At 40.9% G+C, this 288,358-nt stretch overlaps 2 protein-coding genes and 2 long non-coding RNA genes across 18 annotated transcripts; 3 read left to right on the top strand and 1 right to left on the bottom strand.

Annotated features, from left to right (window-relative positions):
• The first annotated feature begins 48,488 nt into the window (after positions 1-48,488).
• Positions 48,489-52,025, top strand: LOC146688905 (zinc finger MYM-type protein 1-like). 2 transcript variants are annotated; one of them, XM_085437236.1, is made up of 3 exons: positions 48,489-50,420; positions 50,845-50,959; positions 51,167-52,025. In XM_085437236.1, exons 1-3 carry the CDS (start codon positions 48,892-48,894, stop codon positions 51,692-51,694), a joined length of 2,172 nt encoding a protein of 723 aa, XP_085293362.1. In that variant the 5' UTR covers positions 48,489-48,891; the 3' UTR covers positions 51,695-52,025. The 2 variants fall into 2 exon arrangements, 1 of the variants encoding a protein (XP_085293362.1); XR_014916084.1 differs by having other exon boundaries at positions 48,489-50,959.
• An 18,715-nt stretch (positions 52,026-70,740) lies between these two features.
• lrp8 (low density lipoprotein receptor-related protein 8, apolipoprotein e receptor) lies at positions 70,741-251,546 on the top strand. Of its 7 annotated transcripts, XM_085437753.1 has the most exons (19): positions 70,741-70,865; positions 71,643-71,768; positions 160,343-160,465; positions 179,970-180,098; positions 202,554-202,928; positions 205,794-205,916; positions 207,076-207,195; positions 209,405-209,524; positions 211,688-211,813; positions 219,264-219,435; positions 222,681-222,905; positions 224,484-224,602; positions 225,954-226,093; positions 232,850-232,991; positions 235,039-235,191; positions 237,342-237,716; positions 241,306-241,374; positions 243,894-244,084; positions 245,782-251,546. In XM_085437753.1, exons 1-19 carry the CDS (start codon positions 70,799-70,801, stop codon positions 245,818-245,820), a joined length of 2,934 nt encoding a protein of 977 aa, XP_085293879.1. In that variant the 5' UTR covers positions 70,741-70,798; the 3' UTR covers positions 245,821-251,546. The 7 variants fall into 7 exon arrangements, with proteins under 7 accessions (XP_085293879.1, XP_085293875.1, XP_085293874.1 ...); XM_085437749.1 differs by having other exon boundaries at positions 243,912-251,546; XM_085437748.1 differs by having other exon boundaries at positions 243,894-251,546.
• LOC146688904 (uncharacterized) lies at positions 89,720-92,246 on the bottom strand. Of its 2 annotated transcripts, XR_014916189.1 has the most exons (4): positions 92,121-92,246; positions 91,170-91,317; positions 90,992-91,084; positions 89,720-90,200 (listed from the first exon to the last, which is right to left on the bottom strand). It is a non-coding gene; the product is annotated as an uncharacterized LOC146688904 (long non-coding RNA). The 2 variants fall into 2 exon arrangements; XR_014916188.1 differs by lacking the exon at positions 92,121-92,246 and having other exon boundaries at positions 91,170-91,514.
• A 21,736-nt stretch (positions 251,547-273,282) lies between the features above and the next one.
• Positions 273,283-283,246, top strand: LOC146688902 (uncharacterized). 7 transcript variants are annotated; one of them, XR_014915894.1, is made up of 4 exons: positions 273,283-273,649; positions 274,152-275,088; positions 276,145-280,997; positions 282,760-283,246. It is a non-coding gene; the product is annotated as an uncharacterized LOC146688902 (long non-coding RNA). The 7 variants fall into 7 exon arrangements; XR_014915896.1 differs by having other exon boundaries at positions 273,285-273,649; positions 274,647-275,088; XR_014915893.1 differs by having other exon boundaries at positions 273,285-274,285; positions 274,647-275,088.
• The last annotated feature ends 5,112 nt before the right edge of the window (positions 283,247-288,358 follow it).

Here is a 288,358-nt window from a genome sequence, read left to right as displayed (position 1 = left end):
GCTTCTTTTTCTTCCGTTATCAGATTGGATGTGTTTCTGCTGGTTTATTGGCTCTTTTGTCTTTTAGCTTGTCTCAGGTATCTCCCTGAAAGCATGGCTTAATGAATGGCCTGCAATATCCCTTCAGACACAAAGCCAAACGCTCTCCATTGTCCAGCTATGAAAGTGTAATAAGCTTCTAGTTGAATAAGCTTTCAGTTAAGCAGCACTTCCTGCACCAAAATTCAGCATAAGCAAAAATTTATCTGAATGCATTTCAAATAATTGAAAATAACAACCAGTCTTTCATTCTTTTGGCTTACGTTGCACTTTTCCTGCAAGAGAAGCACCTCGGTAGTGGAAGAGAAAAAGATTTCCTGGACTCTAATAAATATATTACTCAAATTTATTGATGACAGGGTCTGAAAAACATAAAGCTGTATTTGACGGTTTAAAATAGCATGTGGCAAATCTCAACTCCTCTGTGCTCGTTATAAGTCGAGCTATTTGTAAGTCAGAAACTCCAAATTGTGCTTACAGTAGAGGTGATGAGGTCTCTGGCAGATTCAGCAGAGGCCTCCGACAGATGCTTTGCAATGCAAATCGCATCATTATGACAAAATGTGAGATAATTCTCGGATGCCTTTTGGCACCAGGGCGGCGTTTTAAATGGCTTCTAATGTTATTTTATTCCAGCAGGATGCAAAACTACACAAATACACGGAAACTAATAAAGACAATCACAGCTGTGCAGGGTACAAAAAAAATGAAAACATCAAAGCTCTGTGGTATCTCATGTTCCTGGAAGTGTCGTCTGATACCAATCAGACAGCATTAATTGACACATGGTTTTAAATTGCTTTTGACACGAAATAAAAAGACAGCAGGCAGCAGAAAGAGCACTTCTAATGACGAGCTCGGTCTTCACATTCATGCGTTTGATCATCATAGTTGCGTCGGAGGTAGACACAGGTTGAACTTCCCTCTGCAGCCTATGTTACACTTGGTATCTCCCCTGTCTGCTCCTTTAGGCTTGAAAACTAGATCGTCTTCCCGTGTCTGCTCTCCATTCAGCGCCTGTGACAGCAGGGGGAGAGCGTATAGGGAACAGTCGCTGGGGGTACATTATAGATGCTCTCACGCTTCACTGTTTCTTCCATTTAATCTACTCATGAATCAAATTAGCTTTCTTTCCTCGTCTGTCACTTCTTTTTCAAAGCCCACCAATATGCACTAAGGGCCCCCGTATCATGGTCCTGATAAACACTACAATGAAATAAATAAATTGGGTTTTACATAAATGGAATAAGTAACAGTAATAGTAACGTCTGCAAAGTGGTGGGGCCTAATCAGAATCTACTGCGGCTGCTGGGAAACTCATTAGCATAGAGAATATGCTTTTCCACTTTATTGCTTCCTAATTGTCGATTTCTCTGACTGGATGGTTGCCTCCCTCTTGATAATGATGCCATACCACCCTCCATATGGGAAGAAAGGCGAGAGGAGACACAGGAAGAAGGCTCAGAGGAAACGGACACTGTAAGCTGTTCTCTTACAGCCCACCCCCCACCACCTTTCCTCAGACAGTTGAAAAGCAGCGTATCCTGCACGGCTCTGTACTGTGGAAAAGAGAGGGACGGGAAAAAAATTGAATAAATATGATGCAAGACGCAGAAGCCTGGACATCACAGGTCGATACTTTGAAGTCGACAACAGACGAGACTCAACCAGAGCAGCTTGAATTCTTCCACCTTCAAAAGAAATGAAGTAATTAATATTTGATAGGTGTCAACTGAACCAAAACAACTCTGCGCACAGCGAATACAAAGGCAGAGACTGCGACTTTAATGCATCTTTTATACGTTTGAGAATAAAGATTGTCTTTACATTGTGCTTTGAGCCCCCATCTCTGTCAAAATATTTAGACCCCCTGTTAACCCTCTGAAGTCTACGTTGTGATTGGTGATGATCACAACCCTGGGCAATCAGAATGTGTCATTTTTGTTTTTATGAAATTCTTCTCTGTGGTAAAAAAAAAAAAAAATCAAAAAAATTCTAGTATCTTTCTATGTTTCTCCAAAACACAAAGTTAGGGTTACCTAACCTACCATGGCTTCTTAGACTGCTGAGAGTTAAAGTCAGTTAATTTTTTCATATTATCACTGAGCCTGTAAGCATATCATAATTGTATATGGGCTTTTGGAACTTCCACATCAGGGTGATTTTTATGTCTTTTTATGTCTAAAACATGTTCCAAGTCCATATTGTCCCTTTATGATTACTGACAATGATGTCTTGCGATGAACATCTGTAATTGTCAGGAGCTGTGGCCCAGCATTTTCAGTTTGTCTGTTTTGTTCTTATGTTATATTTTGATATAATGGTAGGTTCTAGGATTATTATTAGTTTGCCTTAAGTTTTAGTTTAGGTTATGTTTCACCCACTTCCTCTGTGTTAGTTGAATGCATTTCTTGTCTGTGTTCCATATTGTCAAGCTTGTGTTGTCATGTCTACATCTCAGTGTTTCCTGTTTTATTTTGAAAGTCTTGTGTTTCTATGTTAAATGTGCTTAGTTTTACTTTTCCCCTGTGGAGTCATTATGTTCATTCCAGTCAGCTGTTTCCCCATGTGTTTCCACTTCCCCCGATCACATCCTGTGTGTATTTAGTCTGGGTGTTTCATTCAGTCTTTGTCAGGTCATCTGTGTTTAGTGTTAGTCATAGTTATCATGAATAACAGCCATACAGATACGTGGCTGGTTTTCCAGCCATAATAAACGGCTCGCTTTTTGTTTGAACCTTTTGTCTCCTTCCATGTCCACACTTGGGTCCTCCTTTTCACTCTCACACAGTCAGTGGGAGACAGTAATGCACCCCTTTGCTTTCTTATAAAATCTATCCTATAAATCAAATCAAATCAAATCACTTTTATTGTCACATCACATGTGCAGGTACATTGGTACAGCACATGCGAGTGAAATTCTTGTGTGCGAGCTTCACAAGCAACAGAGTTGTGCAAAATACAATAATGTAAACAGGCAAAATATACGAATGGCTAAATCTGAAACTAATAAATATATATGTACAATATATAATAGTATATGCAAAAATAAATAAATAAATAAATAAATTTCTGGATGTGTATACTAAATGTTTTTCTACGTGTGTGTGTGTGTGTGTGTGTGTGTGTGTGTGTGTGTATACACATATTTTACAAATTACAGTAAATAGAGTCAATAAATAAAATATGTAAAAATATACAGAGTTGAGACATGTGCAAAACAGTGGCATTACTGTACAGTATGTAGTGCATAATGTTAAAGTTCCAGTAGTGAAGCTGAGGTGTCTATGACGTGTTCAGCAGTCTGATGGCCTGGTGGAAGAAGCTGTCTCTCAGTCTGCTGGTACGGGACCGGATGCTGCAGAACCTCCTTCCTGATGGAAGTAGTCTGAACAGTTTATGGCTGGGGTGACTGGAGTCCTTGATGATCCTCCCCGCTTTGCTTTCTTATAAAATCTATCCTATATGTATGTCTGTAAACTGTGTTGCTTCTAAGGTGGATGTACGGTGGCCCTGAGAGGCCTGCAACTTAAGGAAGCTGCAGGAACCAAACTTGCAGGGTCAACTTACAGGAACCAAAGCATGCTAGATAAGTGTGTTTTAATCTCATGATTCATATAATACTGATGACGGATTTTTAGGCTAATAGTCAGGCTAACACACTCTCATCTTTTCTTTCTTCACAAAACCGATAAATTCTCCACTTCTTTTAAGTGTCTGCCAGTGCAATTCTTAGCATATTTTGGTTCCACCAACTGGTCCATCGAGTTATTGTCTCCCCAGAAACACTTCCCTTGTGCTTTTGGAAATCCGTTTTTTCCCATTTCCGTTGTGTTTTGTCTGCTTTTGCAGCGTTTTTCTTATTGCTAGTTTTTTCTTAAGTTGCAGTCCGTTTGGCCTCTCAGGGCCACCGTAGGGATGGCTTTGTAAAAGAAATTCTTAATGTCAAATAGTAGTAAAATAATAATAAGAATAGTAATAGCACTTAAAATAAATGATAATTCCCATGGCCCAAGGTCATAACCTAGTGCCTCCATTTAATCATTGTTTCTATTTATATTTTCATTAATATCTTTATTTTCATTTATTTTTCCTACTTTCTTCTGTTAGTAGTGTTGTTGTGCTGTTGTTATTTATTTATCATGTAGACACATGATGTGCATAATCTGAAATACACAACACATTCATACATGTGTAACTCACAGTTTTAATATGGAAAAATGTACAAATATTTCATTATTGTTTGTGTCAGTGCACAAGAAGAATACGAATGATAATAAAGCTGTGTAGAGAAAGCAGTTATACAAGCAGCAGCGATCAAATCTGGGCTGATAGTGAGGCCACATTCAAACAGGAAGCAGAGTGTTGGTTGCTTATCAGGAGAAAATACTACAGGAAGAACAGCAGTGGTGGAAAGTAAGTGCACAGATTTCTTTGCTCGATCTGACAACAAAGACCCCATGGGGAAGTGAACAAGTGTGTCTGCGATATTGTCGCCAAAACTGTCTTCACAAACCCAACTGTTTTAAAACCAAAACACGTCCCATCCTTCCAAAATGTGGTTGTTTTAACGATGCTAAGACACCGTAGAGTTGTGTGGATCCTGGACATCAGGCAGATTTATCAGTGGGCCGATATTATCAGCTGATAGTAACTTTATCCAAATCTATTTGTAAACACCCATAAATGAAAAGTTAAAAAGTAAAGAAGAGATGGAAGAAACAGCTTTCATCTTTGTTATGTGTTATTGTTGCCTAGATTATCCACTGCAGGGCACTTAACTTACCTGTTGGGAACGCACATTTTTAGAGCGTCACAAACAACAACATCAGGCAACATGTAGAAGAGTTAATAAATCACTACATGCAAATATGTTATTTTCGTGTGTCTGAGAGGGAAAAAAAATCAGTTGCTATATCTGATTTTTAAAATCACCAAATATCATGATTGCTCTAATACAGGACATAGCCTGAAGCACTTGCTAAACTGGCACTGAGCCATTGCTTTTACTCCCTCCACTTCTACCCTCCTGTGAGCCACGGTGCATGCCTGGCTGTAAAAACCTTACCTTCGGTACTTGGCAAGGTGATGCGGTCCTTTGATGAATACTGATTAAAAAACTTCAAATGCTCTCTCTGTGAGTGTGAGATAATGTGGGATGACTGAGAATCCGGCAAATAAAGAAAAATGTAATTTCATCATGATTTCATAATATTTCAAGGAATTAAGGTGAGTTTATTGATCTTTCATGACTGTTCTGCTGCCTTAAAAGTGAGTACTTCAGCTAGAACTCGAGATCAAATGCTTCTCATCCGTTTTTGAAGCTCTATCTATATTCCAAACTTGTTCAACAGATAATTCATCAGCATTTCAGCTGTGTCTCAATCCCGGCTCGTGACATACGGATAAAAGAAAAAATGAATACATGAAGTACTTCTATATGTAGTTGAAGCATTTGCTCTCGGCATCTAATTTTTGCCTCAGCTGGTGCATCACAGCACCAAAGGACATCCTATGCGTATCTCAGAGACACAAGCAGCTTTGACAGAACTGCGGTATTTGATGCCCTGCGAGGGGAAACGCATTGAACACATTACAAACTTGTGCACATACACATTTCCCCACAAACTATTTCAACCTGGACTGACAGATTTATCCCATACCTCTGTATTTAGATTGTAAAACAATTTGGTTTTGTTCTTCTATAAGATTTTACTGTTCATTTGATGTTGCCACCATTACTGCACATAGATATTATGGAAGATTTGATTAGAGACTGTCAACCAGTCATCAAACATCAAATTCCTGCAACTTGAACCTGCCCTCTGCTCTTCTCAGTGACGGGAAAGGTTGAGTAGAATTCCCGGGCAAACAGTAATATATCGTCACACAAGAAATTTTGAGCCATTTTCTTTTAAATGAAGTCATAGATGGCTGAGCAAATGCTTCAGAGTGAATCTGTACTGAGTGAAATAGCTCAGCTGTGAGCCTAGTCAAACAGTAGAAAATATATTGCTCCTGTGTATGCTAATCTGTCAAAAGACATTAGCATTTAAATAATGTTTTATACCTCTTTTCAGGCAGATATTACAGATGATAGATATGGATAATAATACCACAATGCAGGAAAGTGAAGTTAGCACGCATAGGTATGGGTTGCATGGTATACTGACTATTTTAATCTGGTCATCAGCGATACAAACGGTCTTCTGTTTACTCTTTGCTATTGGGCCCAGTATGTATATATAGTCCCCCCGCCTCTTGCCTTTTATTTTAGCCAATAAAGGCTCCTCCTTTGTGTATTTTCAACCTGCCTATGTGTACTGCATTTGGATCCTTCCCATCTCTCCACTGATGGCTATTAATTCCAGTAACAGGTTAAAAAAAAAACTAACATACATTGTAAATCTGTAATACCATGATGTGAAACTGCTAATGTTCTTTGAGCAGTGAAATAATATTAATAGATTTGAAACCATCACTGGGTGTCAGTGTTAATATAAAGAGGATAAAAATAACAAAATATAATAAAAATAATACAACTTAAAGCTGATCAGTGCCTGAGTTGGGCCACTTGCTTGGGTAGAATGAAAATGATAAGAATGGAAAGTAACTGCCCGTATTACGAAATAGGATTTGGGCCTATCCAGGTAACTTCAGAGGTGTCCCTGGGTTTTTCACTACTGCAAAGGTGTTTTGCTTCTTACAGAGGTACGTTCCCATCGTAATTTGTATTGCAGATCTAACCTGTTTCAGAGCAGATGTGAAATACAAGGGTTAGGGTATGTTTGAGATTAGTGTTTACCAGGTAAAAAATCATCACTCACTGAAGAATATATTCTTTGGAAAATAGTGTCACCATTTCTGGAAGATGCCTTCGACCTAAGTGACCTAGTATGAGGGTTTAAATTTTCTCAGTAGTATCTAATGTCTTTGTTTATCCCTGATGAGCATCAGTTGTAACCAGATCCTTAGACAGTTTTATTCATTACCATTCTCTTGTTGGCAACAAACAGGTTTACAATAATTATACTGTTCTATAAACATTAATATATAACCAAAACCCAGGAAACCTATATTTACTTGCTGGTAACTACGGTACAGTGCCTTTCTACACAGCCGCTGTGTTGCATTCAGTATGTATTATGTGTTTAACCTCCTCATATATTTCCCACAGCATAGTTTTATCTCCCTTTATAAAACCAACTACCTGCTAGCAGCAGACTTATACGTGACTGCCACTGGTCATTGTTTCCAGTGATACCCCTTTTATGTAGAACACACTTATGCTGGGTGAATTTAGCAAGATGCTGATGTTAGGCTAAGTGAATATAATAATGCCAAGACGTGTAATGTATGTGAAAAATCTGTCAATTAAGATTTTTTGAGTGGCAGACTAAAACAGTCTGCCATTTGCAGCAAGCCTTTAATTCAGGCTAAGAACAAAATCCAAAATGTAAATCTTAGCAGACATCCAAAAACATCAGGAAGCAAGGGAAACCAGGAGATCATGGAAAGTAATACAAAGGATGGCAGAACAGCGGTGAGAATGAATCAGGGGAGTCAGGGGAAGAAAGAAAACCAACCTTCAAAGTAAAACAGGGAACAGCCCAAAATTCACATTAAATATTAAGACAGGAAACGCTGGAGGACAAAGATATAAACACAGGAGACATCACAGAGGAAGAACCGACAAGGGAAGAACTGTGTACCCAAACACAAATACGACACAAATTCAATGTTGGAGCTATAGCTTAATACAAAACAAAAATTGGAAACTAAAATCTAAGTCAAAGGTTGTTCACTTGTTAGCTACTACATCTATTAAACTAAAGAACCTTCATATTAGATTTCCATCAGAAACATTAATCATGAAACATTAAACTAAGCTAATTAAATTAGTTTTCATGTTAGAAAATCCACCTTACAAATTACTATAAAAGACTACAAATTGTGATAAAAAAAAAAAAACAATATGTTTTCTATTAAAATTTGTCTCCTGTTATGTACTTTGAATATAAAAATTACCTTGTTAATAGAAGTAGCTTTTTAAGAAAATAAATCTTTTGGATAAAAAAAGTTTGTCCTATTTTGAAATACAATTTGAAATAAAATTGCATTTGCTTGTTTTCAATCTGTGAAACAATAAGGCAATCTTAATTGGTACCCACATTTCAATGCAAGAATTAATACCTCAAATTATTAAAATGAACACAGGTAGCAAGTCAAAATTATCAAAACACTCTAAATTCAAAACTTGACAACAACAAAAGATGTTGCCTGATTTGTTCCTTTTTTTCCTGCCATTAACACAGCAACACTTCTATCACTGGAAGAAAAGGTGAGGATGTGAGGCAAACTGAAGAAACTGTGCTTATATGAGCATGTCTGGGGGAAAAGGTAGCGGGATACACAATAAATCATTTAAGTTACAGGGACATCCCTGACCCGGTCTACTTAACTACATGTTTACAATGACTAATTTTCCACTTCAGTGGCACTTCTTGTTCATCTTGGCAGCCTAACACATTCATATTCACACACAACCATACAGATACATATACAAAGTGCACACAGCCACAAATATATGCAATAATAAAAGTTTCATACAAATGTCACACATATTTGTTGAAAAAATCTGAATTAGTGCAGGAAGAAAGGAAAATGAGTCGTTTTCAAGAAAGCTATTATTTCAGTGCTGAGCGTGAGATTGCATCTGACTGTGATCTATGAGACAAAGTCCTGAGTCTTTTCCTTTGAGATGCGATATCCCACGGGACATTTATTACCAGTGTGCTGTCAGTCCTATATTACTTCAGTTGTTGCCTTTTGATTGTTCTAAAGCTTTTATATTTTCACACATATTCCATATATTCTTTTAGGATGAGCAGATCCATCACTTTGATGCCACCTACCACAGATTTTAAAAACAGTACTTTTGTCTACCTTTTGCTGGTGAAAGAACACATGAAACCATTGGTGAGTTGGGTTATAAGAGTAGTGGTTATAAGCAACAGTACAATAAAGCAGCAGAAATGGAGAAGAGCCAAAAGAAACCCAATAATGCTGAATAAACTGTTATAGAGTAATACTGCAAGCAGAGAAAGTAACAAACATTATTAAATTAACCTTTGCAGCCAACTTTCATCATCCAGGACCTGCCTGTGTACTCTCATCACATGAGGTTGGGCATTGTTGAGCACAAGGAGTTACCCAGAACCCACTGCACCAGAGTAGGGTCTGACAATGGGTCCTAGGATTTCATTCTAATACCTGATGCCGATGCCTAGCCTGTAGAGTTCTGCGTGTCACTCCATGGATATGCCTCCCAGACCATCACTGACCCACCTCCAAACCAGTCAGGCTGAACAATTTTACAGGCAACATAACATTCTCCACAGCTCCTCAGGGTAAACCTGCTCTCATCTATGGAAAGCACAGAGCACCAGTGCCAGACCTGCCACTTCTGCTACTCTATGGCAAATGTCAATCAGACTCCACGGTGTCAGGCAGTGAGCAGAGGGTCAACTGGCCCTCAGGCCACCCTCATGAAGTTTGTTTCTGATTTTTTTTTTTTTTGGTCAGAGATATTCACACGAGTGGCCTACTGGAGGTCATTTTGTAGCTTTGACGGTGGGCATCTTGTTCCTCCTTGCACAAAGGTCCAGATATTGGTTATGATGGGTGAAGCATTTTCTACATCCCTGTCCAGCTCTCCTGGAGTAACTGCCGGTCTCCTGGAATCTCCTCCATGCTTCAAGACTGTACTGAGAGACACAGCAAACCTTCTAGTAATGGCACGTACTGATGTGGAGTTTATCTACCTATGCAACTTGTGCAACCTCTGTAGGGTATCGCCACAAGAAAGAAAAGACAAAGAGGGGAAAATGTCAGTGTTCTTAAGCAGTAAAAACCAATCCTGTTTTGGGGGTTGTCTCATTGTTGCCCCACTGGTAGACCTGCTGGTAATCTCATTAACACCAAAGCAATTGAAACTGATTGCCAACCCCTCTTCTAGTTAACTGGGCAAGTCAATATCCCAAAAGGTTAACTGATTTGATGCTGCACTGTAATAAAAAAAAAAAATATATATATATATATATATATATATATATATAGATGGCCGTAGTGATCGATGTAGCGGTTCCGAATGACAGCAATATCAGGAAGAAGGAACACGAGAAGCTGGAGAAATACCAAGGGCTCAGAGAAGAGCTCCAGAGGATGTGGAGGGTGAAGGTAATGGTGGTCCCCGTGGTAATCGGAGCACTAGGTGCGGTGACTCCCAAGCTAGGCGAGTGGCTCCAGCAGATCCCAGGAACAACATCGGAGATCTCTGTCCAGAAGAGCGCAGTCCTGGGAACAGCTAAGATACTGCGCAGGACCCTCAAGCTCCCAGGCCTCTGGTAGAGGACCCGAGCTTGAAGGATAAACCGCCCGCAGGGGCGTGCTGGGTGTTTTTATATATACACACACACACAACACAAACAACAGCAACAGCCTCACTCTTCTTTAACCGTTTGACTGTGTTTACAAGTCAAAAAAATCTAATTTAACTGGGGAGGTTGAAGAAAAAAATCTCTAATAATGGCTCTCCCTTACACCCCCATCTCCCCACGCTGCCACCCAAGTCCATTTAGACTTGGATTGGTGCAGTCCACCCATCCCATCACAGTAAGCCATTGGTGGATGTCTAAATAAACATTTGTTATGGTCTGAGTGACAGTGATGTTGCAGGTTGGAGGTCACGAGGGAAGAATGAGGTGCCATTATTTGATCGACACAGAAGGAGCTACGGGGACAGATGCTTTTGTTGCAGTTGTCAGATCAAAAAATTAGCATAGGGCACATTTGCATCTGCAGTCGTCTGCCACAAATTTCGACGACATCTGAATTATAATTCAAAAGCATGCACACAGTCACATCGAGACGTGTTTAAGCACACTCACACATAACATGCCCAGAGTCAATTTGTTCATCCAGTTTGTTCATTTCCTTAGTTTCCTCCTTTCATCACTCTCTCTTACTGCCTTCTGCTGTGATGACAACCCAGAATAGGATGTGTATGAGTGTCTGTGCTGAGTGTGTGCATGTTTTGCCCACTGTGTTTAGCCTGTGAAACAAGATATTAATAATGAAGTCTCCTCAGTCCAGCCTGACACCATTGTTATTAGCCCCCTCCTTGCAATTACCAGCCACAAATCACTGGGGTGTATACACTGCGATGCAAACTGACACACACACACACACGCATGATCATGCACGTACAAATGCAAAAAAAAGAAGAAAAAGGCATACAGACGCAAGAAGATTAGAATATTTCAAGCAAGGATTTTTGGATGGGAGCGTAATGGCTATTCACTGTAGTCAAATGTGACAACAAAAACTCAGCCACAGCTTTGGCCGTTGAGTGTCATCCCGTGCCGGCTGTGCCAGACTTTTAGGAAATTACGGTATGCAAATTTGATTCAGGAGGCATTTCCAGATGACTGACAGGCTGCCTAACTGGCAATTAGCATGTGTTGGTTTCTCATTGGCTGGAACGGTGTGACTGTCTGGTGACAAGTGGAATGGATATACCCTTCTGGCTGCAGGCATTTAATCACATCTCTGTATTTGTCTCTGTCTCTCTCTGTTTGTTTACTCCCTCCCCCTCTCTCTCCCCTTTTCACACTCTTAGTTATTAGAATTTTCAATTTTTTGTCACTTGTATGATTGAGATGCGGTGTTTCTAAATATGCGGCCAACAGCACTTGCCTATAATTTTCAATCTTATATGCATTCCCCAAATGGTGTCATCTGATTTCTGCTAAAAATCACCTACATCAAATCCTAAACAAAGGCTTTGATGTTGTTTAGGACATCATTAGATGTTTATTTTCTTAGACAGCAAAAAGCTCATCAAAACCCTCAAGACATTACAGTTTTTCTCAGTCGCTTTGGTGCGTTCCTCAGAACACCATTAACATTTGCACAGCAGTTAGTGCATTTCCCAAAACAATTAGTGCAAACTACAAAACCTAGTGGATAGCCTGCAAAAGCACGTCACATGCACAGAATTGATTATCCATACCTCAAAAGCAAGTATCCATGTCAATGAAACTGTCAGTGCCATCAAAATGAAAAGTCTTGACACCATCTTTATGAACAAGATAGTCAAATGGCATTGTCATGTTTCCACTATGACAGTTTATAATTTCAGTGTTTCCCATTGCAAAAACAATTGGTGACACCTGAAAATGCTGACGACAGCACTATGGCCTACCTGTACAGCCATCTGAAATGTGCAGTAAAGTCACTGTAGATGTTATGGGAGTCTTGGGAGTAACTGAGACACTGAATACGTACGTTTCACATTTCCATTGTGTAGAAGTGTTTGTAATCCTACAGAATTGTGCAAAAGAAAAATATGCTACAGTCACTTGTTCACTGTAGAATACATGTAAACATAAAATCACCCATTTGGTAGAGCTGTGCACTAATGTGAACAATAAACAGCACATGTAACAGTACAGTAAATCATTCTGGCACATCCAGACGTTCCTGTCTGTCTGGCCACATATTTTCATCTACATCACAACAGATGTTATCCCTCGCAATGCAGCGAGGAAAGTATCTCCTGGAGTGGCGAATCCATCCTCTGCAGGACCCTGCTGTGATGTCGTCACATGCTGCATCCATGGCTGCTAGCAGGGCCATTTGCTCATGTGGATGCCGGTCATAAACTTTCCACCTCCAGGCAGAGAAAAACTCCTCTATTGGATTAAGGAATGGGGAATATGGAGGGAGATATTCAACCAGAATTCTGTCATGTGCTGCAAACCACTCTCTGACCTGATGGGAGTGGTGAAAACGGACATTATCCCAGACAACAACATACTTGCTGAGTTGGCCTCCACCTCTCTCATTCTCAGGGACTAGGTCCCTGTAAAGAGTGTCTAAAAATGTCAGGAGATGTTGGGTATTGTATGGACCAAGAAGGGGGATATGGGTGAGGACGCCGTTGTCTGAGATGGCTGCACACGGTAATATTCCCTCCGCGCTGACCAGGGACTTCAGTGGTTGCCCTCTGTCCAATGCAATTTCTTCCACGTCTTCTGCCTTTGGCCAGATTGAAACCTGCCTCATCAACATATATGAATGTGTGCAGTGTTTCCCTGGCTTCCAGCTCCAGTACACGCTTTAGAGAGAGACAGAAATGCAATGTCACAATATGCCTGTGTACAGTAACAAACAGTAATGCATGCATTTGGTAAAACACATTGTAGAGTATGTGCTGTGGAATTGCAAGTGTACTGCATGAAACTACGAAGTACTGTAAAACAGTTTGCAGTGCAGAACATAGAAGACCAGCTTTACCTGCACATACTGGTGACGGATCTCCTTCACCCTGTCACTGTTTCGTTCAAATGGCACTTTATACAATTGCTTCTGTCAATTGTTGAAATTGAAACAGATTCAATATTGCCAAATACCATGTAATTCTCTATGACAGCGCTTTGTATTTCTCTCAGCTTTATTGCATTGTTTGCAATGACCATTGCAGAAATGGCTTCTTCTTGCAGTGAACAAGTTGTTTGTCATTGGTTACAACTAAACTTTCACACGCCTCCTCATGAGTGACAGCTGTAATTCACCTGAGATCAATTGTTCAATTTCGGAGACATTTCCAGGAAAAATGATACAGAAAGATATAGGATTTGCTTGACAGATGGCCAATATTTGGCATGTGATAACTAGTTCAACAATTTTGTGTGTGATGACTCAAGCAATGGATGTATGACTATTAGTTTTATTGGGAACGACTATTCAGCATCTATAGGTATGATTACTTTTGACTGACATGACATAAGCAAATGGAAATGTCAGAAAGCAGCAGGGAAATGTATGGAAGCAACTGATTCATGTCCAAAATCATTTGCAGTTTGTTCAGAGAGAGGAGAAATTGCTACTATGATGTGCACAAATGACTGAGTGTTGTGGAGGTTGAACTAATAGTTATGAGAATTTCAATTCTGATCTGAGAAACGCACCAAAGCGACTGAGAAAAACTGTAAATGGGTATAGCCATCATAACCAGTAGCCAATGTACTGCAGCAAGGATGAGAGTGGTGTGGTCTTGTTCCCAGTCCGGCACCCTGAGCTTTGAATAAGCTGGAGATAGGAAGTGGACATCTGATACTTAAAACAGGGTTTTCAGGGTTTGTTTTGTTTGTTTTGATCCAAAATTAAATTAAAGAAATTTTTATGACACACAGCATTTAACATCAGAGAGACAAGCCACACGATCTGAGACTGCACTTAGATTATTACCTGTCACTGGAACACATAGTGGCATGTCATCCACATAACTGTGGAAATTAACCCTGTATTTATGGATTATCCAACCCAACAGAAGCATATGGACATAGAATGAGAGAGAGGATGAGGACAATTTTCCCTTCACATCAGAACAGAATCTGTTAGATTGGCAGGAACAAAACTGGCAATCATAAGCTTTTGTAGCATACTGTATGCTTATATGGACAGATGATAAATTGCTATTACATGCAGATATCAGCATCCCAGTTCATTAGGTTAAACATAATGCTTGTGTATCATAGATAGATAGATAGATAGATAGATAGATAGATAGATAGATAGATAGATAGATAGATAGATAGATAGATAGATAGATAGATAGATAGATAGATAGATAGATAGATAGATAGATAGATAGATAGATAGATAGATAGATAGATAGATAGATTAGATTATTCACTGGAACATCAAATAAGTGCAGATGATTTAATTCCCTTTCGAAACAGTGAAGGGACAAATGAGAAAAGAGGAGGACACAACACGACCATAGGAAGATATGAAAAGGTGCTTAAAGACATCCAGATGTGTTTCTTTCTCAGCAGTGAAAGCAGATTGGAGGATTAGGCCTGCCTATGGAACACTGGATTTTATCAGTGCCATCTAACGAGTCACGATTTTAATGAGCAAACCAAATAATGTGCTTAGGGTTAGTAATCACTTATTCTTATGGCTGTACTTGCTGGTACAGTGTTGCTGTGAGCAAACATCTTAATGAAGGGAACAACAGTGTTCTCTGTTTCTGACAATGGAGCTATATCGCTATGGCCCCAGGTTAGATTGCAACGCACTGAATTTGATCGTTTCCAAGTGGAAAATACAAATTAACATAATTAGTAATAATCTGAGTTAAAGTCGCACTCATTATAAATGTAGCGCCTTTTATGTGTTTTAATGACATTAACCAGTGTATCTGACATGCACCCGCCGCCCCCATAACATAACCAAGGACACAGTAAACCTTTCATTATAGATACAGGCGTAATTGGAATGGGAAGTTTGCAGATGTGTTTAATGGATAATTTCATGGGCATATTAATGAAAAACTATAACTCTTAAAGAACCTTTTCTATTTGTGATGCTCTTTCATCTTGCGCCTGCATCATTTTTTTTCTTTCCCTTCTACCTCACGCTCTAACTCTCTAAACCAACACACTGTTACACAACCCTGCCGCGTATCGCTTTTGAAGAAGAAAATGTTTTAATTTTTGTTTTCCATCTGCCTCGTGGGGAATGGGGAGCATGAATTTCACACCAAAGTCTGTGTGCTTAAACTTCCACTTTTATTAAATACACTGGATCTCCTCAGGCGTTTCAGTCAAATCCCCCAATATTCAGAGCAAATGTTTGCGTTGATATGCAGTTCCAGCCGCAGTATACTCTAAATCTAAGCCTGCACCCTGTCATTTTATTTTATCATCATTGCGATGTAGAAGAAAAAACCCTAACACTATACCTCAGTGGAAATGGTTGTTATTGAGGGAAGTTAAATGTTTACTGGAGAGAAAGCAATGGCGGTACACATTACACTACATTCCACATATATATAACTATCATTGGCACTATTTTATTTGGCACAATTTTAAATTAAATACAGAAGTGCTTTCTGACCCAAACATTACATAATTGGTCACTTTTGATCAACAAGGCTTCAGATTCTCCCCCCTAAAGGAGTAAGTATGTAATCAGTTCTGTTTGCTTGTCTGTCTGTCTGTTTATTAGCAGTACAGCATCCACATTTTCAAATTTTGTGTGATGGTTGATACCAGTAATAGCTTGAGCTGAGTAAAGTCTGCTGAAAATCAATGAAAACTTTATATTACTCACAATTATTTATGGATTATGTTACAACTTCACAATAACATACTAGGTCTTGGGGGGCATGAGTAGCTAGTTTAGCTAAACATCTGACCTAGACCTTCACTGTTAGTGACAAGGTCAAAGTTGACTGTGGAAACAAAAGTTTTAAGAAACCATATCGAGTAACATAGCATATGAAAGGCTGTGACGATGTCACAATGATGTCATAAAGTTTAGCAAAATCACACACTGCATTAATGCATCTTAAAATCTCAAGTTTTTACGGCTTACAGAAGCCAAAGATTTCAGCTGATTCCTGTGGTGTAATTGCATTGTACAGTAGATGTTAATGCAGCCGGTCAGTGTAGTTAGGCTGATGGCAGCTAGAGGGCGAGACCGGTGTGTTTCTGTATAGAATGTTATGTTATGGGGGCAGAGCAAGAACAAGTAAATAAAGTGTGGTTATGAATCGTACAGTGAATAATTGAATAACACGACATGGTGTCAGAAGTCCTGTACTGATCCATATAACCTCGACTGAACGAACCTGTGTCTGGCGGAGCTCGCGGAATAACGAGGGGAGAATATGGCGGATGAGACTGCACAGAGAGCACCGGCGGGGCCGAGCGCGACATTCAGCATCCAGCCACCGGAATCCTTCGACTTTTCAAAACCGCAGGAGTGGTCCAAATGGATACGGAGGTTCGAGAGATTCCGTCTCGCCAGTAATTTGAACGTCAGCTCGGAGGAAAACCAAGTCAACACGTTGATTTACTGCATGGGAGATGAGGCGGACGATGTGCTTCGCGGTCTGAGTTTAACAGCGGAGCAAAGGACAACGTACGAGGGGGTACGTGATGGTTTCCAGTAGTAGTAGTATTTATTTATTGTCATTGTCAAGAACAATGAAATTGCGTTTGGGGCTTCCATACAACCCAAAAAAAGAAGAAAATAATAAATACCCCTTATCCCAAGTGTACATATTTAACCCAGTGTGACTCCAATGCAATAAGACAATCCTTAGCAATAATGTTCGTAGAAATTCAGACAAAGACCTGAGAAACATGACAGAAATACAACAATGCAACCCATTCAGTATTATTGTACTGTGAGATATGATATCAGATATGATAGTTATCTATTTAAGAAAGAGGGGGGGGGGGGGGCAGGAGGGGGAAGAGAATAAAGATATGATGCACCAATGCAGACCAGTTCATTGCTATTAAGAAGTTGGATATGGTTATTGTCCGTGAGAGGGGGGCAGAGAGTTCAGGAGCCTCACAGCCTGTGGATACAGGCTGTTGGCCAGTCTGGATGTTCTGGCCTGTATAGACCTGTACCTTCTCCCTGAGGGCAGCAGATGGAAAAGGTGGCGCGCAGGGTGATGTTGGTCCCGCAGGATACTGTGCACCCTCCTCAGACAGCGAGTGGGGAAGATATTACTGATCTCTGGCAGACTTGTTCCAATAATTCTGCCAGCTTCTTTCATCACCCGCTGGAGTGCTTGCTGATCGGCCTTGGTGCAGCTGGGGAACCACACTAGAAATCCATACGTCAGAACGCTGCTGATGGCACAGTTGTAGAAGTTCAACATCAGAGATCTGGGAATGTGTGCGCTCCGCAGTCTCCTCAGGTAGTAGAGGCGCTGTTGGGCCTTCCGTGCAACTGAGGTGATATGGTTGCCCCAGGACAGGTCCTCGGTCACAGTTACCCCCAAGAATTTAAAACTGCTCACCCTCTCCACCGCCTCACTGCCAATGAAGAGAGGCAGATGGTTGTTATGACCCCTCTTCCGGAAATCTACAATGATCTCCTTGGTCTTTTTGGTGTTTAAGACCAAGTTATTGTCGTGGCACCATGACTCTAGTTGTTGCACCTCTGTCCTATAGTTTGTCTCATCATTGTTGGATATAAGTCCGAGCACTGTAGTGTCATCTGCAAACTTAACAATGAGATTGGACGCGCAGGAGGAAATACAGTCATGGGTGAAGAGAGTGTATAGCAGAGGGCTCAGAACACACCCCTGAGGGGCACCGGTGTTGACCACAAGGGTGGAAGAGGTGTTCTTACCCACTCTGACACTCTGTCTACGGTTAGTGAGGAAGTCCACAATCCAGTTGCACAGAGAGGAGTTAAGTCCCAGTTGGTGGAGTTTGGGACGGAGTTTGTATGGCCGGATGGTATTAAAAGCCGAGCTGTAGTCTACAAAGAGGAGCCGTGCATAGGTGTTCCTGTGTTCCAAGTGCTTCAGTAATGTGTGCAGCACTGTGGCGATCGCATCCTCGGTTGACCGGTTCTCCCTGTATGCAAACTGGTGCGAGTCCAGGGATGGTGGAAAAGCAGCTCTGATGTGTTTAATGACCAGTCTCTCCAGGCATTTGGCGGGAATGGGGGTGAGTGCCACAGGTCTGAAATCGTTCAGACATGTGACATTTGACTGTTTTGGGATGGGAACGATGGTTGCTGCTTTGAAACAGGATGGTACCAGTGAACAGGACAACGAGGTGTTATATATAGAGGTGAAGACGTCCGCCAGGTCCGCAGCACAGTCTTTTAGCACCCGGCCCAGCACTCCATCTGGCCCGGTCGCCTTCCTGGTGTTAATGCTCCGGAACACACGCCTCAGCTCATGAGTGCTCAGGACTGGAGCAGGATCGGTTGAGGGGAGAGGGGACAGGACAGGGTCGGTGTTCTCCCTATCAAAACGGGCATAAAAGAGATTTAGATCCTCAGCCAGAGTAGAACTGTCGGCTGAGGGTGATGGTGTTCTTCTTTTGTAGTCCGTGATAGCCCTGATGCCCTCCCAGACCTGCCTTGGGTTTGTGTTGTTCTCAAACCTGGCCTCGATACGCCTCCTGTGCTGCTGCTTGGCAGTCTTGATGCCTCTTCTCAGGTTGGCCCTGGCAGCACTGTATGCCTCCTGGTCCCCGGATTTGAAAGCGTTGTTCCTTGTTCGAATAAGTTGTTGAACTCCGTGTGTCATCCAGGGTGGATTATTAGGGAACACACGGAATCGTTTCCAAGTTGTTACATTGTCCACACAGAAACAGATGTAGTCCAAGACAGTGGAGGTGTAACTGTCCAATGCGACACGATTGTCAGTGTCCTGCACCTTGAATACATCCCAGTCTGTGCAGTGGAAACAGTCTTGAAGCATCGGAATAGCATCCTGCGGCCATGTTCTCACGGTTTTGGTTGTAATCCCAGTGCTCTTGATCTTTTGTGTGTATATTGGGTGTAGCAGAAGGGAGAGATGGTCTGACAGACCCAGGTGGGGATAAGCCTGGGCTCTGTACGCATTCGCCATGTTGGTGTACACCTGGTCCAACGTTCTATCTCCTCTGGTAGCACACTTCACATTACGGTGGAAATTGTGAAGTACAGATTTCAGGTCCGCGTGGTTAAAATCCCCAGCCGCAATAAAGACACTGTCCGGGTGTGCTACCAGGCTGTTATTGATGCTGCTGCTCAATTGTGCTAACGCTAGCTTAGCATTAGCATCTGGTGGAATGTAAACAGCGCAGATGTAAACGGCAGAAAATTCCCGAGGGAGATAGAATGGACGGCACTTTAACACCAACAGTTCTACCTCTGTACTGCACAGTCTTTCCGTTACCGTGACGTTCGTGCACCAAAGGTTGTTAATATAGATGCACAGCCCCCCGCCAGTCTTCTTACCCGAGTCCGCAGACCTGTCGGCTCGATAGGCGGTGCGGCCTGCTAGATCAATAGCCACATCGGGAATGGCGCTGTCCAGCCAGGTTTCAGTGAAAATCATGCACGAACAGTTATTAAAAGTCCGTCGAGTGGCGATCTGCAGTCGTATTTCATCCAGTTTGTAACGGATTGAACGGGCGTTGGAGAGGAATATGATCGGGAGTGGTGGTTTAAACGGACTAGTCTTTAGCCGTGCCCACAGGCCTCCCCGCCTGCCTCTCTTCTGCCTCCGCTCGCAACGTCTCCTCCTGCGGCTTGCTGTTGCGGGTAGCCCCGGGGGTTGCTTAACGATCTCCGGGGGGATGAGATACTCGGATGTTAGTTGAAGATCTCCATGGCTTAGTTGTAGTAGATCATCTCTGTTGTATTGAAGTAACCCCAGACTGTGTGAAATAATACACAGTACCACCAAAAGTGCAAAAGTGTAGGAGCTCCGGGCCGCTGCGTCTGTGCGCGCCGCCATCTTACAACAAGCGCTGTTCCAGGCTTTTTTCATTGTGAAGAAAAATGTGATCTATGAGCGCGCCAAATTCAATATGCGCCGACAGGGAGACAATGAGACAGTGGATGCTTTTGTGACAGCACTGTATGCGCTAGCAGAACATTGCAACTATGGAGTGCTACATGATGAGCTGATACGTGATAGGCTCGTTGTCGGTCTCACGGACAAACGGCTGTCAGAATGCATGCAGCTTGACCCAGATTTGACTTTGCAGAGGGCTATCAACATGGCGAGGCAAAGTGAAGAGGTAAAGCGACAACAATCCTCCTTGCGAGGTGACTCTAGAGGTGAGGCTAGCGATGCTAAGTCAGTAGACAGAGTGCATAAAATCAGTCGTAAGCCTGTTAGAACCAAACTGCTCCAGACTGATAGTCGTCAAGCTAAAACACGTGGATTCCGAGAAGACGGCAGAAAAGGGCCAACCTGTCAGAAATGTGGTGGCGCTCCATCCCATTCAAAGCAGGATTGTCCAGCGAATGAAGTGAAATGCCATGCATGTGGAAAAAAAGGACATTACAGGCGTGTATGCAGGGCACCAAAAACAGTGCATGAGGTTGAAGAGGATGAACATGGTTTGTTCCTGGGCAGTGTTAAGTGTGAGGGTGAGCCGTGGACTGTCGACTTAAGCATAAACAACAAAAACGTGTCATTTAAAATTGATACAGGAGCCGATGTGACAGTCCTACCCCTTAAGGTGTTTAAGGAGCTCTACAGACACAACCACCCCCCCAGTCTCCATAGATCAACCAAGGCTCTGCTGGGTCCCGGGAGGAGTCGTTTGGATGTCGTTGGTGTCAGTGAGCTTGCACTGAGGAAGGGAGACAAAGAAATACTTGAGGATGTCTTTGTCATCAGACACCTGCACACTGCTTTGCTGGGGAGACCTGCTATTAGCAAGCTGGAGCTTGTGGCTCGTCTGGAGAGCATAACTATAGAGACGCTTAAAAAGTGCTACCCAAAGCTGTGCAGTGGTCTCGGTGAAGTACGTCAGCCGTACGACATCAAACTGAAACCTGGAGCTCAACCTTTTTCCTTGAAGACGCCACGGAGAATCCCGTTGCCTCTGATGGACAAAGTTAAGCAGGAGCTGGCCCGTATGGAAGAACTAGGGGTGATCAGCAGGATTGAGGAGCCAACTGATTGGTGCTCAGGCATGGTGGTGGTACCGAAGAAGACAGAAGATGTACGCATATGTGTCGACCTTACACACCTCAATGAGTCTGTGTGTCGAGAGAAGTACATACTGCCATCGGTGGAGGAAACATTGGGCAGATTGGCTGCTGCCAGCATATTCAGCAAGCTGGACGCTAACATGGGGTTTTGGCAGATACCTCTGACGGAAAACTCAGCCAAATACACCACTTTCATCACACCGTTTGGGCGTTATTACTTCAAGAGACTGCCCTTCGGGATTGCTTCAGCACCGGAACATTTCCAGAACAGGATGGTCACAGAGGTCACAGATGGTATGGAAGGGGTGGTTTGCCACATGGACGACGTGCTGGTCTGGGGCAGAACGCAGGAAGAGCATGACTCTCGCCTACACGCTGTGCTGGGCAGGATCCAAAAAGCTGGCATCACCCTAAACATTAACAAGTGCGTCATCGCGAAACAGCAGGTGACGTTTTTAGGGCATGTTCTCTCAGCCAGCAGTATCAGCCCTGACCCAAGCAAGACCCAGGCTGTGAGGGAGATGAAGGAGCCACAAAGTGTGAGTGAGTTAAGGAGCTTTCTGGGAATGGTTAACCAGCTTGGAAAGTTTATCCCACAGCTCGCAGAGAAGGACAAACCTCTAAGAGACTTACTGTCTAAGAAAAACTGCTGGAGATGGGACATTGACCAGGCTAGAGCATTTCAGAACCTGAAAGATGCGCTCACATCACCGCCAGTGTTGGCCATGTATGACCCAAGCCGTGACTGCAAGGTGTCAGCGGACGCATCATCGTATGGCTTAGGGGGTGTGCTGCTTCAAAGATGGGACGAGGAGTGGAGACCCGTTGCCTACGCGTCACGCTCCCTCACTGCAACAGAACAGAGATACGCTCAGGTTGAAAAGGAGGCTTTAGGTCTGACCTGGGCTTGTGAGCGGTTCCGCAACTTTCTTATTGGCAAACACTTTCAAATGGAGACAGACCATAAGCCGCTGCTAAGTCTGCTGGGGGCACAAACTCTGGATGCGCTCCCTCCCAGAATTCAACGCTTTAGGATGCGCCTCATGCGATATTCCTACTCGATTTCGCATGTACCAGGCAAACACCTGTGGACAGCTGACACGCTCTCACGATCTCCAGTGAAAGCAAAAGAAACACTTCAAGACAAGGAGTTGTTGGAGAGCACAAATATTTACGTGGGCATGTTGATGGACAATCTGCCAGCTAGCAACAATTTCTTGGAGCAGCTGAGAGAAGAGCTGAAGAGGGACAGCGTATGTGCTCGCGTGATGCAGCTGTGCGAGGAAGGATGGCCCACACATTTCAACAGCGAACCAGCGCTAAGACTGTACTGGGCAGAACGGGCGTTCCTCACCGTACATGATGGTCTGCTAATCAAAGGGGACAGGTTGGTTATACCTGCAACTATGAGAAATTATGTGCTCACCAGACTGCACGAAGGTCACCAGGGAGTGGTTAAGTGCAGACAGCGAGCACGACAGTCGGTTTGGTGGCCAGGGCTAAGCCAGCAGATAAATGAGCTTGTCCTTAACTGTCGGACATGTTGCCAAGTGAGAGAAAACCACACAGAACCGCTGATGCCATCACAGTATCCGGGGCGGCCGTGGCAAAAGCTAGGAGCCGATTTGTTTATGCTGAGAGGGAAAACCTACCTTCTTGTCGTGGATTATGCCTCAAGATTTGTTGAGATTGCCCCTCTCACACCTTCAAGGTCAGAGGACGCGATCCATCATCTCAAAGGGATTTTTGCACGACATGGGATCCCCGAGCAGCTGGTAACAGATAATGGGCCACAGTTTTCAGGGGCAGCTTTTGAGACATTTGCAAAAGTGTATGGCTTCTGTCACATTACAAGCAGCCCGAAATATCCCCAAAGCAATGGCGAAGCCGAACGAGCAGTTAAGACTGTCAAGAATCTATTGCGGAAAGCTGTTGATCCACACTTGGCTCTGCTCGCTTACAGAGCCACCCCACTGCAGAATGGCTATAGTCCAGCCCAACTCTTGATGGGGAGACGGCTTCGCACCACAGTGCCAATACTGCCATCTCTGCTAGACCCCGCACTTCCTGATAGTGTGGTTGTCACCCGGAGGGAAAAGGAGAGGAGGACTAAAGAGGCACAGTCATATAACCTTCGTCATCGCGCACGCAGCCTCGACAGGCTCACTCCAGGCCAAGAAGTGTGGATAACAGACCAGAGAGCCAGCGGCACCGTTATTGGCAGCCACTCCACACCACGATCATATCTCGTGGAGGGACCTCGTGGGACAATTAGGCGGAATCGTCGGCATCTTGTTCCCATGAAACACTCTCCAGACCAAACTGAGAGCAATAATGGGGAGCCAGAATCTGCAGAAGCCGGGGAGCAGTGCTCCACGGACATGCCAGAGACAGTTTCTCCAGAGCTTCCATCTACACCCAGAACCAGATCCGGAAGAGTGGTTGTGAGACCAACCAGATTGGACTTATAATGGATAAGATGGAAAGGACTGTTTTATACAAGAATACCCCTCTTTCGTAGTATTGTTTGCACAATATGGGTAAAAGTGTAAAAGCTAAAAGGTTGTCATTTTCAAATATGCATGTTCAGAAGTTGGGAAATGCAGGGGGTGTGACAAGTTAGCATGTAAGAATTTGTGTTACTTAACGGGTTAATTAGAGTTAAGATTTTCATTATATGGTATTCCTTACAGGTAAGCGCAGGACCAGACTTTCCAGCCACAGAGGCAGAATAACCCTCTAAGGTCTGGTGAGTCAATGGTAGTCTACCCATTGATTCTAGAAAGGGGAGATGTGGTGTAATTGCATTGTACAGTAGATGTTAATGCAGCCGGTCAGTGTAGTTAGGCTGATGGCAGCTAGAGGCCGAGACCGGTGTGTTTCTGTATAGAATGTTATGTTATGGGGGCAGAGCAAGAACAAGTAAATAAAATGTGGTTATGAATCGTACAGTGGACCTGCGTATAATTGAATAACACGACAATTCCAGTCATATGAGTAATCAGAATAAAATGCACAATTTTCAGATGCAATGCTTCAGAGTCATAGGTCAAAGGTCAGGGTCACACAAATTAGAAAATACTGACATCAGAGTGTAATAAAAGCAGGTTGATGTCAGTATGTGGTATTAAAAACATCATTAAACATCACTAGTATAGCCCTTGCCTATTTGGGAGGAGTGCTCATGTTTTATACAACTACACTGCAAAATCAGTCCTGTGTAGCAATAAATCAGATACAAGTCATCTGTCTGGTGCTGGATTAGCTCTGCTATGAACTATATTCGAATTTGCAAACACAAGACAAAGAATGAACATGAGTGAGCGAATGACACTGTGTCTGGCAAAGACAGAGAAACGCCGGATTGCGAGCTACATCAGCCAAAGATTCAGCACATTTAGGACTTCTTGAGGTTGGAGATGGACCGGAGGCACTGGTGCATACATATCAGAGAGGGCAGTGCCAGAACAGATGGAGAAATAAAATGAGAAAATCAATTCTATCAGACAGTGGTGGTGATGGCCATGTCATTTTAAATAACTATCATATAGGGTGCTCTGCTCTCCGCCCTGAGCCTATTTTATTTCTAGTTAGTTATGTGTCCTACTCTTCTCCACATTGCTCTCTTACACACTCAAGGGAGATGGGAAACAAAACTTTTTTTAAAACTGATTCCTAATCATTTTCAATATATCTCAGCAAAGATCACTTCATTATCCCATTACCTATATCTCACCAGTTTACAATTTTTAGTGCCTCTACATGTTACGTCAATCCGCACTTAACAGAAAAGTATTACTGCTCCTCTTAGAAGTTTTGGCAGTAAGGTTTTCTTAATGGTAAAAATATACCGCTGCTCTTTTAGTTAGTCTGTTTTCCACTTGTTCAGCCTGACTTGCTGATGCCAGAGGAGCAACCGGGACAAAGATCTGTTTAAGATGCAAAAACAAATGTCACCCACACTTCAGAAAGAAGCACTGAGTGGCTAATTAAGAAAACATCTACTAATCTCTCATAGTGTTTGACAGATTAACACAGTGCACTGTTTGCTGTTTGACTGTGCATGTGCGCAACAACATGTTGTTCTATGACGGGATTTGACTGCATAGAGATGACTCAGTATGTCTTTGTTGCCGCTGTTATTCCCTGAATGACAAATACATCCTTTGTTACTGACACTGAATTTAATTTTATCATGTAGATGACGGATTATCACCTTTTTTTTTAACACACATGCTACAGAAATGCTGCTGTAGCACATCTGTGCTGTACCAATTTCTTGGAAAAGAAAACATGAGAAAAAAATAACAGACAAAGAAATTGAAAAAAATATTTGTTCTCTCATGGTGTATAATACATATCTATCATAAATGTCTATTTTTATCCATTATGTATATAATGGATATTTTTAAAAAAATGCATCCAAACACCTCTGATTGTGATGAAGGCTGTCAGTATTTTTCAAATTTGTCCGAATGTCCCCTCACAGTAAATCTGATCTCTTCCTGCTCAAACGCTATTGCATTTCTTATCCAGTGAACGGAGGGGAGTGGCATTTCTTATCGTCTTTAGACGGATCGAACCCCTGGAAGGCAAGAGTATGAAAGGTAGCGGGATTTAATTATACTTTGAAGATTGGTTTCTGCTATTGCCAGTTCTATTGGATTTAGAGAAATCTCAAAAGATATGTTTTTTGGGATTCTCAGAGTCCAAATCATGGTGATGAGGGCTGCTGTAAAATACTGTACATATTAGCAAGAAGCATAGTTTGAAGAAGTATACGTGCAATAGAGTTTGATCTGTTTCTTCTTTCTTGTCAAATATAATGTCAAATATAAACATGCTGTTGTTATCACTTTATTACTCATTGCATCCTTTCATGATTTTTGATATGTTTCCTTCTTTTGATTGTTTTGTCAGAAAACTGTTGCCACTTTATAACATGCTTCCTTGCCTCTATCAACCCAAGTAATCACCTTTTGGCTTCTGGTTCAGTGCTTTAGAAATTAGAATTATGCCAGTTGTCTCTCTTGATTGGATGTTTGGTTTCCAAGTGCCTCATCATGCTTAGCACTTTAGCCAGCTCCTCCAAACAGATGACGCGATCGGACTGTTGCCTGAAGATCATAAGGCAGGTAGCTTTTACAGCACTACCCATTGAAAATGATGATAATACTAGGTTGTTGTTGTTTTTTATCAACTTATCTCATTTTCATAAGATAATAAATTGTGGCGAACAGGATAAAGAAAGTACAAATGAGATAAAATAAGGCATCCTTGAAAAAGAGTGGGAAACTAATTTAAGATGTATCGTCTCCATTTAATATCTAGCAGGGGTTTAAGGGAATATTACGCTGTAATGCACTCAGCCCAATATTATTTAATGAGCAGGTTTTATTAATGGAAAGAAAATCCTATGAAATTATGAAAACAGATAGACATAACACCAGCAAGTGTGGAAATCCCAGAATTTATAACAGCCATGTTTAAAGCTGGTAAGTGCATGAACTCTGGTGTAAAATGCTTGTGGTCCTTCATATTTATAGATGAAACAGGTTTCTCATCCTGCTCGCTCCACAATCGAGAACAATTCTAACAAATGTGAAGGTTACAAAGATATTGGAGAAGGTGGCATAGCAGTTTTGATTGACTGATTTTACTTCTCACACACATAGGACAACACTGTTAAGCCACAAACACATATGTGGTTAAAGCAACAAAAGCAGAGACTAGAGCTATCAAATGAGAAAAAGAAACTAGAATTTAGGGGCTGATGGAGGAAGAAAATGTAAAGTCTAGAGAAACACCAGAAGACACTGGATGCATCATAGTGCTGTATGATCCCAGTGGAGTACTTCGCCCTCAGGCTTCTGTTTTACTTGTGGTTCCTATAGTATTTAAAAGTAGGACGAGAGGTATAGCCTTCAGCTTTTAGGCCATCTTCTGTGGAGCCAGCTCCAAGTTTGGATTCAGGAGACAGACACCTTCTCTTCTTTCAAGATTATACTTAAAATGCTCCTTTTTGACAAGGCTTATAGTTAGGGCTGGATCAGGTGACCCCAAATCCTCCCTAAGTTATGTTGCAATAGGTGTAGGCTGCTGGGGGCTTCCCATGATGCACTGAGAGTTTCTTTTTCACTCACCTTTTTAAACTCTCCATGTGTTTATACACAACTCTGATTTTTAATCATTAGTTATTATAAATCTCTGGCTCTCTTCCACGCCGTATCTCTTGTCCCATCACCCCCAACTGATCACAGCACATGGCTGCCCCTCCTTGATGCTGGTTCTGCCACAGGTTTCTTCCTGTTATAGGGATTTTTTCCTTCCCACTGTTGCCAAGTCCTTGTTCAAAGTGGGTCATTTGATTGTTGGGTTTTGTCTGTTTCCGTTGCATTATTGTGCGGTTTTTAACTTACAACATAATGCGGCTTGAGGCAATTTGACACAAAATAAATAAAACAGAATGAAAAATAAATAGTTGAGGTTAGACGCATTTCACACCACCTGTCTTCTCTTCAAATATTTTATGTGCATGTTTACAGAGACAATTAAGACACAGAAAGGCTGGAATTATGGTTTAAATAAAGGTTGGTGTTAAATGAAAAAAACAAAAAATATGATACCAGGATGATGAATGTGTGAATATAATTAGTTTCAAAGCTGTGTATGTTAAATTGGGGGTCATCTCATTCCTACTCATTTAAAGGTCAATCATTGACAAGTCCAGGCACTATGTCCTCTGTGATTGTCGCTCAGTTGTGACATAGAAACATCACAATCTTTACTCATTGCACCATACCTGCCCAGCAACATGTACGTGTTTGACTGAATTTTGTGTGTTTAAATGTGACTCTTTCTTCCACAAGCACTTGTATTTTGTTGTGAAGCCAACAGAGAAAACAGTAAAAACAGAAACAAACATGTATTACTTTTATTATTCTGCCAGCTGAAAGTGCACGCTGGCAAAGTCCCTGAACATTTTTGTGCAGCTTGTTTGAAACAAAGTGAAGGGGAGTCATGTTCCCAGCTGTACACAGAGACACCGGGGCATTTCATACATGTGAATGCACACAAACAAGCACGCTGCCGGGGACAACAAAGATGTGAGGAAAGACAAGGTCGTACCGCTAACCTCGGGCTCTTACTACATATGTCAGTCACACGTTTAAGCTGTCAAGATGAACACCATCATTCTCTGGGGAAAAGGGGGTCACGCAGCCCCAAGATGCAGATCTGTCAGCTTGGGTATATGTGTGTGTGTGTGTGTGTGTGTGTGTGTGTGTGTGTGTGTGTGTGTGTGTGTGTGTGTGTGTGTGTGTGTGTGTTTCCTGCCCACTTTACATTATATAAAATGTCTGCAAAAGAGATTTTGTTGTCAAATGATTTGTCAATGTGACCTCCACAATGTTTTGTGCTGCATAGAAATGTAATTATTAGGTTTCATACATATATTGTTAACATCTATGCCCTCATAAGTGCATTTCTTTGTGTCAGGGGAAAAACACACATGCTGCAAAAAAAGGCACACAAGCTCTGAGGTTGTCAGGGTCTGTCCTAAGGGTCATCAATATACATTTATTTGTGTACATGTTTAGGTGTGCATGAGCTTGTGTGGAGGTTTTTAATGGCCCCATGTGTGCATTATGTCTACTCTGCCAGAGAACTCAATTGATTTCCCTCTAGAAGACAGGAATCCGAGCTCTGCCTACAATAGCCACTAATGCTGCCAAAGTGATACTGATGGCAGTGCTTGAACAGCAGTTCCAAAACATTTAAGCGCCAAGACACTAGCTGGCTGAACAACAGCATATGAAACACGAGGCTGTGAAATCTTAACTGAAGGCTCAGAAAGCACAAAGTGTGGTGTGGCTTTGCTTTAAATCTTTTTTTTTTAGTTTGTTGAGGTCTCAAATGTCAATAAATATCAGTTCAGTCTAATTTTTTATTTTTATTTCTTACTTACTTCCTGGCATTTTTGCCATTAGAATACAGAAAAGGTGCGTGAGTAGGGAAAGTGGTTGTAGAGGTCATGCAGCAACAGAACAGGCTCATGATTATTTTTATAGATCTACTGGGTGGACAAATAGACCAAATGGGTGGTTACAACAAATGCCTCTTTTCCTTAGTACCTCCTCAGCCCGACTTGACTGTGCTCTACTCGGTTTCGGTCTTTCTCTATTACAAATGAGTACCACCTCAGCATGGTTCGGCTTGTTTTGGCAAGCATCTGAAAGGCCTATGACGTCAATTGTATGCGACAAAATGCAGATTGGTGATATACCTGCTGCTGAACTGTGAGCATCTGCACCTCTTTGCTGGAACACGGTGTTGGTTTGTGTGGAGCCATTTCCCTTGTTGCTGGGTTTCTAAAATGGCAGCGACATGTAGACTCACATTATAACCTTAAAATAGGTGTCTTGGCATATGGATCAACAGCTGATTTTTTTTTTTTCATTTGTATGGATGCTTATATTGTAGATACTTAGCCACGAGCATTATAGGCCAGAAGACCAGGGTAACAAGTTATGAAATAGGATATTACATTACTTTTTCATTGCATATCAAAACAAATTAGTTTTTCAATAAGAAACTTGTTACCATTGAAAAAAAAAGATCTTGTTCCTTTTGTTGTACAAAAAGAAAAATATCCCAAATTTATTGACAGTGTTTTCTTCTATCTCTGACTCTTTTATGCTTTGTGGAATATATCAAATCCTATGATTTTGTCTGTGAGCATGTTAAAGTCAGCCAGTATGATGGCAGACAGGAAAGCTTTAACCCTGAACAAGTATTTGGAGTATTTTGCATGGTCCTGGGTCAGCAACAGTGAGCAACCACCTGGCCAGCGAGCCAGGTGACAAATAGCTGCCAGGTGGTCACTGACTAGTCTCTAGGCTAGTGCTTCTTGGGCATTAGCAGTTGATTTTACAGTGACAACCAACAACTTTGAGCAACCATTTCCAACCAATGAAGAATACTCATTTTTCGTAAGTCATGGTGGTTGCCAGGTTTGTCTCTAGGTGTCTTAAGCTGTGTCTACACTGGCAGCGATTTGCAGCAACATGGTGGCCAGAGACCATAGAACGTCAAGGAAGCAACTGCAAATGACTACACTCAAGACAACTACCGGTGGCGCAAAGATGGTGGGACCTGAGATAAACTTTTTCCAAATCCTGGGTGAGCGACTGAAGCAACTACCAATGAGAACATAAGATACCACTGACTGACATTGGATGGTTACCTAGACAACCAGAGCCTGGAAAATGGCAAACGACCAGCCGTTAGCTTAAAAGTAATGTGGGACAAATGAATCACTTTCAGAGCTTTAGGAAGACTTTGCCACAGCTCTTAAGCAGCAACTGGTGTGCTTCATTTGTATAAATGCAAATGTACTCAGCATTACTTGCTGTTCTCAGGAGGGAATGATGTGAGGGAAAAGATTGCTTTTTAATGGCACTAGTCTTGTAGTCTTATTTAAAAAATAACATTACACTGCTGGAGCACCTCTAACCTCTCACAGGTGCTTTCATTGATTCTAGCTAATTAGACTTCTAGGAGCCATGCTGCCAAATGAGGGAAGTGTGGTTAAATCAGAAAAAACAAGCCCAAACAAGCACACAGATGGATCAGATGCAGACAACCACAAAAACTAAACTACCAAGAAATAAAAATAATCTCAGACTGACAGTCAGTGCAGCACACCAAATTCCCAAAATTGATCCTCACCACATCTACTGTGAAAATTGCCATTGGGTCTGCAATTTTCTGAATGTGTGGAGTTTATGCGCTGGAGAGCCTTTGATCTCACACTGGCACCATCATATTCTCTACCAAGCCAGCCTGTCTGTGTTACAGATGAATCCTTTCCTGTTGTATCTTTCATGATGAACTCCTTGTTGACTGTTCATGAGGACCCTCATTTAAAATCAACGTGATACTTCAAGGAAGGGCTGCTCAGAGGCAGAGCTCACTGTCCCTCTTTGAAATGATAATAGGGCCATGTTGAATAACAGATGCAGGTGAAGTGGGAGGGACGGATGCAGGGACAGATGCCAAGAGACAGAAATATATGTGGATAGTGAGACAGATCAATGAAAAATAAGATGTATGGATTGACTTGAAAGGGGGTACACACATTTAAAGAGTGTTCATAAGAATGTTTGGAGGAAAGAAAGGAAAACTTGGTGAATGTGGTAAGGAAAGTAGTAACAAATATATAGCAGAGAACAAAGGCAAAGGATGAAAAGAGAAGTAATAATGGTTGGCTGGTTAGGTTGGGTGGTTTCTAGTACCCCCTCTCTCTTTTGTTTTTGGAGATAGTGGACGTGTGTGTACCCAAAAAATGGTAAATGGTAAATGGCCTGTATTTATATAGCGCTTTACTAGTCCCTAAGGACCCCAAAGCGCTTACATATCCAGTCATCCACCCATTCACACACACATTCACACACAAAACATAAAGGCTGGTTTCTTTTTTTGTTTTCATTTAATGCAGGAAAGTACATTCACTTTTTTTGAATAAAAAACAATTTTTAGACATGCAAATTCCAGCTTTTTTATCTAACAGCCTTGAGCTTCAGTCGTTGACTAAAAAATAAAAGCCTGACTGAGTGATTCATACAAACTTCTGTTTAGTTTTCATCAAATAAGTGATTGAAACTGAGGTTTGAAAAAATTTTTATCTCCATGAAATCATTATAGTTATTATATCCATCAGCCTTTGTAACTTTTCAGTCAAGACAGATATTGTAAAATTGCTTTTGCCGTGGCTTTAGTCGAGTAATTAAGCGCAATTGTAATCTGAATCACAGGGTAACATAAGACCACTTTTGTTGTTTAGGTATGAGGACTCCTAATGGTATTAGTGGCAGGTGTCATTGCGGGCGTATATGCAGGTCTATCCTCCCATTCCACAACATCCCAAAGGCAATCTATTGGCTTTAAATCTGGAGACTGTGGGTACAATGAACTCACTGTTATTTTCAAGCAACCAGTAGATTATTTGAGATTTCTTGTTGGAAGCAGTCATCAGAAGTTGGCTACACTTCAAATTGGAGCCTCAGTTTTCTGTTCTTAGCCGACAGGAGTGGCAGTCGATGTGGTCTTCTGCTGCTGTAGCTCATAAATGTGCAACATTTTGTGCATTTTAGTTGTAACAAGTGGTTATTTTAGTTACTGGCTCAAAGCACTCTAACCAGTCTGCTCTTACTAGTATCAGTAATCCCTTTTGACCCAGAGAATTGCCATTAACTGGAAATGTTTTTCTTTTTCAGACCATTCTCTGTAAATCCTACAGAGAGCCCTGCAGATCAGCAGTTTTTCAAGAGCAGCCTGCCTGGTACCAACCAAAATGAGAACTTCAAAATAACTTCACCTTTACACATCACCTTTATTCCCCACTCTGATGCTCACTTTGAACTTTAGCAGGTCATTTTAACAATGTCTTCATGACTAAATGCGCTGAGTTATGCATGTGACTGGCAATCCAATTAGATTTTTGTATTAAGAAGCAGTTGAACAGATTTACCTGCTAGATGGAGTGTGTGTGTTTTTAATGTGAGCATCTAGTTGGACAACTCATAATTCCCAATTCTTTTTATTCACTATGTCTTTTTAAGACTGAATTCCCCACACGGTTTAGACCTAATCTTAATAAAGATCATGTTATTTTCTCAAGTGTGCTGCCTTAAAACACAGGCTGAAACCAATAAAGTCTCTAAACAGTTTTCTTTAGCCACTAAAACTCCTTGGTTAGGTTTTGGAAAAGATTGTGGTTTAGATAAAACAAACCTCTTCACAATATTACCCCTGTGTGGCAGTGAAGACGGATCCGACCACATACTCGCACTTTTAAACACTTTTTATTCACGGTCGCTGTATCCAACAACTCACGGCAGCAGCTTTGCAGTTGTTTCCTACACACAACAACAACATTAACCTCAGGTCTGGCACTTTTAATATAGTGGAGGCGTTATGAGCTGATTGAGCTCTGGTGTGTCAGCCTCCCACGCAGCTGCGCCACGAACTGCTGCGCCCTGCCACACCCTGCTTATTAAAAGATTACAGATTAAATGTGCCCAGTGGATTTCAAAGTGAGACCAAGTGTCTATATGAGACGTTGGGAGAGAGAGATCCATCTCACATTTGCTATGACCCATGGCAACAGTGAGATGAGACAGGAGGCTGTCACAGTCGATCACGGCATCAAACCACGGGGACACATTTTGCATATCTAAAAATTCCTCTGCACCATATTTACATATCAGAGCCATTTTCTAGTTTTGTATTCCCTTGTGCAAATGCCAGGCAAAGTTTGCACTGGATTTCATTTCATGTCATACACAAAGACACAAAGTGGAGATGGAATAAATGTATTTACACTAGGTTTATGAGTTACGTTTTAAGAATATTGTGACGCACGCTCTATAAAAACATTGCTGTTGGACTGAGAAGAACTTTTCATGTTATTTTCCAGATGTTACATGTTCTGCAGTCTGATCTGGATTATGAACAAGGTCACAAGTGTCTTGATGGGATCCGCAGCAAGTTGCCAACTCAGATGAGAGGCTTTGGTTGGAGTCGACAGCGGCACTACACAGGTTTATATTTATCTCCATGTGGGCACTTGTACATGCGGATATAGCTCTCTGTGCAGCACTCCAGCCTATCCTTCATGGGTTTGAGAGTTGTGCCTCGAGTTAACTAATATTAGAGCCTCCAAATGGACCATTTTCAACACTGACAAATGTTTATATTAACTCAGCTTGCAGCAGGAACACAACAAAGAAGCCAAATGTACGATAATATAGACAAGTGAGAAGCAGAGCATCTTACATTTGCGAGCCTACAATTAGCTAATCTTCAAGGCTATAGTTCATTAAGTTTCCCCACAAATCAGTTAATCTACTAAGCATTTTGTCACCATTTGCTGTGACAAACCAGTGAGTCTCTAATTCCAGAGCAGCAAACAGTTGTTAGGCAAAAATGCAGTGGGCTGAACTGTGACATCGTTTAACGATGAGATTTTATTTTATCTCTGTGAAGCAGGCACTCAGGCTCCATACATTACTTTCCCCCTACACACTCATGCCTGAATACCACTGCTGATTTGCATCAGCGGCATATTCCTTGCTACTCCGCATCCATTTTTACCTCGGTCCCCTCAACCTCTCTCGGCACTCGGAATAAAAAGGACTTTTTGCCCTCTAGATGTGTGTCAGCCCTCAGAATGTGTCTGTGCAATGCAATCTTAATTATATCGCATTAGCCGCCATATCACGCGGAAAGGCGTCTGAGTAAAAAAGGAGTCACTAAACACATTTGGCCTGTGGCTTCAGTCCTCTGGGTTTTCGAAGTCTCGCCCCTTGCATGACTGTGTCAGTGAGTCAGTGTAGGACTGCATGGAGTTGCGTGTGAGCAAGTGAGAGTAGATTAGTGTCTAGGTATAGTGTGTGTATGGAAGGGGGTGGGGGGTACGTTTTATTTTTTTCTTCTTTCTGATGCTGTATTTATGGATAACCAAAACATATGCAGACAGTGATATAAATGTATATTTCTTTGCTGAAGGGGCCAAAATATGCATTTGCATGCGTATGTATTTATCATTGTCAGCGTGCTGTGTGTTGGCCCATGATGTGTGCCATTTAATTCAAATTTCAAACTCATGCAGGCAGTAACATACAGATGTGTATCACCCAGAGGGTTCTGTCTCTCCCAATACTGTGCAACGGTGCAGCTCTGTGGTCTGTACACAGATGTAAACCGAGCAGGTCATCTGAAATTAATTTTCTTTCTGTCCTTTGAGATTATAGCCAGAATAAATAATGCTAACTGAGATGGCTTCTTTCAACATGTAATCCGTCTCCTGTTAAAATTGTTTTTTAGGCTGCTGTGTAATCTTTGAAAGGATTAAATTCGGTTTGAAAAAGAAGGGAAAAAAACAGCATTGATATCCTGCTACCTTCTTAACCAGACAGCCAACGGTATCTCTATTACGTAAAGCGAGACAGTGCGATGAGAGACAAATCCCTTCAAAGGAGCAATTCAGAACTACATGTTCCAACTTTCTTTTGACATCACAGTTTTATGTAGCTTTCTGGTATCTTAAAAGACGTACAGTCACAGTAGGTGACCTAACTAACTATGCTCTTGTAGTGCGTGTTAATTTGGTTTCCCTGTATGATAATGACCAATGCTGCTTCATGGCATGGACTCCATTAGGAACCTGAAGGTGTGCTCTGGTATCTGGCACCAAGATGTTAGCAACAGATCCTTTAAGTTCTGTTGTGAGGTGGGAACTCAATGGATCGGACTCGTTTGTGCAGCACATATTAGAGATGCTTGATCTGGGGAATTTGGAGGAAAAGTCAACACCTCAGACTTGTTTTTGCGCCCCTCGAACCATTCCTGAAGAATTTTTACCTCCTGTGGCAGGGCGCACTATCTTACTGAAAGAGACCACAGCCAACAGGGAATCACCTGTTGCCTACTGGTGGTGGTCAGAGGGCCCGGTGGCGCCAGTGTCCGGCAGCCTCGCCTCTGTCAGTGCGCCCCAGGGTGGCTGTGGCTACAATGTAGCTTGCCATCACCAGTGTGTGAATGTGTGTGTGAATGGGTGGATGACTGGTTGTGTAAAGCGCTTTGGGGTCCTTAGGGACTAGAAAAGCGCTATATAAATACAGGCCATTTATGAGACCGGACGACCATCTTCATCCTTCTGTGGTCCAGTTCTGATGTTCATGTCTCTATTGTTGGCGCTTTCAGTGGTGTACGAGGGTCAGCATGGGCACCCTGACTGGTCTGTGGCTATGTCGCTCCTTACACAACAAACTACAATGCACTGAGTATTCTCACACCTTTCTGTTAGAACCAGCAACTTTTTTGTCTGTTGGTTCGGATCACAAGGACCAGCCTTCGCTCCCCAAGTGGAGCCTTGGCTGCCTATGGCCCTGTCGCTTGGATCTCTTTTCCATAGATACTGATCACTGCAGACAAGGAACACCCCACAAGAGCTTCAGTTTTGGATATGCACCCAGTCCTCTAGCCATCACAATTTGGTCCTTGCCAAACTCCCTCAAATCTACAACAACTGATTGTTGTAACTCTCAGACAGATTGGCAAACGTTTGCAAATAATGGCCATGTCCTTTATAGAACAGACAGACTGCCAACATGTCAATGTGAGTCAGTCTGATAAGTGCAACTTATCTGCAACGCATTCTTTGGCAGTAGGAGATTTGACTGAAAGGGTTGTCAACTGGTTGTGTTCTAGTTTTATTCCTGTTTAAAACTATTTAATTGCTGTCCCAGTTAATATGAGTTTCATACAGACAGCAACAGATTTGCAACATATTTTCACCAATTTATTACAGTTAATTGCTGTATTATCACAAACAGATTGCATATAACTGCCAGCTTGACAGCAGACTGACTCTGTCCTATTAACATTTTATTTCCCTGTGTATGCAGACAAGTCACTTTGAATCACAGCAACTGATTGAAAGTGGTGGCAGACCCAATCCTTCGAAGGTTCGAAGGAACTGCTTAAAAAGTGAAGAAATCATTCATTGTACACAGTCGGAACAGTCCACTCAAAGGCCCTGGCTGAATAAAAGGTTTATTTGTACCTTCTTCTTATAATGCAACAGAGGTAAGTACTGCACTGCTGTGCCAAACCTTCAGGTTGTTCTGCAGTCCATTTCTTTAACCTCCTAGGACACTGTGTCATCACATTTTGGGTTATTTAGACTAAAATACTCAATTTTGCTCTACATGGGCCTGATATCCACTTTCAAGGACATTATATTGCTTCTGTTCTATCAAACCTTTAAACAAATATCCTCATTTGTGGCTCTTATTTTTCTTAAAAACAAAAATAAGGTTAAAAAAAATCTGGTAATTCTTTGTTTTTTCATTCATCGGGCCCCAATATGCCCAGATGTCAAAGAGAAATTAAAAATGCATGTCGTGAAAGAGTTCGGGTCTTAGGAGGTTAAAATAAAACATTAACAGTCAAAATGGTTCTTGTGTGTGAAAATGATGCTCCTGCATGTATATTCAAATTACACAGTTGCTTGTATGTAACTGGTGCTACTTGCTCAGAGGAGACATAATTTCCAAAAGAAGCAAATCTCAACAAACATGAACTGTAATAATGTTTTAATGAGACAGCAACAGTGGTCACAGGGTCATCTCCCCTGCAGACACAGTATATGAGTCTAGTCAGAAAATCAACTATAACGGCTTTAGTCTAATTTTGGCTCTATTCTGTATGCAAATACTGAAAAAACTGACGCAGCAGAAGCAAAGGAACAATAAATATGCAGTACTTTCAGGGATCCCATGTAATAGTGCCTAATATTTGTGGTAAGAACAATGTCAATATCGATGATGTCACGACAGTGACATGAGAGAACAATGAACTATTAAATCCACTGTAAAGAAAGAATATCTGACAATCTTTCCTAAAGCATATACAAATTGCCTCAATAAAACACACAGACATGCACACCTGCGAGTAACAACATTAAGTAACCAACCAGAAAAACAATGACCTATTTTAAATGCTACAGTCTAGAAACAAGCTTTTAGTGTGTAGTAACTATAGTTTCAGCACAAAGTGACCCAGTCATGGCTTTTTCCACCAGCCAGCGCTCTTTTAGTGCCCAGGGAGAGATTTGTTGAAGATCAAAATGATGGCGTTTTCGGGCATTTTCAGCTGACAGTCACCTATTGTGACTTGCTGGACACATTCAAGCCAAAGGGAAGTATGAATCACTCATTCTGCACTCGGTTTTCCCTTCACTGCTTCATTCCCCCTGCAATGTGCTCAAAAATAAGTCTTAGTGCTTTGTGTTTGCACACAGAGCCAGTGAGCGATTTAAAGTTGAAACTGCATGCGTTTTCATTCACGAATGTTCCCTCATTAGTAGAAAGCCATGTACAGTTGTGAATGAACAGTCATAATATTCTGGCAGCTGTTTACTTGGGTTTCTGCAGTTTATGCTGATTAGCTTCTACTGAGAGACAGACAAAACACTCTGGAGGATGTCAATTAATGTTTTTTTCCCTACAACACAGACTCCTTAATTAAGCTCAGTCAGCCTCTTCAGCATTGATTTACTGAAATGAGAATTAAGATTTAATTCCATGAATAGAAGACGCCAGTAAGTACTCCTCAGAAATCACTTGAGTTTCAACCTGCTTTTCTTCCTGTCAAGATAGACCTTTGATTAAAACCTCATTTTGGGATTTTCAAGAACCCCGAGGAGAGAGGTGGGTTCAACTTCCACTAAGAAATTCAAAATATTGACTTTTGCATATGCTTAAAAGGATGTCTGGATTTGAAATTTTGGATGCAAGATATTGTTTTAATGCTTTGATGATTTTCATCTCAGCTAAAACTTGTAACCTTGCCAGAAGCAAGGTTATCATGCATTGTTAATGATTAGAACTAAGCATCTACACAACTAACAGCTAATTTGCAAATCTTGGTATGCTAATCAACTGAACTAAGATAGCTAACATGGAAAATATGTGCTAATCGGCTAATTAGCATCAGTTTTGGTGTTGGCGCTGTGAAAATGTTAGCATTTAACTCATGGTATCTATCTATCTATCTATCTATCTATCTATCTATCTATCTATCTATCTATCCATTCCCTCTCTCCATTCTACAAACATCTATCAATGAGAGGCATCAGTGTTCCCACATTACCTCAGGGTTGTCTCTGCACTAGCAGACTGATGGATGGAGAGAGCGTTTGTGCTGGCAGATGAGCGGAGGTCTAAGGTCTTCTTTATCTATCTATCTGCTGCTGTCATTCATTCATGTCAATCTTTTCAAACATTCTGTCATGGTCCTGGGCCAGCGACCTTGACACATTCTTTCTCTCTGTCTCCCTCCCTCTACTGCCTCCTCTCCCCTTCTGACTTGTACTGTTTCGTTATGATGTGGTAGGGGTTAGAAGGTGAGGGTGTACGTCCCCCTCCTTATAGCGTAGGCCTGCAGTCTTAGTATTCATTGATCTGGCTTTACAGTTGAAAAGCCAGTCCACCCATGGGTCTGTAATACTGACACCGAGGTGTGACATCAGGGATGAGAGACATGGTCAGCGTCTGCAACCTGATGGACTGTCTAAGTACTGACTTCCTAGATGTCTTCTGGGAGCTTAGTAAACACAGCACAGTTGTGGCAGTTAACAGTGGCAGTGTAGTTAACAGTGTAGGAATTTTTTACTAGTCTCTAATCTCATAAAATGACATGTTACTGTAGAACACTGGAACACAGAAAAGATCAGATGTTTAAACTGAAAAAACTCCCATTGATGGGAATATCCCAAATTCAAAATCTGATCATTTTGAATTTCAATTTGAGGCAACACATCTCAGAAATGTTGGGACATGGCCATGTTTACCACTCTAAACATTCCACGTCTGGAAACAGAGGCGATGAGTTGGTAGATTTTTTTGGGAGAGAAATGTTGTCCCATTCTTGCGTGATAGAGGATTCCAGTTGTTCAACAGTCCCGCATCTTTTTGTAGAAATGTTTTTGTTCCATGATGCTTAAAATGTTTTTAATTGGTGAAAGGTCTTTTACAAAAAAGCCCTGCTTTTGTGTTATATGCATGCAGTCGATCCATTGTCTTACTGCAATATACAAAGCCTCCCCTGAAAAAGATATTGCCTGATGGAAGCATACGTTGCTCTAAAACTTATTTTTCAACACTGATGATGCCTTTCCAGATGTGCAAGCTGCTGATTCCATAGACACTAATGAACCCCAAAAGAACCAGAGATGTTGGCTGAGTACTGATAACAAGCGGGATGTTCTCTCTACTCTTTAAAAAGAATTTCAAATTTGGATTCATCTAACCACAGAACACGTTTCCACTTTGTTTCAGTCTGTTTTAAAAGAGCACTGGCACAGAGAGGTTCACATATGGCTTCTTCTTTACATGACTGAGCATTAAGCTGGATGGCACGGCACACTGTGTTCACAGACAGTGATTTATGCAAGGGTATCTGAGCCCACTGAGTAATTTCCACAGCAGAATCATTATCGTGTTTTTAATTGATCATAGTCATTAAATATTGATTGTCCCTTGTGCACAGAGACTTTTTCAGATTCTCTCAATCTGTTATTTTGTAATATAGATGGTGAGATATTGAATGTCTTCACAAGTTTATGTTAAGAAACGCCATTCTCAAAGCAGTTTTTGCAGACTGGTGAACCTCTGCCTATCTTTACTCCTGAGAAACTGCCTCTCTAAGATGCTATTAGGGAAGCATCATCTAAAGAATATAATATCATCAAGTTCAGTCATGTTACTAACCTGTTTCCAGTTAATCAAATTAGCTGTGAAATGTTTTTGCAACTATTTCTTTTAGGATCACTTAGTTTTCCATTCCATTATTTGCATTTTGGACAGCATCACAACCTTTTTTTGTCTACAAATTCCCCTGTAATATAACTTCTACAGGAAAAAAGAAAGTGAGAAATCACACATGGGAAATTTCTTTTATGAAGATTACTTTGAAAGGCACTGTACAGGCAAATTTCCTTGACTTTGGACCTTTTGGAACAGATTATTTCCTTAAAATGATGCTGTTAAAATATTTCTCAAGGACAAGCACAAAACATTGTTACTGTTCATTGAATTGTAAGCTTCACTCTACAGTTGAAACGGATTCAGTGACTTGTTTCAATAATTATTTTAAATGACAGAGCGATCTGTAAACTCACACTTTCTGCATATTTCTGCACATTAGAAATGGAATTTAAATAATCTTTGTCCGCATGAAAAGTTGATTACTGTTGAAAAATCTGTGGTTTCTTTTATTATCTTCCTTTCACCCACATGGATGTGATTAGTGGTCCAAAAATATTCCCACAGGGACAGCAAGCCAAAAATGTTTAAACCATAGTAACTACTCATGCCTGAAGACAAATTTACTCATGTTACAACATGTTATGATAGCCTGCATACATTACTTTGCCTTGACCTTACGTCACTATTAGACTTTGGCATGAACACCTTCTTTAGTCTCAGCTAATTACTTTATTATTTTCACCTGGAAAGAGGACACTAAAATATTAAATGAATAATTGACCACAATTGACCAAAAACTGCACTGCATGTTTCCATGCAGTGCAGTTTTGTTTCCAGTGTTTCCAGTGCAAAATGAATGCTGTAACTGGTGCACAAACCACAGCATTTACTCCCATATGGGATTTTGGTGCTTTTTTTGTTTGCAGAGGCAGCTTTTTGTACAAAACCCTCACCGTGTCACAATCCTGCATCTCCCCGTGTCCTCTATAATAACTGTGTCAGTGCACTGGGGCATCTGTGTGTGTGAGCACACCTGTGCTTTCATGTGTCTGTCAGTGAGTCCCTGTGATTGTCACTGTGTCAGTACAGTTCTTTCTGTTCCTCTGTCTGACCAGCACCTTGTCCAATTACAGAGTCTTGCAGTGGCTTGTCTTCTTTAAGCTCCGTGTTCAGTTCCCCCAGGTGTGACATTTACTTCTGTCCCAGATCCACCTTTGTTGTCTCCTTTTCTTTAATCGTCACCAGGTCACACCTACTGTTCTTTTTTTTCTGTTTCCACTCACCTTCCCCTCTCTCCCAGGTATTATTCTAAATGTGTGCAGTACGTTTTTCAATATCATGTCCTCGATTTCCCTGCAAACACAATTCTGACATTGGTTTTGAAATATCTGCATTTCGACTTTTGCCCAGGATTACATAAGACTGATGTTGAACAACAGACTGTTGTAATGTGACTAACTGAACTCAAAGGAAATTCCTTCCTGTGTGACTGAATGCTATAAAAGTGTGTTTTCTGGACATGCTTATGATATTAGTGAACTGACTGAATTGTTTTCAGCTAAAGATCATAAAGTTGGCATTGCTTTTTCATGTGGAAGTTAACAGTTTTGTGCGACTGAACTGCACATGGAGTGGAGGAGGTTTTCATTCATTGGTCCCTAAATGCGATGAAGTCGTCCTGGACCCTTTGCAGAAAAACAGCCCCAAAGGATGATGTCGATGCCAAAGAGCAACTTCAAAGTTCTTTTTATGGTGTAGTGTGTTATCCATGGTGTTCTGGTGGACTGTGGTTCCAACTGCCTTCAGGTAATTAACAAGCTCCTCCCAGGGAGTTTGGGACTGATCCACCTTTCTCATGACCATCCTCATACCATGAGGCAAGATCTTGCTTTGAGCTTCAGGGCGACTGAGAATCACATCAACAGTCTTCTCACCAAGCCTCTTGCCGATACTCTTGTAGGCCATTTCACCCTTGTGCAGGTCTACAGTCTTGTAGCAGGGGGTCAAATAATTATTTCCCCCACAGTGTGTAGGTTTGTTTCTAATTACGATATCTTAATTTTACTCTTCACAGAGATTTAAGACATGGATTATTGTAGTGCCTCAACCTGTACTGCAAAATAAAGCAGGGTAGGATATGACATGGATGGATGGCCAGAGTGGGAAGGTAGGCATGTGTATATGCGTGTGCAAAATTTATTTAGTCTGTACATGTGTGATGAAATATTTTCTGCATTTTCATCTTCAAATCAAACTCAAACTTTCAAGCTCTAATCTCCTTACATCCTTACGTGACCTCATGCTGTTTTAATGACTGAAACAGTTTTTCATATCTATGTCAACAAACCAAATCCGTCAAAATGAGCACCAAGTGTCAAAGCATCAAGGCCATCATCAGTTCAGAAAACGGATCTTTTCAGAAGGAATGTAAATCTGACATTTAAATGATGCAATTTTTCGGTAAGGCCTGAATGATTCCATTTCCTCGCAGCTCCTATTTTCTCATGAAGATTTGATATCATCAAAATTCATCACCTTTTGAGAAATTCCCCCCTGGCAGTTTCTCAGTCCATTTCTTTTTATCTTGCCATCACAAAGGCTGTGCAGAAACAAAGTAAAAAAGGGGAAGAAACCGGCTAATTTACGCTCCTCTATCTAGATTGTAGCAGTCAGGAAGAAGAAAGAATTCAGTCATTATAAGAAGATAACCTTTAGACTGAGCTGTTTGCTTGTAGAGTAATTGTTTCATTGAAAACTCATTTCCTTTCTGAAGCTTCTCTTTGGGTTTCAAAGTTCGAATCATTTTTCTTTGTCTTAATTTCTGTCCTCCTGTCTGTCTGCTTCTACTGCTTCCATTTATTCATCTCACAGTTTTTCCTCTTTTCCTTTCCCTTTCCCATAAATTTTCTCTTTCTCTGTCACATAGTCACACATTCCCTCTATCTACTCTTCAGGCATAATTGAGCATTTTCCAGCATTTTGGTCACAGTAATAATTACACATGTCGACTCACCTTTGTCTCCTTTCTCTCTTCCCTGGTAGTTTTTACTGGCAATCTCTGTCCTTTCTCTGTCTATTCTTAGTCCATCTCTCTTTCTTAGGGTTACAGCCTTTCCACCCCTCTGCTATATCTTCTGGTAAGGGCACACAGTACTGTCTCATACCTTCTCTGTCTTGCTTAATGAAGGTTTTGATGGAAGAGGAGGAATAATTGTTGGTGTCCTCTTTCAAATTATTTTACCCATTATGATGAAAGAAACATAACAATGCTAGATGTGCTTTACCCTGTCAAGGATACCTGAGAGGGGAATTTGCCAGTCCATGTGATTTGTGGACCTGAAGCAGAAGGAGATGGGGGGGGGGGGGGGGGTTGTTTGTTTTCTTTTAGATCTATTGGGTCTATTTGGTTACAGTACAGCCATACAGTGGCTTGCAAAAGTATTCGGCCCCCTTGAAACTTTCCACATTTTGTCACATTACAGCCACAAACATGAATCAATTTCATTGGAATTCCACATGAAAGACCAACACGAAGTGGTGTACACGTGAGAAGTGGAACGAAAATCATACATGATTCCAAACATTTTTTACAAATAAATAACTGCAAAGTGGGGTGTGCGTAATTATTCAGCCCCCTTTGGTCTGAGTGCAGTCAGTTGCCCATAGACGTTGCCTGATGAGTGCTAATGACTAAATAGCGTGCACCTGTGTGTAATCTAATGTCAGTACAAATACAGCTGCTCTGTGACGGCCTCAGAGGTTGTCTAAGAGAATATTGGGAGCAACAACACCATGAAGTCCAAAGAACACACCAGACAGGTCAAGGATAAAGTTATTGAGAAATTTAAAGCAGGCTTAGGCTGCAAAAAGATTTCCCAAGCCTTGAACATCCCACGGAGCACTGTTCAAGCGATCATCCAGAAATGGAAGGAGTACGGCACAACTGTAAACCTACCAAGACAAGGCCGTCCACCTAAACTCACAGGCCGAACAAGGAGAGCACTGATCACAGATGCAGCCAAGAGGCCCATGGTGACTGTGGACGAGCTGCAGAGATCTACAGCTCAGGTGGGGGAGTCTGTCCACAGGACAACTATTAGTCGTGCGCTGCACAAAGTTGGCCTTTATGGAAGAGTGGCAAGAAGAAAGCCATTGTTAACAGAAAACCATAAGAAGTCCCGTTTGCAGTTTGCCACAAGCCATGTGGGGGACACAGCAAACATGTGGAAGAAGGTGCTCTGGTCAGATGAGACCAACATGGAACTTTTTGGCCAAAGTGCAAAACGCTGTGTGGCGGAAAACTAACACTGCACATCACTCTGAACACACCATCCCCACTGTCAAATATGGTGGTGGCAGCATCATGCTCTGGGGGTGCTTCTCTTCAGCAGGGACAGGGAAGCTGGTCAGAGTTGATGGGAAGATGGATGGAGCCAAATAGAGGGCAATCTTGGAAGAAAACCTCTTGGAGTCTGCAAAAGACTTGAGACTGGGGTGGAGGTTCACCTTCCAGCAGGACAACGACCCTAAACATAAAGCCAGGGCAACAATGGAATGGTTTAAAACAAAACATATCCATGTGTTAGAATGGCCCAGTCAAAGTCCAGATTTAATATCTCAGTCCAATCAAGCATCTGTTGGACTAGCTGGACAAACAAGTCCATCTATGGAGGCCACATCTCGCATTTTACAGGACTTAAAGGATCTGTTGCTAGTATCTTGTTGCCAGATACCACAGCACACCTTCAGAGATTGAGTGGGGTCCATGCTTCAATGGGTCAGGCTGATTTGGTAGCAAAGGGGGACCAACACAATATTAAGCAGGTGATCATAAGTATTGTGTAAATTCTTTGGCTTTCGCTGTCAATATAATCAGTACTGTGACCCACTTTGAAAGAGAGGAAATATCCACTCATAATCATAAACAAAGTGACATGAAACTCAGTTTCAAGCTCATTCTACCAGAACAACTTCTATCACAAAACCAAGGTATGAGGCCAAAATATTAGTAAAAATAGATTGAATCCAGTGTCACATTATTAAGCTCCGACTCCAGGGCTGTTGTTACAGTGGTGTTGGAGTGGGATTTGGGACTAGGAGAGGGCATGAGGCTAGATGCCTGGATCAGTGCCCTGGCTCAGTGCTAAATCCCATCACTCATCCTTATCAGCATGAAAGAGATGAGAACTGGTCTTTAGCCTCCAGCTCAGAAAACGACTGAGCAAAGTGAGAATTAAATGTTTAAACTGGAAATGAACTTTTAATGAACCAGTTCAATAAAAATGGTTTAACAGAGAGGCTGTGCTTGACAGAGGGGATATTGGTGGTATAGGAGTAATATTACAGTTTTATGCTAAAGGGGGGAATTTAAACACCAACTTGATCTCTGACTCCAATCCAAATTGCACACTTTTCCCTTTCCCACCGTCTGAGAGCTCTGAGCAGGCATCAACCTAAATGCTCAGTTTTTAAACAGATACCTACAGTTAAGGATATTTGCTGGTCATTTCTATATTCCTTTTCCCCCTTTGGCACCATTTGCTTCTGACTGGCTCTCATCTTTCTGTTTCTTTTTTCTGCATGTGTTCATATCTGTCTCATTAGCGGATGTGCCATGGTTGCCTATGGCAACTGAATGCCATCCCGTGACCTGTATCTCAGCAGTCCTCCATTCAACTAACAGCAGGAGGACCATCCCCTTCTTGCACCTGACACTCCTTTGCTAATTTGTTCCCTCTCCCCATGCCACTGCACCCTCCATCTCTTCCGTCCCACTTTTCCACTCCCCATCTATTTGCACCAATAAGAGCTGACCTTTCTTTTCCTAGAGCACTTTGAATCTTTACAGTTTTTAAAATTACAGGTACATCAGTTGTTGCCATATTCAGATAGTCAAAATAGTTTTTCTAGAACCCAAAACACAAGAATAGAAACAGGAAAACATCTGCAGCTTAAATTTAACAAAGTCCTCCAGTTGCAAACCCAGAACCTACATTTTGTGTTACACCTTCAGTAAATGAGAAGGGAGGGGGGAAAGACCTGAACTTGGGAGGCGTTCATGCAGCAGCAGCATGATGAAAATACCAAAGCAGGCCATGTAGTAGATCTGGAACTCTATCTGGGCCATATATCCGGTAAAGCAGCTTTATTTGGCTCTGTTCGGGCCAGCTGAGGCCAAAACAAAGTGTGACGGAGACAGATTAAATGCTGCAGATGATTGTAGAAATCCCATGGTGATATTCTCAGTGATTTCTCACCTGATATATCATTCAGATTTATTTTTTTTCTAGTCATCACTATAAGTTGGTGATCATTGTAAATACTGCTTATGAAAAGATTTTTTTCACCCAGCAGTCAAGTTTGTAAGCACATCCAGTGTATATATTGTATATTGTAGGGTTGTTTGTGTGGTGGATGCAGCTCAGGAGGTAGAGCAGGTCATCTACTAATCAGAAGATTGGTGGTTTGATCCCTGGCTGCTCTAGTCTGCATGCCAGATATCTTTGGGCAAGATACAACCCCGAATTTGAAACCACTTATGTAGGAGCACTGTGTAAGATTATTTATTTTTTACTTACTTGGTTAGTTGTCAGCTGTTGTGGCTGGACAAAATATTAGAGACACTCTTTAGTTAAAAAAAAAAGGTCAAAAGTTGTTTTTTTTTAACTTCAACACAATACACCCTTAAAATGCAACATAAAATGAATTTGACGCAAATATGTTTGAAGTTGGAGCTCATTATTAGAAAGGCAGCGTTGCAGTGGATTACATCATAATTCAATGCTAGAAACCATCATTTCAATTTTTTCTTGTCATTCAGTGGAAATGTTCAGAGGTACAGCATGCACGATCACGGCCCGCGATAAGAAACTTTAGAAACTTTCTCCATGAATATGTTGCATGGAGTCTATTTTACCTATTCAGACATTTGTATCATTCTGTGGGTGACATTGCAGGAAAGATGCATTATCAGTCTACCTCCCCAAACCCTTCCAATCATCCAGCACGCATGCACACACATTTGGAGTTAACGCGGCTGATAGAACATTGCACCGCTTCAATCATTTGCATCATGCTCGGCAGAGATACACATGCACATGTTTCTGACACCTGCGCTGTATAAAAAGCATCGATTTTTTTTTTAGGTGACAGGGCTATTTATAGCTTGTATTTCTTTTTTCCTTAACAAGGCTGCTGGCTGCACGAGCCGTATGCGACATTACGTGATGGCAGAGCTTCAGTTCATCCTTTGTCATTTTTTTTTTTTTTTTTTTTTTTTTTTTTTTTTAATAAATAGGACAGGGGGAATGAATGAGAGAGAGAGAGGGGGAGAGAAAGAAAGAAAACCAAAGGGGAGAAGAGACGGTGAGAAGGGGGGGGGGAAGAGAGAGAAAAAAAAAAACAAACTCCTGGGTCACCTGTATGGAGAAAAAAAAACAAACAAAACAAACAAACAAAAACAAACAGAGGAGACAGCAAACAACAAAGAGCAACATAATAATAGAGAAAACAAAGCACCATCACAATAAACTAGCTAGTCATAGATATCAGTATTTACCAGTGGCGGCTGGCCCATAGGGGGCGCTCGGGCTCCGCCCCCCCAAATGTGGAGGAGTAAAAATATATATTTTTAAAAAATTCATCAATGATAGTTTTACTATGTGTGTGCCCATATACAGCCAGGCGTATTTTAACATTTTCACCAGCTGACTCATTAAAGTTCAACCAACAAACGGTGTTTTTCTTCTTCTGGGGCGCTCGTCAAAGCGCCCTTGATATGCAGCGAAATAGCCTATCATTAAATGGTTGCCAGGGGAAAATAATAAATATTTGACCTATCAGCGTCGCTGAATTAAATGGTTTGGGGGCGCTTAAAATTGCGCCCCTGCAGAAAACGCGCGAAGATTTGCTGTTCTAGAATTTTACCTCAGTCAGTAGCCTAAGTGAGCTATAAGGTCAGAGAGAGACGATGGCAGCGGTATTGTTAACGGTTGAGGCACAGCCTCCCCCAAATTCGGTTAGATCGCTTCTAACCTACCCTTTTGCCAGAAGGACAATGGCAGAAAAACTGCAAGTTAAAGAGTTGGGACCTGACAAGCCCGAAATTCAACTAACCCAGGCAACGAAGGAGAAGTCAAAAGCATACAACAGGACTTTTTGTCGGAGTTGGTTCCAGCGCAAGTCGTGGCTGACAGGCTGTGGAACAGCTAATGCACTTTTTTGTTTCCCGTGCATACTGTTCAAAAGTGACAAGTGTGATTTGACGTGGACACAATCTGGACAAACCGACTTAAAGCACCTCTCCGAACGAATCAAGAAACATGAAAGCTCACGAGTTCATATGGACAACAGTGTAAAGCTAGCTGTGCTAGGGAAAACTAGCATAGCGGCGCAGCTAGATGATGGACATCGGATTGCTTTAAGAAGGCACAACGAAGAGGTAGATAAAAACCGTCATATTTTATCTAAAATCATCGATTGTATTAAGTTTTGTGGTGCTTTTGAGCTAGCAATGCGGGGACATGATGAAAGTGATTCCTCAGACAATCCAGGGATTTTTAGAGGTTTAGTCGACTTGATGGCATCAATTGATCACGACTTGAGGCAACACCTTGAAAATGCTACTGTATTTAAAGGCACCTCGAAAACAGTCCAGAACGAGATCCTGGATTGCATGTTGGCAGTTCTGAGAGAAAGGATCGTGGAAGAAGTAAAGGCAGCGAAGTTTTTAGCCATTCAAGCTGATGAAACCACTGACATTTCTACACACTGTCAGTTAGTCATGGTGCTAAGATACATTGACCAACGAAACCGTATTCAAGAGCGTTTTTTTGAATTCATCAAGCTACCCAATGCTTGTGCAGATGCAATAGCCAGTGCCTTATCGGAGAGGCTGCGCTTCATCCTCCCCCAGGGACAAGAGAGAAAGTTGATCGCCCAGGCCTACGATGGGGCCGCTGTAATGAGGGGTACCACTGGAGGAGTGCAGCGTAAGATACAGGACATTTATGCTAACGCTCACTACGTACATTGTTATGCCCATCAGTTAAACCTGGTAATGCAACAAGCAACCTCCCACATCCCTCAAATCAGTCACTTTTTTTCCGACATAGCAGGATTCGCTTCTTTTTTTACTAAATCGAGCAAGAGGACTGCAGTGCTTGACGAGGTGGTGGCGCACCGACTTCCAAGTGCATCGGCAACCCGTTGGAACTTCAACAGTCGTGCTGTGAATACAGTGTATGAACATAAAGACGATCTGGTGAGGTGTTTTCAGACCATCCGTAACAGTGAAGGATTTGATGCCCCTACAAAGAGAGATGCCGGTGGTTTCGTGAGAATGCTGGAAGACGAAGCTTTCTGTTTTTTCCTGGCCTTGTTTCACAAGATAATGCCACATGTAGACATGCTGTATAACCACCTACAGAAGAGAAACATCGATTCTGTCACCATCGCAGGGATCACCCAGACATTCATCAGCCGCATGCAGGCTATCAGGTAGGCATAAAAGCATAAATATGTAACCTAGAATAAATGTTAATTATCTATGCATAGATTCTATCAAATTCTCTGCATATATTCTGTGTTCTGTGACTTAAATGTTTAATGGAATTCAGATAATTTTGATTTATATCAGCCTTTGAAGTAATTTTATGAAAAATATTTGATTAAGTATATTTGATGAAGTATATTCCCAGTAATGATTTGATGTAGCCTATACCATAGGCTATTTCCTGAAATTATGGCCAGGGCCTTTATTTACTTGCACTGGTTTTCCCCCAGCCATTAAACCAGGTCCGGTTATTAATTAAATCCGGTAATTCCCGGTAATTAGAACACAACCTTTGTTTGGTTTGTGTTTGGTTAATATATCCCTATTCAGTTTTCAGAAGCCATTAATGAAACTTATGTATTGGATCAGGGAGGCACTTCCTAATCTGGTTGTGGATGAGGAGTACAGGGGACCTGTTCAAGACCCACCCACAAAGAGACGGAGAACATTGGGGGAAGACAGGCAACACCATTTGGCACTGGAGGTAAGCACTAGCTGCTTGGTCTGATTTAAATCGGATCATCAGATAAAATCTAATGACGATGCTGTCAGATGTCATTTGATATAGTGGTCATGACTGTTTTGTTTTGTTATGGACAGATTTTTTTTTTCAGAATAATGATTAACATGAGACATGTGCCAAAGTCTTACCACTGAATCTAACTCTTACCAATTATATATTATTGGATAGGTGTGCGACACCATTATGAGCCATGCCAAGGAGAGGTTTTCTTTCACCAAGCACCTTGTCAGCGCCACTCTGTTGCAAGGAGACTTGTTCCAACAACACAGCAAAAATTTTCCAGATGCAGCACTACAAACCACAGTGGAAGCCTATCCCTCATTGGACAAAGCCAGACTTAAAACAGAACTGTCCCTGATCTACGACAACGAGGAGTTTCAGAGTTGTAGTGGTGCGCTGGCGCTCTATCAGGTTCTGATGGAAAACAACCTTCAAGACACATTCACCGAAACTGTAAGTCTTCTTAACATCCTCATCACCACACCAATGACAACATCAGAATCGGAGAGGTGTTTCTCTACTTTAAAGAGGATAAAAACTTTCCTGAGAAACAATATGGCTCAGGATCGGCTCAACGCTCTGGCTATGCTGTCCATAGAGAAAAAACTCACACAAGAACTTCCTGATTTCAACACCAGGGTCATCGAGAAATTTGCCACTCAGAAAGACAGACGAGCAAAGTTCTTGTACAAATAAGAACCCTTAACCATATTTACTCTCTTTCTCCATCCCTCTCTCTTTCTCTCTTTAGCCCACCCCCCCAATCAGTTTACAGTTGTTGTTTTCAATAGTTATTTTTCATTCATTCAAAAAAAAAAAAAAAAATCTGTTCATGTTCATTTTTACAAATCTATACAAATGGCCAGAATATGGTTGTTCATTTTTACAAATCTATACAAATGGCCAGAATATGGTTGTTCATTTTAAATTTAAATTAAAATTGTGTTGTTTGATGTACTCATTAAATGGGTCATTTTAGTCGATATCATAAAAATTGCCCCCCCTGAGATTTTTTTCAGGAGCCGCCACTGGTATTTACTAAGTAATAAACGATATTGTGCAGCACGCAAGATACACAGCGCACAGTGTGCTTTGAGGCAGCAGCCAAGAAAGCTTTAGTCCGCGTCTGTGAATACCCATGTGTGCATACCTGTGTGGATCAGCATGCTTGCATTCCAAAGGTTTCTCCATGTAATGATCTGCTAGGGAGTGTGGGGGGGCCACAGCCCCGTCCTCCAGGGTGTGAAGCGGGTATGGAGGAGATCAAAACTCCAGACATCCAGAGGCCCCCAGAACACAAGAGACCATGGAAGACCAACAGAGGGGCAGCCGCGCCACTGTCCCAGTAAGAGCTGAGGAGAGTCCCAGATGAGGGCTCGCCCAGCAGCCGCGGAGCAGAAGTCAGGGGGAGTTGCAGTGACGCGCCCGTGAGCTCCGCCGGCCCCCAGCTGCGCCTGAGTGACCGAGCCCCAGGCCGAGAGGCCGGGGGCACCCCACCTCCAAAGGGGCCCGAGCGAGCCCCAGGCCCCAGGCCCCGACAAGCGGCCGCCAAGGAGTGAGCCGGTGTGTACCCGGACGCCCACCCCCAGACACAAAGAACCACCAACACACCGACACCTGAGGGAGTCCGCCACCGGCAGGGGAAGTGGTGGTGGGTGGAGATAGGCCTCCAAACCTTGGAGGGCCTGAGGTGTCCCCAGAGAGGTGGCGTCTGATACCCAACCTGACATATAGACACAGACATACAGGCACACACAGACACAAACATTCATTCCCACCCTCATGCTCTCATATGCACTCACTCCACACTCAACCAACGTGGAGACAGACATAAAGAGACGCTGTACACACAATCACACTCCCCAAGCGTACTCTACAAACCGGGTCTAGGTACCCTTGCCCCTGGAGGGGGGAACTGCACCCAGACCCAGGTGGTGTTACCCTTTTCCCTGCGGTGGGGAGAGGCAGACCACCCCGACTCCGCAGCAGCAGGGAGGCCCCACACCCCAGACCGCAGTCGGACGGCCAACTCCTCCCACTAGCCCTCCCGCTCCAGCAGGCCGCAGAGAATGGGGGTTCTGTTCTATTCTACTATTGATCGCTAGAACGTTGTCTTTTTCTGTTGTCCTCTGGGATGACTTGTTGATGTCATGGTCCAGGGCTGGTCAGGTTTTTTCTCCCTCTCCAGTCTACTTGTTTCTCTCTAATCTCGGGTGGAGTTTTGGTCGGACCCAGCTTGCTCTCTGCGAGTCTGTTTCCCAGTCTTTAGCCGACACACCTGTTTGTCAAATGTTAATTCTGTTCTATATCTAAGGACCAGTTCAAAGCTATACTTCTTGACAGATTGTCACAGAGTGATGGTGATCAGACACATCAGATTTCCTTGCTAACGTCGCTCTTAGGAAACCTGCTAGTTCTTGGCCAGCCGAAGCTTCTTTCCCAAAAGGATTACTTACCTGGAATCCTGAGCTAATCAGAAAAATGTCACTTACCTGTGCCTCATCTACCTGCACATCCTCCACCGCTTCCAGTTTAACTTCACACACTCATGCAATCGGGGTTCAGTATCTGGCCCAAGGACGCTTCAACACAATGATCAAACCTCTAACCTTCCAAGCAGTCAACAGCCCACTCTATCTCTTGAGCATCATTCATTCTGGATTCTGGAAAAGGGATCCAAGTAAGAACTCCCACCAGAATCCCAAAGCACTGTGCTCTGTGTCCTGCTGCAGAGTGAACTTTAAAAGTAAACGCGATTGGTTTTGACAGTTAAAACACCTTAGATCTATGGACCCAAGAAGTGTGCTACACATTTTCCCAACACTGGATACAGATTTAGAGGGAAAGAAAATGCTTTAAGAAAAATCCGGTTTCCATGTATTAAAGCACCTCCATCTTGTTCTCTCTTTTTTGCTCACTTCTTCACAAACTCGTGCCTGTTTACTCAGAGAGCTCCAACCTACAGACAAAGCCTCTGTCAAGTGGGATTTAACAGTGACATGGGCAGAATTGGCTGGGACTGTGAGTGACATCATTTTAAAGCAGCCCCATGAAGAGGAGGGTTATGAAAGGAGCCGAGGGAGGACAAGGAGGAGCGTGATGTGTTACACTGCGTGTGTGTGCGTGTGCAAGAGGTGGAAAGAGGGAGAAGAAAGTGTTTATGCATGTTTACATGCCCTGCCGCGTATGATTTTTGTCTCACTTTCAGCATGAGATAAGCCTGACTGATGTCTTCACAGCTGTCTAACACGTTTGTAATGACGGTTGTTATTGAGGAGGGAGAAGTACAGAGCGACCGAGAGAGCAGACAAAGACCCCCAGCGTATTTCAGGATGTGCATGATGCAAAAAAAACAAAACAGTTAGTGTAGCTGTAATGTATTCATAACCTCGCTAAATTGTATTTCACTCACTGAATGAGCTTTCAAAGAAGCTCATCTGAGAGCGAGATCAACAGGTACCGCTCAGCCAGTCGTACATCAAAGCTCCCTGCAATGAATCTGTCTCTGTTCGGCCTCCATCTGTCACTTGCACTGCATCGCCCTGTCATTCCAGCGTGCTCTAAAATTTTCACAGCCTTTCCATTCATCTACAACATTTGGGCACATTAGAGCGCTAATGTTTTTAGTAAAGTGATTTTCCTTTCTTTTTCAGAAGCAGTAGATGAAATCCAGCATACTGGCTGATTGATTTATTGACTGATTAAATTAATGGATGATGGCTGAATGGATGCCTGGACAGATGGGCAGCGGAAGCAATAAAGGTCATGCAGGAGACATGCAGTACCTGGTTAAAAGTAAAGAGGATAAAGCCTTTAACATTTAAGGGAACTGTTATAAACGGGCCGAATACCACTGTGAAACACTGAGGTTAAAATGCAGCACATTTATAATGTCAACATACACTTTTAAGCAGTCTTTAATGGCAAAAAAAAAAGTGAAATTGCTTTAGAGGTAAAATAGTTGCCATGTGCAGCTCTCCTGCTGTTACAGTTGTTGCAAATAAAGAAACCCGCTACAGCGAACAAGAATCATGTTGTCTTTGCAAATGCAATTATTAATAAAGGACTTGTTTGTGAAGAGAAGCGTGAGCAGATAGCAGCTCCCTCACCTTGACATGCTTTGTGTGTTTTTGGATTCTCTGTGCTGTGCAAACACCATATGGTCAGGATTTTTTTCAAACCAGTCAGTCATCCTGGGAACTAATCTAATGAAACAAATAGCTCTGCGCTCATGTGGGCGGCTCTAGAGGAATATGCCTCTGACCAATTTTTTATTTTTTTTACTCTAGTCCATTAGGTTAAGAAATCGGGGCATATGGTGTTGCTTGTATTTTGCCAACATTGTCTTTGAGCTGGGAAAAAGGGGGAAAGTGAGTTAAATAGTTTTTCTTTAGAGGCACATGTGTGTTGTCGTTTTGTAGCCCGGAGCGATAACTCCCTGTGTGAAACCAACCAACCAACCCCTTCCTCTCAAAATGAAATTGTTAAGGCAGACATAAGCCAGCACGTGTGATTTGACGCTGTTAGTACCCAAAACAGCTGCTTCTGTTGCTAAAACAACGTAAGATAAACAGATTTGCTATTCATATTGTGTGTATTTTTAATCTGTAAAGCAGTAGCATGCTCAGATATGAAGGTTACAATTCCCAAAAGGAAACAATTTTTTTAAAAAGGCCTTAAAACATTTTTGGCTTCAGCGAACAAGTGGATGTTTGCTGCGTTCTTTTCCCACCAATCTCTATTCTTTAAGGTACTCAGCCTGGGTTTACAGGTTGACAAAGGCCCCTCCACAAAGCTCCACTTGACCTATTTTAATCGCCTCTTGTTGGGCATTGCCAGCATGCGGTGGTCTAAGCTGACCCCCCCCCCCCCCAATCTTAGAGCGCAGGAGGGACTCAGCAGAAGAACAGACCAGATCACTGTTCTCAGAGTATAAATCCTTACACTTAATCCCCCAGGGAGGTTGTTTGTGAGCAATATCACTCTTAAGAGTATAGCAACCCCCTAAACCACTTCCCTCCTCCTGCTGCGGAGAAAACCAAACGCAAGTGTGTCGCCAGCTCTGGAGCTATCTTCCTTTTCTATTTTCTGACTTTCTCAGCTTTTCTCTTTTCTTTTGTTTTTTCTTTTCCCATCGAACATACCTCACTCACTTATTAAATCACAAATACATGTGCCTGAGCGAAAGCGCACACAGCTTGCTATCAATCTGCATCCACGTCTTTCCATGTAGCCTTTATGTCTGCCTCATTGCTCCCTCCTGGACCAAAACACACAGGCCCATAGGGAAACACAAGCACATGCAGCCACCTGCCAAATCCTGGTAAGTGGCATCACTCACTTTTATATGGCTCCTGAGTCAGCAGCTCGCTCTTTCACTCCGGCATGTGTTCAACCAGAGGCGGTCTGCGATTTCTTTTCTCCAGTCCAACTCGACATTAATCATTCTTATTCTCTCTCCCATTCTTCTCTCCTACGCCATCTAGAATTGATTCGATTTACTATTGCCAATTGTCATTTAGCCCAATTGTGAAATATAATATAAGATCTGAAAAGGTCACCTCTGTAGGTACAGTACAAATGCTGGAGGGTTCAGGTTATGTCTGTTTTTTGGCAGCCCTAAGCTTTGGTGATCAGTTTTTCTTTTAAGCTGGGGGAGGTTGCTTTGTACTGCTAAGAAAATATCAGATGTAGTCGTACAACTGATGGTTTCATACGGGTAACCTTATGAGAGGTAAAAATTAAATATTCAAACAGTAATTGCATGACATTGCATAAGACTGTGCTCCCGGACTTTCTTTGGTGTACTGACAGAACATGTACTATTACTTCTTTTGTTTATTGCTCTTCTACTATGTTGTTTACTGCTTGAACAGAAGGATTAGACCCGATCTCAATATTCTGTCTTCATCCCCTTGTTCTTAATTCCACTTAAATGCTCGTCTGAACACAAGCCAGGTCATCCCTATAGCCTACTTTCCATCTCACTTCATTAACAGTGCTGCAGCCCTTAAGTCAAATCCCCGCTGAATAGCAAATAATTGGGCATCCTCTGTGTTTTCATGGGTGAAGACGCATCGTGCTCTCATGCCGTCATGACTTCTGACCTCTGCTGCATTTTCCCCTCCTTTTGTCTTCTCACGCTGAAAAACAAAAACGCAATCATACCCAATGAAGGAGTCAACATTACAGTAACATAGTGCTGTGACAGTCCAGAGGATTTATTTACAGTAATGTGCTGTTCTTTGTGAATATTATTAACACCGCTGATGCTGATACCTTTTAGAGAAAAAGTAATGCCATAGAGGTTTTTTCTTTTTCAGTTTTGCTAGTTTTGAGCTCCACTGTGCTTCTCCAGTCTGCCCCTAGCACATCTACAAAAAATGCATTTTGCAACATGTCCCACTATATCTGATTTAGCAAATGGTCAATTACCAGAATGACAAAGTAGCCATAAAGTCATCATACAGTGATCCAGTTGCTCATGGACAGATCCCCTTCTGCCAGTACAAACACACATGGGGGAAGGTATACTTCATAAGTTTAAACTACATTTACAGCAGCTGTACAGCCAAGAACAGTGGTATAACAGTGTATAACATTCTGATATCTTCAGTCAGTATAGTGTTAAGTAGAAGTACAGAAGATTAATTTACATTATATTTTTCCCTAACCACACAAAAAAGGTAACAGCCCAGTTTCAGCACTGTTGCATTTAATGATTTTTCAGTTCAATTCAATTTTATTTATATAGCATCAAATCACAACAACAGTTGCCTCAAGGTGCTTATATTGTAAGGTAACGATAAACTTGTAGTCAAGACCACCTAAACCAAGACCAAGACAATACCAGAGGGTATCAAGACCAAGACACGACCAAGACCAAGACAGACCGAGTCAAGACAAGACAATGTCGAGACGAGACCAAGACAAAAAAGTCTTTAAACTGCAGCCAGATGCTGCTTTGTTTATGGGTGTCAGGCATCTTTATGTGTTTTGCGATGCACTTGCACAGCCCTCCTCACCACTGTCTACTGTCTCACTTACTTACTAAAAGGACAGACGCACACTCCACTTGACTGTTGCGTCTCTCACCCTCTCTGTTTTTCACATAATGATATTATCCTATATCCTCGCATGTGATTGGCCACAATATGGAGGGATTGGAGCCAGGGCTGGACTGGGACAAAAAACCGGCCCAGGCATTTTGACTAGGGACCGGCCCACCAGATATTATAGGAAAAGCCATGAAGCCTTTGAATGAAAACAAACACTGTTGTGACAGTGGTGTATGCTGTCTTGTTGGTATATGTGTGATTTCTATACATTTTACATCAGATAGAAACTTTGGTTGTAAGATACAGATAATTCTTTATTAAAAGCTAGACATTTTAAATGAGAATAAGAAAGAAAAGTATTTGTCTGTGCCCCCACTTTTCCTGTTAATGCCCTACCTGGCCCCCTGGCAAAACTTTGTTAGACCCGCCCCTGCACAGTTACCAGCTGTCAGCTACTTAGAAAAGGATCCTGGTGTTATTTGTCTCTCAGAAACCGTTCAGTTCAGTTCCATCACCTGTTCAGCTCTGATGATTCAGTAAGGACATTTCCTGGTTTTATATTCATGTTTTCCTCTCACCACATATCCAAACTGATATCAGAACCAGCAGCTTTACGTCTGTGGCTCCAGCAAACATCAGCTGATACTAGAAAGTAATATTAAATAAATTCTACCAACAGCCTATCAAGCTTAAACGTGCTGCTGTTGTTTAGCGCGACATCCGCTAGTTTCCTCTTTCTGGCGCAAAGTTATAAACAAACAAGAGAGACGGGACTTGTGTCAGAAAAGCCAATCAGCTGATCATTGATCAGTTTCATGATTGAAGTAGCAACAGGAGAGGGAGGGGAGAGAAGAAGAGAAGAAGAGGCAGCTGTGCAGCGTAAAGACGCAGAATAAATCCAGCTTGTGTTTTTTTTTTTTCATTCTAGCTGAAGTCCGGGACAAACTGTGTTTCTTTTCAGCTCAATACAAAATGCGTAATATTTTCTTTGAATACGGATTCGTCTCATATTTGTATACTCTACTAACTAACCTTATGAATAAAATAAAGTTCACTATCAGTAACATCATAGCACCCACCCAGCTGTATAGAAACTCCGTCATGCTAGCTAGAACGCAGTATGAGTTATTGTAACTGACTGTAAAAAGTCAGCACAATGAAAATAAACTCCACCTAAACTTGGTTTATATCTGAACCAGATAGACTGCAGGTCATAACTTCTTACCGGAAGTTCAGTTCACCTGACACTCGGATCAGCGGCTGTCTCGGGCCTCTCCTCTTCCTGCCTCCCCTTTCCCTCATCCACCTGCTGGCCTCTGTGGAAGCTCCGCCATAGCCACCACCAAACAACTGAGTTATTTTTAACACGCCGATGTGTAAAAACGGCCTATACCATTATAATTTTTTTTTTTTAAAAACCCATCGGCCAATAAAAACGAAAAATCACCATCGGCCCACCAGGCAAATGCCCGGTATGCCCAATGGCCAGTCCAGCTATGATTGGAGCATAGATGAGCCACTGTGTGAGAGCTGAGCAGCTAAAGGAAATTAAGTGAGGAGCCGACTCTTCTGATTCACTACAAAGTACTCTCTAAGTAGGGCTCTTAGAGCTGATGCTTTTGCGCATGACACATTATCGAACATTACGTTGTGTGTCATGGATACTGTTGACTCCAAATCTCCCGACCAATGTTGATCTAAGACAGCAAGACCGAGACAGCGAGACCAAGACAAGACCAAGACCACATAAAAGACTGGTCTCGAGACATCCAACTGTATGTCTCCCCCCCCCAAATGAAAATGCACTTTGGCTACAGTGGGAAGGAAAAACTCCCCTTTAACAGGAAAAAACCTACAGCAGAACCAAGCTCAGGGATGGGCGGCCATCTGCAACTGGCTGGGGGTGAGGGAAGAAGACAAAGACATGCTGTGGAAGAGGGATTAATAATAACTAATGATTAAATGCAGAGTGGTGTGTAAACACATAGTGTGTGAAAAACGTAAGTGAAGAACAAGTTCAAGTTCAAATTTATTCATATAGCACTTTTAAAAACAACAGGTGTTGATCAAAGTACTGTACAATAAAATGGACAAGGCAGTAAACATAAAAGAAAAACAGAATAGTGTTTTAGAAGAGAATAAAATCATAAAAAGAATATAGCATGATTAATCAAAAGCCAGAGAATAAAAATGGGTCTTTAGATGAATTTTAAAAGTATCCAGTGTTTGGGAGGACCTGACATGCAAAGGCAATGTTTTCCAAAGTTTGGGGGCAGTCACAGCAAATGCCTGGTCTCCTCTGTGTTTCAATCTGGACCTATGGGCAACCAAAAGCATTTAGTCTGCAGACCTCAAGGATCTTGGGGGAGAATACCAGGTTGACATTAAGGATTTTTCATAATGTTAAGATGCATTAAAAATCTCAGTGTAAACTTCTTTTCCAAATAAAAGACTGAGGCAGCAAAGATGTAGGGAGAAATTTCAGTATTAAAATTCCACAGCAGCATGTTTATTTGGATGGAAACACTTTCATCTGCGTACATGAAAATTAGACACAATGCATTAAGTAAATAACTGGAAATGACATTGGTGATTTGCATTTAGATGAGCAGATTTTCATCCTGTACTGATATTGTTATTATCAGCCATGTGGGGAAATAATAGCAGAGGTGAGAGAGAGCGCCGCCACTGCTGACGGAGCAAGGTTCACTGCGACATAAATAAGACCTCGTCCATTTATACACATCCCGCACAGTCACAGTCTCACACAGAGACTCCAAGAAAATAAATGGCTATTTATGAGGTGCTATTGTTAGTTAAATGGCAATGGTGAGGGAATGGGGGTTCATATGGGAATAGATGCTTGTAGCAAAAGAACAGAGTGCAGTAACTTATTATGAATTCTGATGTGTGCTGGCAATGTTGGAATTGATATATATATGCATGACTCTCTTTCAAGAAACATCTAAATCCTTAAATCCTTTTTCTAATATTTTTTTTATGTTTATTAAGTAAATGATTATTATAAAAATGAGTTGGTTGGAATATTGGAGCTATTATTGGAGCCTTTTCAAAGAAAGAAAGAAAGAAACTAAGTGATAAGCAAGTGTCAAAGTCACATTAAGCACTTCTGTTGAGTAACAAACAGTACAGACAATTCACTCGTAGTGTAAATGTTTATGGCTGTCAAGGGAAATGTCTGCAGATTCTTTGCTTCAGTAAATCTTAAGTCATCTGACTCCTATCCTGCATTTCCTCTTCAGAAATCCTAATCATCTTGTTGTATCTCTAAGATTAAGAGTTTAAGTCCTATTAGACACTACACGGATGTACAACATGGATGTACAAATCAATATTTGGTAAGCCATCTCAGGCTGTGGGAATTTTTGACGGATCTGGCTTTCTCCTCTCCTCTCCTCTCCTCTCCTCTCCTCTCCTCTCCAGAAAGAGACCTGACCTTTCACCTCTGTCTGCCTAATGATCTGACCTCTCTTTTTACCTCTCTCTGCACCATCTCTTCAGCCCTCTCTCTGCTCTCCCATGGGACCTAGTAAGTGAGGAATCAGAGGGAAGAGGGCAGACTGGGTCTGCTCTTTCCGGATGCTTTGTCCTCCTTCACCTTCACCTCTGTCCCCCTTTCCTCTCTCCCACTCTCTTTTCTATCTGCCTTCTCTCTATCATTGACAAATCTGCTTTTTGCTTCCCTACATCTACCAAAGAGGCCAATCCGAATAAGCTGTGCCTCTCACTCTTTACACTAATGTGTAAGCTGGGACCCGCTGGAGCAGGTTATGTTGAGGGAATAATGATGGCAGTTGAGGGAGAGAACTAAACTAGTAACATAGAGGCTTCATATTTACATCCAATATTACTCAAGCCATTTCAAGCCACAAATTAAAAGTTAAAGAATCGCCATGCTTTTCCCTTTAATAACCAACCTATGTTTGCACCACGACTTGATTGGTCCTGATTAAATTGTCTGCGTCAAAGTCACAGCTCAGCCTGGGGGGTGGAGTAAACAGGCCTATTAGCTGTTAACAAAGCTTCTCAGATATGAAACCATGCCTGCATTCGGTGCTAAAGCCAGTGGGAGATTATCCAGACTGCAAATACATGGGCGACTGAGATGCCCTTTGTACCATACAACAGAGGGCATTTCATGGGCAGAGCGCTGATCCCCTTACTGGTGTGCAGCTGAGGCAATGTAATCCCAAATTATTTAACCAGATTACTAGAGCATGAGAAAAATTCTGCCTTTGAATTATGTATGTGCGGGGGGTGGGGGGGGGTATGTAGCAGGATATGAGTTCCAGTGTCAGTGTGATTATGCCCCACTAAAGCCAGAAACATTCTGCAGTGGGAGATGGTCTGTGAATGATTTCAAAATGCAGGTGAAGGACGGGAGAGCACACAAATACAAATTTTCATTTCTGTCTACTTGTGTTGATGATAAATTAAAGTGCAGGTCTTCCAAACAGCTTGACATCTTGCATTAAACATATCTGAGATGCAATTATATATTAAACATGTCAACAGTGGCTGTAGTTGAAAGCCAAAACAAGCTTGGAGTAAGAATTTTATGTACTTGGCAAATACCAAGCTCTGAAACAAAGAACATCCTGGCAATTTTATTGAAAAACAGAGGTCATGCTGCCAGAAACATGAAGGCTTTTTGGCAGTGAGGTTCAATCAAACCCCACTTGTCTTTTAACCACTACAAGCTGTTTGGAAAGAAGTGCCACCAATAGGTTTGACCCAGATGAAGTTACCTGCCAAATGATTTTATTTTTCTACAAAATTTGCACTATCCGTTCATAAATCAACATCAGCTCTCAAGCAACAAAAGCAGGACAATTCTCCATCAAACAGCCGTGACACTGGTGTCTTCTCTCCTCTTTCCTGTGTCTACATATAGCTGTTAACTCTTCAGCATTAGATAGAAATGCTGGTTTTTGGCAGCTCCAGGTGTAGCCTAGCTCAGTGGATGCCCTTATCCCCGTGGCTCAGTACCAACTTTTGTGGAAGAAAGAATAAGGTCAGATGTCAGGGGATGAAAGGGTTGTGAATCCAAAACACAACTCAAGACCTGCAAATCAAGAGGCTTTCTAGATCAAGTGATGTGAACATGGTGTTTATTCCAGTCCACAGTCTGTATAATAAGATGTCCTGTCACTACATTAATGTCAAACTAAATACAGCATCATGCTCATTTCTGACAATTATCGCTCCCAGTAGAATGGGATAAAGCATTGTATGCATCTGATAAGTCACTTTAGCCTCATGATAGTGTGTTGCTTATTAGCGAGAGCCACGTGTCAGTTGAGCCTTCATAACAGGACTTGTGACGGTTATGTCCATTTTTAAAGACAATCTATTTTTTCCTCACCTATAAAAAAGGATTGATGGCAGGCTCCAGTTTTGAAAACAAAGTCAACGGGCCGATGTGAGCAGGCACTACCCTCGGTTTCTGATCAGTGGGCTGAAGGCCATCCCACCTGCTACAAACTGAAAGGCTGCATCTTTGACTGGTTGCCATTCTATCGCAGGGCCAGCACAGAGAGATACACAACCATTCGTGCTCACATTCACACCTACGGCCAATTTAGAATCACCAACGAGCACGTCTTTGGACTGTGGGAGGAAGTGGGAGTGTCCTGGAGAGAGCCCGCAGAGGCACAGGGAGAACATCCAAACTTCACATATAAAGGACCCAAATGGCCAAATAACACAAATTGCACAGTGGCAGTAATTTACAAAAATACTGAATGCCTTTTTAAAATGGTCTCTTTTTTTTTTTAACTGTCTCTGGTGATGCACATCACTTTTAAACAGTGCTTTTCATTCCATTTTCAAATAGCATGGTTTAGAAATATAGATATTTAAATAGTAATAGTAATATTGACGTTGAGAAATTTGTAGAGGATAAAGGGAAAAACAGTGCTTTAAGTTTGATATCACTGAAAGAAGCTAGTTCTTGATTTCATTTTTTTAAATCCAAGAAAATACATAGAAACAGCATCATAAATATGGATTCAAAAATCAATAATACATATCCTCTAACAGAGCACATTAAAGCAAGCTTCCTAACCTTTTCTGCTATATTGTCTGATGATGAAATGACGTCAAAATCTCATCTCTCGCCTCTCCGCCTGCAGCAGGCACCTGGCCAGCTATCGACCAGACCTCACTTGTGGTTTTTGGGTCACAAGCTGTGACAGGAAAGCAGATGACTCTCCTGTCCCATATCCAGTACTGTGCCACACACACACACACACACATGCAAGCACACACATTGATGCTCCGCGGGAAACACACAAGATTTGCTGACCACCGGATCTGTTGGCTTCCTCCGACAGCACTATCTGTCTCGTGCCAGAGAGTGGGCGCAGTGTAGAAAAGAGAAAAAGGGAAGAAAGAAAGGACAGAAAATGAAAGAAGAACGGTGGGAACGAAAAACAGAGGAAGAGAAAGCGAGCATGGTTAGAGTGAGCGCAGGCAAAGAGAGGCAGAGAGATGGGCAAAGAGACAGAGGAGGAAAGCAATCTTCTTAAAGGTCTGAAGGTCTGAGTCGGACTCACTCACCACCCTCTGGCAAAGATGAATGCACACGTTAGCTCCAGCTGTGTGTGCAGGGATGAAAGATGAACACGATTTCAGCATCGACCTCAAGGGGGGGTGAAGAAATCCGAAATTGTTAAATATAGTGTCGAAACATAACAGCATGATACTGCAGTGGAACTGCCCTGCTGCATGGTCTCACCTCAGACATTCAATGGCAGGCTGCTAGCATGCCCTCCATATCGCACTCTCTCTTCATTAAGGTAGACCTGCTGCTGCCCGATGAAATCAACGACCTTCTCCACTTCAGCGGGTGAATGTGACTCGACGCAAAGGAATCTCATCACAATGTCTGAGAACCTCTTTCATTAATCAGCGTTTATCCCAGTTGAGCAGTTCAAAGAATTTAATTCATTTTTCTGAAAATGATGTCCAAGTTCCCACTGCACAGACATACCTGGAATCTCTGGGATCATTTTAAAGGCCTGCAGACGAAATAGCCAATACTCACCTTTAACTTTGTGTGGACTCTACTAGAGATGGCACGATACCACTTTTTTATGTCCGATACCGATACCGATATCATAAATTTGGATATCTGCCGATACCGATATGAATCCGATATAGTGTTTTTTAATCAACAAAACTGTTTTTTTTTAATATCTTGCTGCATTTTGTATAAGTTCATACTCAAGTTTAAAACAACAACTACACTAAAGCTATTCTGTTATACCTGTATGCAAAAAAAAATATTTCATAGTTCAGCAATACTGATCAATCTAATAAACTTAGACCTACACCATCCTCCCTATTCTGGTATTTTAAAGAGTACTTAGCATAAATATTAAGCAACCTAACTAATAGGGTTCCAACTCCCAGCAACAACAAAAATAAATAAATAAAAAATAGGGAACCACCCCTCACGCTCCACCTCATGATGCTTAATCAACGTAATCAACCTTAATTTGATGCAGTGTGAAAAAAAATGCACAGAAATCAATTATTTTTCAAGAAATATTAAATAGATTCAACATCTTTCTTCAACAAAATTGCAGACTGCACAGATGGTACCTTCCCAAAGGAAAAAGTACTATAGCTTACTAGGGTATATATATTAGACTTAATAGTTACTATATACAGTAATGGACTTCTATTTATTTTGCATCAAATTAAAACTTTGGGTGTCAGATAATTATTTATTAAAAGCTAGACATTTTAAATGAGAATAAGAAAGAAAAGTATGTCTTTGTGCCCCCTTTTCCCTGTTAATGCCCTATCGGCCCCCCTGGCTAAACTTTGCTAGATCCGCCCCTGCACAGTTACCAGCGTCAGCTACGTAGAAAAAGATCCTGGAGTAGAAAGTAATAATAAATAAATTCTAACAACAGCTGATCAAGCTTAAACGTGCTGCTGTTGTTCAGCCGCTGGTTTCCTCTTTCTGGTGCAAAGTGGGCCAAAAGCAAACTAGAGACACGGACTCGCGACAGAAAAGCCGATCAGCTGATCGTTAAGCAGTTTCATGATTGAAGTAGCAGCAAGAAGAGGCAGTCGCTCCATATATCGTTTGTTAAGCTTAACGCAGGAATGCTTTACAAACATTCAGAGATGGACTTACACACTTGCTTTACTTCTCTCGGGATAACTTTGTCGGAGATGAAATGCCGGGTTGCTAGCAAAGCTCCAAATGCTATCCAGACCACCGACAGGTCCCGCATGCCACAGCCGCTCTATCACGTGATGCATACTGCTCCGACGTGCTAACGTTCTGAGGTGAGTTACGGCGTGTTGCAAGTTTTGTGAGGTGCTTTCGTGATATTTAATGGATCGGATTACATTTTTTATTTTTCTCCGATATCCGATCCAGTAATTTAGGTCAGTATCGGACCGATACCGATACGTAATATCGGATCGGTCCATCTCTAGACTCTACTAACTTGAGAGAAAATATTATCTGCCTCTTTGAATGCTAAATCCTCTGTTGTTGGTTTTGAACGTGGGATTTTGGGGGGATTTTGTGAAGAAGGCTTTTGGCAGCTACATCTGAAAAATGGCACTAATGAGAGTGGAGAGAATAACTCAAAACAGTAAAGCTATGAAACCAGCGAAAAGCTTTTGTAGAGTTGAATGAAACTACAGAGCTGAGTAATAATAATCTGCAGGTGTTACAGTGGTGAGAACTTTCACAGCACAGCGGAGCGAATGCACTCATTTGATCAATTGTTCATATAAAGGAAAAAAAATCAACTAGGCTGCAGACTGTATCGTCAAATGCCAAGAATTATTATTAGCTTGAGCTCACTGTTGGCAATGCACAAAAAATACGATTTTAACCGATTCCAATGAGATACTACTGGCAGAAAGTTTTTTATGTACTTTTAGCCAATCTCAAAGCCTCTCCATCTAATGCAGCTGATTTTTCTTCCTGCAGATTGCTGCTCACTTGCAATAATTCATGAAGTTGGTTATTTTATGCATGTGACCTTTTAATTCGCTGATATTCACGTTCACCAGTACTGTGGGGCTATGCCACAGGTGCAGCAGACACGGTGTTATCCTCTGAGTTTCAAAATGGCATCACATGTACATGAAAAGTCAAACATGTGCAAAAAACTCAGAGGATCTAAAACCAGACACGCACAGTTTAAAAAACCCCAATTTGTATACTATAAGAGTTTAAGTTTTCTTGAGTTTCTCTAGCTGTTCTGGTATGTCTCCTGTAGCAATAACATATGCATTTGCTTTTGTGGTGTACTCTTTCCCCCGAGGAACAACAAACACCGCTAGCAGTTAATGTGAAAGTGATGCCAAACATCCACCCCCCCTTTTAACCATTTTCTGCACCTGTGCTAGCTTTTTAATGTTTCATTCACACTCTTTTTTTTATTGAATAATGTATAAGAGGCACGAGTTGTATTTTTTTCCTCCCCTTCTATTTATACAGTAGTTTTATTCATTATTCATGTGTTGATTCATGTGTTAAAGTCATTTCATGCACATGAGCCATGCTGAACTGCAGAAAATCAAAACGGAACTCTTGCTGCATAGAACAGCAGTGCAGACCCAGCTGTTCCCTTTCAATGCACACACTTTTCATTCAGTTCAAGATTTAAGGTCACTTTTCTGGCTTTAAGTATCTCTACTGATATGACTCTACATACCCCAAACTTTGTTTTATTCTTAAACTATTCACTATGATTCTTCCAGACAGCTAAAAATCCACCAGCCTCATATTTCAACAAAACATATGACACATATCGCTTACAATTTTTTTAAATGAAAGCATGGCAGTTACTCAACTGTTTAACAAGCTTACTTTAGAAGATGAGGAACCAAAATAAACCTTGCTAAATGCACTGGAAAGCATTAAAAAACAGCTCCAGCTTGCGGCATTTGCCAGTGAATAAAACATTATTTGCCAGTGGTGTTCCCATTTATTAGCTAGCTTATATTGTTTCCCATAGCAACACAATGCATGAAAATTAGATGTATGTGGGAAAATTACACGAGGACTTCTAATGTTATCTTTTACATTTATCACTGGATTACAATGGCCATTTCGGATGCTGCTGACAAACTTTAAAAAGGACATTTACAGAGCAAAGACAACACGGCTTTATTTCACACCGTGTTGGAGAGAAGACTATATGAATACGTGGTGATTCCACTGAACATGCTTGCTTTCACATGAATTTTCATCTGGTGCTCACTCGAGTCCCGCCATGTGGTAGTACACTGAAAAGAAAAACTTGATGGAGAACAAAACAAATAATGAGTGCTGCTCAGTGAACATTTCATTGTGACCAGTTTCTGGCTTGTAGGAGCAGAATATGATTTGAGCACACGGGAGTCCTTATTCCTGAAAAAGGTCTCAGTTTCTCCAGTTATTTAGCCAAAGGTCAGTTTTTCAAGACAACCTCATGACTGTTTGGGACAACAGTGTGATTTACATTACCAATATGCCTTCTCATTTAGCTGTCAGGTACTTATTATGTTGTCAGCATGTTGCTCTGCACTGTGTATTCAGGTTGAGCCAAATTCTAGGAATAACAACTGATCCCCTCAATTATAAATGATATAAAGAGGTGAGGCTCTGCACAAAGTGAACATTTAAGGGGATTTGGAGAGCCAAAAATGGCCATGAGCAGCTATCAGCAACTGTGTGATTCAAGGTTGTCTTAAAAGAATATTATGGCATCTCTGGTAATAAACGTATTTGCCAAGCGTTACACTGGTTTCTGTATCTGTGAGTATACAACCCAATGCTATCATCTGTTTAAAGTCTTTGAACCACCGTCCATGTGCCCTCCATTTAGTTGTGACTATACAGACTTTTACACCGCTAAGCTACAAGGCCGCCAACTGCTTATGTGTCCTTCAAGTGAAGTAGAAAGTAATAAATATAGTACTGTGCAAATGTTTTGAGTCACTCCTTTGTATTTTTGAAGAGGTTGCAACAGTTCTCTAAGCTTTCTGAAGGTCTTTCAACGTTTTTCTTTGGACATTATCTGCTTTTTCACTCATTTCTGGTCCAGTCCTTGTACCTGACCATTTTGAGATGTATGTTTTTTAAGACACTTTTTGTTTAAGCACTTTGTTACTAAGCGCCTGTTGCTAAAACATATACTTTTTTCCCCCCATTTTTGTTGGTGGCACCTATGAAAAATGCCAAGGATAACACAGTTTGACTGGTATAAAATAGTATTTTTGCACTTACAGAGTAAGTCCTAAAGAGCTATGTGACATGGTGTTTAGCATGTCCTTAAAACATCTGACGAAATAGGACTAGTGAAGAACAAAAGACAACGAGTCCGGCCTAAAAAATAATGTGACCTCGGATCTGAAACTGATGTGAAACTTTCTTTGAGATGGATCTAACATTTTGGACTTGAACACTTAGAGAATAAACATTCATTCAAACTATTTCGACTGTGTGATGTATTTTTTTAGAACCTCAAACCCTGCGTAAATTGGCATAATGTTATAATCTCATAAACAGCAACTTCTGACAATAAGTGCTGAAAATAATTGACAGTAAGTGTGTGTTAGAGCCCTGACTTCAGTCAGGAGATGAGGTTTGAGGTGAGTAGGAAGAGGATATCAGTAAATGTGGACAAGTTACGAGTATTTTCTAGCCACATACATTAAACGTGATTAGGCAGAATTTCAACGTCCATCTCAGCCACTGTATTGAAGATGGTGTGACAACAGAGCGGCTTTCACAAACTGGCGCCCGCTTCTGTTTAATGGATTAAATTCTAAGTTCATGAGAACACATCAAGTGACTGGAAGACATAATTACACACTAAACAGTGAATATTTATGAGCACAACATCATTTTTTTCTGTTGAACAACATAAATAAAATGCCTTTTTGTACCTTTAAGGACATTATCATTTTACAGGGATTTGTATAGTCACTGAGGAACGTTCTTTGTTTCCAGTTTTTGCGCAGCAGCCCTTAAACTCTTATATTCAGCCACCTTTGTATTTTCACCTGCTGATACACCAATGAAAAAACCGCTAGGTTAAGACCACAAAACTACCGGGTTAGGACTAGTGAAAAAAGACGGTCTGCATTACAGTGCACACCCACTTCCAGAAAAAGTGAACCACGTTTTAGAGAACCTGTCTGGGGTTTCCGTTGTTTCACGGAGGTGGGCAACTTCCTCTTGCTTGTTACATTTCCTTAATTTTGGCTACATTTTTAAGCCTTTGACTAGCTTACCGGCAAATATATCATTCCAGCTAACTCAAGATGAGGAGTCAGAACTATTTATTTAGCAGTTTACTTTCGGTTTGCTACTAAAATGCTCAATAGGAAATAAAAGAAAAATGACTGTGACTCAGCTCTTTCTGCAGATGTGTCTCCTCTGGCTAGCAGCCAACCACGTAGTTTTTTTTCCTACCTACTACTTTAACCGCAGGCACCACCACACGCTGAAACTATCCCGCCCATAAGCGTCACTGATTCAAATTGCAGCCGAGGCAGAGGGAGAGAAAGCAGCAAGCCGGGCTGAGCACACTCACACACTCCGAGCAGACAGGCTGGCAGAGCAGCACGGAGCGAGTCACTCGCTGGAGATTCTTCACACTGTCTTTTTTTTTTTTTTTTTTTTTTTTTGGGGTGGGTGGGGAGGAAATTTTACTTACATGCGGACAACCGCGGAGCCCCCCAGGATCTAACGATGTGGACAGAGGTCGGAAAGCTCGTGCTATTACATCTGTTACTCCTGGACCTCCATTGCGCTAAAGGTAGGGGACTTGTTTCGAGGTATAGAGGGGTGAATTTGCATCGCAGCGCGGACACTGGCAACGCTTTCTCAGGGGATCTGGGTTGCCTGTTTGAAAAACAAAACAAAACAAACGAGTTGTCTGTCAGTGCGATCGGCGTCTTCTTAAGTGCCGAGATAATGTGCTGTGTGCATCGTGCGTACATACTTATGTCCGCATTTGGACTGCTATTAACGGCGGTAGGAGGTGACAATGCATGAAATAAAGGGCAGCACATGCTCTCTAGCTGATGCTGGACGATGGAAAAAGGCTGTCAGTGGTGATGTGGTCGCTGAGTGGAGATTGTAATGGTGTGCATTGGATGCATTCTTTGTAATTGGAGCTAACATTTTGAACAGATGAAATAGCCTGAAATTGGTCTGAATGTTTAAGTGCCAGCAGGAACTTTGGCAGCAACCTAAGTTAACCAAAGGTGGCATAGTGGTACATAAACAACAGCATGCCCATTACAGTCATGGTGGAAAAAGGGATAGTTGGCATTTAAAAAACACTTGAATTATTACTTGATTACAGCAGCAACATTATTAATTGGGGCAACTTTACCAATTTCCCACTTTCATTAGTAACAAATGAAAGTTTGTCAGTTAACCTCCCAAACTTGTTTGTAATTTGTTGCATTTTTGTTTCTCTGATTCACTCCTGTGAAATTCATAATGTGATCTCTAAATGAAATGAAAGTGACAGACAGTTTGTCTTTCTTTCTTTCTTTTTTTAAAAAATATTTCCCTCAAAACACAGGAACTCACACGCAGTCAGAGTGTGAGACCGGGCAGTTTCAATGCAAGAGCGGAGCGTGCGTCCCGATCGTGTGGAGATGTGATGGAGATGATGACTGCCCCGACAGCAGCGATGAGGAGAATTGTCGTAAGTAGCCCGTACAGAGTCTTTTGTGTTGGCTGACTAAACACAATAATTCCTTTGCTCGCTGCTTCCTGGAGTTTGAACCTGCCGTGACATATAGTTGCGTTCCTGCTTCCATAGGAGCAGGCGCCTTTGGATGAACTCTGGATTTTCAGCGGCAGGCTTCAGTGTCTAAATACTGCAGTCTGGAGTGCATGTCTTGTTTTTTTCCAGAACAAGACATGCACATGAATGGATAATGGTGGATGTTGTAGATAACCGATTAAATTCCAAATATAACTTTGGAATGAATGAAGTTATACTAAGAGTTGGCTCCTAATCATTTTGCTTGGGGCCCCTCTGGAATCTCCCATTCAGTTGTTCTACACAATAGAGCGCAGAAACTGTTGATCCTGGATCAAAGTCACATGGCCACAGGAATTTTTTTACTAAGCAAACCTCTGACATGAGCAGATTTTCTTTTTTTCAAAAGATGATTTCTTTTTTTAATTTTTCTCTGGCTGTGTGGAGATAATGTCAGTCTGGTTATCAGTTCTCAGCGTTTTACAGTCTCATAATTCATCTAGCATGGTTTCACAGATGGAGTCCTATGTGAAAGGGAACGATAGCATTTCAGGGTTATGTTACATGACATCTAAATGCTGAGTAATGCCGACTCTTCTGAAGTACTCGGGCTCTTTGATGGGGCTAACCACTAATTTTCTGCTTTTCTGGCCTTCGGTTATTGTATTAGTGTTATGTTAGGGAAGGGGAATGGGGGTTGGTAGCTTATGCTTCTGAACTGGATCCTATCAGGAAATTGCACTGACAACCAACTTTACTAATCATCGCTTATGAATTTGTCATGGTACTAATTGCTCGAATGGTTCCATTAGCGGCCAATTGATTCTTCACTGATGGCAGGGACCAGCACACCGAGCGCATGACTCCGTCCTCTGGCACGCCGGTTGCTGCTGATTGTCTCGAGAGTTTCATGCAGGAATGCCGTGACATTTACAGGCGCGTGTCGCTGACTGCGGAGACTGATTGGTATTATTGGACATTTAGTGGGCAATACTCGACGGTAGCTGAATTGGATTTTAATGAGCTCCGCTTCAGTCTAACAGGTTGGGTTTACTTTTTAATTGAGTATGGGTTGGGTTTTGTTTTTTTTAAAAGCATTAGAATGGTACTTAAGCCACAAGGTGACAGAATGACCTTTCAACTGAGCTGCTCTGTATGCACCAGAAATGTGCTCCTGTAAGCTTCAGATGTGGGTTTGATTTCCTCCTGGGCTCCCTGTCACTCTCTTGATCTGTTCTCCTGCTCAGACTCTACCTTTTATCTACTTTTTCAAGTCCCTCTCACTGTGCCTTATATACTCTTCATCCCTTGCTTGCGCTCTCCCTTCCTAACAGCTTTATGCTCTATTCTTTGAGAGCTTCAGCGCTCAGCTTGTGCTGGAAGTGATTTTTTTTTTTTTTTTTTTTTTAAATAAAAAGCCACTCACTTCTCTCACTTCTGCACCACCCCCCCCCCCCCCCCCCCCCAAGTCTCTTGTGGCCACTTTGGCAGTGTGAATGCCCCATCCCACCCAAAAAAAAAGAAAAGAAAAAAGGTTATGCCCGCCCAGCTTAACGCCCACAAAAAGCATCAGCTGACAGGTTGGAGATAAATCCAACAGTGTGACTCTGGCTGCCAGAGTGATGCTCGGTGGCTGGCAACGCACCAGCCCTTCGAACAGATGCCAGCACTGCCACTGCTGCCTCCCCACCCAGCATGAGCCCTATGGAGAGAGGGAGGTGGTGGTTGAAGGGGAGGAGGAGGGGCAGATATGATTGGGAGGAACAGGATGCTGTAGGGCAGCTATGATAAGGAAAATAGAAGCAAGTAATTTTGTAGAGTGGGGGGCAGCATGGAGAAGGTCTACAGCACAATTGTGGGAAGAATAAACCCAGCGAAGCCAAATAATAAACTTTTCTGTCACTTATGATGGTGGGATAGGCTAAACAGGGTACAGGCATCTTTTAACACACTTTTATTCACAAAGAACCCTTTTAGTGCTCTTTGGTAATTTAACATGATTTCTTTTATGGCAAATTAGCCAAAGAATACAAAAAAAATGATACTGTGTAAAATTGTGTGGACATGGGACTAGTTTTTCTCAGTTTCCCTGCATGAGATTTAAACAGTTTATTATGGAGAACTTATCCCAAACATCAATGTTTCCTCGAGCTTGGAGGGTTATTGGCTAAGTCGATTGTATAATTTGGTTTCTGAACAAATTGGAAGCAGGAATTACTTAAATTTCATGTGTGCAACACTGAAGGAGGACACTGCATGAAAACCTACATGCGAACATGCGTTTGTCACATAGAGTTTAGGCAGTAGTTTGTATGTAAATAAACCAGACATCATTCTTTTACACATGCCAAGGCCAGATATGACTGTCTGAGCATGTACTCCATTATCTGTATCCATCAGACGGTAGCCATATTATCCACACTCGCCCATAGACGGGTGTCCCACAGCAGGGATTACCCCTATAGTATCCTCCTCCTAGCAGTTTATTAGAATAAGTCTTGGTAGATTGGGTTGTCTTTTGTGTCCGTCTCCCTGTTCTTTCATTCTCTCTTTTCCTTCCTCCTCCTCCTCCTGCTCCTCCCCTCTCCTCTCCTTCATTCTCAACATGCCTCTTGGTAGATTCTGCTCTTGTTGCCCTGGGAGACGGGTAAAGTGGTGATGGAGGTGGTGGTGGTAGTTGGATTTTGTGCACGCGCTTTCTTTGTAGGGAACAGAACACTGCTGCACATGTGTGTGCATCAACTCTGTATCTCTGCTTGGCTCTGTGTGACCTATATTTCAGCTGTGGAACATACAGAAAAAAGCCCTTATCGTTTTAACAGCGGATTTAAGTGGATTTAATCACGTCTAATCCCAAGTGCTACTGTACAATCATTCCACATCAGGACTCTGTGTTAGATTTCAATTGTTCTTCCTCTTTTGCATTACTGTAGATTCCTCTCTTCCAAACTGTCTTAATCACGTGGCACTGTGATGGTCTGTCAGTTACTTTGAAGTTAAGCCTAATATTAAAAGTTCACAGGTTTAAGGATTGACGATATTAATATTAGTACGTTTCTAATCAGCCACAAAATCAAGATTAGAACTTTTGAGAGTTACTTGTATGTGGATGGTACTATGAGATGCAGCACTGCAACAGGTTCGTACTACAGAGGTCGCTCAACTGGGGTGGCTGCAGCTCAGGAAGTAGAGCAGGTCATTTACTAAGGTTTTAAGTTTGGTTATTTGATTTGATTAGCCTATGTGCCAAACTATCCTTGGGCAAGATACTGAACCCCAAGTTCCTCTCCAATACCATCAGAGCATAAATGTGTGTGAATGTTAGGTAGGAAGCTCTGGGGTAGAAAAAAGTGCTTTTGTTATTGGGGGAATGTTGTATAAATAGCTTTGAGTGCTCAACTAAAGTAGAAAAGATGTGCTTTGACAGACATTAGAACAGGTTTTGGGTTTTAGTCCCAGTAAACTGTGTAGGAGATCAACCTCACTAACTTCTGATGCACACAAAGTCATTTTGTTCAGGAAGCAGGCCCAAAATATGACAGAAGCCACTCACATCAGAAAAGAAACCCCTAGTAGGCGTCCAATAGGGAAACAGTCCAAGCATTTAAAAACCCTCCTTTGCCTGGTTTTTCTAGAGTGGAAGTCACCCCCTCAGTCATTATTTTGGTATATCCACAGATATTCATTGTGCCATTTATAAATGTTATCTCCCCAACACTTCTTGCACTAATGGATCCTTGTATCATCACACTCACGCTGCTTCTGTACTTCACTTTTGGGACTTTGCATTCATGCATTTGGATTCATAGTTTAAAGCTTGTGGCTAACCTGCTTAAACCCATGTGAACCCAAAAAATATTTATTTGACTAAAGGATGTGGTTTCATGTTCTTAGTAAGTTCAGAGTTTCAGTGACTGTTCATTGGAGGAAATGTCTGCTGATCAACTAAAAAACAGCAAGTTTTGAGAAGTGATACAGGTGTGACTTATTCAACATCAAGCGATATGCAGGGGCGTACTCACTGCTGATCTGAAAGCATTTTCTGCAGCCTTTACTAATGATTCACACGCTGCTGGAACATGTTCAGCCAGAGGATAGGCACTGATTCAAAATCGTAAACCACCAATGAACTCAGAGGACCTAATGTTTCAGAACATTTACAAGCAGCGGCTGGAAGACAGAAGACATAAGGATGGAGGTAAAAAAAAATTAGCAATCAGTGTGTGTGTGCGTGTGTGTGTGCGCGCGCGCGCGCTCGTGTGTCACAGCAAGACAATGAGTTTGAGCAGGTCAGAGAAGGGGAGCGTCTCCTCTGTGGTCTCAAAACAGCTTCCCATAGCGGAGACATCACAACACATTTCACGCTGCTTCTGTGGGTGTGTGTGGAATCAGCCTCTCTCTGTCTCACACACACAAACAGGCACACACACTCAGACACACATGACACTGTAATAAGAGACTGCAGAGAAACGCTTCAGGCATAAAAGGCATTGTACTGATAGGCTCACCAAAACACATTTGGTCACCTGCTGACCCAAACACACACATGAACGCACACACATGGCTTTCTCTCACAGCTGGGGTCAGACTTTTAATGGGAATATGAGTTTGCAGGCACCAGTAGCTTAATACATTACACACACACACAGAGACACACACACACAGACTCTGCACTTGTCTAGGTTAAAACAGCAGAAATCCACCGATCTGATATCAGGGTTAACTCCACCACTGAACGTGTTTCTAGTCCAGCTTCTTAGCAGGTCAACCACACACTACCACACATGGGGTGTGAGTGACACGTCACGTCATCTTTTAGTTTCCTGTGCTGGCACCGAGGACCTATAGCTGTGTGTGCATACGATTATGGAGTGTTGCACTAATCTTTAGAAAAGGAACCCCACTGCTGTGCGGTGTGACTATTGAGGCCCTGTGGAGCTCTCTAATTTTGTGTTTGTGAAACGGATAAGTATTGCATACTGAAGAAAAAGCTTGTCAGTAAAAAGATAAGGCTGTCCTTTAGAAACTGTTTATTTTTTGCTTTTACTGCAATTTGAGTCTCATGTATTTTTATTTTATTATAAAGTTGCACATTACTCCCTTTGTATTCTGCACTCAGACACCATGTATATGACTGTAATTTTTAACTGCCACTACAGACTGCAGATTAATGTCTTCAAATTCTATCAGTCTTGAAGCTAAACGGTGAGAATCTGTGAAGCTGCATTTCACAGTGATGGCAGTTCTGTGTAGCAGTTTTCAGAAGAAATGTATGAAATGTATTGATTGCCAGTATTTGTATCAATGAAAAAGGTAATTTATTCAGATCTAAAGTAAAGCAGTGTCCTTATCCACTATTGATATGAAAAACTGCCCCTATCTTGCTTTTTTTAAAAACACATTAAAGGTTAAGAATTCTGCCTGGCTAATCCTAATACAAAAAAAATTTCTGTTAAGATTATAAATATGAAACTTAATCAGATGGACAGTTTCTCCCATGCAGCTTTGCTCACCTGACAGATGACAACCCCCAGAATTTGCCAGGGCGCCACCTTTGTCAGAGCCTGTATCATGTTCTACACTATAACAGTACCTGGCGTGTTGAATAAGTGTTGGGTGCAGTGGTGCAAAACAGCAGCAGGGTAATTTTAGCTGGGGTCAGTGCTGGCCTGAGGCGCTAACTCTGCCTTCTCTTTCTTTCGCTCTGCCTGTGTGTCCATCTGTTGGTCCGCTCTTTCTTGCTCATTTGTGGACATTTTTTACACCTCGCTGCCTCCATCGTTTCCTGCACGTTAGGGCTCTGAGTGTATGAAATAATGACTTTGTATTGACATGAAGGAAATGTAGCCTACAAACACGCTTAAAAAAAAATAGTGTGTGTGTGTGTGTGTAATAAATTGAGACTTTACTGTCTGTCTGCAGTACTTACAATCCTATTAGTTAGTGTTATTATTAGTGTGAGACTACACCTTCATCGTTAGCTTTAGGACCTGATACCAGTCACACATGGCTGATCCCTGTGCTTAGTATAAGGTATTTACATATTTTGGAAATCCAAAATTGGTTCCTGCTCCTCTGCAAAGTGACTCTCTTGCAGTAGTTTGTGAGTTCTGGTGGTATCATTTAGGGCTGAACGATTATGGAAAATAATCTAATTGCGATTTTTTTTGCCCCAATATTGCGATTGCGATGCGATATGCGATTATTTTTTAAGGTCTTTGTCTTCTGTATTATTAAACAAAGACAAGCAATACATCATATAGTATGGCCAATACTATATTACATTAATTTTAAACTGTTCTTTCCTGGAAGACAGACCTCTGTTATGATGACATGAGGTGATGCATGAATTGATGACTGACATTTTTATTTAACTTCTTCAATCACAACAGTATATTTGAACATACACAATAGTTTATTTTTAGCTTACAAACATCTGAGCATAAAGTGCTGACAAGGAACCCTGGTGTAAACATTAAAATGAAAGTCAGTACAATGTGCAGATTGCAGAAATATACATAAAAAAAATCAGTGGCTTTACCACACTCAGTTTTTCGACATCTGTGAACTACTAGACAGTCATTCAATTAAAAAATAATATTAAATAAATAAAACTAATAAATAAAAAATACACACATCTTACTGATCTCTGCAGTCAGTAACATTACACATAAAGTGCAAACATAATAGCAATTGTATAAACACACACACAAACACGCCTTTAAAGTTTAAAGGCGTGAAATTGGACGGTCTAGCCAATCAGAAGGCTAGTTCTGATTAGCGTCACCGCTGTCTCGGTGGAGTTTAATAAACTCGGCCGTCTGCTTCTTGCTATCTAAAATATAACCAGACACAGGCGTAAATTCTCGACTGTCTCATACTTCTGTTTAATAAGTTTTCTGTTTGACGTTTAGTCAGCTGTGTGAAAACCAAGGAGGAACCCACCCGGGGGATTAATAAAGTTTTATTTTATCTAATCTAATAACTTTAATCTCAGCCAAACCGATTTACTCACGAACAAACAAAACACTGAAAAAAGCCCAACAATAACATTTTTAGGTTGTCTAAGTGACTTATATATTACGTTTAACCCGAGCAGCGAAACTCCGCGGTGATCTGAAAATGATGTGCCGGGAGTTGTGCCGTTCTCGGCCGCATCAGTAACCCTCGAGCTCCCGGCTAGCTGTCGAGCTGGTGGGTAGCAGACGCCTCTGAAAACGTCGAAGCACTTTTGCAAATATGGGATATCTTGATAAACCGAGCAGATATTTGATGTTTACACAACTACTTTCTCGCCTGAAAATATGTTAAAAGTTTATTTTGTGACCCAGAAAGATTAGTATGAGTAATTTTAAAACTCAGTAGCGGCCGCCATTGCTGGAAACTGGAGTTTGGCTGGGCCGCACTATGAATTCTGGGATATGGTAGTAATTTGGACAGCCTTCGGCGCGTCGCTGTGACGTAATCGGTCTACAAATGCGGCCTCAGGAGGATGCAGCCCATGAATTTGGACATGTCCAGAGTATAATCGCAGCCTTTGCGGTTAGAAAATTGCACTTGATCATGTCGCGATATTATCGCAAATGCGATATATCGTTCAGCCCTAGTATCATTACACTTATTTCATTGTGTTTACACTCTCCCTCTCCCTTGTGTCTGTTTTGTCAGAATTAGCTTGTGCCATTTCCGAAAGATTACCTGTTTTTGTTTGCCCGCTCGACTGCAAAGTCACATATTGTTCAAAGTCAAACCCCGATAACACTACAATCCTAATTCCCCACCGCTTGTGTGTGTGTGCGTGCTTATATTTAGCTATGCATTGACTGTGTTGTAGTTATTATGCGCTCCCCCCCCCCCAACCTAGCCATGTCTGACAGGGTATCATGACATTAATCCCCAACTCAGATTAAGCGAATATCTTCATGTGCTTCCAGTTTATTATTTACATTTGCTGTAATCCTGTTTTTCACCGTGTGCTCTCTTGCCTTGTACATGCAGTCAGGATAAGGCATATGCAATGACAACTAAGAATGCTGATGAATAAAACATGGCCGCTAATACCAGTCTGCTCAGCTGACACCAAGATAGGGCACTTAAGTGCAGCATGTCAAAAGTTTTCATCATAAGTTTTTACACAGAATTTAAGTAGTGGGGGGAAGAACTCTCTAACAATGCTCCTACTTTAATTTCTGACTTATGCTTCATGAGTACTTGTCAATGCTCTGTTGTTTAGCCCGTTCATGCTGTTGGCAAAAGGATGGTAAATGTTGTTTATATGCTAAAAATTAGCCTTTTTAGCTTATGCATATTTAATATTTCATGTGTAACTCCATCTATGTGGATATAAGCAAGATGTTATCATGAAATTCAAATGATAGAATGCTTTTACAAGATGTAATTGATTCATAAATGCTAAAATTTGGTTGCTAGGCAAAATAATGACATTGTAATATCTGATATAGATTAAAAACCCTTAGGGGCCTATGTTATACCTGTGCACAAAGTTTGGTCACCATACTCTTAATCGTCTAGGAAGAGTTGAGCGGACAAAGAGGTAAACACACAGACAGACGATATTTCATGTTTGGATTTTGCTCCATTGTGATGTTTTGTTTTTTTTTTCTTTCTTTTTGTTCCATCTTTTTCTGCGACTCAAGTGTCTGTTGTGTTTGATCGTTGAAACAGAAAGTTTAGTTTGATTAAAGTAGGAACTGTTGGTGACTCCAGTTTGATGAGTAAACCTGTGTATTTTTGCATAGTGTTGAAATGTAGGTTTTTGTTGTTTGTTTGTTGTTGTTTTTTTTTTTTTGTTGTGTGTTTTTTTTTTTTTTGTTGTGTGTTTTTTTTTTTTTTTTTTTTTTTTTTTTTTTTTTTTTTTTTGTCATCTGAGAAACTCGAGTTTCTGGCCCAGCACCTGCTAAAAGAAAGCAGATGGGTAAAGCCTTTGAAGATGTCGGGGGTAAAAAAAGGCAAAACTCTCAGAAAGCCTCTGGTAAACCAACTTTACATCTCAGCATCATTAGCAAGAGGAAAACACCAACTGATACAGATGCTAAAATTCTTGAATAGTTGCACAAAGAAGTGTGAAAATGTTAGCTACTGTTTCCATGACACAAATTAAATTTTTATCCATGAAGTAGCTTGTGTTGCATCTAAATACCAAATCTACTGTATATGTATGTTTCATCCAGGATGTAATTCCTCCTGTTTCAAGGTTCTAAGTCTTGTGGATGGCAAAATAATTGCCATGAACATTGTGGATAATTGATCAGTTGTTTGAATTATTCGCAATGAATGGAAAAAAACTATTAATCAGCTGGTTGGTGCTTGGTTTTCTACTTGTGCTTTTTGGGGGTTTCTCTTCTTTCTTTGTTTGTCATCTTCCCTCCATCTGTTTTGAATGAATCTGTTCATGTAGATTACACACAAACTCATACACACAACGCATCTTCTTCACACACACACACCTCGCCAGCTCTTAAGCCTGTGAAACGGGTCTTTTACCTTGAGGGGATTTTGCTTGTCATGTGTCGCAGAATGATGGGGGTGAGGTGGTGGAGGGATAAGGCACTCTTTGATGATATACCCACTGCACAGTAATGCTGGTTATCAGGAGAAATTCTGTTGCAAAGCATAATCTTACATGCACGCAGAGGCTATGTTTTGGGGATACACACATTACTAATGTTTTACCTGCAGGATACTTCATTATCGCCTAGCGCTCACACTGTGTCAACATAAAGAGAGCGAGGGGAGATTAAAGGGTGAGGAAATGGGGAGGGAATCGACAGCAAGCACTGTTTTTTCTCCATTGATTAAGGAGAAAAAATTATTTATTTATTTTTTTAATTAAAGCACTTTTCTGATCTTCCGCTCAAAATCAGATTAAAAAGTACTTCCTATCGGAGTTACAATGTGGGGATTATTAGAAGTGTGTTTGAAGTAAAACATAAAAAGCGAATGCGCTGTAGTTGCTAGAGCGACATCAGGATACTCATGGGATGTATTGACATGCGGACTGTCCTTGGCTTTTTGGATTGTTCGCTGCTTTGCAAAGATTGTGACTTGTTGTTAAAAGATGCTGTTTTCAATGGAGGAGCCAAATCTTAAAGCAGATTGTAGTTTGGATCAGGTTTCCCTTTTTATTTGATTTCTTTCCCGCCATCAATGAAGTGTTTTAAGCAGTGACAGTTCTTTCTCTTCTTTTGCCGTGTCCCCTCCACCCCCACGTCCTATTGTGCATCATTGAAAATAATTCCTGAATGTTTGGAAGCAGGGTGATGCCTTCTGAATGGGCCCTGAGAGGCCCTCTGTCTCTCACACACACATTTTCACCTAAACTGTCCAATGCATTTAGTCCCAGGAACGTTGTTCAGGGTACTCAAAGGTTCCTTTTAGATGTTTGTCTGTGTTTAAACTGCAGAATGTATGCTAATGTAAATTTGTACATTTATGTATGTAGGGGGAAAACATTTTTCTTTATTAGAACTTTTTGGATAGTTCAGTGGAACTTCATTTACATCCTGGTTCCTGTTAGAATGATATTACCTGAAGTGCTTTAATACTGTGCCTTTATAATAATCCTCATATTAATCAAAATGCCATATAATCATATAGTGTAGTATTAAGTGGACACAGCCCTGAATAATAAAGGCCTTATAATAGGTGTCCTTCAGTTGTAGACACTCCCCCACATTTGCCTGCAGAACAGTAGATAACAGGGAACCATCTTCTAGTGGAAACTTACTGAATTGCTGTTGTTTAGACTAGAATAGGGTGCCCATCACCATTTTGAGATCCGTGGCAACATTTCATGCAGGACACATCTCCCTTCCAGAAGTAATTGTGTAAGAGAATAAAGTGTGAAATGGTCTACTGAGCAGTCTTGTCTTTCATTGGATGTGAAGTGTTGATATGTAACATTCCTCCACATGTTCAGAGATTCTGGGAAAAGCAAGACTGTTACTCTGTCCACTTCCTATTGGACAGAGTAACAGTGGATGTGTTATTGTCGTCTGCCTGCCTAGCGGCATGGAGAACCAACCTTCTGAATATGTGGATTTTCAAATTGATACCATTGGTGCATCTACTAAAAATCTCAGATGAGTTTAAATCTCGTAATCTTGACCTCAAAGTCAAGGTCAGAAGTCAAGTTTTTTGAAAATGTTGAAAACATGCTAAATTGAAAGATGTCCCCTAAGATTTAGAAATTTAAGCCATAAGTGTATGGCTTAAAAAGAGATGGAGGAAAAACATAATAAAACAAGTTGTTCGACTAACTTGGCGTTACCGACGGGAAGGTTGCAGAGTGCCCTGCAGCGGACAAGCTATATAATGTTGAGAATGGTCAAGTTTACCATCACGTTATGTTATTATGTTAGCATAACCGTGTTGACATGGTTGAAGGGTGTTTCTCCTGTATCTTATTTACTTTATCAACTGTTATAAATGCTAAAACTGATAAGATTGCAAATAGCTAATATTGGTCAGGCTCTCTAGGCTCCATACTAACCATATAAATCACTAAAAACAGTGTGCATTGAGAACTGTGTGTGGTTTAGAGTGGACCGTATGGTGCCTGCAGCATCTGCAGTGTTATTTTATATATCTGCTTTTCCAAACAGCTCTTTTTGTTCCCTTTAGCTTTTCGAAATCAGTGTCTACATTTACATAAGCATGTGTTTATGTATATTTTCCAGGATGGGATACAAAGTGAGTCCAGAAGCCTTTTTGCGTGTCAGCTCCTGTTGTTGTTGTTGTTGTTGTTGTTGACAATTTTTGTTTGATTTGGACAGGTCTCTGAGGTTTAGCATAATTAAACGAAGCAGAAACATGATCAGCCAAAACATTTTTCAGGGATTTGTGGGAGGAAAACTGAAATTCCAGTTACTCACATACACCTACCCATCGAATTAACAGATGAAAATGGCCATAGTAGCATGACAGACCTGCATGTAGCGTATGCAAAAATCTGATCTGTACCTGTAGTCTCTCTGGTGTACACACTCATGTGCACACACAGTTTTGCATGAAGAGACTGAATACCATGAACTGCTGCTTTGCACAAGAGCGATTTTGCCTTTGTTTGGTTTCAAATTTTTAAATGTTGCTTGATGCCATCTATGTGGCCCCGGCTTGCTAATGTTGTGCTTTCGCTTGGAATATTGAATCTTACCTGACCCGTGGGTTTTAATTCTTTTGATGTGAGACATTTCTTTTTATGTTGTTGCATCACTTCAGAAAACCATTTACTTCGGGGAGTTTAAACGCCATTACCGATGAGCAGTTCACATTTATCTGCAAGCTTCTTCTCTGCTGTGTTCTGTCATTGCCTATGCCCTCCACTTCGTCACGTTATATGTGGCATCACAATTTCAACACTTCCATCTCGTCTTCCTATTGCTGCCTGTATTCAGAACTTTTTTCCCCTCCTCATTTTCTGTGAGGCTTATCCAACACCCCACAGCTTCTAGGCCCTTAATGCTGAATCCATACATCTGTTTTTACTGTATTTTCTCAAATAATAGAACTGTGGGAACACACAATACTTTTAGATGAGTTGGAACGTAAAGATTATGCGGTAGTATGATTAGCTGTTCTCGGAGAGGATTAATAGTGAAGCCCTGGCCGTCACACCATAAATGCCGAGTCTGTTTAGCAAGAAATGCTTGGGGAGGAGGAGGGGGGACTCCCCAACTGCCATGGCCCATCTGCAAGTTTTCATGCCTTGTTGCCCATGAATTTACACTTTGCAGTGCCTGCTGCGCTCAGGTGCAACCACCACTAAATCCCACAGCCATATTTAAGAAGCCAACATTTAATCCCCACAAGTAAACATCCAAAAGAAGTCTTCCAAGATAAATTCCCAGTTCCTTCTTAAAGTAAAAGGCCAGGGGAAGATTGGAGGCTGGAAGTACGAAGTGTTCGAAGTACTTTTCAGCAGACTTAGAAAGAAAAACCTGACACTCCGATTCCCAAAGCCAAAAAATAAAGCATTTTGAGCATGGAAACCTTACTTACTTTTTATTGTTATAGTTTTAATGTTTCGGGGGGGTTGTTTTTGTTTTTATATTTGCCTTCCCAGCTTTGGAAACTGTTCCAGACAATAAATTATTAAAACTCAGAGTAAAATTTAATTAAAAAACAAACAAAGCAAAAAATAAAGCCTTTATACAAGTCTGAGTTGCAAACCCAAATTTCCAGAACAAATGTGTATATTAGAAAGATATCTTCTGGAAATATTGTCATCACATAACAACACATGTGCAAAGCAGACCTTCTATAACACACACACATGCATCTATCTCACTCAGCATGGAGTGACCCAGTTGTGACAGACCACAGGCAGTAGTTAAACATAATTGGCCCGCAGTGTTGTTACAGTGATGTTTTTTTTTTTCCTCCATGTAATGGTTTTATTCCACCTCTTTAGGCCCAGACAAGACCACTTGGTCCCGTTTCTTGTGTGTTGATGTGTTCATAAGTGATCATAGAGGTTAATTAAACCCTGACACTCTTTGGATGAAACACCTTTTGGTGTGTACCTGTACTTTGTAGTTTGAATTTAACCTTCATTGCACTATTGAATGATGGACACTGCTGGTTAGCCAGCAGTTATATGTGTAGAGTATGTAGTATTATTAACATAATCCTAGACTGTTAACCAGATTTTTTTGGTAAAGGCTGTATAGTTGATGGGCATTCAAAGCTGGGCATTTGTTTGTTACTACTGAGGCTTCTTGGACATCTGTTTCTCTCACCTGGAAGATCCTGCGATAAATGGAAGTAACAAATTATTGCGTCAGCATCCATATTCTGCTGTGGTAAGTTAAATGAAATTAATGCCCCTTTTGAAGTTGTTCAAAAGCAATTTTTTATTTTTTTTTTTCCAGCATCTCCTTACTTTCTATTGAGCATCACTCCTGTCTTTGGACTTAACTGTGCGGGAGTTCAAATCTCATGGTAATCGCTGAATAATCAGCCATATATTGCTATTTCCCTTTCAGTTGTGCGAGTCATGGAGTGATATAAAGAGGCAGTCTCAAGTTGCCGTCTATAATTAAGACTGCTTCACAGCTTCCCTGATTAATTCTATTCATTCCTGTCGTCTGCTTAAAGTCTGCAATATTGAAATGTCTTAATGAAATATTAAAATTGGCCAGACATCATTTACTTCAACGTGCATTTATTAGACGCCACGGTTTTTTGGCTTTTTAGGAGACATTGGGCCTCATTCACTAATTAAGTGCATTCAAACTTTTCTTACTTCTTAATAATTTGTTGATGAGGCACATTTGTTGTGTTTGTTAGTCAAACAGGAACGAAGCGCTATTTGCTATTGGAATTGCACAGTGCCACCATTTCTCCACATAGCTAATATTGTTATTAGACAAACATCCATAAGTGGGATGTTCACAAGTAATGAGGCTGAAAGTGGTAAAAGATGTGCCTTTGCACTTTCTTAGACAGCTGGCTCTTTGTTCTTGCATTGACACGGTTCTATATTTGTTTACAAATTTCAGATCACAGATTCATTCAGAAAGCGTTGCGAGGAGGGGTTCAAGCAAGGATTTGTTTGCAAAGTACATTTCTTGCGCGAGTGTATTTGTGCATGTGAGCGTGTCTGTTTTATAAACTTCAAAGAGTAACGGCATGCTTTCAGCTCAACACGCTCGAGATGGTTCGATCAATTTCTAATCGAACCGTTCACACCTTGCACCTGATAGAGTCCAGAGGGAAGACGGACAGCTTGCACGCACATTATTTCCTATACACTGAAGAAGTGTTTAAAAGAAGTATAATAGTAGGACACATCAATATGTTTGTAGATCATTGATGGTCTTACTACACTCAAAAAAATAAGTCATTGGATGAACTCAATTGGACTGATGGCAGGTTTTCCACGTAATACATCTATTTTGGTCCAACCTAATCTACATACATCATGACAATTCAATTAAATTGAGTCAGTAGAACACAATTTCGTAAATACTGCTAAAATGAAAAAAAGTACATTAAAATGATGTGAAAGGTTTTGGTTGGTCCAACTCAATACAATGTCATTCACTTGAGCTAGATTTTCATTGCATTGAAATCATTATTTTGAGTTCAACTAAATCATAATTTTCATTACCAGAAAACTAATTTAATTATTAAAATAATGACAAAATGAATTTGTTTTTACAACTCAGGTTTATTCACTTGAATTAAAAGCAGAAACAGAATATTTTGTAAATAAACATACATGTCACATGGTCAAATCAACCTTAACAAAAATCAAAGTGCTCACAAAAAAGTGCTGACGTACATTTGTAATGAATGTCAAATCTGAATAGCACACACCTCTGTACTACTAGGCAATACTGAAAACAAACTGGAATCTGTAAAATCAGATTTCACTTCAGAATCATTGTATATATTTATAGTGACACTTGCAAATTCACAATGATAACCTAAACATAAACATTGCAATTCACACCATAGTATGGCAGTCACTGAAGATTTGAAACAACCCAACAATACATAAATACACACACATATATATATATATATATATATATATATATATATATATATATATATATATATATATATATATATATATATATATATATATATATATATATATATATATATATATATATATATATATATATATAAAAAACACCCAGCACGCCCCTGCGGGCGGTTTATCCTTCAAGCTCGGGTCCTCTACCAGAGGCCTGGGAGCTTGAGGGTCCTGCGCAGTATCTTAGCTGTTCCCAGGACTGCGCTCTTCTGGACAGAGATTTCCGATGTTGTTCCCGGGATCTGCTGGAGCCACTCGCCTAGCTTGGGAGTCACCGCACCTAGTGCTCCGATTACCACGGGGACCACCGTTACCTTCACCCTCCACATCCTCTCGAGCTCTTCTCTGAGCCCTTGGTATTTCTCCAGCTTCTCGTGTTCCTTCTTCCTGATATTGCTGTCATTCGGAACCGCTACATCGATCACTACGGCCGCCTTCTTCTGTTTGTCTACCACCACTATGTCCGGTTGGTTAGCCACCACCATTTTGTCCGTCTGTATCTGGAAGTCCCACAGGATCTTAGCTCGGTCATTCTCCACCACCCTTGGGGGCATCTCCCATTTTGACCTCGGGACTTCCAGGTTGTACTCAGCACAGATGTTCCTGTACACTATGCCGGCCACTTGGTTATGGCGTTCCATGTATGCCTTGCCTGCTAGCATCTTGCACCCTGCTGTTATGTGCTGGATTGTCTCTGGGGCATCTTTACACAGCCTGCACCTGGGGTCTTGCCTGGTGTGATAGACCCCAGCCTCTATGGATCTTGTGCTCAGAGCTTGTTCTTGTGCTGCCATGATTAGTGCCTCTGTGCTGTCTTTCAGTCCAGCTTTGTCCAGCCACTGGTAGGATTTCTGGATATCAGCCACCTCCTCTATCTGCCGGTGGTACATACCGTGCAGGGGCCTGTCCTTCCATGATGGTTCCTCGTCTCCCTCCTCTTTCTTGGGTTTCTGCTGCCTGAGGTATTCACTGAGCACTCGGTCAGTTGGGGCCATCTTCCCAATGTATTCTTGGATGTTCCTTGTCTCATCCTGGACTGTGGTGCTGACACTCACCAGTCCCCGGCCCCCTTCCTTCCGCTTATCGTACAGCCTCAGGGTGCTGGACTTGGGGTGAAACCCTCCATGCATGGTAAGGAGCTTTCTTGTCTTTATGTCAGTGGTTTCTATCTCCTCCTTTGGCCAGCTTATTACCCCAGCAGGGTATCTGATCACGGGCAGGGCGTATGTGTTGATGGCCCGGATCTTGTTCTTACCATTCAGCTGACTCCTCAGGACTTGCCTGACCCTCTGCAGGTACTTGGTGGTTGCAGCCTTTCTAGCGGCCTCTTCATGGTTCCCATTTGCCTGCGGGATCCCCAGGTACTTGTAACTGTCCTCTATGTCTGCAATGTTGCCTTCTGGTAGTTCAATCCCCTCAGTTCTGACTACCTTCCCTCTCTTTGTTACCATCCGACTACACTTCTCCAGTCCGAACGACATTCCAATGTCATTGCTGTATAGCCTGGTAGTGTGGATCAGTGAATCGATGTCTCGTTCACTCTTGGCATACAGCTTGATGTCATCCATGTACAGGAGGTGGCTGACAACTGCTCCGTTCCGTAGCCAGTCTTGTTAATGATCTCACTGAGGGGGTTCAGGCCTATGCAGAACAGCAGTGGGGACAGAGCATCTCCTTGGTAGATCCCGCACTTGATGGTAACTTGTGCTATGGGCTTGGAGTTGGCCTCTAGTGTTGTACGCCACATCCCCATTGAGTTCCTGATGAAGGCTCTTAGGGTCCCATTGATCTTGTACAATTCTAGGCATTCCAGTATCCAGCTGTGGGGCATTGAGTCATAGGCCTTCTTGTAATCAATCCAGGCAGTGCACAGGTTGGTCAGTCTGGTCTTGCAGTCTCGGCTGATTGTTCTGTCTACCAGTAGCTGGTGTTTTGCACCTCTGGTATTCTTGCCAATTCCTTTCTGTGTCCCGCTCATGTATTGACCCATGTGCCTGTTCATCTTAGCCGATATGATACCTGACAGGAGCTTCCATGTAGTACTGAGGCAGGTTATTGGTCGGTAGTTGGAGGGGACCGGTCCCTTCTTGGGGTCCTTGGGGATCAGGACCGTCCGGCCTTCAGTTAGCCGTATGTATGTATGTATGTATGTATGTGTGTGTGTGTGTGTGTGTGTGTGTGTGTGTGTGTGTGTGTGTGTGTGTGTGTGTGTATATATATGTGTGTGTGTCAACATTTTTCTATTACCTTTGCAAATCCCAAAAGCAATCAAAAAGAAAATGGTAGTTACAACCATGAAACCTTTTCTGAGCTAAATCCCCAGTCTTTTCATCCATCTATAGTAGTACAGATTAAAGGTCACATCACTCACAACATAACAGCAGACAAAAATAGACAACTTCCATTTGGCCAAAAAAAAAGGAAAAAAAGGTCACAGTTTGAACAAAAGATATAAAAAGGCCAAAATCAACTTTTGTGCTGGGTCTTGTTTGCCTAAGCAAACATCTTCATTTTCATTTGCTGCATCTTTGTACTGAGCCTTTGTCCATCCAGATTCATCAAAATCTTCTGACAGAACTCAAAAGTGTACTTGTGGTCATTTGGATAGCTCAGATCAAGTGCATAAATCAGTCCAAAGAGGACGATGAATGCCATGATGACACTACCGAGGTTGTTCATAACTGTAGTACCTTCAATGACAACTCCAACATCCTCTGGCTCCTGAATCCCTTCTCTTCTGATGGTGTAAATACAGTGACAGTTGCTGCAGTGGACCTCAACCGTTCATCCTCAGTGGAGGAGGTCTGAAAAACAGGTTGTTTCAGGTTTAAGGGCTCTGTCACTTGGAAGGGGACATATTATGCAAAACTCAGCTTTTGTATCCTTTTGTGCTGAAACATAGGTCTCTACCGCCTCTATAAACACTCCAAACATAAATAAAACCCGTCAATCTGTTTCCTATCAATAGTTTGGGTTCAGGTATTATGTACCTCCCTTTGGGAGGGGCTTGATATAGAGCAGGAGCTCCTCCAGTGTCTATCAGTGTGTGTGTGTGTGTGTGTGGGCTGGGTCAATTTCCCTTATTTCATCACAATTGGGAACCTTTTGAAACAGCTTGTTTTATGCACATTATTCCTGAAACCAGGAGATTGCTGTAATGGCAGTGACACTAGTTAGTGTCTTGATGCAATCTGCTGTGTTCCTTATAATGAAGACTTTTTACTAATTGGCATAATAAACTGAACTCCACTGGAGTGTTTACTTTCTGAAGTGCCTTGAGATGACTGTTGTTGTGATATACCGCTATATAAATAAACTGAATTGAAACACTGACAGAAAATGGATGAATGTTTTGTCCACATTTACTGTGTTCATAGAGGCAGTAGATACCTACATGGCAGCACCAAAAGAATGAACAATTGAATTTTTGCTGAAACTATCCCCTTAAAAAGTGCTCTCCAGTGCAAGTTTCAACAATGACTATTAAGAATAATACTATTTCACAATTATATTGTCTCTTTTGAATATATGAGGATTTTGTGTGCGATGAACCTAACTCAAATTGAATCTAGAAAAGAAGGTGTGATAAGCGTACCAGATACTCCTTGAACAGTAGGTCTGGATCTTCATTAAAGTAGATCACCAGGCTTTTAAGAGTATGCTCCCTCTTTATGTCGATGTCATCATACTAATGCAAGGGTGGAAAAAAAAATGGTGAAAAAAATGGAATTGATTGATTGCATTTAATTGATGGGTTTATCATTAGTACCGACCAAACTACTGATCGCCATGATATCCTTGATCTTTTGGCCCTTTGCTCCCCTGAAAATTTTGCATCAGCTTGTCTGTTAAATTGTCCAGCTGAGCCAAGAACTTCGCCTGCAGGGGTTTTGTAGTGATCTGCAGGAACTCTGCATTCACCTGGAAATAAAACATACACAAATATAATAAACTAGAAGTTTAAATACAGACTGCTGAATCAACACACTGAAAGTTGCTAAACATTTGAACCATCAGTGAAGTTTGTCAAGACCTAAACTGTTTTTAGCTGAGTTTAGGAATATATCGCCACCTGTTGCTTTGGCATGTTCCTAGCAGCGTTTTCCTTCATTTTTGCGTTTACCCGTGGACGGGATTATTTTTTAAAACGAAAACGGAAAATCTTCGTTTTCAAAAATACCTGTGTAAGTGTGGACGTAGCCGAAATCTTTTATAATAATAAATAGGTTTGAACGTCATGGGAGTGCGCATTGTGCTGCCTGCAGTTACTCTTCCGGCCACATGGTTCGCTTTTGGTAGCACCCTCAGTAAACTATGTAGTGCTTTTAAAGACACCTCAAAACGATACTTTCTACTAGAAAATGGCACATAATAATAAACACAGAATACCATATTTTTAGATTATAAAAAGAAAACAGTAAGAAAGAAGTTAGCTATAGGACATCATCTTTCATTGAGCACAATGGCTAGCTGCTAATAAGCTAGCACACGCTCCGACTTAAAAGTTGGCAGCTACACAATTTCTCCTCTAAAACAAGGCACTTTTGAAAAGACCTGGCTATATTGTCAAAAAAAAAAATAGTATTCAAGCAGAGAAGAGAATGGTAGCACCACCAAAAGTTCAAAAAACAACTGTTACAAGCTTCTATGATAAATAGCATTATAGATTTAGCTGATAAAGAAATACACAATTGGATATATGGAAAAATAATATGTTACCTTACCTGAAGGTGTAGTTTTATCCAAAAAGTACAGAGAGGCCAAGAGCAGCTGGATTCATTTAGGTGATCCTGAAAGAGCGCAAAATTTTCAAAGAAGGCGGACCGTTGTGTAACTCAGTAACTTTGTCTTCTTGTGACAAAGACTGCTTTGAGAGAAAATAATTTAGGTTCACCACATGAATAATAATTGCAGTAACGCTGGAGTGCTACATTTGCGTTGAATGAGATTAAAAATAATGTTTAAGCTTAAAGAGGGGCTTGAATTGATTTCTTTGAGTTTACAAATACTTAAGTGCAAAAATGTACTCCTCCTACCCCCAGTGCCCCAACAAACTCATTCATTTTGTGTTCAGAATCAGCCTCTGCTGGTTTTGAATAATTTTAGGTTTACACAAAGAAAATCAAATTAATTTGGTATTTTTTAATTGCATTTGTGAACAACTAACATAATTTGCATGTGTTCTTTGAAAGGAGGACCTGAATCTGTTTTTTGAGTGTAGTGTATATGTGCAATCAAACAAAGAGTATTTTTATGGTTTCATTTCAGCTCAAGTGCTACACTGCATTTATCATCAAATGCGTTATGATTTCAGATGCCTTCTTAGTGTTGCTTTTTTGAAAACAAAATACAATCTTTAAAATGAAAGATAAAATACTAACAGTAAGCAAAAAAGCCAGTGAGCTATAGTAGGGCTGCTCGATTATGGCAAAAATGATAATCACGATTATTTTCACTGAAATTGAGATCTCGATCATTTGACGATATTTATTTAACCCTTTAGGACCTACTATAGAACCAAGTCTGCCAGAGCTTATATTAATTTTTTTTACATGTTGTAGTGCCATTTGTGGGAACATTTCAAGTTGCTATTCATCAATACAACTGTTATAGCCCATATTTTAATAATATGTATGAATTAAGTCCATAGTAACTACATTAATTGCAAAAAAAGTGCAATAAACTACAAAAAAATTGAAAATCGTTTTTGTTTTTTTGTTTTTTACATATATTTCTACTTGGAGAAATGTAAGAGGTTTAGGTTAAAAGTTTAATTACAAAAAAGTTGCAAAAAATAGTTTACAACAACAGGAAATTTAGTTTGAGTGTCTTCATAGTTTTATTTTGGAGATACAGCAATTTTTATATACTGCAGGAAAAACAAAAAAACAATCCTATGATGCAAATTTGCAAAGAAAACAGCAGGTGCATCAAAATAAAATATTTCCAACAGTGCAATTCCAGTTCTAAGCATCCCAGAAACTATTCAGAAAAGTCAGACATGACTTATAAAAGCACCAGTATAGGCTTTTAACACCTACAAGTAAAAAACTACATTTTCCGCGAAAATGACGTCACTTCCGGTTTTGGGCAGGAAATGGCGGACATGCAAACTGTCTGTTTCAATGTGCGAAGTGTTACGAACAGCTGATCGGATCGTCAAAGCCTGTTTGTGGAATATTATGTTTTTGTTCCTGCAAGCGTTTTATGCAATTTTTGCAAAGCTATATGTGGAAGGAAACAGTGACCGAGGACAAGCTGATAGCATCAGATGTAAGTACAACTCCTCTGGTTTCATATGCAAAAAAAATTATTGCGCTAGCTTACGTGGTTCAGGTTCTACAGGGATTTAAAAATAGTTACACAAAACGGAGCTTGCTGCCCTGACCGGCTTAACAATAACAATGTATTGAATAATGACTTTAAAAAATAATATAAAATAGTGTGCAAATACTGATAACAGTGCAAATGTTTGCAATATAAGAAATAAATGAAAAATGTAAACATCCATGTTTAGTGAACTTTGCAGTGTTGCTCTGTGGTGCAGCTACGACACCATAGCAAAGTTTACAAACTATGTCTACTTGATCCACGTCTGACTCCACGAACCCATAATGTTTCCACACCACCGAAGGTTTTTTTTTTTTTTTTTTTTTTTGGTTTTTTTTTTTCTAACCTCTCTTTTCAACCAACGGCAGACAGTCACTCTCCTCTCCAAATAACTTCTGCTTAACTTTCCGAGCTTCCCTCGGGTCCTCTTAATTGTTGTGACGAGTGTTCGAAATGCAGAGAGGTGCGCTCGATTTGCCACACGGAGCAGCGCGAGAGTAAAGCATGAGGGAGGGGCTAATAATCGGCTCAGTCATTTTTAATGATCGTTGAAAGCCCAGATCGTAATCGTGATTAAAATTTCGATTAATTGAGCTGCCCTAAGCTATAGTGGTGCCCAGGGCGTTCATATTTTGGTTGAAAATATACTTAAATGATTGATTCATAATCAAAATCATTGTCAAAGTATTCTGTAAAGTTATGTTGTGTATGTGTGTTTTTATATGTGAGCAATTTATCATCATTTAGCAGAGGAAAAACTAAAAGTTGCCCAAAATATTTGGCATAATTGGATGTGTCATACAAAAAAATGATCTTAGGTCAGTAACCAAAGTTGCAACATGCATTTATCAGTAATTTGACTGAATCAGATGTGGGCTGTTGTAGTCACTATGGTACATCTACAGCTAGAAGTTTAAATAATGGGTGAGATCTAAAATATGTCAGTGCTGAAAGCAGTGGTCACAAATCACATGGTGTGTGTGTGTGTGTGTGTGTGTGTGTGTGTGTGTGCAAGGTGTGTGTTTTATAATGAAAGTTTAACTCTGTGTGGTTGACCTTAATTTATCATATTAGTACCATGTCTCTAGAGTCTATGTAGATGTGTTTAAAGTTAGCAACTCGCGGCTAATTGATTTCAGTGAATGGCATGTTTATACTTCAGTTAGTGAATTACACCAAAAGGCAAATGTATGCATGTTTTTGTCTGTGTGTGTGTGTGTGTGTGTGTGTGTGTGTGTGTCTGTGTGTGTCTGTGTCTGTGTGTGAGAGAGAGAGCAGCAATCTGTAAAGTCTGTTTTTTAATGAGATCAATGCTTTCCTTCCCACATCCCCAGATGGTCAGAGTGCTAGAAGGTGTGTGTACGTATGTGCGTGTCAGAGTGTGTGGGTGAAAAGGGAAGGGGCTGCAGGGACCTTGGGCAGATAAATCTTTAATCATGTGCTTGCTCTCATGTTTGATTTAATTGGTCCCTTAAATCCATAAAAGGATCGAGGCATAATAGTTTACTAGCAAGTTGTCTGTGTGTGTGCATGTTTGTTTGTGTGTCTTGGTGCTTAAAGTAGCACTAGAGATATGATTATATTTAAAAACAAACCAACCAAAATATCTCAGAGACACTGTTTTCAAAAACACAGTTATAACATGCCTTTATTCTCATGCCTTGGTCATGTTTAATCTAGTGACTGAAGACTGAACATACTTTATTTGCTGTAGATATATACTCACAATATTTTACTCACAATACAAAATTATTGTGATTTTTAACATTTTGCCATATGCTGAGCATTACTGTAACACATGTGATTTCTCACCCTTTTTATGGTAAATGACGTCTCCAGAGGTAAAATTTGTCAAAAAATGCCAACACTGGCACTAAAACCTGCCATAAATGGAGGTTTTAGCTTAGTTACATAAGTAAATCTATTTGCTTGCTCTGAATTATTGCATTATTTTTCATATGAGTCAATTTAATGTAAGTCTGCTCAACTAACATCATCTCAGGATGGGGATGAGACGAGTTTCTAGTATTTCCAGAGTATTTAAATTTGTTTAATAAAATATTGATATTTGGTGTTCGTGCATAGGCACAATATCACAAGCAAAATATTGCGATACTCTGCTGTATCAACTTTTTCCCTCCGACCCCTAGTAACATAAAGGAGAGCTAATTTAAACCTGTTAATGTTTGTATTGACTTTGCACAGACTATATGCACCTGTATGTAGCTTTTGGAAAAAGAGAGATACAAGACTTTCCTCAAGAAGTCTCTCCCTCACTCTCTTTCCTTTTCCTCAGTTTTAAACCCTTCACTGTTTTCTCCCTCTGTCCCTGATGCAAGCCTTTTAATCAACAGGAAGAGCTGTGCAGAGGGGGTAAAGCTGTTCATGTGTGCAAGTGCTGTGATTGCGTTGTTTCTTTTGGGGCAAGGAAAGAGACAAACAGATGTCTGTATAGGTTTGACTAAATGTGCGCGTGTGTGTGTGCGCGCGGTTGTCTGTATGCATCTTTGCATGTGTGGTTTATCTTGTTTTTTGCAACATATTCAACCACTTTCCTTAAAATCCTTTAAATGTTTGTGCAACGATATAAATAAATACACTGAGTGATTAAACTGATAAAAGGGGCTCCTTGCCTTTCTCAGTAATCACAATCTAGGTGTTTGTGTCTGTGTCTCACGATCCATCTTTCTATGCAGTGTGGGAGGAAAGAAAAAAGAAAAAATAGATGTATGAATTGCAGCCAAGCTTGCTTCTTAAGTTTTAATTTTCCAGCACAGATGTTCACGCTCACCACAAGGGAGTCAGCAGGAGGAGCTGCAAGGGAATTTTAAAGAAGCGTGAAATGGCATTTTGAGAGCTTCATGCTTCTGATATTTGACTATTTTGAACCAAATGAACGAAGGAGGCCGTTCTCCTTTGGACAACCATCGGTCGTCTGTGAAAACTTCTATCACTACAGTTTTTGCAGCAAGCAGTGTGTGACATTTGCATGCAGCAAGCACTCTGTCCCATTTTATGTAGCTCTGAATTTACATGTTTTACGAGTAAGATTTCAATATTCTTGTTTTGTTTGCTCATCAGCTCTGTGTTGGGCAGAGGTCTTGAGTCATCACTAGTTCAGTAGGTTCTCTAGGTTGTTTTTTTTTTGAAGGTCTTTAAACGGTTTTCTTTGGACATTTTTCACCCATTTTCATGGAAATGTTTTTTGGTAAGCCACTTAAGACTTATGAATCATTCAAGTGTAAAAAAAAGCCGCTTACTCAAGGGAAAAGGATGAATTATGCCAAATTACATAAGTGGGCCTAATATCAGTGGCAGCAGGTCTCGTGGAGTGATGAATCCAAATTTGACATTTTCACTTCCTTCCTACGTCAAGATGTATACAAAGGAGGAGAGAGGTACAGCACTAAGTGTCTGCAGCCATCTGTAAAGCACGGTGGAGGCTCTGTCATGGTTTGGAGCAGACTTCAAACCAGTGGTGTTGGGGATCTTGGGAAAATTGAAGGAATCTTTCACACAGGAGAGTGGCGTCATCTGGAAATCACCTGACTGGCACCAGCTTCATTTTTCAGCAAAAGTTAATCTCTTCTAGGTTGGAGACCCACCTCCAGTAAAGTTTTCATTATTTTCATAACCTTGGTGGCAGAGGGAGTAATAAAAATGCTGTGCACACAGTGACAGTGTGTATATCTCTATGAGCCTTTTCATACCGTAGGATCCTTTGTAACTTTGCATTTCTGTGTGTGCGCGCCTGCTTCCTACTGTTAGTGTCACCGTGATGAAGAGACTATGGATTGGTGTGTCGGATAATGAGTCTCTCTCTCTGTGTGTGCCTGCATATGCTTCCGAAATGTCCTGGTGATGAAGAGTTTTGCACCTCCTGTGTGTGCGTTTGTGTGTCTATAATGGAGAGCACATTACAGAGTGTGTTCCCAGAGATGGTCATTAACTTTGAAGGATTGTAAAGCCAGTGACCCCAGCTGGAAATGGAGGAGCCTGACCATTCCCCGTTTCCCCCTATAGACCCCAGACTTCTCTACTAATTGATTAAGCCAAGCATCGATGGGGGCAGCAGATACACACGAGTACACTGCACAGAAAGACCAACACAAACGCAAAAACCCACAGCACGCTGATTTAGGAAGCTTTCCACAATGAGGCTTCAAGGTCAGAAAATAAAGATCTAATATAGAAGCAGTACACACACACACACACACACACACACACACACACACACACACACACACACACACACATTCCTAGAAACAAAACTCTGCTGAAACACTTATATTGACAAACCGTCATCTTTCCCTCAGACTTGACAGTGAGATCAGTAACCAACTTCCTCCATGAGCAATGGTTGCATTTTGAAGTGAGCAAATTGTGTTTTGCAGTGGACAAAAACCATAAATTAACTGATTTTTTTTTTTTCTCAGCTCCATAAGCAGAGCACATGCATGCAGGGCAGGGAACACCAGGAATAATAGTATAAAGATGTCCGGGACTCGTGGGGGTGACTTCGAGTCGAAGAAGGTAATTTGTTTTCTCCAAATTAGCCCAACTAACCGAGGAAGCGTAGTAATGAGAAAATGATTGTATTTTCTTTTGCTCTATGGCTAGGGAAGATCTGTCTGTCCCCATCCCTCTTTTTCTTTTCTTTTTTTTTTTTTTCAGGAGGGTTGATCTCTTAACTTAAAGTTTCAGGAATTCAACTGCAAGGCTTATCAGATCTGGTGTGCAGCAGCATAAATTTTAAATGCAAATGGCTGATTTTAAGATTAACTACAGGCTTTGGGGGATGAGTGATGGGAGTGTGTACACGGTCTTCTGAAACGTTATTTACCAAATGATATTATGAAAACTATAAATGGGGGAAAATGATCGTCTTTGGCCCAAGTTTGAATTTTACTGATGGATACTTCTGTAAAGTGCAGGAAAGTTCTTCTGTTAATTGCTTTCATTTGAATTGTGAAATAGAATTACTGACACACATGAACTTGTGCGAACAGGGTGGCTTGGAGGGAAGAGATCATGTGTGTGTCATGTGTGTGTGTCCTGCTGTTCTCCCAGTGTGAGCGCACCTGCTGCTTTGGAAAAAGGATGGATCCACGAAGCGGATGAACGCTGTTTCCATGGACTGACTCAGCTGTGTGTGTCTGCCTTTGTGTGCGTGCGTGTGTGTGTGCGTGTCTCTAGGCTCAAGGCTAAGGGAGTGGGAGAGCGGGCGAGGAACAGATCAATTTCCTTTTTATTGTGGCAGAGCGGAGACTTGAGATGCATGGCCTCCTGTGACCCAGATTCATTCCTCTTTTCTCCTCTGCTCCTCCTCACTGGCAAAGTGGCGTAACATCAGATGGAGGGAGAGACAGAAAAGGACAGATGAAAGAGAATGGGTGGAAGAGGAAGGCAAAGGAGACGGTGTTGGATCTTTGCTGATAAGGGGGAAAAAAAAAGAGTGAGAAGCAGAGAAGAATGGAAATACGAGGCTTATTGTGAGGGCATTTTATGAATTACACCTGAGTGCTCATGAGAGCCCTTTGTGCATATAAAGAATATATCAGGATGGAGAGTCTGAGATACTTCCATTCCTTTGTTTGTGTACTGTAAGCTGGACTAATTCCAAAGTGAGTGACAAAAGAAATATAGCTGAAGTTTGTTGTAAAGTGATGGAGACAGAACTGCATCACCCAGGAGAAAGGGTATTTAACAAACATGCTGCCGTTATGTAATATGCTAATTATAATTACAAACATCCTCTAGCTGCTTTGCTTCCTCCCTTGTTGCTTCTGAGAGTAGGCTGCAGGCACACATGCTCCAGGTACCAGCGCTCCACTACCTGCTATGGTCACTGTTGCTTATTCAGATCTTCTTTGTGATGTCATAAAGGGTTCTGGGGACAGAGTGAGATTTTCCAAGGTGTTTGAGGTTTTTTTTGGGGGGGGGGGGGGTTGTTTCTTTGTTTTTTGGTTTTTTTTTTAACTCCAAGAAGGAGACTTTGATTTGGCCTGCTGGGTGATTCGCAGCAGGTGGAAAAAATAGTCATCAGCAATTTTATTTTATTTTTATTTTTTTACCGAAATTCCGACTTGCTTACTGGCCTTGAAATTGTCATTGTGAGCAGATTAATGTGGTAAATGTTTAATATTTTATTTCTGTGGAACTAAATCTGTGGTCTGTATCCCTTGTGTAAAAGAACGCCTCCAGAGCCTGATGGTATTGACAGTTTGACAGGAAGTAAACATTATTGGTGCATCCTTTAGCCAAGCTGCTATGCTAGCTAGCTGTATTCTCCTTTCAGCTGGTCGATGTAGTTTTTCAGATGTATTTGTGTTTTGTTTTTTCTTTGTGGGCTTTGAGTGCATAAGGTGATAGATTTACAGACAGTTTCTAAAACTTAACTCACAGCTGAACTCTTCCGATGGATTAAAAAAAAAAAAGTTGTTTTTGGGCTCAACTGTCACAGTAATTGTGATAACACTATATGGCTACCTCACAGTTGTAGGCAGCATTTTTTTATACATCAGACTTGGTTTGAGCAGCCACAGAGCAACATTTCTTCACTGACTTTCCGACAGTTGGACAAAGGCAAACTGCCTTCTAGCAGAAATGCAGAAACGTCACAGACGAGGGTGTCCGTTTGCCCTGCCCTTACCTTCTGGCTGCCATCTGTTTCCCTCCTTCGTGATTTACAATTCAATTTATAATTTACATGAATTGCTAATTCTGCAATTTATACGTCTGACAGTTGCATTGTTAGAAGCCTCATTTACCAAAGTATTTTACACAATATTAAAACCTAATTCTTGCACAGGCTTTTGGTCCAAAGCCTTGGCTCGCCTTGGCCTCATTTGGCTCACTTTGGTCCTCTAACACACTGACAGATCCCGCCAATGCACAGATCTTAAGTCTGTCCAGTTCAACAGGAGTTGTGCACACACACACACACACACACACACACACACAGCCCCCCACCCCAATCCAAAAATTCTTGGGAGGTGTGAAGGTTACTGCATCCAAAAGTGACTTACTGCTACTGTGAGTGGGGGGGCCCATCTGTCACATGGAGAAGAAGTGCCATTTAAACACACAGAGCAACATGGACGTACACACGGTGTTATGCTGAGGTAGGGGAAATGGCTGACTATCCCCTGTGCGAGTGGGAGTGTTTATGCAGTGAAGCAATGCAAGGTCATAGCGTGTGGCCGAGCCTCCAGCTTTGTCTGAATGTAGGAAAAAGTAGCATAATGGCTGTCATCATATACAATATATAGAGGTGTATTTCAGTCTGCATATCTAAGCAGCTTCTCTTTTTTTTTGTGCACAAACCAAAAGGCCAGTGCACACCTTTGTGCAAGCAGATTGTATCTGCTCCTCGTTGGCTTTGTGGTTTGGCTGGAATTGTCTTGCACAGTGGACAATTTTTCACTGCGCACTAGGATTTGTCTTAAATACATATAGATCTTTAGGTTTGCCAATTAGGCTCCTCACATGTAACAAACTGTGTAAGTGGTGAGTGAGTACACTGCAAAAGATGGTAATCTCTTAAGATATTAAAATTACAAGCAACCCCAGTGCTCATTTCGGCACCATCCTCATACCCACACGCACACATGCACGCGCGCACACTAAAACTAGCAGACCATGTAGCTTATTATTAAATACCCAGTGACCTCCACCTAAACAGACCTAAATCTGAATTATAGTGCTGATTAGAAAACACTCATCCTTCACTGTGTGTATGTCACCTCATTAAATGAGGAGAGATCCCAGTCAGCTTCTCTTATTATCTCTGAGGCGTCATGCACGTGCTCCTGTGGAATATTGGGTAATGAAATGTCATGATACTCTGAGGCTGTGGTCAACCAAATTGTACCTACTCTTTAACCAACTTAGTGTTTTAAGCCTAAATGCACATTAAGAACCTAGTATTTGCAGGACGTTGAAGCACAGCAATCTTGTTATTTCACACTGAATTGATAGTATGATGAAGCACAGTTAATGAGCATGCATGTGCACGTATTCAAATGGCATTGGTGGGATGATGATAAGGTCAATGGTCACTGGTCCTGAGCTATAATAAACAATTTCCATCATGATGTAATTTTTCGATTTTTCATTTTGCATGCACTTGGATGCCTTTTTGGAAACATTAGGCCCAAATATATTGATGTCGTGGGCTTTGTATGGCCAACCTTCCACATTGACCTACACCCTTGGACTTTCACTACAAAATTCACTGCACGACTTCACTGTTCATACGATATTATCAGTAAAAGGTTCAGAGGGTTTTAAATGAATTACTGGTGCTCTTGCTATTCTTGGTCTTTTTGATTTCCTCTAAATTGAGGGTAGAGTATCTTGTCCAATAAAAACCATATGAAACCACAAGAGATCTGTCTGTGTGCTTTTGCTAGTGGCTAATGAATGAAGGTAAAAACAGCACTCAAGTGCTGGCAGTCACAAATTTTTAATTCTGTCTTTGAGTTTTATAAGTGTTTCTGACATGAAGACACGCACACACCTTTCTGTGTCTGTTAACGGTGTGAGGCTCACCACTGAGTCACCCTCTTCACCGACACCTTCACATTTTTGCAATTCATGCTCACCCACCAGTTATCATCACCCATCTGCCTTCCTCTCCTACGCCTTGCATCTTGTTATGGCTCAAGTTGGCAGCGGGTAGACACTCATTCGAGCTGTGCTGGTGCTACATGTGGGCAGAGTTCAGGCCTGCAGGTCATTAAATGGTGACGGTGTCCGTCATGCTCTTCACAAGAGGGATATATTGACTCCAGTACTTCACACTTGATTTTTATAGCAGTCAAAGAGTAGTTGGCACTGTGAAAACACAATTTCAAAAAACGAATCGACTGCAACTTTAAAACCATGGATACAGGAAGTGAATTACTTTTATTTTCTTGTTACACTGCAATGTACTGTTGAAAAATTCACACCTGGGGCAGTGGCCTGGCCTCCAAATTCCCCCAACCACAATTAGTTTTCTGCAGGATGCACTAAAAGGAGCCAACTCCTCAAGACCCCGCCCCAAAACCCACAGGACACACAGGATCACAATCCTGGTGGGTGGTTGTGCTGTCAGCTGACTTTGGGAAGACTGGTGTTCAAGAAGGCTATATCTTTATAACATTTTGGTACTTTTGCATCTTATTTCTTTCACAATAATAAATACAGATAGATTCTTGAGGGTTGGCTGCACAATACAGAGTATTCCTGTTTGCCTAACTGTGTCCCACATTGAGGCAGGACTCCCTGTCTGCCTGCCCTGCTCGTCCTCCCCGCGTTATCTCCCCTCCGTTTCTCCCTTTCTTCCTCTTCCTCATCTGATTTGGTTTTCATTAAGTCTTAATCTATGTTGGGGCTCCAGTGCTCATTGTGTAGGATCGATGTGTCGCTCGTCTCCTTCCCGGTCGGACCCTTATCAGCCCAGACAAACCACAAGGCCCCTAATCAAGGCTGCCCTTCTTTCCATGCTAATTCAACAGCAGCTAGAGCCGATTGGAATTCGGCTCATTGTTTGCCATCCAACTCAATAAAGCACTTGCACCTCGGGGAGGAAAAGGTGTGTCGGGTAGCTTCACTCATATTGCTAACAAGACTTTACTTAAGATGACTCGGGGGGGGGAAGGGAGAACTGTTTCTCCCAGTGTGATGAAATCTGATGGGAACAAATTCAACAGTGAAAATGTCGAGGCGTACCCAGCAGGTGCCTAAGGTATCCTTGAGATGCTTTAACCAGTGTTTAAATATGATAACTGTTTGTGTTAGAAAGAGTTGTATGATTCATTCGTTTGTGGAAACTTTAAGCTCTTTGCTCTAATCTGTATCCAGGTTCACAGATTTGTGTGGTTGGTATGAAATGTTGCCTTCAGTTGCAATTAGGAGTGCATTTCAAAGCTGATCGCTATTGAATATATTCAAGTGTTAAAAAAGCCTGGCTTTCTTAACACTTTTCTTAAGAGTTTCCTGAGATTTGTAATTAAGGAGAGCAAAGATGCCTTTTGATAATGATGTTGGAAATGTAACTAGTTCTCAGAAGATTAAAGCCAACCATACTCAGTAGGGGCTTGAGGAGCATCTGAAAGAAAATCTAAAAATGGACAAATGAAGCCGATAACCAGCCCACACCCACACCCACCTACCTGCATCTAAGCAACTGCTTAGCTGACACTGAAAACCATCAGTGCTTTTAAACTGATTATTTTATTTAAGAAAAACAAGTTTGCCGCTCTCTTCTCTCAATAGGAACAAAAATCTATTTGACTTTTTGATAATGTTGCCAATTATTCATTAAAAAAATTAGTGTGACTAGATCATCGAATTATTTGTTATGAATAATTTACGTAATGACGAAGCACTTGAAGTGTCTCTTGTTTTTGCGTGAATCAGCAGGAAGTACTCATCATGTGTAGCTCTGGCTAACATAAATGCCTTGGTGTTACTTGAGGACGGATACAAAAGAAAATATCTATAGACTGGACAAGGTAATGGAGCATAGTCGATAGTAAGTGTATAGAGGTTATGGCAGCGTGAAGGGAGAACAAATCTGAACCTTTTGCAAATGAGGGTCATTTGAAAGGAATCTGAATTTCCAACCCCAGCTGTGGTTGTTCTTTGGTTGAATATTTGAATGTCATGTGCATGGTGTTTTTACTTGTCAAGCTTTTGCTGGTGAAGTTTGTTTTCAAATTCAAAAATCAATATATGACTTTTTTTTGGTCGGTTTTTTGTTTTTTTTCCCAGATGCTTAGAGTTGTTGATATGCTTCCTTAGCCCACCCTAGCTCAAAAAAGATTTAATTTTAAACCTACACTTTATCATTTTCTGTTTCTTGAACATGATGGAGTAGCTGACAAATAAAGGGGCATATCCTGACATCCGAAAATCTTGAACCAAGTAATATTTATCCAAATGGCTTATACAATTAATGAGCAAATGTATAAAACTAACCATATGTTTCAGTGATAGACTGGTGTTGGGTATTTTTTGTGTTCACACATATTGTATATTGTGACAGAGTTACAGATTGACTCAGCGGTGCTTTGTGCAAGGTCTCAGCACGCAGCTTATGGAACCACTTAAATAGTAGTGAATTGAATGAGGCACAAAAGGCTGCGTGAGTCATTTTGCCCTGGACTCGTATCAAACGCGCATCAATCTGTCCATTAAAATTTATATGCACAACGTGTTTCCTGCACTGTGCAATAGGAGTACAGCACTGTGCAGCTCAGTCACTGACAAACAGCTGAACTTTTCAGTGTAGTAATAATAGCAGGCTTTACGATGAAGATTAATGGACATGTGTTGTGTTAATGGTGATTGTTAATCTTCACCTCACCACCCCATCCGCGGCACATACACACGCGTTCTGGCTTTTCATTGATCCCCACTGTGTTTAATCACGGGGTATCATTCTGCAGAGATTAGGACACTCGCGCACACTAATCGTGGGGTGTCAGATGGTCTACGTGGGGTCTCCTTCTCCATCTCTGTCACTCGCTGATCCTCGGATGTCAGTCAGTGATGATCTGTGAATGATTTTAGAAGAGATTAGATGGGAACTAGCAAAACACTTTGAAGATAATGACGTTATAAGAAGCTGTGTGGGGCGGAGGATCGGCTCCTTTCTGACAAATCTTTCAAGTTTAGTGTAGTGCTTTCAACGTGAGTATTAAAAGTGAGGTTGAATCTCAGTGCTTTATGTTCCTTTTCACTTCCTCTGCTCCTGCTATCACATCCATTTCTTGCTCTGTAACTTTTGATTATGCCCCTCAACAAGTTAATCCACTCTCCCCTCCAATTATACCGTCTGACTTTACCGCTCAGCAAGTTTTTGTCCTGTAACCTGAAGGTCAGAAAAATCAGCACTGTTTTTCCTCTCGTTTTGCTGCTGTACACCCTTCTTTAACTGCTTAATTGCAGTAGTTGATAATTTATGATGCTTCCTTTTATAGGTGCCCCTACAGGGCTCAGCAGAAAGGTTAGACGTGCCTCAGAGAGTGAGCTCCTCAGCGTGCTATCCCAGGAAACTGTGGTGTGATGATGGATTTTAAAACTGAACTGTGCATATATTTCTTTGTGTGTATTATTTCAACAATAATGGAAAAGAGAAATAGAACATCAGCAGTCTTAAGTCCTTTACAGATTTAACGCTGTGACTATTTCGTGGTTTAAAACTATTTTTTGTACTTGCCTATTCCTAACACAGTCGATTAATTTGATCTAAATAAACAGATCTGACCAATCAGACCACAGCATTTGTTCACAGGGGCACAAATAGCGCGCCAGTACTGAATACACAAGTAGTAAAATGAAACTGTATATACCTCAGACACACAGCTAAATGCTGTTCTGGGTCAGTCGTGTCTCTGAAAGGATTTCCCTGCCTCCTCAGATGTGGTCCCAACTCTAACAGCAGGAGCTCAACTTGCCCTGCTGACAATCCTGACATATGTACGAAAGCGGCCGAGATACAGCTTCAACTCCTGGATCAGATCAAGAAAGTCTCCCTGCTGCTGCTGCCGTCTCGTGAAACTTTTTGATAAACCCAGAATCTTTTGTTTCTTCCTTTTCTTGTTTAGAAACATCAGCTCATGATTGCCTGATGTCGACTACATTTTTTTGTGGCAGTGCATTTTTTTTTAAAAGATAATCTCTTTGCAAAATGGCAACGCTTTCAGCGTGTCTGTATACGTTACACGATGCGTTTCCATCCAAAAACATCAGAATTTCATGTTTTATCGCAGCGCGCTCGGTGTATAATGGCCTCTACAACCTTCTGCTGTACAAATAGATGTCTTGTGATTTTTTTCCAAGTTCATCATTTGAGCGTACATATCTTTGATCTTGCATTATCTGCATGCCTTTGTATTATTATTTTTATAGAAATATTATTGGGGAAATCTTTCATCTAATAGCAATTATGCAATGAACTGCTGAACACAGGCTTGACTGTGGCCAACGCTTTTTTTCTCCTACTCTTTGCTATATAATTTATACACCAGGACTCCTTTTAATGCTGATTCCTGTGAAACTGCCGTCCTCCACAAAAGGATGGGGTCACTTGAACAGGCTGTACTGAATTGCTAAAATATATTATATAAACATGTTTTAATATATTTTTTTGTAAGTTTTGTCAATAACATTTTGCTTAGATTTGTGCGACTAAAATTGAATCCCATGAATCTTCTTTCAAATCTTACACCTGCATGGTCTCTAGTGCTGACTCCTGCAGAACCAGTTTGTTTTCCTCCTCTGCTGTTCAGTGGAGGTGCTCAGTCAAGGTCATAGTGTGAGCTCCTATACTTCTCCTGCATGGATAAACACCCAAGCCCTCTGTGTTTGGCTCATATTTGTCCCCAGCCTCTTGAAAATCCAATTATTCTTATCCTTGATGAATGGATGGAGGATTCAGGGCCTGGGGATCCACCCCACATTCAGATTTAGTAACTTAATAACTCCACATCCATGCATAACACTTCTCTCATTCCAAAGAACAGCACCACCGAAACATAAATATTGTTCAATTTCGCTGTGCCTTATTGCAACATTTTAATGAATAGATATATGCGCTAATCAGATATTTTTCATTATATAGGAAGCTGTCAAAAGTCGCTCTCTGGATGTTTTTCCTTTGCCCTTGCTCCCCTTTTCATATTAAAAAGCTGTTGTGTTCCAGTGAAACCAAATGGCCAGTTTTTATAAACCTCCCACGTTTGTTTTAGCTTTCCTGTGTTACTGGAAGATTATTGGGGAAAATGTGAATAATAATGAAGTGAGAATTTCTCCTTTGTGAATGGGGAAAACTGAGGCCAGCTGCTAAAATGTCAGCATAAGAAACGGGGAGAAAGACAGCAGACAGGCGTACAGTATTGCACACAGGTGGTGATATACACAGAGGCCCCTATAGGCAAACCACTTCTGTGTATGCTCAGAAGCTGCTGATAATACTGCTAGGACAGGTTGGAGGAGGAATTGCAAATAAAAGTGTGTGTTTGATGGAGACGGAGAGAGATGGAGCTCCGTGTCGAGTGAAAATGTCAGCCATCCTTGTGTAGCTTGTTGTTGAACCACAATTCAACATCGTGGCGAGAGAGAGAGAGAGAAAGGAGAAGTGTTCCTCTCTTAAGCTTTTCAGTTTCCCACTTTTCCTCTTCTTCTTGGGTCAAGGCTTTTATGACTCTTTAAGCTTTAATACTTCAGATGGCTGCAGAGAGAGAAGAAAAAGCAAACGTGACTTCATTTCATAATGCAGAATGGCTAAAGGTAAACAGAAGTTTGTTGCGATGACAAACCAAATTTTTTCCAAACCTGAGGAAATATGCAGTTGCATATTTGAATATTAATATCAGTATAAAAATGTAACTCTGTCAAAGCTGTACTCTGATCAACATCTTCTGCTGCCTCAAAACGAATTGTAATCCACTTTTAATGTATCATCTACTGTTAACTGCATGTGTTGGACAATTAGATGGACCAAGAGCTAAACAAGGGAACACCTGGCCCTGCCTTACCACGCAAGTTCAGTTACCCAGATGAGTCAAAATCCTGCTTCATAATACAGTGAATCCAGAAATCTTTCAGTTACCTGGAATCGCTTATCCAGACAAATGTTTATCAACGCGCTAAGTTAACATGGTTTCCCCTGCGTGTTCACATGGAAGGGATGGTGTTGGCAGCATTTGACCAATCAAAAAACAGCATTTCATGGGTCGTGACTTTTCTTCCCCAGAAAATGATCCCTATGAGTGCCACCTACTCCAGAAACCTTATCAAATGGTGATTAAAAATCTATAAAGAAAATAAAAAAATAAGTCAGAGCGGTAAAATAGAAATTTTAATTCCAGTTGATTATTTTATCACTGAATGCAATTTCGATGCTGCTGGTTATTTCTGTGGTGATGAGTGCACGTTGGAGCTCTGAAACTTACAAATGGATACATTTGACATTTAATGTTACTGACACACCTTCAGTCAGTGATTTTTAAGTAAGCAGCACAGAAAACCCTGGATTAGCCCAAAAGTTACCTGATTAAGCCAGTATCCTGCTTCGTAGTACAAGTCCCTTGTAAACAAATACTGGAAACTAAATGAATAACCAGGCACAAACACAAAGACAGGAAGTCATACCAACAGAAGTACACAAGGTGACTGAAAAACACAAAGGAGTTGCTCATACAAAATTACAACAGAAGGCAAAATTGAAGCAAAAACAGAACACGACAGAAAACCCCGTATGTAAAAGTCGTAGATGAGCAACGAGTGGAACAGATTGAGGCGTCGGGCTTCTACTAATGGCACATGACTCGGTGAAACATGTCCCTGTGATTTCTTACAGCTAGTTCATGAATAAACAATCTCTAACATGACACATAGTTGCTGGAACATTATAATCTCCATGCCACTGAGACAAACATAAGAAATATACTTAGGACTATTCAAACTGCACAATCTGGGTAAAGGCAAGCTGTGTTTTGTTTTTTGTTTTTTTTCTTTTCTTTCACACTTGTGTGAATTATAACAAAACATCTCTTCATGATTCTTTTGAATCTAAAACCATTTTTCACAATGATTCTGATTGATATTTACCAAAGCCGGGAAAAATAGGAAAAGCCATAAACAAGTTAGCCACTAAAAGCTTGCCAATTCAAATAATGTTCATTTTCTAAAATGATTATTGACCCTTGTATCAAGAGAAAATTTAATCTGTTTTAATTACCACTCGATTTTATGAGTTAAGTACTGGTTTTAAACCTAGCTTTTCGTAAGCACACACTGTTAACAGCTGCCTGTCAGTAAGAATAAAGTTAGTTACTGTTTATTTCTTTTTTCTTTTTAGTCTTCAGATTAATTACTAATAGTTTGGATTTTTGTTTCTTCATGGTGTAACTGTAGACCTGCGATGACTGATGTGTTCCATCTCTCTTTATATCACTATCAGTTTAATTAATGTGGCAGCCACAGACTGAATGAATGGAAAGGTCATAGCCAGGACTCAAACGCAAGATATTACATATCCATCTAATCTGTACTCTGCTCCCTGACTGGGAATTATGTTCATGTGATACACTTGTCCCAGTGTAACCCAGAGTCTGTATAGACAGAATAAGTTAGAGGACCACTGCCTTGTTATTTAGTGTCTATTTAGCTCCTCAGGCAGTGCTTTTAAAAAATAAATGTTATTTTGACGGTGCAATTATATTGCAAGTGTTTGCATCAGACTGCTGAATTAAACGGTTGTGCAAGTCCAAAATGTGGTCCAGGTGCAGACCAGCACATGTGAGCTTGCGTTTGTGAAAGCGGTGGGTTGCTAAATCTCAGTGCACTGATCCATAGAAACAAAACCACAGGACCCGCTTGTGCCACCTTCACACGGCTAAACTCAGTCTGTATCACTCTCCCTGATGGGTTCTGCTGTACGGTACATCTGAAGTTAGTGTTGTAGAACGTAATCTTCCAAACATAACTGGAAACAGGATTGTTTGCCACTCGAGACAGATTAAGACGCAAGGTTTGAGCCCAGGCGCCCCACCCCCACCTCCGGCAGGGTCGGTGAAACCAAATGCAACTTTTCCTTAGTAATGCTTTAAACATGGCTCTCACACACTTTGCTTATACTCAGTTTTATAACTCGCTGATAATGCCCTCTTTCCCTCCATCTCATTTCGATTGTACCGGCCAAATGACCTCTGTTAGGAATATTGATTTGAATGGGAATGCCTGTTCAAGCCTTTCTAAATCTGTGCGCTTGCCATCTGTGGAAGAAAAAAACATGCTGTTCTGTCGCTCGCTGGGAAAATGTCATTACACCAGCTGTCTCAGGCCCGATGCCCACCGCAGCCACTCGACTGGCTGCTGAAACTCACAGAAACACACAGAAAATGACATAACGCTGCATCGTCGGAGGATTCCTAATAAGATGTTATGCTGATATTCCCATCTATAGTAAGTGCAGCCATAATGACAAATAATATATAATAATGTAATAATATATTCTTATATTTCAGTTTCAGTTGGGGAACTCTGCATCTGCTGCTGGTAGATAGAGATGTCTGGCCTACCACAAGCTACCACATCTGCTTAATATGACTAATGGATTAGATTAAGCTGGGGTGATATGCATGTACTGCATGCATGTCTGCTGGGATGGGACGGGGTGGAGCCGAGTGAGAGATTGTGTTTGTAAGCATTTTATTTCCCCAGTGTGTGTGTGTGTGTGTGTGTGTGTGTGTGTGTGTGTGTGTGTGTGCGTGCGTGCGTGCGTGCAAAAGGGGGTCTGTATGCATGCATGTGCAATAAATCTGCATTAATTAGATGTGAGAGAGGGGGGGGAAAAATTCAGCAACCCAGAATTTTTGGCAGAATTTTGACGCGTGCAACGTCAATGTCGAAAATTGTTCAAGAGATTCAGGGCATCTTTTAACAATGATATTAATCTCTTTGTATGTACTACTTTATTACAAGGCCTAAAAAAACAGAATACATAAACTGTGTAAGCGTTCTCTGTAAGGGATTTTGTCTGACTAAGTATGAGTGTGAATAGGATGAGTAGGATGTTACGCTGGCTTTATATGAAATTGTGGTGCGGTATTTTGGCTGTGTGGTCTGCCACGTCAAGCTCTGTGTTTTTGGGGATGATGAATTTCACTGTAAAGAAACACTCCTGCAGTAATAATCAGTAGAACCAAATTTGATTCATTTCAGGAAGCAGCATAACAGCATTTTTGGGTAAAATGTACTTTGTTCGGCCTGAAGACCTGACCTGACGAGAAGATCGATCAACAGTCTCTAAGCTCTTGACAGAGTCGTCCATGTTTACCCTGTAGGCCCCACTTCAAACCCATTTCCTATGACAGCAAACAAGCTTATAAAAACTTAATAGTTTAATTAAAGTTAAATGTGAGCAGTGCAGTTTCCATCTACTAACCCTAGGGCTCGTTTCAATCTGATGATGCCTGATGTTCTCATGTGCTGTCTAGATTTCAAAATCAGTTTTCACTTAAGTTGAGTTTCATAAGAGGCCATTGTACAGCCGAGCGTAACAGATAACACGGGGAGAAATGGAGTAGACGGGAGCATAATGGACCGTGAACCAGACTTAAAATCACAACATTATGAGCAGAAGTATTATAAACCCATCTGGAGCGCAGTACCTCCCTTCATACCTTCTCTTTTTTTTTCTTTTTTTTTTTCCTCGAGGCAAAGACTCCTCAGGCAATTTAGACATGACGGCATCGACAGTCCTCAGAAACTGGAGGTCAGAACAGTGAGGAAGGCTTTATGCATGACAGTCTTTGTTAGCCACTGTTACAGTAGGTGTGTGTGTGTGTGTGTGTGTGTGTGTGTGTGTGTGTGTCAGAGAGTTGGAGAAAGTGAAAGAGAGGATGCCCTGGAGTTGTGACTTGCTGTGGGGCTCATCTCTTCTCTTCCTCCTTCCCTCCATCACTTCATCCTCCTCCTCGTCATTGCCTGTGGTGTTTCTCTGTCACTCTCTGTTAGTTAATCAATGTTGTGTGATATAAAAAAAATCACTATATTTGAAAGAATAATTGTGCTTTATTAAAGCGGGGGGAGGTGGGGAGGCAACGTGTATCTTTTGCAGCATTAGACAAAAAAAAATCTATACTAATCTTTTTGTAATTCAAGCAGCCTGAGAGGGAACAAGACTCCTGCACATCCTCTGGGCTCTCGCTTTGTCTAGATTTCTGCCAACTTCTGTGATCAGCTTTGGGGTTTTTAGCCATACTTTCTATCAGTAATACCAACATTACACTCAGCAAGTTAAGTGCGTCAAATCACACTGGCATGTCCTGATATGTCCTGATACCAACAATCCAATGTTGATGCCTACTCCAGCAAGTGGAAGGGTTGTGGTTTTAAAGCTTTCTCTATGTCATGTGAACAGTAGCATGGCTGTTTGGCGAACACAAGCAGTCATATAACAAGTACCCAAGTATACCTTAAAGCTAGCCGAAGATTTTACAGGAAAAGAATCTCAGTGGGATCGTCACTATAGTATTTCTATAACTTTATCTTCTCTGATACCGATCAGTCTGTCAGCAATGACCCGATACTAGTGATCTTGTTTTTAAAAATTGGAAATATGTTTAAAATTCATAGAAGGAATTTTTTTGGAACATGCTGTGATCTTTATTCAGCAGGATAAGAAACAGTTTCTTTCCACCGATAAAGAAAGTGTAGTTACTGTAATACAGGGGGTGGCTGTAGCTCAGGAGGTACAGTCATCTACTGATCAGAAGGTTGGTGGTTCGATCCCTGGCTCCTCCAGTCTGCATGCCAGGTATCCTTGGGCAAGATACTTACCCCAAGTTCATCCATGCATCCATCAGAGTATGAATGTTAGCAAGCACTAAAAAACTTAGAATAAAGTGCTTGTGTGATTGGGTGAATGTGGCAAAGTTCTTCGAGTACTCTGGGAGATTGGAAAAGTGCTATATAGGAATGAGCCATCCATTTTCAGCCACTCATTCAGGGCAAACTGGTAATATACTATAAAATAGATCTAGGGACAGGCTTTTGGGTCATAGACTCTATTTTTAGTTTCCTTTTCTACTTTGGGCATAGTCTCAGGTCTGTTGATGAATGAGGTTTGCGAAGATACTGGTTCCAGGCAAGGAAAGCGGTAAATGTGGCGAAGAAAAGTCAGATTGCATTTCCCGAAATGCAATCTCGAAACCACTGGCTATCATCTGGGGACAATTTGGTTTTCTAGCAATTGATCTGCAGATGTAAATAATGACATCTGCTAGCTGCACCACAAGCACTGAAATATTGATCACTGTCCCCAAAAGCTAAGGTAGCAAGCAACTGATGAGCTCGGATATGGCTGTGATGGTGTTAAAACCTTTTCAGGTCCAGCCATGATTGGTGACTTTCCACATTTTTTTGGAAGGCAATACAGCCTTTGGGAATTCTTAATAACTAAAGTCTTTAAAACATCCACTGCTGGCTATAGACTGTGACTGTCACTTTCTGCTTTACTCCAGGTAAGTGTTTTATATATAGACTATGTAAACAGTAATGTTTAATTTCAAGTTATTTCCCCCCAAAATGAGCCAACATACACCAAAATTACTTTTCTAGGCTAACATTTTGTGTTGGGCACAATGTGGATCAAAACAGTAGAAGGTGATGGATAATTATCAGATAATGATTTGTTATGGATAAAATTCTATATCTCTTGAGCAAGAGCAATCAAAATACCTGAAAGCAGTTCAGTAAATACTCTTCTGAAATGTCATGCAATAATGTTGCATACATTTGTGCGCTCTGAGTACTGAGAATTCAACTCTGAGGATGACATTCTGGCAGAATAGATAATAATTTAACTGTCTGCATTTCTAAACAAAAAGCTTGCTCTAATTGCAGCATGTGCAGCATTCAGTTAAAATCTTATGCTTGCTAATAGCTTTCAAGGCACATAAAGAAATGTTGGTCCAAGCGTCACCCTCCCCTCGTAGAGATTCCTCTACTCTTTGCTCCAATTACCCGAGTGCGGTCCGCCATAATGACTTGTCGCCATTTGTGTAGAGAGGAGGGGAGGGTGTATGAGAACAAGAAGTGTTGGAGAGAGAAAGCATGAAAGGGTGATGAGGTGTAAATGATCTCCATCCCACTGCTGTGCTGCTTGTTTCCCCATCCTATCTCGATTTTCATACCGCTTACGTGCCTGCAGTCTCGGTGGTGGTGGTGAGGGGGTTTTCATTCGCTGCTTGAGCCCACATTTGCTTCTTGAGATGCAACACATCCACAGACTTTGCATTAGTTGAATCTCAGGAGTTGACACCTCTCCTTCCTAGGATCTAATGTGAAAGCTCACCTCCTACCACTGTCGTTACCCTCGCGTGATCCTGTTTTTCCTTTCTGCCCTTCTAGGCTTTGGGGTGGACTTTGGACCTCGCTCTAGTCTTCACCCTTGCTTTTCTTTTCCTTACTTTGCCTCTGTTGTCTGCTTTGCCTTAGACAGGATCACACAGAGTTAGAAAACCACCTGTCTTTTTTCACCTGCTGCCATAGATTTATTTGGAGGGTTTGAACAGAAGCAGGAACCACTCCACTGCATTCCCACTGAAAGAAAAGCGATGATTTATGCTTTTAGATGTGTTTATATCTCATAAGAAATGTTTCATCATGTGGTTTATTTATGAAAGTGGTGCCTATCTCTTTTTATGTCAAATGTGTATGAAATCACCATACGAGATATGGATATGCCATGCTAGACTTGTACATAGGGGAAACTGGAAGTTTATTTTCCTCATATGGCTTAAGTCTTTGATATAACACCACACCACAATGTTAATGACCCACTCTGGACCCACTTATAGCCATAATTTAACTCCTTGTCTCCTGTGGATTACTACCATTTGTTGGCTAAAGTGCTCCTTTGTTCAGCAGCAGTTAATTATGAAAAGGGGATCAATTGAATTATTCGGCTCCCCTCAGCAGGGAAAGTAAAGGCATACCTCTTATTGTCAAGTCTGACCAAAAGCTTTACAAAGAAATTCTGTTCTTGCAGAGTATTGCAGTTTTCCTTTACCAACATTACCACTTATTTTTTTCCCTGTCCTGAAAATCATTATATGTTGTTGTGCATTGTGTTATATTGCCAGGGGAATGATTCACAGGAGGGAGATTACAAAATAGGGTAATCATAATCCTGACATTTATTTGCAGTTGAGTTTTACACAAACGATTGCATCTCGATAACATGTTTTCTTTATCAGCCACCAGCACTGTAAAACTCAATTTTCCTTCTGGGCAATACTTTCTTTGTCCAAAAAGGTCTATAGCCTCAAAGCACAGAGAACTCTCTAGAATATAGACTTTGAACAGCTCCCTCTGTAGCAGCAGAAGCCATTATACAACTGTTTTCACAGGGCAAACACTTCCCATGACTTGTACACTGATGGTAATGTGTCATTTAGATTTAAAGTGTCAGATGTTGAATATGAAATGCATACGTGCCCAGAGTTTCCAAAGGCATTGAAGGATAATTCCCTGGAGTACTCTGTCGCTGTACCGCTGTAAAGTAAATCTTTCTTTTTGTCAACTTATTTGTTTTGGCCCCCAACCAACCAAACATGGTTCTGCACGAGGTTACTTCCTGTTAAAAGGGTGTTTTTCTTTCCCACTGTTGCCAAGTGCTTGCACGATGCTATGTGTCAGGCAGGGGATGGTTTAAGACACTCACTGAAAGATGCACTTTATATATCAATCCAATGTTTCTTGTGTCACGTTTAATAAACACACCTTGTGCCTTTCCTATTAGGAGGAATATATTGCAGATACATAATTTCTGTAAAGAGAAATTGTTTTCCCAAGTTGGCATCTTCCTTTCCACTGGCAGTCTGTGAACATGAATGTGTTTATAGATGTAACAAGAGTGTTTCAGGCCCCTTAATAGCTCCTGTTATTGGGTGCCTGAACATTACCACCTTGGAGGAATAGCTCTTTGGAAACCCGTTAAAGAGAGCTGTCACTCCAAGATGGAGCCTGACGAGATGTCGCTATAATAATGATGAACGATGCACCTAAACTGGCCTTTTGGTCTCTATTAAAGCACACACCCGGCAGCGTCCATATACTTACACATCAGTTGTCACTTAGTCCCTGCTATCTAATGCGATGATATTCAGGGTGTCAGTCTGTGCTCATCCATGCATGGATTCATTTATTTGGAGGGGGACTGTGTTAAAATATTAGCATATATTTCTGACTTAAATAAAAACTTCTCTCCCAGAACAACTTACACTGAGGAACATTTATTTGTATTCTGTCCTCATAATCAATATCCAAGTAATAAGGATGGATTAATTGCTTATTCATCACCTAACACCCGGTCCCTAATCCCATCCCTGATTATCATAACAGGCATTATCATGGGTGGCTCAGTGTTGCCACACGAGATGCTGGATCCTCACAGTTGAACTGTTGAGCTGCTGTGGTGTTTGAGTTTTGCATGTACTTTCCCATTTTCCTCATGCATGAGTATCAGGTTTTTTTGGCCATTTACATGTTTGTTTCCTGGTCTTGTTTCCTCATTAAATCGAGCTTCCTTCCCTATATGTGCCATGAAATACTCCAGCTTAGAAGCACAAAGTATAAGGTTTAGTCAAAAATAGATCCTGATGTTCTGTCAAGCAATAGAAACGTTCGGGTTCTATGCAAAGGTAGTTCGTAGAAGAAGTCTTATTTCCCTGTAGCTTGACTGGGTGCAGTCAGGATACTTACTAGACGGGTGGAAAAAATAAAGTGATTTGAATGAATTGAACGTCAAAGGTTCTCAACTATGTTACCCAAATATGTCATTAGAGCAACTGAATACATACATGCATAAATAACAAAGCTGAATCTGTAGTTGTATAGCAGGCTGTGTATTACAGTGCTGTGATGCCTGGAGGTTTAATGTGCAGGCTTACCCATCGGGGTTTTTTCCCTTGCTTTCCTTTCCTGATGTAAGTGCAACTGACCCTTGACAGTAAAAACCCGAGGCTGTCTTTGCTCATCTAAATGTGGCACATCTGTAATTTACTGCTTACAGCTCGACAATGTAGACCTGTGACTGTCACAGCCTTTTCTGCTTGATTGGCAGTCGATGAAATTATCATTTCTCCTTCCATCCACCTACACCTCTACCTCATCCCCCTTTCTGGCAAGAATGCTGACTCATGATTTTCATACATCATTACCCCCCCCCCCCCCCAGCTTTCTGCATTTTCATCACCGTGGATGTGCTGGCGTCTTCCTCCTCCTCCGCTCAAAACGCTTCCATTCCAGTGTTTGTTTCTTCTGCACTGACTGTGCCGCATGATCCTGTCATGTGTTGTTTCTTAAGAAGACTTTTTAGGAACAGGCTTTCATCTGCTTCTACAAGAAATTCTTCCGAGTTGACGGCTTTTCCCAGGCCTTTAGGGATCTGTACACAGTGCAAGAGCAGCTGAAGTGGTGGGCAGTCCTGCTGTTCTATGGGCAGGCTACAATGACTTTGGCATGCAGGACAATCAAGGACTCCTTTCTTTTTTTTTTTTCTTGAATGTCTTTCTTGCTCTCTAGTTACATTCAGTCACTCTTTTTTTTTTTTTTTCTCCTTTCCTCTTCCTTTTGCCACCTCCTCCTATTTTCCCCCTCCCTTTTTATCTGGGAACAGAGGCTTATGAAGGCACTGACCCCAATACCAGTTTGCTGAGGATGAAGAGTTGAATGAAAGCAAATGAAACACAAAGACCTCCCTTACTCAGCTGAAGCCACACACGCACTAGAACACAGGATGAACTTTCAGACAGTTTTACATCTTCCACACACTGAAGTTCTCTTTTAAAGGCCAATGTCTGTCTGGGGCTTTTTACTTACAGATTTTTATATGAGAACACATGTCATTATCATTGATATACTGGCTTATGTGTGTGTGTGTGTGGGGGGGGGGGGGGTGGTTATGTATATGACTGATTGCTCCTTTTTTGCACAGCAGGTTTGCTTTAAAGGAGTTTTAAAAACCTGTAACAATCTGGTTGTATGGTGCAAATCATTTTAAGATAACTTCACCTTCATCTTTCCTTGAAAAATCTGCAATAATCAAGATCCTTTGTAGAAGAATTATGCTACGTGATCAGACTCACAGATTTACATGAACTCGTGATGGCATGACTGGTTGTGCCCAGAGTGGAAACAAAGTCTTTTCAACTTGACACAAAAGTGTAACTTCCAGATGTCTTCTTCCTGACTTTGTTTCAATTTTATTTTACTTTATTGCATCTTTAATTGACTTTACTCATTATCCTGACAAAGCTGAAGAAATCACCATAGAGGGTACAAAAGATACCAAGATATTCCCAGGCCAGCCGAGACATGCAACCTCTCCAGCATGTCCTCCTTCTAGTAGTACATACCTAGAACATCTTACCCAGAAGGTGACCACCTCACCTGACTCCTTTCGATGTGGAGGTGTAGCAGCACCTCCCAAACGGCCAAACTCCTTACCCCATCTGTAATTGAGAGGACCTCTACCCTTCTGAGAAAGCTCATTTCCGCTGCTTGTAACCACAATCTTATTCTTTCACCTTCAAAATATAATAATAGTAGCCCTAACAAAAAGGTCAGGCCTAGATGTCAGGCCTAGCGTTTTTCCATGACGATGTCTGGGCAGCAGCTCCATCTGGTGGCAGTTGGCTGCTACGAAACAAGGCTATTTAGGCTAGCACTGCTAACGAAGGCTACACTTACTAGGGCTTTGACCTTACAACATATCGTGCCTTGAGGTGACAGCTGTGATTTGACTTTATATATAATAAAATTTAACTTTAACAAATCTGAAGTTAGCAAACCAATCTGCCACTGTGTCATTCATGAAGAGGTTTAAAATAGAGTGCTTATTAAATAATGTGATTAAATGTTTCAAATAGCTCTTAGAAGACACGTGCAGTGTGTGGATAGATGGTATTTGTTGTCGTTCATTAGACTGTGCTCAATTCGGACTGTTTTCTTAGTGCTTTTTAACTTTCAAATTGGTCTGATTTTGATTCTCTTATTTAAACCAGTAAATTAGTTGCTCAGGGATATCTCTGTGGACTGTCCTGACACTTGGTAAAATTCCATTCTAAAAGTCTAGCGGGATAATTGGCATTGACCACAGCACAGCTCGTGCCTGAGAGCACAGAGTCACAAAATGTTGTTAAACTTCTTCACTCAAGGGAAAGAGGAACATTATTTGATCCCAGGTGGTTGTTGCCTCCACAGCTACTAATTAACCCCCTCCAACACTGAAACAATGATAGCCTTGCTAAGGCTTTTGCCAATCTTCGTCCAATATGTTGTTTTTCTGCAAAAAGAAAAATTTGAGCATCATTGTAATTGTTCCACAACCAGTCATGCATTTGCCTAGTTTATGTGTAAAAATGTGGTTAACTTATTTGTTTATCTGTATGACTCCTCAAAAAGCAGACTCGTCAGATGGTCCACCTGTACTTGTACGAACAGTCACCTAGACCTCACAGTCCCACATTGTGGCTTTAATCTCACTCCCACTTGCACAATTTGAGGATGAGTGTAGGTGGTGGTGGTGGTGTGATTCCTTAAAAAGATCAAAGTAGCTAAAGCAAAATCTGAGAACAAAGAAAGGAGTGTTATTCTCAATTTGCCTGAAAAGGAGAGGCTTTAGCTGCGTAGCCCTTGTACCCTTCAACTTTGTACTTGGCAGAGTGTTTAAACACCATCTTATTTTTAGTGATGGAGAAAAGGCAGGGGGGAAAAAAAGGAAAATTAGTTGCAAGATCTTAAAGGAAGTAATTGGATAAAATATTCCATATATGGAATTTAGCTTGTTTAAAATGACCCTTGTTCTTGTTCGTATTATTTGTAATGTGCAGAATGTGTGCTCTGTCTTTCACATATACATACATGCACACACAAACTGTGAGCCGTGGTAATGAAATGCTTGGCTGTCAGAAAGGCTTAAACCTGTTTCAGATGGTTTCCTTTTATTTGCCTTTTTAATAAAAACGGGATTACTGCATCCCAGCCACAGTGTGGAGTTATGATATAGAGGCATGGCACTGACAGTTACATATGGGGCTGAGCTCTGTGGGACAAGCCTCAAGAACAGGAGAAAATCTCCTCACTATTGATTTGTCTGGTTGGAATCGGTTTTGAAGGGCCTCCCTTCTGTTAGTGACTTTATTTTCTGTAAGCAAAAATGCTTTTAGCATTGAGATTAAGACAAATGGCTTAATATGAGTGTTTAATGGTTATATCCAACCAAAACCAGACCCGTTACAGTGTGTGTTACTGCTCGACAAGAAGGTCATTTTCTGTAAACGCTATGTACGGTAGGAAGAAGCATTTTCAGTTTGTGAATAAATGATCTGTCTGTTCTATTTTTAGATGCACATGAAGCATGATTGGAAAAGGATTTGTTGCCCTCTACTGCATTTCTTTTAAGCTAATTTTCTTTAGAAGATTTGTGAATACAGGTATAAGTATGCATATCTAAATTCAGTAGACGGGAAGGACATTTACCTTCCAACTGATTGCATTTTACGTATGGCTAGAGACCGGCCCCGTGTTTCGTATGGAACATTATACCTGTGTTTTTTGTTTTTGTTTTTTCTGGAGGAGGAGTCAGCTTCACCAAAGAAGTGAAAATGTGAAGAAAAAGGCATAACACCACAAGAATCTTGATAAAATCTCATCTTCTTTCTCCTCACCTCAATCCTAATATCTTGAACAGAAGTTAGGACTCTAACGAAACATGATTACTCATTCACAATATTATTGCAATTACTTATTATCAGCAGATTAGACATGCGACCTTCCCGTCTCTGGACAGCTCACGAGCTAGCTAGACAAAGCAACAGCTGGTTATAAGATAAGATTAGGCAACCTGATGTTAGGCTCAAGTGTCCTCAAAATCATACTTGGCCTTTAATAAACAGTTTGATTACATTCTCAGGTTTTATGAGAATTTATTCACTAAATGTCGAAGTCCAACAATATTAGATCCACTTCAAAGACGGTTTCATTAACACTGGGTAACAGCAGCTAACGGAGGCTAACAGCGGCAAAAATGGCGTCACTTATTGTTAGAAAGGTTCAGCATGTCCTCAACAGGGTGTCATCAGTCAGAAGAGCTTCACAAAGTTATTAACTCATAATGTACTCCATAAAGTTAGCCTGCTCCAGAGTAAATAGACAAGCTCGCATATCAACAGGTGTTGCATGTACGCAAGAATAATTTTTATTACGTGTCACTGGACTGACAGCCTACCCGGATAGTGAAAGACCTTGCGATGGAACTGGTCTGGAGTCACTTTTTTCTATCTGCAGATGAACAGTGAGTTATTGAGGTGACTCAGTAATAAAACTAGTTATCTAGTGGTGATATTTAACACCCTGTAACTTTAAAAAATGTGGCCACATTTTAAGAAAAACAAAACAACTTCTTAAGATTGTCAAAATCAGCTTTCTTGTGCTCAGTGTCATTTCATGCCTCTAAAAATAAAAGGCCACTGCAACTCATCATGTATATGCATTATTCATTTCTACTGTACACAGCAGTTATGAAAGTCATTGTAATACCAACTCCAGGTAAATGCATTATTGATGATATTTAATGATGTTGAATTAGCATATGGAAAAGACTCGTGCCGTGCCTTGAGCGCTCTCCCTTGCATTCCAGTGGACTGTTTTTGCCAGTGTTGTAATGAGGAATGTGTTTATGCAGTCTCATTTCCACTAGAGTGAAGTGCCCTTAGGCAGAGGCAGAGCACTAAGAACATTTTCACTTGCATATGGAGGGACTGTGTGTATTGTTTGAGTTCATCTTTATCTTTTTTTTGCTTTAAGATTATTTTTGGAAGAATACTGGACAAATTTGCATTAAAATTACTACTGTGGATGAGACAGTACATGCATTGCATTGCATGTATGCAAGAATAATATTTATTACGTGTTATGACATCATGATTATTGCGTATCGTAGCATCACTGACCGTGATATCGGACAATGTATTGCAGTAACACTCAGATTCTAACCCACTGACATGAGATGCTGCACTTGGCTTTTGTTTCATCCTACATTATGTTTCCTGTGAGCATTCAACCTTGCATTTATAAACCAGTTTTTTTTTCTTTTTTCTTGATGAATACTGATTTACATCATTTATTTGTGCTACAGTGAGATTTTTTTTCTCTTTTCCACACCCTGGTGAGGTTATTCTTGTCCTCCAATGCTGCCACGGCTCACTGTTATTAGCTGTAATCTTGCTGTAGGGATCAAAGAAGAGATCAGAAGCAATCCTTGTTTGCCCCCCCCCACCCCGCCCGGCCCCCTTCCCTCTATTGTGATGAAGGAACTGAAATGTTTAGGTTGTACAGTACAAATCTGGCAGAACGGAAATGAGGAGACGTTATCACCTACCTATCTTGATACAATAAAAATTGCTTTTGCAAGGATACCTGCAATATACCACGGCTCTCTTCCCTTTCACCCTCCTATGAGCCCCTCCCTTTTTGTAGTGCATCTCTCTTTCTCTTTTCTCTCCTCTCTCCCCCACATCCAGCCCCCACCCCCCACATCTCGTGTGAGACATCCATAAACACGGGGCACATATCGCTGTCACTTCTCATTTATCAGGCTCATTCGTTTCACTGCAACATAACATCGTCTTCATTCATGTGTTCATTTCTACCTGGAACAGATACTGCTCTTTTTTCTTTTCTTTTCTTTTTTTAGACTTGATTGTTGAAACGTTGCCACATTAACGCTGTAAATGAGGTGAGAGGGATAGCTAGCAGTTTGTATGGCTAAATAGCCTGAATCAAGCTAACAAAGGGGGTAGAATGAGAAATGCTTTGTGTAACATTTTGAATACAGGGTAGAACAGCCTGCACCAAAGTTGGGGAAAAAAGATGAGCTAAACTGTAGAGCAGAAAAAAAAAAATCCCAGGGTGCTTTCAGTCAGACATTTCTGTGATTAAACCATCACAATGAGGACATCTTGTTCAATAAATGTGGACGCCTCTTGTTTGACTTCTGTTTATAAATACTCACATCAACTCCTTAAATTAGCTTTTAGATAGATCTGTTTGAATGATGCTGACAATTTTTTTTTAAAAATTGCATTTTCAGTCTGTACTACAACTAAAGACTTACCGCTCTCCTCCTCCTCCCACTGGTATTCTTCTTTTTTTTCTTTTTTCTTTTTTACATCTACAAACTGCAGCTACTGTATGACCTTTTTGATGAAAAATTGCACCACTTCATAACTAAAAAAAAATCCCAACAACCCCCAAAAAAGCAAAACAGCAGCATATTACCCTTTCAAAGTGTTGAATTAAAATCTGTGTTCATTGATTTCTGGCCGTTGGGGAGGTGTAAAGAACCCTCTTACATTATCTCCTTGTGACGCTACTGTCATGCACGAGGCTTCTTTTATACACATTATTGTAAACACAGAACAATGTTGGAGATTTTGTGTGTGTGTGTCTGTGTCCATGAAGTCATTACACCTCCACCTGGCTCTTTAGCTGCTAATGCGTCACAGTGCTTACCATCTGGTCGTTAAGTTTTTTTCTGCTTGCCTTTTATTGCGGGGAAGGCAGAGCGCGCCGAAGAAATGAGCTGAGGTGACCTGCTTACCCTGGTGAAATTTTTCTGTCGGTTAGTCACTTCGGACGGATGCCTCTCATTCTGCACGACGACTTGATGTATTCTTTGTGTAAATGTGTTTTATTAAAACAGATGGGTGTGTAAGGGGCAGGTATCTTTCTGCACACACACAAACAAGGAAACGACTAGGTGAGAAGGGCTTTGTGATGACTGGAGGTAAAGACACACACACAAACGCACACAAACGTATACGTACACAGACACTGATAGCTGCAGACAGGCACCACAATGCCAAGGCAAGGTCGCAGCAGGTCACTGTCCCGCCGTTAGCCTCTCGAGCACGCTGAGTTCAAAGGCTTCTCTCACTGTCTCTTTCGTTGGCTGTCTTCCGACTGTACCACTTTATGCCGGAGACGTAAACAAAACAAAAAAAAGTTTTGAATATTACAAAATTGTGTTTCATAATAGTCTCAGATGAAGTGGTGACTAAGTGCTGACCAGCAGCTCTTGCTGGTGGTGACGAAGCTCTAAATGTCCCGATCCGCGCGGTCAAAAATAAGGCTAGTGTAAGCTCCTCTGTAGGAATTCATTCCAGGTTGGTCCAGGTGTGTATTTATTAAAAGAGGGATGATGGTGGCTATGACTCCAACTAGTCCCGAGGGACCTAGTGGCCTAGTAACAGCTGCCTACGCGCACACGCTTAAGCATCCGAACACTGTCATGGTGAAAAGGTGGGGGGAAAAAAATCACCTTTTCTTAAACTGGTGTATCACACGGCTGTTCTGACCTTGTTCTGGGTTGCTACGAGTTACAGGCATGTGTCAGAACACCGGCTTTGTCTGTGCAGCCTTGACAAGCGTCCTTGTATTCTTGTGTGGTTTTGGCACGTGTGATATGTTAGCTGTCCAGAATCTCAGAAATCAGTCATTTCCACCTCCCTCGAAAATCCCCTTCAAACCAAAACCTACAGCCCCATTCAGAGCGCTGTCGGGCTGGAGAACCATCTAAACACCACATTACGGGAAATAATGGAGGAATTATCCTATAATGTACTTTGTCACAGGAATGGAAGGGGGATTTGCATTACACATGTAATCTCCTCACCTCAGAAATAATTGGACTTCCACCTTGAGATCATCCCATCAGAGATGTTGGAAGATTACCATTCACTCTAGACAAAGATGGGAAGCAAATGAGGGATTGTAAGGAACACTGGGAATCTTTTTAGTTTTACAAGGCCTGCTGATGGACAGAGAAATAAGTCCTTGGCTACAAAGAAAAGCTGCAGAAATGTCGGGTTTAAGCTAGTATTATGTGTGAAATTCATGAAAATATTATCTGCTTTTTATAGTAAAGTTGAAAAAATAAGTGTTTGGGAAATGAAAAGAGGATGTTTGTGATGTTTGCTGTTTAAAAATAGGCCATGGAGTTAAAGAAGTTCAAAGTTTCTGCTGAACTTCTTATTGTTTTGCAAAGACAGCAAGTTTATTGTGGAATCATTTCTCAAGCACTCTAGACTTTCAAGTCCAGTGATTGTGCACAAGTGTAAAAGGAGTGCAACATCTTCCTTTTGACTGATCAGAAATTGCCAGTTGATTCCCTCGGCGCCCTGAGCAGAAGCAGAGAGAGGCACCTTTGGACATCTTTTAAAAGAATCCTTTAAAGCTTTATTTACTCCTTTTGCTGAGTGGTTCGGGCAGTTTGAAGAACAGTTTTTTGAAATCTTTGGTGGATTTTGTTTTTCTTGATCCAAGTGAAGTGTAATATTTAGATGTAATTCAACTAAAATCCAAGTACTTTAATATTTTAATTTTCAAAAAGTGTTACCATGTCCACTGACAGATCTGCATGTGCAGTTATGTCTGCCAAGTAGTCCATGTTCAGTAATTAATGAGACGTTGCAGACTCTAATGCACATTAGAAGGACATAAAATATCTTTGATCTGCATTTGATTGTGGTGCTTGTGTACAAGAGCGGTCAAAGCTGCCTTTGAGATCAGCAGCTATCTCTGTAGCCTTGATGTGGATCGTCATCAGAAAAGAGACTGCTGCATATTCAGCGGTATGAAATAGGAATGGGACAGCAGTGGCCCACGGGAAAGAAAAAGAAAAAGGTTGGAGGTTAATACATATCCCCAGACACATACATATATAGTACAGAGGGAGGAGAAGCTGTTATGGTGGGCTGCTATCCATCCCCTGCCCCAGTACTGGCAAGAACTGAAGTTAACGCACGCTCACATGAACACACACCCGAACAAAATGTGTGCTCTCTAATAACCTCCCTCTTTGTAAATCTGCTCACACACAGATTGGACTCCTGAGTCTGGTTCCTGGCTTTAGTCACTGTGAAAATTGAAGCCTTCAGGATTCCCATTGTAACAGGCCAAAATTACTTGGACACCAGCTGGGCGTGTGCATGCATATATACATGTTTATGTGATCCTTGTGTGTCTGTGTGTGCGCGTGCAATATGTCGCAGTAGAATTGTAGGCATAGGAGACTACCGGTATTCTGCTGGTTTCCATATATGGACGTTTTTGCCCCGCGTTCTTCGTACACAAATAATCTGTGTGCAAATGGTAAACGGCTCCAAGTGTGCTTCTGCTTTCTGTTTTAGAAAGCAGAAAAAGGACGCTACCTCATATCATTTCGATGTGAATTTTCCCTGCCCAACACATGGCAAAGATACGTGACATAAATAGGATGGGTTTCAGCCATTGATTTCATGAATACCTAGGCCATCTAGTTTATTGCCAAGTAGCAAGTTTATTTCTGAGCACCGGTTCCCCACTGGTCTGCTCACATTAATCTCAGTCCACAGGCGAACAAAATGCACAGAGGTACCAAGCAACAAGTAAGGGTAGCTATTAAATCACCCCAGAGGAAGGGCATTACCGCAGAGTACTGCTGGAGCGTTCTAGTGCCTGAACAGGTTAAGGCACATACTGTGTGCTCATTATAGCCTGGATTTAAATGATAATGAGTTCACTCGATCGACTCAAGGTTTCTATCAAAAGAGACCAGCGTTACTTTTTGGAAAAAAAAAAAAAGCTGAAATGGTGGACTAATTCTTGAATGTGGGTTGTATGTTTGCAGAGCACTACACCTTAATTCTAGGGTCTTAGGGATGTTGTGCCTTTAAATGAAAGACATAATAAAATATTTGAAAGTAAACTTTATTGGCTGATGTACATATTTTAATGTAGGCTAGCTATTAACCCATAAATTGCTTAAGGGCGTTTCACACCATTGGTTTGTTTACCCTGGTCTGAGTGTGTCGACATGTGGCTGTTTCCCATGGGTTTATTTTTTCACACACAGGAAAATCCAAGTAAACTCCAGGCAAACCAGAATGTGGTCTGTACCACGTGACAATATTCAGTCCACTTATTTGCCAGATCTGTCTGGGGCAGGGCAACAAAAATAAAGCCAGGAAGAAGGTGTTGTGTTCTAGACTGCTGGAGAACACGGAGAATTTACTTTCATTTCACGGCTAGCTGCTAGCCCGTACAGACTTTTGCACATCTATAGCACCTTGCTGCATACAGAATACAAAGCAAATATGAAAGTTCCACATGAAACTTTCATATTTAGGTTTTAGGGTGGTTTCACACAGCACTGTTTAGTCAGTTTAAAGTCATTTTCCACCTTTGACCTCTTGTTATTCAGTTTGGCACTATGTACATGTGTATAAGGGCAGTTTTTGAGACATGGGGGCTTCTTGATCTTGGGAGGGGGGGACGAAAATCCAGGTTTTCTTACTATAAAATGCCTTTTTTATCAGTTGATTTGAAGGACCCATTGGACATGATTGCTGGAGCGTAAATGCATGCGGTCTGCAAAGTATTTGATCTGGATGGCAACTGTAGATTCAGAGGAAATGCATTTTTAACACAGCTATTATTGGTACCTGCCCAGCAGCTCTGAGGTGAAGCAATGTCTGCTCAGCCGCTTTGATTCGATTGTGATGGTGACGGTTTTCATGGAAAAGAAGGCTGGTGTTTGCCTCTTGAATCAATAAGCCATTAGCAACCAAAGAAGCAGATGTTGTCAATGTTTGTCCTTGAGGCATCACACTCACCTCAGCTGTTAGGTTTTCATTTTGTTAACTCTCTCACCTCTTGTGTGGATGTGTCCTGGACCCAGACAGGTTGAACTTGGCGCTAGAGCCTCCTTAGAGCTTTGTTCAGGTTGTGCCTTCGCTGATGTGGCTTTGCAAACATGTCAGTGAGTCGTGAAATGAGATTTCTCTGCTAACATTGATGGACCGAGAAGGAATGCCACATCTGAGTCGGACTGAATGCCCCACTGCTTTTCCCCTTTGCCTGCTCACAGCACAGGCATGTCTAACCATCACTAAGACGGATCGATAGAGCTGAGCTCTGTAAGCTGCCTGCTGCCAATACAGGGAATACTGTATGCTGTAATGGGATGGGGATATTAAGCAGTTAAAGAGGATGGTTTTAGCTAAGCAGTAGCAAGATGTGATTAGCGTATTTGGGGAAAAAAAAGGATTGGTTTGCATAAGTTTTTTAACACGAGAGTCTTTGATCTCCTTAAGGGGCTGCCAGGCAGAATAAAACACAGGAGGCCGTATCTCTCCCTCCTGTATTGTTTTGGGAGCTAAGAGTTCACAAGATTTCTGCTGATCTGACATTGCAGCCCGGATATTGAGTTCCATTGTTTTCACACTGTGTGATTGATCTCTTTGTGCATTGTGAAATGCTCAATGGCTTAGGCACTCCTTAGTGGTTAGGTGGCTTTTCTTATGCTTCCCATAGTAGGGTGTGGGAACTAGCTAACTGTGGCTCTAAATATGACATAATACTAAATTTAATCTAGTAAAACAATATGGCACACAGACTTAACTATTCCCTCTACTTCAGAGTTGACATTCACTGTAGATCCTTTGCCTTCTCTACCTGCAGCTTGGCTGGATGCCTCGTTTTTGCAGGCCACATAGACATTCATCACAGTCGCTGCATAGCGCAAGCCTCTGGAAATTATGTTTCCGAGTGATGAAAAACCAACTGTGAAAAGCCTATAATAATCGTAGGGACAACCCTACCATTAATCTGATCCATCCAGAGCTTCTTCTGACAGGTCAGATGTTCACATGCTGAGCGTGAATGCATGGCACATGTAAATAGAATTATTTTCTCTGTTCAGTGAGTCTCAGGCAGTCATTTGCGGTATTTATTGCACACGCATACATGAAAAACATGATTTATGGGGCATCACCAAGTGTTTTTTTTTTCTTCTTCTTTCGCACAGTGTTATAAGCAGAAATGCGCAGCGATGAAGGGAGTCTTGTTTGACGTTCGGCATTGAATCAGCTATAAATGATTCTGTTGGATCCCTGTGTGAAACAGTAAAAACACTGTTTTGCCAAGGGTAGAAATTCTTTTGAAGCTACATCTCAATCAACGGAATATCACATCAGAGCATCACCAAAGATCTTTGAACAAATCAAGCTCACCTTACTTTTCTTTTTTAGAGGAGGATGAAAGTATATCTTTTTTCTTTTATTTCTGATAATTTAGCAGTGTTGCCCATATACTCATATATTTGCCAAAGGGCATGTTTTGACATCAAAGGGCCAGCTGTCAGCCTTGAAGGGTTTATAGTGATGGCAGATGACTGTGAATTGAATGACTTCCAAGACTTGATCAAAGATCGAGTGTAACATTTGGAGACTGTTTGCCACTTTCCTGACTATCCAAGGTCTATAAAGGCCACGCAGTCTGCTTGTTAGAGAGCAGTCTTCTTTAAACAGCAAAAGCATCGATTCTTTTCTTCAATCAAAATAAGAATCCAGTAGTTTGATATACACTTTTAATTTGTGCTGGGCTCGGTGTGTATCTGTTGAGCTTTTTGTTTCATTTAAATAGATAATGGTTCAAAAAAAAAAAAACAACAGAAGTGTGCTCCCATTCAAATACATCCAGCTCCTCAAGGTGTTTACATTTCAGCAGGGCTGATACCGTCTTGGCTGCTGTAGAGGTCGGTGTACTCGCTGTCAGGGTGGTGCCAGGCACTTCCTGTTGCTTCTGCATAATAGAGGGCTGTAGCATGCCAAGCTATGCAGCGCTGTTGCCTCTAACCTGGGCTCCCAGTATTTTGCCTGAGGATGATTGTCCATGGTGAATTGGTCTTTATGTAATTAACAGTAGCTCTGGAGCTTTTTGGAGAGGTTGACTCATTAAGGGCTCACATGGGCTTTATGAATTGGCCTTTCAGGAGGATGGCACTGGCCAGACAGGCCCTGATTAAACTTGCTTTCGTTTGTCAGAGATTGTGAAATTTGCACCCGCTTAGAGTGTTCTCAATTAAATGGCCATTATCAGTTTTAATTTACCTCAGAAATTAACTTTAGGTGCTCTACTGTATATACTATGAGTCCTGAAGAAACCCAGACTGTGTAGTACTGCCAGTAATGGTCTGAGTAAGTGTGTGTAGTAGAGTAATCTTTGGTGAAGTCTTCACTCTGGTAGTCCAGTAAAGAGCTTCCTAATATAATAGTTAATGTTGGGGTAAAAAGGTTTTTTTAATGCAACACATGCTCTTGTCTAGATCCTAACAAAGTAGTTTTTTCTGCCTAAACTGATTTTAAATAGAAAGTGAAGTTCCATTTTAAATTGTAAGTCCAAAACACTTGCTCAAGGCCCACAGCTGAGAGGTATCTGATTTATGCCACAGCCACATCTGCTACCTCTTTTTTTTTTTTTTTTTTTTTTTTTTTGGATTGTTAGATACTTTTTTGAACTGATAAAATCAGTTGATAATAGCAATCCATTATACAGAGGACTAATTAAAATTTGCCCCAAACAAGCCTTAGATCTAGAAACTAGTGTCTCAGAGGACTTTTAAAGATTTCCACCAGGTGTTTCAAAGTCACAACTGATCTATGCTTGCAGATTTGATTTTCCTCATTTTAAAATTGATGATGATGCCTCGCGTTACTTTGCATTCATCTGACAGACTGCTTTGCCTGAAGCAGCTTATGACAAATGCATTTAAACTTCATAGGATTAAATACGAAACATCAAAAATGCAAAGTGGAAAGAAACAAACAATGAAGTGCTTCAAAGTACAAGCGCTCAGAAGTGAGCACTTGTAGAAGAAAATTATTTGCATGGAAACACTGTTTCCTTATGGTAAAGTGGCACTGCTGTTTTTCTGAAATCACTCCAGACCTCTGATTAATACTCATAATAAAGCAATATTCTGTAATAAGATAACATGCATTCAAGAAGCAAAGCAGTACATTTTCTAAGAGACTGCTATACTGAACAGAGCTGTAACCTGAATTAACCCCAATTTACCTGTGGTTTTTTTTTTTTTCTTCTGTGCTGAACGGCTCAAATTCATTGATGTTGAAGGTGGTTAGAGCTCTTTGTAGTGAGGCTGAAGGAGTGGACCAATATTACACACAAAAGGTATAGTAATAATGAAATATTTATGGATACACATCAAACCCGTTCAGCAATTAGTAAGTCAGTGGGATCCACAGAATATGAGATTCTGGATGGACATAGAAGAATTTAGTTTCCCTTTTGAGCCAAAAAAAGAAACAAATCTTCTTTATAAAAACTTGTTACAGACAAATGCAATCAGCTGGATCTTTCCTTAACGTTGTTTCTACATATGAAATTTGAAAACTTTTAACTGATTTAAATTGGAGCCATCTAGAGTGGTCCAATGTGGGAAAAAATTGGTAGTGATATAAAATTCATTACATGCTGTCATAAAGATAATGTTCTATACCCCAGCTGACAGGGGTTTGACAGCAGTTTAAACTCAGTAATTTTTAGTGGCCTTGGACGGAAACAACCCCAACCAGCTTCAGTTGACTCGCAGTGTTAAAGCTATCATCTTTGATTTGAACCAATGTAGATGAAGACAGTTCCTCCTTTTGTTGCAATGTGTCAATGTCAGTTTAACGCAGCAAGTCTGGCCTTCTGCAATACTGGTGACAGATAAAGGGTTAGGGGTATCGACTAAAAGCAGGACTGCATGCATTGCATCCGAAGTTTGCAGGTGACATTTGATTGGTCTCCATTTAGATCTATACACTCTCTCGCCCCGATTCCTTTTTAATCTTAAAGTTTAAATCAATTTTCCACTTGAGTGTTTTATATCTGCGGCACGAAGTGTTTATCTCTCGAGTGTTTGACGAGACGTTGGTAATATTTGTCTTTGCCTCTCAGCTTTTGTGTACTGTGTATTTTGTTTGTGTACAGTATGGGCAGATACTTCTTCAGCTGCCTCGGGCATTCGCATTCCACCGTCTCTGTTTGCCCCTCGATCGATTTAATTGCACAAATATATTTACAAAGCAAAACAAGCTATTCGAGCAGCTATACCGAAACATCTGACCAGCTCAGCTGGCTACCCTGGATTCCTCCACGAGTTATATATACAGACTAGATTATGTATATTTGAACAGCAGCGTCGGCGAAAGCCTAATCCAAAATAAATTCTGAAAGGATTAAAACAAAAAGTGTATCAAAATGCTCTCTGGAATCTGGAAACAAATGAATTCATTGACTTACTGTAGCTCTTTTTTTTCCTCGTCTCTACTGCGATTCTTCTTGCCCATTTCTCGGGATAAACTACTCTCCCTATTCTCAATCAGGAGTAATGAGACCATCTGTCTCACAGTGCTGCATAGGAACAGAGCTTATCTCTGTGTTTGCCATTAGAGGTGCTTATTGCCCCAAGAACAGCCAGCTATCATTAGTACACTATCATTAATACTTGTCGCACAGCTATACAAAGTTTTGGTGACTGCCACTCTGCTCTTTTTCTTTACATTGTGAGGGAGGGTAAATCAAAAGGTGGCCCGGCCACTTTGCTTGCATGAAGGCTCTCAATAATTGATATCAAGCAGACGCTTTCACCGCAATGTCTAAATTGATGTTCATGTGTGATCTGCTTCTGACTTGTCCTCGTCTCTTCTTGCTTTTTCGATTTCGTCCTCTTAACTGTCGTTTCACAACAGTCTCCCGCCCTTTTAGTGGTTGAGGTCAGGACAAATGCATGGATGAAGAGTTTCATTGTCTTCTCCTCCTGCTGTGGAAATTGCCCTGTTGCTGTTCACATCTGATCTGCAGGTAATTGGATAATGCCTTAACCAAGGAGACTTCTCTTGAGGGGAAAAAATCGTTTTGTTCCACAAACTTGTTTTGTGCAGAGGTTTATACACCTTTAGATATTTAGAAATTTCTGAGTAGTCTGGAAAAGCAGCTTTTGTTCGGCGTCTGCAGTTAATGTTCCTTCATGGCCCGTCCAGCGATTGAAGCCACATTCCTCACGCCTTGTTTGTGCTAGCCTGCCAAAGAGTTGTTGGGGGTGGAGGTGGTGTATGTGTGGATGTCTAGTCTAAATGATGGGGAGGAGGCATTTATAGAAGTCTAGGGTCCATGTTGGAGACAGAAAGGGGGACAGCATTAATCTAAGAGTTCAAGCCTATAGTTGTCACCCTCGTGTGGGCTCGGAAGGCCCTGACACTGACTTTAGGGCCTTTAGTTTGAACTATAGATACCTTGTGTTTTGGCAGAGAGAAAGCGAAAAGTTTAAAGTTCAAACTGTCAACTTTTTTCTTTTTTTTAAATTCCCAATCTGCCTTTTATGCCTTTTCTTTTTTCCATTCCTCTAATGGCACATGCTGTTCTCTCACTCGGTTTTTCACATCTCTTCTCTTACAGAGGACTTTTTCACACATGCAGCCTTTTCTGTGTTTCATAGCAAGTATTCTGTTTAGATGCCATGTTTGAATAAGCTGCCTCGACGCGCAAGCAAATCAGCTTTGGCAGGCTGACAGCTTGATATGTAACGCTGATGGGGGGGACGACAAACAAAAAACAGATGAAATATGACATTGGCAGCTTCAACGCATGGGGCCAATTTCTGAGCAACACAACATTGTTTTACTGAAAGAGCCAGCTTTTTTTTAAAAGACTGAAAGTGACATTTTAAAAAGCCACAAAAATGTAAATAAAGTTGGAAGCTGTGTATAAAGTGTAGCCTCAAATTTACAATGTGAATAAAAGAGTCATGTTTCCCTACCAACACAGATTTGTTTTTGTGCATAGGAATGTCGTACAGTACAGGACTCCTATATAGAGTTTAACAGGAGTACTCAAAAATCTTATTTGTTATTGGAAGGCAAATAAAACAGATGGAGCGATATTGATATTTCGTGATTGAGAAATATATATTTTTCTGTACTATTCAGATACATGAAACAAGCAGATTTTCTTAACATTTGATATGTGTGCTTGGATCAGATAGTTGTTGTGTTTGCAGGACTTGTTCCCAACAAGAATGTTGCAGAGTGCCCTCTGGTGAGCAAACTGTGCAACATCAACATTTTTTTTTACATTGTCGAAGGGTGTTTCTCTCATCTTTTAAATAAATGCCAAAGCCTACAGATCGGCAAATGGGGAGAATCAGCTTCCTAATAAATCAGTTGGGCTCAACTCTCATCCAAACTTGGCATTGCACTTACTTATTTCTTACTGTCAAGTTAGGTAAAGAACAGACACACCCACTCTATAATACACATACAGAAATGATTGGATTTATTATTAAGTTTCAATTTCATTCCATTTGGGTCATTATTAATTAACTAAAATTCACTTCCACTCCCATTTTTCGTATAATTTCTTCATTGACTAAAAGATTTTCCACTTCAGGAGAGCATAAATGTGTCAGTTCGGGAGCAATTTAATCAGATTTGTTGTTTATATCTAACCATTATGATTTGGTGTAATTTGCACAGTGGTGCTGTTAGAGATGTGTAGCTTCTGATGGGGAGAAAAAAAAACAGTTGTGGTTGCATCAGAGTCATAAAGTGAAAGAAAAAGGCAAAGAACACCTCTAGAGTGTTGGCGACGGATTATTTATCTTTCACTTAAATCAGAATTCCATTTCTGGTTTCCTTCACCGGGTTTGGACGCTCCCTCTAGCCCTTTACGCCTCCCAGTAATGCAATTAGGATCTATAAGCTTTTCCCAGGAATAAAGGCACTGAAAGACGGATTGTTCCATGCTTCACTGAAGTTGGGCAAATCTGTGTGTTTGCAAAGATGGATTGATAGAGGGGTGGAGCTACAGAAGGTAATAACATTGTATCCCTGCTCCATGCCATTCAACTGTTTCCCACTAACAGACATGGAGAAAGGCTTGGAGTTGTATTCGCCCCAATCGAGCGCGCGCATGCACAAACACACGCGCACGGGATGGAAGCAGTCATTTCTCTCCCTTTGTTACCTCCATTCCCAATGAAATTCTATTGTGTCACCATAGTGTCGGCGTGACTTTTTGAACAAAACTTGAACCATTCAAGCTTTTCTCTCCCAGCCATTTCAAAGCGGCCATTGCTGCCAGTGCAGCAGATTACTTGTTACTTATCTAAGCAAAAAAAGAAAAGCAAAAACACATTAAGCATGTTAAGCATGTTTGTTGCAGATCGGCAGTGTGCTGTTTGCTCATGTTTTACCCTAAGCTGAGTATTCCACTGCATTTTGTGGTAATTGAACATGAATCAGTAGGGAGAGGGGTTTACAGATAGCGTCAGATGCCTCATCTCATGCATTCATATTTTACCTTTACACAATCTTCTCGCTGTAGCTTGCTCACGAAATTAAGAGAATCATTTGATGCCTTTTCACATTCAAGTGCTACAGGCAAATTACCGTTTCAGATCTTAATTGTGCATTTATTACCACCTGTAGTGCCTGCTCTATTTGTTTTTTTTACGTTTTAGGTTTTATGATTAAAACAGATTCCCTGTATTTCATTTAGTGTCATAGCATCTATACAGAGAGATGTAAACACTGGCACCTAAGCAATATAATTTCTGTATAACACTATATATTTTCCAACTGTATATCTCACCTAAAGCAAACTAGATTACAGCCACAATTTTCATCATCCTCTGCCTTGTTTCCATACATTATGAGGGAAAAAAATAAAGCAAGATGCAGCTTATGCCTTAAAGATCATAAATTAATGCGGTTAAGAGGTTTTTAGAAGATGCGTTAAAAAACCTCTGCACAATGAGTTTTTGATTAGGAATGCAATCGAGTTTTCCTCCTTTCTGTCACTGTTGCATGCCCTGCCCCAGTTTTGTCACTTTGCCAGCATTGTTGGCTGTTTTGTACGTTCAGCAGTGGCGTGGGCAGTGCCTAAGCTGTATTGTGGCGCGATTGAGACGATAATTGGCTTTTCACTGAAGCAGTTTTATGCTGATGCAATTGAACCGCTGTGTGGCGGAAAGGTTAGGGCGATATTAGGCCCCATACAAATGAGAACAGGACAATACACACTGAGGCAGATGTCAAAGCCAATCTCTTCTTTTGGCCTAACCAGAGGGAATGTGTGTCTGTGCGGCTCAGAGGTTTGTGTACTCTGCTGAGAGAGTTGGATCTTCTTTTACGTGGAACAAATGAAAAAGTCAGAGGGTGTTAAGTGTATTGCAGCTGCATACAGATAAAAATAAATAAATAAAAGCAGCTTGATTGCACACTTCTGACCACTTGCATTTGCTGGCAGGCACAGAAGCAAATGTTACATGCACATACCCAAAGGGGCTGAATAAACAGATACGTCTACATACAACAACTGTGATTGATGAAGCTAAAGTACTGATCTCTAAGTTGCTCCACCCTCCTTTGTGTTTTATTGCTTTTTCCTGATTTCTCACTGCTGAAAGGGTTTTTGTATTCTCTGGACAATCAGGTGGATTTGTTTTAAAGTTCATCTTTGAAATTAAAAAAAGCAATTTGAGGAAAAAAGTAACTACTTAGAGGAAAAAAACCGAACTGAATGTGAAACTTTTAATCTAATAACACATTTTACGTAATAAAATAATAAATGGTTATTGATTTACATATCATCTTCCACACAAGTCTTTATAGAAGACTCGTGATTGCCTACAAACTGATGCATGGGTTTCCAATTTGACTAAGGGTGACATTTTTGTGTGAACCCACCATTATATTGCCTGTATATCAAAAGTGGGAAGTACTGCACTTAAGAGGATTTCAAGTACTTTTCTTTTATTTCCTGCATTTTTTCCACAGATATCTCTAATTTATACTTTATACTGATTTGAACTTCAGTGGACGGAACAACAAAGCCTTATAGACAATCCTATTGGGGGGGGGGGGTTCATCATTGTTTCTTATCACACATGACACACATGAAAGAGACACAAACATGTAATTTATAGATCCTTTATTGCACTTTACTCAGGGGTTAAAGTGCGCCACAATGATCTGGAACGGTGTTCAAGGTGTAGATGTCAGTAAATTGTTGCCGTGGGATGTCCGGTCAGCTTAGTACAAAATCAGCAGGTAGAATTGTCCTTCAAAGAGCTAATTTTTTTGAAAGAGTACATTTCAGAGGCTGTACTTTTTCACTGTCACTTGAGTAAAGAAGCTGAATCAGTGCTTCAGTGTTTTTTTAACACAAGCATATCTATTTCTATTTAAGTCGCAAATGTGTACTCTTTGCCACCTCTCCTGTATTTCATTTCGCCGAGGTTGTATGGTTCAACTGAAGTATCTCCATGACAACAAAGTGGACTCGAAGCACGGTGCAAGACGATACTGAGAATCAACCTTGTGAATTTGTTCCTTTTTGTTTTCAGTCAATAACTTTGATTTCTCTTTGACACAGTCGATAAATCAAGGATTTAGGAAGGAAAGGACACTAAAAGGTGAACTAAAAAGTACTATACGGTTGTTCAGTACTGCAAACAAACAAAATGGGAATGTTGCACATTCGCACATGACCGATATCCCCACTTGTGTCATTAGTGATGTTATTTTTTCTTCTCTTTAATAATTCAAACCATTCTCTCCCGTCTTTGCTGCCTCCTAGCTCCTTTGTGTATGATTGTATGTTGCTATGCTCAGCTATCTGCAAGTGAGCTATGTCGCTATGGCCAGTCTCTGACTGCCTTTGGCCGTAGTGAGGGAAATCAACTGTGGCAGAGCTGTAAATTATTCCTCTGGAGGGCTAAAGGGGCCTGAACCCACTCTCGCTTCCGTTCGCTATACCTTTATCAGAGTTCAGTCGGTTCCTATGGGCTCCTTATCCGTCAGGGCTGAAAGGCCCCAGCCAAGCAATATCAATGACACGGACCACAAAAAGAGGTTGTTTAGTGTGCCGTGTGTGTGTGAGAGAGAGAGAGAAGATGGACAGAAGGATAGAAAAACAGTGAGAGAGGATGGGGGAGGAGAGATATCCTGGTGGGATCGTGGAGCTATTATGTGTTAAGTCTAATTAACGGTGTTGGAGTGGCAGCGATGAGAAGAATCCGAATCATTTAATTCCCACAATGAAATCAAACGTTTTGTTTTTGTGTCTTTTTCTTTGAAATATATCTGTCTTTTCAAAATGTTAACAACTCTATCATTATATATTTGATGGCATTTTATGCTCGCGGTGTTTCTTTGGATTGAAGGAATCAAAAATCAAGACGCGCTGCATTTAAACTCGAGGCTTCAGTGAGTGAATTCAACACTATAACTCAGACATTAATCTCAGAGGTTAGAGTCGGACGTTTGTTAAGACATTTATTAATAGTCAGAAAGAAAAAAAACAAAGTGTTTAAGAATTTGAAATGATTCATTAATTCATGACAAATAAAGGGGGGAAAGAAGGTGTCACCTTGATCAGTCTGTGATTATTCAGGAATCCTAATGTTTCAGCTTGCAAGGACTCCAGCGTCTGCATTTCTTTTCTTTTTTGGCAGCACTTTTTTTTTTTTTTTTTTCATGGCTGCACACGCTTTGTTCCTCTTGTCACAACACTGTCCTTTTATCCGACATGTTCAGATGCCGTGGTCTTTTGGGGAAAATGGGTACTCGAGGCACACGCTGACTCGATATTCTGTACCTTAAACTAATTTCTGCTCGCCAAAACCATTTGCAAAGATCTTTAAAGACACCTTAAAGACGACGAAGGCTTTTTCCTTTGCTTAAGACTGTGCTGCATTGTAAATGCGATCTTTAAAGCTTTGTTTACATGGTAGACAAGCCTCTGCTGTCTCGTCCCCCTCACCCTCACTCCTTCGCTGCCTGAAAGAGGACTTCCTTGCATTCTGATCGTGGGACTGTCTGTTCTTACAGACTCTAAAGAATACTAATCAGAAGGGCCTTCTCCGCCTCTAAAGCGCAAACTATTCATTCGGCGATGGTAGAAAATAACAGGGGATGTATAGTAAATGGCTGTTCTTATAGTTGCTTTTATTTATTTTTTTAAGTCCCGAGAGCCACACGCACAACACTACTAATACTTAATGCTACAGCACCTCTTTTGTTACGTACACGGTTTGGTGCCTTACCGGTGAACCTAGTGCTCTTTAAAACTGGATTGCATGGAATTTAATCATCACAGCCTTTCTTTTCCTGTGTTGCCTATTCAAAATCGGTGGAAACGCTGGGGAAGACGAGTATTAGCAGTATAATGATTGTGCAGATTGTTCTGTCAATGTCAAGAGTGTGGCTGAGTTTGGTTTACCTTTTGTGTAAGCCTAAAGAGAGAGGGAGACCAAATAACTGCACAAAAAGAGAGAAAACTGTGACTGGGAAACTTGAAATTTGACATTATGCGCTATTTATATCTATGTAATGATCCAAAGCATACAGCGGAGTGGCTCAATATCACTGGTATTGGTGTCATATCAATGCTGGCACTATGTGATCAATACTTTGTTTCTAGCCACTAAGTTCAGTATGTAGCTCAATAAATTGTGTTCAATTAAAAATGATTTACTTTGGAAAAAGAAAAAAATACCACAAAACGTGAAAAATGTCTGAACCGTTTTGTGTAGACTGTCACGTCTATTTTATTTATATCCTGTAACACAGGTAAACAACAGAAGGTGACACAAAATGCTTTAGAGAGAGGTACAGTTGCATTTCAGGTCTCCAAAAAAAGATTCTAAAAATGGAGGTTTAAGACGCATGAAAAGCTGAAATGTGTATTTTATTGTGTTAACTAATTATTGTGGAAAATAAAAAGCACAGTGAGACATTAAAGTATGTACAATATTTGCACGTTTATAATGATTCATCTTATAATTCATGACAAAACGCTCTCCCCCTCACATAAGCTGTCGTTATAAGTTAAAAGTATCTCAAATCAATACCAAAATACCAATACGGTATTGATTTCAGATCGATTTGGAGTATCGCACAGAACTAGGATACAAAGGAAGAAAACAACGTGAAGAACCTTCGTGTTAATTCTGTGCTGTTTTTCTTTTATAATGGTTAAAGCTTTTTCATGATCAGCCTCAGTATTTACCAAAGTACATCAGGAAACTCGCAGGTTGGCTTCTGCATTCTTTTGTTTAAAGTGTTGCTTAATTACAGGCAAAACTCAAGCTGTGCCCGTTTGATTGAAAAAGGTCCATTAGTTACACACGTGTGAGCTTCTAAGAACCTAAGAGCTCTATGCGCCTAGCTTCCGAGCCTCCATTTGTCCACTCTTTTGTCCATTTCTAAAATATCCCCTCAGTCAAACTCCCACTATAATATCTTAGAGTACCTGATTCATGTTAGTGACCTGGACTATACTGCATACCAATCTGTCATATATTCAACATAAGCATTTTTAAGATTTTGAAATAAAGAGCCTTTATTTAAAATCGACATAAATTTGTAGCGTAAGGATACTTTTATTCTGCGCACTTTCTCCTTCACCACTGACGGAAACCATGTGTAAAGCTTAGATCAGCTTACCGGCTAGCCGTGGATTTGGGTGGTCATACGGGTTCAACCCCCACCCCCCAAGTGCCTGACACAAGCTGTACAGAGCGCACACATACTGACACAAACACACACAAAGGAATTAGAAAACATCATTGCCATCCAGGGATTCTTTCCAAAAATGCTAATGTGGCGTATTTGACCTGTTTGCTCAGCCTACATTTTTTAAAGGCATTCAGACTTCAACAGAATATTGGAAGACAGTTCTGCATTAGGTTAAAGCGCTGCTGTTATCACATTAAGCCAGGAGTTGAGGTCATCTTCCCCTTAGCTGGCGGCAAAAAGAGAGGAGAAGATGAGGGGGAAAAAGAGAATAAGGAGTGACGGAGGAGACTATCCTGAAATATTAAAGGCACCTTCTTGGACATATATATATGCACATGTAGCGATGAAACTGCCTTTTCTCTTTGTCTGCTTTTCCCACACAGACACACGTTTCTCCCTTACCTGTAGGTGCCTCTGGGTGAGGCTGATCAGGGTCTAAATACCCCTCCGGCAGGGATGTCTTTGATGGCTGTTGCCCAGCCTAATTTGAAGCAGGGCTCATCGTAAGCCTCCCATTGGGATACTGGATCAAAACACAGCCAGTGGAAAGCAAGCTGGGCCTGGAGGGGTGTGTGTGTGTGTCTGTGTGTCTATGAGAGTTTTATTGTTGATGCCCAGTGCGTGTGTGTAAATGTGACTGTGTAGTGAGTGTGCGAGTGCATGTGTGTACTCACCTGGCTGTTCGTCTAAGAACTGCCAGTTACAAACACTGAAAGAGGACAGAGGACTGAGGGGGCGTTACTGACAGTTCTAGCCAAGGAGCCAGCATTTTCATTTTGTTCGCTGGAAACGGAGTGTGAAACTTTGATGAAGAGCAATTTACATCTCTGGATGGCTGTGAAGAGGTCTGCTTTGTTCGGGGCCACCGAAAAAGCCGGGGCCCGCGCACTGCTGGCTCCAAAAAATCTGCCCACCCTATCGCCCAACGGCACCCACCCTCTGCCCTTCACCATCAGCCCTCCTGGCACCGCTTTCCTGCCACTTCGGCCAGTGGCTATTCTAGTATTGTGTTGTGTGGCCAAGAGCACCTGCTGGGAGTCTGTTCTTCGTCCTTCCATGGGATTTTTTTTTTTTTTTTTCAAAGTGATCCAAGGGCACCCCCACAACCTCTGCACATGACTGAAATCAGACAGAGAGGTGGAGGTACAGATGCAAATTTGCATTCATGTGAGACTAAGGTAGTTGTGTTACGCTGACTGCACAATCAGTCTTCTAACCCATGTGCGTAAATAGGGAAAGTGGGTAAAAGGCTAAAAGTAAACCTCCCTTTCTTTAGTTCAAAGGTACATAATGCATCCCACTTTAAATTTTGCATAATCTCTGAAGAGCAAATGAAAGAGCGGTTCCCCACTGTCCCGTTTATTAAAACTGAACAAATAGTCCCCTGTGCCCGTCTCGAAACAGAAGAACGGTTAATGAAGGGGGATGGTGTGAGAGACAGTGGAACAGGAGTGAAGACGGGGTGGTTTGGGATTTGTGTGTGTGTGTGTGTGTGTGTGTGCGCGTGGTAATGGGGCTGAGAGGCGAGCGTTTGGGTTGTATTTGTATTCCAGTGGCCCAGGGTATCCGTGGATACACCTAGGTGACTGGGAAGCATGCAGAAGGAGGAAGTGGGAGAGCAGTTATTTCTCCAACGTGCCTCTGATACCCACGATGATTAAAAAGAGCCACACAGTGTGAGGTAACTTTAGGTCATTCCTTTGGAAAACATGCTCATCTGTGGCCACATCCTCACTTATTTATTTCATGTGACCGTGACTGATTGCAGATGATTTTGTGAGTAGGACAAAAAAGGAAGGTGTCGGGACACGGTTACTGTCTCCAAAGCACCAGCAAACCACTGTTTAAGTAGCAATTGAGTACAGAGGCACAGTTGGTACTATATTTGCTGAACCATGATATTGCCAATTTTAACAGAATATTGAGATGAATATGCAGGGGAAAAAAAAAACGTTACCCATTGCAAAATGATTTGAAAGAACTTTTGTTTGACACCTTTTTCATGCAGTGATTGAATACATGCAGTATATGAAATACTGAACGTGATACTCATTAAACAAGAAGTGTGGAACCAAGGTTTGAGGAATTTGTCTGGTTGCCTTGTATTAAACTCAAAATTACAGCAAAATTACTGGAGCTGCTCAGCCATAGAAACCCATGCAGTGACGAAGCTCCCAGAGCAGTTTTTGAGCTGTTATTAATGCCAGAAGACGTTTTGAACTTATTGAATCAGCGGAGCGTTGGTGTCTCCAAACCTCCCTCTGTAACTTTGTGTGGTCTACCACTTCATGTCTGAGTTGTAATAACACAGTAATAACACTTACAGTTGATTGTGGAATATCTAGAAAGGAAGAACTCTTGAAAACTGTTTTGTTGCAATGGTGGCACCAAATACAACACCACGCTGTGAATCAGTGAGCTCTTTAGGACCGCTCATTCTTTCATACTGTAAGGTGGTTGACTTCATACACCTGTGGCTGTGGGACTGAAACAGCACAAAGTCAAAGATTAAAAGGTGTGCCTCAATACTTTTGCCTGTATAGTAGATGTATGTAAAAAGAGACGTCAGTTTTTGCCATTTTGGGAAATTTAAGCAGTTGATTGTCATTCGCTGGCTGCAATTCACAGCAGTTGCAAAGCACTTCCAAGTCACTGTAACAATAAACAAGCCAAAAAACAACCGTTGAATAGCAGAAAGCAAGAAGACTGTATAAGATAACTGAAATAAAACTTGAATGACTATATTATGTAAAATCATTTAACATAATTGTAACAGTAATGCTGCTCTGCAGTTGAAACAAACTTTAATAGATATGTCAGTGGGCTACATAGACTGGAGGATTTGGGCTTAAGTTCAGTGTAAGCCTCATCTGATTGTGGGCCAGTTAAGCAGTACTTTGTCAGCAGAGTAGCTGAGGGAGGGTTTTCTGGCCAATTAAAACACGTCCCATGTTGTTTAAGATTATCAAAAAATCCCAGTGTCTTAGTGTGTTCCCAGCTTTAAAAGCGAACTCGGATGAGGTCACCTCTTAACCGACTTAAATGAAAATTTAGTCACAGTGATCAGTTGTCGTCATTACGAAATGTCAACACGGCTCCCGGCAGCTCCTCCATTTAAAGTTGAGATGTCACGAGATTACACCAGACAGACTAGCTCATTTGGTCGGCTTACGGAGCGGGATGATTCATAAGCTGCAACAAAGGCTGTGCCAAATGGTTCCCACCGCATGCTTTTCTTTTCTTCCCCTCCTAATGTTCCCAAATCAAGAAGCTTTGAGGGGGCCAACAAAAAGAGCTTAGTCATTGTGCAGTTTCATTCATGCAGCTGATGATGATGGGACATGTAGGCCTTAAAGGGATTAGCGTAGAATACATGCTTACTTTAAGTTTTTTAACTTGCTCGAGACAGTCTCGGCACTCTAAAGAGGAAGTTAGCGAGTCATGGCACTGACCGAGCTTCCTTTGGCCGCTGTGTGGACAAGTCTCCTCATTAGCTTGAAATTCCTTACTATAAGCAAGTTGTAGGTATGTGTATTAAAGGAGGAAAAACAAACCTAAAAGTGAATTTTAAAATTAAAATGGCAGTAGCTATGACAGGAAATAGAAATGGATGTGACGCTCGTGGAGTGTTGAACAAACTGCAATGATGGCTATAAACTGACCCTTAAAACTGGTAGGCAACAAACTTTGTGCAGTTTAGATCAGCCCCCACAGCAGCGGGCAGGTAGGGTGGGTGGTGATGGTGTAGTTTAACCTCCTAAGACCCAAACTCTTTCATGGTATGCATTTTTAATTTCTCTTTGCTATTTGGGCTGATTGTGACCTGATGAATGTAAAGCAAAGAATTATCTTTTTACTTGATTATGCTCTACAGGGGCCTGATATCCACATATGAGGACATTCGTTTTAAATTTCGATAGAACAGTGGCGGCATAATATAATAAGTGGATATCAGGCCCTTTTAGAGCAAAATTTAGTATTGCCAAGCCAAAATGTGATGTCCACACATGTGGATGCCAGGTCCTGGGAGGGTAAGCAGAGGGTTCTTACCCGGGAACATTTTAAATGTGCTAACTGTGCTCAGCTATAGTGGCGATTCTGGGTTCCTTCGGTTTAATGAGAGTAATTAAGGACATACAGTTGTAGACACACAGACATCGTTCATTGTGAAATATTTCACATGCAGGTGTTTCGTCGCATCTCGCAGGACATCCCTGCAGCTGATCTGCATTTTACAAAATCATTTATTTTTCTAATCAGCGATCACAAACAGAGCAGACAAAGGAGAAAAGACAACTGGCTGTTTGCCAAAGGGGGAAAAAAAAATAAATGTAGGGGGTGGGGGCGGAGGAAGGAGGGGAAGGGTGGAGAAGAAGGGCATAAGTAATGCAAAACGAATAAGTGTGGCGAGAAAGACAAAGGATGGGAGGCTGTGTACAGTGGTTTTGTTTTGCTGAGAGCGCAGCACAACATGGAGGCGGGTCAGCGTGTCACAGACGCACACGACAACAAAACAATCGCCGTCCTCCATCGCTCTGCAGGTTGACGCTCTGCTCTTCCAGCTTCTTTTTTGAACCATAAATAGATAGGAATGCAGATAATGTATGGTGCTGTACAAACAGATGCACACATGCTGCAATTCCTGTTGACCTTTTTATGAGTTTTTTTTCCCCTCCAAAAAGCGGCCATTTGTAATTGAAATGAATTCTTCTTGCTTGTCGTCGTCAGCAGCAGCAGCAGCAGCAGGAGGAGGAGGAATTCGTCCCTCTCCTTTGTCTGTGGACGCTCAGTAGGCTTTATTGGAATCCCCCCTCCGTCGTAACCCTCCTCCTCCCCGGCCACTCCCTCTGGCGAGTGCTGATTTTTGATAATAAGCCCAGCAGTAATTTGTCATGTGGCCCGACCAGCAGCGCGCGGCATGTGAGCGGTTTGGGACTTGAATGGCAATGGTTGGAAGTGCAGGGCCGCGAGAGGGAAATTACGAGGCTCACAGCGAGCGTCGATTCATAGAGCCAGCGGGGACATTGTTTGTTGGTACAAGGCTCTTCTTTTTTCGTTTTTGGGGATCGGGCTGCTGAAACCTCACCCGTTCCTGCTTGTCAGTCAGTCGCTCGCTCGAAGAGTAATTACAGGAGAGCTTTTATCAATTTTTATTTTGCCACTCGACTGTGGCTGTCACACACGTGGCAGTTTGGCTTTTAAATTTGGGGTTTCCACTATTTTGCAATTGAAAATTTAATTGCTATAAGTCATCAAGGTTATTCATTATTTAGCAATTATGCATCGATAAAGAGAGCTGATGAATATTTGACTATTCAGCACGTCAGCGGGCAGATATAGGCTTAAAACGCAGAGGTCGGAGTTTACTGCTCTTCCTGTTGGGTTGTGCAAATATAAGCAGTATAGGAGTGCGCATAAAGAGCAAACACTATTGTGTATTGTGTGTGACTATGTGTGTGTTTGCTTGACAAACTAGGGTTTCATATAGCACTGTACATCCCATCCTCCCCCCATGCATCACAACAATTTTATGGCCCCAGTGGGGGATTTACACTATACGTCTGAGTGAACAAGTGAGTAGGCTTGTGTGTGTGTGTGTGTGTGTGTGTGTGTGTGTGTGTGTGTGTGTGTGTGTGTGTGCGCATGTGTTCTGACCTCTGGAGTCCGGCTGGAAGCTGGCATGATTGAAACTGTTTCTTGACTAACACAGCAGGACAGATCTTCCCTTTGAAAATACAATATTTGAGTTTTTGAGGGGGGGGAAATAAAAAGTTGTATTTGCAATGGCATCTTCATAGTTTCACATTATGATACAGTGTGTTGAATATGGATCCTTCATGAATGCAAAGCCTTATGGGGTTTTATATTGACTCGATGGCACTGTCTCAACAATTGATCGCCTGATATTCTGATGAGATTGGCGTGTGGAGGTAGAGGGGAGGAAGTGTGTGCAAGCATGTGTGTCTGTGCGTGTGCATGAATGCTAGTATGTATGCGAGTAACGGGGTCGGTATCAGTGCCGGTGTTTAATAAATCAATGCAGGTCAAGTCTGAGAGCTCGATGTCACCGATATAGAGGTAGTTGAGAATACAGGAGCAGCGAGGTTGCTCTATGCATATGTCATTTCTAATGAGCGGTATTAGAACACAAAGATATGACCTCATAGTCTCCTGACTTCTTGGAAAAGAGTACCGTCTCTCTACACACACACACACACACACACACACACACACACACACACACACAATGTTTACTCACACCTGTTAAAGGCCTCTGCTCACACACACTTTTCGCGACCTCTTCTGCTTCCTCGTGCTCGACAGATCTGGTGATGATGCGCTGCTCACGCCTCTCATCCCGCATAATGGTTTGAAGGACTAGCGGGGCATCGTGGCGTAAACAAAACAAAAACAAGCGCGGCCTCGTTTGTTTCTCACCGTGCGCTCCCACAGTGGCCCCTTTTGTGATCCTACTTAATTAGCAGTCTCTGAACATAAAACAGTGCGGCGCACAAAGCCACCGCTCTCAGGTCGCTCATACAAGATGCTCCACTCACCGGCACAACGACAAAAACACTTGGATTTGTTCGTCTCAAAGAGGAAGCAAAAAAGTCTTTTGGACATATGACCCCCCCAAAAAAAGAAAAAAAGAAAAAAAAGGATGAGGTTTGGAGAGGAGGGGGAAAGGTTAGAAAAACACGACAGTATGTGCGTAGAGAAGCACAGAGTAAAGCAGGCCGATACTTTTCCTGTAATGTCATCCCATCAGATCTTGCGTCTTTAATTCTTTTCTTTTTTTTCCCATTTTCTTTTTGTTGTCTTGCTTCATGCCCTTCACTTCTAAGCTGCTTTGCAGAGCTGTAATGCCCCACTTATGTAAGGGAAGGGGGGGGGCTAGGATGTGACAGAATTTGGGAGGTCTCGGGTTTTGGCATAAGGCTGGTGTTCTGGGAGTTAAATCCCAGGATCTGAGAACAACACAGAGCCACAATGACAAAAACAACATAAAACACAGATATTTTTTATTTCCTTCTCTTTAGCCAGATGGAGAAAATACAGACCAGATGATTGGTAATTGTCAAAGCTGGGGCATTAAAGCTGTAATGCTGTAAAAGTGTGTGTGATGTCTACCATTTTAGGCACACAATACTGGATAATATCAGAGTAAGGACCCTCAGTTTCAGATCGAGTGTAGTGTATTCTTTTTGTGTCCTCAAATTTTTATCGAAACAAAAAATGTTACAAAGAGCTCAATGTTATGTTGCCCCAGTGACTAATATATTGCTTTAAAGTTAGGAGATGATCTAATGGAAAGTAAAGCTTTTTCCTAATTCAAGTGACCCTGACCTTTGACCTATGACCTTGAAGCCTTCCATATTAAAAGGATGTATTTTATTATCTTTACCCATATGATTGTAGCAGAATGGGCTGAAATCTTTGGCTTTTATAAGCCATAGTATGTCCTGTAGTGTGTGATTTTTGCCAAACTTTAAGGCATCGTTGTGCTGCTGTAGTGCATTGTATTGGAAAAAATGTAAACATTTGTTGTACAGTTTTGTGGTTAACGGTGTCTACAATCACACAAAATTTAAAAAGTGATATGTTGAAAACTATGGACACTAGACTGCTAACAAACAAAGGAACTGATTACATAGTCCCTCTATTTGGGGGAGAGTAAAAGTTGAGCTAGACATCTTGGGGCTGGAGTGGCCACTAGCATCATTTTAGCATGATTTAAGACTAAAGTGGACCACACACCTGTATGCATATTAACACACTTATTGGCTCAGGCACGCATTAGCGTTAGCCAAGGTCAAGTAGCAGGGAGACGGGAGAAAACGTGATAAAGTTGCTGCTTTTTTCTAGATGGGAGACACAGGCTTGTGTTGTGCATACAAAGAGGAAGGATTACTCTGTTAGATCAAATAAAGTGGACGCATAAAACCAGTCAGTAAGAGAATTCTTATAATTGGTTTCTTGAGTTTAAAGACCTGTTTATATGCAACATTTTCACTCAATGTCAAACGGGTGGAAAAACAGAAACCGGACTTTAGTAGTAATTTGATAGCATTAATATTTGCTGAAGATGTTAGGCAAACATGCTCAATGCCAAAAACACAACTTTAATTGTGCTTGTCAATGTAAGCAAAGAGACCGCTACTAGACAAAGAGGATCCTTGAAGTGTGTGCGTGTGTGAGAGTGTGTTTCCTGTGGCGATGCTTTGTGCATTTGTTCACACTAAGGTAATTCTGCTTTCACACTGCCTTAAAACTAAATAGTAAAAGTTGCGTCATTATTCCGCACCACAGCCTCTCTTCATGAGCTCCTCTTAATGCTAATCCTCGTCACAGCAAAGCGATTCTCATAAAAGACTCTTCATATTTCTCTGGAAGCTTTGAACAGAGAGAATGCGGTCCAAGCTTTTGTCTTAAGGCTGTACCTGTGTACTTATTTTAAGTAGAGGTATAAACAGATTCATGGGCACACACGCTCATGCAGACAAACACCGATGAGAGATTAACCTCCGGGAAGCAGTTGAATATGAGGGGAAACTGCACTGGCGTTTCTTCTATAATGCGCCTTAGCTTTCCTGACATTATTGCTTCCTATTTTGGAATTGGTCCTTGAACATATCCTATATGATGCTTGTGACACTAATATATATTTATAGTGTAATTTCTAGGCTACATTACAAGCAGCGGCAGAGGTATTCAACTAAAATATGATGTCCAGTTAAAAAAAAACAAAGAAAACCTCACACAATATGCACTACATCTTGAATTTGTATCAGTGTCTGTATATAGTCAACAGCTGGCTGTCAAATAAAACAAAGAAAGTACAATTCAGCAGTAATTCAACAATGTTTATTATACATTTAAATAATAAAATCTAAAAAGTAAAATAAAAAATAGAGCTTTTGAAAATGGTGTAGTTTGAGTTTCTCCTCTTCTTGTTTTTCCTCAGCTACATTTGACGTGTAAAGTTACAATGCAAACAACTGTGCGTCCTGTGTACATACTTGGACTACCGTAAAGACAAAGGAAAAGGCAGCCCAGGTTAAAATAACCTTACCGTAAATATCAGAAAAGTTGTGCAGGGTAAAATAGAAACTATCTGTTAAAATCTCATAAGAGGTCTGGGTAGTTAGGTGTGCCTCTTTCTTTTTTCATTTCATTTTAAAAATATGTTCACCTACATATATAAACCTGTTTTACAGAGAAGCAGCTAGGTGTTGCATATGATGAAGATAACGGCGCATGCATGCACCTCAGGTCACTGGGAAATGCTCTCCAACTGTCCGCTGCTGCAGCGGTCTCTTTCATCTTTACCACGCTCAACTTCAGAGGCTTTCTTAATACCACACAGTGCAAGTGTCACCCAGGTACCCTGCCCAACTCTTCTCACCTCTGGTGTTCTGCATTATTTATTCTCTTGTTTTTGTACCCCCCCCAAAAAAATAAATAAATCCAGAGCCAACGTCTTGCCCTATAGGCCCGACTCTCCTGTGTCCAGAGAGGGAGATCAAAAACAAGCTTCTTTCAACTGGTAGGTGGTATTTGATGTGGTGAGAGGAGCATAATATATGGCGTATTTGATCTGGCCAGCTGTCTGAGTTGCCTGTCCATGAGTTCTCTTCACATCTCTGGCCTTTGTAGTGCGTGCATCAGTCTCATGGCCATGTACACACACACATGCACACATGCAAGCGCACTTCCTTAGATTATTGGCCTTGCCTTTAGGCTTTAGAGTGTTACACTCGCAGCATTTTTGGTAACGGTGATGATTGCTGCAAATTGTGGCTGCTGTTTGAAACTAGAGTTAATGTGGTTTAGCATTGATATACTTTTTCAATACTTCAATTTTGCAGTTATACCTAAAGGTGTTGCTTCCAGTTGAGTTTCCTTTTTAGTTTTTAATAAGTAGGATAATTTAAAAATGGTTGCCATTTTATCCTGGTATTTTCGCCGCTACATCTCTGTCTGCAGCTTAGGGAAGCTTGATAGGCCTTTAATCTCCTCAAAAGACCAACATTTTTCTGCTTTACTCCATTGCCGTCTTTGTTTCTTGCTCACACACTCACATATATTTCTTTGAGTAATGTGCGCTCCCTTACGTTTGTGGTTTTCACCTCCGCTCACTGATTTAGAGCCTCTCTCGCTCTCCTGACATGCTCCGTTCTTTAGCTCTTTAGCCGATCACAACAATGTAGAGGACCATCCATTTCCTCTCCTCTTTCTCCCACACTTCATCTCGCTCCTCTTGCTCCTTTTGTCTCTAATTTTTTTTCCTCCCTTCTGTCCTTTTACAAGAGCGTTTGTACTCTACTGCGTAGTACATAGGTTGTGCTTTAAGATTATCTCTGGGACAGCCAGGGATTAAAAAAAAGAAAGGGGAAAAAAAACGGGGGCGGGCAGAAACTTTCCTATTGTAGAATTTTTTAAGTTAAGAAAAGGAATAATGTGGCAAGTAAATACAGTGAGCAAGAAATTAACTCCAACTAACAGGTTGCGGGGGAAGCGAGTTAATTTTCATAGGCTAATCATCAGTTTACACAGCCGTTCTTTGTTCGACGTTTCCCAGGATTTTTCTTTTACACTGCTGCGATGACTGCACAAGCTGCTTCAAACACTTAGTGGTGAAGTTCTGTGTCTACGTCTGTCACACATTTCTTGTCGGTTTAGTTATTCAAATGAGCTTTTGTGTAACATGCAAATTATCTGCACACAGTTTGAGCTGAGTCTCTGTAATAGAATGACTGATGATGCAACATGGTTACCCTGGTATTTAGTCTGGCCTTCCTCGCTAGAAGAACAGACTGAGTGGGTTTGGTAAATTCTTACTGGGATATTTTAAACCGAATTTGTCTCAACATCAAATGTAATTTATTTATTTATTTGTTCACATAATTAAGCACTAGCTTAAATATCAGGTCCAGCTAAATAAAAGCAGGATTTGGAGAAAGCTCAGGCACAAGGTGCAGGGCAAAGACTGTGTTGTGTGACTTTATGCATAAAAAAGAGATCAAAAGAGATTACCTGCAGGAACTTCTTTCTGGAAAATTTCCCCAACGACGGTTCTCTGAATGAGCTGCTTAATGTGTGATGAAATACTGTGCACTCCACACAAATAGCCTTGGAGGAAAGGAAAAGTGTAGCTAAGCCAGTAGAAACCCATGTTAGGCTGATGCTGAGCCCTAAAACCAAAGAAAGGTCCCTCCATGAGTGCACTGCTATACCGATATTGACCCTGGTACTGGAGATACCTAATGATTCACTAATATCAGTTAATTTACTGCAACTCGCAGGGCCAATCCAGATGGTTGCTACTTTCAAACACATTATTATCCCAACTTTATGAAATAACCATAGGCATCAGCGTAAAAAAAAAAGGGACATATCTGACTCTAAACAATGAAGCCAGTTCTTCGTATCATTCTTTAAAATAATCTGCAGGATTAATAGTCATGATATAGATGTCCATTGGAAATAGTGCAGTTGCTTGCTTGGTCCATTTGTAATGTGTAGGGAAGTCAACAGAACCGATGCTTGTAATACGCTGGAAGAACTGTACACGGCACAACAGAAATTAGATGTGGAAGATTGTGACAAGGGTTAGGGAGACCGGCATCCAGATCGTTTTAAAGAATTAAAGGTGAATGAGTTTCAATTAAATGTATCTAAAGTATCTTATTTTATCGTGAAATGCAAGTTGCAGGTTTTTTGAGACAGCTGGCACTGCCACTGCAAAACCAGCTATGTCCCATAGGTTAATTTATTTGTTTGTCTAAAGTTGTACAAATGCTTATGCTAGCATGTACTGTAATAAGGTTATAGCTTGTAGGTTACTTGGCAACCGTCCTTCATATTTTCGTTTGTGTCCTATCAACAAAATATCAAGTTAACAATTTAAATACACAATCATTTTAAATAAAAAAACAAAACAAATTCATGATAATAAAAAATTCTACTGATATTGTTGCCAACTACAAATTTCTGCTATCATGACATTGGTATCTTTCTAATCATGCGCACGTGTTCATGAGGGAGAATTTAAAAAAAAAAAAAAAAAAAAAAAAAGCTTCATTTATAGCAATAAAAAAATAGTAACGTGAAAATTGCTTCACATTTTTAAAGACTGAAGCTTTAACTTTAAGGACTACCGAATGGCAAAGCAGTGTAGAAGTCCAAAGCTAGTTTATTCAGGGTGCTTAAAACCCGATTCAAAACTGTCACTACCTCTAATTAAAGGATGGAAAGTTATCTCACCACAGCGCTGTTGTCTGTTTCATGCCATTGTTGCCATTGCAAATCAACATTTCAGGGATGGAGTCAGCAGGTCCTTATTAGAGGTGACACAGCTATGCCTCTGTTGTAGCTGCTGGATGTTTAATTTACATTCTGCTGTCCCTCTTTGTGTTTGTGTGTGTGTAATGGAGTCTGTTATTTGAATTACTTCAAGGCAGGAGCTGACCTTTACCTTTTCTCAGGGCAAACTATAGTGTCTCAAACCATGTTGTCAGGAGTATATGGAGAGGAATCCGTTGTATGTGCTTTGTATGGACAGAATGTAGACTGTATGAATGTCGATAGGGCAGCTTAGTCACTCATTGATCATGGAGGTCTCCAGAGTATGCCGTTAGTTGAATGCCATAGCTTGTGCAGTAGCTGCATCCTTGAGCAGTTTTTCTGGTACCATGTACATTGGGGCGTCCAAGTAATTTAAGTTATGGGACACATGTACCCAGGTTAAATGTGGATGAGGCCAGCCCAGTAAAATCAGAAACACCTTTTTTCTTTTTCTCCACAAAAAAAGGAAATGGTTAGCCTGAGAGGTCTTAAGAAACATACATGTGTTTTCTGAAATATGTCTCAATTAATTGGCATTCATTTACTAGTCTACTGTCATTATGAAGAAACTCTAGTTTCTTTATAAGATCACTGCCCTAACCGCCTTACTTCAGTGTGGAAATTGCACATTCATTCACCATTGCTCTCTTAAATGTGGGAACCAAAATAACAAGGGAAGGGGTTGTTGGAGTCTTTACTGCTCAACAATTTCAAAATCCTGTATTGGTTGGGCTCTAACAGTATTAATGTAAGGCCTCCTAATACTGATCATTCAAGTGTGACCGTTCAATGTTAATAGGTTTTTACTTCACACCATACATTTTTGGGGGATCTCAGAGGATTAAAAAGTTGTTCCCAAAAGCAGTATGTTGATACAACATAGAACATCCTTGATGTATTTATAGTTTTTTAATTAAATCCTATTATGTGTGAGTTATTGGTGTGTTTTTGTTTTTGACAGTAAACTAAAATCAGATTTTTGACATCTAGGATGAGGGTTTGTTGGTAGGTATGCATGGGTATATTTGCATAATATGTCTGTAGTAGTTTTCCACTGCACATTATTCACTCTCTCAAAATAACCTTATCATAAGGCAGGTTTAGGCTGTTCCATATGGATGGCATCTGTATATGACAGGTCTTGGCGCATCAGAATGTAAATGTAAGCAGCAGTTTGTGTGTGTATCAGCAACTCTTAGGAGGATGTGTAGATGTTTTCCTAGTTGGTTCTAAAATAATATATGCATGCTTTTACAGCTATTAAGCTCCTTCCATAGTCATTAACTAAAGGAGTTCTACTGTGTGTAATGGAAGAAGTGAAATTCAAAAGTCTTTTTGATGTGTAGTGGTATTTTTTTATTCTTAGTGTCAGTTTTTGAGCCTGTTGCTGAAAACTGAGTTTTTAATTTGAATTTTTATTTTGTTACAGTTTTCTGACTGTTCTGCCGTAGACCTGTGCGTGTGAAATTTTATTTAGAACCTTAAATGTCAAGATGAATGGTATTGTCTAGTTACGATATATTTTATTGAAGTTTCTATGTTTTCACAACCCCTTTCTGAAGATTAGTTGCTGACTTTCTTCCCCCAGAACAATTAAAATGTCCAGTATTCTCTACAAAACACATTTCTTTGTGGGGGGGGGGGGGGTTTAAAAAAAAAACCTGTATCCAGTGTAAACCGGGATGTGTAAGAGTGCTATCATTGAAAATGATTTCTGCCCAGCAAAACAAGAAGGAAGGCATCAGGGAAATTATATTTTCATTTTCATACTTAAGATAAGAAGAAAATTAGTTAACTGATACTTAAGTTTTACAAAAACTCTTGTATTATATGTTGTAAACAAGGGTTGTTTTGTCGATCTGAAATAGCGTAATGTTCATGTGAAAACCTACAAAGCTAAAATTAAAGTACATTAATACTAATTTTGTCTTATTCAAGCTTGCATGAAACAAACTGTCAGTTTGGTAGAGTTGGTGCTAGCTAAACTGTTTAGTTTAAACTTCTAATGATCAACTATGTTGGTTCAGAGCAGACACGGCGTTCATGGTCAGTTTGAAGTTGCATCACGGCATCAGTTTAAAGTGATGAAGCTCACTCGTTGAATTCTACCTTTTCTACTAGCTTCTTGTGTGGATCAGGACACGGGGATACAGCTTGTGAAACATCTACTCATATCTTGATGAATTCAGTCTGCTAAACCCAAAGATCAATGAATATCTGAGTAGTATCGCAGCCTAATGAAAACTAATTTACTTATAAGTTATTATTTTTTCTGTGCTGCGCTGCTACATCCAATCCTAGGGTTTCATCATCTGTCAAATCCCACTTTAACTCCTGCTTGTAAGTCTTTCACCTGAACCAATATTTATCTTTATCCGAATTAGGCAGTCTTATGCTGAAAATGACTGTGTTGTGCTATGAGCACAGATGTATTGTGAAGATGAAGGAATATTCTGGTGTATACACTGTGGCCGGTGTTTTATCAGGCTGTAGGTGGAGATGGAGGGAAAGACAAAAACAAGGAGGGTAAAGTGGAAGAGGTGGTATTTATGTTAACATGCTGGTTGGAAGGAAAAGGATTTATGTGGTCTGTTGTGAAGAGTGATGCCATTGCACAAGACCCCACCTCAACAGCCTGTATCCCTCTTGTCTTTTCTTTCTCTGCCCCTATAGTCTCTCCTCTCTTCTCTTTCTCTTTCTATTTACTTTTGTCTCTGGCTCTGACTAGTCTGGAATCCCAAGAGATATGCTCTTTTTCATTTATTCTATGCCTACACCTTCTTCAATCTATTGCACAACATGTCCCTAAACTCCCTTTTTTCTATACTTGGTATGAATGCTGTACAGGTGAGCGTGCGAGCAAATGGTTGTCTGACTTTTCTTCAATTTGCCATACATTATCATGTCATTTAAGTAATTGTACGTACACATTTAGAATGCATTAGTCCCCACCAGTGTTGGTCAAGTTACTTGAAAAAAGTAATCAGTAACTAATTACTGATTACTCCCCCCAAAAAGTAATCCCGTTACTTTACTGATTACTTATTTTCAAAAGTAATTAATTACTTAGTTACTTAGTTACTTTTTAAAAACACGATTTACAACCTGAAGAGGTGATAAAGTGATAGATCTTTCAGCCCAATTCTACTTTTTCTACATAATCCATCATACAAAATGTAATCAAATAGAAAAGTCTCTTTTTTTAACTTGTTTTATCAGTTTTAATCTTTTAACTTTATGCATCAAGCAAAACATTTAATTATATGCAACATTCTCTGAGTTGAATAAATTAGTTTAACATTTAAACCTATTTTCTACACATTCCAGCACATAAAATAAAATATTTTTTGTGTTTTCACTCACTCTTTCAAACAGATGCAAGTAAAACACAGCAGAAAATAAATAAAGTCAAAGACTCAGCGGTCCTTTTGCTCTATTTTCACCTGTAAAGCAGGAGCAGGGTAGGTGGAGGGTTACCCTGGTGCAGGTGTGCTGCGGTCAGTTGAAGAATCCGCGCGAGTGTCTCTGTGAGTTTCCCATCACGTCGTAGCTACTCGGTGCTTGCTCGGAAGTTTAGGGGTTTTTTTCGCTGTAAAAAGAAGTTTTCTTCCCACGCACGATGGACGCTAATGTTTTTGTCACTTTTTATGGAATCAAACTCAAAGTAAGGTCAGTACTTCCACACTTTAAACGCTGCACGCTCATACTCTCTCCCGCACTCGATATATTATCCATTGTTGATCTGCACACAGCTGCTGTCACCAACGTCGCACTTGCTTACGTCACTGTCATGAGACATTCTCGCAAAAAAAATCACGGTTTTAGTAACGCAGTAACGCAGCGTTCCTACGGGAAAGTAACGGTAATCTAATTACTGATTTTGCAATAGTAATCCCTTACTTTACTCGTTACTTGAAAAAAGTAATCAGATTACAGTAACGCGTTACAAGTAACGCGTTACTGCCCATCTCTGGTCCCCACTAATGCTCTTTTCCATAGTGTGTGCTTCTTTATTATAGCGTTCCTTTGGGCTTTCAGTTGTTACTCTGCTTTTGTTGATACCATAGACTACACACACACACACACACACACACACACACACACACACACACACACCAAACCCTTTCTCCTAATAATATGGTGTCCAAACAACTAAATTGTGGCCTCAGTTGTGTTCACAATTTTGACAAAATCCTGATTTGCTTTTTACAGTGGGGCAAAAAAGTATTTAGTCAGCCACCGATTGTGCAAGTTCCCCCACTTAAAATGATGACAGAGGTCAGTAATTTGCACCAGAGGTACACTTCAACTGTGAGAGACAGAATGTGAAAAAAAAAATCCATGAATTCACATGGTAGGATTTGTAAAGAATTTATTCGTAAATTAGGGTGGAAAATAAGTATTTGGTCACCTCAAACAAGGAAAATCTCTGGCTCTCACAGACCTGTAACGTCTTCTGTAAGAAGCTTTTCTGTCCCCCACTCGTTACCTGTATGAATGGCACCTGTTTGAACTCATCATCTGTATAAAAGACACCTGTCCACAGCCTCAAACAGTCAGACTCCAAACTCCGCCATGGCCAAGACCAAAGAGCTTTCGAAGGACACCAGGAAAAGTATTGTAGACCTGCACCAGACTGGGAAGAGTGAATCTACAATAGGCAAGCAGCTTGGTGTGAAAAAATCAACTGTGGGAGCAATCATCAGAAAATGGAAGACATACAAGACCACTGATAATCTCCCTCGATCTGGGGCTCCACGCAAGATCTCATCCCGTGGGGTCAAAATGATCATGAGAACGGTGAGCAAAGATCCCAGAACCACACGGGGGGACCTGGTGAATGACCTGCAGAGAGCTGGGACCAAAGTAACAAAGGTCACCATCAGTAACACACTACAACGGCAGGGAATCAAATCCCGCAGTGCCAGACGTGTTGCGCTGCTGAAGCCAGTGCATGTCCAGGCCTGTCTGAAGTTTGCCAGAGAGCACATGGATGATACAGCAGAGGATTGGGAGAATGTCATGTGGTCAGATGAAACCAAAGTAGAACTTTTTGGTATAAACTCAACTCGTCGTGTTTGGAGGAAGAAGAATACTGAGTTGCATCCCAAGAACACCATACCTACTGTGAAGCATGGGGGTGGAAACATCATGCTATGGGGCTGTTTTTCTGCCAAGGGGACAGGACGACTGATCCGTGTTAAGGACAGAATGAATGGGGCCATGTATCGTGAGATTTTGAGCCAAAACCTCCTTCCATCAGTGAGAACTTTGAAGATGAAACGAGGCTGGGTCTTCCAACATGACAATGATCCAAAACACACCGCCCGGGCAACAAAGGAGTGGCTCCGTAAGAAGCATTTGAAAGTCCTGGAGTGGCCTAGCCAGTCTCCAGACCTCAACCCCATAGAAAATCTGTGGCGGGAGTTGAAAGTCCGTGTTGCTCGGCGACAGCCCCAAAACATCACTGCTCTCGAGAAGATCTGCATGGAGGAATGGGCCAAAATACCAGCTACTGTGTGTGCAAACCTGGTAAAGACCTAAAGTAAACGTTTGACCTCTGTTATTGCCAACAAAGGTTATGTTACAAAGTATTGAGTTGTATTTTTGTTATTGACCAAATACTTATTTTCCACGCTGATTTACGAATAAATTCTTTACAAATCCTACCATGTGGATTCATGGATTTTTTTTTCACATTCTGTCTCTCACAGTTGAAGTGTAGCTCTGGTGCAAATTACTGACCTCTGTCATCATTTTAGGTGGGGGAACTTGCACAATCGGTGGCTGACTAAATACTTTTTTGCCCCACTGTATCTCGTTCCATTAAGGTTAAACTAAGCTATTGGTGTTTGTTTTTTGCTCTACCGCATTTAACCCCCCATTTTCTTTTTAAACTTTTGCTAGTTTTCTTTAGTCAGCTAGGATTCAGTTAGACTACTGTATGTCCACACAGTATTCATATCTAACCTGTGTTCCCAGCAGATCAGGTATGTGGTGCATATGAAAAAAATGCACTTGTCAGAATAAAATCACGCTGACCTACACACCACCAAACGCACAGTGCTGTTCACACTCGCACACTTTCTTGCCATTTGTCAACCCCCTCCACCTCCTTCCCCCAATATATTTCATCATGGTGAGCCAAGGCATCGCTAACATGCCAGGCGAGTGCTTTCTCTTGTTCACTGGCTCTCACTGTCAGGGCGAGATTTTTTTTTTTTTTTTTTTTTTACCTTTTCCCGTGACAGACCCAAGTGCTTCAATTTTCCATTTGCTTGGAGAAAGTGACTGCACAAAACCTTTGGACTCCGTAAGCTATCACTGCTACACAGAGCCAGCGTTAGCCTGGAAGGTGGATCATGCGGTGGTTAAAAATGGAGAAAAACCTCTGACCCCCACAGCACATGTAGTATATCCAACACATCCTTACAGAAAGAGGCCTGGTTAAGCTGCCGGTGCTTTTCTCATTCATTCAACCTGAAACACTGTTATTTATTTGAATTTGAAAGAAATAAAACCCATCTCACATTGGATCACCAGACTCATTTTCCTGACCCACTAAGTCTGCCTCAAAGAAGACGCACAAACAAAGGGTACCTAATCAAACGACCCTCATTCCCTCTCGTGTTCTGATACAAGTTGCACTTGAACACACCTTTGATGCTCTGACTGCCTAAGTAGAAACATTGCCTGCTGTAGGTTAAATTAAAATTGGACTGGAAAATTGGTTTCAAGTTGGTGCTCAGAATTGCTCTCAACTAAAGTTCAATTTTAATTACCTTGTTGACTTGTTAAGTGAAAACATTTGACATGTTTTCTTGGTGCGTACTTCTACATCACATCTTTCCTAAAGTATTGTTTTTTTTCCCCTTTTTTTAGCTTTAATCAGATATTGTTTGCTGTGCTTAAGAGACTATGTCCAAATAAATATCAATTATATTGTCTAATAGTGGTATCGGATCTGCCGGGTGACTGGGGCTTTCTGTGTAGAGTTTGTTCTCTGCAGATATTCGGTCTTCCTCCCACAGTCCAAAGACTTGATTGTTTGGTTAACTGCTTATTCAGACTTTGCTGTAGGTATGAATGGTTGTCTCCCTCTTAGCCCTGTGTTATACTGGTAACCTGTCCAGAGTGTACCCTGTCTCTTGCCTGCAACCCTGAATTGGATAAGCAGTTAAGAAAATGGATGGTTCAATCATTCACTGTGGTGATGACTATCAGAGTATCAGCAGACACAATGCTTTCTTGAGGCCATATGATAATGTTGAATGTTTCTCTTCTCTACACAGCGAAGAAGACGTGCGCAGCCACAGACTTCACCTGTAAGAATGGACAGTGTCTTCCTGCTAGGTGGCGCTGTGACGGAGAAGTAGAGTGCACAGACGGTTCAGATGAAGCCGATTCAATCTGCAGTAAGTAGCAGCACAGCCACACTGACTGGGCAAAACTGTGAGCAAAGTCAGTTTTGTCAGCACATATGCACACACACACACGCGCGCGCACACACACACACACTTCCCTGAGCATAAAATACTCCCAAGGTCACTCATTTTCAGTGTGTCATATTTTGCTGCACGCCGCCGTGCTAACCTTCTGTTTCTCGCACATTGCCTCAGAAAATAGCTTTTAGTGGCTTTTTTGTTGTCTGCTTCAGCAGCAGACTCAGAACCTTTGTACAAGGTTTGATCAAGGCCCTCGATGGCAGAAGAGTGGACAAGATGTCTGCTGAGCATCCTCAAAGGGAGAATTAGAAATAATTACTGAGCCCTAAATTCATCTCGTTCTCATTAAGTAGCTCATGACACGAGAGAAAATTTCTCTAAATTACATATTCAGTCACGCAGTGCATTTTAGAAACTTTTTTTTCCCATCTTGTCCAAGTTCACATATTATCACTTTAACCCTAATGGAAACTGTAAAGCTGTTTGATAGTTACGGTGCATTGCAGCTAATGTAGTTATATTTTACACAGACAAATGTAATGTAAGGTTTTATTAGTGTTCCTGTAATTATTAAAATGACTGCAGTTGAATTTGAGTCTGTTCTGGAAATGCAGCAGCTCATAAACAATGAAATACATTATTCTGTACTTCTCTCCTTAATACATGTTATATTATTTCAAAGGTTTTTTAACTGTTAACCATAAGCTGTCCATGTCAACATTTTTGTTTCTCACTTCAAATTAGTGATGCCATAATGTTTCAAAACATGCTTATAATACACATAATAATAAACATAATGAGAAATGTTCCTCTGCACAAATTAGTACATCTCAAAAGTTTGAATATTGTCAATTTTTAAAAAAGTAATACGTTTCTTTGAATTAAAAAATGTAAACTATCATCAGTTCTCCATTCATCATATTCATCATATATATCAATATAGCCAAAATAACAGATTCCTGAAAATCAGTAATCAAGTGTCTCAAATGATCTAATTTGGGTTTGCATAAACAGCTATTCATACAACGTAAATACAGAGTATCACTCAGTTTAGTTCAGTACATGTGACCTCAATCATGGACAAGACCGTTAACTTGAAACTTGTTCAAATGACGTGTGGGGTAAACCATAGAAGTTAATTCCAGAAAGGCTGGTTGTTCACAAAGTGCTGTATTGAAACATATCAATGGAAATTTGACTAGAAGGGAAAAGCATGGTAGGAAAAATCCTGAGAGTAAATGTCTGAAAACATTGATTCCCAAACTTAGGGAGCTTCATGAGTACTGGGGCTGGGCTCAGTATATCTAAAGCTAGATGTCGTCAAGATAGTAGTGGGAATGCTTGTGCCAAATCATATTGTCCGGAACAACAACACTAATCCGGGCATGTCTGAGAACAACACAGTGTGCTTCAATTTCACACCTAAAAAGAGAGTTACTTCAGCAACCTCCAACAAGCCACAGTACTTTACATAGTGTATGTGTTAGTGTGGTGGAAACAGAAGCTCACTGAAGCTCAAGTGTTTAAAGACTTTACTTTTTGTTTTTGGATGGGAGGCTAATGGCCTGTGGTAAAATTGGTAGACGTTAAAGTACTTCTTTGATATAAGAGGCTTTTACTATATATAGCTTTAAACTTTATGAATACTTTTCTTTTTCTTGTTTGTTAACTACATGTTCAAGCTGTTTAAGATAAGATAACCTTTATTAGTCCCACGTGTGGGAAATTTGTTGTTTATAACACAGACCAGGAGTCCTCAAAGATTGAGTCTTGGAGTTGTCAGTAACTTTCAATAAATCTGTGGGGGAAAAAATAAACTTGAGAAATATTTGTATCAAATTATTATAGTAAGCGTGCTCTAAGATAGTTTTGGAAGAAAAGAGCATAAGGGGTGTAGTCAACATGAAAGCATGATGGCTTTCAGTTTTGACGTAGATGAATTATCTGTTTATTAGTAGCGATCACTGGCATTTTACAGAAATTCATCTTAGCTAGTGGTGCCTTGACTTCCCACTTCCTTCTTTTTCAAAAAGGCTAACACCTATTTGCAGTTTTTTTTAAAAGATGATTTTCAAAGAGGTGATCAAAGGACTCTTTGAAGATCCTTAAAGTAATTGGAGGTGAGCTTCCCTCCCTCCAAGACATCTACAGGAAGCGGTGCCTGAGGAAAGCGGGGAGGATCATCAAGGACTCCAGTCACCCCAGCCATAAACTGTTCAGACTGCTTCCATCAGGAAGGAGGTTCTGCAGCATCCGGTCCCGTACCAGCAGACTGAGAGACAGCTTCTTCCATCAGGCCATCAGACTGCTGAACACGTCATAGACACCTCAGCTTCACTACTGGAACTTCAACATTATGCACTCCACACTGTATATAAATGCCACTTGTTTTGCACATATTCAACTCTGTATATTTTATATATTTTATTATTATTATTATTATTTTATTTTATTTTTTTACTATTTAATTTGTAAAAATGTGTATACACACACACACACACACACAGACACACACACACACACACACACACACACGTAGGAAAATATTTAGTATACACATCCAGAAATGCATACACTATTATATATTGTACATATATTTATTAGTTTCAGGTTGGCCATTCTTGTATTTTGCTCGTTTGTGTTGTTGTGTTTGCACATCTCTGTTGCTTGTGGGGCTCGCACACAAGAATTTCACTCGCATGTGCTGTGCCAGTGTGCCTGCACATGTGATGTGACAATAAAAAGTGATTTGATTTGATTTGATTTGATTAATAAGTATGATTGGGATAGGCCAAGGACATGTGTGTGGGTGCGTGCATTCATGCACGTGCCTATGAGTGATCCAAGTGCACGCACTGGCATAAGCATGTGAATAAAACTAGCGTCGATGCTCTTATTTAGTATTCATCACGAGGTGAATCGGTAGGTCATTTCATCAGATTAGTGGACTTGTGGTTAAGTCTCATTACATCCAATCAAGGTCAGACACTGTCAGAGCTTCTGTAACTTTCCCAGCCATTGATCCTCATGGCTGTGTGTGTCCAGATGAGTTTATGTGCAAGTAATAGAACGTCTAAGTTTGCTGTATACGCTTTCTTGCAAACATCAGAATAGTATTAACATTTTTCTGGAAACGTTAATGTGTGTTTCTGACTAATCTAGTTTTCTTTTAGTGCTTGACTACACAAGCAACCATATTTCATACTAGGGCTGGGCCATATCATACCGTTCACGGTAATACCGGTTTAATGTTGGGCAACGATAGAAAAAGGAAATATCGCGATAGAATATGGGTAAAACGCGCATGCGCAGTGCCTTTGTTTTCATACGCATGGCGGCGAAAGCAGATCATTAAATAAAACGGATGAACCAGAATTGGTTTGTAAAAATGCTGCAACTTCAGTGGTGTGGAACTGGTTTAGCTTTCTTCCGTTAGATACACAACAAAGCACTATTTTTGGTAGCACATGCTAGCAGGCCGTCGTTATTACTGTGTTTTTTGGAAAATACGGCACACTTAAAATCAATCCTTTGATTTTTCTGAAAATCGCCAGTGCCCCTTATAATCCCGTGTGCCTTATGTATGAATTCTGGTTGCGTTTACTGACCTGGAAACGATTTTATGTCGTACACGGCGCTGGAAAATCTGTCAAATGTTTTAGCACGACTTTGTTAAGCTACAAAGCCGCACCGCTTGATGGATTGTTGGAGCATCACGGCTGTTGTAGGCAAGAGCCTCGCGGAGTGATGCGTACTGTGCTTCAACATAATATTACCGTATTGTGTGTGTATAACCTCTTTTTAAGTTTTGTGGATATTATACATGGTTATGCTGAGGATATGTCGGCCAATTCCCACTGGAAATGCTTTTTGGTTAAACTGTCAGCAAGGAATTTGCATTTGCACTGTTAAATTTTTATATAACTTTAATGCACATAAAAAACATCAACGTATTTTCATTTAAACAAGCAGCTGTTTTGGGTTTTTTTTGCACCAATAAAGTTGTGGAGTTGTAAAGTATTTTGTCTAGTGTCAATTATATCGTCAGTTATATCGTTATCGCAAATTTTCAAATGTATATCGTGATAAATATTTTTGGTCCTATCGCCCTACTCTATTTCATACATGAATCTACTTCACGTACTGTTTTGAAGATAGTCTTGGAGAAAAGCATTTAATATGACAATTAAAAAAATCTCGAAAAGATCTACCATTAATTGAGTGATACAGTCTATAGAAACAAGATCTTCCTTCACTAAGATCTAACTTTTTTTTCTGTCTCTCACTCAGAACACTTGTCTTTGTCCTAAAGTATAGACTGAATATACCCCCCTTTCTTACAGCCTTCTACCGCCTTGTGTCACATTCTTTACTTTGTCCTTGTGATTTCTTCTGGGCAGTTTGTCTCCCACTTTCTGATCTGAGTTCAGTTTAAGTAATGCCTTTGATAGAATTGATTGCCCCAGGAGGGAATCGATGAGCTGATCCCCGAGACTTCAGGTCGCCTGCTGATTAACTATGGACGCCTCTGAAACCACACACGCACACTCTCACACTCTCTCTCCACACACGCACACTCTCGCGCGCACACACACACACACACACACACACACACACACACACACACACACACACACACACACCTCTCTGTAGCTGTCTGTAATTATACGTCTGAAAATGAACCTGGGCCTGGAGGGGATTCTGGAGAAAATGTTCAATCAGACGAGTGCTGGTTGATGCATGAAAGAGTGTGCACAGTGTTCTGCACTGAACGTTTTCTCCAGAGAAACCAGAGAAAACCTACACAGGCATACGGAGGACACGCCAGGTCCAAGCAAATTCAAACAGAGACCGTGCTAACCATTTATTACCGTGCACACATTTTTGTTTAATAGCTGCATCATAAATTGTGATTGAAGTATCATAAATTCACATTGCTCAACAGCAACATTTATTTAAAGTAACATCAAACATCAAACTACAACATATATATTTGAATCAGTTGCTTTCCACTTAAAGCGCTTGAAAAGTTTAATCAAAGTGGCACTTTAACAAAAACACCTTTTTAATAATTAGTTATGCAAATTGGTGTAACAAACTAAGCTAAATACTTCAGTGTTTAAGAACCATGTTTAAATACATTTCTAAATATAAATTAGTTTTACATGCATTTTTGCTGCAAACGTTGCTGCACTTTGTAGTCCACACAAGAAATGAAGGAGGTCACAATACCAGAAATCAAGTAGTACCAATACCAGTTGATTTACATGATTCTCGATGATCATCCTACATACTGAAACATAAAGTTTAGTAAAAAGTGTTTTTAATTTAATTTCTTAAATATGTTCATATTATATTTTGCTCACAAGGCACAAACTAAAAGAAGGAAAAACTCCCTTTTAACAGGATGGAACCTCCTGCAGAAACAGGCTCAGGGAAGGACAGTCACCTGCTGCAACCAGCTGGTGGTGAGGAAGAAATCAAGCAGAACAGATGTAGAATAACACATGAAGGCAATAAAATAAAAGTAATGATTTTCTGTTTTAATAGTTTTATTTTAAGTTGTTTTACTCAATTATTATTATTAATATTATTATTATGAGTCTGATGTAAGTATAACAGAAAAACTCTTGAGGTAATTAGCCTTGAAATACTAGATAAATACCTTAAGCATCTTTATTGCATTTTGGCACCATGTTAGGGTTCCTGCATCAACTGCAGTTACCAGTTTAGAAAAATAGACTCATTATGCACTACAGTCATGTGAAAATGACCAGACAGATGACCTCTCTTTTAAATTTTCATAATGTTCCATGCTACTGGGAACCCAGTCCATTTACTAGACATCAAAGCCCTGAATTTCTGGGGTCTAGACATTACAGCATCCATTTACTGAGTGGCATCAACAAGATCCTGCAGTTTGACAATCAGGGCTGATTAAAGGAGCTGTGTAGTGTCTCTCAAGTATTATTTAAAACCCCATCTGTATGTGCATTCTGTCTCTGCTGGTGCATATCTATAGTTCTGGGATGAAAGTGAGGACTCCTCACCGTTTAAGTGTCCCCATGTAGATAAGTTACCAAACACGAGACACTCTGCACCCCTTATTTAACTGCATATGGAGCAACGTCTAACCTTTCCAGTGGCCCCGTCAGTCCAAGTGATGCTTGAAAACTTTGTATAAAAAGCAAAAAACTGTTCAAGAGTGCTTAGGCTTTGTGTGTTTTGGAAGTTGTGGAGGATATTTTATATTCATAGTACAAAAGACTTATTATCAGTAGAAGTAGTCTAAGTCTACTCAGGCATTTTTCACACTCGGAGGCATGATGATAAAGAGTGTTCTGAAAAGCCTCTTATTGTGAAGCATAATGAGAGAAAATTAGACAAACAGAAACGAGAATTGTGATAACTTTATAAGTCGAGTCATCTCAAATCATCATTCATGATAGGATAGGATAAACACAGCGGGATAAAACCGAGAAAGCAACAGTCTTATTATTCCCTTTAGCTCTTTGATATGATAAGAAAGCAATTATTCCTTAATTTACTCAGAAGAAACTATAAAGGATTTGGCAGCATTTGTTTCTTTGCTTCAAATACAACTCCATTCCAGGGCCTTGAACTCGGGATATTTTCCCTAAAATTCTTCTTTTAATACTACAAGATTACAATATTGAGTTCCAATGTGTCATTAAAGGCCATGAATATAGGGTCACACTTTGAAAACTGTGTCTCTGTTTAGTCCTTTTTTTATATTTATAATCTCATTAGATCATTTTTTTATCAACTTACCCAACCCCACCGGGCTTTAAAAGTGCCATGATTTCATTCCATCTGATGAAACTCATACATCTAAAGACACAAACTGTCAAAGCAGAGTCTCTCATCACAGCAGGACGTCTTTCCCAATTTCTAGTAGCGATGATTTATAGCGCTTATATCCAGTCGCCACTCTTCAGATTCTTTTTTTTTTTTTTTTTTTTTTTTTTTTTGACCTGGTAATTATGGCACGTCTGAGGAAACAACTTTAGCAAAAAATATTGAAATTGTCGGGCAAGGCAGATGGAGGACGGGTGCTATTTTTCTTACTCTAATAGATATTTAGTTGGCTAAAGTTGCAATGCTTTTATATTAAAGAGGAAGTTTAGAGTCTTTATCGGTCACGATGAAGAGCTGATCATAATATCTCAGTGATATTAAGTCAAGATGAAAACATTGAGAATTTTGAATTCAAAACTGACACTCACAATGTCTCAGGTGAAAATACAATAAGTGTCATCTAATGTTTAACTATACAGCATTGCCCTAATTGCCAGCTTCTCCTATTCGGTCATCGTCTCTGTCCTCTCTGTCATCAGTTTCACCTCCTTCTGTGTCATGAGGTAGGCTTTGCCTTGTCTCTGTGTGCTGAGACAATAGGCAGGTTAGCGTATTATAGCGAGGAGGCAGGCGGTTGTGCGAGTTAATTATTTTGGAACGTGGAAGGGAAGGATCCAGTCAGTTGCACTGTCGGACAGCTTCACTTTCATGCTTGAGGCGGCGGCAGCACCTGCCATAATTTCCCAGGTGGCCTCTCCCTCTCTTTTATCCAACTCTCTCTACCTGTCTGCCTTCCTTGTTCTTTCAGTCTGGGAGAAAGCAAGTGACCTGTCATTAAAGGACACACTAACAACATGCAAATTTAAGAACTGTGCAAAAGAAAATCAAAAGCTGTTATATGGTTATGAACACTGGAAATATATGAGTGAATGTTAGGTCACCTAGCTACTTCAGAGACGATGAAGTCTAGTGTCTTGCTGCATGTTCTTTTAGTTGCTATGAGCTCAATGTCATTCACAGACTGCAACATGCAAAAAATTAAATGCCACCAAAGTTCACCACTTTCTTTTTGCCTATCGCTGTGTTTATTGTGATTGAATCTACAACCCACCATTATGTAACCACAGAAGACTAACATGAGTTTTGTGACTCTATTGTACCACACTTCAGGTCTGAATAACACATTTATCAGTAAAAATGAGATTCATCCTCCAAAGAACCAAGCAAAAAAGAATCTTTTTTTTGTAGAAAGGCTATCCAAACACATGAGATATCAGTGGAAAGCCCAGGATGTCCTTTATTTAGTTCGTCAGGACTTAGTGGGGTAGCTCAAATAAGTCACAAGATATAGACAAAAAACAAATATCACTTAAAGAGGATATCATTGAATCGGCTGCTTCTCAGGAGGATATATGCATAACCCAAGGATGAGCTTACAAAATTGAGCACTCCCCATGTCATGTCTATACAGTAATAGCGTTTTTCCACTGGTACCTACTCAGGTCGGCTCGGGACGGTATGACAACGCTTTTAGGGTTTTCCATTAGGTTGTAGTACCTGGTACTAGGTACCTACTTGGCCGTGGTTCCAAGCAATCGGAGGAGAGCTCCTTCACGAAAAATGAAAACCGCCATTTTTTTTTTTTTTTAACTTGGTCTGTGGCTTTTGGTCAGACTCGGGACACACGGTGCTGTTTTTATCCAGCCATGTTCTTCGTTGCCGAGCAGCTGGTATACCATCGCCTCGACGTCCTCCTTTGTTGTGATGTATATATGTTGCATACCAATGACGTCACAGGACGTTCAACCGTGTTGCTATAATGACCCCACACACATTAGGTGATCCGAGTCGAGTCACGTCAAGCCAATCTAGGTAGGTACTAGTGGAAAAGGGCTTTAAGCTGACTTATTCCATGGGGCGGGGTTTATGAAAGAGGGACTCTATGCAGTTCTGTGAGAAATCAAGCACACCCATTGATTCAGTAGCTTCTAGAACCACCTGATTTTACATTTAGAATCAGTCTTTACATTGTTCACGTTCTTTAAAGCGTTGCTTAATTCATTGAGGTTTGCGGGAATTCGTTTACGCAGAGCTCTGAGATCTTTCCACAGCATTCCAGCTGGGTTGAGGTTTGGACTTCGGACCATTGCAACACCTTGATTGTTTTCTTTTTTCAGCCATTCTGTTATAGATTGGCTGCTGTGTTTGAGATTATTGTGCTGTTGCATGACCCAATTTGTGGCCAGTCTTTAGGATTTCAGGGAGGTGGCCTCACATTTGACTCTTGAATACTTTGGTATACAGAGGAGTTCATGATAGGTTTGCATGTAGGAAGTGATAATAGTGATTTTTTTTTTTTTAAAGATGAGTTTCATATAGATATTTAAATGCATCTAATTTTGATTTGTCAAAAATGGAAAAAATTAGTGATGGGAGCTAGAAGAAGAACAGCAAATAAAGAGAAGCTGCCGTCTCCATGACCAAAGCATGCATAACACAAGTAATCTTAAAGCTGATACAGCATAACTTAACTGGTGTTTTGTGACTTAAATAGCTGCGTGGTAACAGTATAACGTGAGCGTGTGGACATAACAATTTGCCGACATGGCAGAAGCGCGACTGGATATAAAGCTTGCCTTTTTTTGCATTTGATAATTACAGTAATAAAGTGCGATTCATGCAGATGTTCTTTGGGGATGATACCCGCAGAGCTGTCGTTTTCAAACATTCTCCGTGGGGTTCCATTTTCTCGTTGTGACTCAAATTAATTATCCAGGAAATTATTTATTTATTTCTCTTGTTTTTAAGACCACAAAAATTGGTTAAATTTATAATTCGACCGAACCCGTTTTCCATTGCCTAGATTTAGAGTGTGTGCGTGTGTGTGTGTGGGCGCGTGCGAGAGGCAGTTTCACAGAGCCAGAAATATTTTTCTTTCAAAATTCCACAGAGAAGTCTTTAGAAGTAATTTTACCTGCCTTTGTTTCTCTTTATAGATCTGTTTTTGTGCATTGCCCTTGCATTTCAATAAAGTGCCTCGGAGGAAATGAGCTCAGTTTCCCCATCAAGTTCAGCGCGATGCTCTGCATCCCTCAATAGAGTCCTGACTGCCTTTTTTCCCTCGTTTGCCTTCCTTTTTGTGTACCTCCCTTTCCTGCATTCTGTCATCAGCTGAGAGATGTGGCACTAGCCACTGGCAATATTTTTAATTCCCAATGCGTCGTCTACTAAACAACAATTTAGAGGGCCCCGTTGGAAGAAAGTGGCAATTTCCTATGAAAGCGCTGGTGTTGCGCTGTATTTCTTCCCCCCATGGCACTGCCAGACACATAGGTCTAGACTGTGCTAATGGTTCCACATTTAACAACCGTGTTCTCCTGCTCCTTCACACCGGATAGAGTTAGGGGAAAAATAGAGAGAGGGAGCACGAGGGAGAGAGAGCAATTTTCAGTGGAAACTTTCAGCGTCACCTACGAGAAATACATGTGAGCTAAACCCGCAGGAGAAATCTACCCGCCCTTATTCACATTTTCATTTGCAGAAAAAAATTAAATAGTTCGGCTGGGAATTTAAGAGGTTTGCACAGAACTGAGTGCAAGACTTTTGAATTCTATTAGGCATGTTGTCACTCACTGTTACATGCTTTCAAACACACAGCTCAAAAATTCACATCTAGAGAAACTTTGTTGCCATGGTTGTATATAGCTGCAGTGACACTGGTTCGCATCCTGATGGCGGGGGCCGCTGTTGGTTATCTATCCCCATAGGCTTTTCAGATCTTACTTTGGACTTGTGGCTGTTTTATAGGTGTGCAACGATTGTTTTTGTCTGCTTCCACTTGTCTTTGCACTAGGATGATGTCGGCGTAAATGTGCAGTCATATTCGTTGTGTTCCCACTCTCGTTAAAATGACTTTAACACCATAATGCCGCAAATCTCCGTTAACGAGTTACCGCGGATCGCCCCGTGCGTGGGGCTGGACGGCGTCAACACGTTAACAAGCTAACTGCGTTAACGCACTAGTTCCCATCAATTGAGCGTTGCGTGGCACATCGGACATACTGTTTTACTTTTGTCCATGACGCGCTTACCATCAGGGTCATACGTCACATGAAAACCAAAATAGTTCCAAACGCCAGATCTGAATGAGGGTGGGGGAGGCTCAGTTTGGTAGCGTTGAGGCAGTTGCCATGTTGCAACGAGCTTAGCTTCTGTCTTGCTAGCTTGCGCTGCGCTCAGTGGATCTGCACTCGACAGTGCAGCCTAGGCGGAGTAGTCGAACGCAGATCCACTGAGCGCTCAACACAGACAGCATCGTCAGAAGAAAAGTTGATAAAATAAATTAAAAATTTTGTATTGTTTGATACATATGCGTACCAAACCGAAAGCACTGTATCGAACGTTAAATATCAATACGAGTATGGTTGCACCCCTACTGTTTTGTTATTGTCATAGGTTCACAGTTTTGTTTTGTTGTTCTCACTGCATGACCTCCCAGCCCCCCTTGTTTTCCTGTATTATTGGAATCCCGCTTCTTTCTCCTTTCTCTGCACCTGCTCTCTCTGATCAGTTTTTTTCCCCCCTCTTCTTTCCCTTGACTTTGATCTTTCTCTCTCCAACATTCTCCCTCCACTCCTTACATCAGGGCTGCAATAATTGGAGATCAACGTTCCAATGAAAGGCACTAATCAACACTAACCTTCATTTACAATGTAATCTGATATTAACTGCATACGCCCTTTCCCTAAATTGGATTTCACATCTGAAGGACAATGGCCGGTGGAGTTGGCGATACATACTTAGCTGGGCTGGCTTTTCCCACTGCTTCCAAACTCTATGTCATTTACATTCCGCACCAAAGGGTCAACCAACTCAACCAAACTTGAGTTGATAGGTAAACAAAATTTGTGAAAGGAGACATCTGTTATGTTGGATCCATCCAAACATTTAACGTTTAATTGTTACTAGCTACTAGCAGTACCCCGGAACACCGCTTGAAACTTGCATGAAATCATAGACTGTATAAAACATGGTTGTAGCTTACAGGTTAGAAAAATGAAGCCAATATTGAAGTGCCTTTAACTTGGTTTCTATCCAAAGACCACAAAATGGCAATAGCTGTCGTTACAAAGAGACGTCCGGAAAATAACTTTATTTCTTGAACTCTGTAAGCACTTTTCTGCTGTTTATGGCCTCGGTCTTTGATTTGGGGCCAAAAAAGAAAAAAATAAGTATTTTGTAAATCTTGACCATACTATGTCTGAAAATAGGGGATTATATAATTATGGAATGAAACATAGTCATACTCATTACTCCCCATCGCATCAATTTTTTGGTAACCCAGATGGCAATGGCGTATACGCTCATGTAAAGCTTCAAAATACGGGTCAATTCCTGTGTACTCCTATGCTAAAATCTCCAGTTTATGGTCTCACTTAGTTAAGGACGTTAAATTGTGAAATTAGATGACCTTAGTAAAAATTCTAACGTGACGCTCTTGTTTGATTTCTAAATCGAGCTCCGTTGTCTTTCCATTGTCATTTTTGCCAAATACAATTCCCCATTGCCATGAAATATTATGCTCCAGTTCTCAATGTGCAGTGTTCTTCATGCTCAAGCATTCACACATACATGGAAAGATATATAAAGGTAACCAAAGATGTACTCAGTCATGCATTAACAAATATATGTAACAGTCCATATATTTAGAGCACATGCAACCCCTTTTTAACTCGTACATGTAGTAATTCTGCCTGTTGTACATGCCTAGGCACACTTAATCTGTCTACAAAATAATCCATGTGAGCTATTCGTGCCCGATAAAGCATGATTTTCTTCTGTGAGTAATGCAGTGCTTTGTAGGCTAATTCAACACCACGAACAAAGCTAACTGTCACTGAACCTGAAGTAAGATTTACATGTCATTTGAATCCTTCAATTCTTTTGCTGATCTTGTCTGTCAAATTTGCACAAATGTGAGTAAATATGCAGGACAAATTCTGTATATTTACTAAATTTCTGTATGATGCGAAAGGGGGGAGAAAAAAAAACTGACCGCAAGGATATAATGCATGCACTGATTCATCCATCCACCCATACTTTTCCATTTCAGGGTTAGGGGGGGGAGCTGGAGCCTAGCCTACCATAGACACATGACACACCATGGACAGGTTGCCAGCCTTTTCATCATAGATTGATCTAAAGTCTATGAAATGCCAGACAAATAGTGAAAAAATGCTGTCACAACTTCCCAGAGCTCAAGCTGACTTATTCAAATATCTTGTCCAAAACAAAAGTCCAAAACCTAATAATATTTAGTTAAAAGTGACATATGAGACAGAAAACCACATTTGGGATGTGCAGCCAAAGAATATCTCACTTTTCCCCCACCTTTTTTTTTCAATAAGCTATCTTCCTGTCAATCATGCAGTTAATGAACTGAATAATTGTTTTGCCTCTAATAACCACATTAAATATCACTGCTCAGACCTGAGCAGGTACTAGCTGAAAGCTTTAGTCAATGGTTACGAAACAAAGATAAATGGTACCTGCAGTTCAAAGTGTCTGCCCCTTGGAGGCACCTTACGCGCCACTAATGAAAGCATTGGGCGCCTCAGGGAGGACAAAAAAGACTGCTGCTTGGAATGAGGTTAATGAGTGTCCACACGATGACACGACCCACTACAAACGATCAAACCATTAGATTTAAAAAGTCCTTACACGCCGAATAATTGGCTGATCCCTACATCCCAGGTCTTGAATGAATCATTGATCATCTGCGAGGTCTCGCCTTCCCGTCCTTTGTCGACTGCCGCTCTTCTCCTCTCACTAAGGTTACAGCTTTAAAACAAAAGTAATTATTCCATACTGCGTCATGGACTGCTTCTCCAATTCGATTCTACATTAAGATGTAATTCGGCTTGAAACGCAGCGTGGAGTGGAATTTTACATTTGTGATTGGGTCTTAATGTGCAGGTCGATCAATTTGTAGAGTGTTATCTTGTAAAAATGTTTCCAGCGTAAATGAGTGAGTGGCCAAAGATTTATTTATTTATTTCTTATCTGTGTAAATTTGGCCCTGCACTCACAAGAAGCCCCATTCCGATCCAATTCCAGCTCGATGCCTTTCTCTTTCTTTCTAGTAGCTTCCTCTAATTGCCTCGATTCCAGTTTGTCCTTGTATTGATGTTCTCCAATGTTGTGACCAATATCTGACCGCTTTCTCCCACCTTACATCCCACCTCCCTTCTTTTCGCCCTTATTTCTTGTCTTGTATACTTGAAGATAAATATAAAGACATTAGGCAGAGACATTTAAGTGTTTGTGGTGTGGCGTGTACTTAATGGTCTCAAAATACATGGATAAAATTTAATATGACCTTTAAATATACAGACCAAGCTTTCCAGTAAGGTGCAGTACCTCACTGTGTATTGATTCAAGACATGCTTCGGCCCAGATTTTATACCACACAGAGTAGCCAAGCAGTAAAGGTTTACTGTTCTCAAGCAGGCAGTCGCCAATTTATGATGCCACCTCACGGCTGAAACTTGAGTTTAATGATTCAGTTTCACAGACTATCAACTGTTATGGACTCCCTCCTGCTGGACTCAATTGATGATCTGTCAAACACATGCAAGAAATATGTTTATTTTCTCTTTTTTCACAGCTCTGATGAACATAGGTACCAGAAGGAACTACAAACTATGTTGTGTCCTCTAAAGTTAAAAAAGACCAGGAAAAATAAAGTGACACAATAAAAAGCAAGTGGCTACAAAGAACTTAATGCCTTTCATATGGCACACAGTTTTGTTTTGTTTTTTGCTTTGTACTGCTTGCTTGCTGACTCAATTGACATTCAAAGCATTGCAGAGTATCTGGGCATTCATAATATGCCACCAATGTAGTGAGACATGTCATGTTTCTTCTGTGTTTTTTGCATAAAAAGACATTAAAACGGGGTACCTCATCAATCAATGCTGTGCCGTCTGCGGTGTACCTTAAAGCATTTTAAATTCATGCAGGTACAATGCTTCGTGTCGATACAGGGTAAATCATCTACAAGCCTCCGTTCCTCCTCATTTATCATGTGCCATATTACCACATACTCTCCCAAGTGGCTTTTGTTTTGACGTTGTGTCTCATTGTGATGGACAGTGACTTAAGGACTGCTTCTATTACCTGGCCTCACACACGCAACTCGTAATAAATAATTATCTTAGCATTAGCCTACGGGGCTTGGGGACTTCTACATCAATCAACTACGAGGCTCGCCTCGATGCTAAGCATGGAGCTGTATAGTGGACGTGGTGCCGCGCCACAATGCTCCAATCCCTCCCTCCTTGTGAAGGGAAATTAAAAAGGTAGTTCATCAAAAGTTCATTAGCATACAGCTCCTTGCTCCGTCCACCCCTATACCCTCCTCATAATAGACACTTAGACGGGCCATGTGAGGAGAATAACAAGTGTGTACTACTTCTGGTTGTGGACGTGTTTGAATTAAAAGACTGCATCGTGTTCTGTGTGCCAAATGAGTTTTCTGACCCCAGGATGAGCAAAAACCTATTTCATATCCAGAATGTACAAAATACTAAACCAATACATTAAAAATGATTAAAGCCATTTTTCCCTTAAAATATACAGTGGATTTATGTAGTTAAAATAAAGTTGACACTGAATGCATTTCTTCCAATCATCAAAATCCCAGTCTATCCTAATAAGTCAAACATTCATTGAATATTTTCTCATGTGATAATATGCTTCCTACCAATAAATTCACAAAGCTAGAGCTGCTGTGTAAATATTTTTTTTCCTCCTGGAGCCAGCTATCTCGTCCTAGTTCACTTTCACACTGCAGCGCAAGCTTCTATTAATGCAATCTGCACAGGAGGCCACAGAGGTCACTCATAAATTTAGTTTGGCTTGCAGCATTTCGCTACTGCATCCCTTCACAGGCTGTATTGCTAACACTAAGCAGTGAATTTTTAACTTATTCTACGCACACAAGACTGTTAAGGAATTTAACTGGGTACATTGGTTTTCCCTCATCATAATTTCCTGTGTTTTCTCATAGTACCTGCTATTCTCTAATAGCACTGCCATATTAATGAAATCAGGCTCATGCTCTCAAAGTAAAATTACCCCTTACCCGGAGTCGGCCTGTGAATAAATGTATAAATGGGGTTACGGTGTGAATAGAGAGGCTCAAGGCTGAATCTGTTGAGCCTCGCGTGCTTTGTTTGTGTCACAGAAATGAAAGTTGAGGGAAAGGCTCTGACCTGGTCATCCAGCCAATTTGCACTTGTTTGTTTCCTTTACACTGATGTATCCTGTTATATTCACTAAGAGTACATGCTTGTTTCCCAACCCGTTTTTACACTTATTCGATAATGCCTACACCCACCAGGGAGCTGCTGTATTGAGCCCTCAGTGTCTTACTGCTCATCACCAAGCAGCTCCACTGGAGCATGGCTAGTATCAGTGCCTCGCCTATTATTTGCTCTAAGCCTTGGCAATAAGCAAAGGTAACTGGGAGCTAACGGCCAAGTGTTTATATCTGTGCCACAGCAGTTTCACAGCTCTTGAAATATTCATTCAGTACAAAGGTGAATTCACTTACATGCCTTTGACTGGCAGCTGAGGCGATGATTCACAGCTGTTTTGGTGTACATGCGGTCTCCACAAACACTGCATTTGTAGTTTAGAGTTACGTGCGTCTTTATTTGCATTAGGATGCTTTTATGGACTTGTGTACATCTTTTTCCTGAGAAGGTGGGAGCAGGAGTCAGATATTGCACTCTGCATGTAACACGATCAGAGTCTGCAGTATCTCTCCCTCAGGAAGTCCTGCAGTTCTCTTTAGTGCCTGCTTTACCACTTTTGTCCACCTTGTCAGCATTTAGTGAGAGAAGGAACAAGGAGAGATAGACAGAGGGCAAATTTGCTCTCAGCACCAATTTTTGAAAGACTGGGGAAAGCAACTTTAACTGTGACTTCATTATCAACACCATCTGGGCTGGCAAAGGAAAAAACAAAAATACACCCTAGATTAAAAAATACATGATACGATGTTTGTTTTCCTTTTGATTACATGCTGATCAGATTGTTCCTGAGATGCAGACTTGATAGAGCAGGCATGTTTTTGTTTTTCTTATTTTGGCCTGTACAGGCACGGCGACCGATGTTGATCATGCCAATTGCTCCATGTGCTACCCGCTTCAGCTTGGTCCACACAAACTCCTGTTGCTTCCGCATGCAGCGTAAAAACAGATTTCTTAGCTTGCACAACCCAATTTTGTCTGGGAATGGGCTGCACAGTAACTGAGGCAGCAAATAGAGAGACCTTATGTAGAAGCTATTGGTGGGGATGAAACTGTTATTATGGTCTATAAAATTCTAATAGAGAGCAGAAGAATTGACTTTTTAATAGTTATAGGTTACTGTTTGATTGTACATCAGCAGGAATCGTACTTCTTTGTATTTATGGAAAATGATTACCCTTGGGGTGAGAATCCTCTAATTCGTTTTGTCATAATCAGTGTTAGCTCTTTTTTTTTTTTTTTCCCCTTGCTCATCTGTATTCAGCCTCGTGATTGGCAGTTTATCCGTGAGTCGACCATTCTGGCTCTCAGGGGCCAGAAATGGTCAGTCAGACAAATTACATCCTTTTAACCCAACTGTCAGTCAGACACTTGGTGGACTGAAGCCCTTAGGTGATGTTTCCATGTTAGGCTTTGTATGAAACTGACGAAGTCTCCCACAGTAGTATTACACTGCCACACACACACACACTAATATACACACACACTCTCTTAGAAAAGCCAGATAATGTGGAGGCCAGGAACACTATTGTCTGTATAGTACCAGATCTCTGAGGCCCACATTTAGATTGCTGAGACAATTCACATATTAAGACACCTCCACATAACCCACATCACATTCACACCTTCACATCATCCAGAAGAGCTGCGTTCTTTGCATCAAAGGCACAAGAACATGGGCACGTGCACTCACCCGCACGCGCTCTTATTGTACACGCAGACCATTCAGTCCCTTTTGGCAGTAATGGCTACACTGCGCTGATATGGCGCTTACTCGTTGGGTCTTTTAAAGCGGATTTGCAGGAGGCTTTTTATTTCTTTAAAGGGAAGGAGAAACCTCATTTAGGGGATGACTGTTTGAAAAGATGCTCGCGCAAGAGCTCGATATTCAGTGAGAGGAAGAAAGATGGAGGTGAGAGGAAAGTGGTCACCCAAAAGATCCAGCCCGGCACCAGGGCCCAAGTCTAACCTTAAACCCAGTTTTAGAGAAGACTGAAAATTCAAGTGGATGACTTCAAAGGTGATCACATCAACCAAAAGTGCACAGCTGGAGAGGATTCTTGCAGTCGCTCTTGGCTAAACTAGTCCCAACGTCCCACCACCAGGGGCAGTGTTTGAATATCAGAGTGTTGTTTAAAAAAAATCAAAACAAGGAGGAGGAATGTGAGAAGAATAAAATGGAGAGTGAAGCCGGAATGGGCGAATCCCATAGGTACTATTGATCTGCGGCTGCAACAAACATAGGCTTGTTGCCAGCGAGCATGCTGGTGGTCAGATGTGTGTAATTGATGGAGTTGAGTTTGACACAGTGCTGTAATGTAATCTGGGGCTCGAGTCTCTGTGGCGTTAGAGTGGGAGTGAGAGACATTAAAGAGAGAGGTGAGGGGAAAATGAGGCAGGGTGAGGGTGTATAGTGGGTTGCCGGAAAAAGGCACGGGGATTTGCTGCAGGGACTGTGGGCTGTGTAAATTTGATGTATTAGAACGGAGTGTTTCCCTCCTCCTCCCTCTAGCAACCTCATGGGTTACACACGCAGGAACAATGGCCTTGACTACTGTAATAGGCTTTTATCTAGAGGGACTACTTTCTCAGTCACACACAGTGTGTAAAGGAGTGTGTTTCACTGTCTGCGATGTGCAGCTTTCCACTTCTTTTGCTTTCTCTGATTTACACTCAAAAAAACAACCAATATAGTATTCTATACACCAAGTGTCCTTTTTCACGGCAGTTTGTTGCGATATGTGTCCGAGTTTAAGCTAAGAGGTGAATTAGGCGCATTTTGGAAAGATGTTGAGTAGCTCCATTTATAAATAATTTGGAAATGAGATGTGGGGTCTTGACTTGGGCTTTTTAACATTTATATTGGCACATTGTTATCTAGCTCTTAAGGCTAAATATTCATGGAAAAATGAGCCCTGGTTGAAACAGTTGTTCACACACAGACTTGGGCACTTTTTTCTTGTTTGGCTTCCTTCTGTTTCTTTCTTTGTTTGTTTGTCTACATTGTTTTTCCCCCCAGCTCTGTGTCTTGTGTGACAGTGTTCCCACTCCTTTGTTCCACTGTAGCTGTGTCTCTAATTTAATTGCAGACCTTTTGAAGAGGGATCGATTTGAGAGAGAAGATAACTAAGTTATCAAACTGCTTCATTGACTGGCTCTCTTTTCTCTCTCCATCTTTTTGCCTCCTTCCCTTTCTTGTCCCATCTTACTCTCCCTGACTTCATTCTCTCCCCCCTTTTTACGCCAATTTTCTTCCACTCATTCCTCTTCTTCCCATCCCCCACCCACCCTCCGCCTTTTCTCCTTTGCTGTCTTTCACCCTTGCCCTGCAACCACAGGCCGACAGACCTGTCCTCCAGAGAAGTTTGATTGCGGAGGGGCTGCCAGCAAATGTGTTTCATTGTCATGGCGATGCGACGGAGAGAGGGACTGCGAGAACGGGGCAGATGAGGAGCAGTGCGCCGCGGGTAAGTTTGTGGTGGAAATGGTGAAGGAAGAATCACATAGTTAAACACGCGGCACACTTTTCATGTTACAGTGCAGTCAGTCTGTTGTATTCCAGTTGGGAATAATGTAACGTGTAACCCCAATTCCATAAAAGTGGGGACACTGTGTAAAACATAAATATAAACTGAATGCAGTTATTTTACTTATAATAGAACACATCAAATGCACCATTCTAAGAAAAATATTGTCTCTTTTTGACTTTGATGTCTCAAAAAAGTTGGGGCAGGGCCGTGGTTTCCACTGTGTAGCATCTGCTGTTCTTTTAACAACTGTCTGTAAACATCTGGGAACTGAGGAGAGCAGCTGCTGGACTGGTAGAAGAAAATGACTGTCTCTATCTTGTCTCATATAAGATTCTGGCTGCTCAACAGTCCTGAATCTTTCTTGTGATGTTTTTCTTTTTGCAATGCTCCCAATGTTTTCAGTCGGTGAAAGTCTGGACTACACTTAGGCCAGTGGAGCATCCAGATGTTGCAATAGACACAGGATGCAGTTTAGTATAGTGTCGTGAAAAAGACATCATCTTGATGGAAACATATGTTGCTCTAAAACCTGTATGTATACCTGTATTCATGGTTCCTTTCCAGATGTGTAATCTGCCAAAACTGTAGGGCTGATAACAAGCCCGACTGTCCCTCTCCTCTTTAGTCCAGAGTGTGCGGCGTCCATCTTTTAGCCATCTTTAGTCATTTTACCATAGTTCATTTTAATTCAGATGTTACTCAGCAAAGATGGCAGCATTTATGCATGCTTTCATCTCATGCTTGCATCTTGTTTGTCTGATAGAGCTTTAACCTGCATTTGTGAATGGCACTGAGTCCATGCACTTTCCATGACAGAATCATGCCTGTTGTTAACGCAGTGCTAGAGATCACAGGCATCCAATATTGACTTTCAGCCTTTATATTATAAAGCGTAAATGATAAGATACCCAAAGTCTTTGAAATTTTATGTTGAGGAACATTATTCTGAAATTGTTCCACAATTTGTAAATGCACTTTTTTTTGCAGATTGTTGAACCTCTGCCCATCGTCACTTCAAAGCATCCTAACGCTTTTGGAATTGACTGCTAAATTTCTTGTCATCTACTTTACAGTCATGATGGAAATCAAGCCCAAGTCTGTCTCTTCAGAAAGCACACACTTGTTTGATCAGCAATGCCCTCACATGTTTTTAGTAATTACGCATACATTGACTGCTGTCACACTTTGTAGCATACATCCTCCCAGCTGATATCAAAGCTGTAGGAAAAAGGGGTATTGATTTTCATCAGCATAAACATCTGGCCTGCAGCATTATTGATTTTAAACCTGAAACAAACACATGCACCCACAGCATATTTTTTTGAAGAATATAGATTGCATGTACAGTTTGCCCTTTATGTTCTGAATTTCTCTAATATCTCTAATATAATGTTGGTGCCTTTGTCCAAATGAAAAATGGCTTTTTTACTGTCACAGTCATTATGTTTTAATGGAGACAAAGTGGGGTCATTTTAGACCAGTTTTTGTATGCAGGGGCCTAAAGCAGAGAGAGTATGTACCAAGTGTCCTCACTAGGAAACTACAAGATTATGCATTTCAGATTATTCCCATAATGCTGGCATTGTCCTTCAGAAACTTTGACATTCATATATTCTCATGCTGAAGATGAGGCGCAAAGATGTGCAGACTCCCCAATTTGGCAGTCAACAAAACTCTACAAATGCCTCCTCATGTATTATTATTAATACAGTGTTGCTGTTAGCTGTAACATGCTGCCTTCAAACCATGGATATTGTCTCACCACATAAGTCACGGGGGCATCTGCACACTGCGAGTGCATCACATGCCTCTTCATCACAGTTAAAAGTATCGGTTTGCAGCTATTGTTTGCTTCCACAGAGGGATCCTGTGGTTTGCACCAGCATGAATCTCTTTCTCCTTAAAGTCTCTTCTGCGAACTCTCCTCTTTGATTTCTTTGTGTTCTGTGCGCATCTTCGTTTTTGTTCAGTGTAATTCACGTTAATTGCCATCCACAAAAAAATCGATATAGCATAGTATAGTGATACTTTGCATGCCGATATTTTATTGATATAGAGACCCAAATATTGATGCTTTATTACATAAATTCAAGTACTCTGTGAATTTTGTGAACAAGAGGGACTGCAGGGTCGCCTTATAGCAAGTGTGAATTTAAATGTGAATTCTTGTCTTTATCACACTTAACTGTTGTTTTATGAGAAACAGATTGCATCATAAGGTGATAAACTCAGATTTGTTATTGCACAGCATATTGCAAAATGTTAAAAATCGTAACAATATCGCATCATGAGTGAAGTATTGTGAAAATACCATATTGTGGGCCGTCTGCTGATTCCCACCTCTCTATTGTCTATATGGAGAAAAAAAAGCTTTCACACATCAGCTGCGTGCTAATCCAGAATTTTCTTAGTGTAAAACACATGAAATCTGGAATTTGTTACAATTTTTCCACATTTTAGAAGTTGTGATAACTGTTTGGGGTTTGTTTGTTTTTCTCATGGTTAGCAGGATGCCCTAACTCATCTTCTTTCCCACACCTTCCTTCTAGTCTTTTCTGTGTTTGTCCCAGTTCATCTGTTTTTATTTTGTGTGTGCGCTTTAGGTTGACGGTAGCACACGGAGATCTCTATAGGGCGTCTATGACCATGACCTAATGAAAACAGCAGGCACTGTTGATTTAGTCATGTAACCCAAGCTGCACTGTTCACATACCGTCTGTATCTCGTGTATAAGTTTTCTTCCCATGCTTACTTAGCACCTGTAATTTTCCATTGTATTTCTGTGTATTGATAGTCTTCCATTGCCTTTCATCTGCCTGGCCTGGCCAACTCTTCATCACCTTTTTCAGTAGAAAATAAAGTGGTTAATGCGCCTGTGGGGGAAAAAAAAAAAAAAAGAAATTCATAGGGCCCTTGATGGTAATTGATTTACTGTCTGAAGTGGTTTGATTATATAGGTGGGTGTTATAGGCGTTCTGCTGCAGAGATCAGCCTTTGATGAATATTAAAAAGTTGACCGGACATTTAGAGATCACACATTAAAGCTGACTTAAAGCCCAACAGCACAATGGATCCATTAACGCTAGTCTTTATTTTCATGAAAACTTAACTCTTTTTCCAAAACACAAAATTTCACAAAACCATTCAGAGTATCTGAAATTCAAATTTCATATCCATCAGTTAAACACAGAGTGCAGATATCGCCTTATTACAGATGCAGATAACAAATTCAATAAGTGGAGGAACACAAATTAAGAACATTACAGCGTTTAAAAGCACCACCTTGCAGTTTTACACCTCCACCAGCCTCTGAAGGTACAGTTTACTTGCAGGTCTGCCGAGATTTGACATTTTATTTTTATTTTTTTAATAGAAAATGTCAGCTCTTCATCATATTATGTGGGAAGTCACAAAAGAGGATTTATTGTTGGTTAAAGTATTAAAAGAGCTGTAGTCACAAAGACTCCTCAGCTTACTCTGTCACTTTAGTCACAGTGTGGTAGTAGCAGCAAAACAGGTACTGTTTCTACATTCTGAGTCTGTGTGCATCATCGTGGGAATGCATGTTCCTGAATACACCTCCTCTACAAACACTCCTTTCCATTAATCTGAGGACATGTGATCATATCGGTTTCATGTCTAAATAAGCACTCTCATTACTTTGTCATGAAATCTGTGATGGAAATATTTGCAGGTCATATCTAGCAATACTCATGTGTCACTTTCAGTGTGGCACAAGATTGAAGTTTGCATTTGCCCCTATAACACACACGCACACATACAAATACCCTTGTGTGTTTATGGGGCAAGTCATATAACATCTCTGAAGAGGGTTTCTGTCTGAGTAGACTTTACAGAACATATATATTATATAATATAATGTTACCGTAGCTTAATGCTGCTGTAGTCCATGCAGGGGTCGAAGTGGGATTTGGCAGGTGGGAGAACCCTAAGATGGAGCGTAGTAGTGTAATGTGGGGAAAAGTATCGCTTAGAAATGCTTCACACAGTAACTTGTTTTGTGAGCGACAGAAGGGATTTCTTTGTGTGCAGGCTGTGACCAGCACTGCTTCTCAGAAAATCACTGCTCTTGGGAGATTTAGTCAGTTAAATTCAGTAAGATATAAGCAAATGACTCGATAGCTGATTTTTCTAAACCTAATAAAGCTTGTATGAAATGTAGAATTGAGCAAGTGAATTTAATTTGATGTTAACTAACTTTAACCATGAACACCACAGCCGCTCTACAGCAGTGCAACATCACTGTAATGTTCACAACAAACTAACCAGTTTAGACTAGACTAAACTGCACAGTAGTTTCATGAAAACTGGGAATAAAACAAAATTGGTATACTCACAGTTTGTTGATTTAAAAACTCTAAAATGAATTAGGACATTACATATAAGATTTAAATTTCATCTGCAGAGCAGTTATATTAAAATGATCTCTCATCTGCCCTCTCTCTTTCTTACATCTTTTTCCATCATGCATTTAGGTTTTTTTCCCTCCCTGGGAAATGCACTAACTGTTCATTCATGTAGCAGACACATTTTGTGAAAGATTTCACAGAAACAGTTTGTGTGTTTGATGTTTGTGGAGCTACATTTAAAATTACCAACCACAAAAAAAAAAAAAAAGAAGTACTAGTCCATTTCTGTGCACTCTTCGTTTGTAGCGCTGGCTAGATGCTATTAAGTACAGTGAACTTTATTTACATCTGCACCTTGAATGCACACAGGTATGAGAGGGGGGAAAGCGATGCGTTGTTGGTGTCATTATTTACCTATTACTAAGCGAGTATCTCAATACTGTCACTGGTGCTTCAGCACAAGAAAAAATATAAAAGTATATGCATGTGTCAGCCCACCTCCTTCTCGTCCTTTAAACAGATAAAGATAAAACATTTGCAAAGACTAATGAGACCAGCACTCCCTTTGGGTATCTGGTAACCTAATTTTTTCCCGCTCTTCCATTTGTTGTTCTTGGAAAAATAATCTTTAATTGATGTACCAGACACAGCTGGAACATCAAATGAGTGTTTGCCACACAAACAATGAAGTTCAGTTACGTGATAAACATTTGGAAGCAGAATAACGGACCAATAGCCCTGCCTGACTTTCTTACAATGTTATGCTTGTGGGAGCGTACTCATCAAGATCTTTGGTAAAACTATAGAAATGGCTGCACAGAGAGAGAGAGCGCTATACCACCCACAAACACAAATTAGTTCATCGATGGTGTGTCTGAAAACATAGTTCCTTTTTGAAATCTGTTACTTTCATCCATCCCCTATTAGGGCTGTTCGATATAACGATATATATCGGATGACGATATAAAAACGTCTATCATTTCATTTTACGCAATCGTTTGTTTCGTGATGTCGTAAAATAAACCGTTTACGGTAATATTTTTTCATCGTTTTGATGGTCACTGTAGTGGCTATATTTATTTCTTAAAGTTCTCTCTTTCTCTTATATTCAATATAACCAGACTACAGACAAACAAACATTTGTTTTTATGCGTTGTCGTTAGCAACAACGACGGTAAAACCATCGTGTGTCCGCTTGTTTATGTTCCACATAAACCTTTCACAATAAAGCTCAAGATCCTGTTGAGACTTCAAAATAAACTAAATCACGTGTAAGATGCAGAGTGTTTACGGATGAGAAGCAAAAAAGAGCCGCCAGGTGCTAAAAAATAAACCTTAGACTCAAACGTTAGAACAGGCTTTTCCCCGCAGCACGCCGTGTGATAAATACTCACGCCATTACAACCTATGTCTAAAAATGTATCGTTTCATGCATCGGTTAAAACACTCGACTCCAGCTACATGACGCGCAGCTGGAAACACTTAACGCAACAGAATTTACAGAAAATGTTACATTTTTGTGATTTATATCGTTATCAGACGATAGATGTCTTATATCGGGATATGAGATTTTGGTCATATCACACAGCCCTATCCCCTATCCTTACTGCTGCCGTCACCACCTCCTGCACCTTTGATCTCCCATCTCTCTTTCCCGCCCTCCGTCAGCAGCTACAGTTGTACAGCTAATGTTCATTTGGGCCGCTAATTGAGCATATCCAAATGTTGAATAAAACATGGGTCCAGGAAGAGAGGATATCTGTTACATTAAGAGGAGGCCTCTGAAGAAAGTTTATAAGCCTTTAATTTATGTTAATGTGAAATTGCATGTGTTTAGGCACACATCTGCTGCAAGCTATGTGTTTGCATGCTTCATAGTGTGCAGATGCTAAAACGTTTTGGGGGTTTTTCAACACTGATAGAGTATTTTCAAGATGGATGAACTCCCTTTTTTCCAATTTCTGTTTTATTAGGTGAAGAATTCAACCAACAAATGCCAGAAAAGTGTCCTTTGCTACCTCAACTTATAATTTTAATACATTGAGCTGTTCTCTAGAGCTCTAGATACAAGGGGCTCATTCCGACCTAACAATAACATGATTCATATACCATGTGTAGTCAACAATACCCAAATGAAAACAGAATTATGAATAACATATGATATTTATGCTAATAGAGGCAGTTCAATCTTACACACTGGTCCTAATTTCCTCGTACAACAATAAACTGACATTTTGAATTCTTCAACATATCAGTTGAGTGACTGAATGTGCTTCTGTCGTTTCTACCTGGAGAAAGTAGAAAGTCGATTTTTGTAAAAGATCTTTTTTTAAATCCATCTTGCTTGACACATCCTCTTCCTCTCTGTTACTTTCTTCTAAGTGTACTAACCCTTCTGTAGAAGCAGCACAACTGTATCACAGTGAGCCAGGCTACTTTATCTTTACAGCAATAAAAATGCTGCATTCATGCTAATGTATGTATTCAAACAAACAAACAAACAAACAAAAAGATTACAGTTACATAGCTCCAACATAAGCCTTTTCATACAGACACCCTAACCCACACCTACTCTATTGGGAATGATAAGCTTGTCCAGTTGGGCCTGTCACACTCTTATTCTTGATTGTTCTGTATTTTTGTCATTTAAAATTGTCAAGGAGCAAGTCTATGTAGAAGTAGGCTATCCTGATTAGTCTTATTTCATGTACCTCAAAGACATTGTGTGCTTGCTTATAACAAGGATTTCTTGTTCAAGTTTCATCAAAACCTATCTCAAATCATCGAAATGTGCAGAGGAGGTCAGGATAGAGGTACAGTGAGTGCCTCTAGCCATCTGTAAAACACGGTGGATGCTCTGTCATGGTTTTGGGCTTCATTTTAGCCAGGGATGTTGGCGCTCTTGTCAAATTTGATGGAATTGTGACAGCAGGAAAGTACCATTAGGTTTTGATCCACCAGTGCTTTATGGAAATGTCCAATTGGCAACATCTTTATTTTTTAGTATAACAATGATCCCGAAGGCAATGCCAATGCAATAAAAATCATAACTGGATAAGAACACAATGAAACACTGTCAGTCATTGACTGGCCTCCCCAGAGACCTCAACATTGTTGAAGGAGTGTGGGATCATCTTGACAGAGAGGACCAAAAAAGGCAGCCATCATCCAAGAAAGAGCTTTATATGTCCTTCATGTAGGCTTAATTGTTCCTGAAGACTACTTAAAGAAAGCTTCGCAAAGAGATTTGTTGAAGAATAAAGGTGGTCATACCAATTGTTTTTAAAATTCAAGCTTAATAGAATTGTACAAACCCAGTCCTTTCCCTTGTGATGGAATTCCATGTATGTTTGCACACATTTCAGTAAATTAGTGCAGTTATTTCCCATTTTCCTTGGGAAAACATGGTCCTGAACATGTTTTTGTCTTTTGGCCATTTGAGGAAATCTGCATTTGCTTTATTTTTGAACCTTAAAGTTTTCCACTTAAACATAGCATTACCACATCTTTGGTGTTTTTAGTTCTCCTCTTCACACTCTAATGTGATGGTTTTATAGTCTCCAGTCAGTGAAGGCATCTCTATCTATGCCCAGTGCATATGCCTCTTTTTGTCTTTGCTTTAGTTTCATCTCTCTGCAGTGCTAATACTCGCTCCAGATATTTCCAGCAGACTGTTTCTCTGTGTGTTGTTCCCCTCTCTGTCCTCATCTGCAGAAAGGGAGAAAGACAGTAGTGTGAAAGCTCCCGCAGGCCCCGAGGACCTGTTGCTCTTTTCACATCAGCCAGTGCTGCTGCGTTACATTACAGCAAGTTGCTGCCGAATGGATGCCCAGGGATATGTTAGATGGTGTTTTATAGCAGGGCAGAGAGGAGCCGAGCAGAGGGAGAGATTATTGTGTACTGTAGATGTGTGTTTTTCTGATGGAAAATAAAAAGAAGCAAGTGGGGGGGAAAAGTTGCACATCTTAATAAACACGTTTATCAGAAAGCTCAGGTGCTTTCTGCACAGAGTAAGTATCCTAATGAAAAACACAGATAAAAACTACACAAATGAAAACATATTCCTGCACATCCCCTTTTCCTATGCATCTACACACATGCAATATGTAGCTTCTTTATTATAGGAAGCTATAGAAGAAAACATGGACTCCATTATTTGATAACAGATCAAAGAAGACGAAGAAGAGTGCACTGACATAAAAAAAAAGTCTAGTTGTCGTAATGCATTTTTCCCTCTTTAATCTTGCTTCATCCACATTTACACTACAAGAGGTGGTTGCATAGATACAGAGTGTTAGCAGTTGTCTCAGAGTTTCTTCCCATTATGTTCTCCTTCATTTATAATCCTTTGACTGCTCTCACTGTGCGCGTAGGTGTAATGTAATGGAGCGCCAGCACACAAACAGGCTCACTAGGCACCCAGAGGCGGTTGCACTTCAGTTTCGAGCAGACTGTTTTCTTCCATTGATGGTTTTAAGAACATTACTCAATTCCTCTTTCACCCCCCAACTCCGGCCAAGCACACACACACACACACACACACACACCCTCTCAGTATTACTTGGAGATGACAGTGAAGCCTGTTTGTCTGAAAATCGATCAAGGTGCAAACACCGCTTAGCTCGAGTCAGATCTAGGATCTTTTCACTTTACTGCTTTTCCTGCCCAGCGAGCTCTAGACAGCTGAAGGACCCACCACACTTTCCAGGCAAGCAAATGTTTTCAAAGCCCTATTGCTATTTTTATTTTTAACTTAATGATTTATTTGTCACCTAAATGGCTGCTGCTAACGCAGTGGTCAGTAATTTGCTAATACATAATCACATTATGTGATTGTCTTGCTCTACTAAAAGCCATTAGCAAAGAATTTAAAGCAACAATGAGCCACATTCAAATTATTAAAGCAGTTATGACTTAATAGTTTTTGTCAGACTAAAACCAGGCACTAAGTAAAGTCAATGGTTGTCATGTGAGCAGGTATGAGGTGAACAGAGTGGACTTGGCAAACTAAACTCTTAACTACAGACTTTTTTAATGGGGGGGGAAAAAGCAAAAAATCCCAAAAAAAACAACTCTGCAATAACAGGGCATACTATGAATTGACTAACTGACAACAAGCTAACTTGACATTTAGAAAACGTCACCGTCAATGACAGAGTATGTGTCAACAAATAGAGAGCGATGCAGACAACATATACACAAGAGGGTGATTAAGGGAAGTGGACACACCTGGGGAACACAGCTGAAGAGAATCATAACTAACGAGACAAGGGTAGCTGACAGGGGATGTCTTTAAATCACCCCGTAGTTCTTCAGCTTGAGACACCTGAGTTAGAAAACACAAACACTGCAGTTGTCTTTCACTCGCGAGGGCAGTCATGGTAAATGGTAAATTGCCTGTATTTATATAGCGCTTTACTAGTCCCTAAGGACCCCAAAGCGCTTTACATATCCAGTCATCCACCCATTCACACACACATTCACACACTGGTGATGGCAGCTACATTGTAGCCACAGCCACCCTGGGGCGCACTGACAGAGGCGAGGCTGCTGGACACTGGCGCCACCGGGCCCTCTGACCACCACCAGTAGGCAACGGGTGAAGTGTCTTGCCCAAGGACACAACGACCGAGACTGTCAAAGCCGGGGCTCGAACAGGCAACCTTCCGATTACAAGGCGAACGCCCAACTCTTGAGCCACGATCGCCCGTCATGGACGCACGACCTGCGTCTCATCACTGTCCGCGTGCTTTATTTATACTTTTCTGTGTGTGTGTGTGTGTGTGTGTGTGTGTGTGTGTGTGTGTGTGTACAGGTTCCCCTTTTTCTAAATCTGTATGTTCTTACAGAAAGAGGTAGCTGTTAGTTGTTTATCACTCAAAAGTACATGTCAAAAGTCACGTAGACATTTGCTTAGTGATCAATAAGAGAATACATTTCATGTAGCTGATCACACTATATATAATTTTCTTCTGACATTCCCTCCTGTTTATCACAAAATGAAATGTACATGTTATCAGTAAGTAACTACTTGTCTTTCACATTATTAGTTACTACATCATTAGTTGCACTTCATCTTCATCTTACAAATAGGAAAAGAAGTCTTCATGATCTTCATCGTTTTCGGTACATCTGTGAAATTACAGCTTTTAAACAAGGAATAACACAAGTAAAGAAAAATAAAATAAAACCAGGAAAACTCCAACGCCGATCAACAGTCTCTTTAGAATCTGAAGCCATGTTTAAAGAATGTACATTATCTGGCATGTAGGTGCAGCGTGTGGTGTTGAATAAGACACACAATCCTCCTTTCTCAGCCAGGATCATGTCCAGTGCTACACAATGTTGCATTACAGCAATTCTGAGAGCGTCTAAAACTGAACATCACACAGACGAGAGAGGAGACAATAAAACAAGAAGTAACACACACAGACACTCAGATTCAGAGACGTGACCTCAAAACTGGGACTCGGGGCAAGGCCACTATGACACGACATACTGGGGATATCCAAACATATTCACGGAGACAGAGCCCAGAGAGACCGGACACTAAGAAGGAATAATCAAAGGTACACAAACGTGGGGACATTGATGACAGGACTCAGAGACAGACTGGGCACGAAGGGAAACAAACATAAACAAACCAGAAATCAAGACTTATAAATAACAAACTAGGAGGCATTGGAAAATAACATTCATGAGCTAGAACATAAACTATCAACCAATAACAAGTCCAGAACCACAACTCTAAATACTGGGTCAAAGACCCAGCACCATGACAGTCATATAATTCAAGTCATCCAAAATTGTAATTTGGTCATTGTGCTGTCATGTCAAGCACCACAATTAATGACCAGCCTATAATAAATTCAATCTTCTGACAATAATAATACAATTATTTTCGGACAGGCAAGCAGACGAGCATGGCTATGTGGCTTACACACTATGTAGCTGAGAGAAGGAATAATTTACGACACCAACTCTCTGCCATCTATAATCCAGTTTTGAGATCCCTTCCCAGACGCCTTAACGCCCACTCACATCCTGGGCCATCTGATCTCAGGAATTCGCATGATAAGGTGGGGCCAGGTTTCACAATGAACTCACCCGAAACTCTGGCTGATTGGGACCCACACCCAGTTTCACACCTTGGCTCAGGCGATTAGAGGATCATCAGGGGTCCTTTTGTCCCTCTGTGGGGGGTTACTCCCACTAGGTTTATATCTGGGACTCTCCACCATTTGACCTTAAAACTGAAGAAGCTTCTCGGATGAGAGGTGAAACGTCTTCAAGTAACTTAAAGAAGTCCAGACGCTTTTCTTTGCAAGCTCCTTTGACGACAGTGATAAGAGTTAACACTGAGGAAGAGAAGGGAGTAACGGGCATGTCAGTTTTAACGTTCAGTGGCTGAAATCTTACATGCCCAGAGTGCTCTTTGTGCAAATGGACGTCTATGTGTACTGTATATCTAGACCACCGGGACATTCATCATACAGGAGCTGTATACAGACATACACACACATTTTCAGTCTGCAGTGATTGCTTGTGAGGCTGTTAATATTCAGTTCTAAGCTGCTGTCAGATGGCATAATGATTGAGCTGTTGAAATATCCTGTTCTATTCAGTATACCGGCCGTGTTGGGCTGCGTTTGTGTTCAGTGTGTGTGTGCACAGTCCCTATAGTCCCAGCTCATCATGAAGGTGGTTAAGAGAAGTCTTTCCCTAGAGTATGCTAATCAGGTTGCTTAGAGACTTTCAGAGTCTCAATAAGTTTTGTGCCATTTTTCTCTTCGTCTAAGCTGCCATTTCAGTCGGATTCCTCAGGCTCAGCTGCCACGTTGCATCAAGGCTTTATTCTCACTGGCTTTTCACACTTAGTTTGACATGTTTTTACTCTGAGCAACGACAGTCTAACCCCAGGTGATTGAAAGCTTTGAAAGGCAGAGCAAGGAAGCCAAAATTGGAATGCTTACATTTATTTTGTGATTTTAAAAAAATCGATTGCATTTGTTGCTTCACTGTATTAAATGGTATAGAACTGATTTTGATACGAATTGATCAGATTGTGTTTTAATTAGACTCATTTGTGTTTGTTGTCAACATGAAGGCCACTGTCAGCTTCCTTATTCCACAGTAGTGCAATTTTTAACCAGGTCTTCCCATTAAAACCTGACCTGCCCAGAGGGTCAGTCAATGAGCTCATCAATAGCTTCAATGCTAACATGTTAAATGTAATGGACACTATTGCTCCCATTAAGGTGAAGGTTATCTCTGGAAGGAAAAAGTCTCCATGGAGAAACTCCACACTGGTGAAAAATGAAAAAAGAGAGTGTAGGAAAGCTGAGCGCAGATGGAGAAAAACAAACCTCCAGGTTCATTATGACATTTATAAAGAGAAACTTCACAATTATAATTTACAACTGAGGAATGCAAGGAGGTCCTACTTCTCTGACATCATCACTAAAAACAGCCATAATGCTCGGGTCTTATTTTCTACAGTTGACAGGCTAACAAACCCTCCTGTGTCAGTGGCAGCTGAACTTCATTCAACCATGGCCTGCAATGACTTTGCCAAATTCTTCACTGAAAAAATCCAAAAAATTAGACAAGCAATTGGTACATCAACAGCAGATCCAGGATATGTACTGTGTCCACCAAAAAACTGTTTAAACACCATGAAACAGTTTCAACCTATTAACAGCAAAGACCTGGAGGACATCTTAGGTCAACTGAACTCCTCCTCCTGCTGTTTAGATGTCCTGCCAACAAGTTTTTTCAAAAAGGTCTCAAAGACTTTAGAGTCAGACCTGTTACAGATCGTCAACTTTTCTTTATTATCAGGTGTGTTTCCAGAATCACTAAAAACTGCTGTAATCAAACCTATACTGAAAAAGGACAATCTTGACAAGACACAAATGAACAACTACAGGCCGATCTCAAATCTCCCGTTTTTAAGTAAGATCATTGAAAAAGCAGTTTCTCAACAGCTCAGTTACTTCTTAAAACAGAATAATTGCTACGATGCCTTCCAGTCAGGTTTTAGACAGAACCACAGCACTGAAACCGCTCTGACCAAAGTGTTTAATGACATATGTCTGAATACAGACAGTGGAAAAATGTCAGTCCTAGTTTTACTGGATCTCAGTGCAGCATTTGATACAGTTGACCACAACATATTACTCAAACGACTGGAGAACTGGACAGGTCTTTCAGGAACTGTACTAAACTGGTTCAAAACATACGTAGAAAACAGGAAATACTTTGTATCAATAGGTAACTTCACATCTGAGCAGACAAGTATCACATGTGGAGTTCCCCAAGGTTCCATCTTGGGACCCCTTCTGTTTAACATCTACATGCTCCCACTGGCACAGATTATAAACAACAACAAAATAAACTATCACAGCTATGCAGATGACACACAAATATATATCACAATGTCACCAGGAGACCAAGGCCCTGTGCAGGCTCTTGGTAAATGCATTGAGGAAATCAATGACTGGTTGTGCCACAATTTTCTCCAGCTAAACAAAAACAAAACTGAGGTAATAGTCTTTGGCGCCAAAGAAAAACGATTACAGGTCACCAGAGAACTTCAATCTATACATCTAAAAACCACAAACCAGGCGAGAAATTTGGGTGTAGTGATGGATGCAGACCTAAACTTAGAAAAACACATTAAGACAATAACAAAGTCAGCTTACTATCACCTCAAGAATATATCAAGGATAAAAGATCTGATGTCTCAACAGGACCTGGAAAAACTAGTCCATGCATTCATCTTTAGTAGGCTTGATTACTGTAACAGCATCTTTACAGGTCTACCTAAAAAATCAGTCAGACAACTACAGCTCATTCAGAACTCTGCTGCTCGAGTCCTCACTAAGACCAAAAAAGTGGACCACATCAGTCCAGCTCTGAGGTCCTTACACTGGCTGCCTGTCCGTCCGTCAGAGGATAGACTTTAAAGTTCTGATGCTGGCCTATAAAGCTCTGAATGGTTTAGGACCAAAATACATCAATGACCTCCTGACCCAGTATGAACCATCCAGATCCCTCAGGTCATCTGGATCCAGTCTTTTATCAGTTCCCAGAGTCAGAACCAGACACGGAGAAGCTGCATTCAGCTTTTATGCGCCTTATATCTGGAACAAACTCCCAGAAAGCCTCAGATCAGCTGAAACACTCAGTTTATTTAAATCCAGGTTGAAGACTCACCTGTTCTCAGCTGCATTTGAATAAAGCACCAAATCCACACTTTAAGCTTAAATTTCAAAACTTACATTTAACTACTGATTTTATCTACTGTTCTGATTTTATCTGTTTTGATTTTATATACTGTTGTTTGTTTGTTTGTTTGTTTGTTTGTTTGTTTGTTTGTTTAATTAGTTAGTTAGTTTATTTGCTTGTTTTAATCAATTTTAAATCATGCTTTTTATTTGTTCTTGTTTCTAATGTCTCTGTAAAGCACTTTGAATCACCTTGTTGTTGAATTGTGCTATACAAATAAACTTGCCTTGCCTTGCCTTATTCACCACAGCAGGTAGCTCCGCATGTTTGATTTGGTGGATTATTACACCACCTGGTTTTGGGTCTCCTCGTGGAACTTAGTCTGACTACACTACAGAACCTCTGTGTTTGTTTTCAATATAGCTGTATTTAAACATGTAACATTTTTGTCCAATTACTGGAGAAATCTTAAGCTGAAAGGAAAACTTTTTAATTAAAGTGTACCATCAAGTCAATTCCTGGAATATTGATCTGGTCAGTCAAGTAGAATTGGGAGGTTGTTAATTCAGCTATTTTGGTGTTAATGAAATTAACAACAGATGCACCAGAGGGGCAACAATGAGACACACTAGGTGGAGGCTAATAGCAGCTTTCCCTCCTCATCTTTTCAGACTGTTTTTTCGCTAGTAGGGTCAATGCTACTACTGATACCCTACAGAGGTTGCACAGGTAGTTCAACTCCTCCAGCATGGGACATCAATACTTGTCAGTGCCAGGTTTGCTATGTCAAACTCAAACTTGGTAAGGTTTTCAATTTAGCAATTGGGATGCACTTCATACTGTCCAGGAGCTCAGTGATATCCTGGTCCAGATCGGGGAGGAGATGCCCCAGGACACCATCAGCATTTTATGATAGTTTTGAATACTTGGACATAACGAACTTCAGTTAGCTTAACAGCAATTATATAGTACCTAACGGCAGGAGCTAGTAAACATATCTGTATCTAGGAAACATACAAATAGTCAGCAGTTTATTATTATTTTGGTTTATTAATTAGCTCTTTCCCTCACATTGAGCGGTGCAGAATGTAAAATACTTATGTTCAATTTTGATTGCATTAAACTATTACATGAGAAGCAACTGAAAAGCACTCTTATGATTCTTTCCCCCATTTCCAGGGGTGTAACATTTACACTCTAGACATAAAGTGCTGAACATTTATGCAAACTTCTGCAACCACTGTGCGAAGAACTTTCTGAAGAATATTTGATTTCTGTTGGAGAAAGATGAGTCAAAAATTTAGAATACATTTTGGTCTATAATATATAATTCCATGATTTCTTTTTTTAACTCCAATTACTTAATTTGTACTATGCTTTCATTTCAAAGTGCAAGGAGACATTAAACTGCGTAATTTAAAATTATGATCAAAAGCTGCCTCTCCCTCTGTCTACTTCTCAGTGTTTAGATTCAGAGTGGCATCAGGTTAACGTTTCAAAACGCCGGTGACACGCAGCCATGTTGTTGCAGGGCGATGCTGGGAAGTCGACGCCTCTGGCTTGTTCTTTCTCTGACAGTTTGCTGTTTTAATGATTCCAAGGGTAATGTTCCCTGACACACAGCAAATGGTACATTAGGTACCTGTTCTCAGAAATGTTCTCACACAATGTTTGAAGATATTTCTTGAATGCTTTTAAGTTGTGGAGAGCAAGAAAACTGTGAAATTCGTGAATTTTCTTATTGGTGGGCCAAACACCCCCCCCCCCCCCCCCCCCCCAAAAAAAAAAAAAAAAAAACAGAGGTCATGTAATTCCACACTGATTTTAACTTTTAATACTGTACTTTCTCCTGAGCTCCAGTAAAAGTAGGTCAGATATGTCAGTGAGAGATGGAGGGAGAGCTCTTTTGCTCTCTCTTGGTGTCATTTGTACAAATATGGTAAGTATAGTGTGCGATGCATTACCATCACTCCTCTGCGGTCCCTTTATTATAAAGCACCGTTTCTTTGAAAAGGGCATTTGCTTTTTTTTTTTCCTGAGTATATGACATTTGCCTTTGTTTTGGTGAGGGGGATTCCTGCTTTTGCAGGTTAGGTTTTCAGCAGTGACTGTAGGCAAAGTGACAGTTCATGCAACATCGGTCCAAAGTCCAAAGCAGAGATCACATTTTGGACCTATCAAAATGCTTTTCTGATGTTGGATAAGAATGCCTTTGTTTTAGTTTCATCTGCACTTTCTAACTTTTTAATAAATATTGAATAATTAAGCCAAAAAAAAAAATCCTGCTGTTTGAGGTTTTTTGTTGTTTTTTTTGCTCCCCTAGCATCAATCCTCATGAATATAGATGGCAGTTTGTTTACAATTACCCTTGTGTATCTGATGGTACAAGGTATGCTTGAATTGACACGGATGTGTTTTTTTTATTGACGCTCTCGTGTGAAAGATAAGCCATACATATTGATATTCCATAGAGAAGATGATCATGTTGCTTGTCTTCTATACGGCCCATTAAGTCTGCTCAGTGTTAAAATGCTTTCGGGTGTTGCTGTTTTCTTCTTTTTTTGTTCCAGCAGAGCTGCAGTTTAGTTAAATGCAGCATTTTACACATCACTGCGAAGTAAATATTTTATCTCCATTTCTGGTTGTTAGGAGCTGGTCTGTGATCTTCAGCTTGCTTTACTGCTAGTGCACCTGGTGAACTGAAGTGATCAGACAAATGTACGTATGTGGACAAGATCGTGTGTATGTGTGCGTGCACGTATGTGCATACACACCGCGGCTCAGTGCCTGACATGTTAGACCACAGTCTGATTGGATTCCTCGCTCCAGAAACATTAAACTCACTGACTCGTGGACAAAAGCTGAGAGATGTGTGTGTGGGTGTGTGCCCAATATTTTTTTGGGCTCTTTTATTGTCCATTTGTATATTTGTGGCTGTTTGTGTTTTATTAAAGATTCTTTATCTTTTAATCTCTGCGTGTGCGTGTATGCATAGCTGTTTGCTATGTTCTGCTCCATGCTGAAAGAGAGTTCAGTTGTCCTTTAGATCAAGGTCAACGAGCTGTGCCCTATCTTATTGGTTCATCTATTAGCTGTTAACTGGTGGGTGTATGGATGGATGGAGTAAAAGCTTTGACCCCATGTTAAGCACAGTCACCTACAGGGGAAAGTAACCGTCAAGATGGAATTGAGTACAGCTTACTGATTACCTTTTTAAAATTGTAATTGGTCCACTAATCTGTTGGATGGGTGTGTTTAATTAACAGTCAGGAGTCTTAACTCTTTCAGACTACAACATCCAATATTTCTATTCTCAGATCTATCAGTGTATCCATTTCTAAGGGTTCGTTTAAGCCTGAATGAATGCAGAGGCCACCAACAGTAATCAACCAAAGACCAAAGTGATTTTGGGAATTTATCAAGTTTTAAAACTGACAGCAATCTATAGTTTTCATCTGATGTCCGAGCTACCGGGACACACCCACCTGGTGGGCAAAAACAGTACTGAGGTCTTCTGCTCTGCTATCGGGTACAATAATCACCGGGTACACTAATCTTTGAGATTATGGCACCAACATGTGAGCACGCCTCTCCTAACCCTGCCTCCCAGTCCCTGCTTCTCCGCAGAAACCCAGACTGTCTGTGTCGGCTCATTTCAGCTGTAGATCAGCTTTTTGTAATGACACAATTTATGTGACAAATTAATTAGAATACCAAAATTTTTCTGGTGTTACATTGTAAAACTCATTGCAAAATGTCTCTTCATATCTTCACTTTTCTCCCATTGATAGATTATCTAAGTAGTCTTGGCCCAACACAGGTAAACAAAACAACACTTTTGTCCTGCAGTAATACCAACGTCCAGCGTCGGACGTCAGGATGGAGTAACGTGTTTTGCCTGCTAGGTTAGTAAGTTAATCACTACCATTTTTTTTGTTTTTGAAAATTTCCTTCATGCAAAGAACACCAAAGCAAAACACTTCAAAAGGGTTGTTTAGAGCAACTCGTCAATGTTCCGTTGTGAATGTAGGATGCCTCGATATCTTATCATGTACTTCCAGCCTCGGTGGATGATGTTGAGATGAAAGCTCTGTGCAGGTCATACCGTCCTTCTTCCTTAATTATTATTATTCAAACTCGTCAGAGAAAGGCCGGCCAAAAGGTTCGAACTTTTAGTCTTGCTGTTATTGACAGCACTAATCACTGCATCACGCTGACACGGGCAAATATGGCTTTTCAGCATCAGCAAATTGTGTTAATTATAAGTGCAATAACTTTAAATTGTCATTCACAGAGTGGGCAGTCAGTGATGCAAAAAATAACAGTCTAAAGATCTCTGTAGGGTGTTCTTAGAGCTGGTTATGTGAAGCCAGAAGAAACAGAGATAGAACTGGGGTTATCTGAGACAAACCTGCTTACTTTCTACTTCAGTAGTTTTGGTCATATTAGGCGACATTTTCACTTACAATTCCTGTGACCTAAGAGGCAAAAGAAAATGGCTTTGCAAGAGTCTAATTTTATAAGCTAATTTGTTTGAAGTGCTTTTAAGAACGCCTGTGTTTGAATACTTTAATTCCCTCTTTGGAAAGAACTGTGCACCTATTTAAAGGTTTGAAAGATGAAATTCTTTTTCTGTGTTAACTGGTGTGGTTTAAAAAAAGGAAAAGGGACAAAAATGGTTTTAATGTTACGCAGTGTCAATTTGGATCATTTGTGCTCTACCAATGTGGAATCCAAATATGACGTTATTGAATTTATGCGACTGATCATATCTATATACTCATTACATATGACCAACCCTGCCTAATGTACTGTTGGTCCTTCACATATTGACAGGGCTCCAAACTCCCTGAGGACAGGACTCCTTTGAAAATAACAGATTCATGGTTTATCACTTTTTTGAGGTGTGAGACACAAGAATGTCAGAGTCACTTGGGTGGCTGACTGTGAGAATAGGCTGTTTATTTTCTATATTTAATTTCCAGTTTATATCCCAGGCCCTGATATGCAGCAGTGCTGCCAGATAGTTATTGCTGCTTGTGTCGTACGGTACTGTGCAGAAGTCTTGAGCCACCTCCTAATAGTTTCCCTCCAAAGGTGCCATCACTCAAATAGCTATTGGCTAAAAACCTGGCACATTAGGGCATGGTGTGCAGTGCATCCTTAAAGACTTTGAGCAGATGAACAGTATTTGAATGTAATGTCTGACAGAAATGGGAAGAAATCTAGCAAAGACCTGACACGTGACCTAAGAAATGCATCCCGCCAAACTACTGTTCAAGAAGTCGTTAATAAGGATCAAAACAAGAATAAAAGAAGTAGTAGTAGTATTTTTGGTTCAAATCATTAATTACAAGAAAAATCTTTCCCCAGTAACTTTACTGTATAAAGAGCTAACATCGCCAAAATGTCAGGAGTAGTTAGTTACTACAAGAAGTGTTTGTGAACTAAAAATCAAGAATGTGGGATACTGTTTGTCCGTGATTTGGAGAGCCCAGCGCTGCTCCCAACACAGGGAAAACCAATTCTGCGGGGGAGACCTACCTCGGCACTTGTGCAGATGAAGCCAAAGGGAAGATATGCTTCACCATATTTTCTAGTCTTTGGCTTAGAATGAAGTTGGTTTGGAAACATATTTGGCGATGCTTCATCTCCTGCTTTGCGTTTGTGTGGAAGCCCCGTCAAAAACCTGTCAATTATGCCAACAGCGTCCAAGCATCCTTTTTTTTCTCTTTCTTTTCATACCACGCCCCCCCTGCAATGGCTCTGCCCCACACTTTGGGAGCCTCTGATTTAAGCAATGTTTGATCATCTCGACAGAGAACAGAACAAACGGTAGCCAACTTCCACAGAGAAGCTTTGAATGTCCTTCAAGAAGCCTGGAGAACTGTTCCTGAAGGCTAATTAAAGAATTACAAGTAAAATTTACCCAAGAAAGTTCAGGTCGTGTTGAAGAATAAAGGTGGTCAAAAACCAAATGTTGATTTTCAAACTTTTTAGAATTGTAGAAACTAAATGTTTGCCTTACTGTATTTTCAGATATGTTTGCACTTACAGAAAAACAAGGGGTAGCTCATATACACAGTGTACTTTAGGTGCGGGTGTATATTGCGACTCATTAGTCCTTACAAAATAGCTTCTATTGTTTTGATGTCACTTTAGCATCTAGGGAAAAATGCTAGGGAAAACCTAAACTTCATTATAGTGTTAAGACAAAAAAAACTGCCTACTTATTTTTGTAGTAGAAGGAAGAACTATTATGAGCCAACTGTGTCTTTTGTCATTCAGTCTCCCAGTGGGAACCATACTAACAAGCTTCTTATCCCAGCCTTGCTGTTTATATCCCACACACCTGGCTGACCAAGCCTTCTGCTATAATGATGGACTCTTTAGAGCATAAAAGGTGTTTAATCTAACTAGAAACACATAATCGTCCTCGGGGATCTAGCAAAATCTGTTTGAAATGTTCATAAAGAAAGTGTGTCTCGCTGTTGATGCAGAAAGTTTGAAAACAGTCCGTTTGTAACTTTATGCATCTTGCGCAACCGTACTTTCTGCTGGGGTACTGCTTATGTTGTTTTTGTGCTCATGTTAATTACTTAGATCTGAGTGGGGATGATTAGCATGCTAGTAGTAATAGCTAACAGGGAATCCGATAGCCTATTATCATAATGAGTCCCTTTGGCGTACTGTGTGGGTTGGTAAAAAAAAAAGAGAGAGAGAAAATGAAGAAGTTATGCCGGTCGCCCAGAGAGGAGCGTTGCATCAGTGAAGTGGTTTGTTTTGATTTCCCCCCCCCCCTTTTTTTGAGGAGATTATATGATTCAAATTGATTTGTCCACCCTGTCTGGAATTTGATATAATTATAATGTAATATAAAACAACACCAACAGAACAACCACATCCACACTGAAATACAACACATTAAAAGCTGAAATGGCATCATACTTTTCGTCGCAGGTCTTTAGTTACCAGCCTGGAAAAAATCTAAATGCAGACATGGACATGAATATTCATTCCTGACAGGTGTTTCTGTCCAAACATTCACACACATGTATAAACACACACACACTCTAGGAGTGACATTTCTACAGCTGTGCTCATCATACAGCCATCCATATACGCTGGACTTCTGCTGCCCTCGACCTCGTCCCATACATGGTCAGCAGCATCTTTATATGTTGAAAGTATTTGGAGTCTCTTGAGGTGGTGTTTACGTTTTTTAAATATTTCATCATTTATACTTTTTCTACAGGGCAAGTTTATGTTTTCTTCCTGGTTCTTTATCCCTTCGCTTTGTTCTTGCACCTGCCGCATTTTGTCTTGTCAGACTTTCAAGGAAGCTGTGCTGGTATTCTTCAGCGCCACGCAACTGTCGACAGTTTGATCAATCTTTCCTTTTATTCTTGCCAATCACTAAAAGCTCCAGGGCTAAAAAGGAAACTGTGGAACGACTCTCTTCTTGTTAACTCTAAATTTTAACATTAACATTACTACCATCTGTTGAGAAGGCGTAAAAAGACATATTGGTGTGCATATTCCCACCTCTGATTGGGTTTGATTAAATGCAGAGATAAGTTGAACTATAGCCGTCCTTTAACTCGTATTTCCCCTGATCTACTCCCACTCTGAATGGATGTTTCTTAATGACTTGAAAAATGGCTATTTACTAAAGATATTCTGTAATTATTAGACTGATATTAATTTGCTAAATATTACAGGTTATAATAATCAATGAGAATTAAATAAAATACATATACAATTATAATTTAATGTACTTTTCCTCCTGCAGATGGCAAGGCCTGCCCCTCCAAAGACTTCCAGTGTCGTAACGGGAAATGTGTGGCACCGATCTTTGTGTGTGACGGAGACGACGACTGCGGGGACGCCAGCGATGAGGAGAAATGTTCGGCTCCCACCTGTGGGCAGCATGAATTCCGCTGCAACGACTCGGAGTGCATCCCCGCCCTGTGGAGCTGTGACGGCGACCCCGACTGCAAGGACAAGTCAGACGAGTCCATGGAGCGCTGCAGCCGGAGGACGGAGCCCCAGAAACCCCGCTGTCTGGTGAGCGAGTTCCAGTGCGGGAGCGGCGAGTGTGTCCATTTGAACTGGAAGTGTGACGGCGACCCCGACTGCAAGGATAAATCAGATGAAGCAAACTGTCGTAAGTCAGCTTTTTTCTTTTTGCCACCATGTGCTCCCCCTGTGCCGTTCGCTTTATTGTTGTTCAAAGCAATTAGAAAACATAGGAACGAGTCACACCACTGGCATGCTCCTTAATCAAAACATCTTTTTTAATTATCTTTGATTATTCCATAACAACGGGCACAATTCAACTCTGATCAGTCTGAGGAGAGTGGTAGTGAAGTAACTGATCAGCCTAAAGAATCCAGTTTTATTAATTTTAGAAATTAGGATGAATGGTTTGTATTAGTACTTTTGGATATTGTGTCATTTATCTTTACTTGAAGCTAATGCCAACTATCGCCTTTAATGAAAGTTACGGATGGATACCAAAAAGTAATCAGTTGTTTTGTAGAGCAGCAGCTTAAATGTACTGGAGGACTATGCTTTGAAGACCGGCTCTGCTCTGAACAAAGACTGTGTGACAAATGTGTCACCAAATGACTAAAGGAAGATCAATTCTAATTTTATCGTGACGATCCACAAATGTGTTGCCATGCAACCATGTGACCTGTGCAAGAAGAGACAAACCCATCTGAGCCTGTGTAAGGTGAAGGTCCTTCATCAAGCGTGACCCCCATGTGGTCTCCTCTTCACATGCCCACACACCACTTAGAGAGATGACAGCAACTTCACACATAAGACATGATACAAGCACAGTGCGCAGCCGCACGCGCAGCCAGGTGCAAGCTCTAACACACACATGCACCCACAATAATAAGGTGTTAGTACAAAAAATAAAGCAGAAATCACAGAGTACATGTTGTTTCAGTGTTTAGATCACGGCTTGCCCTTTATCACAGTACACACCCTCCTTATCCTTAAATTAATGGCTGCTGCACTCCAGACAGAATTACATGGGTCTGTGGAGTCGTCTTTTACGAGATTGGAATAATTATGTAGGTAAGCACTACACGATTGGTCACTTTTATGTGGTTATATTTTGACAACAATGTCTAAATCTGTGACATGGTCGAAACGTCACTCTAAAGCCTCGAATCTGCTTTCTGCAGGTATGCTAAAATCCACTCAGGTCTGAATGACACAAATTTCATTATCAGACTTTGAGCATCGATCTTTGAGGATGCCCGTGTGCCTGCCTGTGCGTGTTATTGTGCAGAGTTGTCTGTGGAGAATTGACACGAGTGTGCACCAACTATGCATGCACCACAAAAGACCTAAAGGAAATATATATAACAGGAAATGACCCTTCATGTCTCCACAGCGGAGTATAATCATGACTTGTCTCAGCCATAAATGTAAATAAAAGTCAAACATGGACGATGATATGTCATGTATTGGTTTGAGAACTATGACCTTGATATTGGTGTTTCAATCAGACCCACTTTAGTCTCTTTGACTGGACCTGAGCATGTTTTAATGAGAGCTTTGACTTGATTAGCTAATGCTAACACCGGCTTTGTTTGGAAGTTCAATGCATTATTCACTGAGTTATTAACTGCTAGCTTGGAGAATTGGAAGCTGAAAATAAAATTCACTAAACATGTAAACAGAACAGCCGACAGCTTAGAGTATATTTTATTAAAACAGACTATTTTCCTAAAATAATTAACGTAAATATCCTTGCTACCAACTGATATCTTTTCCAAAACATTTCAAACGGTTGCTAACTGCCTAAAAAACATTTAAAAATAGACCAAAAATCTCTCTATTAACCAAAAAAAAAAAAGGGAATCTGTCCTGGGTGTACCCTGCATCTCACCCCGTGATAGCTGGGATAGGCTGAAGCCCCCACAGCGACCGTGATAAGGTTAAGCAGAAGAGAATGGAGGGATGGCAATTTAAACGAGAACATAGAAGACAGCTTAGCACCGTTTCAGTGTAAATGAGGATTGTGACAATAACTGCATACTATACCTCCAGTTTGTTCTTTCCTCGTTCGCCTCGTTTCCATCAGGCTCTGCTCAAGCGACAAGCGACTGTGAGCAGAGTGACAGAAGGTTAATGGAAATGAGAAATGGTCACATCGTATCGCAACTTTCCTTCTTTCCGTCCTGTCAACGTTTCCGCAGATGGCAATCCATTATTATAACTATTCATCCCGGGGATTTATCATTATTAGCTGAGCTAACATCCCAATAATTTGGATGAAGGAATCGGCACATTTTTGCGATGGTCCAGGCTTTAGCATGAACATCTGTTTGTCTTTATTTTATTTATTTTTTGTCTGAGTGTTTCAAAGTATGTCTCAGCGTCCCCTTTTCCTGGCATTCACATGTCCTGCTGCAAGCTTGCATTTAATTTTGCTCATTTAATAATGCCTCTGTGAGCCCGAAAACCCAAATGTGCCCAAACCGTTGTGTGTGGCTGTGTGAATACCATATTTCCTGATGCGAAGATTGTCTGCCGTGTGTTTTTTATCGGCTCCACAGTCATTGATCATGTCTGCCTCTGCTCCGTTGGCGGAGCCAGTCCAAAACACAACACATGAATAATTAAATAGCCAGTTAAAAAGACAAATGAGTTAAATAAACCATCCCTCCACGTTAGAGCAAGCACAAATGTCTATATGCACATTTACATGCACACACCTTCTCAATAGGTCACTAGATGTGGGTTTGCTTCAGATGCTGGATGAATACATGAATGCTTTTCTTTTCGGCATAGCAGTTTATGAGGATTTATGCCCTATCAAGAGGTGCGTATGATAGATTAGAGCTGAATACTGGAATGCAATTTGAGAGGAAAAGGGCTGAATTTGACTTTGTGAACAATTTAAAATGCTCTGAATTTTCATTGTGGAACTTTATCATTGTCTTTTTGTGGATTAGACTAATGGGAATACTCAGCTAATTCTTAACTCTGTGTGTTTTGTGTTCCTCAGCACTGCTTACGTGCAGACCTGATGAGTTCCAGTGTGGCGATGGCTCCTGTATTCACGGCACCAAGCAGTGTAATAAAGTTCACGACTGTCCGGACTACAGTGATGAAGCAGGTTGTGTCAACGGTAAGCGTCTCGCGAGTACGGAAAAGGAGGACGGCCATGAAACAAGCAAACATCCCGATTATTATTAGAAGAACATATTGTTCTATTTTGTTTTCCTCCCAATAATGTTGGCTTTTCTTCTAAATGCAGAGTCAAAATTCCAGATTTTATTTAAAGTTTCAGTTTATGTTTTCAGGACTTCTGCTTCTCGCTTCTGCCTCCTTTCTTTAACTTCATTTACTCAAAAAAAAAAGTGGCCAATTACAACTTTAATACTTTGAACTAGCTTCACAGGAGCTATAACGAAGAGTAGCACAGTTGGCCTCTCTGGTGAGTTCGGCCCCATGAGAAACTTTAATCAGAAAAATGTCCACCAAAAGATAGGCTTAGAGGCATGGGAGGATAAGAGGCTGTGAATCTCCACTGCCTTAAATCTCCCCTGTGTTCCCTCCACTTAAATCTCCTGAGTGGTCGAAGACGGAGGTGATGATTCAAAGAATTGCAAAGAAGCTACAGCGATATTTTTATTTACTGTAACAACTCAGCTGCGTATAACTTGCACAGAACAGATATGTAGCAGCTGAGTTGCTTCGTGCATTTAATAGGCACTGGATGTCACATCTGCTACTCTTCTACATTTTATTTAGCTTCTACTTTCAAGAGAGTTAAAGGGCTTCTTTGATGGGAGCTCAGCTGCCTCTGGCTCATCTGTAGTTCAAACCGTATAATGCATATGTTATCCATGAAGCCTTTCTCTTTTTTTGAGCTTGTGTTTACTATTAGTTACCATACATATGATATGTCTTTCTCAGTAAGCTTCCCTAATTAGAATAGCGACAAACATTTGTTAACCTCCACTTAACTCCCTGTAGCCTGTCTTATTTATAGAACTAAGCAATTTAATGATCAAGCTTTGCCTAAAGCTTCTCACTGAGAGTCAAAAGAGTCAACCTTTGGGCTAATTATCTCCACAGACCACAAGAAACATCGACAGCATTGCTTTGCTGACATTTACTGTATCTGCATTAGAATCTTGTACTCTACAAAATCTGACGTGCCAGAGGCTTTCATCACAGTAGGGTTGAATTATTGTGTTGCCAAACACTAATTTGGTGCTCAATGTGATTAAAACACTTGCTAAGAGTCTAGGCTTTTAAGTCATCTGATGTCTTCACTACAGTTACAAAATGCGACGGGCCCAAAAAGTTCCGCTGTAAGAACGGGGAGTGTATCGACAGCAGCAAGGTGTGCGATAACGTGAAAGACTGCAAGGACTGGTCAGATGAACCTGTGGAGTGTGGTAAGATTCTTCGTGTTTCTTTACACACACACACATTAATGTGAGAACATTAGCTTGTTCAAATGTGGGTGGTCACTCTTCTCTATGTAAAGGAGATTCATTTGATCAAGGCTGAGTAAATCAGGATATTTCTCAACTACCTTGTTATGATGAAAGACCCAAACGACTCTGCCCTCCGGTGCGATCTTAGCCGAGAGAGCGTGACACGACTACGTTACCCATAACGTAGATTATCCACAGAGATTATCCAAACAGCACAGATAATTACTGCTTCCTCAGCTTTGGTCACACATTTGACACCACAAGCAGTGCAGTTCATCCGCAATCAGATGTAAGCGGCTGAGAAAAGTATACTTATTAATAGAATCGTATCAAATTAATGAAACAAAGGGAATTGAAGCCTGAGATTTTACTTTATGTACACGTTAAAGTGTCTGAGGTTATTAAGAGACGCTGCACTTGACCCATAGCCTCTCTGAATTGGAGTGGGCTGGCATCTGTTGTGTCAGTATAAAATTATATGTGTGCGCACTGCCTTTGCATCCTCCTCTAACCTCACAGCTGATGGATATATTCAATTCGATTTTATTTTTACGGCGCAAAATCACAGCAACAGTCAAGGCTTTATATTGTAAGGTAGACCCTACAAATAATACATACAGATAAAAACCCAACAGTCATATGACCCCTTACGAGCAAGCACTTTGGCGACAGTGGGAAGGAAAACTGGAAGAAACCTCCGGCAGAACCTGGCTCAGGGAGGGGCGGCCATCCGCCGCGACCGGTTGGGGTGAGAGAAGAATCTGCCATGATTCCCATGATAAGAATTAAATATGATGATCTGTGAACTGGAAGTTAGCACACATCACAGCCAAGAAGATGGCGCTGAGTTAAGCCGAGCCTACACAGTAATATCACTTATTAGCAGTAATATAGCTTTATCTTATTTGTGAATGACATTGCCGGATTATTTTTGGTATTTAGTAAAACTCTGAATCTTACTCACTCATTCTGTGTATATGTGTGTCTATGTACATCGATCCACAAATTGATCCATAAATCGATGTGTATAGACACAGAAATATAAGAATTTTACTCCAACATTGCTGCAGACATCATCTCATACAGTTCAGTGTCTGTCTGGCGCTAGAATTAAGATGTTAGAAAGAGTTTATTGGTATCTGAAAAGAACCTCCTGCCAGCCACCTGCATGTTTTACCCATGCTATAGTCATTATAGTTTATGTGATTTTCAAAGATTTTAACTAAACCTCAGTACAAACTATACAACATTACAAGAGAATAGAAATATGGATATGAGTGTCCACATACTTTGTTTTTTGTTTTCTAGTGCTTCTGCTACAACCTGCTTAAACTGCTTTAAGCAGGTTTTCATGTTTTTGCCTTATTTTAGTTTAAAATAAGGCTGATACTCAGTTGCTGTTCCGTTCTACTATAAATTACCAGTCTAATTTTGATTAAATGCAAATCTGTGAAAGTCCATACTACTCTTTTCCTCTTCCTGTGAGTCTCCCTTAATGTCTTGCTGCCTCTCTTTTTCTATCTCTAGTAGTGTCTTAGTCTCACAGCAGTACCTGTAGCCTTGAAGCTTAAATCTTTAATGTAAACCGGTAATGAAGTACCAGCTTTAGCTTTCTGCAGAGATCCCTCTTCACTCCCTGGAGGGTAGTTGAAAGAAAAAAAGGGATAAATGGAGGCACAGAAACTGATACAAAAGGGAAAGGAAGGATGACTCAGTCCAATATGTTCTGTTAAAAGGAAAAAAAACCAGAGGAAATGGAGAGAATTGGATTAGAGGATGAAGGAGAGCACGTGCTTGTGTTACAATAGGCAATATAGTGCAGTAGCACCTGGGATAAGCAAAGGTTCCTGTTGGAAAATGGATCCGTTCCAGGAACTACTAGCTAAGACTACCGGTAGTAGAGCACACAAGAATCACACACAAACTTGAATTGTTGATGTATACAGACAGGACAAAAATATCTTTACTGGCAGGATGATTTAAACTGTCCATACAGACCAACCTGTGGGATTGTCTTCCTGTCCATCTTGTTCTTGTGTTGCCAAAGTTATTCTGTCTAAAAACCTGCTGGAATTTATTGGAACAATACTCAACTCTTTGTTTTATTTTTCACTGTTTCCTCTCTGCCATCCCTGCCCTTTCCTCTGCTGCCACTCTGTCTCTGCAGGCCTGAATGAGTGTGCAGACAACAACGGTGGCTGCTCCCACATCTGCAAGGACCAGAGAATTGGTTATGAGTGTGACTGCCCCTCTGGCTACAAACTCCTGGATAAAAAGACGTGTGGAGGTAAAGAGAAAAAAAAGTGCAGCAGAGCTCCTCATACCTTGGTCCAGAGAAGCACGACCAAAGGGCAGTGACATTAATCAGCTGAACTTTATCTGTGCTATTCTGTGGTTGTTTTGTTCGAGGGTACTTTTAACTATGGCCATTTTCAGGTCCAAGGAAAACATTAACATGATTCATTAAACACTGCTGTTTAAGATTAGTTGCATTTGCTTTACCCGGTTGAGACAAAAATCTAGTATGATAACTAACTTAAATGCAAAAAATGGGGTTAGCACTCTGGAGTAAACTGCCTCATCTAAAGCTTGTCTTTTATGCATGTTGCAAGTTATTAATTGCATGCAGACATTCTGGATTTGGGAGCATGAATAAGTTATTTTAACAACCAGTCTCCTTAGCGAGGTTGCCAGGTCCAGAATGTAAGATGAGGCATTTGTAAAATGTTGGGATGCTGATGATCAGAAAGTGTTCCACCATAAAAAACAGATAAATGATGTACAGAAGAACAAAACAACAAAACATCAGTTCACAAAAACTGCTACTCCCTATTCAGTACTAATTACATTTTCACTGATTACCTAATGGGTCCGCACACCCATTGTTACAGCCCTAGCAGGACCTCCTCCTGAAATCGTTCTTGTTTGGATGTGTCCTGCCATATCTCCTGCCTTTGGTGCCACCGTTTTTGTACGGCTGACTCCCATCAGCAATTAAGAATGCTTAAATCCAGAGAAAATTGAGCTCTAGGGCCAGAGAGAGCTTTGTTGGGTTGTTGCTGGTGAGCTGTGAGTATGGTGGTCTATTGCTCCTACTCTGTGGAGAGGAGTGTGTTTTGGTACTAACCCCCTTTGACTTATTTTTAGTTTAGTGATGATCACCTGAGTTTTGTTGTTTTCTTTCTTCAAAAGGTAATAGTGGCTGGTCTGTCTCTTTTAGTTTAGTTATTAATAGAAACATTAATAAAATCTGTTAATGTAATCATTTTGCCTCTCTGCCTCCTTTTTTCAACCCGGACACCTTTGTTACTTTCCCTCAACCACTGGACCTTTTTAGGGGACCAAGAGGGGGCTTGTCCGGGATCGCTGAAAATGGGAGTTTTGGAATTGTTAGCATTTGGTTTCTGATTATTTTGCTTGTAAATGGCTTGTGAAATGATGCGGAAACAAAGTTCAGCTCTAGAAACCGAGAATCAGTTCAACTTACTGCTAGCTATGTGACTCAAGCTCTCATTACAGTTGTACAGGGACCAGATAGCCCTTAACAAAGGGGCTAATACCACATACTCCAGAAGCAGCCCCTGCGGACACAGCAAGCAATGCCATTGAATGCCCTCTCTAAGTTAATAAGACAATAGTTGAGCAAAATCCCACGTCCCCTTAAATATGCTTAATGGGATGCAGAGCTTGTCCCGTGTTCCACAACCAGGACAAAAGCTGCATTGTTTCTCCTTAAGTTAGGGGCCGACTACTGGATGGACTCTCCTCTCCAGTATCCCAGCACAGACCATCCTAGGTAGGCTGAGAAAATCGGATCCCCCTGAAGTTGTAACATACCCTCTGGTGCCCTTTCTTGAAGAGGGGAACCACCATCCTAGAGGGCAGTCTAGAGGCACTCTCCCCAAGTTCTATCCAATTTTGCAGAGGTATGTCAGTTGAAACAGTTCAGAACATCCAGAGGCTTACAAACTCGAGTCCAGTCTCATCCACCCTGGGGACCTTCCACCATGGAGTTGTTTAACTACTTCAGTGATCTTGCCTCCAGTATTGGGAGGTTCATCCCCTTTGTCCCCAGATTCTGGTTACGCTGACCTTGGAGGACCTTGACCTGTAGCTTTAAATATGACCCTGAATGCGTTCAGAAATGTCAGATTTTCCATTTTTCCTAATTTATTTGGTTTAAGCTGTTTCCATATACAAACGTGTTTAACATCATTTCTATTATCCAGTTAAAACAGTGTTAGTCTGTTTCTCAAAAATATTAGTGTTACAACATTCAAATTTCTCAACAAAAGATCTCTCTTTTTTTTTTGAAGTGAGGATCCTGCTGAGAAAGGTTGTTAACATGCTAGAAACAGAAAATATTAGCTCTTTTATGTCTCAGTCTCCAGACAAATAGGACTGTGTGTGTCTTGATCTTTATGTCTATGTGCCATGTTTCTCTCTGCAGACATAGACGAATGTGAGAACCCAGATGCCTGCAGTCAGATCTGCATCAACTACAAAGGGGATTACAAGTGTGAGTGCTATGAAGGTTATGAGATGGACCCTGCCTCTAAGACCTGCAAAGCCGTAGGTAGGGCATTTATCACACACACATTTTTGGAAGTGAATACACACACTGTCATTGATGGAAGCTCCCACCAAAATACAGTCGCACATACATATGAGGAATCACACATAGAAACCAACTCTCACATATTCAGCAACGGCGCTCCGACTCTAGCGCCGACTACCCAGTCACATCCTACGCAGTTCTCACACAGTGGCACTCCGTGAAAGGAGAGTATTGCTTTGTGTGCAGTTCTTGCACAGCAATCTGTGCAAAGATAAATATTTGCCATCTTTTTTCTGCAGCTCTCACTAATGAAAGTTTGCAGCCAGCTGCTTTTGCTCTCCCCAGAGTGTTAAGGGAAGGGTGTTATTTGGGGAAAAGGTCTGCCCACTCAATGCAGGACACAGGCAGGGTCTCTACCCATTGTTGGCTACAGCAAATACACTGAACAGCAGTTTGAATGAAAATAAAATCTTGTCCTCTAAGCTGCACTTGGCAAGTTTGCAACTGAAAAGAAGTCTTCCTTAATGCTATTCAAAACACAACTGTACATGAGCCCATTAGGTATACATGAGACTTGTTTGAAAGCACAATTTGGGTTCTTCTAATCAGTTCGCACAGTTTTCAGTCTGTTAGAGCTGACCTTAAAGATAACAATCCTGTGGTTACCAAGCCTTTAAGTACCTGCAGATAATGTTTCTATATATTTTACTTTAAGAAGTACAGGAAACAGACGGTCTAGAACAGGGGTAGGCAACTCCAGGCCTCAAGTGCTGTTGTCCTGCACTTTAGATATCACCCTGGGTCAGCACACCTGAATTAAATGGTTAGTTCATAACCAGGCCTCTGGAGAACTTCAAGACATGTTGAGGAGGTCATTTAGCAATTTGAATCAGCTGTAATTGACTAAGGACACATCTAGTCCTGCAGGACACCGTTACTCAAGGCCTGGAGTTGCCGACCCCTGGTCTAGAATGTGTTAACAGTGCATGCTTTCAAGTTTTTAACCTTATTAGCATGTCCCTACGATGTGTTGTTTCTGTGTTCGAAGACATATCGGTGAAATAAGCAGGCAACACAGTAGGTGACTAGCCTGACTGAACAAACCAGAACAACATGTTGCCTATGTTGCCACTGTAAAGTTCACTTTTCTTCTTCTTCCTATTTTCCAAAATCAGTTAACAGCTCAAACACGGATGGCTGAGGCATGGCCGAATTAGTCCAATATTGCAACTTATTTAGAGTAGAGACACAGAAGCAGACGTGGGTGGCTAGTATGCATCTCTTATATATGCATGAATATTCAAAGAAGTGAACATGCAAAGTTGCATCTGTACGGTGGCCCTGAGAGTCAAACGGACTACAACTTAAGAAAACACCAGCAGTAAGAAAAACGTTGCAAAAGCACACAAAACACAACGGAAATAGGAAAAAACACAAGGGAAGTGTTTCTGGGGAGACAATAACCCGACGGACCAGTTGCAGGAACCAAAATATGCTAAGAACTGCGCTGGGAGACAGAAGTGGAGGATCTATTGGTTTTGTGAGGAAAGAAAAGATGAGAGGTAAGTGTGTTAGTCTAACTATTAGCCTAATAATCCGTCATCAGTATTATATGAATCATGATAAAACACGCCTACCATGTTTTGGGTTCCTGCAACTGGTCCGTCGGGGTATTGTCTCCCCAGAAACACTTCCCAATACTGGAGGCAAGATCACAGAAACACTTCTCTTGTGCGTTTGGAAATCAGCTTTTTCCTATTTCTGTTTTCATGTTTCCTATTTCTGTTGTGTTTTGTGTGCCTTTGCAGCGTTTTTCTTATTGCTGGTGTTTTCTTAAGTTGCAGTCTGTTTTGCCTCTCAGGGCCACCGTACATCTGAGCCATATGAAGACATTAAGGGATTGCCTTTACAAAAAAACAAACAAACTTCTAAATATGCAATTTCAGTTTTCAATTTTAACTTTTACGGATAGGTACCTGCTATCTTGCTACATGTGCTAACGATTTAAAATATGTATACATTATATTTCTAGGCTAGAAATTACCTCATGTTCTGGTGATGTTAATTCCTTTCTACTCTCTATTTACATACATTGAGAATGGAACTTTTAACTGATTGACTTACACAGCAAATTACTTTTCGGCGAGAGAGAAAGGAGTGTTATTAGTAATTACGGTCTGAGGTTAAGTCATTACAGGGTAAACTGGTCTGATAATGAGTGCTTAAAGCAGAAAACAGACCTTCACTTCTAACCTAAGTGGCATAAAAAACAGCATTGATTGCTTTGTGTCTCTGTGTGGGAATCTTTATTACTGTTAGGTAGACCAAACATCCTTATTGGAGGCCAGGCCATTTATAAGATGGCAGCATGGAGAAGCAGAAGAGAAATGAGATAGATACTTACGCGGTATATGACTTATTTCTCTGCTCGTGTATACATACTGTTCATCATTACATAGCATAGCCAAAGGAGACAAAAAAAGAAGTCTGAAATGTGACTAGATGGATTCCTGTTTAAGTTGAGGATTGTTTATTCAGAGGAACAAATCGGGTTGGGACCATAAGTACAGGGATGCCTGTTTTGTGAGGCTGAGGTAATTTGGATTTAATGAAGCTGCATTTTGCTTATGAACTCATTTCTAGACTCGCACGTGCGCAGCAACAGAAATCACCGTACATGTACACAGCGCATAAGTAGTTATTTTGAGGAGTCACGTCATGATTTCTACACAAATGCAATTCCCCTGCGACTGACTGGTTAGGAGGAATGTCACGTTCTGCGATGAGATAGGAAACGAACCCGGTGCCAATATCATATGCACATATTGAAGTTCAGAAGCTGTCATACTCATATCATCTGAAGGTTATTAAAGTTGCATATAAGTCCATTTTTAGATATGCTGTTGCTGTGAGTTGAGTCTGTGTAGGTAATTGTGAAAACGCTACGATGTGTTTGGTGTACAGTAACTGCGTTTCATTTATAATCCTAGAATGCGCTTTCTGTCTCTGCAGATTCATTTCAGAGTAATACACAAGTGTTACACCAGCAGTGCTAATTCAAAGTAACATCTCAGGCTGGAGTCATGATGTGACTTCTTTTCTCAGCTCTGTGTGTGTGAGCATTATATGGCAGAATCCAGGAAATTGACCAGATAGTCACGTTTTTAGCTAATGGCAGCAAAGCAGGATGTACACACTGACGGGGTGAACCATACATGCGTGCATACTTGCAAATTAGGCCAGTCATGGCAGACGGCTGTCCCTCCCTGGTTCTGCTGGAGCTATAAATAAAACTGAATTGAATTTGATATTTTATCCTCCGGAGTTTGTCACTTGTTCACTACAATTAGCAAATCTAAGTTGTAACAATAAAATTAACTTCGTACTAATTAACACAGGCTTATTGGCTGTATTAAAAAAAACCCTATTTAAAATACTTCAATTAAAGTCTGTGAAATTAAAAGAAATATAAATGAATACAATGGCGAAGGGTGTAACAGCTGTGGGACTACATAACAGGTACACTCGATAAATGCACGACAGGCTGCGGCAGTGATGCAGAGGAAAGTTACAAACTGCCTTTGGTCCAAAGTGTTGTGTTATTTTTCTGTTCTCTTGTTTCGTTCACTTGTGTCTCGTCATCTCTCTCATCTGTAGTGTACTGCAGGCTTCACCTCAGAGCTGAGAACAATTTGTACCTTTCTTGACAGTTTGATTACACACTTCTCAGAAAGGTTTTAAAGGACTGGACAAATTCTTTTTCCCCCCATTGTCAGAAGATTTTGCCACAGGACCAAAAATGTTGCTGAATAATGTCAAAACTCATCAAAAGTTGTGTCTTGTCTTCAATTATGATGTTATTTAGCATTTAATTCTGTTTGTCTGGAAAGAAACTGGTCAAATTAAACCAGAATTAAGGTTCAAATTTACACATCTTTATTCTCCTACTTTAACTGATCTATTAAGCACATCAGTGTTCTCATCATGAAAGTCCAGGCACCGACAATTTTTTATATATAAAATATAAATAAAATATAAAATATAAGCACATGTGGCCTTTAACCACAAGATTAACGAAGTGTTATGTAAGCGGCTTTGTGTTAACGAATGACAGGAAAGTTGAATGACTTTTGACACAGCTGTCGATGGGAAGTTCATTTCTGTTCTCCGCTGTCGCATCTGTTCGTCATTATATAGCACGGTTTGTAAGTCTTAACAACAAGTCTTAACAAGCACTTCTGACCTTGACGTGCGTGCATTTTTCCAGACATACCATCATCCTATTTACCTCCTCTAGTGCTGGCCAGTTCACAAAAGCTGCAGCTAAACATCGCTGTCAGCCTGCAGAATTTCTCACCATTATTTCTGACCTTTCTGTCTTTTTTTATTTACCTCTTACTTTGTGAAGCTCACAACATAAACACCTGGAAATCGGTGCTCCTGCAGCATCTAACAGTGTTTCCCAGGCTGCACTTATCCTTTTGCAGCTTTATCTTAATTGGCTGATGGGGCAGAGCAGCCCTGAACGAGCACTGCAGATTAAAATATATTTACGGAACCATGTTGCTGTTCAGATAGCTGACTGTAGCTTTGCAATATCTTGTAGAAGAGATAATCTTGCACTTTTTGATGACATCTGTAGTGCTGGGGCCTTTTGGAAAACAGTGACTCAGCTTCTTTTTTTCTTTTTTTAAAAAATAAACTTCAGAAGGACATATTGCTGTGACAACACCGATGAGGGATAAGAGATATTGTCGTGAAAAAGTGAGTCTGTGGGGATTGATGAAAGACATGTCGGAGTTATCCATGTCCTCATTATACAGGCTTCAAAATGTTCTTACTTTTCTCTCTTTTTTTCCCACTTTCCCATGTTTTCACTTGTTTTGTTGATGGCTTTTTCCTTCGTCCTTCCTTAATTACATCCTCTTAATGATCTTTTCTCCCTGACTTTACCTGCATTTGTCAGATTTACTTGCGCTTGCCTGTTCCTTTGTCTCTCTCTCGCTTTCTCGCTCGCTCGCCCTCTCAGCAGGGGAAATTGATGATTACAAACCAGCAGTAAGAGAAAAATGATTGGATCCTAGCAGTAGTAGAACTGTAATATTTTCTCCTTGTGCAGTGGCCTGTAATAAACCAGGGCTGAGGAAACCTGTCAAAGCACGGTTGAGTCTGTGTGAAAGTAGGAGTTTGTGCTGTCTGTGCACGCTCGAACGTTGCTGCCGGCCGGCTTTGTCTTGTTTGAATGCTGTTTTGATTTTTGTGGACAGTGGAGAATAAAGATGACGTGACAGCTAGGACAGAGAACAAACGTGAAAAAACGTGCTGGAAAATGTAATGGGAGTGGCAATCCAGGACACACCAGTGCTGCTAAATTAAAAGAAACATTGATGTCTTATTAGCTGCACTGTAGTGAGAGTCCAGGACTACATTTCTTGTATTTTAGGTTGAAAGTGCTTGATGACAAAAATATAGATGTCACAGCAACTCCCATGCTCACAAACTAAGGTATCTCTGTGTGCTAGAGTTGACCTTGTCACCTACCTAGAATTATTCAAATGCTTGAGCCATCCTCACCTTCAGTCAGCTGAAGTGTGTCCGCTACCAGGTAACTAATGTGCCAGCGAACGCCACATCCTGAATGCCCCTGAAAAAAAACCCCAGCAATGCACTGTTGTACTTAAAATAGACTGTGGCATGGCTCTTGTTGGGTCACTTCACTAACAAGAGTAATGTAACTTTTTCCAACAGTAGGACACCACACTTGCATCTTTATTCCAAAACAATAGTCTTTAAAAAGGGGTGTGTGTTTTCCATGTGGACTGAATCATACCACATACATCATTTTCCCTGTTGTGCATAATTGTGTGAAAAACTCACTCAATAATATGATGTTGTTCTAAAATCTGTGTGTAGATGGGAAACATTATTATTTTAAAGGGGTTGTTTGGATACATAATTTATGTTCACATCATCAAAAATACATGCTTTAAGGACCTAAATAGTACAAATGCAAAACAAGAGTACAGTTGGCTTACATTATGTTCCCTTTTGGGAATAAGGCTAAACACTCAGCACTACCCACGGTATCTTTGTACACAACAGTATGTAGGTTATTAGACTGGTGAAGAATAGCAAAGGGAAACACTAGAACAGCCTATTTTGTGTGTATGTGTGTTAACAAAATGTCACAATGTTCCCAGGAATGGGCGTCCCAATAAATTCCTCTTAAGGTCAGGCCATGCAATGCCCAGAGAAATTGCTTAAAACCCCAAGAGCTACATCTCAGACTTTAAAAAACCCTATTAGGGTGTTAAATGTCAAAGTTCATGACAGTTCATGATGCCACAAAAAGATTGAACAAGTGTGGCGATAGCCTCTTCTCTTAAGAAAGACAGCGGCAAACACACCTTAGCTTTACAGAGTTCATCTGAGGAAACCACAAGACTTCTGGAACCATGTCCTGTGGACAGATGAGAACAAAGTGGAAATGTTTGGCCATAATGCACAGCCCCACGTTTGGCAAAAACCAAACACGACATAATCAACACAAACACTTCATACCAACTGTCAAGCACGATGCTGTATACCAAAGTATTTTAGAATCAAATATGAGGCCATCTGACTGACAGCTAAAGCTTTACCCAAATTCAGTCATGCTACAAGACAATGATGTCAAACACAGCAGCAAATCTATAACAGAATGAAAAAGAAAAGAATGAAGGTGTTGCAAAGGTCCAATTAAGGTCATCCAGACCTACACCCGAGTTATGCATCATCCTGCCAAAACTCAACCAACGTTGTGAACAGTCAACCAAAGTTCTTCAGTAGCTTCAAGTTATTGCGAAGGTGATTCTACAAGCTACTGAATCATGAAGAGTACTTAGTTTTTCAGAGGACTGCATAGAGTCCTATCAGAACTTCGGCTTTCGTGTGATTGTGTAGATTTGAAAACTGTGGAGCAACGACTGCAAAGGCTCTGTCACCTCTTTGCTTGAGGCATGACCTTGAGACATGTACAGTAAGAGGCCTTCACCAGTGGGTCTGTGAGCCTGGGAAATATTGGTGAATATAAATGAATAAGACTGGTAATACAAGCTAGGGGCCGCCCATTAAGAGCCTTGATCAAACAATCATAAACTGAATTCTAAAATGAGGCACGATGCCAATGCAGAGAGGCCAGGACTGGAGTGATGTGCTCATACTTTCGGTTCTAGTCAGCAGTCTAGCTGCAAATGCCTATAACAGTACAGATTCACAAGTTCAGCTTTCACGTACAGGTATTTTGCAAGGGTAACAAATATTTCCCTGTGACATACCAAGAGCAAAAGCAGTACAAACGGCCCATATTTGGTAGGTTCCTAATTTAGAGTCACAGCAGTGGGTTACAGGGCAGATGAGCTGTTCTGTATAACTTCTCTGTCCAGTGGTTTCATTGATGGTAACATAAACATCTTTCCTTTTCCAACAGGAAAGAGTCCGTACCTGCTGTTCACTAACCGTCATGAAATCCGTCGTATTCACCTGCTGAAGAGTGAGTACACACAAGTGGTCCCTACACTGAAGAATGCCGTGGCCCTGGATGTGGACGTGTCCACCAACAAGATGTTCTGGTGTGATCTGTATCATCAGAAAATATACAGGTACACACACATACAGCACGCACACACAATGACAAGTTATATTTATTTTTTAAATTATTTATTTAACCCTATCAGGTACTGCTACACAGAACTGAAAACGCACTAGATTTTGCTGGATCATTCTGCTTAATCGACAGAAAAATGATCTATAATTGTATATTTCAGTGTAATTATTGAAATGCTGTAAATGATGTGTATATATTCTGTCTATAAAGGCAGAGGAAGCCCATATAAAACGATGAAAGCCACTGTATAGACGCAGGACCTTAAAGTTAGATAACTCACTTTTGTCATTCTTCAGCCAACATGTTCATTATCTTTCTCCTCTGTCCATCCATCTTGTGTGCTTCAACCTGTCACACCTTCTGGTAGTGAGTCAGCCGCACCTGTTTGTCCTTCACACACACTGTGTGAGTCTGTGTGTGTGCACATATCATAGCTTTGCACATACATTTGTGTGTGTGTTTGTGTCACCCTGATGGCTGACAGGTTGTGGGAGGGGCTTTCTATCATCTCAGCTGAGCCATATGCTCTCACTAATTTCACTGCCTCAATAATCGCTGCCATTATTCATCTCCATACACACACATTCACACGCAGACATTTTCCCACACAAACTTGGTAACACAGTCAAGGGCTTGTGACAGGGAACGGACAAATGAACTCATTTTTCACAGCGAAGTCTATTTTTCGATGCCGTAAATAAACTCACATATCAAAAGTTGCTTTAAGTAGCAAACAGCAAGGGAAGTTATACAGCTTAATCTACTTGGCGTTGTCCTTGATGGTGTTTTCTTTTCTCTAATCTTTCAAAGCAAAATCTTCTGCACTTGCACCCAAGTGCATAGCATCAGAATCAAGTTTTCCTGCTGTTTAGAATATCTGCTCTTTTTGACATTACCATATGTTTTCTTTTCTCCTGTAACGCCACAGTAGAATATATGTAAGCAAATTGTCCAAGTTGCCTTGGTGACAGATCTTAACCCCAGGTAGAGATGAAATTAGAAATCGGAGCTTATTAGGTTGGACTACTATCAGTAAATTGTGGGGTTTTTTTAATTTATTTTGTTTTGTTCCCTGATAAGGTGATATACGAAATAGTTAGGCTTATTAAAGTCTGCACTACTCATTCACCCTCAATGTGATAATGTGGTTTTCCAGACTAATTCATAGTGATTAGCATGCCACGGGTCGATGACTTGTTACCTTCTCCCAATGATGGAGATGTCTGTTGCAAACAATGGTTCAACCAATTAAACATGCAATCTGCTCAGTGGACTTGGACTCATCTGTCTCTGTCTTATTCTTCACTGTGCCCGAAGCCTCTGTTCAGCCCACCAACCTGTTCAACCTAAGTCTATGTGAAGATTTTCTAACTCAAATTAAGGACATAGTGAAATTAGAGTGAGTAAAAGAATATAAAGTGGATATAAAACATCTTCATAGCACTGTCAAAATATCTGGATTTGTGATGTTGAGAAAATATGACCCCAAGAAAAATGACTTCAGAACTTTGTCCATTTTTAATGTGACATGCATAAATTAAAAGCCATGGTCCAGAAAGAGCTTATAAAGCGTTAACGAGATCTCATGATTTAAAGGTATCAGTCAGGAGAAGGGTACACAAGAATGTCCAAGCTGTAAAATATACCATAAAATACATTGTGTTTTACTCAAAATGGACGGAAATATGAGCAGTTCCAATACTGATACCAATTTGGCACAAAAACTTAAAGCAGCTGCTAGATGAAAATGATGAGGAATTTCACCCTTTAGCACAACAATGACCCAAATCATCCAATTCTACAAAAGAATGTCTTCACCTGATGATTAAAGTTTTGGAAAGACTTAGACCTGAATCCAAATCAAAACCTGTGGGGTGACCTGACGATGATTTGTGGTACTTTTCCAAAGAAGACTGTTAAGTATTGCCAAATCAAGAGACGCAGTGCTGTGGCAAACTCCTAGCCAAAAAGACTGAACGGTGTAGTAAAATCAAAAGAGGTATTTAACAGTATTTTAGTCTAAGGCTGCGCACATTTGTGCAGCCAGGTAATAGTAAGTTTTTCAGTGATTGTCCCCCACCCAAATAGAATTGAAGAGTGACTGTGAATTGTGCAGGTTAAACTTTAAAGGTGGAAATGATTTTCTTAAATCGTTTACCTTGATCTCATTTTTATACATCATGAAAACCTGACGTGTTGAATTTTTATATCCGCTGTGTTTGTAAAAATTAAATATTGGAGAAATTGAACAAGAGATTAAACAGAAAATATGTTTTAGTGGAACTCGCGATTACTCAGTATCAAAGAACAGAATGTAATGCAAAAGAAAATTGTTTCAAATTGAATTTGTGTCAAATGTAATTTTTGTTCTGGCGTTTTCAGTAGAGTTCAGTAGCTGCATGCTGCATCAATAACACGATGGGTTTCCTTCATGTCCACAATGCTTGAGCCGTTTTACCCTCGAGGGTGAAACAGTGTGGCGTTGGATCCATGTTGCAAACCCTGAGGCACTCTTGAGAACCCATAGATTATCTATCACACTCACACAATAACATCCCACACTCACCTGACTGTAAAGATGAAGACATTTGGGTTGGCAAAATGTAACAGTGAGCATCTCCAAGCTCTGACTACCAGTCAACCTTCTTCTTTAGTTAAGATGCACCTCCCGTCTCCTCTTACTCCTGTAGGCGTTGCTAAAATGTGAAGGCACTGTGCAACTTGGGACATTGCTTGTCCCAACCTTTTATCAAGCATTTTTTCTTCCATCTTGCTCTTGCATTCATATATTGTCGAGGCAGTAATCTATTAAGTTTTAACATTTTTCACCAGTAAAGGAAATGTCAGTGGGGAATGGGGATAGAAGAGTTGACAGAGTAAGTGGACGGAGGAGGAAAATCAAAGAAACTGAAGACAAGAAAGGGACACTCGGTTAAAGGGGAGATATAGGCATGTGGTGCTGATAGAAAAAGACAGACTCATTCTCCCTGGGAGGCTGTGTTTGGTGTGAAGGCTGAAGTTGTTATAAAGGTGTCAGGATTGGGTGCCCCTCACACCTGAATAGAGTGAAGAATCTATGTTCCCAACAAGATATCTAAGCCACTCACAATCAAGTCATTCCTCCCAAGGAAAGGAAGCCAGACGGTAGTAAATCCATCGTGCCAGCACCTCTGTGATGGATTAGGCTTTTATAATTTCCAGATTACTTACTGATACATTTCCTTTCCATCCGCCCACCAGCGCTTACATCAACAAGGCCAGTGACTCATCACAGCAGGTGACGCTCATCGATTCGCTCCACTCCCCGGAGGGCCTTGCTGTCGACTGGGTCCACAAGAACATCTACTGGACGGACTCAGGCAATAAGAGCATATCTGTCGCTACGGGAGATGGCAGGAAAAGGAAAATGCTCATAACCACCGAGCTGAACGAGCCACGAGCCATCGCTGTGGATCCGCACCAAGGGTGAGTTGGGTTAGTTTTAGGGTAAAGGGATTTTGAAAAGATGCACAAAGGAGCAAAAGATTGCAAAGGAGTTGAGCAAAAAGGCAGGAAGGAGGGAGGGCGAGTAAGAGGTCCTACTGTCATTGTGTGTGTGTCTGTAAAAGCCAGTGTTGTTATAGTAGAAAGAGATTGGGTGTAGAAGTTGGCCTAAAGTCAGTAAAGGCTATTTGTAGCACTGAGCCCATCTGTTAGATTAAGCAGTTTAACAGTTTTCTTGAGATGGGATGTAACACTTTGTCTTCCCTTTCTAACTCTTTCCATTTGTCTCGGGTGCCTTGAGCTCCCCAAAGACGTCTTTTCACAGCTCTACAAAGCTAGACTAGCATGAAATACATGCAAATGAAGCCACGATTTCAGTTTTATCATGGACACACATATTCAGATAAGGTCCAAGTTTCCAGTACCTGCTGTTTTGCACAGTGCTTTCCCTTTTATGTTTTCAATGCCTGTCTTACTAATAATACAGTCATTTTGCAAAGAAAATGAGAGAAGATGTCTGTGGAACATCGTGTGACGGAGTACAGTTGATTTTGTCAGTTAAGAGTTTTTCAGAACAATTGACATTGCATATTAACCTCTCTTCACTGGTCCTAGCAAAGTTACTCCTTTCATTTCTGACACTGAACTGGCCGTGCCTTAATGATACAACATGTATATAAAGATGAACAATGGCATCTCTCACTGGTTTTGGACTGTATTTGGGTGATAAGCTGTATGTTAAGTTATCAGCTAATGCTAGCTAGACACACAGATAAGCTGCTAGTTATTAAGTAACAGACAAATAAAATACTAGCTTTCACTCACCAAAAGTAGAGCACACAGGAAGCCATATTATTTGTTAGATGATTGTATTAAAAGTTCAAAAGGTCACAAACGCAGAAACAAAAAGGTCCAGTTCAATGACTTGAAGTAGCGGAAGTTGAAGCCTTGCCGCGAGTTGGTGCTACAACCGCCTGCATTCAAGCGTCACGCTCCACAGCACTAATAATTCACAACTTTAAGTATTAATACTTTAAGCCCCTATAAAGGGATGAAATGTAAAGATGTCACAAAGGTGGAAAATTACTTTTTATACCAAGCTAGAAACTTTTTTCACCCCTGCTCTAAAGCTAGGCACTCAGCCACAGATAGCCACACATTGGTTTCTGAAGTGCCATATTGTATTGAAGCTTTTGCCATCACCAGCTTGGTTGGCAAAAAACCCGAGTTGACAAGAAGTCAAGTGTGAAACCACACAATCATTGGCTAATGACTTCTGATGGACAGCTATTAGCCATCAAGTGTGCGGTTTTTATATCATTTTGTAACATGGTTACAAAATATTTCAGTTGATATTTTATTCAGTATGACCCAAAACAAATGAGTAAAATCAGAAAGCCATTTCTCGTAGCCTTCTGTAAGACTTCAGGTCTCTTTTACAACCACAGCTATCACCATCTGGTGGCCCTCAGAGAGAATGCAGGCAGGTCACGTTGGCTTGATTTCTCAGCCTCCGAGGTTGCTGCTTCAATTTAATCTAACTTGTGTATCTTCCCGCAGGTTTATGTACTGGTCAGACTGGGGAGGTCAGGCCAAAATTGAGAAGGCTGGGATGAATGGAGTGGATAGACAAATTTTGGTGTCTGAACACATTGAATGGCCCAATGGAATAACTCTAGGTAAGGAAAAAAAACATGTAGCTTTGAACATTCAAAGCCCACAGAAGAAGGATGAAAAGCTAGAAGATGATGCCCAGATAGAAAAAATCAATCAGTTCTGACAGCAGTTTTGTTAAAAAAAAAAAAAAAAAGGTTATTATGCTGACATTGCTTTTAGAGAGAGAGAGAAAAAAGTGTCTCGAGTGAATTCAACACAAAGAAAAAAAACAACACATGGAGGAAAGCCAGAGAGAGACAAACAGCACAAGTTGAGAGAAGAAAATAGTCTATGGGTGCTGAAACCCAAGTAGCTCTTATTGTTATATACCTCAGTTTGTGTCTGGCTCTCATCAATCAAGCCAGTGAGTATGAGGCTCCGAATTAATAAGCCAGACGCTCTGTGCTGTCGATACCTCCCCTCATCCCTTTCAACTCCCTCCGAAGCACCAGCCAATTCCTCTCAGCTGCCCTTGCCTGAGGAGAAATAGAAGCACACAGTCGCCACACTCTGTGGAATTGAGGTGTCGCCGCATCTGTATGAAAACAAATTATTTTTTGGAATAAGGCGAATGAGAGGTTTGGCGCCAGGCGGCTGTGGGAGAAAGGGTGAATTGTGTTCCCCTGGTCATTGATTTCATAGAGACCACCGAACAGTGCAGGTGATTGAGTCAGGAGAGGTGAATGGGGACCGAGAATCGTGTTAATTCTCTTCCCCCTTCAGTTTACTTTGGTGCTTTTATTGGATGCTTTTTTTTCATATACTTCCAGTGTTTTACCAATTTCGAATTGCTTATTGCACACAAAAGCTTAATTCTTTATTAATTACTAATTAAATTCTTGCTTTCTGTTTTTTAAATGTTCTTCTTAAAAGCATAATCTTAGAGTCTGGTGAAAAAAAGAGTAATACAGGGATTATTTCCTTTGCTGTTTAAATTCAATGTGGTGTTTCGATTTCAAAGTAAACACCACAACACTTTGCCGCTCATAGCAAGGACACAACAATGATTTGGGCCTAATATAAATAATATAGCAGTGGCTGAAATGTGGAGTTATTTGAGATTTGCGAAACAGCAAAGTTTGTCTTTAAAATAGGTCCAGCAAGACTAATGAATCTGTTCAAGGGCACATATATTTTCTCCAGCAAAGAAGTCAAGCGGCAATATTACAATCACATCTGTGTTTTCTTAGTACGGGGCTGAGGTCGTCATGTCAAAGAAGATTGATTGTGTAGCTACTGGGCCATTACATCCATATACCCCTCACCCTGGGCCGTTTCACTCTGAGTGACCTCTCTCTCTCTCCATTCACCTTCTCCCCTACCCCCTCTTGATTTTGTTCTCTCTCGCTCTCCCCCTTCCCTGCATGTTCTCAGACTTGTCCAACAGACGACTTTACTGGGTGGACTCCAAGCTGCACCTGCTGTCCAGCGTGGATTTCAATGGTGACAACCGCAAAGTGCTGCTCTCCTCGCATCACCACCTGGGCCATCCCTTTGCCCTCACTGTCTTTGAGGTATAGCAGTTGAGAATTGAGATTCAAATGCAAAGAATCAGACCAGGCGGTAATGCCAGAGCTCTGGTCTGGTGCATACAGCTGTGTCTGTAATATGCATTTTTGAAAGTGTGCAGTGTTTTGTTTCGTTTCCAACCTTTTGGGCAAATTTTAGTTTATGCTAATGTAATAATTCATCATTAGACTATATCATCATACAAGGATATAGTTTCTGCTCTAGCTGTATACCTATTGAAATATATGCTGAACAGTTTATTAGGTACACCTTGCCACTAAGGGTTGGAGCTGGAAACATTCCTACGATTTTGGTCCATATTGGCATGAAGGCATCAAACAGTTAGATGTGAATCTTTTGTGCTACCACATCCCAAAGGTCCTTTTTTGGTCTGGTGACCGTGGAAGCCATTTTTGTATGGCGAACTCCCTGTCATTTTCAAGAAACCAGTTTGAGATTATTTGAGTGGCATGGTATGGAGAATTATGCTGCTGGAAGCAGCCATCAGAAGATGAGTACACTGTGGTCGTAAAGGGATGGATATGGTCACCAACAATACTCATAAGTTAGTAGAGGGTAGGGACCAACGAATGCCAAGAACTTTCCCCTGCACTATTTCATCACCACCAGACTGAACTGTTGATATAAGGCGGGATGGATTCTTGCTTTCATTTTATTTATGCCAAATTCTGACTTTACAATCCGAATGTAGCAGCAGAAACTAAGACTCATCAGATCGGGGATCATTATCCTAATCTTGTGTTGTCCAGTTTTGGTGAGCCTGTGTACGCTGTAGCCTCAGTTTCCTGTTCTTAGCTGACAGTAAAATATGTTCATGCGTAGGGTTTCTGTCTTGGTTAATGTCCTTGGTTAGATTAAATTTCTCAGTGTATGTCTTATATAATTTTGGTTTAGGGTTGGGTTTAATTTGAAATCAGTTTGCTTAAAGTTTCTTAAATAAATGTGAAGAATGCAGAACTCTTTTTAAGTATATATGGACATACACAGCACGCTTTTTCTTTATTTCCTAATAGAGTTAGTGGGAGGCTTTACCTGGAAGGTAAACAAGATCCAGAAGTTCTTATTTCACTCCCAAAATAAATGTAAACACACACACACACACCAAAGGGGTCTCAGATCAGTTATCGCTGCCTTGTAAGTGACAATCATATCTTGTCTGTTGATTCCCAACATGGTTGCGTATTTCTAGACTTGCAGTGAGCAAAATTTTAGCAGTGGGTTTTTAAGTATACTGTTTTGATGCCATTTATTACTATGCTTGTTCATCGTCATAAATGGAGGACTGACACACATTTTCAAAGTGTACTAGCGGTAAAAGACGTGCGAGAACTAGAGGGGGAGAGATGAGTCAGTGCAGGGACATGGCTGACTGACTGAAAAGAAATGGAGATGTTATAGAAGTATAGAAGCAGGATAAATCCAGAGAAGGAATTGTTGTTTGTTTGCTGACGAGTGTAGAGTCACAATAGAGTGCATCAATCAATAAAACTAATTTGGGTGTATTTATTGAGGTGGGAGTGAATCGGTACGTTAGGGCCCATCAAGCATAGATGATGGTGTGGAAGGTGGAAAACAACTGGAAGAGGGAGGAGAGAGCAAGGATGAAGGTGGGGAAAGTGGTAGGTGAAAATGTGATCAGTAAGTAGTGTTTGCTCCATTCCCCTCTTTGCTGCACACACTGTGTGTGATGATGGAAAAGCAAAGGGAAGAAGGGACATCCATCATGCCCAGCTGAGAGCGCGTGAGTGTGTGCGCGTCTGTGTGTTTGCGTGCAAAAGAGAGAAAGAAAACCGATGTTTCGAGCAGCAGTGAAAGTTCACCCCAGGAGATTAATAGCTCTCGGCTCTTCTGGTCTTTCTTCTGCTCTGGTTATGATATAGACCAAATTAAAAACCTTTAGCAGCACAGGAGGATGTCACGGTGCCTACAGACCGATAATGGGAAGTTTGTTACTTTTAGAATTGCATCGTTCAAATTTTGAACTAAAACACTGAACGTTTTTGATCATTCTGGCTTTAAGGAAATGCTCTAACAAGTAAGGCACCAGCTGTGATACTTCATAAAGATAGGATAGGATAAAAGAGCTACTGTTCTAGGCTACTGAACAGAAACAGAAACACGCTTGCAGCATCAGTAAGGAGGGACAGGATGGGGCATACTCCCAATAACAGAAGGCACAGTGCCCGTCCTGCAGATGTGATACAAGGTAAGCCTGCAGCATAGACCTGACCAGGACAAGCACACTTACTGCACAGTGCAGAAAATATGGAGTGCAGTGTACTGATATGCACTGATATAATTCATTTTAATGGAGAGAGACAGAATAAAGTCCTATAGAAAAGTTCCCAAGAAGCCTAAAGACTTTAGAGAGTTTCTGGCCAAAATCCCTCCTGAGATGTGTGCAAACCAACTCCATGAAACAACAAGACAGGAACTAAGTCATGTTTTGCTTGGGGATCAAATACTCAATTACATACTAATCAGTTTAGAACTTTTATGTGATGTGTTTTTTCTGTATTTTTGGTTGATGTTACGTCGCTCTCTTTAAAATGAATCTACCATTTGTAGCCATTTGTAGATGGATAGCAAAGGCAAGTCTATACCCAAGTTTACACTGAATGAACAGACTCCTAGTGTGAAGATGCTTTGCAGGGACAACATTTTCTCCAGCCGAAACATAGCAATTTCAAACACAAGTTTTTATAGAATGAAAAAAGTGAAAGCTGTGGCCTGTGTGTCCTGCCTCAAATTCAGCAGAACAGTTGGAGTACTTTAAGGTGGACTGTGGAGCAAGAAAAACAACACCTCCAGCAAAGAGCACCTGCAAAGAATCATCTGTGTCGAGAATGGCAGAACACATTTCCACAGAGTCACTCATGCAAAATATTTAAAACTGGTGTCATCCATGCCCAGGAAGTTTGAGTTTTATTAAACGTAAAAGAAGAGAGAGTAAAAAATATTACAGCATGCACGAGTTGCACGGTGTTGCTGTGGTAGGACTGTCGCCTCGCTTTAGTTGGTCTTGGGTTTAAATCTAGGCTGAGGCCTTTCTGTGTGGAATTTGCACGATCTACCTGTGGCTGTGTCGATTCCCTCCACATACTCCAGCTTCCTCCCACAGTTCACAGTCATGTATGGGGTTGGGTGAAGCTTAGGTTGGTGATTTTAATTGGTTGTAGGTGTGAATGTGAGCACGAATGGTTCTCTGCCCATAGTGTCTGTCCCTGAGTGGAAGAAAGTGGACTGGTGAATCAAATATTGGAGCCATGCTAACAAAGAGTGCACTTACTTGTGTTGCAGCTGATTCTTAAATAGTATAAATTAAGCAAACGTTAGTTTAACTCTTCCTATTCTTTAGTTAAAAACAAAGTAACTGTAAAATGTTCACATTTAGCTCATACACTGTTCGGTAAGTTTCAGTTAAGACAAATCCACAATAATAAGACCTGGGGGATCACATGTAAAACTTTGTGAAAACTGTAGAAACTTATTGTGAGCGGGAATTGTTGTGGGGACTGTGTAACCCCAAATCAGTCATCCTCACATGTTTTCTCGCATGCAGAGAAAATGTTTCTGACATTTAGCCACATTTGATTATGCACAAGCATAACAAAAACCACAAGCCCACAGCTCTTAAGCATCCATTTCTTTCACATGCACATCCATATAGATGCTCTTCTGAGCATGTGAGATATGAGTTGTCAACTCATGTGCGGCGTACGGTTTATTCCAGCTCCTCATATTCCTGAGCGATACAGTGAACGCTACAAGTCATTACACTCGAGCGTGTCATCTGCAGACTTCGTTTTGATGCTGATGAGCGAACGGGTTTTCTCAGCACTGCAGAGAAAGATGCAGGGCCTCTGTATCAAACCCTGAACAGACACACGCATGTAAACTCTACCAGTTAGTGCCGACCGCCTGCCTACATGCCAAGCCCCGAGGAGATGTAGATCGCAGAAGCTTGCAGAGAGTAATGTTGTCTCTTTTTCAGCTCTTGACAGGAAGGAGATAGAAGAGAAGGTGGGATGGGATTGAGAAGAGAAGTAGTGGTTGAAAGAAATAAAAACTGGAGTAATATGTAAAGATTTAAATTTTAAAGGCTCTATGTGAAAACAGGGGCAGTCAAATGACATGTGATCAAAGCTTTATTTTCTAAAAACCTGACAAAGACGTCCGTCAGGCCCTCTCTGTCCACATCTACAGCCCAAATAAGAAAACTAGTCAGCTCACATAACTAGAGACACGTTGTAACGTGCACATGAGAAAAAATTCTCTTTTGCAGCTTATTGGAGATTAAATGATTTACCGAAAAAGCCCCCACATTATTTTTTCAGAACTTGGCTAATTATGCCAAAGAATGCAGATCAAACCCATAAAAAAAAAATCAAATCAAATCCTCAACAGGCGAGTGGGTTGGCTTTGTTTGAGCTTTCATTTGTAGTTTTCATGCATAACATCCAGGTATCCAGTAGGCACCTGAAGCTCATCAGACAGATGTGTCAGACAGCCCCGACGCATATTCTTCTGGGATAGAATCGCAGCAAAATCATAAAGGGCTGCTTTCCCTCGACTCAAAAATGGCTCCATATAAATTTAGACGTGCTCTCACTCCCCCCGAGTTGCAGCTCCATCTGATGTGACGTGGCGCCATGTGTTCATGGGAGCAAGTCTGCGTGCGCTTTGTGTATAACTTCTGGCCTATCCTTCAAAACATAAAAGATGTACCTTGATCCTACAATTGAAGAGCACTGCCCTTCTCAGGTTTTGTGCTGCTGTTTGAAGCTTCAAGGTCACAAGCGGCGCGCGGAAAGATTGACAGTGGAGAAAGTAAAAAGGGGAAAACAATGTCAGAGACTGACTGCTGAGGTGGAAATCAAGACAGAGAGCGACAGAAGCAAAAAGAAGAGATGGAATAATAGATTTGAGTAGTGTTTTATCAGCGTGGCTGATATTTGTCTTTCATTGTTTCAGAACTACTGTCATATGAGTAAAGGTTATCAGAACCTAAGTGAGGGAGAGATTGAGTGATAGAGAGCTCACTGAAAGATGGGGGGGGGAAGGTGAGAGAGAGGTCAAGTCCACTGATAATACGGCACAAAAAGCATGGATGGCTGCTGTGACTAAGCCCCACACACGGACACACACGGACACACACATACCCGCACACCATACAAGTCTTGCAGGTCTTTGCCTTTAAAAAGATGATAAAAATACATCCTCCCTGTAACGACGAAAAAACCTGCAGACACTCTTCCTGATTGGTCTCTCCGTCTCACACTCACCTCCTAAATCGTCTCTTCATTGTTTTATCGAGCTTTCCATGATATCAGCCTGTCTGTGTTTTCTCGTGCAGTCATTTGCTGCATTTTTCTGTTTTTTCTTAATTGATGTGTGCTTGCAAAGACAAAGCCGTCTGGGGTTGCTGTGGAAACCAAGTGCCGTGAGCACTTGTGCGGTTATATCGTGTAGTATCATTAAAGAGAATAATGAGCAGGTGTGAAAGAGCGGAAGGGAAATTGAGAAGGAAGCTGAGCTAGGACTACAAAGACACCGTACGCTCCGCCAAAGCAGTCACTACCTTCTGCTTTGGCACAAAGCTTAAACAGAGAGTCAAAGGTACAGACGTTTTTCCAATAAAACACCGGGGCTGTTTTTTTCTTATCAAGCATGCAACTTCCTTACAGACTTAAAACGGTGTTTTTACTGTTTTTTGTTGTTTTTTTTAAGTAAACACTGCTCCCCTTTTCACCCACCGAGCACAGAGTAGGTGGCTTATTTTAACTAAACCGTCTCCAAGAGATGCCACGCCTCCTCTGTGTCCTTGTATTTGTTAAGTAGCTGTTATAATTAGGGTGGTTAAAAATAGAAATTAGCAAAGAGTGCCACCTGGGCTTTCTTCTCTGGCAAATTGGAGTAATGTGACTCTGTTTTTAAGTTTATTTGGGGCTGATTATTCTTACCAGAGAAGAGAGAGACTGGCTATAATTTTAAATACCTGGAGTGCTGGAGGGTAAAGATGTTAGAGTGGGGGCTAAATGGCATGTTTTGGGGGGGGTTATTGCATTTTTGAAAAATTAACCAGTTACCTTGGATATAAAACACCTCTCTATTCAAGTAAACCACAACACATCCTCAAATGTGATCGTAAATTTAATCAAATAGCCATTGTTGGGATGAGGACATTTCTTTGCAGCAGACTGGCTTTTTTTCTTCCTTTTTTTTTTTTTTTTTAAATTAACGGTGACTACAGTGAATATCAGTGCACAGCTTCTAAGCAGAGACAAATGGTGTTTATGAAAAGCCATTTATTCTAAAGTTGTATGCAGATTATGCTCATTTGCAGCATGTTTGCTCCATACTTGAGGTCTCACGGTTCTGAATTACAGAATCACTGGACTCTGAAAATGATAAGCAACAACAGCTTTATAAAACCCTAGAATGACGCTCTCTTTAGAGAAAACATTTTTGTAAGTGTTCTGTTACTGAAATATGAAATATATCTCGTCATCACTGCCATTTGATTAGGAAAGTGTCCGATCTCAAGTGGTACAGCGCAAGCAGTTCTGGATCTGCAACATGCATGTGGCTTTATAACATTATCTGTGGCATTAGCTGAGATATCTTTCATTTATTCTTCTTTTTTTTTTAATAGGTTGATCGTTAATCATCAAGGCTGGTTTAGGGCTTTTTATTTATTTGTGTATTTCTCAAGCTGACTTTGCTTTATTTTAACCCAGGATCGCGTGTATTGGACAGACTTGGAAGATGAAGCGATATACAGCGCCAACCGACTGACGGGACACGATGTGGCCAAGGTCGCAGAGGACCTTAACAACCCCCTGGACCTGGTGGTGTTTCATGAACAGAGGCAGCCCAAGGGTAAGAAGAAGAAACGCATAGAAGCTTAGCACAGGTGATCTAAGTGGGGCTGTCCCAGATGACCTCAAATAAGTCAAAATGTCTGTTTCGTTTTCAGTCTGTCATAATGCCCAGTCTCTGTCTAGGTGCTGTTTGCCACTCGTAAGCGTGCAGGATCTTGTTCGGTATAATGAGCAGGATTTTGGGGCGTATGTGCACACAGGATACACAAAATCTAACCTCCTTCCTGAGTACAAAGCATTGCATTATCAGCACATAGACACGAGGATCCACTTAGTGAAACGGTCTGAAACAATAAACAGATAATCTGATGAGTGTGATTAGACCGGTGGATGTGACGGGCACGTCAAAACGATGTGTTTGTCTTTTTTTTTTTTTTTTGCACTCTCGATGTGTGTGACTGCACGCACGCGTGTGTGCCTGTCAACACCTCTGCTTGTGAATACCTGGGTGTGTTTGACACTGCGTGCCAGAAATGTGTTTGTGCGAGTGTTTTCATGCTTTGTTTTCTCTCCTCACTCACTGAGCGCTCAGAAGCAATCTTGTCTGTGCGCCAGCAGGCAGCTAATTGCATTCCCTCATTAATAAATCAAGAGTCCTGGTCAAAAAAAGAAGTCACAGAATTGGAAAATGTTTTCTCCCAAATGCCAACAAAAGCAAGACAAAACACTGCAAGGCTAAGTGAAGGTGCACCGAGTAGCCCCCCCAAGCACACGAGTAGCATTGATAAGCAAAGTATTTGATAAAATGTGACCTCGACTGCAACGCTTGGTGAGTTCAGACTCCTCTCTGCCCTGTCTTTTACCGATTTATCTTTGTTTCTCTTGCATTTTTGTATCATTTCTTATTTGTTAGTGTACTGCACCTAAGGAAAACCCCAGTGAGGAATATTATCTGTAAGTGTGGTTTGGTACAGTACTGTGCGTCTCCACATATTTCGAGACGCTCAGATGTCTTTCATGTTTATCGACACACTTCCTTAAAAGAGGCTTTCGTCCGATCCTTCCCAAGTTGTGTCTGTTTTATTATTAATTTTTTGTGCGCTCAGTGGGTCTTTGAAGCCTAGGTTTTACCACATTTGGAGCTTTGAGAACTTAGACAGCTGTTCTCATTACATAGTCATTATGCTGAGATACTGTACATCAAGTATAAATGTATTCCCAGCTTATTAAAATCTCACTCTGTGTAGCAAGTGATATTGCTGTTTTTCCTGACAGCTGATGGCGTGCTGCTCTCCAAAGCTACATAAGAAATCAGGAAAGATTGCGACCTGACCTAATTCTCGCGCTTCCCCACATGACACAAAACTGCAGTGTTTTTCCATGAGTCTGCAACTGTGCTTAAGAAACTACATGTAAATTTTTTATTTGGGTTACAGAGATTAAAAGCAGTTGAGACTCTCCTGCATTCACCTACGCATCTCTAAAGTCAGCAAGAGGAAGTGTGTGGAATAAAGATTAGATTCCTAAATCTAGCATCAAACTAGTTAATAGTTTGATGGCAGCAGAAACTTTTTACTGATGAGATACTGGCGCCTATGTGTCAAATTTGATGCTGGTTTTTCTTTTTCTTAGGTTCATCCAGTTTTTCATGTGTTTTTTTCTGCAGATTGATGAACCTCAGCATCTGCGAGATGATATAATATAACATGATTATCCCCAGTCGTGTTACTGACATGTTTCCAGTTAACATAATTAGTTGCAAAATGTTTCTCCAGCTGGTTCTTTTTCATTAGCACTTACTTTTGCAGCCTTTTCTTACCCGTGTCCCAACTTTTTTTAAGACTAGTTATTGCCATCAAATTCAAAGTGGCCTTATTTTTTTGTTACAATTGTACATTCTGTAATTTTAAACCTTTGATATATTTTCTTTGTTCTAATTTGAATAAAATTTGGGCTGTTGAGATTTGGGCTTTGTGCAAGTTTTTTTTTCCTTTTCCAGTACAGCTCGTTAATAAAACATTTGGGGTTTTATTGTTTTCCAAGAGATAAATGTGTTGCCAAAAGTCTTTTTTAATATTTTTACATTTCTGCCTGTGTTCCCAAAGGTCCTGATACCTGTAATATGGGCACACTGCCTAATGGTGGCTGCGAGTACCTCTGCCTGAAGGCGCCTCAGATCACAGACCACTCCCCCAAGTACACCTGCGCCTGTCCTGACGGCATGGAGCTAGGACCAGACATGAGACGCTGCGCGATCAGTAAGTCTACATTCCACAGGCACACCTGAATGAATGATTCGTGTGGATAAATGTCACATGAGATTCACGCTGCTAGGATCACAGTGAAATTCAGGAGCATTGTTGCCATTCTCAGGGGTCGTTGGCTAACAGTGATCAGTCCAATAGTAAGGCCTGAATTTTCTCCGGTTCCTAAATTCTTTTACAAGCACAAAGAATCCAGGCTAACTTCTCAGCTACTCCATCAGTACAACATAGAACAGCAGTGGTGCACAGCAAGGCTGCAAGAACGAAGCACACAAGTCATTCTATGTATAAGTAAAATTATTTGGAATGAGCTTGTTTCTAAGTCAAACTTAACCTGACAGAAATATTTTGGAAAGACCTGAAGTTCATTTGAATAAACCCACAAACATGCAAGCCGTGTAATACTGGATTAAATTACCAAGAATATTTTTGTCTCATTTATTTATTTGAGTTATGTTCGTCTGTGTGACTAGTGTTAAAGTCTGATCATCTTTTAGGTCATATTTAAGCACAAATATTTAAAATTCTAAATATAAAGCGTTTCTATTTATACTGTTTCTATTTGTCATAATACTTTGGATACTCCAAATACAGTATTTTTCAATGTCTGCAATTTAACAGTACAATGTTTACAAAGCTAAAAGTGCCCTGGATCCTTCAGAGAATCTGAACCTTAAGTGTTGTGTAAAACTATCTTGGGAACTAGGTCAGGGACTCTTCCCTGCACTTCTAACCTACCTCGCTGACCTTATTTCATCAGTCAGCTTGTCCCCCTGCCCTTATAGAGTCACTACATTTGTAACGTTGCTATTTTTACTAGGCCTACACCTAATGTCTATATAGGTGAGCTAGGAGGAGCTGACACAGAGAAACGGGGGGAAAGAGACGATGAAGATGTATTGAGGCAATATTTCAAAGAATCCCTGTGAGAGAGGCTGGGAGTAGGTGCAGGGGCAGTGAGTGCATTTGTACCAAAGCTTTTTGGATTCTTACTGTAACACAAACATTTCTGGTGGAAAAACTCACTGGTTTAATTGTGACTGTATTGGATCAAAATTTCAGTTTTACAACCACAAAGAAACGCATATCACTTATATTAAAAATAATGTTTAGAAAACACAAACCCGAATGTTATATCAGCAGCAGTGTGTGCACTGGGATTTGTGTAAATCTGATACACCAAAAAAAAAACAGTGATCAGAGGAAGAGCCTGGGGTGACATGTGGTGTAATTTAGCTTCAGCTAAAATCCCTGACTTGAATACTTCTTTTAGTACATGTAGTACACTATGAACCAAACGTACTGGTGTAGTACATCTGCTTTAACAACGTAGTGTTTTCTCAGATCATTTCTTGTGATGTGATATGATGTTTGCAACAACTGACTGCAACGCTTGCACTAAATTCTGCTTATTATGCGCTTGTGCAACTTATCCATCTGGCAACTTGTTACTTATGAATGTGTGAATGCACTTTAGCACAGTATGTACATAGAAATATCACAGTACCTGTCACGGTACCTATGTGGTGCTGTACAGGACTTTAAAGTGTCACACTTCTGATTAGCAGTAACACAGGTGTTATACCGGACTGCTGTGGTGCAGCTGAAAGCTGAAACGTGAAGCTTTTCATTTACTGATCCATTTATGTCTCAATCCAAACCTGTGGTGTGATGTAAGATCTACAGACTTCAGTTCAAAGCCTATAAATAAATAATTATGAAATTATGGTCATGAAATCTGAGTAAGATCATGAATACAAGCACCTAAAATGAATTTCCTCTATAAGGTGGTTGGGCTCAGCTTTAGAGATGAGACACTGAGGAGCTTGGACTTCTGGAGGGACCTTAGAGTAGAGCCGCTGCTCCTGCGTATCAAACACACCAGCTGAGCATCTATTTTGGATGCCTCATGGATGCCTCCTTTTGGAGGTTTTGCAGGCGCGCTCCTGGTAGGAGACCCCATGGTAGACCCAGAACCCTCAGAAGAGATTATAGATCTCATCTTATAAGACAATGGAGGCATTGCTGTTGACTGCAGTTGTATGCTGAATATTGATGCAGAGCTTACAAGTGGAAATGGCTGCAACAGCTGAGCAGTCTGGAGAGAAATCTCAAATCCTACTGGTTGTTTTTCTGTTGCGCAGTTCGACCCCGAGCAACCACGACATCTGCCTCCACCGCAACCACAACTTCCACGACGACCACCACAACAAGCACAACAACAACAACTCCCACAACCGTTGCCACGACCACAACGCCCTCTACCACCACCACCACCACCACCACCTCTGCTACTACCACATTACCACCCACAGCCAAGACTACAACACCAGCCCCTCCTCAGACCACCAGGAGCGGCAGAATCACAGAGCACCCTCGGACTCCCGCCGCTACCAGTACAGAGACGACCAGTTTGAGCAGCACTAGTCAGAAGTCCACGTCCACACACACCCCCTTATTGGCTGCCGTGGCTCCCAACAGCATTCAGAAAGAGAGCAATGCCAACCTCTCCCACAGAGGTAAGTGACATGATGACAGGAATGTGGATGTGTGTAAAGCGAGTGTTTTCTTCTGCTCTGCTACCATCACTGCTGTTACCACCATCATTAAATCAGCAGGAAGCTAAAAACCAATACTTTTATCCCTCCTTTCTCTAGCTTCTCCTCCCCTCCACTTTTCCCTCTGATCATTTGCTTTACTGGCCCTACGACCTCCTCCTCTATTCCTTTTCTCATCTGCTCACACACCCGTCCGAACGCTTCACAGGCCTGCACTATGTCTCGGTCTGCTTACTGTTGATCCCTCGCGACCAGTGTCTTAACAGAAGTGTCAGAGCTAAGAAATGACAGTCCCCTCCATTCTCGCATAAAACTACTCATCACTCATCCTCACTTTCTGACAGCCTCTCTCTTACTCTCTTTGTCTTTATCTCTGTCTTGGTCTCTCCCTCTGTACCTCTCTCCCCTTCTCTCTTTAGCTCTCGCTCGCTCTCTTTCTATAACTGGCAGTGTTCTTCATTCTCGCGCCAATCACGCTTCACTGGCTCGCAAGAAAAATACCACTTTGCAGCCCAGACAAACAGTGACAGCAGACTAACAGCCGTAACAATGGTTTACAAAGCCACGCTAAGAATTAAATTGTACTTGGAAGCAGACGAGAATCCTTGATAGCACCACGCAGCAAAATTGATGAAGCCACCAAATTGTGAGATCAGTATTTTTCAGCAGTTGTTTTGAAAGTCTTCTTAGCTTTTTTACTGCATGGCAATATTAAATTGAGACAGTCAACCTGCCGAGGCAGCTTTTTATTTTGTCTTTTGTTTCTAAGAAAATGAAAAAGGTTCCCTTTTTAATACTGACTCTTTAGATGAATATATATTTATGTCAGATAATGGGTCTGTGCACTATTTAAATGCCCTAAAAGAAAGATTAACACTAAAACACTTATCATAATACTTGTATATCTTTATGTCATTCTAACAAGTAATTTAGAGGAGAGAAAAAAAGAATTAAAAGAGCAGGTGTTGAGGATGAAAAAAAGCTGTACAGATGGAGAGAAACAGGGAAAGATGATGAAAGTTTTAAGTGGGAGTTGGAGGACAGGGAAATGAATGAGAAACGGAGCAAGAAGTAAAACGAAGGAATGTTAAATGAAAAAAACAAAAACGTGCAGTGTGAGACAGTAAAGCCACAGAGAACAAAGAGTGAACAGAGAGCGAAAAAGAACATGACAGTCCAGCACTTTAACGGGGAGGATGGGAGTTGTAGATGACACACTGTTGGGAGGAAAGGCGGCATTTACATGGATATGAAACGACGGGATGGAAAAAGAGGCGGGAGAGAAAGTGATTTTCTGGGAATTAAAGAGGTTGCCTGCTGTATTACTTTAGGGGTCGCGGTACTTCAGAGTTACTAAGAGGCGAGAGGCACGTTTCTTCCGGTCTCTGAAGTTGTCAGCCCTCCTCAGCACACCACAAGTGCTCCAGATGAGAGGTGGAGCAGACACAGATGAGAAAAATGGGGCATGAACAAGACGAGTCTCCAAACCCACGGGCCACGTGTTATAATTTTCAACTCGGTGCACACTGTCAAGTTTGCCGGCATCAGCTGTTACACGCTGCTGGGGGGAGGGAGGGAGGGCATGGTGGGGCGAGGGAGAACCAGGAGTCTGATTGGGGAGGGCAAAGATTAAACACAGCTGGTAACCAATGTTTTCTTTTGATATCGGTAGTAATTTTGCACATCTTTCAGCAACATTAAAGAAAATTAATTTCAAGATTTTTGGAAAAAAAACAAAAAAAAAACAGACGTGTGACAGATATGAAAGAGTCTGTAGAAGCCATGATGCTGCCCGTAACATCGTCAGCATGACAGGTTTGGTGGCGGGTTAGTAATGGTCTGGGGGGCACAGACCTCTACAGGCTAGGCAATGGCACCCTGACTGCTATTAGCTCCCAGGATGAAATCCTTGGAGCCAATGTCAGACCCTACACTGGTGCTCTTGTTCCTGGGTTCCTTCTGGTGTGCGACAATGCCTGACCTCATGTGATAAAAGTGTGCAGGCAGTTCCAAATCCACTAAAAGACCTCTGGGATGTTATGTTTTGGTTCATCCGATCCTGTATGGTCACACCTCAGACTGTCCAGGAGTTCAGTGAAGCCCTGGTTCAGATCTCCCAGGACGCCATCCGTCGTCCTGTTACGAGTGTGCCCCATCTTGGTCAGGGATGTGTACAAGCACATACCATTTTGAGATGCTGCAATGAAATTTCCACAAAACAGCAATAGCATGCTGCATCATTTTTCACTTTGATTTTCAGGGTCTCTTTGAATTCAGCCGTCTGTGGGTTGATCATTTTCATTTCGATGTGGCATCTTCTCATTCCTAACACATTACCCAGTCCATATCAGTACAGATATTGATCTGATGTGTTTTTAAAGTATATTTTTGAGCAGTATATTTACGATATACTGTTTTATTAATCATTGTTAATTGTACTGGATATAGCATTCTAACCCTGACAGTTATATTTAAATAATAAGTGGCAGTAAACGTTTTGATATTAAAATCCCTCCAGTAAGAATGACCCTCATGAAATTGAGACTTTTGTCCCCTTTTCTTCTTCTCCCTTTCTCAGTGCCCTCCCTTTCCAGAACAGCCTTCTTCCAGAGCAGTTTCTTTAATGAGATTCAGTTAATCTGCCTTTTTGAGTCTTACTGTTGGACCCACTGGACGTCACTCACACTTAAGAAAAGCCAAAATTCGCTTCTGCTGACTCAGAACTCGCTGTCTGAAGTCGCTTCACCTTTTGTGGCTCTCGTGTGTGCGCACGTGTGTGCATTTATTTGCATTTCATTCACTATATGATTTAATTTATGAAGAATAATGTGCGCCTGCATTGTCTGTCACATCCGTCACATGCCATCTGTCTCTTTTTGCCAGCCATAGAACTGGAACAGTCACTTTGTCGAATGAGCCAATCAGTATGCAGGGCCAGCACTGTGCTCTCTTGTGTTAATCTTCCTTACCAGACTTCATTATAGCCATCTGATCACACTTTTGGCTAACAGCTAGCCTGCTGCTAATACGAGGGTTGGGAGCGAGATTAATGTCAAAAGCTCCCCCGCCGACCTGTTGGGGTGAGAGCTGAAGGGGAGTAAGGATGCAAAGCATGTCCAGAATAAATGTCTTCTGCATTGCATTGTGACACAGTTTTGAAACGTCTCGTAGAAAAAGAATGGAGTAATGCGAGATCATGTGCTCGTTGCTTATATTCATACAAATTCTGATGCATTGGTTTCTTGAAACGCATTTGTTCCTTCGTGTATTAAAAGGCATCTCACTGCATTTTTATGCCATCCCTATGTGATTCATTGGCTTTTTCATTTACACATGCTGCTGGGGAAGACAAAGTCAGCAGTCCAAACTGAAATCAGATGGATTCTCTGCCCTTATATTATGCAAATATCCTTTTCCAGCCTTTCTTTTGATGTTCCCGTGTTGAAATCTCTCTTGCTCTCTAGGAGGGCACTTGGTGGGGTTTGAAGCAAAACTTTTTCTTGGTTTGATTCTCTTTTTTTCTTGTCTTCCATCTTTCTGTTCATCTCAGCTGCGAGTGATCACTACCTCATAGGTAACAACATCACAGTAGCTGTTCTGGGGATAGTCATTCCTATCGGTGAGTACTGTTGACTCCCTCACTGTGTTGTCTTTGCTTTCTGCTTGCCTGCCTCTCCCTCCTCGCTCCTTCAAGTCTGCTTAACTGCATGTTGCGTGCGTTTTGTTGTTAATGTGAGTATGAGGTTATGTGTTTGTGTGCGTGTGCCTGGGTTTTAGGATGTTTGCGTTTCCACCTGGCTGATTAAATCTAAAACATTCTCATTAAAATAATAACAATTCAACACATTATATCTGGTTCAATAGTGAGATTCAGGCATAAAATTGTATCGCATCTATTGAAAAAATGTACTGAGGTATGGTATTATCCAGCAACATCCTCGTGGCCTATGGCTAGAAAAAGCCATTACATGGAAGTGAGCCCCTTTGTCAGTAAACGGCCAGGCCGCTGTAATATGCACATTATGTCATTATTAATGACATTTGAGCAAATGTGAAATTCAATTCAGGTTTTGTCATCACACGACCAGCTGTTAGTACATTTTGCTCGTGTTCACCGCTCTGATCAGATCGTATCAATCAGGCCAATGTTCTGACCTATTTCTGTGACCGAGCGGACTAAGAGTGGGTTATACCGCTTTACGGGAGACGAGGGGAGAGAAAAGTGGATTAATGCCATGAAATTGTGTTTTTGGCCTGGAGCAGGAAGCTAATGACCTCAGACATAATGCTGTTGTCTGTTTAGGCAATAAAGAGAAAACCATCAAGCTGCCTCTACAAAGGCAGAAAAAGGCAATTGTAGTTCTTTCAATCAAACCGGCTTAGAAAAGTTAATCTACTCTATTAGCTCCGATTAAAATGAAAATCGAATTTTATGGAAATATTTCATACTTTCATGCCCAACGTGACTGGGAAATCAGCTGAATGTGCAAATGGCCTTATAGTGGCAGCATATGCCACTAATTGAGATCTCTTTCATCCCTAATATTAACAAGTTTGATAATTCAGGGGAGCGCTAAAAGATTGTAAAGCTATTTTTTTTCTCTTTCCAGTCTCTATAGTTGAAATATCAGCTCATTAAAATAACCCCGGAGACTATTAACCCTTTCCGCTTTATCCTTTTTTTGTCCTTCTCCCATTTATTGCCACCACAAATCTTTTTTTTTTTTAGCAGCTTTGAAACATTAATGTTGGAGGTCCACACGGGCTGGATTTCTGCACCCCAGCTCTCCGCTCATACCCAGCAATGCACCACACCCACCCACAGCTCCATAAGGGGAAGCAGCCCAGCAATGATTATCAGTTTTAGCCAAAGACAGGCTGTTTTGCCACTCGCTCATTGGAGATAAATTTTCTAAATGAGAGGAAAGCTGATGGGGTTTTTTTGTTTTTTTTCCCTTTAAACCATTGAGCATTTAGAGAAGAACAAAGGAGGAGCTGGGGTTTCCAACCCAGCCACGAAGGAATCTCAAGTGTCTATCTAATAAAGTCGCAATTAGACAGGCGTACTGTAGCGTAGGAAAACACATCTATGAATGCAGGCACACATATCCAAACCTCCTTGACTTACCTCTGATTTGGGTGTTTGCGCTTTCATTATACAAAAACTCTAAAGCATGCACTGTACACACACACACAGGTCCTTGCAGGGCAGTTATGCTGATATGGTAATGAAAGAGGAGAGACGGCGCTTATCTCAAATCCTCCAAATCCCAACCCTTTCCCCGTCTTCTCTCCTCCTCTTACCCTCTTCTTATTCTCCTCCCATAACCCCATCCGGACACTCCAGATATTAATTTTTCGGTGCAATAAAATACAAAATTATAAATCATTGCCCAAAATTCTGTTTTTTGAGCAATGCGCACCAGGATTATATGCTGATGACAATTAAGCAACCTTGTGGGGCTTTTATTCAAAAACAAGGTCATAATCAGTGTCTTCAGGGCTTGAATGGTTACAGATTTAATATAAAATGCCAGTTTGGTTCAGTGTGCCCACGTGTGTGTGTGTGTTGGAATGATGTTTATGTGCATGTGTACCATGCAGACATTTATGTTGCATATTGTGTGTGCATGTTTTTGATCGTTTCGTGACACTGAGGGGGGGATATAATGCAATGAATGATTAGTTCCTCTTTGAAGGCTCATTGTTTCTCTAATAAATGCTTAGATTTTTTAAAATGCAGATACAGAAGACATACGGGGGATGAAACATAAAAAGCTCAGCCCACTAAATTTATAGAAACAGATGCATAAAGTGCCACCAGTTTTTCTAACAGTTTCAGAAAAGTGGACTGCTTCCCCTTCAGGTTCATCTCCTTGTGCACCTCTGGACGTTTTCCAGAAGGCGAATATTTCCATGGGTTTTTTTTTGTTGTTTGTTTTGTTTTGTTTTTAAAATTTTTGAGAAGCTGTTATGCAAACAACATTTCAAAAACCAAAACTGAAAAATAATGAGCCTTCAGGTGAACAGTGCAACGTGTGTTTGTGCGTGAGTGCTTAAAGCGCCGCTCTGTGTCCCCCGGGCTGTGTTAACGCTCCCGCCGTGTGTTGTTGTTGTGTGTGTGTTAAACACATGCAGTCCCTATCCTTGCCACAGTGGTCATCGGATTGCTCTGCACCGGTGGATACCTGGTCTGGCGCAACTGGCGGCGCAAGAACACCAAGAGCATGAACTTCGACAACCCAGTGTACCGCAAAACCACAGAGGATGACGACGACGAAATCCACATCGGGCGTCAGAGCGAGTCCATCGGTCACGTCTACCCAGCAGTGAGTGGCAGCCACAGTCAGCCATTCATAGCGCTTCCTCTAGGGGGCGGCGTCACAGACAACAACTCTCACTGGTATTCGGGGGCGCCGATGCTCTCGAACGCTAAGTGAGAGGTACTGCGGAGGAAAGGAAGAGGTGTGAAATATTTGTAAAATGGGAGTTGGCACGAGGGTTTGGAAAAGCCCGTTTTCTTGTACATGTCAGCCTGGTGGAAAGAAAGAACAGGCTCGCACACGTTCACATATCATTTTATTTCTTTATGTTTTTGAAGTAATTACCGAACACACCTGTCACACGTACACGTAAACCCTCGACACACATTTCGTTCACCTTCAGCGACCATATTCATGCGATACATCCCTGCTGCCGACCCGCCATCCCATTTATTTGTGCATCGTGTTAGTGTTTTTGGTTGTTGAAGTGAGTGATCCCCATTTCCTGACAAAACCCTTGTGCACAGGCAAAGCATTATTCCTTTGCTTCAGAAAGGTTCAGCAGCCAAGAAATCATGATTAGTGCAGATGAGATGCAAAAAAAGAGAGGTGAAAGAGGAGTTGCTCTATAGCCACTGCTCACAAATAAATTGGACATGTAGAGTAGATAGTTGCGTCATAGCATTGAACTAATGCGATTTTGTTTTGAGGTCACACAAAATTTGAAAAAAGGAGCACAAATCAGGATGAAGGACTCTCTCGAAATACAATTTATCTTGCAGAAACCATAAATCTCAGCAACGCAATTTCAGGATTACCCTGATGACTTCCCATTGATGTATATGCAGTTTTAAAAGTCACTGGAAGCGGCATTTTCTACAAACCCTGGATACAGTGGCAGCTGCAACACGTAGCAGTAAAGTAAAATGCCCTTAAATCCAGACTGTGCGTCATTAGAAGTTTATGACATTTACCGAATATGCTTCTTGTTTTGGGTGTCAGAGAGCAAGCGGCGAAGGGCAGCCAAAAAGCATAAAGGAGGGAGGGCGAGACGGGAGTCTAGCGCTTTGATCTGTTGGCATGGTAACACAGATTTCTTTGTGTCACCCCGGAGAGAAAGAAGGCAAAGAATTCTGGGTATCACTGGCATGATGACAGGCGGGAAGCACGCTCAGACAGACCCTGAAACAGGTGCACGACTGAGTCATATTAAGATTCAAGGTCGAAGTAACAACCTACCCTCGCGGAACGAGAGAGGGGGCTTTACTCCTTCTCTCTCGTTTTCCCAGTTTTATTACAAACATTTGTACAAATCTTATGTATTGCCTTTTATCTCTTTAGTGGTTTTCTTCCTCTTCTTTTCTCGTCCTAACTTTTTCTTGCCCTTTGTCTCAGTGTGGCAGCTCGGGCAGCCAGAGAAATCAGGCTTGCATTATGTGGGCCAGACTTTCGCAACCGTAGGCAGGCAGCCTGCATTCCTCGCTACGAGCAGCCAGGGAAGGAGGGGACAAACAACACGTTGGGGGGGGGCTGAATTGGAAAGAAACGAAGACGAAGGTTGGGGAGAGGAGGCAGAATAGTGAGAGGGTATCACATAACAAAGCTGCCATTTTTCTTCTGGGTTCCACCTAGACTGGAATCTTGTCTCCCTTTCTCCTCTTTTTCCACTGAGCTTCTCTATTTTCATTCCCCGCTGTTCTATCTCACTTCCTTCTCCTTAACCAGCCTGTTGTGGTAACGGTCTTTTTATCTGCTGTTTGCAGCGCGTGGCACTCAGTCTGGAGGATGATGGCTATCCCTGAGGGAGGAGGGGGATGCAGCCTGCACCCCTGCGCTCCCATACTGGCCCCCTCCTCTCACCACAGCCTCTAGACCACTACAATGAGGCCAGTACAACGCAGAGGAGAAAAGAAAAGGAGACCTCATTTTGCCTCCCTGTTTTTAAAGAGCAGGGATGACATGTACACCTGTTAAAGCCCACCTCCATCTCCTACCGTCTCCACTGGAGTAACACTACTACCATTATTAGCTACTACTACTACTATTAGTTTAGTAGCCTCTGCTCTACTCCTCTCTTCTCTCTGCCTCTTGTTAGCACCAGTGCTACTCAAAATGCTGCTTGATGATGATATTGTCCATACTAACCTCATTCAGCTGTCTCAGTGCACTTTGTAAATAAAAGGATTTCTGGCTGCCGTGCAAGCAGGAGAAGGCGGCGTGCATCATTTTAAATTCCTCGTGCTTTCACTGTATTTATTTCTGTTGCGTTTGCTGTTGTAAATATGTGACCAGCACCTCTCAGTGCACAGCAAGTTTGGAAGGATGGTGCAGTACAGTGGCAAGCAAGGACGCTGTATTTCTTCATTGTCATGTAAAGAGACCTTTTTGAAGGGGTTTGTTGCAGGGGGGTGTCATCCTTTTTCACACCTAGTCCCTCAAATTTGCCCTTTCACTTACTGTAAAGCTAAATATAGCCAAGGAGAGGAAAACTGATGAGGTCGTCGTACATTTAGAGGTGATTTTGGGGATAAAGGAGACTTTTTTCTTTCTTTTTTTTTTCCCTTTGCAATTGAAGGGTTTGTGCTACCAGAGGGTAGTGCCTCAAGGCTGAAAGCAGCAGGGTAGAAAAGGCAAAGGATTATGGGTAATCCCCTGGCCTCTGCCATCAGAGGTGTACATACAGTCAATAATGAACTTGGGATTGTTTTCCTGTTTGCACTGAGTAGCAAGAATCCCACATGTGTTTCTGAGTCTTCATTTGCATCTGCCAGCGTCAATATTCTAGCAGCGAGAACATATTCTTTTGAATTGATGCAGGGAATTGGATGTTAAATAGTTGTTTAGTGATCGGATTTAAAAACATGTAAGTGCATGCTGCACTTGCTGTATGGGAATCCTGGAGGAAATGAAGAGTGAGATGACAAGCTCATCACAGCAAGAAAACACAGAGGTGTTTGACTTTGAGTGACCCCTTAAACATCAGTCCCAGCTGGAGTTTTTTGTTTGTTTGTTTTTTGGGATGAGGTGGGGTGGGGGGCTACCTTTACTCCCCCTTTTTAACAATGCAGCTGTGTGTTTTCTGGATGTGATGCTGTATTTCTTATGTCTTGTCACCGTCTCTGTGCGGTGCGCAGATGAGTAACACACCGAGGCCGACTGAGCTGAGCGCTGATTTGAAAAATGGGACCTGATCTTCCTTGGCTTGCTTCGAACCAGCTTCCAGCCTATTGAATCGGTTGCGATTCATGCCAATGAATATTGTAATAATTGCTCATCTTGTGCTGGAATAGGGAATCACTAGAATAGCAGAACTGTTACAAGTAGTCGAGGCAAATTGCCAGCGTTCTTATTCAGGACATCGTTTAGTGTCCTAATTGAAAATTTGACAGTTTTAAGCACAGTTAAAACACATTATATACTCTGTAAGGCAGTTTTGGATGGTCTAAACTATAAATACATGAAACACTCGTCTTCCATTCTTGCCTAATGAATCTGATCAATGCTGCATGTAAGATCCTACATATTGGACTAGTAAATCCAATATGACTAAATAACACACACACACACACAAGTTCCCAATGCAAATGTTAAAGTCTTCCATCCTAGACTCAGTACGGTCTCAGATTATGTATTCATGCAACAGTTGATTAATGACGGTTATTATTCATGGATTTCACTATTTCTTGGAAGGCTTAGCTTCAGCGTAGAAGCTCAGATAACCACGAGGGAGGAACAGAAAGGCAAGGAAAACAAAGATGAAAGGTGGTGTAGGGCTTGACTGCCAGAATTTATACGCCGCCATATGTGAGCAGGTTTGTACTTGGAAGATGAACGGTGGGTCGTTTGTTTTCCCGGATTTCTGCCAGTGTTGGCATCGCCGTATTCTGACAGTCGCTCCTCTCGCCTCCCTCGAAAGGATGGCACTCTCTCCTCTCAGTTTATGAAGCACAGTTGTGTGAACTGTGTGTGACAAATAGCAAGCTAGACAGGTAAATCGTAGTCCTCTCCAGCAGCGCGCTCCCCCTACATCCATCTAACGGAGGAGGATCGAGCGCAAGGGGGAGGCCATCTCCCTTCATCTTCACCTTGTACAGATGAAGAAAAATGTAATGCACTGCACAGTGGGGAAGATTGGGACTCCACTCAGCATGACGTTAGACTGGTTTGTTAGTTTCCACCAGTGACTGCTTTTTAGGCCTTTAAGAATTGACATATATTGAACAGATTTGACTAAACACTGAAAACAATGATGTAGATTAGCCACTGCAGTTTTCATGCGTATAGGATCCAGTTCCCAAAGGAGAGATTAGGTAGTGATGGAAAAATCTGGATGTAAGCTATCTTTGTGAATTTAAGATTAAATAAATCACAGCTCCCTGAGCTGAGTCAGCTCTGCGTGCCAACACTTTCCTTCATGTCCATGTTTGCTTCAGGTCTAATCGAGTTCCATGCTGGAGGTGGGGGGGTGCAGGTAGGAGAATAAATTGCTTATTTATTGAGGTGTAGGAAACTTATTATGGCTACAGTGTGAAGACAGATTGGCTGGTCCACTGTGTGGTCACCTCAAGAACATTCGTCTATTCTGAAGGACATTGAAAGAAGTCCGGAACAGTTCTTTGTCTGTAACTATTCAAGGTAGTAATTGTAGTGGCAATGGAGGGCTTACTGTGACCATAGGCTCTCTAGACATCTGCTTCACTGTTGTTCCATATTTACAAGACTATTAAGGGACTAACCACTGGTGTGATGTCGGCTATAACAGCTTTTTTCCTCTAGGTCAGATAAGCTTAGAGTGCACTGGGTCACTATTTGTTTTTTAGTTCAGTGTTGATCTAGTAATCGCTGCTTTAGAGAACAAAGTGCAACATTATAAACGATACTGTGAGTTCTTTAACAATTAATGGGGAAATATACTGCACTAAAATGAACTTTTTCCTTGTAGACTGTGTTTACTGAATTGAAAATGTTGATGTACGTCTAAAAATGTCTTGCTAGTAAACTTGAAATCTTTGAGAAAAATGAGTTAATTAAATGAGTTGGTCTTGGCATTGTTGTGTTGTATGGATTTCTGAGTTACTGGAACTCACTACCTTTTGTTGAAGGAAGAAAACAGGGTACATTTGTTCTGGTGAAGTGAACGCTTTGCTATTTTACTTTTAACACAGAATCAATGCTGTCACCTAGAAATGACATTTATATGGTACTTAATACTAAAATGTTATCTGAAAGGCCGATTTTATTGGTTGATGTTGCATAGTTTGTCCACTAGAGGGCGCGTCGCAACTTCCCTGTTGGCGGTACTGCCACACGCAACAAGCAGCAGATCCAAACAACATCAGGCAGTGTGTAAATGAGTAAACAACTACATATCAGCTGATATGAGTTTATCAAATTTAAATCAGCAATTTTGACTATTGGTTTTAAGAATTAAGAATTCTATATCGTTCAGACGCTTGTAGATGCTAGGTTGTTTTGTCTTTTTGTTTTGTTTGTCTTTGAAGGAGAATACATTATGGTTATATACTAGAATTGGCAATCAGATGTTCAAGGTGAACAGATGGCATACAAAACAACAGAAGAGCTATTTTCCTTTCTGTTTTAGAGCTTTTAGTTGACTGCTGCTCAAACAGCTCTCACCTACAGTCCAAATAGAAACCAGAGCTAATATTTACATATATCAGAACTATATAAAAGGACTAATATGGTCCCTTTATATGTATAGACACCTACAGCTACTACATATAAAATGTGTTGCTAGAGACTGTGTTTTGCTTCAGTGTAGTTTCTAGGTGACAGGATTGAAATGAATATAAGTTGTTATTTTATGTAGAATGCATACTGTTTACACCAGCAAAAGCATATGTATAGGCATATTTATAATATTTAACTCCTTGATATTTAACTCTATTTAACTCATTCACTGATTGAGAAAACAAATATTCAGAACAATCCTAATGGACATCTTAAGTGCATAAACTGTGCAAATTGTTACTAAATCGAGGGAGGAAGTTGTTGCTTGTTATCAGCGTAAATAGTAAATACTAACAGTCCTGATAACCCCGATACAGTCTTCCTGATCTGTGCTCTCCATTTTATCGTACTGTTGCTTGTCTTTTCCTTTTCTGAGCGGAGACCTTACGTTGCTTTAACCACAATGCTCTTCTCACATCGCTCCACCGCTTCATCTCCTCGAGCACTGTATCAAATGTAATTCCAACTGTGAGTTTTAAAGTGTTTCTTTGGCTGTCGCACTGTTGAATTTTAGCTTCGAGGGCAAAGTCCACGCTGTTGTTTCTGTGCACTCTCATTCGCTTGCAACCCTCTCATCTTCATCTCACCCATGAACATCTTTCCTTTGGCAAGGGCTCTCAGTCTTTGGGTAGACAGGCACACAGTGGAAGAATTAAAGAAAAAGAAAACACTGGAGGAAATAACCTGAAACAACAACAAAAATAATAAGGAAGTCCCCAGAGATAGAAAGAAAAATGTGAACCAGCAAACCGGTGAACAATCACACTCAGCTTGGAGAAGCGGCCTCCCCCTTGAGCTACAGTTTTGGACTGTGGAAGGAACCCTCAGTGACTCTACTTGGATGGCACTTAGCTTTTGTTGACCCAGTGACTTTCCTCGATACACTGACTCCTCTTTTTGTTATGTGGGGAGGTTTTTTTTGGACTGTGTAAGTGAGTTGTAGTTGTTGCTCTCCTCCTTTCTCTGTCTCTCCCTCTCTATCTCCTCACCAGACTATTTCTAGTTTCATGTGTAATCTACTTGATGTTTGATTACTTGAAGGGGCAGCGTTCAGTTGCCTAGATTTTTCGAGCACTCTGTGTAAAATGAAGGCTTTCGGGAAAGAAGGTGATCTTTGTGTAAATCTTTTCATGGCTCGGGATGATGATGATGATGATATGTACAGGGGGGATGTTTTGATACGTTTTTATGGTCCTTCCACAGTCAAACAAGATGAAGAAATTGAAATAAAATCTAAGGCTCCAGATTTTTTTTTTTTTTTTTTTTTTTTGCAAAACTGTCCACCTACATTTTCTCAGAAATCTTGCTGATATGTCTTTGTCTGCAAGGAAAGATTAAAAAGAAAAGAAAAGGAAAAAAAAACATTCGGGCCTCTAACCATTCCTCAGCCATAAGACAGGCATTTTTTCTTTATGCTGTTTGTTGCACAAAACTTTTCAAAAAGCCTTCTGCACTGTGTAAAGAAATAACGTTCTTTGTAAGGGAGGAAATAAAAGTGTGGTGGGGTTGGGGCTCAAGGGGGGTGTCCAGTGAGTGGTACAGTCCAGTGGTTTTGAATCCTGACTTGTAAATAATACGTTTTCATACTGCAGAAATCTTTTGATAATGTTTTAAATGTATCTGTAAAAACAACAACAGCGGCAAAAAAACGGAGAAAAAAGATGTACATAAACTTCTGGGGTAAAAGGAGTGTAGACGATATATGAATTTATTTGTACACACGAGCACTGGATTTCTTTACTACTTGATTGTAACTAAAATTTAATAATCTGCCAAAGTGTTCCTGTATTACTTTCACTTCCATTTGTTCGTTTCTGTTTTACTCTCCTGCTTTTTAACAGCAATGCGGATTTTTAGAGTTTCCACTGTATTTAATTCTGTTTAAATTTAATTCGTCTTTTGTTAGTTTGGTTTTTTTTGGGGGGGTGGGGGGGGTGGGGGGTATTTTGGGGGTTTTTAAAGTGGGGATGGGGGGGGGGGGGGGGGAGGAGGAGGAATCATTTTAATTTATTGGTGCCTTGTTTTGTGCTCCTGTACACTTCTACTCTGTTTTTCTGTCTTCTGTGTCTGTTTGAGGGAGGGAGGGGGTGGGGGGGGGGGCTGGGTGGTTAACTGGGGCGGGTTGTTGAGGGGGGGGGAGTGTTGACAACTTAGCAACTTCTGTACTTACATTGAATATCTGTACTGTATGCCAAAATGGTCTCACTCACGTTTCTATGAAATCAAGCTGTTGATAAATATCTCTATATATTGATATATTAAATTTATAAAAACTGTCCAACCCTTTAGTGTGAATACTGTTTTCATTTGTATTTGTTTCTTCGTTTCTTTGTCTTTCTGTATGGGCTGACAACTTGTGCAGGCTGTGAAAGCTACTGTAGGTTGCAGCATAATGTATTAATCAAATTTATTACTCTCACTCTTCTTTGCAACTTTTCCTAACACTAGTTTCATCCATCCATCCATTCGCTTCCGCTTATCCTTTTCAGGATCGCGGGGGGCGCTGGAGCTTATCCCAGCTGTCATAGGGCGAGAGGTGGAGTACTCCCTGGACAGGTCGCCGGTCTGTCGCAGGGCCAACACACAGAGACAGGCAACCATTCGCACTCACATTCACTCATTCAAAAGTAAATGTCTTAAAACATCTTGACTCTAGGATTAGAAAACTTTACTGAGGATTAATGTGCAGCTCCAAAAAGTAAATAAAGGAGCACTTAGAAACACATCAGATCATGCTGGATGTCTATACTGACGTGAACTGCGTAATGTGTTAGGAATCAAAGGATGCCACATGGTTTAATGGCATCCCAGGTGATTCTTTTTTGGTTTTTGTGGGTTTTTTGGCCCTCACATGCTTGTATGCATGCCTGACAATGCTGGTGTCCTGGAGGATCTCCTCCCAGATCGTGACCAGGGTATCGCCAACCTCTTGGATAGTCCGCAGTGCAACCTGGCAATGTTGGATGGATCGAAACATCCCAGTCAGTGGTATTAATACCCTTCCTGCAGTAACTGCATGCATGCTCTCGCCACACGGGGACAGGTATTGTTGTACAGGAGGAATCAACTGGAACAGAGTAGTGTTTGAATAGTACAGGGCGTCAGTGGTAGACCTGACAATTCTGCACAGGGCCTCCTAAAACTTTTTTTTTTCACACCAGTGACCTGCTGGAGGTCATTTTGTCACACTAGTAGTGCTCATTTTGTTCCTCCTTGAACAAAGGTCCAAATACCGCTCCTGCTAAGGGGTTAAGGATCTTCTGAAGCCTGTTCCAGCTCTCCTAGAGTAACTGTCTGTCTCCTGGAATCTCCTCCATGCTCTTGAGACTATGTTGGGAGTCGGACTACGTGTGCAACCTCAGCAGGGTTCAGATATTGCCTCATCCTCCCAACAGAGACAGTGACCATAGCCAAATGCAAAACTTGTGAAAAAACAGCCAGAAACAATGATTAGGGACAAAATCTCAGTGACCTCCACCTGTAAAACAATTCCTGTTTTGGGGGTTGTCTCATTGTTGCCCCTCTAGTGCACCTGTTTTTAATTTCAATAACAACAAAGCAACTGAAACAAATTTTAAAATGACCCTGTGGTTTTAGGACAATAAATCATCTTTCTGCAAAAACAGCACTTGCCAGAAAATTTAAGTGCTTATAATCAAAGATGTTTTTCTAACCACCAGGTATAGTAGGACTGCGAGAGTATATAGACAGACACTACAGTGAATTCACATACACAGGTCATTTGGATGTACTCTGTTGATTATACAGTACGGGTGTAGTAAAGAAGTTACAGCTTTGAGTCATGGCAGAACTCCCCAACCCGCCCACCCAAAATGTGTTTCTGGCTCCTGCCAGCTTGTTCAGGAAAACTGAGTAGTGAGGTTTTTTTTTAACTGTGCTAAGTAACATTTATTCTTCATTCACATAAAGAGTGTACAGTGTACACCAGGAGTTGTATAAGTCAAAGACAGAAATTTGGTCGACTGAATTGAATAAAATTGAATGCAATTCTGAGCTAAATAAGCAGATTCTTTAGAAAGGGTTTACATCAGTGTCCTCAGGGTGTGCTTTTATGACTTCTATTAAATTTTATTGTCCAGAACAGAAAATAATGCGCTGTGATCAACGATTATGTGCAGACCTTTATGGTCAAAACATGTTGTCTCAAACTGAGCCAAAAGCAATGAGACGTTTTGTGTTTTTGGCGTTTTCTTTTAGGGCATTGAGTTCACTCAGTGCAGATGCTTTGCATTTGATATATTTACTTTGAAAACTCATTTGAGAAATGAATTCCATGCTCTTTCACTTCACTTCTTTTGTTGTCTAACCAGCACTCCCATCAGGATGTGGACCTGCCATGCCTTTGATATCAAAGACCACTTCACTTCCAGCATAGGTATGAGTTAGTGATTAATTCAATATCATTTATACAGCACCAAATCACAACAACAGTCGCCTCAAGGCGCTTTATATTGTAAGGTAGACCCTACAATAATACATACAGAGAAAACCCCAACAATCATATGACCCCCTATGAGCAAGCACTTTGGCGACAGTGGGAAGGAAAAACTCCCTTTTAATAGGAAGAAACCTCCGGCAGAACCAGGCTCAGGGAGGGGCGGGGCCATCTGCTGTGACCTGATGGGGTGAGAGAAGGAAGACAGGATAAAGACATGCTGTGGAAGAGAGACAGAGATTCATAACAAGTATGATTCAATGCAGAGTGGTCTGTTAACACATAGTGAGTGAGAAAGAAGAAGTGAATGAAGAAGAAACACTCAATGCATCATGGGAATCCCCCCGGCAGTCTACACCTATTGCAGCATAACTAAGAGAGGATTCAGAGTCTCCTGATCCAGCACTATATGCTTTAGCAAAAAGGAATGTTTAGAGATAAATAGTATTGCCTATGGCCACCTAAAATAAAACGAAATGAAATAAGCTTGAAAGAAGGGGTTTTGTGTGTCCTAAAGGGTGTTAAAACCTCCAAACATCTTTTTTCTCCTTTCTTTTCTATGTGCTAAAATATATATGATACATGGACACTGGAGATACTTGCTCTTTGTCCATGTTGTCGGGCTCACAGAGAAAAGAAAAAGACAAGTTTTTCTAAAGGTTAGCAGGAATGATCGGGTAAAATGGACTTGACTGTGTAATGGGGGGAAGGAAAGGAGATAGGGGACTTTTCTAGTCTATGGAGACATTTGTGGAGTGACATTTCACTCGGAGTTTGATGGATGAGCCAGCAAAAAGAGTTGGCACTATTTGGCCTAAGAGTTGTTCCGGCGTTGCTGTTGCTCTTCATTGAGGATTCAACCTGTGTTTGAAATGTGTGTTTTAAATCAGCTCTTGGCCTCGAGAAGACTTTGATTTAAAAACAAGTGTCCTTGGCATAACATTAGTCAGGATTGTTGACCGCCACCTTGAAAACCACAACATGCTGAGACTTTCCATGGCTAGATATCAATTTGGCAGGAAACAGTAACATTATGACTTTCCTGCTTTCCCTTCTTTGGGTTTTGTGATTACTCCCCTTGCTGGAGTGGGCGCTGTCTTAGCTTCTCATTAGTTTATCTCAAAATTCTCACACTCTTAAATAAAGAGAGAAGAGGCCACGCAAAACTGATCCAGGAACACAAACAGGATTTTTCCATTGATCTTTTTGTTACTAATGCACCTGGTGTCTCTAAGGCCTTTATTTTATTATATAAAATTCCAGAGGCGCATTGCTAAGATAAAACAATCATTACACAGCTAAAGCTTTCTGTGGTCCCCTGGGGATTGGCGCTGATTCCAGTAAGGGCCAGAAAGTGGGAAGAAGCCTCAAACAATTAGCCAGTCTGTCACAAATTGACACATTAATGCATGTGGGAAATTTAAACCTTTTATATTCATCCACCTAAAAGCAGTCCGTCTACTTTCATGGTGGAAAGAGGTAGAAAATCCAGATTTTTCAACACTATCCACACTACTAAAGAACATATTAATTTTCTCTGTTTGACCTGCTAGAATCCCTCGAGCAGTCGACTTTCACAGCACTGTGGTGGCAATCCAGCCTCACTCCACACCTGTAAGCTACCGCTCTCATTTTCCCTCTCTCTCTCTTCAACTATTTCCCTCTCCTCTGCTAAATGGAGCTCATGTCGGACTCTATTAGCTACCATTCGGAGTTAGTAGGGCATCCAGGTGTCTGAGTGCAAAAATCTCCTCTCTCCACCTGTCACTTAAAATGAATAAAATATTTGGGGTGCCTGGAGTGACACCTGTACTTATGAAAATGAAGTAGCACAGCTGACCTCAATGTCTAACCTCCCTCGCTCTCTCTGGAAAACTGTTTTGTCTGAAATTTTGGCAAAATTTTAGGTACAGATTTCCTGAAGTATCTTTTCAAACTGAATTCTTTAACATCAAATCATTATGTAGTTGTGCTAGTACTCTGTGTGCCTGCACAGTACATTTAAAATGTTCCACCTTAATTTCATTGCTAACTGGTGAGGAATTACAGCCATGTTTCCACACTGAGGACAGTTCAGTCAAAAGATGCTTTTATGAACGGGAGTGCCCCACTTAGTGACTGTTTATGAATTATTGCAGACAAATACACTGAATCTGATTGTGGAGTCAATTCCAGATTTGAAACTGCAGCTGTTAAACCATATGAGGCAGTCAAAGGACCTGTTAATGTAAATGACAAAGATATACTGCAAAAACAAAACATCAGAGAGACAGTGGAAACATTTGGAGTGTCTGAATGAGCACATACGCGACAAAATGAAACGCACACCTTGTCATAAAGACCTAGACAGCCATGGAAGATGCAAAGAAATCCTTTTTCTCTCCAGCAGTTAGTCATAGCATTATCTATATCTGCAATGAAGAGAAGACTCAGTGAAGAAGTGCAAATAAAGAGGGTTCACAACAACAACAAGTCTTCAAAGGCTTCACGAATTAAAATCCCAGAAACATCTTTAAAACCCTGGACCTGCTTTCTTTGGACAGACAAAACAACCTGTATAAGTATGACAGCAAGAAAAAGCATGTTTATGAGCTTAAGTTAGCCATTATTTCTTTAGGCAGGCTGTATGCTTTGCTGCCCCTACTGGCACTCTGCTAATGTCTGACCCCAAAAGGTACCCTGTGCATACTTTGGCTAAGGTTTTGACTCAACAGCAGCATCTGGCACAGATGGCAGGAACACAACAAGACCCAGGCTGCTAATCTGATTGCCTCTTTCCAACCAAAGACCAACTAATCTGCTCTTTTATTTTCAGATCACACACTTGGAAACATAGTGACACACTGCTGGATCTGTGTGCTTACATTTCACTAGTAACTCTCTTTTGATTATTCTACGTTACTGCCTGCTCTTGCTCAGCTCCCTTATTTCTTCTCCTCTAATTATCATCCTGTCTTCCATTGTTTCTGCCACTGAGAAGCAGGTTTATGGTGCTCCTGCGTGAGAATAATTTCACAGGATTAACAATTGAAGTGTTTCACAGCCATCGCATTAAAACTTAATTGTAAAGAATCATGCTTTTCAGCCCTTTCAATTTGCTTCAGTTTATCCCCTCATATCCTTCCCCATGCTTTCCCTCTTGCACCGTCTTTCACCCTGGTCTCTCTTGGTCCATTTCATTTTACCTCCATCAGCGTTTTTGCTGCTTCCTACTTTCCCGCCGTGGCATCATTTGTTGCAGTGGTAAGGTGTTTCTGCTTTGGGAAGCTTGCTTTTAATATGCCACATCTGGCCTCATAAAGTTGTTGCGATGAAGTCTGTCTCTGTTTAAAAATGCAGTGAACACACAGCCGCCCCTCTGCCACTGTCTCCCTCCTCCCTCTGCCTCATGGATGACAGTTTCTATTATCTCCCGGACAATAAGTTGCACAGATTAGCCATGCGGGCAGACAGGGGAGCGGGGATATGGCATAGCACGTGTGTGCATTTGTGTGTGTGTTTTTTGTGATTGTATTTGTGGATTTCTGATTAACCGCTTGTGCAGCTCTCAGTATTTGTCTTTTCCATCTCTGTGTTCATGGATGTCCTCCCAGCTGGATGTGTACATGTGTCTCTCTGTCTAACTACATGCAAGTATGTGTGTTTCTGTCTGAGTGTGAATGTGAGTGTGTGTGTGTGTGTGTGTGTGTGTGTGTGTGTGTGTGTGTGTGTGTGTGTGTGTGTGTGTGTGTGTGAGAGAGAGAGAGAGAAGAGAGAGCTACCGTGCCTGCAGTGGGACACGCGAGAGGAGGAGTTGATGGGCTAAGTGCCATTACCAGATAATTACAGCTAAAAGTCTCTAACGAGGACGGCTCATCATTATGGTGCTGGCAGACAGGCCACAAAGAACATCTGCAATTCAGATTAGGAGCACTTGCATGTTCGCTTTATGTGTGTGCATTCACTATGTGCCTCCCTTGTTGTTCCTCTCTTCCTCTTGTCCTGTCCATGCGACAGATTCACATTTGAAATTTAAAAAAGAAAGGAAAAAAAACAGCCTCTTAGAGAGCATTTGCATGTGTGAGGGTGCACACACACACAAATATGAACATTGTACATCAGTTTAATTGGCTGGTAAGGGGCCTCTGTGTGAGTTGAGTTTGAGGGCATCCTTACTCTACACAGCGATGTCTGTAATGGGCTCACTCTTCACTCTCTGTGAGGGGCTTATCCTCCTCCTAAATGTGATCTGTGGTGCACACCCGCAGTCAGCAGCAGGAACAAGCGCATGTGTAAGATGGGGGTACATAAAAAGAACAAAGCTAATATTTTACCCTTTTGTCCTACAGATATTATATTTTGCATAATTGTGAAAAATTAATCTAATTATTATTTTTTGCCTGCTGGGAAAGGCGAGGAGGTTCAGATCCTGATAACAAAGGTTTTTCTCTTAAGCCTTATCTTTGCAATCCACAGACCTCTAAATAGTTGCTGATGATTGTTTTTATTCATTATCCTTTATTATCCTTTATTACTACTCCAGTGGTTCACAAACTGTGGTACGCGTACCACTGGTGGTACTTGGGCTCCTTCTAGTGGTACGCGGGAAGTCTCCAGATTAAATAATATACCATGTTCGGACTGAGGGAACTTTTTTTTTTATGAAAAATTAAAATGTACAGCTCTGCTATCACTTCCAACATAAATTAAGACGGAAAACTAAACAGCAGTGACGTTTGTAGGGTTACTGGAGTTGGGCTAGCTGGTATATAATGATGTGCAATGTGGTGGCTAGCTACACAGCTATGTTAGCATAACATAAACACAGTGAAGCTGGAGGATGAACACTAACTTTTCCACTCAGTAAACGTTAACGTGAGGGTTCCCAAGGCTTAGGGATAAATGCAATCGCAGGATGCTGTAAACGGACCAAACTTCAGTCAGGAGAACAACTGAGATCCATCCACAATATGAGGTTAGTCATTAACTTACTGCTGCATGGGCTGGGCTGTAGTTACATCGTAATGTTTGAAAAACTGAGTTTTAAAATGAAAAGTGGTAATAAAAACCGAGAGAGGGTGACAGTGATCAATGCCTTTTTTATTTTCTTGTTTAGATTAACTAGAACAAGATACAAAGCATTAAAAAAACACAACAGCCTTAATAAACACAGAGTAGTTTGTTCATACGTCACCACTTAAAGACCAGATTTCCCACCTGCTGTGAATGTTTTAGTGCAGTACAATTGTTATTATTATAACTTGTCACATCCTGTTTATGACAGTTAAAATAGATAACATTTATATAAGAAATAAAATTGCCTCATATAAACTATATGTTGTTAAACAGGCCTATACTACTGTACTTTAATGTCGGTCATAAGGGTGGTACATTAAGAGCCATATATTTTATGAGGTGGTACTCGTCGTGAAAAGTTTGAGAACCACTGATCTAATCTTTAGCAGGTGTTAAAATATGGACATATGGCACAATGCAGTATGTCCCCTAGAGATAGGGTGATGAGTTCAGTCATTCAATGGCGGCTTAGATTAGAGCCACTGCTCCTCCACATCAAAAGAAGCCACTTGAGGTAGTTTGGGCTTCTGAGTAGGATGCCTCCTAGGCACCTCCTGGGTGAGATGTTCTGGGCATGTCCCACCAGGAGGAGGCTCCAGGGCAGACCTAGGACATGCTGGAGAGATTACGTCGCTCCGTTAGCCTGGGGAAAGGAAGGTCTGGACTTCTCTGCTTAGGCTGCTAGTCTAAGACCAGGTCCCAGACAACCGGAAGAGGATGGATGGACGGATTGATGTATGGGGACGGGATTAAGGGTGATGTTATGGTTATGCTAGGGTTAGGGTTAGAATAAGTCAGCAGGAAATGAAACTAAATTAATATAATGTTCTTTAAAATCGTGGACTATTGTGCGTATATTTGTGCACACGGGCAAAAGATGTTTGTGTAAAATGATTGCAAGCGGAACAACTCAAACACAACAGTACATCATCCACTACAGCTAAAAGCTTCATCACTCCCCGCCTCTCTGTTTGTAAAACAGCCATTTGTCTCCTGTAAAAACCAATCTCCAGCCTGATGTAATCAAATCAACCCAACTAAGTATTTTTATTGATGTGATTTTTTTTTCATGTGTCAATTGTTGGTATGATAAGAAAACTAATAGCAATAGATTTGATGTAATTTTTACACTAGCATATAATAGTCGGTCCAGCTCAGCTTTATTCACTTGCTGTCTCATTGTTTGTTTGCTGCAGCTGTATTTGGGTGAATGTGAACGGTAAAGAAGATGAAATAAAGAGCTTTTAGGGTTTGAAAGTCAGTCTTTAATTTATTATGCTTTGTAGCTGCCTTGTTTTAATGTCAACATTAAGCCATCGAAGGGAAATGCACTTTAAATGAGTTTATCACTTGTTTGATTTTCATTTCTTTTAATATCCATGAAACCGACACTTTAAAAGAGCACACTGCTTCCTCCATTAGTACAAATTAGATCATTTTCTGTACTGTGCCCTCACTTGTAATATAGAGTGATTATAATAGCTGTATTTTTCATAAAAATGTTTTGCCTAGAGTGACTTGATAATCTAACGAATCAATAAGGGAGAACATTTACAGCATTAATGGAATCAAAGACGAGGGAAAACCGAGTCTACAGTAATCTCAGGCAACAGCGCGAACAAAGGAATTTTTATTTTTTTTTAAGAAAAGAAGAATACAATGCTGATTGATAGCAGGTGTTTTCACACAGGCGTTGCCCCTGAGGAAATCAAGTGGTTAACATGGCTTATCATCAAGGTTATCCGATGATTGGCACTCCTAATTGTTCATTATGTTTGCTTCCACAAGTGGAAGAAAAGAACTCTGCTCTTCAGAGGAGACTGATTGCTGTGGAATATCCTGAAGCATTTGACATTTTGTCCCATCAAAATCATCAGCTGATCTTACTCTGACGGATGCACAGGATTAATATCAGAAATTTGTGTTGCCTGTTATAAACAGCGCATCTACTGCACTGTTGCTGTGCTGTAATAATGCTGCAGCTGAAGTTCCGATGTGAATATTAGTTTTAACAGTCATGGCTATTCCTTTATTTATTTCTAGACTCTATTAAAGTAGCTTTGCATCATTCACTTTGTTACGTCCCCACATGAAAGCTAGGCGAAGAGGGTGGGGGACAGTAACAGTTGGATCCGGGTGAAACAAAAAGAACACCAGGCAGAGGTAGTTAACACAAAATATATCTTTATTATAATCAATTAACTCAACAATCATATAAATAGTAACAACAAAAGGAGACAGCACCGCTGCTTTAATGATAAATCAGACAGGTCAACCCAAAGAGATAGTGACCACTTCGACAAAAGAAAACAACAAGGCTTCAACGGAAAAAGACAGCAACGCTGCTAGTAACAATACCCAGGCAGGCCAAACAAACTAATGGAGGCCGCCGTCACTTAAGGGAAAACACCACTCAGCTAAGAACTACTCACAAAGAGCCACGCACGGTGGGGCTGGTCACACACAGCAGGCCCTGCGACTCTGGGTGATAAGCACTGGACACAGAATGAGAAATACCAAGAGAGATTAAAGTCTGTTTAAATGCTCGGGATAAGAAGTTAGTTCCCTGGTCTGTTTGCACTGTTTTTGGGAGACCAAAGGTGATAAAAAACTTGATTAGCGCCTTAGTAATGTTTGCAGTGGTGATCCTCTGAAGAGGAATTGCTTCGGGGAACCGCGTGGACAAGCACATTATGGTCAATAAAAACTGATTACCTGCCCGTGTTCTTGGCAACGGACCAACACAATCGACCAAAACGTGTTCAAATGGCTCACCAACAGCAGGTATTGGACATAGTGGGGCGGGGGGCACAGTTTGGTTTGCCCACCAGTTGACACGTATGACAAGTATTACAATACTTCGCAACATCTTCCTTCATTGCCGGCCAGAAGAAGTGCTGCAGAATACGGTGATATGTTTTAGTTATCCCCAAATGTCCTGACCATGAATGGTCATGGGCTAATTGTAGCACGTGCTGACGCAAACTAGCCGGGACCACTATTTGTTGGGCTACACTCCAGTCCTCCCCTGGACTTGAGGTCCACCTGCGCATTAACAATCCATCACAAACAACAAACGTCTGCTTCCTGTCTCCTGTCGGACAATCACTCTCATCTATGGCGGCAAAACATTTGGCTAACGACGGGTACTCTTTCTGAGCGATAATAAGGGCCTCCCGTGTGAGGAGAGGGGGGCTGCTGGTTCAGGAGCAGGCTCAGCTACTTCTTGAGCCAGTTCCTTGGCGTCAGGACCCACCTCCTCCTCGGAGGGCATCACATCCTTTTCCAAAATAGAGCCGACCACTGACTCTGACAAGTCAACCACTTCTCCCTGCCGATGGGCGTGTGACCGGGTAAGAACACCTACAGGAAATACATCCGGGTGCTGCCGGCTTAAAACATCTGACAAAGGACTTGGGTCAGGAGTCTTTGTGACCTCTGGGGTAGGATAAACCTTCCCGCCTGCAATGTCATTGCCCATTATGAAATCCACACCATCAATTGGGAAGCAAGGACACACAGCTACAGGAAAAATACCACTTACTAGGTCACTCTGCACCCAAATTCGATGGAGGGGGGCAGGCACATAAGTCATTCCAACGCCTCTAACAACAACATCAGTGCCGCTGGCAGTCTTTTCATCAAAGGCAAGTGCACTGGCCAGTATGAGGGACTGTGAGCCACCTGTGTCACGTAAAATGGTCACAGTACGCTCATCTTCAGGCTCACCAGAGAGTGACACCGCTCCTTTGAAAATGAAGGGTTTAAAACATTCATCAGGAGTTTCAGTGCTAAGGGGTCTGCTAACAGGAGAAGTGATTTTAATCAGCCCTATCCCTTTTGGCTTACGTGGTGTTAAAGCTGGCTGTCTTCGCCTGTAGGCCTCGCAGTCTGCTATTGAAGCGCCAGATTTAAAACAGTAGAAACATTTCCGGTCTGACCTGGGACGAGGCACAGGTACCTCTCCCCTTGTGTCTTGCTCACCACTAGCCTTCACTAGTGTGTCGCATCGCTCATGCTTAACATGGACGAGTGCGAACTCGTCAGCCAGTGTCGCGGCCTGCTGCAACGTGGAGACCTTCTGTTCGTTCAGATATACTGCCATCGCTCGGAGATGCAGTTTTTTAATTCCTCAATGAGAATTAACTCCCGTACCGAAACTAGGTCTGCAGCTTTACAGGCCATACACCATCGGTCAAAGAGGACACTCTTTTCCCTCGCGAAATCCAGGAAGGAGCGCACCTGTCCAGCCGGACCAGGTGCGCTCGGGGGTTCTCGCCTTACAACCACCTTCTCCAACAACCCAGACACCAGAGCGGCCTTCAGCTCCGCTTTGCGTAGACCAGTGGAGACACTGATCCCGTAATATGTTGCCACCTCATGTGGATCCCTCTTCCTACAAACATCCAGCAGGGCAAGCGACGGCTCTGCCGTAAACCCAGAAATATCAAAAGTGGCCATGAAAACTCAAAACAACCTGCAAAACACAAGCTAACCACTAAAGGGCCACACAACACCTTCACCACAGAACCAAAAACAGGCAAAATAAAATGTGTTGTGTCAAGTCAACCATTAACTAAAATTCTGCCCACACTCCCCCCAGTCCTGCCTACTCAGAATTTAGCCTGACCTAGCTTCTGGAGCGTACCAGGCTCGAGGCCACTTTAAAGGCAAATCATCAAGTGTCAAAGGCACCGAAAAGCCTACCCTCAGAGAATTAATCCCCACCCGGGTTTGCTCCGAAAATAACAAAGGCAAAACAAAAAAACGAATGTCCGAAGGAAGCGCTCTGCGGTAGAGTATCACTTCCTGTTCCTGCTCAAACACAGTGGTGTTTCTGAGTAGTTTATTTGCTTAGCAATTTAATTAACAACTTTTAAATACATTCTTCTTTCATAGTATAATTTTCACGTGCTTCATCCGAAGCACACTTTCTGTGTACTCACTACCTAATTTATAGCCAAAGTATTCACTCACAGTCTCTGTACTGTTTCGCTAGCTTAGCTTAGCTCGTAGCCGACTCGTTAGCACCATGGCTACTTCACCTGTCCCTCCTGCACTTTCTTGCTCATTGTGTCAGATGTTTAGTTACTCCTCAGCCTCCTTTAGCAGTAATGATATCTGTAACAAATGTAGCATATTTGCAGCTCTGGAGGCCAGGATTACTGAATTGGAGACTCGGCTTCGCACCCTTCATTCACCTGTAGCTAGCCAGGCCCCTGTAGCTGGTGCAGCCGAAGATAGCATAGGCCCCGCTAGCTGTTCCCCGGCAGACCCCAAGCAGCTGGGGAAAGAGGGCGGCTGGGTCACGGTGAGGAGGAAGCATAGTCCTAAACAGAAGCCCCAGGTACACCACCAACCCGTTCATGTGCCTAACCGTTTTTCCCCACTCGGTGACACACCCGCCGGGGGTCAAACTCTGGTAATTGGTGATTCTGTTCTCAGACATGTGAAGCTAGAGACACCGGCAACCATAGTCAATTGTCTTCCAGGGGCCAGAGCAGGCGACATTGAAGGAAATTTAAAACTGCTGGCTAAGGGTAAACGTAAATTCTGTAAAATCATAATTCACGTCGGCAGTAATGACACCCGGTTACGCCAATCGGAGGTCACTAAAATCAATATTGAATCGGTGTGCAACTTTGCTAAAACAATGTCGGACTCTGTAGTTTTCTCTGGTCCCCTCCCCAATCAGACCAGGAGTGACACGTTTAGCCGCATGTTCTCCTTAAATTGCTGGCTGTCTGAGTGGTGTCCCAGAAACGATGTGGGCTTCATAGATAATTGGCAAACCTTCTGGAGGAAACCTGGTCTTGTTAGGAGAGACGGCATCCATCCCACTTTGGATGGAGCAGCTCTCATTTCTAGAAATATGGACAAATTTATTAAACCCCCCAAAATATGACTATCCAGAGTTGGGACCAGGAAGCAGACTTGCAGTCTTACACGCCTCTCTGCAGCTTCTCTCCTTCTGCTACCCCCCCAAAAACCCATCTCCATAGAGACTGTGTCAGCTCCCAAACAGACAAAAAACAAACTAAAAACCAGCAACAAACAACTTAAACATAAACAATTACAAAGAAAGAACAATAAAGTATCCACATCTGAACCAAAGAGTAAAACAGTGAAATGTGGATTATTAAATATTAGGTCTCTGTTAGTACATGACTTAATAATTGATCAACAAATTGATTTACTCTGCCTTACAGAAACCTGGTTGCAGCAGGATGATTATGTTAGTTTAAATGAATCAACACCCCCGAGTCATTCTAACTACCAGAAACCTCGAAGCACAGGCCAATTTTTCACACCAGCCTGTTAATTAATGAAAGACCAAGACAGACTTTTAATTCATTTGAAAGCCTGATGCTTAACATTCTCCACCCCAGCTGTGAAACTCAGAAACCAGTCTTACTTGTTATCATCTATCGTCCACCTGGGCCTTACACAGAGTTTCTGTCTGATTTCTCAGACTTTATATCTAATTTAGTTCTGAGCTCAGATAAAATAATTATTGTGGGTGATTTTAACATCCATGTAGATGCTAAAAATGACAGCCTCAACATGGCATTTAATCTGTTATTAGACTCAATTGGCTTCTCTCAAAATGTAAAAGAACCCACCCACCACTTTAATCACACTCTAGATCTTGTTTTAACATATGGCATAGAAACTGAACATTTAACAGTGTTTCCTAAAAACCCTCTCCTGTCTGATCATTTCCTGATAACATTTACATTTACAATAATTGATTACACAGCGGTGGAGAGTAGATTTTATCAAAGTAGATGTCTTTCTGAAAGCGCTGTAACTAAGTTTAAGAATATAATCCACCCACTGTTATCATCTTCAATGCCCTGTACCAACACAGAGCAGAGCAGCTATCTGAACGCTACCCCAACAGAGGTCGATTATCTTGTTAATAATTTCACCTCCTCACTACGTACGACTCTGGATACTGTAGCTCCTGTGAAAACTAAGGTCTCTAATCAGAAGTACCTGACTCCGTGGTATAATTCTCAAACACGTAGCCTAAAGCAGATGACTCGTAATCTGGAGAGGAAATGGCGTGTCACAAATTTAGAGGATCATCATTTAGCCTGGAGAAAAAGTTTGCTGCTTTATAAGAAAGCCCTCCGCAAAGCCAGAACATCTTACTATTCATCACTGATTGAAGAAAATAAGAACAACCCCAGGTTTCTCTTCAGCAATGTAGCCAGGCTGACAAAAAGTCAGAGCTCTTTTGAGCCAACCATCCCTTTAACGTTAACTAGTAATGACTTCATGAACTTCTTCACAAATAAAATTTTTATCATTAGAGAAAAAATTACCAGTAATCATCCCACAGATGTAATATTATCTACAGCTACTCTTAGTACCATTGATGTTAAGTTAGACTCTTTTTCTCCAATTGATCTTTCTGAGTTAACTTCAATAATTACTTCCTCCAAACCTTCAACGTGTCTTTTAGACCCCATTCCTACAAAACTGCTCAAAGAAGTCCTGCCATTAATTAATTCTTCGATCTTAAATATGATCAACCTATCTCTAATAATCGGCTATGTACCACAGGCCTTCAAGCTGGCTGTAGTTAAACCTTTACTCAAAAAGCCATCTCTAGACCCAGCAGTCTTAGCTAATTATAGGCCAATCTCCAACCTTCCTTTCATATCAAAAATCCTTGAAAGAGTAGTTGTCAAACAGCTAACAGATCATCTGCAGAGGAATGGTTTATTTGAAGAGTTTCAGTCAGGTTTCAGAGTTCATCACAGCACAGAAACAGCTTTAGTGAAGGTTACAAATGATCTTCTTATGGCCTCTGACAGTGGACTCATCTCTGTGCTTGTCCTGCTAGACCTCACTGCAGCGTTCGATACTGTTGACCATAATATCCTATTAGAGCGATTAGAACATGCTGTAGGTATTACAGGTACTGCACTGCAGTGGTTTGTATCATATCTATCTAATAGACTCCAATTTGTGCATGTAAATGGAGAGTCCTCTTCACACACTGAGGTTAATTATGGAGTTCCACAGGGTTCAGTGCTAGGACCAATTCTGTTTACATTATACATGCTTCCCTTAGGCAGCATCATTAGAAGACATAGCATACATTTTCACTGTTATGCCGATGACACCCAGCTCTATCTGTCCATGAAGCCAGATAGCACACACCAATTAGTTAGACTGCAGGAATGTCTTAAAGACATAAAGACCTGGATGGCCGCTAACTTTCTGCTTCTTAATTCAGATAAAACTGAGGTTATTGTACTCGGCCCTGAAAATCTTAGAAATATGGTATCTAACCAGATTCTTACTCTGGATGGCATTACCTTGGCCTCCAGTAACACTGTGAGGAACCTTGGAGTCATTTTTGACCAGGACATGTCCTTCAACGCACATATTAAACAAATATGTAAGACTGCTTTCTTCCATTTGCGCAACATCTCTAAAATTAGAAATATCCTGTCTCAGAGTGACGCTGAAAAACTAGTTCATGCATTTATTACTTCCAGGTTGGACTACTGTAACTCATTATTATCAGGATGTCCAAAAAACTCGCTGAAAAGCCTTCAACTAATCCAAAATGCTGCAGCAAGAGTCCTGACAGGGACTAGAAAGAGAGCAGATTTCTCCTGTTTTGGCTTCCCTTCATTGGCTTCCTGTTAAATCCAGAATTGAATTCAAAATCCTGCTCCTCACATACAAGGTCTTAAATAATCAGGCCCCATCTTATCTTAATGACCTTGTAGTACCATATCACCCTATTAGAGCACTTCGCTCTCGCTCTGCAGGCCTACTTGTTGTTCCTAGAGTATTTAAAAGTAGAATGGGAGGGAGAGCCTTCAGTTTTCAGGCCCCTCTTCTGTGGAACCAGCTTCCAGTTTGGATTCGGGAGACAGACACTATCTCTACTTTCAAGATTAGGCTTAAAACTTTCCTTTTTGCTAAAGCATATAGTTAGGGCTGGACCAGGTGATCCTGAATCCTCCCTTAGTTATGCTGCAATAGACGTAGGCTGCCGGGGGATTCCCATGATGCATTGAGTTTTTCCTTTCCAGTCACCTTTCTCACTCACTATGTATTAATAGACCACTCTGCATTGAATCATATCTGTTATTAACCTCTGTCTCTCTTCCACAGCATGTCTTTTATCCTGTCTTCCTTCTCTCACCCCAACCGCAGCAGATGGCCGCCCCTCCCTGAGCCTGGTTCTGCCAGAGGTTTCTTCCTGTTAAAAGGGAGTTTTTCCTTCCCACTGTCGCCAAAGTGCTTGCTCATAGGGGGCCATATGATTGTTGGGGTTTTCTCTGTATCTATGAAGTGCCTTTTGTTGTGATTTGGCGCTATATAAATAAAATTGAATTGAAAGAGCAAATGCTCAGCTAGACACTCCCTGTGCTAGCCGGGGAGAGCAGCAGCTAGTCAAATGACCCTCACACAACACACAAACACCTGTTCACACTCGTAATAAACTCAATTCCTTTCATTCCGATCTCGGATGAGCCCCCACTTTGTTACATGAAAGCTAGGCGAAGAGGGTGGGGGACAGTAACAGTTGGATCCGGGTGAAACAAAAAGAACACCAGGCAGAGGTAGTTAACACAAAATATATCTTTATTATAATCAATTAACTCAACAATCATATAAATAGTAACAACAAAAAGAGACAGCACCGCTGCTTTAATGATAAATCAGACAGGTCAACCCAAAGAGATAGTGACCACTTCGACAAAAGAAAACAACAAGGCTTCAACAGAAAAAGACAGCAACACTGCTAGTAACAATACCCAAGCAGGCCAAACAAACTAATGGAGGTCGCCGTCACTTAAGGGAAAACACCACTCAGCTAAGAACTACTCACAAAGAGCCACACACGGCAGACCTTTTCCATACCTAAACCAATATCACACACTGACCAGCACAAAAGAACTCCACCAGAAGCCTCTCCCACACCTCCACACTGCTCTTCTCCAGCTTATATCACCTCTGAGGGTAATTGGTGGTAAACGAGGGCAGATGAGCAGCAGGTGTGTCCTAAAGGAGAAGGCAGGGGCAGCGAGAGACAAGGGGAGGGGCAAGAAAGAAGGAGGAGGAGAGGGAGAAGACAACACCACGCCCACACACTCCCACAGCCTCACAGGATGTAACACACAGTTAAAACATATTCATTATTTAGCTTCTTCAAATCATTTGTGAAGCCCCTGATGTTGTCCACTGTCTAAAACCATCCAACATTTTCCTCTGATTGGCTGTGTAACGGAGCGGAGAGGCTGATTTTATTCCCACAGTGTCGTTTTTTCTAAAGGAAGGAAACCTTCCTCCAAACGGACAGAGCAGTGGAGCCGCCAAGGGAAAGCACACGATTAAAAAACTGTAGAATTAAAATCTAATTTATTATATTTAAATAGTTAAAAATGTAAGATAAATTAAAACAACCTTGGCCAAGGGATAACACAATAAAAATCAATAAAACACAACATTAAAAGTCCAGTGGAATCCACCACAGCATAAAAGTCCCAGGGAGTTAAGAAATCCAGCGAAGTAAAAGGGAAACCCAGCGGAGTCCTCTCCTTCCTTTCCGCATTCGCGTCTTGATATGCCCGGGTGGGCAGAGCTCTCAACTCCGCCCGCCGCTTCTTAAAAACTGCAAAGGTGTCGGTGTGTTGGTGGTTCTTTGTGTCTGGGGGTGGGCGTCCGGGTACACACCGGCTCACTCCTTGGCGGCCGCTTGTCGGGGCCTGGGGCCTGGGGCTCGCTCGGGCCCCTTTGGAGGTGGGGTGCCCCCGGCCTCTCGGCCTAGGGCTCGGTCACTCAGGCGCAGCTGGGGGCCGGCGGAGCTCACGGGCGCGTCACTGCAACCCCCCCTGGCTTCTGCTCCGCGGCTGCTGAGTGAGCCCTCATCTGGGACTCTCCTCAGCTCTTACTGGAACAGTGGCGCGGCTGCCCCTCTGTTGGTCTTCCATGGTCTCTTGTGTTCTGGGGGCCTCTGGATGTCTGGAGTTTTGATCTCCTCCATACCCGTTTCACACCCTGGAGGACGGGGCTGTGGCCCCCCCACACTCCCTAGCAGATCATTACATGGAGAAACCTTTGGAATGCAAGCATGCTGATCCACACAGGTATGCACACATGGGTATTCACAGACGCGGACTAAAGCTTTCTTGGCTGCTGCCTCAAAGCACACTGTGCGCTGTCTATCTTGCGTGCTGCACAATATCGTTTATTACTTAGTAAATACTGATATCTATGACTAGCTAGTTTATTGTGATGGTGCTTTGTTTTCTCTATTATTATGTTGCTCTTTGTTGTTTGCTGTCTCCTCTGTTTGTTTGTTTGTTTGTTTGTTTGTTTTTTCTCCATACAGGTGACCCAGGAGTTTTTTTTTTTTTTTTTTTGTCTCTCTTCCCCCCCCTTCTCACCGTCTCTTCTCCCCTTGGGTTTTCTTTCTTTCTCTCCCCCTCTCTCTCTCATTCATTCCCCCTGTCCTATTTATTAAAAAAAAAAAAAAAAAAAAAAAAAAAAAAATGACAAAGGATGAACTGAAGCTCTGCCATCACGTAAAAAAAAAAAAAAAAACAAAAAAAAAAAAAAACTGCAAAGCCACACAGCCGTCCCGTGCCTTCCGCTGGTGCTGTCTCCGCTCTCCCCGCTGGTACTGTCACTCTCTGCACTGGTGCCCTGTGCGCTGGTACTGTCCATTCTCCCCTAACGCCCAGCTCCACCAGCCCCTTCGGCTTGCAGGCGCTGCCGCCTGGCACCACTTACTCCTGGCCGTCTCTCAAGCCTCTCGGTCGAACTGCTTCCTTTGGTCTGCCAGGCCCTCTTATTGGCCTCTCTGGGATCTCTCGCAGGTGTGAACAGTTTATTATCAGGTAGGGGCGGAGTCTTTCCAGGACAGGTGTTCAATTTAAATAAGATAAAAACATGCAATAAAGCTCATACAAACAAACCCAATATACAATATTAAAATATTAAAACAGATAAAACATTGCAAAACATGCACAATAAAACTCTAAATAACTTGTCCCGTTTCCACCCCGTGACAGCTGCACCTCACAAACATAAGGTGTGGGCAGCAGGTAGTAATAATACTATGCTAACACTAAAACTGCAAGGGAAATATGACGTAATTTTCAATCATGAAGGTCATAAGAAAGCTAACTAATTCAGACATCGAACACCAAATTAATTAATTAATTAAAAAAGCCAATCATATTTTTGAAAAATGAGATGCAAATTATCTTTAAGAGATCAATAAGAAAAACTGTTTGTGGCTGAGCGATGAAACACTGGGAAATGAACGTCTCAGCTTGCTCTTCTTCGTCCTGTGTGAGTGTACTGTGGGGTTATACCGCCATCTGCTGGCCACTGCTTTTATTTCACAGTCCAACGCTGTTGGTGCTGAGCCCCTACATTCGAAAAACAGACGGGAATATGAGCACATTGTGTTTCGGGAAAAAGGGGGAAAAAATAAGAATGGGTGTACCACTAAAATATGCATATCTTAAAAATCCTATTTTAAAGTTTTTATGCACTGTTCAATTATTATTTTTAAATCACGAACAGATACATATTTTAGTTAAATAGCAACCAAAGTGTTGGAGCTGTTTTCTCAGTTGATTGAAAATATTTTTTCAGCCCATAAAAAGTTAAATGGGCTGAAAAACCAAACCATGGGAAGAGCAAATAGGTAAGTCATCTAGACCAGATGATTATAGATTATCTTCATAATTGCCTGTGTCTCTTTCTGGGAGTAGCTGCAGCACACCTGAGCAGGCCAGGCGCAATATATAGCATTCAGCCATGGCTGAATACTGATATGCTGACAACTGTTTATACTATTTGGGTTTCTTTATTTTATTTTATTTAAATGCAGCCTGTGTGTCATCTCCCTCTTTATATCACATACAGCTGTGTTGTGATGATACAAAATACAATATTATATAATATACAATATTAAAAGTAAATACTTGTCACGGTTTGGCAGGGCAAACTGTGGGGGTGTAGCACCTGGAGTCCCAGGCTTCTACCGTTCTACCTTTAAAAGCCGGAGAGCAGTCAAATGCTGGAAGTGGAAGATATGTATATTAGGTTGTTACCTAGGAATTCTGGAGGGAGGGGAGTGGGGGTGTGTGATTGAGGGGGTGGGGGAGCTGCTAAAAGCTGTGAACTTCCCTTCTGTGTTTCATCTTGATGCATTCTCAATCATCCAGGGAAATAAATCTCCAAAAGTCACCAACTTGGAGTGTTTCAGTTTGCCATCTTAGGGAGAAATCAACACACATGGGTGTATTTCCTTTGTTGCTGAGATTTATTGATAAAAACAGTACAAAAAACCAACCATTTGTACACATATTTACAAATAATAATAAAAAGCGAGTGAGTACATTACAACATTTTCAGCAATCACTCACAATCCTGGCATCCATCACATCCACGCCACACTTTGTTTTGTTGTAAAGGGTGACAGTGTTTGGCTTCCTTTTGGTAGTGTTATCAGTCTGAACCACGCTGTGCATGCTGCTTGACCTTCCCATTGCTCACAATTTGAATTTGTTCACACTGCAGATGAGGAGACTACTTCTCCACCGAAAAAGAGAGCTTGTTTGGGGACTGAGACAGCGAAAGATGGCACAGTGCGGCGTGAAGAACAGGTGGGGACCTGTCAGCACATGCGAGTGAAATTCTTGTGTGCGAGCCCCACAAGCAACAGAGATGTGCAAACACAACAACACAAACGAGCAAAATACAAGAATGGCCAACCTGAAACTAATAAATATATGTACAATATATAATAGTGTATGCATTTCTGGATGTGTATACTAAATATTTTCCTACGTGTGTGTGTGTGTGTGTGTGTGTATACACATTTTTACAAATTAAATAGTAAAAAAATAAAATAAAATAATAATAATAATAATAATAATAAAATATATAAAATATACAGAGTTGAATATGTGCAAAACAAGTGGCATTTATATACAGTGGCGTTTGCAGGGTTACTGAAGTTGGACTACCTGGTATATAATGTTGTGCTACGTGATTGCTAGCGACACAGGTTTGTTAGCATAACATTAGCACAGTGAAGCTGGAGGATGAACGCCAGCTTCACTTTTTTCCACTTGATAAAAGTTAACGTGAGGGATTCTGGTGGTTAGGGACAAATGCAATGGCATAGCGATGACCTCTGCTCCTGTTTTGGGTTTTTATATTTTGCTTTATTCGTCTTGTGATTTGTATTTAAACAGTCGTTTTTGGTCATCTTGTTTCTTCAATTTCTGCATTAATACTTCAGTTCCCATTTTATGGCTTCCTCTTAATTTTGCTTTTGTTACTTTTCCAATCAGCGTAAATGAGGAGGAATGGTGAGTCCTTGCACTGCTTTGCTTGTTTTCATTTGACTGAACTAACTTCATTAGAGTTATTTGATATTGTATTTTGCACTATCCTACTGTATATTACTGTAATAGTAGTATTCTTATTGTATATATGGTATATCTTATTCCTCTGTCTCTCTTGCTGCATTGAGTATGTGTATGACTAAAGAATTTCCCTCGGGATAAATAAAGTTCTTCTTATCTTATCCTTAAGATTTGTACAACAAAGTATTTTCAGTTTTAAGCTGGAAGAATGGGGTTTTGCACAGCTTATCATGTTAATGCAAGGAAAAAAGGGCACGTAGCGCATCGGTGATGTGTTCACTAATATAGAACTAAAATGTGTGTTACCTTAAAATGAGCAAATCCTTTGTCACAAAGTTGTATATGAATACTGCTCATTGTATAAATTCAGTCATTTTAAAGTCTATCAAAAACAAGTCAAATCCTGACAATATTAATGAGACGTTTCTAAAATTCTTCTACACAGATGGTCTGAATTTGTGAAGCGAGTGGTATCGCTCTCCGTCCCCGGCAGTCGGCTCCTCCTTGTTTTTTCTAAGCCACGATTAGGCTCGTTGAGAGCAGGCATGTGCATGCAGACAGTGTTTGTTTTTACATCTGGTGGGTAACGTCCCTCCCTATATTTTTGGAACAGTACCTCTGAAGCTTGATTTAGATTTCTGCAGGAAATTTACGTTCTAACTTCAGATGTAACACCTCTTAACACTAAACCGGTCCATTCCACACTGTTGTTTCCAGTTACAGCATATATTTCCTGCTGAAGCATATTTCAGGCATAAGACAGAAACATTACAAAAATATACACCTGCAGGCCACTCTATTGTCTTTATTTGACTAAATGCACTAAATTGCTGCCACAAGCTTTTGAACACATGTACCTAATAAAGTGGCTGGTGAGTGTAAGAGTATCCTCAGTCCCAGCTTGGATAAAGACGTGTCTGTGTGTCTTTGTTCCCTGCAGTAGTGCCCTCTCCAGCTCAGTCATCATCCACATACCCCAGGACACTGTCCGAGCCAAAGAGATCATCGCCCACGTCAACACGCAGAAGACTCAGGTCAGCTATTATGCAGAGGCTATCTCAAGCTGCCAAAGACCAATCGCTCGCCAGTCTGGCTGACAAGGTACTAAAAGTGTTTGACGTTACGTGGGGACGCTTCATATTTCATTCATACCCTCTTCCTTTCAGACCCGTCAGCTGGTGACAGTGTGCGGCTGCAAGCTGCTAGCTTCAGCTATTTAGGCCCTGAACGCAGTACGGGGCGAGTACATCGCAACCAAAGCTTCTCCTTCCGCTGAGTCTGAACAAGTAGTGCTCCGCAATGACCAGGATACGCTGAGAGCAAAGTACACCGGTCACAACAGCCAGTCGTCACTGCACGTGGACTGGCACGAAGAGGAGTGGGTGAGTTGATCAGCAGTTATTGGCTGTTTTCTGATTCCAGATTTTTTATTTCTTTAGCATGAGAACAGACAAGCTTAGTTTCTTGGCACACATTGTGGATACAGCTTAATATCTTAACTAGACTCTGAACTCTGTTTTTCTTTTCTTGTTGCTTCTTCTTCTTCTTGAGTCATCCCTCTCATGTTGATTTCCAGCTCAGGTCACTCCTTACTTTTAAGAAGTTGGAGGATTCGTGAGCAGATTTTTCCTTCACCATATCAGCCGACTTTATTCTAGAGAAAATACTCTTAAATGACTCTTCTTTAAAAAGTGTTCAGTGTTTTATGTCTGGTCCGTGTGTCATCTTTGTCTTTACAATGTTGCAGCAATACTGTAGTAATGATATGATATGATATGATATGATATGATATGATATACCTTTATTAGTCCCACAAGGGGAAATTTAAATGTTGGTTTAGTGTAAGCTCAGCTTTTTAACTAATGTAAGAAGTGTTATGACTGACTCGTTTTTAATACCTAAATCTGGCCTCAGTGCACAAACCTAAATGAATCGGTACATATGAAAGCGCCCAAGTCACAAGCTGTGTTCAAGGACATGGATAAAACAAAAAGGTTCAAATTTGTGCACAAAAACCCCACAAATCAGTGTCACTGTTTTAAAATCTGCTGCGAGACCGCTCTAAATGTCAGCTTTTTCTTTACGTAAAGACTGGGGTCTGTAACATATCAGCTCGTTTCTTATTTATTAAAGAACATGCTTGACACCAGGCTTTTGAGTTAACGGCTCCATTAGATCTCTGCAAGTATTTTTAAGTATTTTTAGGTTCTTTCCAGCAGGATTTGTGGCTAGTTCTGGAGCTTGACCCTAAAAGATTTCAGTGTGTCGGTGCTTCTGCTTTCCCTGTTGTCCTTCTGTTCCGTCTTTTTTTCTGTTTCTGTCAAATTTAAAAACAACTGCACTCTGAAATACACACTCTTTGCAAGATGTTGTCTAAACTAGTGGTTGGAAGGCATATTTGTGTTTGGTCTCTGATGGTTTATTTACACTTTTTGCAGGCCACGCCCACGGACTACAGAGCCACGATGAGCAACAAAGCCAAGAAGTCTATGGACTTCCTGCTGATGCAGGACACCGCCCCGACGATAGCCACGGACGTGTCACTGCAGTACCGCCTCGACATCGTCTTCTGCCAAACGGTCACCTACACATATTTTAATTATTGAATGTCTGAGCTGATGCGTTTATCCTGCAGTGACTCAGAGTGAAGGAGAAGGCCAAGAAGAAGTGTAAATATCATAAAAGCAAGGAGTTCAGAGCTCTACGACTTAGTGTCTTTATGGTATTTATGTGTGTAATGGAGACCAGGGGTTCCATTACCCTTACTTGTATTTTTATTAATTGACTGACTGATTTGTATTTAAAAACCATAATGAAGAAAAACACACACTGGTTGATTGTGATCTTTATTAGGTTTTTTGGGTTGTTATTTAAGTGACTCGTGAAAGGTGAAGAGACAGGGGGACTGGCCATCCTACCTGTGTCAGGAAAAGAACCCGTGTTAGAGCTGTTCACATTTAAACATTTGTCTGTAACCTAAATTAGTTGTATATGTAAAAAGAGAAGTGTTAACAGTACTCACTTTGTAAAGAGTAAAAGCAGCTCAATCACCTGCTTATGAGCTCCTGGAGCAAACCAATGTGCCAGGCTAGGGGAGTGTGTGTTGGAGTGATTTTGTTAAAAGTTGTCATTATTGTGCTTGGACCTTGTCTTGAACTGTATGTTCAGATATTTTTCTGTTCCTCCCCCACATGTAGGATGTTGGGGATGTTACTAGCTATAGTTTTCAACTGCAGGCACAATCTATGTAAGATTCTGGTTTCCTTATTTGGTAAGGAATGTTCACTTCCTGCCCTTTACAGTATGGGCTCACCATGTAAATGGTGGACTGTTAAAGAGGTTAAGCCATATACGAGGTTGAGGGGAGATACCCTTTTATGACTAGAGATGTGGTTAAAACGTTTGTAACCAGGAAGTCACGTATACAGACACACACACACACACACACACACACACACACACACACACACACACACACACAGTGCCTTAGCTTTTACCACACAACATATGGGGTTTACAATGGGCGGTTGTGTAACTGTTTTCATTCAATAAAAGGCTGGAGTTGGAGTTGTCTGAGTTTGGGTGTAGAGCTTGCAACTCTGAGAATCTGACCAGGCTTCCCCTGCACAAGTAAAAACCAATCGAACTCTGATTGTCTTACTTTGTTCTGAGTCAGCGAGGGCTGAAACCTAACTGTGTGGTTAAGGTGTTTTAATGCAGCGGTCCCCAACCGCCGGGCCACGGACCGTCGTTTGGTCGAGAGATGAGGCTCGGGTGTGAAATGTATGGTTTTCAGAGTTTTTATCGTTATTTTGTTATCGTTTTTATCGTTAACTCTGTTTTCCTGGGTCTTTCACGTGTGTTATGAATAAATCTTCTTTTTTTCCGGTACCGGTACTAGTTTTATTTTGTTGTATTTATCTGTGACACCTTAAAGGCCGGTCCATGAAAATATTGTCGGGCATAAACCGGTCCGTGGCGCAAAAAAGGTTGGGGACCGCTGTTTTAATGTATATAGAAGAGACTGAAGTTTATATGTTATGGAATTATTTATAGGACTTGTTCCAAATCTTCATATGTCTATGATGTGCTATATCGTGTTGGTTATATTGTAGTGGTTTTCTTATGGGGAGGGTTTTGTTTTCCTTTGGTTTGCTGACCCCCAGACTTGGTCTATTCCAGATGCTCACCTGAATCAGGTAGAGTATAACAGGAAGCCATTTGCTTTTCAGAAGGGTTGGATTCTTTGCTGTATCACCATGTGTTCTCATTAATAAAGTACATTTTACTCCAGTCTCCTGCTATTTTAGTGGAAGTGACCCATGACCGTCGGCCAAAACTGACAATATGACTATTAAAAGTCTGAGTAATACTGTAATTTTCTGCTGCTCATTCCTGTGCAACATCCCATTTGGCCTCCCGTCATATTTCTTTTCAAGATTTTCTTATTTAATCACTAGTGTACATATATTTATATTTATAGATACATATATATTTAGTCATCTTTTCTCTTTTACCACGTCTCTCTAATATTTTGCTCTTTACTATTTTTCTATTTTTTATTTTATTATATTTCTACTGTACCATGCTGCTGAGTGACTGCTGCTCGTCAAACACATTTCATTGCAATGTTGACCCTGTGCTAACTTGCATATGACAAATAAAACTGAAAACAGTAAAGGCAAAGGGAACACATCAAGTAAGGATTTCACACTCCCACTCACAACGGCACTTTCAAAGCATAAAGCCAAATATTTCAAAATTTCATTTTGAGGCATTTTAAAAATGAATGTGTTTGAGTTTCATTGCTCCAAAGCAATGTTTTCATATAAGCAAGACAACAACCAGTTTGCAACCATGTAAGTACAGTCCTCTATTGTAAACAGACGTGTTGGCAATCTGTCTGCGTTTATAAATTAGACAACAGTTATTTGCAGATCTTCATCAATCTGCCTGAGAGTGATTGCAGTCGGTCTGAGTTGGACTGCAACTGTTTTGAGTCAGGTTGCCTCCAAGGAGGCAGTTTATTATTTTCCTTTCCTAGTTGGAGAGATGGCTGTTGTTTTGTTTTTACTGTAGTGTGCTGGGCCATTAATGGCTCAGGGGCTGCAGCGTATCCGCGCCAACACCTAAGGCCAACGTGGAATCACCGGTCAGACTAACATAAAGAAAAAATCTGTTAAATTACACATTTGTATTCATTAAGTCACAGACAATGAAAACAAGCAGAAATCAAGATGTAATATTTTTATAATTTTATTGATGTTAAATTAAAGTCCCAGCTTAGTTATGTTGTCAGTGCAAGTCACTTCAATCTGTATAGCACCAAAGGAAACAATGGTGTTTTCAAGGTGCTTCACACTGTAAGGTAACAACTTACAGTATTAAAAAGAAAACCCCAAAAGAACAAACCCCTCTGAGCAAGCACGAGGCGACAGTGGGAAGGAAAAACTCCCTTTTAAGAGGAAGAAACCTTCGACAGAACCAGGCTCAGGGCGGGGTGGCCATCTGCCGCGACCATTCCTGGGGATTTCAAAAATGACTTGATCTGATCTAAATGTAAAACTAGCTAATTTAAAGTGTCCAGTGAGTTTTAGAAAATATCTTGCTGTTGATATCACGATGTCACTATAAAGGGGAAACTTTGTTTCCTCCCTTAAACCTCCCAAAAAATGCACGCACCGATGAGAAGCACTTAGATATGCAACTTGGTTCTGTGAATATCTTTCTTTTGAAAGTTTTAACAATATCTTCATCAAGATCTTGGACGTTTAATTGCCAGAATGTCACAATAACCGCTGCATGCTTCCATCTTTTACAGAGGGATTTGAAAACCCTCTCGCTGAGTTTCTTGAACTTCTCTGGGGGGATTTTGTCGTATTCTTCCCTGATTTCAGTCCAGATTTTCATGGTAAGCCGGTTGGAGATAGCTTCAGCATTTTCAATGCTGAAGACTGTGCCTGATTTTTTTGCAACCTGGGAAATCAGTCCTTCCACAAAGCTTTCCACTGAAAGTCTGCATCTTTCTTTCTTTTCATATGATTCCAGTCTATCGATAATTGTTACTGCCAACAGGTGTTCTTGGAATACTGAAGTAGTTATGATATTAAACATTGGTTGTCCCATTAAATTCATTGAATCCTCCTCCCCACTCCTCCCCAATGATATTAGTGACAATTTATGTAATTTGTCACAAATATCAGTGAAAATGGCATTAGCAATGCAGTCAAAATAATTCTGCACTTTTCGGTCTAAATGCAAATCCATCCACTTGAATTTGTCCAAGAGTAGATCCAACAAACGTTTTTGGTGAGAATGAGGGCACTTTAAAAGTTTACCAAGCTTTGAAAGCACAGCCTGAATTAATGTCTCTAACAAGGTGTTTTCAGGTGGCTCACAGTCTACAGAAGATCTGTGATTCTGTATCTTTTTATATGACTCCGTTTGACTTATGTTTGTTAACGGTGGGATGCTGGCTTCATGTTCAACACAGGATTTCTGCTGCTGGGGATCTGGAATTGGATTGTTTTCTGCTTTTGCAGCACTGTGTTGGTCAGCATTTTGACAGCGTTCTTCTGTGTTAGCTGTTTCTTGGCTGTTAGCATCTATATTCTGTGCTGTATCAAACTCCTGCTCAGCAGAATCGTCCAAAAATTTCACAGGTGACAAAAACGTTTTGCCAGTGGTGGTGTGGACAGAACAGTTTTGATGTACAGGGGAGTTCTGGGAAGACCTCAGTGGTGATACTGCTCCTGACTGTTCACACAGGTCCATTACGTCCTCTACAAAACCTGCAAGCCGCTTAGCGGTGGAGCAATCCGGATAGCCTGAGGTAAGCTCTTCCCACTGCTTGTACGAAAAATCACTGAACAAGTTATTCAAGAGGGATACTAAAGCATGTACTGTAGAATTATCCCGATTGGTCTGAACTGTTTCATCATTTGTCATTGTGTTACAGTTTGAGCTTGCCATTTCACTTTTTTGTTTTTTATGTCTAAAATGTTGTTTTGTGTTAAACTCCGTGTTTGAACGTTTAAAGCGCTGCTGTCCCGCTGTATGAATGCGTTTCAACTGAACAGCCAGGTCTATATATAAGGTCGGTTTCTTTGTAACGTCACCAGTCAAAGGACTGGCCCGGCTCGTCATAACGAAAGGGGGCGGGACAAATCTGTTGCTTAGCAACTGAAAAAAAGGCACACCGCGCTGAATGCTACATCCGTCCTGCGACGGTACACCGCCTCCGCACCACCGTTTAAACATGAAGTGTGGATGTTAGAAGATCCCAAATATGGTGAGCTACTGGAAAATTACTCACGTTTTTGTTCTTGAGAGTGAGCGATAATAAGCGACATTTTATTGAGAAATTACAGTAGTCTGTCTGTTTCTCTTCATAGCTCTTTTCAAAACACGGTTACCTTTGGTTTGTTTGGCTCGCAGCTTAAAACGTAGTTTCAGTGTTTTTGCCTTCTGTGATTAATTCTGGTTTGCCTGCTTTATGGAGCTCAAACCAAGGCAAAATTGAAGTATCAGTATTTAAATGTAAATAGACTCAAACTAGGAGTGGATCAAAGGGGGTCCTTTCAGGTGCCAAATCTCCACTGCTAACATTTTATGCATGTTTAGCTTAATTGTAGAAAAGGTGCTTGTAATAATGTTTGGGTGAATAGGTGAATGAGGCATGTTGTATAAAGCGCTTTTTAATGCACGAGCAAAATACAAAAACCCTATATAAAAAGCAGTCAGTTTACCATTTATGTATTTGTTCCATTGAACGCTTCTGTGAAAATCAATTTGATACTTGTTCAAATAAAAAATTTGAATCGATTAGTTGTTTTCTCAACATTTATTAATCGACTATATGCAGAAAACTGTGACACTGTGGAACCCTTATTTTAAAGACCTCGTAGTTTGATAGTTTGCTCCCTGACCGTGGTTCTGCCAGAGGGTGCTTCCTGTTAAAAGTGAGTTGTTCCTTCCCACTGTATTGAGGTTTTTTCTTTTTAATTGTAGACTTTCTACCTTACAATCTATACCACCTCGAGGAGAATGTTGTTGTGATTCAGCTCTGCATAAATACAATTAAATCGAATTAAGTGGGTTCAGCTAATTTGTGAAATAAATGTGAGTGACACGGTAAGTAATAGCCTGCATGTAACTCATTGTAAGAAGAGCAATATCGCCCCCTCCTGGTTCAACTTTTTTTTCTTTGCAGTAATCTTTCCAATAATAATACATATGCACTAACCTCATGCTTGCTGTTAACAATAGCCTAAAGACATAAAATCAAGTTTAGTTTTTTCTTTAAGTTTATGTTTTTTATATGGTTGGCATTTATTTTGTTTCTTTTTAATAATTATATTGATTCTATTGATTGTTTGCCAAGCACTGAGGTCTCTGCTTAGACTGTGCTACTGGGATCACTGATTTAAAAATGAGGCAAAAGCACCAAAGTTGTGCTCAAAAACAGTACAGTGAGCTACAACCTGTTGCTGTAGTAATTCTAACACACTTATTGTTTTTAAATACATACATGTTTAGTTTTTTTAAACCTAATTATATAATTTTTTTTGCAAAAGTGTCACCTAAACACCCAAATATACGTAATTCAAAACTTACTTTAATTATTACCCATTTGACTGGTAACATGGACCCAGTCTGATGGATAGTTACTGAACAGATAGTCTTTTCTTTAAAGGCTGCAGTCAAAGCAAATCATTGTAAAAACAAGACAAGTCAATAAAAAACAAGTAATAGCTATAATACTAAACTACAATAGAGAGAAAATCCAGTAAATATAATTATATTATGTAAAAAAATATACAAATATTTACCTCTAATTTAAAAAGACATTACAAGGGTACTAGTTTCATTTTAATCTAAACATAATCTAAATTGACACTAAATCAGTTTAAATATTACAGCTGAAGGTGATTTTAATAAATGTACTGCTGCTTGACTTTGTTTTACTACTGCAGTATAATTTATCATGTACAAAAGCTCCAAATGTTGTTTCTCTGACTTAATGTTCTGATGACGTTTGTGTTATTTTGCAGGAAATAGTCAGGACCCAGATGAACCTGTGCTGGAATTCAGTGTGGGTGAGTAATATGAGCATTTATGAAGGCTGTCCATGACCCGTAATTAAATTTAGCGTCATTAGTCTTATTTTGTCTCTCAGTGCAGGTATGTAATGTGACAAAACCTCTAATGATCTGATATGTTTGGGATGGATGGGCTGTGAATTATATAGTGAATTGTCTTATTTTGTCGCTCTGTGCAGGCTAGGGCCTATTATATGCTGTAGCCTGAAGGCAGCTGAGTTGCAGAGGATGGAGTGATCACTGGCTTTCTACTTACAGGGTGGTGGGTCTCAGAGGACAATTGCTACCCCTGTTGAAGTGAACAACGTGTGGAGTGCAACTGGCTTTGTGGCATAGCTGGCTCTGGCCTTGGACTGTGTGTTTTTACTTTGTACCTAAATGGGACACTGGACTTTTAACTATTATTCATTGTGTTTATAAATAAAATTTTAGAATTTTATTGACTGTCATCTTTTTGCCCACGGCGGAGACGGTTGGTCAGACCTAGAATCTCTTTATGTGTGTGTGTGTGTAACATCAGCAGGGTTTCGCATAAAAGAGTGTGAGCAGGTCAAAAGGTCAATTCATTTATTGTAGTTTTATGGCAGCACCTTCTAGTGGCCTTGAAGCAAACAGTCTCCTAACTAAGCCATGGCATCTCCGGTCTCTCCTACTTTTGTGTGCTGTGCTGGAGGAGCAGCATTGGATCTAGTGATACTGAGTAAGCTGATTAGGACCGGCCTGGAGAAATGTGGTTTGCATGAAGTATCAGGAGAAAAACAACCTTGTATTGTAAAATAATAATACACGAATAATAAATACTTTTCATGACATTCAGATTTCTGGACTCACGAGTTCATAGAACATTAATGTTACGAAACATTGAGATAAGTCTTAAAACTACATTGTATACTTATTATTTATTTACTTTAATCAGATTTGACTGGTATTTTTAAACATTAAGTTTTTGTTCCTTCAACTATTGTATTTAAGCTTATGACTCACTCACAGTATGTTTATATAACTGTCTAAAAAACAGTGAGGATGTGGCCGCAGTGGCTGAGAAGCAAGAAGTTTGCTTTTTCTTTTTTTTTTTCTTTTTTTTTAAATTGGGAAGCATAAATGAACATACCAGAAAACCCTGCACGAAGGAGCCATATTTGTTTTTTGTGTGTGCATAAGATGAAGCTTTAGTATTATTACACATATGATAATGGTGTTAGCATGCAACACACAAACTCAAGTGGTGTTGCCAAGATAGTTGCTGACTGGCAAGAAACTTCTAGAAGAAATCTGGTGACAGTCCAAAGCACAAATGAACATGTTTAATACTCGTGCAAGACCCTGTGGGAAGGTGCCAGATTGCTGTATTTTGTGTGAATCAGGAAAAGTGCACGGTGATGACTAAAGCTTATAAAACATCTCTCTCCTTATGTGTGCATATATGAGAAAGAAAATTCTGCCAAAGCAACTTTAGCTTCTTGCAAGCATCAGTACACAAAGGATGCTAACACAAAGCTAGCCAAGAACCAAGAGTGATTTTAAACTAACTATCACAGCACTGATTTCAGTTGTAATGTCAATTAGAATCCCAATTTGGCTTTTCTCCAGTCAGTGTTATGGTGAAATTTAACTTGTTCTTTTGTGTAATTGCACATGGCCCAGCAAAGGACCCCTTAGTAAACTGTACAGCACAAGTTTTCAATTCACTTTTGTCAGAAAACTTCACAGTATGAGAAGTTACAGCACAGTTTCTCCAAACGTGTGGTTCTTTTTCAGCCAGCGTGCTTTTAGAGCATCTACATTAGCTCATGTAGTAAAAGTACAATCAGTAAGTGTACTTTAACATTTGAGATTCCGAGTCACTCTTGCTTAGATCATGTGAACTACATCATGAACCTTTTTTTGTATAATGCATCAAACGTGTTCAAATCAGTTTATTTTCAATTTATTTTAACTAATCTAGAGACAAGCAACTCCTTTTTAGCTTCTGTTATGTATTTACCTCTCACACCTTAATCTAGATGTTAGTGTTCTCAGAGTTAACATGTCTCATGTTGCCATGTTGTATTTCTAATACCCAGCCTCAGTGTTCGCCCTGTTGACCCTCAAATCCAAACACCAATGATCTAGATATTCACAACATTCATAAGGAGATTCTTAAGGTCTTAAGTTTTGTTGTTTTTATGTTTTACAAAAAAAAAACTTCACATTTTTTATATTTTTAAACGAAAGTGACATGCAAGGATATTTTTCTTTAGTGATGTTGCTTCAGCAATCTCAAATACTAATTATTCTGGGAATTTTTATGGTCAAACTATGTGATTTTCCAAATGTGTGTGTGTGTGGAGTAAAATGACCTTGTTCTTATGATGTTGTCACCGTGAATCATTTAGGATTAACAACACAAATTGTATCGATAGCAGAAACAGTCTTATAACTTATAATTCTCACACGTTACCGCTAGTTTTACAAACGCAGTCTTCTTCAGCTCTGTTTATGTAGCTTTTATGAAACTGATTTTCCATAGTACAAGTAGAATTTAATTTTTCTTTGCTCTCCAGTATAAATGCAATAATTTGCAGGCTTTTTACTGAAACTCTCACAATGCAACACTCAATGCTCAGAGCTTCATATATCAACAGCTCTGAAAATATCTTCTTTTTTAAAGTAATGTAGGACAGGATCTCTCACTCTCTGTGTCTCAAAAAAAACCCAACTAAACTGGCAATCACCACTAAACAAATGAAAGTAGTTTATGGCTTTTTTATCAGCTGCATTTCTTTCATTTATGTATTGATCCCATTGTTTATTGGTAATGCTTTTAGGTCACTGTTTTAGCATGTCTGCCTCACACTCCATTTAAACAGTTTAACAGATAGTGGGGTCTGGTAAGGAAGTTGGGGGGAAGCAGACAACTCCACAGGAAGAGTCTTTTTGTCTTTTCTCCACTGTAAAAGATAGCAAGGCAGTGTGAAACTTTCTTTGCGGGAAAGACAAAACTGAGAGCCATGCTAGGCTCAGTGAGAGACTCTGCTCACCCTCTGTCCCAGCGATGGCAGTCCCTCACCAAGCTTGATTTCTGTTCTTTGTCTTGATTAAAGAATGTTAGCTACCGCTCATCGCTTGTCTGCAGGCTTTATTAAACGGAAAACTTCCACAACAACCTCTAAACAGTGGTTTATGGCTTTTTGTCACCTGCAACATCATGTAACACTTGGATGTTAGATTCTTTTACCAGTCAGTGTTGTTAGCCCCAACCCCCAGGCTCCAGGTGTCTGAGCTCTAACCCTGGCTGCCAAATGCCCCCCTGAGGCCTTTGTGCCTTTTACCACCAGACTAAGTTTGTAGTCCTATCTACTAATATTATTTTATTTTTTTATTATAGCACAAGGTTCAGTTAGGTTACTACTTTGACTTCCTCAATTTGAGCACATTTCTGACCCGATACTTTATCAAGCTTTTACTCGAGTGTTTTTGACACTAGCAGCTGTACTTCTACTTAAGTGAAAATTGCCTGCAATTTTGCCACCTCAGTTGCCACTTTTCTGGAGTTTGTACACTTTTTATGTTGAAACGTTCAACGTTTTACGTGTTATCCTTGATCACAGTTCTAAACAAGTTAACTTTCTTCACTTCAAAGTAACCCAAAAAAGAAACTATATGTCCAGTTCTCTTTACTCCAAACCTGGTTTAAGGCTATGCTGTTGTTGTGATATGGCCATACAAATAATATTAAGTTTAATTGGCTGCTTCATGGCTACCTGTTCAGAGAATTTGCAGACTTTTATGGAAACTGTCACAATGTAACACTCTCACTGTCAAAACATGGTTGATCCATGTTTCTATGAACACTGATTAATATATCAACAGCTCTGAAAATCCTTTTTTTTTTTTAAAGTAAAGCAGAACAGGATCTCTGTATCTCTAAAAATCCCAACAAAACTGGCAATCACCTCTAAACAAATGGAAGTAGTTTATGGATCTTTATCACCTGCAACACCATGTAACACCTAGATGTTAGACTCTTTTACCATCACATTTGCAAGGGTTTATGTGTTATCCTTGATCACAGTTCTAAATAAGTTAACTTTCTTGACATAAAAGTAGCCCAAAGAAGACAAATATATGTCCAGTTCTTTTTTACTCCAAACCTACTGATCGGAAAACATTATGTGATGCTGGAAGTTTTCATCCTATCCACCTGCAAAACAAGTTTACCTGTAAGCCAACACATTAGACGTAAGCAAATTTGTGAAATTCCTGAACAATGTGCTTTGTGGAGTAGCAGTAGTACTAGAACTAGTACTAGTAGTCCTAGTATTCTGCAGCAACCAGGCTTCAAGAGTGATCACTCTTCTGGCTTTCAAATGGTGAAAACATGTCACAGTCTTAACCGCAAATCAGAAATGTTGGTAAATTTAAAAAGGAATTTAAACGTCAGCTTTGACATAGACACAGACTTTATTAATGCCACACTCAGGAAATTCACATGTTACACATGATTTAGCTCACCTGCTAAATCCCCAGAGCAATAACCACATCAGCATCATTAGCCTGAGTGTTGATCCTCCAGGTGAGTGAGTGGAGTTGAGTGAGTGAGTGAGTGAGTGAGTGAGTGAGTGAGTGAGTGAGTGAGTGAGTGAGTGTGTGTGTGTGTGTGTGTGTGTGTGTGTGTGTGTGTGTGTGTGTGTGTGTGTGATCAGAGGTGAAGCTGCTTTCTGCAAAGTCTCATCAACAACATCTTTAGAAACAAACATCAACAACCAGGAAGAGTCTAAAAGCACTAAATATGAAACAGACCATTTACCATACCCAACACTGAGCTCCTGCACAGTCAGATGGAGTGAAACATAATGTCCCAGTGGTGTTCTGTTGGATTTAGCAGGTGAGCGTTGTTGCCAGTCAAAACCTTTTTGGAAACTCTTTACAAGAATCAATGTAATTATTTGTTTTACTTGAATCAAATGTATTGGTTTATATACCTGAAATAAAACTTTTTTGGAAACCCTGTACATGAAGTAAAAGGTTTTTGATCTTGTAAGTTCTGGCTTTAATATTTTCAGCTGATAAAGTGAACTTCATACAAACTCTGTGTTAGAAAAAGGGGATAGTTTACTACATGCTATAAAAACACAATCCTTAATCTTTTATTTTGCAACTTTATCTTTCTGTTCTGGTTTTTAGAGTGATTGTTTTATTGACTCGTACTTTGGGAATCACCCTGTTGTGAGAAAAGGATAAGCTGGGAGAGAATACAGCATTATACAAGCAGAGTGTTTTAGCTGTATCCGTAGATCTAAGACATAAACCTGTTGTTAAAAAAGAATAGTTAACTGAAGTGCAGATTTAATTTTAAATTATTTCACGAACTGTCCAGGAATTACAGAGAGCTTTATACTGATATGGTAAAATTCTCTGAGTGTATTGGTTGTATATGACAAGTATTTGTAAATCATTAGTAGTTACTCTTGCATAGGTGTTTTGCTTGTTTTAAATTTGTGCACTATTTATTTTTATTTTTTGTATTTTGTAATGAATCTCTAATTCACTTTTTCTTGTTGGCCTTGTT

The sequence above is a fragment of the Copadichromis virginalis genome, linkage group LG17 (assembly GCF_057382275.1).
Source record: "Copadichromis virginalis isolate Kocher_CV1m ecotype Utaka linkage group LG17, C_Virginalis_male_GT1.1, whole genome shotgun sequence".
NCBI lineage: Eukaryota > Metazoa > Chordata > Actinopteri > Cichliformes > Cichlidae > Copadichromis > Copadichromis virginalis.
This window is presented reverse-complemented; position numbering and strand designations above follow the sequence as displayed.

Coding starts and splice junctions, on each gene's coding strand:
- lrp8 (XM_085437748.1), top strand. CDS start 70,799: ATGTGGACAGAGGTCGGAAAGCTCGTGCTATTACATCTGTTACTCCTG. Junction 226,094..232,849: donor TTGCCCTCACTGTCTTTGAG/GTATAGCAGTTG, acceptor ATTTTAACCCAG/GATCGCGTGTATTGGACAGA. Junction 241,375..243,893: donor GGGGATAGTCATTCCTATCG/GTGAGTACTGTT, acceptor AAACACATGCAG/TCCCTATCCTTGCCACAGTG.
- LOC146688905 (XM_085437236.1), top strand. CDS start 48,892: ATGGCAGCGGTATTGTTAACGGTTGAGGCACAGCCTCCCCCAAATTCG. Junction 50,421..50,844: donor AGCCGCATGCAGGCTATCAG/GTAGGCATAAAA, acceptor GTATTGGATCAG/GGAGGCACTTCCTAATCTGG. Junction 50,960..51,166: donor AACACCATTTGGCACTGGAG/GTAAGCACTAGC, acceptor ATTATTGGATAG/GTGTGCGACACCATTATGAG.